General features: G+C 40.4%; 1 protein-coding gene across 1 annotated transcript; it reads left to right on the top strand.

Annotated features, from left to right (window-relative positions):
* The first annotated feature begins 30,787 nt into the window (after nucleotides 1–30,787).
* Nucleotides 30,788–243,511, top strand: cfap221 (cilia and flagella associated protein 221). Its single transcript, XM_073047564.1, has 26 exons — nucleotides 30,788–30,895; nucleotides 49,098–49,171; nucleotides 81,892–82,059; nucleotides 90,839–90,939; nucleotides 94,483–94,569; nucleotides 101,419–101,514; nucleotides 106,874–106,974; nucleotides 117,491–117,594; nucleotides 119,687–119,846; nucleotides 138,034–138,172; nucleotides 139,012–139,108; nucleotides 169,896–170,004; nucleotides 170,254–170,341; nucleotides 185,445–185,534; nucleotides 189,651–189,746; nucleotides 202,381–202,477; nucleotides 207,450–207,577; nucleotides 209,191–209,271; nucleotides 209,464–209,571; nucleotides 211,090–211,269; nucleotides 218,702–218,854; nucleotides 221,402–221,502; nucleotides 228,807–228,902; nucleotides 234,338–234,442; nucleotides 240,824–240,880; nucleotides 243,148–243,511. The coding sequence occupies exons 3-26, from the start codon at nucleotides 81,924–81,926 to the stop codon at nucleotides 243,272–243,274; spliced, it is 2,637 nt and encodes an 878-aa protein (XP_072903665.1). The 5' UTR covers nucleotides 30,788–30,895; nucleotides 49,098–49,171; nucleotides 81,892–81,923; the 3' UTR covers nucleotides 243,275–243,511.
* Nucleotides 243,512–251,456: the final 7,945 nt, after the last annotated feature.

Here is a 251,456-nt window from a genome sequence, read left to right as displayed (position 1 = left end):
GCTCCCTATCAGAGAAAGTAAGGTTTTTAAGGCGGTGAGTCCATTTTACAAAACGATTGTATTGAATGTGATTGTGTGCCATTCCCTATGAAAACAATGCACAGGACAGGGAACGGGCCCTTTGGGTCACATGTCTGCACTAAAGCTGATGCAAAATTAAACAAATTCTCTTCTTCCTGTACATAAGACCATAAGACATAGGAGCAGAATTAGGCGATTTGGCACCTTCAGTCTGCTCCATCATTTCATCATCACTGATCCAATTTTCCTCTGGGCCCCAATCTCCTGCCTTCTCCCCATATTCCTTCATGTCTTGACAAATCAAGAATCTATCAACCTCTGCCTTGAATATACAAACAGATGTAGGCTCCACAGCTGCCTGTGGCAATTAATTCCACAGATTCGCTACTCTGACTGAAGGAATTCCTCCTCATCTCCACTCTAAAAGGACCCCTCTATTCTGAGGCTGTGTCCTCTGGTCTTAGACTCTCCCACTATAAGAAACATCCTCTTCACATCCATTCTATTGAGGCCATTCACCATTCGATAGGTTTCAATGAGGTCATCCCGCATTCTTCTGAATTCCAGTGAACACAGGCCCCAGGACCATCAAAAGCACTTCATATGACAAGCTGTTCAAGCCTGCAAATCATTTTCATGAACCTCCTTTGAACCCTCTTCAGTTTCAGCACATCCTTTCTAAGACACTAGTGCTTTATAAAATCTTAACATCAAATTACATCCTTGCTTTTATATTCTAATCCTCTTGAAGTGAATGCTAACATTGTATTTGTCTTCCTCACCAAAGACTCAATCCGCAAATTATCCTTTAGGGAATCCTGCACAAGGACTCCCAAGTCACTTTGCAACTCAGTTTTTTAGTATTTTCTCTCCATTTAGAAGACAGTCATCCCTTTCATTTCATCTACCAAAGTGCATGACCATACACTTCGCAACACTGTATTCCATCAACCATTTCTTTGCCCATTCTTCTAATCTATCTAAGTCTTTCTGTGGCCTCTCTGGATCCTCAAAACTACCTGTCGCTCCACCTATCTTTATATTGTCTGCAAACTTTGCAACAAAGCCATCAATTCCATCATCCAAATCATTGACATATAACATAAAAAGAATTGGTTCCAACACAGATTCTTTCCAAAGTCTCTAAATCTTTTCTGTAATGGGGTGACAGAATTTCACACTATACTCCAAATGCAGTGGAAGCAATACACAGCAATGACATAATTTATTGATCAAATAAAATGGGTATTAAATAAAATGGGTACATCAAGATATAATTTTAACCAAAATAGATGAGGTTCCTGGTGTCGTGGTTTTTCGTGCTTTTCAAATGACCAGGAGATGCAGAAAATTCTTCAAGAAGGGTTAAACTTTAATTTGCAAATCAAAGTTGAGACAGTCATTGAGCTGGTCGCTGGCTGCCTTCCGATTTTCGGACCCAGCCGCTTTTTAAAGCAAACCTGGTTTAGCTGCATTAACATATCCAAGCGGTGCATATCACAGTGCATCCGTTACTATTGTTTTTACCTATTGACTTATTCGTTCTAGTCTGACTATATAGTTTTAATTACACAGCAGACAAGTTCAAAGCAAAATATCCCTTAGCTACCTTTCATTAACACATATTGTCTCCTACATAGCTTTAGTTACACAGCTGACACGTTCAAAGCAAAATATCTCTTAGCTACTTTTCATTAACACATATTGTCTCCTACATAGCTTTAGTTACACAGCCGACAAGTTCAAAGCAAAATATCTCTTAGCTACTTTTTATTAACACCTATTGTCTCTACATTCAATTGGATACATGCAGAGCCCATAGCAAATTTCAGAACTGACTACCTCTGATTAGCATATATTAACACATCATTGTCTTTTAGCATTTCACACAGTTTTGGTTACACAGCAACTTCACAGCTGGCGACCGCTCCCAGCCACCTCTCCCTAGCATATACCAACACACCATAGTTTTTAGTATTAAGTTTTATACTCCATAATATTCATATTCTCCAATATATCCCCCTTTGAGACCCCTCTGGGTCTCACACTCACACAGAGAGAAGACTAAGAGTCTGCGCACAAAAGCCCCAATAAACGCAAGCGTATTCCCAATCTCGGGTGAAACTAAAATTTCCTGCGCCGAGACCTCAAAGTATTCTCTCCCTGTTACCCTGGGCCGCTGAGCCAAAAACCTGTCCCTTTTTTCCAAGACAGGGAAAAAGACTCAAAAGCCCTTACAATCTACTCCCATATCGCCGTTTTGCTCCTGTTCATCCTGCAGGTGTTGTAGGCTGTAACGATACATTGTCGGTGTTTCTGTCTCCACTACGCTAGCTTCGGCAATCGTCACGAGCATCGGAAACTGTTTGGTTGCAGCACGCACTACAAGAGATTTGAGACAAGGAAGAAAACAGCACAGCACAAGCGCACAGCTCAACAATACAATACTGACAGTTATTGCTACTTTAGTCATCCATGCGCCCCATCCTCCGAGTCTACTTTCTAACCAATCAAAGAACTGATGTCCGAACCCTGCATTTTGTTTGACCTCCGTCCACAGATTCCTTAACTTATCCATTGCTCTGGTGAAAGACCCTTCTGGGCTAGTATTGTTCGGTATGAAAGTGCAGCATTGTTCTCCAAACATTACACACACACCCCCTTTCTCCACCAAAAGCCAATCCAGTACCTGTCTGTTTTGCCATGCCACCCTGCTAGTTGCATCCAGCTGTTGCCCTAAGGCCTCCAGTGCATCATCGGTGTAGTTGATGAATCTCTGTTGATTGTAGTATATATAGTTTATCCATTCAACATTTTTGCTTACCCCTATCACAGGTATGATAGCTTCCCAGCCTGCATCTCGTGCGGTGTCAGGCATGTTATTCGATTAGTTTGCATGCGGTAACTCATCAATGCTAACGGTAAAGCATCGACTCAATTAAGTTTAGTGTCTGCACAAATTTTGTTTAATTTGGCTTTCAGGGTTCCATTAATTCTCTCCACCATGCCCTGCGACTGAGGGTGGTATACACATCCAAACCTCTGCTTTATCCTCAATGCCTGTAGTACCAGTTTGACCACTTTCTGGATAAAAGCTGAACCATTGTCTGAACTAACTTCTGTAGGTATTCCAAACCTGGGGATTACTTCATTTGTCAGGAATTTTACCACTGTCTTTATCATGTCTATGTAATCGATCACTAAATGTTCAAATGGTCCTTCAGGTACAGGAATGTGGCCTATTGGGGTTGTAATTCCCTTCCGAACATTATTTTGTGTGCATACCTCGCACTGTGATGAGACGAAGTCCACTGAAGCCTGTAAATAAAGGTGACCAAAAACCATCCTTCTTTATTTTCCTTATCACTTCCCCCTTTGCACAATGGTCCATCCCATGCGCTTCTGAAATCAGAATCGTCAGTAGAGGGGTGGGCGCTACCAACAAACCGTCTTCCGTGCTCCACAAGCCTTCCGGGTTCTGCTTGGCCCCCCTTTTTCTCCACATTGTCTGTTCTGCCAAAGTTGCCTTACCTTGTATTTCAATTAGGTCCTCCACGTCAGGTTCTGGAGTTAGGCTTACCTGGGGGGCAATGACGGCTGACATACATCCAGACGCTTTTCTAGCTGCCTCATCTGCAGCTTGATTTCCCTTTGTTATTACATCGTTTCCCTTTTTATGGGCCTGGCATTTGACCACAGCCAATGCTTTAGGTTTCATTATGGCTTTTATTAAGTCTAGAATTTGCTGACAATGTTGTATGGGAGCTCCACTACTTTTTTTAAAGCCTCTCTGCTTCCACACTGCCCCGAACAAATGGCATACTCCATGAGCATATGCTGAATCAGTATAGATGTCTACTGTCTCACCTTCCATCATTTCACACGCAGCTGTCAAAGCTTTGAGTTCTGCTAGTTGGGCGGAACACGGTTGGGGACAGGTCTCCATCCTAACAATCTTATAACTCGACTGATCCTGTTGCACCACTGAGAATCCTGCATGATTTCCATCATAGTCCCTATAACAAGAGCCATCTACGAACAGAACCTGTTTATCTATCTCCTCTAGTGGTTCTGACCGTAAATCTGCTCTCAATTTGGCAAATGCCATCGTCTTCCCTACACGATCATGGGGTTCTCTTTCATAGTCTAAAGGGATAAAATCGGCTATATTACTGGTAGTGCATCTCTGTATAGTTATGTCAGGAAATGTCAATAGCATCTGATACGCTGCTATCCTGGCTGGCATCAGCACAAATTTCCCTCTTTCCAGCAATTCTGCTACTTTGTGGTGCTGACTGCAATTCCTGCTTAATAGTACTGAAAGCTATCTCCGCCTCTCCATTCCACTGTAAGCCGTTCTTTAAATTAGTATGTCCTGCTTCTTTCATTATCTTTCTTAAAGGTGCCACAATCTCAGCAAATTCTCCTATCCAATCTGAGCTGTACCCTGCCATTCCCAAAAATGTCATCATCTGCCCTACAGTCTGGGGTTTTGGGGCCTTAGCTATTGCCTCAATCTGATCTGGTGCTATCGCCTTCACTCCCTTGGATATTACCCTGCCTAAGTATTCCACTTGCTGCGTGCAAAATTGCAGTTTCTTTTTGGATACTTTATGTCCTCCGTGCGCTAGCTTCTCTAACAGAGTTACAGTGTCCTGCTCACACTGTTCCTCGCTGTGGGAGCAAATCAACAGGTCATCCACATACTGTAACAATGTACTTTCCAATGGCATGCCCTCTAGGTCTGCCTTCCAACACCTGATTAAAAACATGTGGTGAATGTTTAAATCCTTGCGGCATTCTGGTATAGGTATACCGGGCGCCTCTGTAGGTAAATGCAAACAAATACTGACATTGCTCAGCCAGAGGAATGCTGAAGAAAGCCGAACATAAATCGATCACTGAAAAGTGGCTTGCTTCTGGTGGAACGTTAGTCAGAAGCGTGTGTGGGTTAGGGACTACCGCTGGCCAGTCCTCTACCACATCGTTTACCGCTCGCAAATCATGCACCAATCTCCACTTAGATTTATCTGCTTTTAATACCGGCAACAACGGGGTATTGCATGGACTGTGTGTTCTTTTAAGTACTCCTAGTTCAAGCAACCCCTGCACTGTCGACGATATTCCTTCTTCCGCTTCTGGTCTTAGTGGGTATTGTGGTCTCCTGGGTGGAATTGCTCCTCTCTTTAGCTTTATTTCCACCGGACTAGCTGTTTTTATTTTCCCTTCGTCCGTGTCATGCTGTGACCACAGAATAGACGGCAACTCATCTAACCCCTTATCTTTCTGCTGGCCTCTTTCTTTTCCCAGCACGGGCATGTGTGGTTGGGGAGTTATTTCGACCTCTCTCACTGTCCCTACCATATCTACACTTACCATTATTTTAATACAATTGTTGTCTTCTGATATCCACACCGCTGGCGTGATTTTCCTCCACACTGTTACGGTTTCAGCACTCTTAACTAATGGTCCTAAGTCTTTAGACTGATATCCCTTATTTATCAACAACGTTACGTGGGGCGCCGCCTCCGGTATCCTGTACCATTTTTCTAAAAAGGTGTTCCACTTAACTTGTAAAGCTGCCCCTAGCTTTCCAATGATCACAGCCTCCCCTTCCAGGTGCTGCTGGGTACAAACCTCCAGGTGCCATCTCTCCTCTAACTCCCTGTTCTGTGTCTCGTCAAAAATCACTGTACAATGTAGCTCAGATTTGGGCATTACAGCCCTGGGTAATATAGCCTGCACGCCCTTTTTCCATTTTTCCCAGGTTTCCTGAATCTGGTCTGCGATGTCTCCTATCCAAAAGACATTAGCCTTCTTGTCTTCTTGCACTATCAATTGAGCCCCTGCTCTTTTCACACTCAGCCCATTTCTGGTGCATTCTAATTTTAATTCCAGTTTCAACAAGGCATCTCTGCCTAACAAATTAATCGGAGTTCCTTTAAATACTAGCACCGGCAAAACAATTTCTTTATTTCCCATTCTCAACCGCACTGGAGCCGTGCACTGTGTTAACTGTGTTTTCCCCGAGAACCCTACTGTCTTAATAAACTTTCCTGACATGGGAAGGTGAAGGGCATACTGTGGCTGTACACAAGTGTACGTGGCTCCAGTATCTATCATCATTGGTGTCAGTTGCCCTTCTAACATAACCTGAACAATGGGTTCCTCATCTGCCTCCCTTGTTATCATTGGGTAGTGTCCCTTCCCACTCAAGTTCTCGGGGCACCCCTAATACCTCACATAGGGGTTCACCGGTCCGCTTGGGCCGGTGGGGGCTAGTCCTTGGCTAAACTTTAGTTCCCTTCTTATCGGTTCCTGCTGGTGTGTGACAGGCCATGGTATAAACGGACAATCTCTTCTCATGTGACCTGGCTGATTACATTCCCAGCACAATCTCTCTACCTCTTTCCCACTGTCTTCTCACTGGTCTCCTTTGCCCATAGCTCCTCTGTCCCCCTCCTTGGGACTTCCAGTCCTGTCTGGGCTGTTTGAATTTAGTTTGTTCCTGATAGAACATTTGTGGGGATGCTCCCTCAAAGTTAATTATTGGCATGGGGTTTTCCAGCCCTTGTCTTACAGTATGATCGGCCCCTCCATATAGCAGTGTTTTGTCCAGTTCGATGGCTGTACTCGAACCGGTGGTTGTTGGCAGCATCTTTTTATTTTTCTCTTTTTCCTTCTTTTTGAGTTCTTCGAGCTGCATTTGTGTTAACTTTCTTTGCACCTCTTCCTGCTGCTCAGCCAACCTTTGTTTGTCTTTCCGGTATTTCTCAACGGCATGGACTACGTGGTCTCTAAATTCTTGTGGGGTCTTTGACGTTAGCCCAACCACCTCCTCCAGTTTGGATTTTACTTGTGGCGGCATTGCATCCAAAATGCTATGTCGGAACAGTGAGGTCATAAATAAGCTGTTCTCCACCTCTTGCTCAGTCTCCAGTCTCCACCTTTTCAACTGGTTTTCTACGTAGGCTGCTGGGTTTTCAGTGTCTCCAAGTGGATCCCCTTTTAAGGCTTTGGGGTCCACTTTGGGTGGATAAAGCTTTCTGAGGGCCTGCCATACCCTCTGCCTCACTCTGTCAAACCCGTCTCCATCAGTTCTTGGGTTGTTCGAGTTTACTATGCCAGCCATTTCCATTAGTTCATTAAATTTGGAGGTTCCCATCAACCTTATCAACAGTGCCTTCAAATCTCCCATAGCCAATAATCGTCCTGCTGTTTCTTCCTCAAAGGCTCTAATCCAGTTCCCTGCTCCTTCATGTAAATTGGGCAGAGTGTTTTTCAGCCCTTCTAGGTCCTGGGATCCCCAAGGGATATACTGCACTTGTCCTGATCCTTTAACTAACAACGGCATCATTCTTCCTCCTCCTTCCCACCTGCCCTGGCTTTCCTCCTCCCCTGACTCCCCATCTGTCTCTGGGTATGTCTTTACTGCCTCCCACACAAATGTTTCCGGGGTTCTGCTCTTCCCTCGGTCTCCCTGTGGAGTCCTTCCTTTCTGTCTTGATTCAATACCTGGTTGGCCCCTTGAATATTTTTCACAGCTCTCCTGGTAATCCCATTTTTGTAACTTATGTGACTCTCTCTCTACTTCCACGGGCCGCTCCCCTACTGCCTCCTTCTGTCCTTCTAGGCTTCTGCCCCCTACCTCTTCCCCATAAATTCTAGCATCCTCTCTCTCTCCACTTAACTCTTGCTCCTCCAATGAGTCACCTTCTGTAGTCTGTTTATTTCTATGGTATAATCGATACTCCTCATATTCCTTCGCCTCCCTCAAGTATTTCATCCGTTCAATCTGTTCTTGCATTTCTCTCTGTACCTGTTCTATCTTTATCTTTTCTGCCTGTATCTCCTGCCATATTGCCACTTTTTCCTTCTCATATTGTTTTTTCTCCTCCTCATTATCCCAAACCTGTACTTCTCCCTGCATGTTTACTGTTCCCGTTAGCAGGGGGCACTGCTTAGGGGTTCCTTCCTCATTATAGGGAGGGGGGCTTTCTGTTTCTTTCGCATGCAGGTACGGAGCTGAAGTCTCTCTCTCTCTCTCTCTCTCTCTCTCTCTCTCTCTCTCTCTCTCTCTCTCTCTCTCTCTCTCTCTCTCTCTCTCTCTCTCTCTCCAGCACCTCTGTATCTTTCTCACTTGCAATCAATATTCTACCTGTCCTCCTCAGCCTTTCTCCCTCCGTTCTAAAGAGTTTTAGCACTTCCATTTCTTGTTCTCTTTTTTGCTCCCTTTTCTTAGATTTATCTTTTGATTTGTACTTTTTAGTTAGTTCCTCCATTTCTTCGCACAAACTTACATCAAATGTTCCTTCTTTTGGCCACTTTGTGACCAGGTTTTTGGTTCTTTTTTCCCATTTTTCTGAAGTTTTTGTGATCTCATTTTGAAAAAATGGGAATTTTTTGCTCAGAATCTCTACTGCTGTTCCTTTACCTATCATGTTATTCTCTCTTGTTAATGTATTTCAGAGATTCACAGTTTGTTTACTGGATAATATTATTTACTCTAATTCTACACCTATTCTAACACCTCACCCGAGCAGACCCTTCTCTCTTAAGGCGGTAACCACGAGGACTTTCTTCCCTCTAATTCTATTCTAACACCTCGCCCAAGCAGACCCTTCTGTCTTAAGGCGGTAACCGCGAGGACTTTTTCCCTAATTCTATTCTAACACCTCGCCCGAGCAGACCCTTCTTCTCTTAAGGCGGTAACTGCGAGGACTTTTTCTTAACGTATTATCTTATTTGTACTTACCCTCACTGCAGTGTTCTTGAGCAATCCTCTGAGCCTCCTCCGTTAACCCCCAATTCTGCCAGATTCTTTGGATCGGAGAGACCCTTTGGCAGCGGTTCCACACTTCCGAGACTCCAAGACCTCCTCAAAGCCAACAGAATTCTTAGTCCAAATTGTCGCAAAAAAGCGCTTTCCTTTTGTTTTGGGTGCACCCTTAATTCTGTTAGCCTTGTGGGGGTCCCCAGAGGACCGGGAAGCGTTCCCAATCTGCTGTTTCCCTTCCGCGGGTCTCTGCCCGATCCTGCCGACTACGCCAATTATGTCGTGGTTTTTCGTGCTTTTCAAATGACCAGGAGACGCAGAAAATTCTTCAAGAAGGGTTAAACTTTAATTTGCAAATCAAAGTTGAGACAGTCATTGAGCTGGTCGCTGGCTGCCTTCCGATTTTCGGACCCAGCCGCTTTTTAAAGCAAACCTGGTTTAGCTGCATTAACATATCCAAGCGGTGCATATCACAGTGCATCTGTTACTATTGTTTTTACCTATTGACTTATTCATTCTAGTCTGACTATATAGTTTTAATTACACAGCAGACAAGTTCAAAGCAAAATATCCCTTAGCTACCTTTCATTAACACATATTGTCTCCTACATAGCTTTAGTTACACAGCTGACACGTTCAAAGCAAAATATCTCTTAGCTACTTTTTATTAACACCTATTGTCTCTACATTCAATTGGATACATGCAGAGCCCATAGCAAATTTCAGAGCTGACTACCTCTGATTAGCATATATTAACACATCATTGTCTTTTAGCATTTCACACAGTTTTGGTTACACAGCAACTTCACAGCTGGCGACTGCTCCCAGCCACCTCTCCCTAGCATATACCAACACACCATAGTTTTTAGTATTAAGTTTTATACTCCATAATATTCATATTCTCCAATACTGGTCATCATTGTGGGTGCTCAAAACTATTTCTGAAGCAGAAAAAACAAAAATCATTCGCACCCCGGTAATCGATTTACCCAAATAATTTCTTATAATTGCAAAAATTTCAAATTTTTAAAAAATATTTCCCATGCTGTTGCAAAATCAATATTTTTTTCTGGCCAAGAAGAATTATATAATTTAAAAAAAGAAACATAATATCAAGATGGGGAGCCTTGGAAGTGAGAGGACAATATACCTCCTCCTCTTTTGGAGGAGGTATGAAGTGTACAAAAGTGACAAGTTACACCTGAACCCGAGAGGAAACAATATTCTCGCGAGCAGGTTTGTTAGAGCTGTTGAGGAGGATTTAAACTAATTTGGCAGGGGGTTGGGAACCAGAGTGAGGGAACTCAGGATAGGACAGATGGTAAAAAAAAGCAAAGATAGCGTGAAGTCAGACTTTTAGGAAGGGCAGGCAGATGATAGGACACAATTGCAGCCAGCTGGGTGAGTATCAGTGCATTAGGGGTGCAGAATCAAAAAGAGTAGCAAATACAGTACTCAAGGTGTTATATCTCAATGCACAGAGTATAGCAAATAAGGTGGATGATCTTCTTTCACTTTTACAGATTGTCAGGTATGATGCTGTGGCCATCACTAAATCGTGGCTGAAGGATGGTTGGGAGATGAATGTCCAAGGTTACATATTGTATCTGAGGGATAGGAAGCTAGGCAGAGGGGATTGCACGGTTCTGCTGGTAAAGTATGGCAGCAGATCAGTAGAAAAATGTGAAATCAGATCAAAAGATGGTGAATCATTGTGGTTTGAGTTAAGAAACTGAAAGGGTAAAAGGACCATGATGTCAGTTATATACAGGCCTCCAAACAGTGGCTGGGAGGTAGACCACAGGTTGCAACAGGAAATAGAAAAGGTGTGTCGGAAGGGCAATGTTATGATAGTCACGGGAGATTTCAACATGCAGGTTGATTGGGAAAATCAGGTTGGTAATGGATCTCAAGAGAGTGAACTTGTTGAATGCCTACAAGTTGTCTTTTTAGAGCAGCTTGTCTCATTGAGCCTACTAGGAGATCAGCTATACTGGATTGGGTGTTATGTAATGAACCAGAGGTGATTATTGGGAGGCAATGATCACAATATGATTGTTCAACTTGAAATTTGATAGAGAGAAAGTAAAATCTGATGTAGCAGTATTTAAGTGGAATAAAGGAAATAACAGTGACATGAGAGAGGAGTTGGTCAAAGTAAATCGAAGGAGATGCTGGCAGGGATAACAGCAGAGCAGCAATGGTGTGAGTTTCTGGGAAAAATGAGGAAGGTGAAAGATAGATGTGAGTACAAAGATCTCCGTTTGTGAAAGAGATATTGAGCTGATCGCCATGAGTATGAGGCCATATTACCTGCCTCGAGAATTCGCAAGCGTCATAGTGGTGAATGTGTATGTCCCGCCGCGTGCCGACGCAACGGTAGCGTGTGACGTCATCAGCTCCGCTGTTGCTAGGCTTCAGACACAGCACCCTGAGGCACTGGTGATAATCACAGGGGACTTCAACCATGTGACTTTGGACAAGACACTACCTGCTTTCTCCCAGTATGTGGATTGCTACACCAGGGGTAATAGGACTATTGACCTACTGTATGCAAACGTAGAGGAGGCATATAGTGCATCCCCACTGCCTTCATTGGGGAAAGCTGATCACAACCTGGTTTTGTTACAGCCCAGATATAAATCAATTGTGATGAGGCATCCCACTACCACAAGCTCTTTTAGGAAGTGGACTCCTGAAGCTGAACAGGCCCTGAGAGACTGCTTCGGTACTACTAACTGGGATGTACTGCAAGGGGGGCTCTGTGGGGGCGTTGAGGAGGTCACTGAATGCACAACGGACTATATTAACTTTTGTGTGGATGCCGTTGTCCCTGTTAGAACTGTTCACTGCTATCCCAATAATAAGCCCTGGATCACTAGTAACATCAAAGGCCTCCTAAACCAGAAGAAGAGGGCCTTTAAAGATGGTGATCGGTTGGAGCTTAAAAGAGTTCAGAAGGAACTCAGAGTACAGATAAGGGGGGCAAAGGAGCAGTATAAGAGGAAGCTAGAACAAAAGCTGCAGAAAAAAAGCATGAAGCAGGTGTGGGATGGGATGAAGATCATCACCGGATGCGGTGCAAAGCGGGGGGCGAACATAAGTGGAGATGTGGAGAAAGCGAACCAGCTGAACAACTTCTTCAACAGGTTCGACAGCTCAATCTCATCCTCACCGCAGAAATCCACACCAGGCTTACTTCCCTCACAGGAAAATAGCCACTCACAGGAGACCTTGCCCACGCCCAGGATTACGGCTGCACAGGTGGAAGGTCAACTAAGGAAGATCTGTACCAGCAAGGTGGCTGGACCGGATGGAGTTTCCCCACGATTACTGAGGGCCTGTGCGACTGAGCTGGGAGAACCACTACAGCGCATCTTCAACATGAGCCTGGAGCAGAGAAGAGTACCCAGACAGTGGAAAACATCCTGTATTGTCCCGGTACCGAAGAAACCACAACCAAAGGAGTTGAATGACTTCAGACCTGTTGCCTTGACGTCGCACGTGATGAAGACCATGGAGCGGCTGATAATACAGAATCTGAGGCCACAAACCAGGCACGCCCAGGATCCTCTTCAGTTTGCGTATAAGGAGAAGGTGGGAGTGGAGAATGCTATCACATATTTGCTGCACAAATCACTCTCTCACCTAGATGGGGTCAGTTGTGCTGTGAGGATTACATTCCTTGACTTCTCTAGTGCCTTTAACACCATCCAGCCCAAGATCTTAAGGCACAAACTAACGGAGATGGGAGTAGACTCTCACATGGTGGATTGGATAGTGGACTACTTGACAGATAGACCTCAGTATGTGCGGTTGGGAGACTGTAGGTCTGACACGGTGGTCAGCAGCACAGGAGCACCGCAGGGAACCGTACTCTCTCCGGTCCTGTTCACCCTGTACACATCAGACTTCCAATATAACTCGGAGTCCTGCCATGTGCAGAAGTTCGCTGATGACACGGCCATAGTGGGGTGTGTCAGGAATGGACAGGAGGAGGAGTATAGGAAACTGATACAGGACTTTGTGATATGGTGCAACTCAAACTACCTGCGTCTCAATATCACCAAGACCAAGGAGATGGTGGTGGACTTTAGGAGATCTAGGCCTCATATGGAGCCAGTGATCATTAATGGAGAATGTGTGGAGCAGGTTAAGACCTACAAGTATCTGGGAGTACAGTTAGACGAGAAGCTAGACTGGACTGCCAACACAGATGCCTTGTGCAGGAAGGCACAGAGTCGACTATACTTCCTTAGAAGGTTGGCGTCATTCAATGTCTGTAGTGAGATGCTGAAGATGTTCTATAGGTCAGTTGTGGAGAGCGCCCTCTTCTTTGTGGTGGCGTGTTGGGGAGGAAGCATTAAGAAGAGGGACGCCTCACGTCTTAATAAGCTGGTAAGGAAGGCGGGCTCTGTCGTGGGCAAAGTGCTGGAGAGTTTAACATCGGTAGCTGAGCGAAGGGCGCTGAGTAGGCTACGGTCAATTATGGAAAACTCTGAACATCCTCTACATAGCACCATCCAGAGACAGAGAAGCAGTTTCAGCGACAGGTTACTATCGATGCAATGCTCCTCAGACAGGATGAAGAGGTCAATACTCCCCAATGACATTAGGCTTTACAATTCAACCGCCAGGACTTAAGAACTTTTTAAAAGCTATTATTAATGCTTTTTGAGATAGTGATTTAGATGCATATCATATTTTTTACTGAGTTAAGTATTGTATGTAATTAGTTTTGCTACAACAAGTGTATGGGACATTGGAAAAAAAGTTGAATTTCCCCATGGGGATGAATAAAGTATCTATCTATCTATCTATCTATCTATCTATCTATCTATGTATTCCAAAAACAAAGAAATACTTAAATGGCAAACATGGATAGTAAAAGCTCTTTCAAACATGAAAATAAAATAAAAGAGTGATGAGAGTGGATGCAGGACTGCTAGAGAAATAAACAAGAAGATGGAAGGTGAACTAAATGAGTATTTTGCATCAGTCTTCACTGTGGAAGACACTAGCAGTGTGCCAGATGTTTAAGGGTGTGAGGGAAGAGAAATGAGTGCAGTTACTATTACAAGGGAGAAGGTGCTCAAAAAGCTGAAAGATCTTCGAGCACATAAGTCACCCGGACCAAATGAGCTACACCATAGGGCTCATAAAGAGGTAGCGGTAGAGATTGTGGAGGTAGTAGTAATGATTTTCAAAAATCGGTGCCAGGGGGCTGGAAAATTGCAAATGACTCTCCACTGTTTAGGAAAGGAGGAAGGCAGCAGAAAAGAAATTATAGACGATTTAGCCCAACTTCAGTGGTTGGGAAGAAGTTGAAGTCAATTGTTAAGGAGTTATGGAGTATTGGTTATGGAGCATTTGGTGACACAGGACATTGTAGGACAAAGTCAGCATGGTTTCCTTAAGGGAAAATCTTGCCTCATGAACCTGTTGAAATTCTCAGAGGAGATTGAAAAGTAGGATAGATAAAGGGGATGTGGTGGATGTTGTATATTTGGACTTTCAGAATGTCTTTGACAAGGTGCCTCTCATGAGGCTTCTTACCAAGTTAAGATCCCAAGATATACAGGAAAGTTACTGGCATGGTTAGAGCATTGGCTGATTGGTGGGAGGCAGCGAGTAGGACAAAGAGGATCCTTTTCTGATTGGCTGCCAGTGACTAGTGGTGTTCCACAGGGGTCAGTGTTGGGACTGCTTATTTTTATGCTGTATTTCAATGATTTAGATGATAGAATAGGTGGCTTTGTTGCCAAGTTTGGATATTATACAAATATTGGTGGAGGGGCAGGTAGTGTTGAGGGAAGAGGTAGGATGCAGAACGACTTAGATTAGGAGAATGGGCACGAAAGTGGCAAATGAAATATAATGTTGGAAAGTGCATGGTCATGCACTTTGCTAGTAGATATAAATCTGTGGACTATTTTCTAAATGGGGAGAAAATCCAAGAATCTGAGATGCAAAGGGGCTTGGGAGTCCTTGTGCAGAACAACCTAGAGGTTAACTTGTAGATAGAGTCGGTGGTGAGAAAGGCAAATGCAATGTTAGCATTTATTTTAGAGGTCTAGAATACAAGAGCAGGGATGTGATGCTGAGGCTTTACAAGGCACTGGTGAGGCCTCACTTTGAGTATTGTGAACAGTTTTGGACTCTTCATCTAAGAAAAGATGTGCTGGTGTGGAGTGAGTCTAGAGGAGGTTCGTAAGGATGATTCTGGGAATGAAAAGGTTACCACAAAAGGAACGTTTGATAGCCCTGGGTCTATACTGGCCAGAATTTAGAAGGATGAGGGGGGATTTCATTGAAACCTTTTGAATGTTGAAAGGCTTAGACAGAGTAGATGTGGAAAGGATGTTTCCCATGGTGGGAAAATGTAGGACAAGAGGGCACAGCCTCAGTATAGAGGGGTGTCCATTTAAAATAGAGATGTGGAGAAATTTCTTTTGCCAGAAGCTAGTGAATTTGTGGAACTTGTTACAACAGGCAGGTGTGGAGGCTAGGTTGTTGGGTGTACTTAAGGCAGAGATTCACAGATTCTTGATTGGATGTGGCATCAGTGGTTATGGGGAGAAGGCTGGAGAATGATGCTAAGGAGGAAAAAAACAGATCTGCCATAATTGAATGGCAGAGCAGACTCCATAGGCCAAGTGGCCCAATTCTGTTCCTATATCTTATGGCTTTCTGGTTTTTTACAGGTAAAGGCATTGTGAGAGAGGAAAAAGAATGTTTAACAGAAAGACAAGATGGAAATAAGCTATGTTAGTAGTAGTTTCTAAAATGAAAAAAGCTGGAAAATTTGATACCTGAAGAAAAGACTGCCTGTGCTTTGGGGAGTTTACAAAAAGACAGATATCAAATGATTTTCAGATGGCCATTCAGGAATGTAATCTCCTTCTCTTGGAATGAAAGGAGCAAGGAGTAATTCTTTTGCTTAATGAGTGAGCAGTAAATAGTAATGCCAAAGCTTTCACTTTACAGCTCTTTTCCCTAAATTCCTGTTTAGGATGTTTTTTTCTCTCTGATTTGGAATGTTAGTGCAGCTAGTGGAGTCATTGCTTCACAGAACCAGAGACCTGGCTTCAATTGTGACCTCAGGTGCAGTCAGTATGGAAATTGCTCTTTCTGCCCGTGACTGCCTGGTTTTCCTTTGGCTTTCTCCACCTCCCAAAGACGTGCAAGTTCATAGGTTAATTAGACTCTGCAAATTGCCCCTAGAAAATACATAGCTGTAGGAAGATAATGAGAATGGGGGAGATTAAAATGATTAAATTTGGTTTATTATCTTTGTATTTTATTTTCCTCCATTGCACTTATGTGCTCGAACCTGAGTGCAGCACGTAAGTGTAATTGCAAAGAAAGCATGGCTATGCCTCTACTTCCTCGGAGATTTGGCATGACATCTAAAACTTTGACAAACTTCTATAGATGTGTTGTGGAGAGTATACTGATTGGCTGCATCACAGCCTGGTGTGGAAACGCCAATCCCTTGAACGGAAAATCCCACTAAAAGTTTTGGATATGCCTCAGTCCATCATGAGAAAGCACTCTCAACCATTGAGCTCATCTACACTGGTGTAGGAAAGCAGAGTCTAGCATCAGGAATGTCTAGCACCCAAGACATGCTCTCTTCTCACTGCTGCCTTCAGGAAGAAGGTACAGGAGCCTCAGGGCTCACACCACCAGGTTCAGGAACAGTTATTACCCCTCAACCATCAGGAAGAAGGTACAGGAGCCTCACAGCTCACACTTCCAGGTTCAAGAACAGTTATTACCCCTCAACCATCAAGCTCCTGACCCAAACCTGATTTGCCCCATTGTTGAAATGTTCCAATAACCAATAGACTCGACTTTCAAGGACCCTTCAACTCATGTTCTCAATACTTATTGCTGATTTATTTATTATAATTATTTCTTTATTTTTGTATTTGCAGTTTGTTGTCTTTGGCACTTTGGTTGAATGCCTTGTTTGGGTCGTCTTTCATTGATGATGTTGTAGCTGTTTTTCTACAGAATCTCAGGGTTGTCAATGGTGACATATATGTACTTTGAAAATGAAATTTATTTTGAACTTACTGAACTTATAAATGTTTGATGTTTGGCATGACTTAGTGAGCCAATGAGTCTGTTTCCATGTTCTGAATCTATGGTTTCTCAGTAGCTAGCATCTAGGATTCACATAAGCTCTAAGGAAATGCTACACAACATTAGGGCCAGTCTATGTAAGAAAATCAAATTTGAACCAGCAGGTGCAATAGCTTTATAATCTTGAAATTACTCACTTGGTGACTTTTAATATGTACAGTAGTTCCAAATGTATCTCTGTAAACATTCAGTTAAAGCAGCATATGAACGACCAAATTTGGATCATGGCTAACGTAAGCCAGATAAATCATCTTTATTTGGTCTGTCACTTAGCAATGCCAAAGTATACAGAATATTGAATGTCACACTGAAAGAATGAACAGTAGAAGTGGACTTGGAATATGGTGCATGTAGAAGACAGGAATAGCTTCCTTGTTAAATAAGTGTAAGGTTGTTATTAGCAATCACCGTACGTCCATGTGTTTAGTAACTAATTCATTAAAACTAGAAGTATATTCAACAAATAATGAAAACCACCATAAGTGCATGTTTCTAAACACAAGAGATTCTGCAGATGCTGGAGATCCAAAGCAACACACAAACTGCTGGAGGAACTCACCAGGTCAGGCAGCATCTGTGGAAATGAATAAACTGAGTCCTGCAGAAGGGTCTCAGCCTGAAACATCAACTGTTTATTCATTGCCATAGATGCTGCCTGACCTGGTGAGTTCCTTCAGCATTTGTGTGTGTTGCATTCCAGCACGTGATCACACTGACAGTGAATATTATCATTTTATTTGTGTATTCATTCAGATTTTGACAGGAGAATTTTCCTGCAATTCTGTAGGAAACATTATACTTGTAATTACAGATTAGATGAATCAGCCTATCTTTGAATGTGCAATTTTAAAATATATATTTGGATGTACATTATGATAATGTCTAGGAATCAAACAGACCTCCAAGTGGATCCTGACCATGAAACACCCATCTTTACTAACGCTACATTCGTCCCACTTTTTACTCCCCCAAATTCTCACGAGTTCCCCCTCACACCCCCAGATTCTACCATCTACAGTACATATACACTAGTGGGTATTCATCTACCTATACCTTGGTGGATACTTACAGAGACTAATTGACCGACCAACCCATATGCCTTTGGGTGGAGACCACATCACCAAGAAACATATTGGTACCAACGACATGGGTAGAAAAAGGGAGGAGGTCCTGAAAACAGACTACAAGGAGTTAGGAAGGAAGCTGAGAAGCAGGACCTCAGGGGTAGTAATCTCGAGATTGGTGCCTGTGCCACGCAACAGTGAGGATAGGAATAGAATGAGGTGGCAGGTAAAAGTGTGGCTGAAGGATTGGAGCAGGGGGTAGGGATTCAGATTTCTGGATAATTGGGGCCTCCTCTGGAGAAGGTGTGACATGTGGATAAGGGATGGGTTGCAGTTTGATCCAAGGGAGACCAATATTCTTGCAGGCAGGTTTCCTAGAACTGTTGGGTTTAAACTAATATGGCAGCAGAATGGAAAGCAGTATATTAGAGCTGAGGATGAGCCAATAGGTTTACAAGTAGATGATGACTGTAACATGAATGCAAGGAAGGACAAACCAATGATTGGGCACAAATGCAGTCAGAGCAGAGGGTTAAATTGTACCACAGAGGCAATATTCAAAAGGGGGAAAAATACAGGATTGAAGGTGCTGTATTTAAATACACATAGCATTTGGTAAAAGGTGGACGAACTTGTGGTGTAATTAGAGATTGGCCGGTATGACGTCGTGGGCATCACTGAGTCGTGGCTGAAAGAGGGCCATAGTTAAGAGCTTAACATCAAAGGATATACTTTGTATCAAAAGGACAGGCAGGAAAGTATAAGCGGTGGTGTGGCTCTGTTTGTAAGAGATGGAATTACATCTTTAGAAAGAGGTGACATGGGGTCAGAGAAGGTCACAAGAGATGGAATTTGTTGAATGTCTAGAAGATGGCTTTGAAGAGCAGCTTGTGCTTGAGCCTACTTGGGGAAAGGCTATAACCCAGATCTTTTTTAGGGAGCTTAATATAAAGGAACCCTTAGGAGGCAGTGGTCATTATATGAGTGAATTTGAGAGTGAGAAGCATAAGTCAAATGTATCAGTATTGCAATGGAATAAAGGGAATTACAGAGGCATGAGAGACAAGCTTGCCCAGATGGATTGGAGGAGAATACAGGCGAGGATGACGGCAGAGCAGATATGGCTGAAGTTTCTGGAAATAGTTCACAAGATGAAGGATAGATAGGTCTCACAAAAGAAGAAGTTCACAAATGGCAGGAGTAGGCAACTACGGCCGACAAGGGAAGTTAAGGACTGCATAAAAGCCAAGGAAAGGGAATATAAGGTAAAAAAAAGTGAGTGGGAAGTTCGATGATTGGGAAGCTTTTAAAATCCATCAAAAGGCACCTAAAAAACTACAAGATGGGAAAAGATGAAATATGAGGGCCAAATAACCAAAAATATAAAGCAGAATACCAAAAGTTTTTTTCAGTTATATAAAGAGAAAAAGGTAGATGAGAGTTGATATTGGACCACTGGAAAATGATGTTGGTGAGCTAGTAATGGAGGACAAAGAAATGACAAATGAACTTAATAGGTACATTGTATCAGTATTCACTGTGGAAGGAACTAGCATTGTGCCAGAGGTCCATTTGTGTCAGGGAGCAAGTGTGAGTGCCATTGCTATTACAAAGGAAAAGGTGCTAGGTCAACTCAAGGGCGTAAGTCACCTGGACCAGATGGACTACATCCCAGAGTCCTGAAAGAGGTTGCTGAAGAGTTAATGGATGCATTGGTCATGATTTTTAAAGAATCACTTGATTCTGGGATAATCCTGGAGGACTGGAAGATTGCAAATGTCACTCCAGTCTTTAAGAAGGGAGGAAGGCAAAGGTGAGGATATTATCAGCCAGTTAGCCTAACCTCAGTGGTTGGGAAATTGTTGGAGTCTATTATTAAGGATGAGGTTTCAGGGTACTTTGAGACTAATGATAAAATAAGTCAAAGTCAGCACAGTTTCTGTAAAGGGAAATCTTGCCTGACAAATCTGTTAGAGTTCTTCAAGAAAGTAAAAGGCAGTGGATGTCATTTACATGGATTTTCAGAAGGCATTTCATAAGGTGCCACACATGAGGCTGCTTAACAAGATAAAATCCTATGGTGTAACTGGTAATACACTGGCATAAATAGAGGAATGTCTGACAACCAGAAGGCAGGAAATGGGAATAAAAAGGGCCTTTTCTGGTTGGCTGCCAGTAACTAGTAGTGTTCCTCAGGGGTCAGTATTGGGACCACTGTTTTTCATATTGTTTGTTAATGATTTGGATAATAGAATTGATAGCTTTGTGGCAAAGTTTGTAGATGATATGTAGGTGGAGGGGTAGGTAGTGCTGAGGAAGCAATGTGATTGTAGCAGGACTTAGACAAACTGGAAGAATGGGCAAAAAGGTGGCAGATGGAATACAGTGTTGGGAAATGTATGATAGCACATTTTGGTAAAAGGAACAATAGTGCAGACTATTATCTAAATGGGGAGAAGTTTCAAACATCAGAGATGCAGAGGGACCTAGGAGTCCTCATGCAAGACTTCCAGAAGGTTAATTTACAGGCTGATTCTGTGGCAAAGAAGGCAAATGTAATGTTAGCATTTATTTCAAGGGGAATAGAATATAAAAGCAAGGAGATAATGCTGAGCCTTTATAAGACACTAGTCAGGCTGCACTTTAGTATTGTCAACAGTTTTAGGCCCCATATCTCAGAAAGGATGTGTTCTCATTGGAGAGAGTCCAGAGGAGGTTCATGAGGATGATTCCGGGAATGAAGAGGTTAACATATGAGGAGCGTTTGTCTGCTTTGGGCCTGTACTCACTGGAATTTAGAAGAATGCCGGGGGATTTCATTGAAACTTACCGAATGTTGAAAGGTCTAGATAAGGTTGATGTGTAGAGGATGTTTCCTATGGTGGGGGGATCCAGAACTCAAAATTGAGGAACGACTTTTTAGAACAAGGTAAGGAGAATTTTTTTTTACCAGAGAGTAGTGAATCTATGGAATACTCTGCCACAGACTGCAGTGGAGGCCAAGTCTGTGGGTATATTTAAGGCAAAGTTGATAGCTTCCTAATCGATCAGGGCATGAAAGGATATGGCGATAAGGCAGGTATATGGGATTGAGTGGGATCCGGGATCAGCCATGATGGAATGGCGGAGCAGACTCGATGGTCTGGATGGCCTAAATCTGCTCCAAGATCTTCTGGTCTTCTGGACTAAATCCATGCAGTCTCAATGAAAACACGCAAACCTCATCAAACCAGGACTGAACCCAGGTCTCTGGTACTGTGAGGCAGCAGCTCTGATTGCTGTAACTCTATGCTGAGACTTGCATATATCTGCTTTTCAATTAGCCAGCGTTTTAACAGACGAGTAATTTCCTGAGTTGTCCTGACAAAATAACAAGAAACAAAATGGCATTTTCTTACCAATCTAAAGAAAGCACTACAGAGAATTACAAGCAGCTAAAATAAATAACAAATTACTGTAGATACGTATGAGCTGAAAATGGCACATCTGTACTTTCACCCTATAAGGTAATGGTATCAATGTTTGCTCAATATCACATTTAAACATTATTCATAACTCAAATAAACAAAATTCCATGAAAGCTTAGGATCCCACCTTATTTGCAGGAATCAGCTGAAATACTGAGTTAAAATGACTAGACATAACAGTAACAACAGCTTTAAAGTATCTACCATCTATTTCTTATTAAATTTTGATACACACTTGTGCATACGCTATGAGCTTGTTTCTTGAAACATGCAGACCTGATCTAATGTGGTAACTTGCTTCTTCTGACATACCCTGAACCCTGTATACTTGGGTGTACTGCTTTTAGTAAGCATTTTATAGCAATTCTACAATTCCTCCAGAGTCTAATCAAAAGAAAATCATAAAACTTTGTAAATTGCAGGATTTTAATGAATAAGTAATATTTTTCTAAAAAAAAAGGATGTTTACAGTATTGAACTGCATTTGAGAGATACAGGGCCTCTGCAGCAAGCCATAGATTGTTGGGCTTCTAGGCTTCTCGAGCACAGGTACTTACGAATTGTTGTCAAACCTAGAATTGTTAAGCTCTGGTTAAGCCCTTGCCAGGTTAATTGTCACTACCTCGGGTTTTATGATTATTTAATGTGGACTCACATTGAGCACTGTGTCAGAGACTTGCGTTCAGAATGATATGTTTCGCAGTGTTGCTCAGTCATGCCACTGATGCTCTGTTGGTATTCCTCTGTATAACCTCTTGTTTCTCTCTCTACATGGAAGTCTGCACCTGGGTTCAGCCATTGCCAGTGCTCACCGTGACAGATTCTGTCGTTCCTCAACACCTGGGTTCAGTCATTACCAGCGTTTACCGTGACAGAGTCTGTCGTTCCCCCACACCCGGGTTCAGTCATTACCAGCGTTTACCGTGACAGAGTCTGTCGTTCCTCCACACCCGGGTTCAGTCATTACCAGCGTTTACCGTGACAGAGTCTGTCGTTCCTCCACACCCGGATTCAGTCATTACCAGCGTTTACCGTGACAGAGTCTGTCGTTCCCCCACACCTGGGTTCAGTCATTACCAGCGTTTACCATGACAGAGTCTGTCGTTCCCCCACACCTGGGTTCAGTCATTACCAGCGTTAACTGTGACAGAGTCTGTCGTTCCTCCACACCCGGGTTCAGTCATTACCAGCATTTACCGTGACAGAGTCTGTCGTTCCCCCACACCTGGGTTCAGTCGTTACCAGCGTTTACCGTGACAGAGTCTGTCGTTCCCCCACACCTGGGTTCAGTCGTTACCAGCGTTTACCGTGACAGAGTCTGTCATTCCCCCACACCTGGGTTCAGTCGTTACCAGCGTTTACCGTGACAGAGTCTGTCGTTCCTCTACACCTGGGTTCAGTTTGCCAGTGTTTACTGTGACAGTGTCTGCCAATCCTCCAAGCCTGGATTCTGTCACTCCCAGCGCTCACTACGACAGACTGGGCCAAACAGATAATTTAAAGCTACACCACTAACACAAGACCATAAGAGGTGCAGAATTAGACCATCTGGCCCATCGAGTCTGCTTTGCCATTCAATCCTGGCTGATTCTTTTTTCCCATTCTCAGCCACACACCTGGCCTTCTCCGCATAAACTTTGATGCTATGTCCAATCAAGAACCTATCAAGCTCTGCCTTATACACCTAATAAACTGGTCTCCACAGCTACCTGTGGTAACAAGTTCCACAAATTCATCAGCTTATTGCTAAAGATATTTCTCTGCATCTCTGTTTTAAATGGGTACCCCTCTATCCTGAGACCCAGAGCTATCAATTGTTGCTTGTATGAGAACCCTTTCATTCTTGAAGTCATGCTTGTGAACCTCCTCTGGACCCTCTCCAATGCCAGCACATCTTTACTTAGTTGAAGAGCCCAAAACTGTACACAACACTCCAGGTGAGGCCTCACCAGTATCTTATAAAGCCTCAGCATCACATCCCTGCTCTTGTATTCTAGACCTCCTGAAATGAATGCTAACATGGCATTTGCCTTCCTCACCACCGACTCAACCTGCAAGTTAACCTTTAGGGTGCTCTGCACAAGGACTCCAAAGTCCCTTTGCATCTGTGATTTTTAGGTTTTCTCCCTGCTTAGAAAATAGTCTGCACTGTTATTTCTACTACCAAAGTGCATGACCGTGCACTTTCCAACTTTGTATTTCATTTGTCACTCTCTTGCCCGTTCTCCTTGTCTGTCTCTTCCTGCACACCCTTCAACACCTGACTCACTGCTAGTGTCTCCCACAGTGAAGACTGAAGCAAAATATTCATTTAATTCATCTGCCATTTCCCTGTCCCCGTTATTATTTCTCTGGTCTCATTTTCTAATCATCCTATATTCAGTATCTTTTATAAGTCACGTATATGAAAAAGCTTTTACTATCTCCTTTGATATTGTTTGCTATCTTGCTTTCATATTTCATCTTTTCCCTCCTAATGACTCTTTTAGTTGCTCTCTGTTGGCTTTTAAAAAGCTTCCCAATCCTCTGTCTTTCTGCTAATTTTTGCTTTGTTGTATGCCCTCTCTTTTGCTTATATCTCAGCTTTGACACCCCCTGTCAGCAATGGCTGTACTATTTTGCCATTTGAGTATTTCTTCACTTTTGGAATACATCTATCCTGAACCTTCCTCAATTTTCCCAGAAACTCACACCATTGCTGTTCTGCTGTCAACTCTGCCAGCATCTCCTTCCAATTTACTTTGGCCAGCTCCTCTCTCATACCACTGTAATTTCCTTTACTCCACTGAAATACTGCTACATCAGACTTTACTTTCACCCTTTGAAATTTCAAGTTGAACTCAGTCATATTGCGGTCACTGTGTCCTAACGGTTGTTTTACTTTAAGTTCCCTAATCACCTCCAGTTCGTTACATAACACCGAATCCAGTATAGTTAATCCCCTACTTGGCTCCACGACAAACTGCTCTAAAAAGCCATCTCATCAGCATTCAACAAGATCCATTTCCAGCCTGTTTTCTGAATCAACCTGCATGTTGAAACAGTTCCCCATAGCATTGCACACAATATGTAGAATGGTCATATAGTTTTGTGTTATTTATGGTACAGTATATTATCAAACTTAGAATGAGAAATGTAAGATTATTATATTTTCTGGAAGTGCTAGTAATATTTGCCCGCGGGAATAAGTTTGTTTACACATTTATTTCTTACTGTCCATTACACCACTGACATTTAGGGCATCAATGAAGCTCCTGCATCTCTGCCTGTTCATACCGTCACACACAGATGTAGAAGGATTCTTCTTTACTGTTTCCATAACAATTTTATTTTACCCGTCTGGGTTGTTAGCTCTGAGATGAACCCCCAAACCTGGAGGACCGATGGACCACTCTTAGTCTGGCCTCTACCCTTTGACCTGTTTGGCATGGGTGACCCTAACAAGAGCCAAAGCACAAGGCCCTGAGTCCAGCCAACATTGGTCATTGAGGTATGCAGGCCTCCAAACTCTAAGACAAGGTTATGGTTATCTTGGACGTTACAAATTTAAGTTGAAGCCATAAATCAATGACCATTATAATTAAATACCCATAGATCTATCGCTTGTCTTATCTCTTCTCTGCTTTCCAAAGCCAGAGGCTTGCAGCACTTATTAATACAAGGAGTGGCTGTAGAAACTATACGCTACAGTATTAGGGAGAGAAGAATGTTGAAAAGTAAAGAACTATTGGATGTAGGGGTATAAAAACGAGGAAAGAGCAGCATGGTAATGTAGTGGTTAACATAATGGTTTACAGCACCAGAGATCGGGGTTCAATTCCCACCGCTGTCTGTAAGGAGTTTATACATTCTCTCTGTGATCGTGTGGGTTTCCTTCAGGTGCACCAGTTTCCTTGCACATTCCAAAGATATATCAGTTGGTAGATTAATTGGTCATTGTAAATTGTCCTGTGATTAGGCAGGGTTAGACTTGGGGCAGCTCAGTGGCTTGGCTTGAAGGGCCAGACGAGCCTGTTCTGCACTGTATCCCAGGGTTTTGTAGAAGTGGAAGTAGGATGCTGGGGAAGACATAGAAATGAAGTATATAAGAAATACGGCCGATCAAAAAAACCGAGATTCTGCAGATGCTGGAAATCCAGAGTAACATATACAAAATGCTGGAGAAACTCAGCAGGTCAGGTGGGATCTATGAAAATGAATAAAGAGTTGACGTCTCTGGCCAAGACCTTTCATCAAGACATCCTGATGAAGGGTCTCAGCCCAAAATGTCAACACTTTATTTCTCTCCATAGATGCTGCCAGACCTGCTGTCACAGCATTTTGTTTGTGTTTCTCTAGGCCCATCAAAGCTATTTTATTAATAGAAAATGCACTTGGGCACCCTGGAACAAATACATATAATGCTAGAAATGCTCAGAGGTCATACAGAATCTGTGCAGGGGAAGTAGTTTAAACGTTTCAGGTCAATAACATTTTACAGAAACTGGAAAACAAGCCTATTTTAAATTATAGAGGGGGAAAGGGTTGGAGAAAACAGATAAAAAGAAGGGTAACATAAGCTATTGAGGGTGAATAAAGTAAAAGAGACAGACGGAAGTCTCATTAGAGAGATGAGCAAAACTTCTTAGTGAGCATTCTTGTAAAAGAAGAGACAGCTGTGGAAATCTGAATTAAAAGTGCTAGAAATACTCAGCAGCTTGGCCAATTGCTGGAAAAAATTAGAAGCTTTAGATGTGAGCTCAAGAGCTGGTAACATAATCTTGCTATAAAGACAACAGATTTGCAGGTGCTTTCCTGAGTGAATCTATGAAATCTTTTATTATAGGAGCTCCAATGGTTCTTCTTTTATTAACAAATGGAATAAACATTGTGGGGATTAGTGCCAACTTTGTTGATTTAGTGACCACAGTTTTAGGCATGCTTATGTGATTAATATGATTAGAGGTTTTCCAACAATATAAAACTAGGTTTAGCTTGTACAGAAATACATTGGGAGCCAGAAGAGAAGGGGCTTGGACAGACATGTAGACGCGGCATCAAGCTGGACAGAAGAAACAAGCTTATGACTCATCGGGGTGACATTCTTTACAGGCAGTATACGAAGAGTAGATCACTTTCCTCAAAAAGATGGAAAAATGTTCCAAGAATCTTAGGGTATTGAATTAGGTGAAGTCCCATTTTCTTCTAGTTTAGTAGGTATGCTCCCACTTCAGTCAAAATGAACATAATTTCTATGCATTGGGCTTATTGCAGAATTATCCCCAGGGATTTTACATTGTTTTCTCATAAATGAAAACTGAAGCAAAGGAATCAGCTACCAAATGTAGAGCACAAAACGTACAGATTAGTGTATTAGGGAGGGGAATTCCCGTAGCTACCATTTTATTAATATTAATTCTTTTACATTAATCGAAAACATCACTGTGCTAAATATCAAAAATAAATTGAAGAAATGCAATATGCTGGGAATAGGTGATTACTTTAAAATAAAGATTCCTCTGGCAGCTACCTCCATACAGTACATCTGATTCTCAGTTTCAACAGTTTGTTGATATGGTTACCAACGTTGTTGCTTTCCTTAATAGCTCTATCCAACTGTATATCTACCAAGGAGTGTTTTCTAAAGACACAGTCCAAGTTATACTCTGACATTCCTTTCTGTGCTAATCAAGACATTAGTGAACTCCCTCTCAACATTGAGCAGTGGATTTCTGGAGTTCCTGGTATGTCTGATTTTGCCACGTCAAATCAAAATACAGGGTAGGATAGCTACATAGCTACAAGCTAACTCCCTGGACACCACCCTGAACAAAGTCCCATATAATTTTCTGTTTAGACTTACCAACAGTTTACCTCTCAGTCTCTTTGACCCCCTCCGTTTGTCACCATAAACTTTGTCTGTGGCTCATCTCCGCAGAACCTGCCATTTGGACCATTTCAGCTTTCGCAATGTTTGTTTTCTCACTTTCACAGTCATGACATCATTTAATCCTTTCATTCCTCATCTGCATGCTTTCTTTATGGATATGGGTCAAAACTTTATCCAAGTGAACACTAAAGTTTTTTAAGACATTGGTGAGGCCTAATTTGGAGTACTGTGTGCAGTTTTGGTCCCTTACCTAGGGGAAAGATGTAAACAAGTTTGAAAGAGTACACAGGAACTTTACAAGGATGTTGCTAGGTCTGGAGGACCTGAGTTACAAGGAAAGATTGAATAGGTTAGGACTTTATTCCTTGGAATGTAGAAGGTTGAGAGGGGATTTGATAGAGGCATACAAAATTATGAGGGGTAGAGAAAGGGTAAATGCAAGTAGGCTTTTTCCACTGAGGTTGGGTGAGACTACAACTAGATGTCACAGGTTAGGGTGAAAGGTGAAAAGTTTAAGAGGAACACAAGGGGGAACTTTTTCACTCAGAAGGTCCTGAGTGTAGAACGAGCTGCCAGTCCAAGTGGTCCATGCAAGCTTGATTTCAATGTTTAAGAGAAGTTTGGATAGGTACATGGATGATAAGGGTATGGAGGGTTATGGTCCCAGTGCAGGTCAATGGGATTGGGCAGTTTAAATGGCTCAGCATGGGCTAGATGGGCTGAAGGGCCTGTTTCAGTGCTGTCCTTTTCTATGACTCTACTTGTATGACTCTAATATCTCTTGAAACCATATTGGTGGTTCCCACCAGAAATGCTCTTGGGTTGATACTTCATAAAAGGAACTGAATGAGGGCCAAGTGAAAATTAAAATTCAGGCAGTATCTGGACTATGTGCTAGGTATTATAGGGTACCTGCTTAAAAAGCAACTTAAAGCAGTACAATATAGAGACGCACATCAATATCATGTGACTTCCACTCTCAAAATTCTATATGCTCAAGGCCCAAGTCTTAAGCATAACAAAATAGGTCTGAAACTCTTTAAACCAAGGCCTTTGGTTCAGTAATCCTACAATTAGGTATATATTAGTGAAAGTTATCTAGGCAGTGGATTAGATTTAGGGTAGTGACAGGAAGATAAGATTAGAAACATAGAAACATAGAAAATAGGTGCAGGAGTAGGACATTCGGCCCTTTGAGCCTGCATTGCCATTCAGTATGATCATGGCTGATCATCCAACTCAGAACCCTGTACCTGCTTTCTCTCCATACCCCCGATCCCTTTAGCCACAAGGGCCATATCTAATTTCCTCTTAAATATAGCCAATGAATTGGCCTCAACTGTTTCCTGTGGCAGAGAATTCCACAGATTCACCACTCTCTGTGTGAAGAAGTTTTTCCTCATCTCGGTCCTAGAAGGCTTCCCCTTTATCCTTAAATTGTGACCCCTCGTTCTGGACTTCCCCAACATCGGAAACAATCTTCCTGCATCTAGCCTGTCCAATCCCTTTAGAATTTTATACGTTTCAATAAGATCCCCCCCTCAATCTTCTAAATTCCAGTGAGTATAAGCCCAGTCGATCCAGTCTTTCTTCATATGAAAGTCCTGCCATCCCAGGAATCAATCTGGTGAACCTTCTCTGTACTCCCTCTATGGCAAGAATGTCTTTCCTCCGATTAGGGGACCAAAACTGGACACAATACTCCAGGTGTGGTCTCACCAAGGCCTTGTACAACTGCAGTAGAACCTCCCTGCTCCTGTACTCGAATCCTCTTGCTATGAATGCCTAAATACCATTTGCCTTTTTCACCGCCTGCTGTACCTGCATGCCCACCTTCAATGACTGGTGTACAATGACACCCAGGTCTCGTTGCATCTCCCCTTTTCCTAATCGGCCACCGTTCAGATAATAATCTGTTTTCCTGTTCTTGCAACCAAAGTGGATAACCTCACATTTATCCACATTAAATTGCATCTGCCATGATTGGGGATCGAGTAGTTCCATCAAAGATAAGAATGATAGTTTAAGTTGATGGCTCAGCTATTTAGGTTTACTGGGACAAGTGGGTCAGAGGTTTGGGGTCAGGAAAGGTTCAGTTCAATAGACACTAAGAGTCCAAAGTTCATTGATGGCACTATGGTTTGAGTGGTAGAGTTCTCACATTGATAAGAGTATGAATGAGAACTGGTGGCCCAGTCCTGAGAAATGATGGGTTGCCAGACTCACTAGCAGGGTCCTAATACAGATGGCAAAAAAAAACATTCCCTGACTGTTTCTGTGACTCAGTGGTTTGATGTTTTATATTCTGGGTTTCTCACTCTTTTTTGCCATTTGTGCTTTGGGTATTTGATGTTTTCTTTATACAGGTTCCATGGTGTTTCTTTGTTTCGTAGTTGTCTGTGGGAAACCGAATCTCAGCGTTGTATACTGCATACAAACTTTGATAACAAATGTACATTGAATCTTTGAAAAAATACTCCAGTTAACGCGCTTCAGCTGGGGTGGCCGTGTGACTGAGAATTGTGTCCATTTGATGGCGCTGTAATTGCCCAAAGGCCCCCATGTGAAATCTGGAGCACATAAGATCTCCTTGCAGTAAATCTGACACATTTCTCTAAGATACATTTGGCATCTAAATTAGTATATTAATGTACCCGAATGCAGGGTCTCGACCTGACAATTCTTTTCCCTCCAAAAGGTACGACTTTAAACTGTTCAGTTATTCCAGCAGCTTGTTTTTGCTTTATAAAATACAAATTTCCTAACACACGATATACTTGTTTATATTTACCATGACAACACACACAAAATGCTGGAGGAACTCAGCAGTCAAAGAAGCATCTATGGAAAATACTTTTCGGGCCGAGACCGTTCATCAGGAATGGAGGGCAGCAGAGATCAGAGAGTGTTTCACCAACTCCTGTCAAAGGGAAGATTTAAACTTCATCAGGTTAGGCATCCCAAACAGTAAGGCTGATTAACAGCTCCACCGACTAACTCCACCACTACTTTATTATTTCCCGACAGTTACCTAATGTACAGCCTAGCGTCACTTATGTGTTTATATTTGTTTTTAATCATTTATTTATTGAGATATATCGCCTGATTTTTGTGCTGCATCAGATCTCAAGTAACAATTGTTTTCATTCTCCTCACGCTTGTGTACAGGAAATGTCATTAAGCAATCTTGAATTGAATTCTGAAATCTAATTTCTTTTGGAGAAAGTTTTTAATTTCATTCTTATTTTGCAGGATATTCCTTTCCACCCGACAGCCCTTGACCCCAATATTAAAATGATCAGAATAGTCATACAGAATTTAATGTAGAGCCATCTGGCATCATTTGCGTGTCAAAGTTAACAAGGCAGCAATATACCGATACCAGTGCGAACAGAACAGTTCACGATCCAGGCGCCTCTGAGAAACCACATGACCGGAAGCTGCTGTTTGTTTCGGCGGCCCGGCTGCTATGGCAACGGGCTGTGGCAGGCGGAGTAAACGGGGTATTTAGCGAACGGCAAGATTTTCCTATCTCTGCCACAAAAGGGTGAGTGAATTTTTGCGCGACCTGGGTGATTCTGTGCCGCTGCAAAACGGGAACCAGACCAAGTGTACCTTGTATTTAGCTTCTTCCAATTAGAGGACATTTGATAATCCCCTCACCCTCTGCTGGCCCTTAGTTTACACTCAGTTACTAAAGAAGTTTTTAAACCGTGCATTTGAAGTACGTGGTGCAATGAGGTAGAGTCTATTCCCTTAAATTTGGAGGGGTGGGGGTGTTGCTGGAAATGTGTTGAGGAGGGATGCGCCCTAGGGGTTCCCAACTTTTTTGATGCCATGGACCCGTAGGGGTCTGTGGACTCCTGCTAGCTCTTCCCGTGGAGTGTTGAACTTGCAGCAGTTGGCCCATTTACTTCAACGGGCCTGAGCACTGGCAAAATTTGCCGTGGTAAAACTGGCAGAGGAGGTGGTGCCACTAATTTTGGAAAAATTACAGGACCCATAGATCAGCTTCCCCCTACTCAGTTTCACCATGCCATGTTTTATGGAATAATGACCTCTAAGATGGAGTCAGACAGCACAGAAACGTGTGTGCACTATTTATCTAAATGAAGGGTTCTCCACCGTCTTTATACCATGGGCCCCCACGTTGGAACCCCTGATCTAGACTAATTCTATTTTCCAAAGTTTGCTTCCTAGTCTTCTATGCCATTATGTTTCAAGTTCTCATAAAATAGTTCCTAAATGTTGAAAATTACAAATGAAAAACCTTCCAACATCAAAAATATTTCAACTGTCACAACATTCATGATCAGTATCATGACTTTGAGAATGCTTATGGTGAAATGTTTCATAGAAACTTAGAAGACCTATAGCATGATACAGGCCCTTCGGCCCGCAGTGCTGTGCCGAACATGTACTTACTCAGAAATTACCTAAGGTTACCCATAGCCCTCTATTGTTCTAAGCTCCAGGTACCTATCCAGGAGTCTCTTAAAACCCCCTATTGTATCCGCCTCCACTACCATCGCTGGCAGCCCTTTCCATGCACTCACCATTTTCTCACCAAAAACTTACCCCTGACATCTCCTCTGTACCTGCTTCCAAGCACCTTAAAACTGTGCTCTCTCGTTTTAGTCATTTCTGCCCTGGGAAAAAGCCTCTGGCTATCCACACCATCAAAGGTTTTCTTCCTCTGACCATCCCTGACTTTCTCTGACTATTCTGCAGAGGCCAAAAGATTCTTGATTAGTAATGGCATGAAGGGATACAGGGAGAAGGCAGGAGATTGGGGCTGAGAGGGAAATGGATCAGCCATGTTGAAATGGAGGTGTAGACTTGACAGGTTTCCTGTAGGTTCTTTTTAAGCAATCATTTGTAAAATTATTTTCTCCTTCAAAATAGACAATAGATAGATAGATAGATACTTTATTCATCCCCATGGGGAAATTCAACATTTTTTCCAATGTCCCATACACTTATTGTAGCAAAACTAATTACATACAATACTTAACTCAGTAAAAATATGATATGCATCTAAAATCACCCTCTCAAAAAGCATTAATACATAGCTTTTAAAAAGTTCTTAAGTAGTTTACTTAAATACATTGAGTCCTAACCCCGGCACTTTAACATATCTTACTCCTGGCAGTTGAATTGTAAAGCCGAATGGCATTGGGGAGTATTGATCTCTTCATCCTGTCTGAGGAGCATTGCATCGATAGCAACCTGTCGCTGAAACTGCTTCTCTGTCTCTGGATGGTGCTATGTAGAGGATGTTCAGGGTTTTCCATGATTGACCGTAGCCTACTCAGCGCCCTTCGCTCTGCTATCGATGTTATACTCTCCAGTACTTTGCCCACGACAGAGCCCGCCTTCCTTACCAGCTTATTAAGACGTGAGGCGTCCCTCTTCTTAATGCTGCCTCCCCAACACGCCACCACAAAGAAGAGGGCGCTCTCCACAACTGACCTATAGAACATCTTCAGCATCTCACTACAAACATTGAATGACGCCAACCTTCTAAGGAAGTACAGTCGACTCTGTGCAGAAGTAGACCATTCGGCCTTTCGAGCCTGCACCGCCATTCTGAGATCACGGCTGATCATCTACTATCAATACCCGGTTCATGCCTTGTCCCCATATCCCTTGATTCCCCTATCCATAAGATACCTATCTAGCTCCTTCTTGAAAGCATCCAGAGAATTGGCCTCCACTGCCTTCTGAGGCAGTGCATTCCAGACCCCCACAACTCTCTGGGAGAAGAAGTTTTTCCTTAACTCTGTCCTAAATGACCTACCCCTTATTCTTAAACCATGCCCTCTGGTACTGGACTCTCCCAGCATCTGGAACATATTTCCTGCCTCTATCTTGTCCAATCCCTTAATAATCTTATATGTTGCAATCAGATCCCCTCTCAATCTCCTTAATTCCAGCGTGTACAAGCCCAGTCTCTCTAACCTCTCTGCATAAGACAGTCCGGACATCCCAGGAATTAACCTTGTGAATCTACGCTGCACTTCCTCTACAGCCAGGATGTCCTTCCTTAACCCTGGAGACCAAAACTGTACACAATACTCCAGGTGTGGTCTCACCAGGGCCCTGTACAAATGCAAAAGGATTTCCTTGCTCTTGTACTCAATTCCCTTTGTAATAAAGGCCAACATTCCATTAGCCTTCTTCACTGCCTGCTGCACTTGCTCATTCACCTTCAGTGACTGATGAACAAGGACTCCTAGATCTCTTTGTATTTCTCCCTTACCTAACTCTACAATGTTCAGATAATAATCTGCCTTCCTGTTCTTACTCCCAAAGTGGATAACCTCACACTTATTCACATTAAACGTCATCTGCCAAGTATCTGCCCACTCACCCAGCCTATCCAAGTCACCCTGAATTCTCCTAACATCCTCATCACATGTCACACTGCCACCCAGCTTAGTATCATCAGCAAACTTGCTGATGTTATTCTCAATGCCTTCATCTAAATCGTTGATGTAAATTGTAAACAGCTGTGGTCCCAATACCGAGCCCTGTGGCACCCCACTAGTCACCACCTGCCATTCCGAGAAACACCCATTCACCGCTACCCTTTGCTTTCTATCTGCCAACCAGTTTTCTATCCATGTCAATATCTTCCCCCCAATGCCATGAGCTCTGATTTTACCCACCAATCTCCTATGTGGGACCTAATCAAATGCCTTCTGAAAATCAAGGTACACTACATCCACTGGATCTTCCTTGTCAAACTTCCTGGTTACATCCTCGAAAAACTCCAATAGATTAGTCAAGCATGATTTGCCCTTGGTAAATCCATGCTGGCTCAGCCCAATCCTATCATTGCTATCTAGATATGCCACTATTTCATCTTTAATAATGGACTCAAGCATCTTCCCCACTACTGATGTTAGGCTGACAGGACGATAGTTCTCTGTTTTCTCCCTCCCTCCTTTCTTAAAAAGTGGGATAACATTAGCCATTCTCCAATCCTCAGGAACTGATCCTGAATCTAAGGAACATTGGAAAATGATTACCAATGTTCTGCAATTTCCAGAGCCACCTCCTTTAGTACCCTAGGATGCAGACCATCTTGGACCTGGGGATTTGTCAGCCTTCAGTCCCATCAGTCTACTCATCACCGTTTCCTTCCTAATGTCAATCTGTTTCATTTCCTCTGTTACCCTATGTCCTTGGCCCATCCATACATCTGGGAGATTGCTTGTGTCTTCCCTAGTGAAGACAGATCTAAAGTACTTATTAAATTCTTCTGCTATTTCTCTGTTTCCCATAACAATTTCACCCAATTCATTCTTCAAGGGCCCAACATTGTTCTTAACTATCTTCTTTCTCTTCACATACCTAAAAAAGCTTTTGCTATCCTCCTTTATATTCCTGGCTAGCTTGCATTCGTACCTCATTTTTTCTCCCCATATTGCCTTTTTAGTTAAGTTCTGTTTTCCTTAAAAATTTCCCAATCATCTGTCTTCCCACTCACCTTAGCTCTGTCATACTTTTTTTTTAATGCTATGCAATCTCTGACTTCCTTTGTCAACCACTGTGGCCCCTTCCCCCCTTTGAATCCTTCCTTCTCCGGGGGATGAACTGATTTTGCACGTTGTGCATTATTCCCAAGAATACCTGCCATTGCTGTTCCACTGTCTTTTCTGCTAGGATATCTGTCCATTTAACTTTGGCCAGCTCCTCCCTCATGGCTCCATAGTCTCCTTTGTTCAACTGCAACACTGGCACCTCCGATCTGCCCTTATCCTTCTCAAATTGCAGATAAAAACTTATCATATTATGGTCACTTCCTCCTAATGGCTCCTTTACTTCAAGATCGCTTATCAAATCCTGTTCATTACACAACACTAAATCCAGAATAGCCTTGTCCCTGGTTGGCTCTCGTACAAGCTGTTCCAAGAATGCATCCCGTAGGCACTCTACAAACTCCCTATCCTGGGGTCCAGCACCAACCTGATTCTCCCAGTTCACCTGCATGTTGAAATCCCCCATAACTACTGCGACATTACCTTTGCCACATGCCAATGTTAACTCCCTAGTCAACTTGCTCCCAATATCCATGCTACTGTTTGGGGGCCTGTAGACAACACCCATTAGGGTCTTTTTGCCCTTACTGTTTGTCAGTTCTATCCACACAGACTCTACTTCACCTGATCCTATGTCCCCCCTTGCAAAGGACTGAATCTCATTCCTCACCAACAGGGCCACCCCACCCCCTCTGCCCACATTTCTGTCCCTACGATAGCACGTATACCCTTGTACATTTGTTTCCCAGGTCTGATCTCCCTGCAGCCATGTCTCCGTTATCCCAACAACATCATAGTTACCCTTTCGCACCTGAGCTTCAAGCTCATCCGCCTTATTTCTGACACTTCGTGCATTCAGATATAGAATTTTTAGCCCATTTCTCCTCTCTCTGTTTAAATCGCTGCCTATTGTGCTTAACCCAGTTCCCCGAACTCCCATCGGGCTATACGCCCCTTGAATTTTGTTGTCCTTCCTAAATTTACTTATTCTTTCTGCGCATTTAACTCCATGTTCTGTCAGACCATCCCTCTGTACATGTGTCCTCCTTATCACTTGTTCTGCCTCACCTTTCTCTACTACACACTTAATATTCCGGAACCGTGTAGTCCCCACCTGTCCTTTATTCTTCATCTCGCTATCCTCTCTCACATTCTGGATCCCTGCCCCCTGCAAATTTAGTTTAACCCCCCCCCCGGGCAGCACTAGCAAACTTTCCTGCAAGAATGTTAGTACCGCTCCAGTTCAGGTGTAAACCGTCCTGTCGGAATAGATCCCACCTTCCCTGGAACAAAGCCCAATTATCTAAAAACCTGAAGCCCTCCCTCCTGAACCATCCTTTCAGCCACGTATTAATCTGTATAATCCTTCTGTTCCTTGCCTCACTCGCACGTGGCACAGATAGCAATTCTGAGATTGTTACCCTGGAGGTCCTGCCTTTCAGCTTCGCACCTAACTCCCTAAACTCACTACACAGGACCCCCTCACTCATCCTACCCACGTCGTTGGTCCCTACATGGACCACAACATCTGGGTTCTTGCCCTCCCTCTCGAGAATAACCTGCACCCAATCTGAGATGTCCCGGACCCCGGCACCAGGGAGGCAACATACCATCCGAGACTCCCGATCTTCCCCACAAAATCTCCTATCTGCCCCCCTGACTATAGAATCCCCTATCACTACTGCTCTCTTCTCTTCCCTGCTCCCCTTCCTAGTCGAGGGTCCAACCTCAGTGCCAGAGACAGGACCACTGCAACTTGTTCCTGGTAGGTCATCCCCACCAACAGTATCCAAAACGGTATACTTATTGTTGATGGGAACGGCCACAGGGGTGCTCTGCTCTCTCTGTTTGCTCCCCCTGCCTCTCTTGACTGTCACCCATTTGCCTACTTCCTGTCTTTTCGGTGTGACTAACTCCCGATAACTCTTATCTATCTCTGTCTCTGCCTCCCGAATGATCCGTAGTTCATCCAGCTCCTGCTGCAATTCCCTAACTCGGTCTGATAGGAGCTGCAGCTGGATGCACCTTTTGCAGGTGTGGCCATCAGGGACAACTGTGTTGACCCTGACCTCCCACATACTGCATACAGAGCACACCACTGCTCTAACTGTCTCCCCCATTACCTGATCCCAGATTAGTCAGAATAAATGAAAAAAGTACCTACCGACCTTACATTTTTTACCTCAGCAAGCACGTACTCAGGCTCACTGATTTCCTCTCACCGAAGTCCCCTTGCGCCGAAGCCCGCTGAGCCAAAGTCCAGCACTCTGCTGCCCACACCGACGCTGTCCGCTCCTAAAAGTGGGCCTCTTTTTAAACTCCGCACTCGCCGAAGTTTATCAAAGTAAGCTATGCAGTTACCGTAAACATTTACCCTCACAATTTGCGCTTTTTCGGGTGACAAAACCTGGTATATTGAAGGCGCTCATACAGTTGGGTCTGTCTGGTTGGTGGACACAGTGTGAGCTCGATTGCCTTTACTAGATTTGAGGACTCCACCAACCTTTTGAAAAACATTTTAATGAAATGTTTAGTGTGTCCAATTGGACATCACTTGCACTTGTCCCTTCACCAAAAAAGACATTTCTTGTTCATGAAACTGCAGGTGACAATTGACAAGTGGCAAGGCTGTTTTGTATATCCTACACTGTGTTTCTCAATAATGGCCACTGAAGTTTAGGCTCACATTCCTGGTCATGTTCTGATTTCCTGTTTCAAGACCCTATCATATTCCAGCCCAAGCTGTTGGTGGCTCACCATCTACATGTCCAATTTTTTTATTTATTAAGATACAGTGCAGAATATGCCATGCAGTCCAGCCCTCCCCCTGATTAACTCCTTGCCTAATCATGGGACAATTTACAGTGACCAATTGACCTACCAACCCGTACATCTTTGGACTGTGGGAGAAAACCGGAGCACACAGAGGAAGCCCACACGGTTATGGGAAAACATACAAACTCCTTGCAGGTAGCGTTGGGAAATGAACCCAGTCACTGGTACTGTAAAGTGTTGTGCAAATCACTATGCTGCCATGCTGCCTTTTGGTGAACAACTAACTGCTCAAGTAACTCCACTCTCACTGCACACTCCGGCAACATGCCTATCCCCTGGTTCCCACCTTCAGTTTGTCTGCACATCTCTCCCTATTCTGGGCCATCCTATATGTGCATGCCTGGCCAGTTGTAGGCTCACACCACCCTACTCCCAGCTGCCCATCATATTTGCTGCTGGCCTAAGTTTGCTAAACCACTTTGTTCACACACTTGACCCCACGTCTTAAATTTGACTGCTGATAATGTTCAAAGTAAATTTATTCTCAAACTACATTTACGTCACCACGTACAACCCTGAGTTTCATTTTCTTGTGGGCATACTCAATAAATCCAATCACCATATTAGAATCAATGAAAACCCACACCAACAGGGTGGACAACCAGTGTGGAAAAGACAACAAACTGTGCAAATACAAAAAGAAAGAAAATTATGTAAATAAATAAGCAATAAATATCGAGAACATGAGTTGAAGAGTTCTTGAAAGTGAGTCTGTAGGTTGTGGGCACAGTTCAATGATGAGCAAGTGAAGTTGAGTGAAGTTATCCCATCTGGTTCAGGAGCCTGATGGTTGTGGGGTAATAACTGTTCCTGAACTTGGTGGTGTGGGTCCTGAGGCTCCTGTCCCTTCCCGATGACAGCAGCGAGAGGAGAGCATGTCCTGGGTGGTGGGGGTCCCTGATGTTGGATGTTGCTACCTGCGATAGTGTTTCAGTAGATGTGTTCAATGGTGGGAATGACTTTACCTGTGATGGATTGGGCCATTGCTTTATGTAGGATTTTCTGGTTCAAGGGCATTGGTGGTTCCATACCAGGCTGTGATGCAACCAATCAGTATACTCTCCACTACATACCTATAGAAGTTTGTCAAAATTTTAGATGTCATGCTAAATCTCTGTAAACTCCTAAGGAAGTAGAGGCACTGCTGTGCTTTCTTTGTAATTGCAGTTTTGTGCTGGGCCTGGGAAAGATCCTCTGAAATAGTAACACCTAGTCCTCTGATGAGGACTGGCTCATGGACCTATGGCTTCCTTCTCGTGAAGTCTATATGTCAACTCCTTAGTCTTGCTGACATTGACTAAGAGGTTGTTCTGACACCACTCAGATTTTCTATCTCTCTCCTATATGCTGATTCATCACCACCTTTGATTCGACCTTCAACAGTGGTGTCATAAACAAACTTGAATATAGCATTGGGGCTGTGCTTGGCCACACAGTCATTAACTGTAAAGCGAGTAGAGCAAGGGACTAAGCACACAACCTTCTGGTGCACCTGTGCCCATGAAGATGTGGAGGAGGTGTTGTTGCTAATCTGAACTGATGGGAATTGGCAACAATCCCCAAACTGCAAGAGAGGAAATCTAGAATCCAATTGCATGATGAGGTATTGAGGCCAAGGTCTTGGAGCTTATTGATTAGTTTTGAGGTGATGATGGTATTGAATGCTGAGCTATAGTTGATAAAGAGCACCCTGACGTATGCATCTTTGGTGTCCAGGTGCTCTAGGTTTGAGTGAAGGACTGATGAGATAGCATCTGCTGTGGACCTGTTGCAAATAGAGAGTTAGTGTTTGTGGGTTCATTGACCCTCAATCTGATGGTGGAGAAGAAAAAGCTGTTCTTAAAACATTGAGTGTGCATCTTCAGTCTCCTGTATCTCCTTGCAGATTTAGTAGCAAATGGCTATACTAAGTGCTGTGATATGAGAGCTGGCAATAGAACCAGTCAAGAACTAATCTTTCCTAATTGAAATCTACCTGGATATCATGCTGTTTACTTAAACTGGAACTATTCTCCTTGTGTGCTTATATGAACAACAGCATAATATGCTAAGTATGGGTATCAATTTAATGACTTCAACTTTATGCCATCATCACAAGATTATTTAGGTCAATAATCCTGATAAGAGCTTAGGGTGGTCACAGCTGAGAATTTTTTTCTCTCAGGATAAGTTAAATCTGGGTCTCTGTACCATAACCTTCACTAGAGTCTAGTTTGTGACATTGATGATTAACCAAGAGTAAACAGACAGTCTTTTGTCCATAGTCTATTCACTAGCAGGTTCACAGAGGACCTTTGTTTTCTGCAAGTTAAGTGTAAGGCGTATTGTCTCAAATGCTTTAGTAATGTCCTGCTACTTGGCTTCTGAATCTGCACACATGGACACGTTATCTGTGTAATACACCCCAAGGAGCAAAGTTGGGTTGACTATTGTGGAGTGGAGGTGATGTAAATAGAACTGTTTGCCCTTTAGATCAAGCATATATTTACAGTACATTTATTGGAAGTGAGCTACAGCATTGCAGTGAAGAAGGTCCACAAGATAGATAGATAGATACTTTATTCATCCCCATGGGGAAATTCAACTTTTTTTCCAATGTCCCATACACTTGTTGTAGCAAAACTAATTACATACAATACTTAACTCAGTAAAAAATATGATATGCATCTAAATCACTATCTCAAAAAGCATTACTAATAGCTTTTAAAAAGTTCTTAAGTCCTGGCGGTAGAATTGTAAAGCCTAATGGCATTGGGGAGTATTGACCTCTTCATCCTGTCTGAGGAGCATTGCATTGATAGTAACCTGTCGCTGAAACTGCTTCTCTGTCTCTGGATGGTGCTATGTAGAGGATGTTCAGAGTTATCCATAATTGACCGTAGCCTACTCAGCGCCCTTCGCTCAGCTACCGATGCTAAACTCTCCAGTACTTTGCCCACGACAGAGCCCGCCTTCCTTACCAGCTTATTAAGACATGAGGCGTCCCTCTTCTTAATGCTTCCTCCCCAACACGCCACCACAAAGAAGAGGGCGCTCTCCACAACTGACCTATAGAACATCTTCAGCATCTCACTACAGACAATGAGACCCTAGAAAGCATGAATTGCTTTCAGTGTCTTGGGAGCCACCTCTCAATCAAGGCAGGCATTAGTAATGTAATTCACCGTTCCTTTAAGTGTTAAGTGTATTAGAAAATCAAGACCAAAAGCCAGGGCCAAAGCTTTGGCCTTTGGGCAGATGTAATTTCTGCTCTCCTGTATGGTTATAAGATAAGAACTACCTCTAGGAGGTACCTCAAAACTGAACAAATAATGCTATCTCTGAAAAATTCTCCACAGACAGGTTCAGTGAACAAACATCAACATACTCTTGCAGATGAACAATCTGAACATAGAGGCCTTGATGACACTGGTTTGGCTTTAATCTGCCACAGTGCTTTCATTACTAATGTCAAACTCCTAAAGCACAAAACAGAAATTGTTGGAAACAATTCAAGTAGCATTTGCCAGAGAGAAATAGACTCAACATTTCAGGCCAAAGACTTTTTGTCATTAGTGGAAAAGTGAGAAAACACGTATGTTTTAAATTGCAAAGAGGGACAAGGTGGAGAGAACAGAGGGAATAAAAGTTAGCAGTTTTAAATGGCATAACGGGAAGTAACTAGAATGCGTGGTAAAAAGATTTAAAAAGTATATGTAATGATGTTTAGTGGGAATTTCCTGCAGAAAATGTGACAAAAAGTCTGAAAAGCTATGAATGAAACTAGTTGAATCATGCTCAATCTCAAGGAGCTCCTGAGAATTGTTTATAACTGACACAATTCCTTGTTGATTCTTCCAAAGAATGAATGATCAGAATTCTGCTCTATCCTTTGCAAGATGACACTGAAATAACTTTGCATATAATCATCGGTACACTCTTAGAAGGCCACTTTTGAGTGGTTAGGACACCTTGTCCTGAGTCTTTCAAGTCCTTCTGATTATTCTCATTAGGCTGTCTTGTAAAAACATGACATTGAGGCACGACTGCGCAGGCTCGTGGACATCAGCGAGTTAAACTAGCTTTATAGAGCGGGTATTAAAGTAGAGGGAGTCAGAGTAGGAGGGCTTTGGCTGAACAGGGCTTCGGCAATAACGGATCAAGGTGAGGTAAGTTACTTGTGAAGAATAGGAATAGGAATGGTATGGCCGGTATTCTGTACTGGGTGTCAGATGCGGGATGTCCGGGAGACTCCTAGCCTCCCGGATGGCCACATCTGCACCAGCTGTAGCTCCTTAGGGACTGGGTTTGGGAACTGGAGCTGCAGTTCGATTACCTTTGTCTGGTCAGGGAATGTGAGGAGGTGATAGAGAGGAGCTTTAGGCAAGTAGTCACATTTGGGCCCTCGGGAGACAGATAAGTGGGTAACAGTCAGGAGGGGGAAGGGCAAGGGTCAGATACTGGGGAGTACCCCGTGGCTGTACCCCTTAACAATAAGTACTCCTGTTTGAGTCCTGGTGGGGGAGGACTACCTACCTGGGGGAAGCAACAGTGGCCGCGCCTCTGGCACAGAGTCTGGCCCTGTGGCTCAGAAAGGTAGGGAAAGGAAGAGGAAGGCTCTAACTATAGGGGACTCTATAGTTAGGGGATCAGAAAGGCAATTCTCTGGACGCAGAAAAGAATCACGGATGGTAGTTTGCCTCCCATGTGCCAGGGTCTGGGATGTTTCTGATCAGGTCTACGATATCCTGAAGTGGGAAGGTGAACAGCCAGAGGTCGTGGTACATATTGGTACCAGTGACATAGGTAGGCAAAGGAAGGAGGTCCTGAAAACAGACTACAGGGAGTTAGGAAGGAAGTTGAGAAGCAGGACCATAAAGGTAGTAATCTCAGGATTACAGCCTGTGCCACATGACATTGAGCAGAGGAATAGAGTGAGGTGGAGGATAAATGTGTGCCTGAGGGGGCAGGAATTCAGATTTCTGGATTATTGGGACATCTTTTGGGGCAGGCGTGACCTGTACAAAAAGGACAGGTTGCACTTGAATCCAAGGGGATTCACTAAGGAGGACATAAATAATCTTCCAGAAATAGTAGGGGACCGAAGGTCTACTGGGTTGGAGGAATTGAGGGAAAACATGTTAGTAGGGAAGTGGTGTTAGGTAAATTGAAGGGATTAAAGGCAGATAAATCCCCAGGGCCAGATGGTCTGCATCCCAGAGTGCTTAAGGAAGTAGCCCAAGAAATAGTGGATGCATTAGTGATAATTTTTCACAACTCTTTAGATTCTGGATTAGTTCCTGAGGATTGGAGGGTGGCTAATGTAACCCCACTTTTTAAAAAAGGAGGGAGAGAGAAACCAGGTCTGGTTAGCCTGACATCGGTGGTAGGGAAAATGCTAGAGTCAGTTATCAAAGCTGTGATAACAGCACATTTGGAAAGCGGTGAAATCATCGGACAAAGTCAGCATGGATTTGTGAAAGGAAAATCATGTCTGATGAATCTTATAGAATTTTTTGAAGATGTAACTAGTAGAGTGGATAGGGAAGAGCCAGTGGATGTGGTATATTTAGATTTTCAAAAGGCTTTTGACAAGGTCCCACACAGGAGATTAGTGTGCAAACTTAAAGCACACGGTATTGGGGGTACGGTATTGATGTGGATAGAAAATTGGTTGACAGACAGGAAGCAAAGAGTGGGTGTAAACGGGACCTTTTCAGAATGGCAGGCAGTGACTAGTGGGGTACCGCAAGGCTCAGTGCTGGGACCCCAGTTGTTTACAATATATATTAATGATTTAGACGAGGGAATTAAATGCAGCATCTCCAAGTTTGCGGATGACACAAAGCTGGGTAGCGGTGTTGGCTGTGAGGAGGATGCTAAGAGGATGCAGGGTGACTGGGATAGGCTAGGTGAGTGGGCAAATTCATGGCAGATGCAATTTAATGTGGATAAATGTGAGGTTATCCACTTTGGTTGCAAGAACAGGAAAACAAATTATTATCTGAACAGTGGCCGATTAGGAAAAGGGGAGGTGCAATGAGACCTGGGTGTCATTGTACACCAGTCATTGAAAGTGGGCATGCAGGTACAGCAGGTGGTGAAAAAGGCAAATGGTATGTTGGCATTCATAGCAAGAGGATTCGAGTACAGGAGCAGGGAGGTTCTACTGCAGTTGTACAAGGCCTTGGTGAGACCACACCTGGAGTATTGTGTCCAGTTTTGGTCCCCTAATCGGAGGAAAGACATTCTTGCCATAGAGGGAGTACAGAGAAGGTTCACCAGATTGATTCCTGAGATGGCAGGACTTTCATATGAAGAAAGACTGGATCGACTAGGCTTATACTCACTGGAATTTAGAAGATTGAGGGGGGATCTTATTGAAACGTATAAAATTCTAAAGGGATTGGACAGGCTAGATGCAGGAAGATTGTTCCCGATGTTGAGGAAGTCCAGAAGGAGGGGTCACAGTTTAAGGATAAAGGGGAAGCCTTTTAGGACCGAGATGAGGAGAAACTTCTTGATACAGAGAGTGATGAATCTGTGGAATTCTCTGCCATAGGAAACAGTTGAGGCCAGTTCATTGGCTATATTTAAGAGGGAGTTAGATATGGCCCTTGTGGCTAAAGGGATCGGTGGGGTATGGAGAGAAGGCAGGTACAGGGTTCTGAGTTGGATGATTAGCCATGATCATACTGAATGGCGGTGCAGGCTCAAAAGGTAGAATGGCCTACTCCTGCACCTATTTTCTATGTTTCTATGTAAGGGGGACCAACATCCTGGCAGGGAGGTTTCCTAAGGCTATCGGGGAGAGTTTAAACTAGAATTGCTGCGAGGTGGGAACTGAACTGAAGAGATGGAAAAAGGCTTACAAATGTAGACAGTGTGAGAGGGAGGATGGGCAGGTGATAGAGAAGGAAAACACTCAGACTGATGGTTGAGATATGTCTATTTTAATGCAAGGAGTAACATAGAACATAAAAATCCTACAGCACAATACAGGCTCTTTGATCCTGAGAGGGGGATTTATAAGCATTTGGAGAGGTATAATTTGATTAGGAATAGTCAGCATGGCTTTGTGAACAGCAGGTCATAGATAGATAGATAGATACTTTATTCATCCCCATGGGGAAATTCAACTTTTTTTCCAATGTCCCATACACTTGTTGTAGCAAAACTAATTACATACAATACTTAACTCAGTAAAAATATGATATGCATCTAAATCACTATCTCAAAAAGCATTAATAATAGCTTTTAAAAAGTTCTTAAGTCCTGGCGGTAGAATTGTAAAGCCTAATGGCATTGGGGAGTATTGACCTCTTCATCCTGTCTGAGGAGCATTGCATCGATAGTAACCTGTCGCTGAAACTGCTTCTCTGTCTCTGGATGGTGCTATGTAGAGGATGTTCAGAGTTATCCATAATTGACCGTAGCCTACTCAGCGCCCTTCACTCAGCTACCGATGCTAAACTCTCCAGTACTTTGCCCACGACAGAGCCCGCCTTCCTTACCAGCTTATTAAGACGTGAGGCGTCCCTCTTCTTAATGCTTCCTCCCCAACACGCCACCACAAAGAAGAGGGCGCTCTCCACAACTGACCTATAGAACATCTTCAGCATCTCACTACAGACATTGAATGACGCCATCCTTCTTAGGAAGTACAGTCGACTCTGTGCCTTCCTGCACAAGGCATCTGTGTTGGCAGTCCAGTCTAGCTTCTCGTCTAACTGTACTCCCAGATACTTGTAGGTCTTAACCTGCTCCACACATTCTCCATTAATGATCACTGGCTCCATATGAGGCCTAGATCTCCTAAAGTCCACCACCATCTCCTTGATCTTGGTGATATTGAGACGCAGGTAGTTTGAGTTGCACCATATCACAAAGTCCTGTATCAGTTTCCTATACTCCTCCTCCTGTCCATTCCTGACACACCCCACTATGGCCGTGTCATCAGCGAACTTCTGCACATGGCAGGACTCCGAGTTATATTGGAAGTCTGATGTGTACAGGGTGAACAGGACCTTATGCCTTATGACCTTGAATGAATTTTTTGAGGATGTGACTAAACACATTGATGATGGTAGATCATTAGATGCAGTGTATATGGATTTCAGCAAGGCATTTGATAAGGTACCCCATGCAAGGCTTATTGAGAAAGTAAGGAGGCATGGGATCCAAGGGGACCTTGCTTTGTGGATCCAGAATTGGCTTGCCCACAGAAGGCAAAGAGTGGTTGTAGACGGGTCATATTCTGCATGGAGGTTGGTGACCAGTGTTGTGCCTCAGGGATCTGTTCTGGGACCCTTTCTCTTTGTGATTTTTATAAATGACGTGGTTGAGGAAGTGGAGGGACTGGTTAGTGAATTTGCTGATATCACAAAGGTTGGGGATGTTGTGGTTAGTGTGGAGGGCTGTCAGAGTTTACAGCAGGACATCAATAGGATGCAGAACTGGGCTGAGAAGTGGCAGATGGAGTTCAACCCAGAAAGTGTGAGGTGGTTCATTTTGGTAGGTGAAATATGATGGTAGAATATAGTATCAATGGTAAGACTCTTGCCAGTGTGGAGGATCAGAGGGATCTTGGGGTCCGTGTCCATTAGGACAATCAAAGCTGCTGCACGGGCTGACCGTGTGGTTAAGAAGGTGTATTGGCCTTCATCAACCGTGGGATTGAGTTTAGGAGCTGAGAGGTAATGTTGCAGTGATATAGGACCCTGGTCAGACCCCACTTGGAGTACTGTGCTCAATTCTTGTCGCCTCACTATAGGAAGGATGTGGAAGTCATAGAAAGGGTGCAGAGGAGAATTACAAGGATGTTGCCTAGATTGGGGAGCATGCCTTATGAGAATAGGTTGACTGAACTTGGCCTTTTCTCCTTGGAGCGACAGGGGATGAGAGGTGTTCTGATAGAGGTGTATGAGATAACGAAAGGCATTGATCGTGTGGATAGTCGAGGCTTTTTCCCAGGGCTGAAATGGCTAACATTGAAGGCCACAGTTTTAAGGTGCTTGGAAGTAGGTACCAAGAGGATATCAGGGGTAAGTTGTTTACGCAGAGAGTGGTACATAGAACATAGAACATAGAATAGTACAGCACATTACAGGCCCTTCAGCCCACAATGTTGTGCCGACCCTCAAACCCTGCCTCCCATATAATCCCCCACCTTAAATTCCTCCATATACCTGTCTAGTAGTCCCTTAAACTTCACTAGTGTATCTGTCTCCACCTCTGACTCAGGCAGTGCATTCCACGCACCAACCACTCTCTGAGTGAAAAACCTTCCTCTAATATCCTCCTTGAACTTCCCTCCCCTTATCTTAAAGCCATGTCCTCTTGTACTGAGCAGTGGTGCCCTGGAGAAGAGGCGTTGGCTGTCCACTCTGTCTATTCCTCTTAATATCTTGTACACCTCCATCATGTCTCCTCTCATCCTCCTTCTCTCCAAAGAGTAAAGCCCTAGCTCCCTTAATCTCTGATCATAATCCATACTCTCTAAACCAGGCAGCATCCTGGTAAATCTCCTCTGTACCCTTTCCAATGCTTCCACATCCTTCCTATAGTGAGGCGACCAGAACTGGACACAATACTCCAAGTGTGGCCTAACCAGAGTTTTATAGAGCTGCATCATTACATCGCGCCTCTTAAACTCTGTCCCTCGACTTATGAAAGCTAACACCCCATAAGCTTTCTTAACTACCCTATCTACCTGTGAGGCAACTTTCAGGGATCTGTGGACATGTACCCCCAGATCCCTCTGCTCCTCCACACTACCAAGTGGTGAGTGCGTGGAATGGGCTGTCGGCGACTGTGGTGGAGGCAGATACAATAGGGTCTTTTAAGGGATTCCTGGATGGCTACATGGAGCTCAGAAAAATAGAGGACTATGGGTAACCCTAGGTAATTTCTAAAGTAAGTACATGTTCAGCACAGCATTGTGGGCCGAAGGGCCTGTATTGTGCTTTAGGTGGTCTATGTTTCTATATTTCCGAAATGTATATAAATTTGTTAAAGTAATTATGTAGCATTGCCAACTGACTGATATGATGACTAAAGGTTGCAAATTCAATTTAAAAGGTCGTGAAAAAACATTTGTACTGGAAGTTTAATGAGATTATTCACTGAGCAAACAGTGCTGTAATTGATCGTTATAAATAAAATTCCAGTTTTGATGAGATATGAGAAGATCCATTTGAATATATACAGTGCCTTGTAAAAGTATTCAGTCCCCAACCCTTTGTTCACATAAATGAGTAATACAACCAGGAACTTTGATCAATTTAACTGTGATTTTTTTTAAAATTTGTGTATCCATTGCTCTTTTTTTCACGGTAGGGCCCAAAAACAGGGAAATTGTAACACATGAAAATCTAAAAGTTCAAAAACTGTTCAAAAGTATTCATCCCCCTTAGCTCAGTACTTAGTTGAACCATCTCTAGCAGCTATTACAGCCAGTAGTCTTTTTGGATAAGTCTCTATTAGCTTTGCACAGCATGCTGGAGCAAGATTTGCCCATTCCTCCTTGCAAAATGTCTCAATCTATGCCAGGTTAGTTGGGGAGTGGTGGTGGACTGGAATCTTTAGGTCTTGCCATAGATGTTCAATCAGGTTGTCAGGGCCACTCAAGAACATCAATTTTCTTCATTTGAAGCCATTCCATGGTTGCTCTGTCAGTCTGCGGAAAGATGAACTTCCTCCACGGTTTAAGCTTTCTGGCAATGGCAAGCAGGTTTTTATCCAGGATCTCTCTGCATTTAGTAGCATTCATCTTCCCATCAATCCTGACCAGATTTCCAGTCCCTGCTGCTGAAAAGCATCCCATAGCATGGTGCTACGTCCACCATACTTTATGGTGGAGATGGTGTTACCTGGCTGATGTGGAGAACTAGATTTACACCACATGTACTGCTTAGTGTTGAGACCAAAAAGTTGCACTTTAGTCTCATCAGACCACAAGATTTTTCCACATCTTTACAGTATTTTCTAAGTGATGCTCTCCAAAGTCTGTATGGACAAGTATATGTTCTTTTTTAAAGCTAGGGCTTCTTCCTTGCCATTCTTCCATAAATATCTTTTTTGTGCAAGGCCTTAAAGATTGTGGAGCTATGATCTTCATCTCCAATTTGAGCCAGTGACTTCTGCAGCTCACAGTAGCTCTTTTACAAGTGCCGTTCTTCTCCAGAGACTAATTTTAGACTCATCGTCTCACCTAGTCAGTGTGGCTGTGGTTTCATATTTTTTCCACTTTTCACGATGGACTACACTGAGCTCTGAGGTATGTTCAGTGCCTTTGAGATTGTCTTATACCCTTCCCCAGATTTGTGCTTCTCTATTATCATTTCAATGACTTATCTTGAATTCTCCTTTTGTCTTAATTTTGGTTAGGTCTGTTGAAAATCTACCATATTGTCGGACCTTACAGAGAGAGTTAATTATTCTTATGAATTCATAGAAAACAGGTGATCCTTCAATTTTCTTCATCAACAAATTGCTTCAGTTGGTAAGGTAATACTGTCGTGGTTTTTCGTGCTTTTCAAATGACCAGGAGACGCAGAAAATTCTTCAAGAAGGGTTAAACTTTAATTTGCAAATCAAAGCTGAGACAGTCATTGAGCTGGTTGCTGACTGCCTCCCGATTTTCGGACCCAGCCGCTTTTTAAAGCAAACCTGGTTTAGCTACATTAACATATCCAAGCGGTGCATATCACAGTAGTCTGACTATATAGTTTTAATTACACAGCAGACAACTTGTCTCCTACATAGCTTTAGTTACACAGCCGACAAGTTCAAAGCAAAATATCTCTTAGCTACTTTTTATTAACACCTATTGTCTCTACATTCAATTGGATACATGCAGAGCCCATAGCAAACTTCAGAGCTGACTACCTCTGATTAGCATATATTAACACATAATTGTAAATAATGCAAGTTTAGCACATAGCCAACTTCAAAGCTGGCGACCGCTCCCAGCCACCTCTCCCTAGCATATACCAACACACCATAGTTTTTAGCATTAAGTTTTATACTCCATAATATTTTATACTCCAATAATACTGAATATTTAATTGAGAAAAATTAGTGTAGTAATTACAAAGGGGATGAATACTTATTCAGCCTCACAATTTTGGTTTTTAATTTTAATTAAATTCTTGACAGGTTTTGGAATTTTTCTTATGATTTTCATGAGGCACAATGTTTTGTAGATTAGGTAAAAAAATCCTCTAATATATATTTTAAGTTTAAAAAATTAGTAAAATGTGAAAATAGTTGTGGGGGCTGTACTTTTTCAAAAAATTGTACATTACTGCTTTGATATATTTGCCAAAGGTTATGAGATAGATATAGTTATTATTAATATTTATTGATCTTTAACTACACCCAATTAGACTGGTTGTCGCAATTGTGTAGTCCCAAATACATGCAATTAGTGTGCTGTGTGGCCAATAGTTCTTTAATTCATCTGTTAGAATAATCTTTTTTAAAAGTTATTTCTTTATTAAAATCACCGACAAGACTTGAATTTCTACACTTCCAGTTAGTTAAGGTGACAGTTAAGGAGATCACATTAAAACCCATTGAATAGTGAGAGGCCTTGATGGAGTGGATGTGGAGAGTATGTTTCTTATGGTGGGAGAGTCGAAGACCAGAGGACACAGCCTCAGAATTGAGGGATGTCCTTTTAGAATGGTGATGGGAGGAATTACTTTAGCTAGAGAGTAGTGAATCTGTGGAATTTGTTTCCACAGGCAGCTGTGGAGGTCAAGCCATTGGGTATATTTAAGACAGAGGTCGATAAATTCTTAATTGGTCAGGGCATGAAGGGATATGGGGAGAAGGCAGGAGATTGGGGCTGAGAGGGTAAGTGCATCAGCCATGATGAAATGGTGAAGGAGACTCGATGTGCCAGTTGGCCTAATTCTGCTTCTATATCTTATCAGTCTCCTGACTTATGCTTTGGTAAAAGTAGAAAGGATTTGGGAAACCAAGAGTTAAATAGGCTGTTATGTTGCTGTTGTGCAAATCATCGGTTAGTCCACAATTGGAACATTCTGTACAGTTCCGATCACCACATTATAAGAAGAATGTGATTAAGTTAGAGAGGACGCAGAAAAGGTTCACAGAAATGTTGAATGGACTGGATGTGAGGAGTGATTGAATAGGCTAGGACTGTTTTCATTGGAACAAAGATGGCTGCGAGGTGATTTTATAGAAGTTTATAAAATTATGAGGTTAGACAGTCACAGTCTACTTCTCAAGATCAGAGAGTTTGAAAATAGAGGGCAGAGGTGTTAGGTGAGAGGGAAAGGCTTAAATGAACCTGAGGGGCTGTTTTTTTTACACAGAGGGTGGAGGTATACAGAATGAATTGGCAGAGGTTGCTGTAGTACAATTACAAAATTTAAAAGACATTTGGACAGGGACATTGAAAGGAAAGTTTTACAGGGAATTCAAGTTAATGAAGGTAAATGGGAGGCATCTTGGTTAGCATGGACATTGAGCCAATGGGCCTGTTTCTGAGGCATCCAACTCTCTCTGATATCACTCACGAGAATAATCAGACTGACCTTTTCTTGTAGCTGGCTCAATTAAATTTCTGATCAATAGTGACTGCACGTTATTCATCTTGGGAATTTGCTGAAGGTAATGCTATAACAGTTTCTGACACTCTGACTATGACAATATTGCCAGCTACTACTTCCTGTATTGCTGCCAAATTTTAAAAAATTGTTAAGCACCATAGTTGGAGAGGACAGATTCTTGCTATACATGTACTCATTTATTGATTCAGCTTGGAATATTGCACATATTTTACAGAAAGTAGATGTCAACTGCCTCATTTTCTGAAGTGTTGTAAAGGATATTGATTATTATAAATAAAATCTTCTGACATCAAGATTCAAAGTAAACATTATCAAAGTACAAATATATGACCATATTAAACGGTGAAATTCATTGTCTTGTGGGAAAAGTCAATAAATCCATAGAATAATAACCATAACAGAATCAATGAAAGACCACACCAACTTGGGTGTTAACCAGTGTACAAAAAACAACAAATTGCACAAGTACAAAAAGAAAGAAAGAATAATATTAAGGTTCAGTGCTCCCCAAATTCCATCAGTATGTGGACTTTGCAACGAGGGGGGAGAACGCATTGGACCTGGTTTACACAAACATTTCGGACGCGTACCGGGCAGAGCCCCGCCCCAACCTCGGATACTCAGAACACATCTCTGTTATGCTAATCCCAGCATACAGACCGCTCGCCAGGCGCTCCAGACCAGTTCAGAAGCAGGTGAAAACCTGGCCAGCAGGAGCCATCTCTGCTCTTCAAGACTGCTTTGAGCACACAGACTGGCACATGTTCAGGGAGGCTGCAACCGATGGCGACTCTACCAACTTAGGGGAGTACACAGCATCAGTGACCAGCTACATCAGCAAGTGCATTGATGAAGTTACTCTGTCCAAAACCATCACTATACGTGCCAACCAGAAGCCATGGATGACCGCAGAGGTGCGTGCACTGCTGAGGTCCTGCGACTCCGCCTTCAGAGCAGGCGACAAGGCAGCTTTAACAACAGCAAGGGCCAAACTGTCCCGAGCCATCGGAGGGGCAAAGCGTGCACACGCCCAGCTAATCCACAGCCACTTCCAGGTCAGCGGCGACACGTGGCGCACGTGGAAGGGCATTCAGGACATAACCAATTACAAGACAACATCACCTGACTGTGCAGGTGATGCCTCCCTTCCAAATGCGCTGAATAACTTCTATGCCCGGTTTGAGGCGGAAAATGACATGGCGGCGAGGAAGTCCACCCCTCCTACAAATGACCAGGTTCTGTGTCTCTCCGTGGCCAACGTGAGAAGAACCCTGTGCAGGGTCAACCCACGGAAGGCTGCTGAACCAGACAACATCCCTGTTAGAGTGCTCAGAGGATGTGCAGACCAGCTAGCAGATGTTCTCACTGACATCTTCAACATCTCCCTGAGCAGCGCCACCATTCCAACGTGTTTCAAGGCCGCCACCATCGTCCCCGTGCTGAAGAAGTCTTCAGTGTCCTGCCTAAATGACTACTGTCCCATTGCACCCACATCCATCATCATGAAGTGTTTCGAGAGGCTCGTCATGAGGCATATCAAGACCCTGCTGCCCCCCTCACTGGACCCCCTGCAGTTTGCGTATCATCCCAACTGCTCAACAGATGACGCCATTGCCACCACCCTCCACCTGGCCCTAACCCACCTGGACAAAAAAGACACATACGTTCGGATGCTGTTCATAGACTTCAGTTCAGCATTCAACACAATCATCCCTCAGAAACTGATTGGAAAGCTGAGCCTACTGGGCCTGAACACCTCCCTCTGCAACTGGATCCTAGACTTCCTGACTGGGAGACCTCAGTCAGTCTGGATCGGGAGCAGCATCTCCAACACCATCACACTGAGCACGGGGGCTCCCCAGGGTTGCGTGCTCAGTCCACTGCTGTTCACTCTGCTGACCCATGACTGTGCTGCAACACACAGCTCGAACCATATCATCAAGTTCACCGATGACACCACCGTGGTGGGTCTCATCAGCAAGAACGACAAGTCAGCTTACAGAGAGGAGGTGCAGCGGCTAACGGACTGGTGCAGAGCCAACAACCTGTCTCTTAATGTGAACAAAACAAAAGAGATGGTTGTTGACTTCAGGAGGGCATGGAGCGACCACTCCCCGCTGAACATTGACGGCTCCTCGGTAGAGATCGTAAGGAGCACCAAATTTCTTGGTGTTCACCTGATGGAGAATCTCACCTGGTCCCTCAACACCAGCTCCATAGCAAAGAAAGCCCAGCAGCATCTCTACTTTTTGCAAAGGCCGAGGAAAGTCCATCTCCCCCCCCCCCCCCACCCCCATCCTCATCACATTCTACAGGGGTTGTATTGAGAGCGTCCTGAGCAACTGCATCACTGCCTGGTTCGGAAATTGTACCATCTTGGATCGCGAGACCCTGCAGCGGATAGTGAGGTCAGCTGAGAAGATCATCTTCCTGCCATCACGGACGTTTACACTACACACTGCATCCGCAAAGGAAACAGGATTATGAAGGACCCCACGCACCCCTCATCCAATCTCTTCTCCCTCCTGCTGTCTGGGAAAAGGCTCTGAAGCATTCGGGCTCTCACGACCAGACTATATAACAGTTTCTTCCCCCAAGCTATCAGACTCCTCAATACCCGAAGCATGGACTGACACCTTTCCCTACTGTCCTGTTTATTATTTATTGTAATGCCGGTACTGTTTTTGTGCACTTTATGCAGTCCAGTGTAGGTCTGTAGTCTAGTATAGCTTTCTCTGTTTTTTTTATTACGTAGTTCAGTCTAGTTTTTTGTACTGTGTCATGTAAACCATGGTCCTGGAAAACGTTGTCTCATTTTTACTATGCTCTGTACCAGCAGTTATGGTCGAAATGACAATAAAAGTTGACTTGACTTGACTTGATATTAAATAAACAATAAATATCAGGTACATGAGATGAAAATTCCTTGAAAGTGAGTGCATAGATTGTGGGAACATTTCAATGATTGGGCAAGTCAAGTTGAGTGAAGTTATTCCCTTTGGTTCAAGCGCCTGAAGGTTGAGGGGTAATAACTGTTCCTGAACCTAGTGGTGTGAGTTTTAAGACTCCTGTGCCTTCTTCCTGATGACAGCAGCGAGAAGAAAGCATGGGCTAGAAGGTTCGGGTCCCTAATGATGATGCTGCTTTCTTACGACAGCATTTCATACAGAGGTGCTCAGTGGTGGGGAGGGATTTACCCATGATGGACTGGACTGAGTTGTAACCACTATGATGAGGACTAGCTCGTGGACCTCTGATTTCCTTTTACTGAAGTCAATAATCAGCTCCTTGGTCTTGCTGACATTGAGTAAGAGGTTGTTGTAATGGCAACACTTAGCCAGATTTTCACATTTTGCAGAGCAGAATTTTGTTAAAAATGGTTGACCCTAGGACACTGCTCAAAGTGCAGCATGATATAGGGGCAGTATGAAGACCTTTTATCTGAATGCACTCTACTTTCATAAAAGGTCAATAGATAGATTTTAAATTCCTATCAAAGATATACTCCATTGGAAAATCAAGATAATCCATCTGTGGTATCAAATTCAAAGTAAATACATGGAATGGTGCAGGTTAGTTGGAGTCCAGAAAACTGATAACATTTTAAAACCAACAAAAGATGACTACCAAAATAGAGGGAGAAAATAGATTATGAAGTAAGTTAGCAAGAAATGTGGAAATGAGCAAAAAGACTATATAAATAGGAAGAAAGTAACTAATATAAATTTTATTCCCTCAGAGAATCAAAATCAAAAACAGATTTAATATCACTGGCACATCATGAAACTTGTTAACTTAGTGGCAGCAGTACAATGTAATACATGATAAATATAGAAAAATACTGTGAATTGCAGTAAGTATATATATGTGTATATTAACTAGTTAAATTAATTAAGTAGTGCAGAAACAGAAATAAAAAAAGTAGTGAGGTCGTGTTCAGTGGTTCAGGAAGAAGCTGTTTCTGAATCACTGAGTGTGTACCTCCTTCCTGATGATAACAATGAGATGAGGGCATGTCCTAGGTGGTGGGGGTCCTTGATGATGAATGCACTTTTTTGAGACACTGCTCCTTGAAGATGTCTTAGATACTACGGAGGCTAGTACCCATGGTTAAGCTGACTAATGTTACAGTTCTCTAGCTTACTGCGATCCTCTGCAGTAGCCGCCGCACCCCCTCCCCATACCAGGTGGTAATGTAGCCAGTTAGAGTGCTCTCCACAATACATCTATAGAAACTTCTGAGTGTTTTAGGTGACAAACCAAATCTCCTCAAACTCCTAATGAAATATAGCAGCTGTCTTGCCTTCTTTATAGCTGCATCAATATGTTGGGACCAGGTTAGGTCCTCAGATATTAACACCCAGGAACTTGAAATTGCTCACTCTCTTCACCTCTGATGGCTCTATGAGGATTGGTGGGTGTTCCCTCGTCTTACCCTTTTGAAGTTCATGATCAGAATTCAAAATCAGGTTTATTATCACTGGCATTTGTTGTGAAATTTGTTAACTTAGCCCTTTGGTCTTACTAACGTTGAGTGCAAGGTTTTTGCTGTGACACCTTTCAACTAGCTGGTATATCTTGCACCTGTATGCCCTCTCATCACCATCTGAAATTCTGCCAACAGGGGTTGTATCATCAATAAGTTTATAGCTGGCATTTGAGCTATAAACCTAGCCACACAGTCATGGGTGTATAACCTTAGAGCAGTGGGCTAAGCATGTATCTCTGAGGTGTGCCAGTATTACCAATCTGCAAAGATTGTGGTCTTCTGATGAGGAAGTCGAGGATCCCAGTTTCAGAGAGAGATACAGAGGTCCAGGTTCTGTAGCTATTCGTCAGGACTGTAAGAATCTGATGTTGAACTCTGATCTATAGTCAATAAACACCATCCTGACATTGGTATTTGTATTCTCCTCGTGATCCAAGGCCGTGTGGAGAGCCATTGAAATCGCGTCTGCTTTAGATCTATTATGGTGATAGGCAAATAGCAGTGGGTCCAGCATCTGAACATGTGGGATTTGAAAATAGAAAATCTGTACTCATGATAGAAAGCACAATGAAAATCCAGCGGAAACTGAGAGGGGAGAATGAAAAAAAAATTAACTATCACTTAGGAAAAGGTACTAGGCATTCTTGATGTGACTAAATTCTAACAAGTCCTCTGGTTATATACTAGTTAGTACCTTAAATTTTGTTGATATTTTCACCAAATATAAGTGATGATTAGCAGCAAGTATCCGGGTAAAGAGTGTGAATAAAGATAGTTATTGTATTTAAATGGAGAAGGCAGATGATAGGGAACAACATAACAATTTGGGGAGGTGGAACTCTGAGGAAACTTGGTCAAGTTTTAATTTCTTAATTATCTATTATCTATTGTATTTCTTTAAATATCTTGAGTTCATATATTAAACACCCTATCTAAATGCATGGCTTAAAAACAGCTAGTGGAACAGAAAGTTGTGTGACAAGAGATGTAGAATTCTAAGTGCACCATGTGGATTATGAAAGTCCCAAAGGGTGTAGAAACTTCCTGTCTGATTAAATCCCTTAATGTGTGTGCTATGCAAGTATGCACTATGAATAAGAAAATCTAGATGACATTATGAATTCTGTCTTCAACACACACACCATCCTGGCATAGATTGTTATTGAATTTTTTCCATCTCTTGTTCAACATGGTAAAATTCCACAAATGATGCTGAGGTTTTGAAAGAAATTTTAAATGTCTTCCAGCCATTGAAGAGGCACTAGATGACTGGAGGAACTGAAGCCATCAATTCCATTATCCAAATCATTGACAAATAATGTGAAAAGTAGTGGTCCCAGTACTGACCCCTTAGAAACACCACTAGTCACCGACAGCCAACCAGAAAAGGCCTCTTTTATTCCCACTTGCTGCCTCCTGCCTGTCAGTATCCATGCCAGTATCCTTTCTGTAACACCATAGGATTTTATCTTATTAAGCAGCCTTCTGAAAATCAAAGTAAATGACCTTCACTGCCTCTCCTTTGTCTACCCTGATTGTTACTTCATTGAAGAACTCTTTAACGGATTTGTCAATTGTTCATGTTGAGCCAGGTTGCAATGTTTGCTGCATTTCATCTGAGCTAAACAAATGGATCTGGAGTACAAATGTTTGCACCTTGCTCCTAATATCACTGATGTACTAAATATACTGGACGGTGCCATTCCAAACACAACTCCAGACACAGTGAATTTAGTACCAACAGGCTGAAATTCTGTTTTATCGTTACATACTGCTTTTTAATTTCATTTTTCTCAGCACAGTTATTGTATGATTTCTATCCTTTTGATTTAATTCAAATATTTTTATTTGAGTTATTGAACTTCCTTTGTATAGCATATTCCAGTTTCCTAAATGAAATATAACTAGTGTTATAACCTCGGCCCCCTCCTTTGTGAGAATCGCAAGAGCCCTAGTCAAGGGGGGGTCAACTGACCCAAGAGGGGAAGAGACGTGCTGAATAGACACAGGAAATGGGAGAGAGAGAGAGAGAGAGACGTGTGGAAGACCACGTTCTCCCGAGAAGCAGAATAAAGGCGACATTGACTATTGTCTCATGGAGACCACGTGAAAAGCCCTTGGGCAAAGTGGGCTGGTTGAGAGAGAGATCGCATCACCTGCAACCTGATTGACACCTGCGATCCCGTGAAGAAGTATAAAGGAGGGTCTGAGGGGGGGAAACCCTCAGACACACCCAGGAGACACCAAGGAAGCACAATACCGATTCCCGTGGGAGCGGGAAGGCATTTTGAAGGAAGCCACGTGCGTCAGATTCCAAATTTTGAATCTGTGGCTAGAACCAACGGAAGACTGCTTTTAAATAACAACGGGGAAGCCTGCTCCCCCGATTCCAAGGATTTGCTCTGTAAAGACAACGGGCAAGGGTTTATCCTTTCTCAACCATCTCTCTCTCTCCACAACGTGAAACCCCAGCGGTTCCCAAAAGGGAAAAGCCTGCAAACTTCTGAGTGACTCTTTATATTTCAATTGGACTCAATATTATCCCCTAGACAACTATAGAGCTTATTTCTGATTGATTATTATTACACTGGTGTTTTAGATTGAGTTTTGACGATGTATATGATCTGAATGTTTTGTATTAACCATACGTTTGTGCCCCTTTTTGAATAAAACGTTTGAAAATAGTAGCATCTGACTCAGCTGATCCCGCTATCTTTGCTGGTAAGTTACCTGGTTATGAGGTTACGTAACACTAGTAAGATTGGCAATAATTACTCATCCCTAGTTGTCTTAATTGATAATAAAAATGACGAAATAATGAAATATATCATATTTCATTTATGTCAAATATGCCTGACTTGAAGATGCAGAGATGAGTAGAGTGTTCTGGACCTTGATCTTCCTAGTTGCAGAGGTTATGCCTTCAATATGGCATGATATATATATATAGGAGTTAAAAAATAAATCCATTGATTTTTTTTTAAAGAAGTTTCTATATCTTGAAATGTACCAAAGTCATGTTTATGTTATGTATACATCTGGGTTGACCATGGATGTTGCGTCCTGGAGTCTAGGTATGCAAAGCCAGGACAGTACAATATGGAGAACAAGTTGTAGCCCATGTAGCAAGCTGCTCTCTCCTTGCAGCTGATGAACCCAAAAGAACCCAAAGAAATGATTGGGGAAGAGGAGGTTGGCTCACAAATAGAGAAAGCTTGTAGACAGTGCGAGAGGGAGGATTGACAGGAGATAGAGAAGGGATATGCTCAGATTGAAGGTTTGAGATGCGTCTACTTTAACTACTATACTATATTTTTGTCTATTATTTTTGTTCCCTTGAAGGTATATTTTTAACCTTTCGAAGTGAATTTTTTGTTTAATATCAAGATAATGGTTTTTTGCAAAGTATTGGTTTTGTTTAAGATGGCGTTATTGTTTCTTTCGTCTTCTTCCTATAATGCATCGCTTATCATAGTTTAAATACTTCTTGATTTGTTTGGGTTATAACCCGATTTATAAACTTTTAGTGATTATACTCCCTTTTTCTTTACAACTCAGCATATTAAGAAGCGTAGTTTTTAGTACTGTGATCATAATTCTTAAAGTTCGGGTGGTTTTTTTTATATATCCTTTAAACACGGAGTGGTCTGCTGCTGATATGGGGGTAGAGTTAGTCTCATTTTTTCTTTTTTCTAGCCATATTTTGGCTTTTTTTCTTTTTCATGTGGGGGTGGGGGTTGGTCTGTTTTCCTTTTTAATTTTTCTCTTATCAATTTGTTTTAGTTTTTTTACTTGGGCTGTTCTTGAACTACAAATATGTCTACGATGTCGTCACTTCTGGGTCCGCTCTTTATTTTTGTTCCTCTTCCGGGTGCATGAGTTTATAACATGGTTAACCCTTTATATACCAAAGGGATGACTTTAGAAACATGGCTCAAACCATTAACTTTGTGTCTTGGAATACTAATGGATTAAACCATCCGATTAAATGAAAGAAGATTTTCAAAGTATTCCAAAGACTTAATGCTCATATCATTTTTGTACAAGAAACTCATGTGAGGAAGGAGGACAAATATCGCTTTTTTAGGTCTTGGTGGGTCAACAGTATCATTCGAATTCGAATGCCAAAGTTAAGGGAGTTTCAATTTTTATTGACTCCTCTATTGCATTTGTTCAACATGATATCCTTTCGGATCCGAATGGTAGATTTTTGTTAATTACGGGTTTACTCGGTAATAAAAAGGTTGCTATGGTTAATGTTTATGCCCCGAATGTGGATTGTCCTGATTTCTTTAAGTCCTTATTTACTTCTTTACCTAATTTAAATGATTATAAGTTAATAATGGGTGGTGACTTTAATTGTTGTCTAATTCCTTTGATGGACAAATCTACACCTATTCAGACTCTACCCAATAAGTCGGCCACTTGTATTAACTCCTTTTTGACTGATAATGGAGTTTTTGATATTTGGAGATTTCGACATCCTAATGACAAAGAGTTTTCTTTTTTCTCACATGTTTATCACTCCTATTCGAGAATTGATTATTTTTTTATTGACTCTTGTTTTATTCCATCGGTAATTGGTTGTAATTATGATATTATAGCTATTTCCGACCATGCGCCATTAAAACTTTCTATTAATTTTACGGATACAGCTTTAAGCGCTAGACAATGGCGATTTGACTCTACCTTATTGCAAGAGCCGGACTTTATTAAATTTATGAAGGAACAGATCGATTTCTTCTTTTCAACTAATTCCACGGAGGATATCTCTTGCGGAATACTTTGGGACACTTTTAAAGTGTATATACGTGGACAGATTATCTCTTATTCTGCTGGTCTGAGAAAACGCATTAAGAAGGAAACTCTTTTATTGGTTGATAAAATTAAAGAGATTGACAAGAAATATTCGACTACTCCTAGCAAGGAGCTTTACAAACAAAGGGTTGAACTTCAAATGGAACATAGTTTATTACTCACATCTCCGATTGAAAATCAATTAATGAAAACCAGATCTGATTTTTATATACTTAGTGATAAATCGGGAAAACTGTTAGCTAGTCAGCTGAAGAATGTTTCAGTTAAACGTCAAATCACTATGGTTCGTCAGCAGAACGGGGATTTGACAGTTAACCATGATGAGATAAATAAGTCTTTTCAAGACTTTTATACCTCCCTGTATCAATCTGAATTCCCTCAGGATCATAATACCATGTGTGATTTTCTTGGGAAATTGAATTTTCCAAAACTATCATCTGATGATCTTTCAGTAATAGATACTCCGTTTACGGATGCGGAAATTAAAGGGGTCATTTCCTCAATGAATTCTGGGAAAGCACCAGGTCCAGATGGGTACACAGTAGAATTTTTTAAATGTTTTTCTGCTACTCTATCTCCTTGGCTATGCAAGGTTTTTGAAGAAGCAATTAGATTGGGGAATTTGCCTCAATCTTTTTATAGAGCTTCCATTTCCTTAATACTGAAGAAAGATAAAGACCCTACTGATTGTGCATCTTATAGACCAATATCTTTATTGAATGTGGATTCTAAGATTTTTTCCAAGTTACTGGCTTCCAGGCTGGAGAAGGTACTACCCCAAATTATTTCGGAAGACCAAACCGGTTTTATTAAAAATCGCTATTCCTTTTTCAATGTTAGGAGATTATTGAATATTGTTTATACCCCTTCACACAATACTTCAGAATGTGTTATTTCATTAGATGCGGAGAAAGCATTTGATAGAGTTGAATGGCCTTACTTATTTTATGTGCTGGAGAAGTTTAATTTCAGTCCGACCTTTATTTCTTGGATTAAACTGATATATCAAACTCCAGTAGCCTCGGTGTTTACTAATAATCAAAGATCTCCATTTTTTCGTTTATTTCGGGGCACTAGACAAGGTTGTCCTCTTAGTCCATTACTATTTAACATCGCTTTAGAACCTTTGGCAATTGCCATCAGAGAATCACAGGATATTTTGGGTATTAATCGTGGAACAGATATTCATAAGGTATCTTTATATGCAGATGATTTATTATTATTCATCTCTAACCCTGAGAAATCTATTCCAGCAGTCTTATCATTGTTGGCTCAATTTAGTGAGTTTTCTGGGTATAAGTTAAATCTTAATAAGAGTGAATTGTTTCCTTTGAATAGACAGGTCCCAAACTATGGTATTTTACTGTTTAAATTAGTTAAAGACTCTTTTACTTACTTAGGGATTAAAATTACAAAAAACCATAAAGAATTATTTAGGTTTAATTTTCTACCCTTAATTGATCAGATTAAAGGCTTGTTTACTAAGTGGTCACCATTATCTTTGTCTCTGATAGGTAGGATTAATGCTATTAAGATGGTTATTTTTATATATTTTTCAAGCGGTACCAATTTTTATTCCGAAATCCTTTTTTACTAATGTTGATTCAAAAATTTCCTCATATATATGGCAGAATAAAAATCCCAGGTTAGGTAAAATATACTTACAGAAGACAAGGAAGGATGGTGGGTTGGCATTACCCAATTTCAGATTTTACTATTGGGCAGTTAATATTAGATATTTGATATGTTGGTTGAAAGAATGGGATGGTCCTTTTGGCCCTTATTGGGTGAGTTTGGAAACTAAATCGGTATCTGCTTATGCTCTGGGTTCTATTTTAGGGACATCTCTCCCTTTTGCTCTTTCTAAATTGCCGAATCGAATCGACAACCCGATAGTTAAATATACCTTACGTATATGGTTTCAATTTCGGAAATTTTTCGGGTTGACTCAATTCGTGTTAAATAGTCCTATTGTATCTAATTGTTTTTTCCACCCCCCAATTATAGATCAAGCTTTTTTGGCTTGGAAAACTAAGGGATTATTAAGATTTTCTGACTTATTTTTGGACAACTGTTTTATGTCTTTTGAGCAATTAGCAAATAAATATAATTTGCCTAGATTTCATTTTTTTAGATACTTACAGGTTAGGCATTTTTTAAGTACGGTACTTCCTTCATTCCCAAATTTTGTGTCTTCAGATATTTTGGAGAGTTTGTTTGAATTAAACCCTTTTCAAAAAGGGCTTATATCAAAACTTTATAATATAATTATGAAGATATGTTCAGTGCCCTTTGATAAGACCAAAAATGATTGGGAAAGAGAGCTTAATCTTATTATTCCTATTGAGAATTGGGATAGAATTCTTCAATTAGTTAATACATCATCTATATGTGCCAAACATTCATTAATACAATTTAAGGTTGTGCATAGGGCCCATATGTCCAAGGATAAATTAGCTCATTTTTATTCTCATATAAACCCTATTTGTGACAGATGTCAATCAGAAATCGTGCCTTTAACTCATATGTTTTGGTCATGTCCGATTTTGGAAAAATATTGGAAAGATATTTTTGATATTATTTCGGCGGTATTGAACATTGATTTACAACCCCATCCTATTACCGCAATTTTTGGTTTACCGATGATGGGCTCACTTCACTTATCTCCTTCCGCCTGTCGAATGATTGCTTTTCTCACTTTGATGGCTAGAAGATCTATTTTGTTGAATTGGAAGGAAATTAATCCTCCCACGGTATTTCATTGGCTTTCTCAAACTATGTTATGTCTAAATTTAGAAAAAATTAGAAGTGCTGTATTTGATACTTCTATTAAATTTGAAAAGATATGGAGACCATTTATTCAATATTTTCATATGATGTAATGGCCCTGTACCAGGCTTATTGGTTTTTTCAGCTTTAATCGTATGTATGTTGAGAGGATCGGAGTTGACGACATTGATGTTTATGTATGCTTGTGAGATACTATGAACAGCCCTTTTTTTTCTTTTTCTCTTTTTTTTCTCTTTTTTTTTAGTTTTTTTTAGTTTTTTCTTCCTTTTTTGTTTTTTTTCTTAGATATTAGATTAGTAGATTAGTTAACTTTCATATATAGATTTATTTTTTTTTCTCTTTTTTTAATATTATATATTATGGAATATCTAGACTTACCTTGTTCATATATATACTATATGGTTTATGTTTTGGGAAAGCTTACTTATACTGTATTCATTGTTTATGTATTCCTTCATGTGTAATGGGAGTTTATATGTTTGTAATCCATTATTAATATTTTAATTGTATTTTGTTCATAATATTTTTAATACTAATAAAAAGATTAAAAGAGAGATGCGTCTACTTTAACACAAGAAGTGTTGTGAACAAAGCGGATGAGCTTAGTGCGTGGTTCAGTATTTGGACATATGAAGTGGTGGTCATTATAGAAACTTGGATGGTTCAGGGACAGGAATGGTTATTTCAAGTGTTTCAGAAAGGACGGGGAGGGAGGCAAAAGAGGTGGGGGCATAGCACTGTTGATCAGAGAATGTCACAACTGCAGAAAAGGTGGACGCCATGGAGGGATTGTCTACGGAGTCTCTGTGGGTGGAGATTAGAAACAGGAAGGGGTCAGTAACTTTACTAGGTGTTTTTTATAGGCTGCACAATAGTAACAGAGATATCGAGGAGCAGATAGGAAAACAGATCCTGGAAAGGTGTAATAATAACAGAGGTGCCTTGATGAGAGATTTTAATTTCCCAAATATTGATTGGTATCTCCCTAAAGCAAGGGGATTAGATGGGGTGGAGTTTGTCAGGTGTGTTCAGGAAGGTTTCTTCTTTTTTTAATATATTTTTATTCAGGTTTTAAGATAATTACATAGAATGAATAGAATAAAAGAGTATAATATCAGCCCTCCCCCCTCCCCTTACCCTTCTCCCCTTAACATCCCCATCTGAAAAAAAGAAAAAAAGAGAAAAAGAAAGAAGAAAGAAAGAAAGATTGCCTGGATATCGGAAGATCCCCACATGCTCCATGGAATTCAAAATAACTTTAATATATATATTTATTTATTTCCCCAAATGGCTGATAACTTTATCTTCAAAGGGCCTATATATTTAATCCTATCTTTTGTAAATAAGGATGCCAAATTTTCAGAAATATATCATATTAATTTCTTAAATTATAAGTAATTTTTTCAAGTGGAATGCAGCAAAAAATTTCATTATTCCAATGGTCCATAGTTAAGTATGAATCTGATTTCCAAGTAACTGCAATAGCCTTTTTGGCTACTGCCAATGCAATTTTTATAATTTTTTCCTGATATTTGTTCAATTTAAGTTTCGGTTTTATCCCTTCAATATCACCTAGTAAAAATAATATTGGGTTATGTGGAAGTTGTATTCCAATGATTTGTTCCAATAAAACTCTTAAATTTATCCAAAAAGGTTGAATTTTAAAACAAGACCAAGTAAAATGTAAAAAAGTACCAATTTCTTGATTACATCGAAAACATTGATCAGATAAATTTGGGTTTAATCTATTTATTTTTTGTGGTATAATATATAATTGATGTAAAAAATTGTATTGTACTAATCTAAGTCGGACATTTATTGTATTTGTCATACTGTCAAGGCATAGTCTTGACCAACTTATTTCATCAATTTTAATGTTCAAATCAGTTTCCCATTTTTGTCTTGACTTAAGAATTCCTTGACACAAGGAAGGTTTCTTTACACAATATGTAGATAAGCCTATAAGAGGAGAGGCTGTACTTGATTTGGTATTGGGAAATGAACTTGGTCAGGTGTCAGATCTCTCAGTGGGAGAGCATTTTGGAGATAGTGATCATAATTCTATCTCCTTTACAATAGCATTGGAGAGAGATAAGAACAGACAAATTAGAAAAGTGTTTAATTGGAGTAAGGGGAATTATGAGGCTATTAGGCAGGAAATTGGAAGCTTAAATTGGAAACAGATGTTCTCAGGAAAAAGTATGGAAGAAATGTAGCAAATGTTCAGGGGATATTTGTGTGGAGTTCTGCATAGGTACGTTCCAATGAGACAGGGAAGTTATGGTAGGGTACAGGAACCATGGTGGACAAAGGCTGTAGTAAATCTAGTCAAGAAGAAAAGAAAAGCTTACAAAAGGTTCAGAGAGCTAGGTAATGTTAGAGATCTAGAATATTATAAGGCTAATAGGAAGGAGCTTAGGAGAGCCAGAAGGGGCCATGAGAAGGCCTTAGCAGGCAGGATTAAAGAACATCCCGAGGCATTCTACAAGTATGTGAAGAGCAAGAGAATAAGACGTGAAAGAATAGTGTGACAATGGGAAAGTATGTATGGAACCGGAAGAAATAGCAGAGGTACTTAATAAATACTTTACTTCAGTGTTCACTATGGAAAAGGATATTGGTGATTGTAGTGATGACTTGTAGCAGACTGAGAAGCTTGAGCATGTAGATATTAAGAAAGAGGATGTGCTGGAGCTTTTGGAAAGCATCAAGTTGGATAAGTCACCGGGACCGGATGAGATGTACCCCAGGCTACTGTGGGAGGCGAGAGAGGAGATTGCTGAGCCTCTGGCGATGATCTTCACATCATCAATGGGGATAGGAGAGGTTCCGGAGGATTAGAGGGTTGCAGGTGTTGTTCCTTTATTCAAGAAAGGGAGTAGAGATCGCCCAGGAAATTATAGATCAATGAGTCTTACCTCTGTGGTTGGTAAGTTGATGGAGAAGATCCTGAGAGGCAGGATTTATGAATATTTGGAGAGGTTTCATATGATTAGGAGTAGTCTTCATGGCTTTGTCAAGGGCAGGTATTGCCTTACAAGGCTGATTGAATTTTTTGAGGATGTGACTAAACATTGATGAAGGTAAAGCAGTAGATGTAGTGTATATGGATTTCAGCAAGGCATTTGATAAGATACCTCATGCAAGACTTCTTGAGAACATGAGGCATGGGATCCAAGGGGATATTGCTTTGTGGATCCAGAACTGGCTTGCCCAAAGAAGGAAAAGAGTGGTTGTAGACAGGTCATAGAGGTCGGTCACCAGTGGAGTGCCTCAGGGATCTGTTCTGGGACCCTTACTCTTCATGATTTTTATAAATGACCTAGATGAGGAAGTGGAGGGATGGGTTAGTAAGTTTGCTGATGACATAAAGGTTGGAGGTGTTGTGGATAGTGTGGAGGGCTGTCAGAGGTTACAGCAGGACATTGTTAGGATGCAAAACTTGGCTGAGAAGTGGCAGATTTAATTCAACCCAAATAAGTGTGAAGTGTTTCATTTTGATAGGTCAAATATGGCAGTATATAGTATTAATGGTAAGACTCTTGGCTGTGTGGAGGATCAGAGGGATCTTGGAGTCCGAGTCCATAGGATGCTCAAAGCAGCTATGCAGATTGACTCTGTGGTTAAGAAGGCATATGGTGTATTGGCCTTCATCAATCATGGAATTGAATTTAGGAGCTGGGAGGTATTGTTGCAGCTATATAGGACCCTGGTCAGTCCCCTCTTGGAGTACTGTGCTCAGTTTGAGTTACAATCGACAATAGACAATAGGTGCAGGAGTAGGCCATTTGGCCCTTCGAGCCAGCACCACCATTCAATGTGATTATGGCTGATCATCCACAATCAGTACCCTGTTCCTGCCCTCTCCCTATATCCCTTGACTCCGCTATCTTTTAGAGCTCTATCTAACTCTTTCTTGAAAGCATCCAGAGAATTGGCCTCCACTGCCTTCTGAGGCAGAGCATTCCATAGATCCACAACTCACTGAGTGAAAAAGTTTTTCCTGAACTCCGTTCTAAATGGCCTACCCCTTATTCTTAAACTGTATCACCTCACTACAGGAAGGATGTGGACATAGAAAGGGTGCAGAGAAGATTTACAAGGATGTTGCCTGGATTGGGGAGCATGCTTTATGAGAATAGGTTGAGTGAACTTTGCCTTTTCTCCTTGGAGCGACAGAGGATGAGAGGTGACCTGATAGAGGTGAATAAGGTGATAAGAAGCATTCATCGTGTGGATAGTCGGAGGCTTTTTCCCAGGGCTGAAATGGCTACCACAAAAGGACAGAGGTTTATGGTGCTGGGGAGTTGGCACAGAGGAGATGTCAGGGGTAAGTTTTTTACGCAGAGAGTGGTGAGTGCGTGGACTGGGCTGTTGGCAACAGTGGTGGAGGCAGATACGATAGGGTCTTTTAGGAGACTTTTGGATAGGTACATGGAACTTAGAAAAATAGAGGGCTATAGGTAAGCCTAGTAATTTCTAAGGTAGGGACATGTTCAGCACAACTTTGTGGGCTGAAGGACCTGTATTGTGCTGTGGGTTTTCTATGAGCAGCAGAGACTGATGCAGTTTGGCACCAGCAGTGTTGCTGAAGTTGCCAGTCAGAATTGAATTCAACGTAGAACTACCTTGTGGACTTCAGCTCTGGATTTTTCCCTCGGCATTTACTTCCAAAGCCCTCCCCATGAATGGGCATAGCCACAAAGTAGTGGAGGTTTGAGATCAGAGCTTTCCTTCTCCAAGATGAGCTGCCAACCATGGCTGATGAACCCCATCTGCCCAAAGTGTTTGGTTTTAAGGCAGTGGTAACCCACCTTTGCCCCTTCTCCTGTCAGTAGCAACAGTTTCTTCAGGCTTAGTAGTTAAGCCACATGTGAAGGACAGGAGCTGGGCTTGGTTGTCAGAGGCCATTTGAGGTGCACGCCGGGGGGACCATTTAATCAATAGTGGGGGCTTACTCCCGTGACCAGCTTTGGCTATAACAACCTTCAAGAACCATACATGCATACTCCAAAGAAATTAATGTATTGCAAATAGAGTCATAGAGAGATAGAAGACAGAAACAGGCCTTTCAGCTCACTAGGTCCACAACAAGCAGCATGTACCATTTTCTTTTTACACTTCTCCTACCTTAACCCATTTTATTGTTTCTACGGTCCCATAAATTTCCCCTATATTCTACCACCCATCTACACACGAGGGTCTCTTTACAATGGCTAATTAACCTATCAACTTGTATGTTTTGGGGAATAGGAGAAAGCCAGAGCACCAAACAGAAACCCAGCAAGTTACAGGGACAATGTGCCAATTTCACTCCATGTCAGAATTGCACCTGGTCCACTGAAAAAATAAAATGTTTACTATATGTTTTAAATGTATCAGTCCCATGCCTTTCCTGCCAGTTGATTTAGTGTGGGCAATTAGTAAACCTGAATCATCAAGGAGGTTTAGCTCAAAGTTAACCGGTGTGTAATAAATGGTCAATCAATAGATTGCCCAATATTATTCTACGTTAGAACTCACTGACTTCAGTGTGAATATGAAATAAATCCATTGTTCAAAAAGTTGGATAGAGCAAGACAATTGCATGATGACTCCAGAAAGAAAAAAATTCAGTTAATTTGTATATATGTTACGAATCTAACCTCCCAGGTTGATTATGGCACTTGGAATAAGTATATTAATCCTGATTTGTAGCAATAATTATTATTTTAAATATGTCCTAAGGTGGTGAATATGTTGAATATACCACATAATTCTATATAGCTGATTAGAATTTTGTTGTTAAAACAGTGTCCTTCTTAAAAGTATCTTCTAGGGCTACGTGATGAACATTACTTCTAGTTCAGAATTCATAATTTGTAGAAAATTATGTATTTGTAAAATCAAAGAATTGAGTGCTCAAGGTTAATAACTGTAAAAGCATTTAACGTGTAGATAGAGGAAGTTATCTATCTATTTACTAACAAAATCTTATCAAAGTAGTTTGAAAATCCTGTCAATACAGTTTCTTTTTTTAAACCGACAAGCCGATGTTGTTTTGCAGTCCATTTTAAAATGATAATAGATGAATGAGTTTAATATACATTTAACTTAAAAATTCAAATAATTTGTTTGTAGTTTTGGCACCTTCCAGTTCAATATTTTCTATGTATTTACATATTGAAATGCATTTAAAAAGTAAGTTAAAATGAATATTGCTGAGAAGCCTTCTGTAAAGATCTTTTACAAAGTTGAAAGAAGTTAAAGGAATCAGAATCAGGTTTAATATCACTGGCATATGTTGTGAAATATGTTGTTATGCAGCAGTAGTACATTGCAATACTTAATAAAAACTATAAATTACAGTAAGAAGGAAATAAGATGTTGTGAGATAGTGTTCATGAGATCAATGTCCAATTAGAACTATAATGAGAGGAGAAAAAGCTGTTCCTGAATTTTTGAATGTGTTCCTTCAGGCTTCTGTACATCCTCCCTGATGGTAGCAATGAGAAGAGGGCATGTCCTGGATAATGGGGGTCCTTAATGATGGATGCCGCCTTTTTGAAGCATCACTCCTGGATGTTGGGGAGGCTAGTAGCCATGATGGAGCTGATTGAGTTTACAACTTTCTGCAGTTTATTTTGATCCTATGCAGTGCCCCACCCCAACTATATGACATGGTGATGCAGTCAATTAGAGTGCTCTCCATGGCACATCTGTAGAAATTTGCAAGTGTCTTTGGTGACATATCAAATCTGATCAAACTCCAAATGAAATATAGCTGCTCTCGTGTCTTTTTTGTAATTGCATCGATAGATCGGGCCCAGAATAGATCCTCAAAAATGTTGACACCCAGGAACTTGAAATTACTCACCCTTTCCACTTCTGATCCCTCTATGAGGATTGCTATGTGTTCTCTCATCTTACCTTTTCTGAAGTCTACAATCAATTCTTTGGCGTTACTGACATTGAGGGCAAGAATGTTGCTGAAACACCACTCAACTAGCTGATAGATCTTGCTCCTGTATGCCTTCTCATTACTATCTGAAATTCTGCCAACAATGCCTAGCCACACAGTCATGGGTGTAGAGTGAATAGAGCAGTGTGCTAAGCACACATTCTTGAGGTGTGCCAGTGTTGATTATCAGCAAGGTGGAAATATTATTTCTGATTCGCATAGTCTGAGGCCTTCCAATGAGGAAGTCGAGGATCCAGTTGTAGAGGGAGGTACAGAGGTTCTGTAGGAATGATGGTTTGATCAGCTCTGTAGGAATGATGGTGTTAAACACTGAGCTGTAGTTAATAAGCAGCAGCATGACATAAGTATTAGTATTGTCCAGGTGATCCAAGGCTGAATGAAGAGCCAATGAGATCGGATCCACTGTAGACCTATTGTGGTGATAGGCATATTGCAGTGGGTCCACATCCTTGTTTAGGCAGAAGTTGGTTCTCGCCATCACCAACCTCTCAAAGCACTTCATCACCGTAGACGTGAATGCTACTGCACAATGATCATTACGGTAGCTCACCCTCCACATTTTTGGGCACTGGTATTATTGTTGCCCTTTTGAAACAGGTGGGAACTTCTGACTGTAGCAATGAGAAATTGAAAGTGACTTTGAACCAGTTGGTGGCACAGGTTTTCAGTGCCTTAACAGATACCCCATTGAGGCCTGTGACCTTGCGAGCATGCACCCTCTTGAAAGATGATCTGATGTCAGCCTCTGAGACAGAGATTACAGGGTCACTAGGTGCTGCAGGGATCCTCATAGTTGTAATTTTATTGTCCCTTTCAAAGTGAGCTTAAAAGGCATTGAGCTCTTCTGGGAGTGAAGTGTCACTGCCATTCATAATATTAGGTTTTGCTTTGTTGGAAGTAATGGGCTGCAAAACCTGCCAGAGTTGACATGCATCTGATTCTGCCTCTAACATTGATCAGAATTGTTCTTTTACTCTTGAGGTAGCCCTTCACCAGTTTTAGCTGGCCTCTCTGTAGAGAAGTACTAAATCAGTATAATATTTTGTTTGATTCTTATTTATGTCCATTTAATAAACAAGAGAAAATCTGCAGATACCGGAAATCTGAGCAACACACACAAAATGCTGGAGGAACCCAGCAGGCCAGTCAGCATCAATGGAAAACATCACAGTTGATGTTTCAGGCTGAAACCCTTCAGGACTGGAGAAAAAAAGCTGAGGAGTAAATTTAAAAGGTGGGGGGAGGGGAGAGAGAACCACCAAGTGATAGGTGAAATTTTGGAGGGGGAGGGATGAAGTAAAGAGCTGAGAAGTTGATTGGTGAAAGAGACAGAAGGCCATGGAAGAAAGAAGAAGAAGGAAAGGAGCACCAGAAGGAGACGATGGGCAGGCAAGGAGATGAGGTGAGAGAGGGAAATGAGGATGGGAAATGGAGGGGGGGGGGGGCATTGCCAGGAGCTTGAGAAATCAATATTCATGCCATCAGGTTCGAGACTACCTAAACGGAATACAAGGTGTTGTTCGCCAACCTAAGTGTGGCCTTTTCATTGGCATTGGAGGAGGCCATGGATAGACATATTGGAATGGGAATGGAAAGTGGAATTAAAATGGGTGGCCACTGGGAGATCCCGCTTGTTCTGGCAGACAGAGCATAGCTGCTTGGTGAAGCAGTCTCCCAATCTACCTCTAGAAATGAATACCAACATTGCATTCACCCTCTTCACAACCGACTCAACCTAGAGGTTAACCTTTAGGGCATCTTGCACAAGGACTCTCAAGTCCCTTTGCATCTCTGCATTTTGAATTTTCTCCCCATCTAAATAATAACCTGTTTGTTTCTTCCACCAAAGAGCATGACCATACACTTTCCAATATTGTATTTCATTTGTCACTTCTTTGCCCATTCCCTGAAACTATCTAATTCTCTCTGCAGGCTCTCTGTTTCCTAATGCTACCCGCTCCTCCACCTATCTTTGTATCATCAGCAAATTTAGCCACAAACCCATTTAATACCGTAGTCCAAATCATTGACATTCTTCGTAAAAGGCAGCAGTGCTAACACCGACCTCTGTGGAACTCCACTGGTAGCCGGCAGCCAGCCAGAATAGGATCCCTTTATTGCCACTCTCTGTTTTCTGTCAACCAGCCAGTGCTCCACCCACACGAGTAACTTATAACCATATAACAATTACAGCACAGAAGCAGGCCATCTCGGACCTTCTAGTCCGTGCCGAACGCTTACTCTCAGCTGGTCCCACTGGCCTGCACTCAGCCCATAACCCTCCATTCCTTTCCTGTCCATATACCTATCCAATTTTACTTTAAATAACAATACTGAACCTGCCTCTACTACTTCTACTGGAAGCTCGATCCACATAGCTACCACTCTCTGAGTAAAGTAATTCCCCCTCGTGTTACCCTTAAAGTTTTGCCCCCTAATTCTCAACTCATGTCCTCTTGTTTGAATCTCCCCTATGCTCAATGGAAAAAGCCTATCCACGTCAACTCGATCTATCCCCCTCATTATTTTAAATACCTCTATCAAGTCCCCCCTCAACGCTCCAAAAAATAAGGACCTAACTTGTTCAACCTTTCCCTGTAAATTAGGTGGTAAAACCCAGGTAACATTCTAGTAAATCTTCTCTGTACTCTCTTTATTTTGTTGACATCTTTCCTATAATTCGGTGACCAGAACTGTGCACAATACTCCAAATTCGGCCTTACCAATGTTTGTGCAATTTTAACATTACATCCCAACTCCTATAGCCAATGCTGTGATTTATAAAGGCCAGCATACCAAAAGTTTTCTTCACCACCCTATCCACATGAGATTCCACCTTCAGGGAACTATGCACCATTATTCCTAGATCACTCTGTTCTACTGCATTCTTCAATGCCCTACCATTTACCATGTATGTCCTATTTGGATTATTCCTACCAAAATATAGCACCTCACACTTATCAGCATTAAACTCCATCTGCCATCATTCAGCCCACTCTTCTAACTGGCCTAAATCTCTCTGCAAGCTTTGAAAACCTACTTCATTATCCTCAACACCACCTACCTTAGTATCATCTGCATACTTACTAATCCAATTTACCACCCCATCATCCAGATCATTAATGTATATTACAAACAACATTGGACCCAGTACAGATCCCTAAGGCACACCACTAGTCACCGGCCTCCAACCTGACAAACAGTTATCCACCACTACTCTCTGGCATCTCCCATCCAGCCACTGTTGAATCCATTTTACTACTTCAATATTAATACCTAACGATTGAACCTTCCTAACTAACCTTCCGTGTAGAACATAGTCAAAGGCCTTACTCAAGTCCATATAGACAACATCCACTGCTTTACCCTTGTCAACTTTCCTCGTAACCTCTTCAAAAAGTTCAATAAGATTTGTCAAACATGACCTTCCACGCATAAATCCATGCTGACTGTTCCTAATCAGACCCTGTCTATCCAGATAATTATATATACCATCTCTAAGAATACCTTCTATTAATTTACCCACCACTGACGTCAAACTGACAGGCCTATAATTGCTAGGTTTACTCTTAGAATCCTTTTTAAACAATGGAAACACATGAACAATATGCCAATCCTCCGGCACCATCCCCGTTTCTAATGACATTTGAAATATTTCTGTCAGAGCCCCTGCTATTTCTACACTAACCTCCTTCAAGGTCCTAGGGAATATCCTATCAGGACCCGGAGATTTATCCACTTTTATATTCCTTATAAGTGCCAGTACTTCCTCCTCTTTAATCGTCATAGTTTCCATAACTTCCCTACTTGTTTCCCTTACCTTACACAATTCAATATCCTTCTCCTTAGTGAATACCGATGAAAAGAAATTGTTCAAAATCTCCCCCATCTCTTTTGGCTCCACACATAGCTGTCCACTCTGATTCTCTAAGGGACCAATTTTATCCCTCACTATCCTTTTGCTATTAATATAACTGTAGAAACCCTTCAGATGTATTTTCACCTTACTTGCCAAAGCAACCTCGTATCTTCTTTTAGCTTTTCTAATTTCTTTCTTAAGATTCTTTTTACATTCTTTATATTCCTCGAGCACCTCATTTACTCCATGCTGCCTATATTTATTGTAGATATCTCTCTTTTTCCTAACCAAGTTTCCAATATCCCTTGAAAACCATGGCTCTCTCAAACTTTTAACCTTTCCTTTCAACCTAACAGGAAAATAAAGATTCTGTACCCTCAAAATTTCACCTTTAAATTATCTCCATTTCTCTATTACATCCTTCCCATAAAACAAATTGTACCAATCCACTCCTTCTAAATCCTTTCGCATCTCCTCAAAGTTAGCCTTTCTCCAGTCAAAAATCTCAACCCTGGGTCCAGTCCTATCCTTCTCCATAATTATATTGAAATTAATGACATTGTGATCACTGGACCCAAAGTGCTCCCCAACACATACTTCCGTCACCTGACTTATTTCATTCCCTAACAGAAGATCCAACATTGCCCCTTCTCTAGTTGGTACCTCTATGTATTGCTGCAAAAAAACTAACCTGCACACATTTTACAAACTCCAAACCATCCATCCCTTTTACAGTATGGGCTTCTCAGTCTATGTGTGGAAAATTAAAATATCCCACAATTACAACCCTGTGCTTACTACAAATATCTGCTGTCTCCTTGCAAATTTGCTCCTCCAATTCTCGCTCCCCATTAGGTGGTCTATACTACACCCCTATAAGTGTTACTACACCTTTCCCATTCCTCAATTCATTTCAAAACTTCCCTGTAATTCTATGAGCTCTTATCTTGCGCAGGTCCACCGTTGAATAGGCTGTCCATTGATCGCCTGGACATCACTTTTCCACAGTCAACCAATATCTTTTGACTCCATTGTAATTTAAATCTCTGTCAATCCCTGACAAATATACTCAATCATTCTGCCTCTAAATCTGAAGCAGCAAATTTCAAAGATACACTGTGAGAAGAAATTCCTCCTCATATCTATCTCAATAACTTGCTTTAGGAAACCATGTGCTCTGGTTTTAAAACCTTCCACAAGGGAAAACATTTTCTCAAGATCCACCCTGTTAATTCTCTTCAGAACCATGTAAAGTACATTAGATTACCTCTCATTGTTCTAAATTCCAACAAGTGTAGACCCCAACTGCTCAATCATTCTTACTATGTCAGCTTCTTCACCCCAGGAATCAAACTTATGAAGCTTCTGTAGACTACTTGATTAGGGATAGTCTGTATGGCTTTGTGTGTGGTAGACTGTGTCTAACCAAACTTATAAGTTTTTCAAGGAGGTTAACAGGAAAATTGATGAAGGAAAGGCAGTGGATGTTGTTTACATGGACTTCAGCAAGGTTTTTGACAAAGTCCAACATGAGGGGAAGGGAGGGGGGGAACAAGAAGGTTCAGTCACATAGTTTCACAAGAGAAGCCAGATGTGGTTGTAGGTGCTTATCTGTCTGTCTGGACCACTGCTACTTTATTGTTTCCTGTCAGAGTCACCTTGTGTACAGACACTCCTGTGCCTTCATGAGCATACATGAATCTATGTACTGTATATTAGGCAGCTTATGTTTTTATTATGTATTTATATTAATTGTGTTCTTTATTTTAATGTATTTTTTGTGCTGCATTGGATCTGGAGTAACAATTATTTCATTCTCCTTTACACTTGCTTACCGGAACAGTCTTGAATTTTGGACACCAGTTCTTGGTGGTGTGCTTCAAGGATTGATGGTGGGTCCACTGTTGTATGTTGTCTACTGTATATTAATGACCTGGATGATAATGTGGTAAACTTGATCAGCAAATTTGTGGATGACATCAAGGTTCGGAGCATAGTTCACAGCGAGGAAGGTTATCAAAGTTTGCAGTGGGATCTGGGCCAGCTCAAATTTATGGTTGATGAAATTTAATACAGACAAGTGTGAAATATTGCACTTTGGGAGGAATAACCAGGGTAGGACTTACAGAGTGTATGGTAGGGCACTGATGACTGATCAATGTGATAAAACAAAGTGATCTGGGAATACAGGTCCATAATTCCTTGAAAGTGACATCATAAATAGAAAGGATCGTAAAGAGAGCTTTTGGCATATTGGCCTTCATAAATTAAAGTACTTAGTACAGGAGATGGAATGTTAAGTTGAAGTTGTATATGATACTGGTGAGGCCTAAGTTTTGAGTGCAGTTCTGATTACCTACCTACAGGAAAGATATCAAGAAAATTGAGAGTATCGTGAAAATTTATAAGGATGTTGTCAGGACTTGAGGAACTGAGTTATAGGGAAAGGTCGAACAGATTAGGACTTTTTTCCATGGCATATAACAGAATGAAAGGAATTATAAAATCATGAGGATAGGGTTAATGCATGCAGGCTTTTTTTTCACTGAGGTTGGATGAGATGAGGACTAGAGAATATGGGTTAAGGGTGAATGCGAAGTATCTAGGTGGAACCTGGGGGGAAATCTCTTCACTCAGAGGGTGATGTGCATGTGGAATGAACTGCCAGCAGAAGTCATGGATGCAGATGCAATTGTAACATTTAAGAGAAGCTTGGTTAAGAACATTGAGGGGAGAGATATGGAGGGCTATGGTCCAGTTATGGGTCAATGTGACTAGGCAGAAAACCTGGCTGGCATGGACTAGATAGCCTGAAGGGCCTGTTTCTGTGCTGCAGTGCTTTATGACTATTTCTCCAGTATCTCTAATATGGAGTCCAAAATAAATATTGAACTGCCAACACAGATGCCTTGTGCAGGAAGGCACAGAGTCGACTGTACTTCCTTAGAAGGTTGGCGTCATTCAATGTCTGCAGTGAGATGCTGAAGATGTTCTATAGGTCAGTTGTTGAGAGCGCCCTCTTCTTTGTGGTGGCGTGTTGGGGAGGAAGCATTAAGAAGAAGGACGCCTCACGTCTTAATAAGCTGATAAGGAAGGCGGGCTCTGTCGTGGGCAAAGTACTGGAGAGTTTAACATCGGTAGCTGAGCGAAGGGCGCTGAGTAGGCTACGGTCAATTATGGAAAACCCTGAACATCCTCTACATAGCACCATCCAGAGACAGAGAAGCAGTTTCAGCGACAGGTTACTGTCGATGCAATGCTCCTCAGACAGGATGAAGAGGTCAATACTCCCCAATACCATTAGGCTTTACAATTCAACTGCCAGGACTTAAGAACTTTTTTAAAGCTATTATTAATGCTTTTTGAGTTAGTGATTTAGATGCATATCATATTATTACTGAGTTAAGTAGATAGATAGATAGATAGATAGATACTTTATTCATCCCCATGGGGAAATTCAACATTTTTTCCAATGTCCCATACACTTGTTGTAGCAAAAACTCATTACATACAATACTTAACTCAGTAATACATTGTATGTAATGAGTTTTTGCTACAACAAGTGTATGGGACATTGGAAAAAATGTTGAATTTCCCCATGGGGATGAATAAAGTATCTATCTATCTATCATTGGACTCAACCATGTGTATTCTTACAAATCCAATTTTCAACTCACACAGTACTTGTGCATGGCCTGGAATCAGTCTTTTCCCGCATCAAAATTATGTCCAGCTCAATTTCAAGATATATATAGAGTATAACCATTTATTAATTTATCATCTGCATTCTGGCACTAGCAGAAGCCAGCAAATGTCTAATTGTTGCAATCTCTGCTAACTAAGCTTGGCTGAAGAAAGCGATCATTTCTCATTCTTATAAACTTAAGAAACTGAAAGTGCACTTTGGTGAATTTCTCCTCATTTGACAAACCTACAGTTTGATGAAATGTTATGCCTCCCTTCAATAGCAAATGTATCTTTCTTAAGAAAAGGAGACCATATTTATATTCTGTACAATTTTCAAACATTAGTCTCACCTGCATAATAGAGCATCTTGACTCTATTACCCTTCTCAAATCCTCCTGTAATAAAGGTATATACTGTTTTTGTTTATAATCACACATCATAGCTGCATGTTCACATTTAGTGAATGTATTTACAACGATATCCAGATCCCTCTGAGCTCTAACATATTACATTCTCTCACTGTATGAAAAGTCCCTGCGTTTCAACCTTTTCCTCTATGGAAGTGGATGAGCTCAGCAGTTTCCACATGGTATTCCAAAAACCAAGTCCTTATTGACTTAACTTCTCTATGTCCCTTGAAGTTTTTGTGCTTTCTCCCCATAAGCTATATTGCCACTTAGCTTTGCAAGTCAATAAACTTGAATATATTACACTTGACTCCATCTTCCAAATCATTGATAAAAATTTTGAACGGTATTAGTTTCTATTTTATGGTTTTCCAACTTAAAGATGATTTTTTTTTTACTTTTTATCCATTAACAATTCCGCTGTGTAGGTTAGTATGCACTAATTTGTTTAATCATCTTCATGAGTGGCACCTTTATACCATTTGAAAGATCTAATACACACTTCAACTAGCTGCCTTTATTTATTCTGCTGGCATAACCTAACAAAGTTAGCAGAATTGTGAAAGATAGTTGGCTTTTCAATAATCTATATTGACTCTGACTAATCATATTTTCTACGTTCCCAGTTATCATTTTCATCCTACTAGGATCTAGAGCTTTTCCCTACTCCGACACCACCCTGACTGCCTGAAGTTTCCTGTTCTCAAAGAGTGGGATTGCAATTTCTACCTTTCAATTTGAGAGAGCCTGTCTAGAATATTGGATGGTGACAAGCAGCCCATCCATTAATTCCATAACCACCTTTGTCAAAACTCTAGAATTGATCACAATCCTGCCTGATTAATTTCTCCAAGTGGCGTTAATTTATCCAATACTTCTTTGAGCTCCTCTTGACTCAAAACTTAATATTTTCCAGAGTATATCCACATTTGGACCTGCATAAGATTGTAAGAAATAAAACCATACAAAAGTAGATAGCAGCATAAGTAGTGAGAAGGATAAAAACAGTTTAAAGAGATATATTAATAGGCTAGGTAAGTGAGCAAAAGTTCTCTGAAAGAGTATAATGTGGAAAAATGTGAAGTTGGAACAAGGAACAAAAAAAGAAAATTTGCAAAAACATGTAGCACAAGGCAATTTGAAGGTTCTTTGCTATAAACACAGAAAGCTAACACATAGATTAATGAATGTTCACTGTTAGTTAAAGTGGTGGGAATACAAAAGTAAGGAAGTTGGGCCTCTTTGAGTTCAGGTGTAACCTGTCCCCTTTGTACAGATCATACCGTCTCCAGAAGAGATACCAATGATCCAGAAATCTGAAACACTGTGCCCTGCACCAGTTGCTCAGCCATGCAGTCATCTGCCAAATTATCCTATTCTGAACCTCACTGGTGTGTGGCACAGGCAGCCATCCAGAGATTGTACCCTGGAGGTCCTGCTTTTCAGCTTTCTGCCTAGTTCCCTATATTCTCCCATTTCCTACCTATGTTGTTGGGACCCATATGTACCACAACTTCCAGCTGTTTACCCTTCTCCTTTAGAATGCTGAGGACCCAATGTGAGACATCCCTGACACTGGCACCTGGGAGGCAAAATACCATCTGGGTGTCTTTATATGTCAATTGAATCTCCTGCCTCTCCCATAATTATAGAATCCTCTAACATTACCACACTCCTCTTCTCCCTGCTTCTCTTCTGAGCCACAGAGCCAGCTTCAATGCTAGAGACCTCACTGTGGGTTCTCCCTATTAGCAACGAGCAGGGGCAGAACCCTAGAGGCATTGAGTTATACAGCAGAAATTGCAGATCTTTCAGCCCAATTCGTCCACAGTGAACAAAATACCTATTTGAGCTTGTCCCTTTTTCCTGTGTCTGGCCCATATCCCTCTAAGTATTTCCAATTCATGTATCTGTCTAAAATGCCTTTTAAGCATTGTAATTATAATTAAATCCCTTTCTGAGTTTTGTCACTTTTAATAAGGTCTCATCCTTTTCTGAATTGCACATTGTTTGGGAATAATCTGGTGACTCTTTAATGCATTCTTTAGCAGTACATAATTTCTTGGGTACAGAAATTGTAATTTTTCACAGTATTTCAGATGGGTTTCAGTTCAAGAGTAGAGAGGTCATGTTGCAAGTCTACAAATCTCTGGTGAGGCCGCACTTGGAGTATTGTGTTCAATTCTGGTCACCTCGTTATAGGAAGGATGTGGAAGCTATGGAGAGGGTGCAGAGGAGATTTACCAGGATGTTGCCTGGTTTGGAGAACAAGTCATACGAAGCAAGGTTAGCAGAGCTGGGACTTTTCTCTTTGGAGTGTAGAAGAATGAGAGGGGACTTGATAGAGGTCCACAAGATTATGAGAGGCATAGATAGGGTGGATAGTCAGTACCTGTTTCCCAGGGCACCAATAGCAAACACCAGAGGGCATATGTACACAATTAAGGGAGGGAAGTTTAGGGGAGACATCTGGGGTAAGTTTTTTACACAGAGGGTTGTGAGTGCCTGGAATGACTTGCCAGGGATGGTGGTGGAGGCTAAAACATTAGGGGTATTTAAGAGCCTCTTGGACAGGCACATGGATGAAAGAAAAATGGAGCGTTATGGGGAAGTGTGAGTTTAGTACTTTTTTTTAAGGATTATATGGGTCGGCACAACATGGAGGGCTGAAGGGCCTGTACTGTGCAGTAGTGTTCTATGGTTCTATGGGTCTGTACAATTACAATAAAACTTTCTCACCTTCATATTCAACTCTTCTTGTAAAAAAGGCAAACATACCATTTGCTTTCTTAATTGTATGCTGCTGCACCTGCTTGTTAGCCTTGAGGAGCTACAGCTGTTCAGTGACATCACTCTTGAGGCAATTATTCCCTGCACATTTCAAAACATGTTAAAATTTAGCCTTATTTCTATTGAGTGTATCTAAGTGTATGTATTTGCTGGTTATAGTTAATATTGTGAAGCATCATAATTCTTTCAAGTCAAGTGATATTTCATTACCCATACATTTTTTTTTGAAAGATGTAAATCCTACATGAGAGCACTTGGGATTTTGGTTAGTTTAATGTAAAGTTCACAAATGAGATTCATGGCAAGGTACCACAATTTAGTACCTGATAGTACAAAGTAAACAACGGGACAAAGTTATTTATTTTACACAGCACTATTTGCAAAACCCTTCTCAGAATTCCAAAAAGGAGCTTGAAATTGAGGTTAATGTACTTCTCATAAGTTTTTATTTTGGATTTCAAGCATTGGCAATTTTTAGAATTTTGTTTCTCTTTGCGTGGCCTACAGTCTTATTGCAACACTGGGATACTTCCTTGGCTGTAGGTTTATGAGGCTTGGGCTTTGCTTTGTAAACGAGCTCCAAGATACACTTTATCTTGTATATACTATCCTTCACCTGCAAAACAAACAGGTTACAATACATGGTTTCAATCTGTTTCAAACTGTGAAGAAAACTGCATTACATAATGCTAAATCTTTGTTTTAAAATGTTCAGCTGATATTATTTTAAACATGCTGAAGTCCTAATATACAATTATTTTCATTTACACGTTTTAGATCAGAGCAAGCTGTTTAAATTCAGTGCCATCATGGAGGTGGAAAAACACGCTGTCCAGCAGTTCAGCAACCATGGTCATGTCCTTACAAAGCAGGCAATTCTTCCTAATGACAGATTAGTGGAGGAACCCAAGCATGAAAATGTGCCAAATCATTTACTGGAAACAAGTAAGATAACTTGAGAAATAAGCAATGAAACCGCTAGCACATAGCAAATTCAAGAATGAAATTTTAATCCTATTCAAGAATACATAATTTTTTCTAATATGTGAATATGTTATTATGCTTTAATCAGTAAATGGATGTACTGAATATAAAATAAACTTCCAATAAATCTATTTTTAAGAGCTAAAATACTTTGAATTCCCAAGGATGTTAGCTAGCAGCTAATTGAGCAAGATATGTCTGTTGAAGTTTTATTTATTAGGTATTTTAAATTAAAAATGTTTAATGAAGGGAAGAATATTATATGCATAAGAAATGTGAGTTTAGATCTATTTTATGTATGTTTTTTGTTAGAACTCAGTGGTTGGATCTGCCCATAGACAACAGCAAAAGGCTGGATCAATTTTTATGCTAAGGCTTAATGAATTATGAGACTTAAGAGCTATTAAATGATTCCCTGGTACAATAAGATGGACTCTGGACCTCAGTATGATCTTGCACCTTATTGTTTACATGCACTGCTCTTTCACTGTATCTGTTGCAATACATTGTTAGAGTCTCCTGTCAGATTGTACAGGAGAGAGAGGATTAATAATTGATCAGATCTACAGGGAAGTAGTCACCCCGCAGTTGCAGGAGGTGAGTAGCTGGGTGACTGTTAGGAGAAATGGAAATCGGCAGTTAGAGCAGAGCACACCTGTGGCCATTCCCCTCAAAACTAAGTATACCACTTTGGATACTTTTGTGGGGTTGACCTCCTGGGAACAGACAGGAGATTCTGTGGAGGTGAATGGGACACCTGGATGGTTGCCTCCCAGGTGCCAGGGACAGGGACGTCTCAGATCACGTCCACGACATTTTAGAGAGGGAGAGCAGCCAGATGTCTTGGTACATATTAGTACCAATGACATAGGTCCTGAAAAGAGAATTTAGAGAGCTAGGTAGAAAGCTAAGAAGCAGGACCTCCCAGGTAGTAATTTCTGGATTGCTGCCTGTGCCACACGTTAGTGAGGGTAGAAACAGGATGATTTGGCAGATAAATGCATGGCTGAGAAGCTGGTGCAGACAGCAGGGCTTCAGGTTCTTGGATCATTGGGATCTCTTCTGGGGGAGATATGACCTGTACAAAAGTGACGGCTTGCACCTGAACCCGAGGGGAGCCAATATTCTTGTGGGCAGGTTTGTCAGAGCTTTGGGAAGGGTTTAAACTAATTTGGCAGGGTGGTGGGAACTGGAGTGAAGGGACTCAGGATAGGACGGATGACAGATGCCTTGTGCAGGAAGGCACAGAGTCGAATGTACTTCCTAAGAAGGTTGGCGTCATTCAATGTCTGCAGTGAGATGCTGAAGATGTTCTATAGGTCAGTTGTGGAGAGCGCCCTCTTCTTTGTGGTGGCGTGTTGGGGAGGAAGCATTAAGAAGAGGGACGCCTCACGTCTTAATAAGCTGGTAAGGAAGGCGGGCTCTGTCGTGGGCAAAGGACTGGAGAGTTTAACATCGGTAGCTGAGCGAAGGGCGCTGAGTAGGCTACGGTCAATTATGGATAACTCTGAACATCCTCTACATAGCACCATCCAGAGACAGAGAAGCAGTTTCAGTGACAGGTTACTATCAATGCAATGCTCCTCAGACAGGATGAAGAGGTCAATACTCCCCAATGCCATTAGGCTTTACAATTCTACCTCCAGGACTTAAGAACTTTTTAAAAGCTATTAATGCTTTTTGAGACGGTGATTTAGATGCATATCATATTTTTTTTTTACTGAGTTAAGTATTGTATGTAATTAGTTTTGCTACAGCAAGTGTATGGGACATTGGAAAAAAAAAGTTGAATTTCCCCATGGGGATGAATAAAGTATCTATCTATCTATCTATCTATCTAAAAAGTAAAGATAGCATGCTGTCAGATTGTCAGGAAGGGCAGGCAGGTGATGGGACTGAGTTGCAGCCAACAGGCTGAGTATCAAAGCATTAGGGATGCAGAATCAGAAAGGATAGCAGAAATGGTACTCAAAGTGTTGTATGTAACTGCGCGTAGTATAAGAAATAAAGAGGATGTTCTTGTTGCACTATTACAGATTGCCAGGTATGATGTTGTAGCCATCACTGAATTGTGGCTGAAGGATAGTGGTAGTTGGGAGCTGAATGTCCAAGGTTACATGTTATATTGGAGGGATAGGAAGGTGGAGGCAGAGGAGGTGGTGTGGCTCTACTGGTAAAGAATGGCATCAAATCTGTAGAAAGATGTGACATAGGATTGGACGATGTTGAATCCTTGTAGACTGAGTTAGGAAATTGCAAGGGTAAAAGGATGTTGATGGCAGTTATATACAGGCCTCCCAATGGTGGCTGGGAGGCGTACCACAGGTTATAACAGGAAATAGAAAAGGCGTGTCAGAAGGGCAATGCTATGGTGGTCATGGGAGATTTTAATATGCAGATCGATTAGGAAAATCATGTTGGCAATGGAGCTCAGGAGAGTGAGTTTCTTGAATGCCTAAGAGAAGGCTTTTTAGAGCCGTTTGTCATTGAGCCTACTAGGGGATCAGTTGTACAGGATTAGATGTTAGGTAATGAAACAGAGGCGATTAGGGATCTTAAGGTAAAAGAACCCTTAGGAACCAGTGATCACAATATGATTGAGTTCAACTTGAACTTTGATAGGGAGAAAGTAAAGTCTGATGTAGCAGTATTTCAGTGGAGCAAGGGAAATTACAGTGGTATGAGAGAGGAGTTGGCCAAAGCAAATTGGAAGGAGCTGCTGGCTGGGATGTGAGCAGAGGAGCAATGGCATACATTTCTGGGAAAAATAAGGAAGGTGCAGGACATATGTATTCCAAAAATGAAGAAATACTCAAATAGTAAAATAGTACAACCATGGCCGACAAGGGAAGTCTAAGCTATTGCAAAAGCAAAAGGAAGGGCATACAACAAAGCAAAAATTAGTGGGAAGATAGAGGATTGGGAAGTTTTTAAAAACCTACAGAGAGCAACTAAAAAATCATTAGAAGGGAGAAGATGAAATATGAAAGCAAGCTAGCAAAAAATATCAAAGTGGATAGTAAAAGTTTTTTCAAGTATGTTAAAGATAAAAGAGAACCATAACCTACTGGTCAACCTCAACGCTTTGCAATTCGACTACCGGAGCAACAGGTCAACAGCAGACGCCATCTCTCTGGCACTACATTCCTCCTTAGAACACCTGGAGAATAAAGACGCATATGTAAGGCTCCTTTTCATTGACTACAGCTCTGCCTTTAATACCATCATTCCAAATAAACTGATTCCTAAGCTCTGGAACCTGGGTCTTAGCACTCAGATCCGCAGCTGGATCTTCAACTTCCTCACAGACAGGACCCAGGCTGTAAAGATAGGGGACAAGCTCTCCTCTACAATCACTCTGAGCACTGGTGCCCCACAAGGCTGTGTACTCAGCTCCCTGCTGCACTCACTGTACACCCATGATTGTGTAGCCAACTTTCCATCAAACTCAATATACAAGTTTGCTGATGACACCACAATTGTAGGCCATATCTTGGGTAATGATGAGTCTGAGTACAGAGAGGAAATTAAGAACCTGGTGGCATGGTGCGAAGACAATAACCTATCTCTCAACGTCAGCAAGATGAAGGAATTGGTTGTTGACTTCAGAAGGAGTAGCGGACCACACGACCTCATCTACATTGGTGGCGCGCAGGTGCAACAGGTCAAAAGCTTTAAGTTCCTCGGGGTGAATATCACAAATGACCTGACTTGGTCTAACCAAGCAGAGTCCACTGCCAAGAAGGTCCACCAGCACCTTTACTTCCTGAGAAAGCTGAAGAAATTTGGCCTGTCCCCTTAAAACCCTCACTATTTTTTATAGATGCACTGTAGAAAACATTCTCCTAGGGTGCATCACAACCTGGTATGGAAATTGTCCTGTCCAAGACTGGAAGAAGCTGCAGAAGTTCGTGAACATAGCCCAGCACATCACACAAACCAATCTTCCATCCTTGGACTCACTTTACACGGCATGCTGTCGGAGCAGTGCTGCCAGAATAATCAAGGACACGACTCACCCGGCCAACACACTTTTTGTCCCTCTTCCCTCCGGGAGAAGGTTCAGGAGCTTGAAGATTCGTATGGCCAGATTTGGGAACAGCTTCTTTCCAACTGTGATAAGACTGCTAAACGGATCCTGACCCAGATCTGGGCCGTACATTACAAATATCCGGACCTGACTTGCACTACCTTACTTTCCCTTTTCTATTTTTCTAATTATGATTTATAATTTTAATTTTTATTATATTTACTTTGATTTGTACTTCAGGGAGTGCAAAGCACAGCATCAAATATCGCTGTGATGATTGTACACTCTAGTATCAATTGTTTGGTGACAATAAAGTAAGTAAAGTGAAATGAGAGTGGATATAGGACCGCTATAAAATGAGGCAGGAGAAATAACAATGAGGGACAAGGAGATGGCTAATGAACTAAATGAGTATTTTGTATCAGCTTTCACTGTGGAAGACACTACCAGTATGCCTGATGTTGTAGTGTGCAAAGGAAGCAAAGTAAGTATAGTTACTGTTACAAGAGAGAAGGTGCTCCAAAACCTGAAAGACTTAAAGGTACATAAGTCATCCAGACCAGATGAACTGCACCCTAGGGCCGGGGGTCACCAACCTTTTTTGCACTGAGGACCAGTTTAATATTGCCAATATTCTTGCAGACCGGCCGACAGCAGTCTTGGCCTCAGCTATCTCTGCATTATCATCATTGTTAAGCCTTTTATGTCCCCTACCACCTCTTCCAAAGAAACTCTCAAGCGACGTTTGTTTTTTACTCATCGAGTAGTTGTAGGTTAATGACTGACTGATGACCTCGCATGTGTTCGAGTTCAACAGTGGTCATGACAGGGAATGAGGAAAGGTGCAGCTGACTCATATCGTTTCATATCGCCAAATCATATCGTTTCCTCGTGGCCCGGTAGCACATGCTTTGCGGCCCGGTGGTTGTGGACCACTGCCCTAGCATTCTGAAAGAGGTAGCATTAGAGATTATGGTAGCAGTAGAAATGATCTTGCAAATATTACTGGACTCTGACATGGTGCCAGAGGACTGGAAAATTGAAAATGTCACTCACTCTTTAAGAAAAGAGGAAGGCAGTAGAAAGGAAATTATAGACCAGTTAGCCTGACCTCAGTGATTGGGAAGATGTTGGAGTCAGTTGTTGGATGTTAGGTGAGGTTATGGAGTACGACCAGACTATGTAACAGTTTCTTCCCCCAAACTATCAGACTCCTCAATACCCAGAGCCTGGACTGACACCAATTTACTGCCCTATTATCTTGTTTATTATTTATTGTAATGCCTGCACAGTTTTGTGCACTTTATGCAGTCTTGGGTAGGTCTGTAGTCTAGTGTAGTTTTTTCTCTGTGTTGTTTTTTACGTAGTTCAGTCTAGTTTTTGTACTGTTTCATGTAACACCATGGTCCTGAAAAACATTGTCTCATTTTTACTGTGTGCTATACCAGTAGTTATGGTCAAAATGACAGTAAAAAAGTGACTTGATTTGACTTGACTTGACTTGGTGACACAGGACAAGATGGTACAAATTCAGAATGGCTTCCTTCAGGGAATTCTTTGAAGAGATTACAAGTAGGATAGATAAAGGGGATGCAGTAGTTGTATATTTGGACTTTCAGAAAACCTTTGACAAGGTCCTACACATGAACCCGTGGTATTACAGGAAAGTTACTAACATGGTTGGAGCATTGCTGATTAGTAGGAGGCAGAAGTAGGAATAAAAGGATCCCTTTCTGGTTGGCTGCCAGTGACTACTAGTGTTCCGCAGGGGTTGGTGTTGGTACCACTTCTTTTTATGCTGTAGATAAATGATTTAGATGATGAAATAGATGGCTTTGTTGCCAAGTTTGTAGATGATACAAAGATTGGTGGAGGGGCAGTTAGTGTTGAGAGAACAGGTGAGGATGCAGAAGGACTTACACAGATTAGGGGAGTGGGCAAGAAAGTGGCAAATGAAATCCAATATTGGAAAATGCATGGTCATGCACTTTGGTAGCAGAAATAAATGTGCAGACTATTTTCTAAACAGGGAGAAAATCGAAAAAGCTGAGATGCAAAAGTCCTTGTGTCCTTGTGCAGAACACCCTAAAGGTTAAGTTGCAGGTTGAGTCAATGATGAGAAAGGCAAATGCCATATTAGCATTCGTTTCAAGAGGTCTAGAATACAAGAGCAAGGATGTGATGCTGAGGCTTTATAAGGCACTGGTGAGTCCTCACCTTGAGTATTGTGAACAGTTTTGGGCCCCTCATCTTAGAAAAGATGAGCTGGCATTGGAGAGGGTCCAGAGGAGGTTCACAAGGATGATTCCAGGAATGAAAGGGTTATCATACAAGGAACATTTGATGGCTCTGGGTCTGTACTCACTGGAATTCAGAAGGATGAGGTGGGGGATCTCATTGAAATCTTTCGAACGTTGAAAGGCCTAGAGAGAGTAGATATGGAAAGGATATTTCCCATAGTGGGAGAGTCTAGGACAAGAGGGCACAACCTCAGGTTAGAGGGGCACCCTTTCAAAACAGAGATGCAGACAAATTTCTTTAGCCAAAAAGTGGTGAATTTGTGGAATTGGTTGCCACGTGCAGCTGTGGAGGCCAGGTCGTTGGGTGTATTTAAGGCAGAGATTGATAGGTTCTTGATTGGACATGGCATCAAAGGTTACGGGGAGAAGGCCAGGAACTGGTGTTGAGGAGGAGAAAAAAAAAGGATCAGCCATGATTGAATGGCTGAGCAGACTCGATGGGCCAGATGGTCTAATTCGGCTCCTATGTCTTAAGGTCTTTTATCTTGGTCTACCTTAATGCATTCTAACAATTAGATCTGTATTAACAGTATACAAGACAGCTTTTCACTTTATCTTGGTACATGTGACAATTCCAGATCATCTAAAATTTGTGGACACTTATGGGGACTGAACAGGTTGTAGATTCATGGATGCCCTTCAGTTTAACTCATCCAAGCTCATCAAATTATCTAGCTGAGCCAGTCCCGTTTGTCTGAGTGTGATCCATCTCCCTCTAAATTTATCCTATCCATTAAACTGTCCAAATGTCTCTTAAACATTGTGAACATACCCATCTTTACCACTTCCTCTGTCAGCTCCCACCAGTTGTCCCTCTTTTAGGAAGTTAAGAACTTCTTTAACTGGAAGATTGTGTATCTGTTGGATTCTCTGTTCCAGAGGACTAGTGATGCTCTATCATTCAGTGCATTCAAGTCTGAGATAAGTAGACTTTTTTTTTTAAATCCAGGGAGTCAGAGAATATCAGGATTGAGTCAGTAACTGGAAATAAAATAAAAGATCAGCCATGATGTTGTTAAATGTCAGAGTGGGCTTGCTGAAGAGTGGTTTGTTCGCTCTTCTATTTTTAATATTTTTATGCTCTGAAATATATTCAGGGTAGGTGCAGCTAATCATAACACTTCACACAATTTGCACCATTTGTAGATGAAAATACTTAACATTGTGAAGGCTTTTCAGTCTGCAGAACTGAGCAGTTCTGTAAGAAATTTGCATAAATATTAAAAGTATCTAAAATTAATTAAGTTCAGTAGCCACATGCAGTTTGATATAAAGTTATTTCCTAGCTCTACCAGTCAGAAAGACTTGCATACTTCTTGTGCTCTCTCTCATCAGATATCAGAATAGTCCATAAAAATAAATAGTCCTTATTTTCACTATTTATTTTGTATGTTATTTGTTCATTGAGATACAACGTGGAATAGACCCTTCCAAGCCTTTGAGCCGTGCTGCCCAGCAATCACCAATTTAACCCTGGCCTAATCATGAGACAATTTTTATATATGACTAATTAACCTACCAACCAATACATCTTTGGACTGTGGGAGGAAACTGAAGCACCTAGAAGAAACCCACTAGGTCACGGGGAGAACATACAGACTCTTTACAGGCGATGGCAGAAATTGAATCCAGATCACCTGTTCTGTAAAGTGTTGTGGTAACCACTATGCTTCCCAAAGTTATAGTAATTTTATGTCTTTGCTCTGTACCGCTGCTGCAAAACAATAAATCATATAACATTCAAGTCATATTAAACAGTGACTATAAACCTGACTCTCATTTTAATAGCCTTATCTGCATGCCTTGACTTTCGTCCACTTAATCCCTGTCCACAATCAAAAACTGATCTACAGTTTTGTTTGTTTTAGTACAGTAATATTCACAATGTAAAAAAGTTGCCAAATTACTAGAAAGGACATAGAAGTAGATTGGTTATATATTATTGCTCATCATCCTACAGGATAAAATTTATATTTGTTTTTAAACAATAGTTTCACTAACAAATAAATAACAACAACTTTGTGTTAAGTAGTAATGCCAACCTGTGAATTGTGGAATTTAGACTTGATATGTTTTCAGTCATACACAATAAGTTTCCTAAAGAGTTTTAGAAAGTATCTTAATTAGTTCCATAAAACAAATATTTTACATTGTACAACGCACAGTTATGCATTGAGAGTAAATTGTAGAAGTCAATGTTAATAGGTATTTATAGTGTTTTTTGGCAGAAAGGAAGATTAGACAATCCTGGTCTGAAAAGTACTGAGCTCCTTATTTACAAACAAATGTATTTTATCTGGTCTATGAAGGAAGTTTTAATTAAAATTGAATATGCTTTAAAATGATTCTTCAGTTTATTTAATATTCTTCTGCGAACTTTTCATTTTCTATTTTTCCACTTATTTTGCAGAAATCTATAGCACATTACAGAAAAACAAAACAATTAAGGCTATCCCTGCTATTCTGCATTTTGGAGGTTATGACATAGGAAAGCATCACCAACAGAATCTGGTAGGCTGAAAACTTAAAATAGCGAGATATTTTCCCCATATTTTGTGGATAGTTTCATCATCAAGAGTGGATAATTTCATCAAGATGATGCAAGTGATATGTGTTTTGACATTATGCTTTGAATATTTTTATTAATTTATAGGGTTGTGGTTCTTATTGGAAAGGCTTGCACATATTGCCAATATTTATTTACTCTTGAAGTGACAATAACCTTTCTTCTTGAACTGCTGTGGTCTCTGAAAATACTTAAGGAATTTTTCAGAGCGTAGCCTTTCCAATGATGAAAGAAAAACAATATATTTCCAAGTCAGGATGTTGTGCAAGTTAAAAGAAAATTTCCAAGTGACAGTGTTCTTGTGCAGCTGTTACCATGGTGCTTCAAACTGAAAGAAGTCATAGATTTGAGAAGCCTTGTTGAGGAAGCCTGGCTGGGTAACTGCATTGCATGTTGTAGAAGAAGGACATGGTAGCATTAGAGAATGCAGAAAACATTCACTGGGATGTTGCCTGGAATAGACAGTTAGACTTTCAAGGAGAGATTGGATAGGCTGAATTTGTTCTCTTTGGAATTTAGGAAGCAGTAACCTTATGGTGATTTATAAAACCAAGATGAGCTCAAATTCTCAAAATCGTTTTTTTTTTCCAGGGAAAGTAGGTCTAGAACTAGTAAGTTTAGGTTTAAGATGAGAGAGGAGAAACATAAAGGGATAAGATGTTCATTCAGTGTATGGTAATTATCTGCAGCAAGCTGCCAGAGTATGTGTTAGAAATAAATTGAATTAAAAGGCATTTGGGCAGGTACCTAGAATGTGTAGAGGAAAACTAGATGAGCAATAAGCGCAGTATGGATGTGGTTGGCTGAAACAGCTCATTTCTGTGTTGTGCTGATAGAAGATAGAGGTAATATTTTGGAAGCTGGATGGTATGCTAATCAAACGGGCTGTTTTGCCCTGAGTGGTATCAAGTTGTATTGGAATTGTGTTCATTTGACAATTCAACAAATGTGTTTGGCCTTACAGATGAACAAGGAGGTGAGTCACTCCTCTCAATATAGCCATACCTTGTCTAACAGTTGTAGGTATTGTATTTAGGAAGCTTCCTGTCATATGGTGTTATCTGTGGAAAAAAAAAGGTGGTAATTCTGTTGAATTAGAGGGAAGGTGGTTTGACTGTTTTATTGGTGATGATCATTGTTGAATCTCACATTATTAATGTTATGGTGGTTTGTAATTGATCAAAACCTTTATTGAATCAAAGGTATCAGTAGAGTGTGATACTTGTTACTTCATCAAACCATGTCTGCAATACGTGCAGTGCCGCTGTGTGTGAGCACCCTCTGCTTCATTTGAGGGTCTGTGAATGTAATTAAACATTGATCAAATAACCATCCCCGTCTTTATGAAGCAAAAGCTGGTGAAGATGTTCACGCCCACAAGGCATTGCATGACTGTACTGAACTGAACATTCCTAGACTTTGTGGTTTGATGTTTTATGTTCAGTGTATTTTTTGCTCATTGTTTGCACAGTTTGTTCTTTATTTTGCATTTTGAGTGTTTGATGTTTTCTTTGAATGGGTTCCATGGAGTTTTTTTTTGTTTCGTGGCTACCTGGAGGAAGATGAATCTCACGATTGTATACTGTATTCATATTTTGATAATAAATGTACTTTGAATCTTTGACAAACTCCTATCATGGGCTTGACCTCCAGAAATCACAGCCATCTTAAGTTGTGTGCACATTGACTCCAACCGGTGAATAGCATGCCCACAATTACCATAGATTTCAGTACTATTAGTACCTTCTTTGTTGCCACACACAGTCAAACACAAATGCTGTTTCGACATCAAGGTCAGTAATTTTTACTTTACCTTTAGATAGATAGATAGATACTTTATTCATCCCCATGGGGAAATTCAACTTTTTTTTTTCCAATGTCCCATACACTTGCTGTAGCAAAACTAATTACATACAATACTTAACTCAGTAAAAAAAAAATATGATATGCATCTAAATCACCGTCTCAAAAAGCATTAATAGCTTTTAAAAAGTTCTTAAGTCCTGGGGGTAGAATTGTAAAGCCTAATGGCATTGGGGAGTATTGACCTCTTCATCCTGTCTGAGGAGCATTGCATTGATAGTAACCTGTCACTGAAACTGCTTCTCTGTCTCTGGATGGTGCTATGTAGAGGATGTTCAGAGTTATCCATAATTGACCGTAGCCTACTCAGCGCCCTTCGCTCAGCTACCGATGTTAAACTCTCCAGTCCTTTGCCCACGACAGAGCCCGCCTTCCTTACCAGCTTATTAAGACGTGAGGCGTCCCTCTTCTTAATGCTTCCTCCCCAACACGCCACCACAAAGAAGAGGGCGCTCTCCACAACTGACCTATAGAACATCTTCAGCATCTCACTACAGTGATATCTTCATATTTGGACTAAGGTTATGGTGAGGTCTGAAAATCCAAACCTAACATCACTGAACACAATTATGGTACATTCACTTGATAGCAGTGTTGATGGTCCATTGATTAATGTTTGACTGAAAATAATTTAATGGGGAAATAATTATCTGGGTTGGATTTGCTCTACCTTTTCTGTGCAATGCATAACCTAGACAATTGTCCACGAAGTTTGGTAGTTGCAGTTGTTATAATTGCACTGAAACAAAAATGAACTAGCCTTTAGCTCTGCTGCAAGAATGTTATCTTGTCATAGGCCTACCTTATATCCAATGCTCCCAGCCATTGGTATCACATGCCATTAATTAATCAATTTTTCAAAAAATGTTGATAAGAGTTAGATAGTATTAAAATAACATTAATTGATAACTATGTATAAGATTGTTAAATCAGATTTAAGAATAATCTTAAATTATTCAGTGAATTATATAATAACAGATGATATTTAGTTCTGAAATTGAATTATAAGGAAATGATATAATGGTAGTAACATACAATATGTTTAAAAAGCACTTAAAACTCATCCACTGAGTTAAGAACATTTGCTATCTGCTCCAATTTAGAGAATTGGACCTCTTTCAATAAGGCCTTTAATTTTCAAGGACTTTTACAGTGAGAATAATCATTAATATCTGAAATTCATATTAATTTAGTGATTTCAAATGATTTTCATGAAGAAAGGTGCCAACTATGCATCTTAAGGAAAAGCTCATTTTAACGTTTAGTGATGGATAATGGTAAGTGAGAGATAATCTGCAGATGCTGGAAATCCAAGCAACACACATGAAATGCTGAAGGAACTCAGCAGGTCAGGTAGCATCTGTGAAAAAGAGTATGGTCGATGTTTTGGACCAAGACCATTTGGCAGGACTACAGTTAACGTTTCGGGATGAGACCCTCCTGCTGAAGGGTCTCGGTCTGAAACGTCGACTGTACAGGATGCTGCCTGATAATGTTAAATAATTTTGTTTTCATTTACAGACTGAAATAAAACATTCATTTGTTCAAAACTAAAGCAAAAGTGTGGTATGATGTTTAATGTTTATTTAGATTAAATACATAAATTTTAAATTGTTTCTTTGCAGAAACTGGTCAATATTTCTTCAGTAGTGACAAATGTTCATATTCTACCTCCTCAGACAAAAAACTTCCAAATTAAATATACCAAAAAGGTAAGTACTCTGTTAACCTTTTCATTTTGTGCGAAGCAGACAGAAAAGAGATCAAGTAAGATTAATTTTCCTCCTTGGATTGAACTGATCTTTACTCAGTTTGAGATCGATGGTCATTTTTGGCTTTATTAGCCTAATAACCACTTTAGTTGTATCCATGTACTATATTTGTCTTAACATACTGAAATGAAAAATAATCGTTAATAAAACATCTAGCGCCCTTGCTTTCTAATTGCACCTCCAGCAAGCTCCTATTGGATTTGAGATGGTAGTAATAACTGTTGTAATGCAAGGAGGGGTGGCAGGGTGGAGATACGTCTCTAGGAAAGGAGGTGTAAGACCCTCCTTCCCCTCTGCTAGCCTACGGGTCACCTTTGGACAAGGTGTAGCTCCTGCTTAGTTCCCCCCCCCCCCCCCCACCCAATCAAGGTCACGTGAAGCCCTGGAAGCAGGTGTCTCAGAGGTCGATGTTAGGCTGTTTTTAAGGAGATTGAACCCTCGCAAGGCGGAAGGTCCTGATGGAGCACCCAGTAAAGCTGTGAAAACTTGTGCCAACCAACTAGCGGGAGTATTCAAGGACATTTTCAACCTCTCACTGCTATGGGCTTAAGTTCCCACTTGCTTCAAAAAGGCAAACAATTATACCAGTGCCTAAGAAGAATAACGTGAGCTGTCTTAATGACTATCGCCTGGTAACATTCACATAGACAGTGATGAAATGCTTTTGAGAGGTTGGTCACGACTAGGCTGAACTCCTGCCTCAGCAAGTACCTGGACCCATTGCAATTTGCCTATTGCCACAATAGGTCAATGGCAAAAGCAATCTTAATGGCTCTCCACATGGCTTTAGACCAACTAAACACAACACAAATGCCTACCTCAGGATGCTGTTCATCGACTATAGCTCAGCATTTAATACCATCATTCCCACAATCCTGATTGAGAAATTACAGAACCTGTGCCTCTGTACCTCCCTCTGCAATTGGATCCTTAACTTCCTAACCGGAAGACCACAATATGTACGGATTGGTGATAACCTATTCTCCTCGCTGACGATCAACACTGGCGCACCTCATGGGTGTGTGCTCAGCCCACTGCTCTATTCTCTATATACAGGTGACTGTGTTGCTAGACATAGTTCAAATACCATCTATAAATTTGATGATGATACAACCATTGTTGGTAGAATCTTAGGTGGTGACGAGAGGGCATACAGGAGTGAGGTATGCCAACTAGTGGAGTGGTGCTGCAGCAACAACCTGGCACTCAATGTCAGTAAGACGAAAGAGCTGATTGTGGACTTCAGGAAGGGTAAGACAAAGGAACACATACCAATCCTCATAGAGGGATCAGAAGTGGAAAGAGTGAGCAGTTTCAAGTTCCTTAGTGTCAAGATCTCTGAGGGACTAAACTGGTCCCTACATATCGATGTAAGACCAAAAGACCATAAGATATAGGAGCAGAAGTAGGCCATTTGGCCCATCGAGTCTGCTCCACCATTCAATAATAGAAACATAGTAATATAGAAAACCTACAATACAATACAGGCACTTCAGCCCACAAAGCTGTGCCGAACATGTCCTTACCTGAGAAATTACCTGGGGTTACCCATAGCCCTCTATTTTTCTAAGCTCCATGTACCTATCCAGGAGTCTCTTAAAAGACCCTATCGTCCACCTCCACCTCCATCGCCGGCAGCCCATTCCACACACTTACCCGGGCACCTTAAAAATGTGCCTTCTCACACTAGCCATTTCAGCCCTGGGGAAAAGTCTCTGATTATCCACATGATCAATGCCTCTCATCATCTTATACACCTCTATCAGGTCACCTGTCATCCTCCGTCACTCCAAGGAGAAAAAGCTGAGTTCACTCAACCTATTCTCATAAGACATTCTCCACAATCCAGGCAGCATCCTTGTAAATCTCCTCTGCACCCTTTCTATAGCTTCCGCATCCTTCCAGCAGTGAGGTGACCAGTCAGTACCCCAAGTGGGGTCTGACCAGGGTCCTATATAGCTGCAACATTACCTCTCAGCTACTAAACTCAATCCCACGATTGATGAAGGCAAATGCACCATATGCCTTCTTAATCACAGAGTCAACCTGCACAGCAGCTTTGAATATCCAATGGACTCAGACCCCAAGATCCTTCTGATACTCCACACTGCCAAGAATCTTACAATTAGTACTATATTCTGCCATCATATTTGACCTACTAAAATGAACCACTTCACACTTATCTGGGTTGAACTCCATCTACCACTTCTCAGCCCAGTTTTGCATCCTATTGATGTCCCGCTGTAACCTCTGACAGCCCTCCACACTATCCACAACATCCCCAACCTTTGGGTCATCAGCAAATTCACTAACACAACCTTGCACTTTCTCATCCAGGTCATTTATAAAAATCACGAAGAGTTGGGGTCCCAGAACAGATCCCTGAGGCACACCACTGGTTACCGACCTCCATGCAGAATATGACCCGTCTACAACCACTCTTTGCCTTCTGTGGCAAGCCAGTTCTGGATCCACAAAGCAATGTCCCCTTGGACCCCATGCACCTTTCTTTATAAATAAGCCTTGCATGGGGTACCTTATCAAATACCTTGCTAAAATCCATATACATTACATCTATTGATCTATCTTCATCAATGTGTTTAATCACATCCTCAAAAAATTCAATCAGGGTCGTAAGGCATGACCTGCCTTTGAAAAAGCCATGCTGACTATTCCTAATCATATTATGCCTCTCCAAATGTTCATAAATCCTGCCTCTCAGGATCTTCTCCATCAACTTACCAACCATCAGAGGATCAGAGGGATCTTGGGGTCCGAGTCTATAGGATGCTCAAAGCAGCTGCGCAGGTTGACTCTGTGGTTAAGAAGACGTACGGTGTATTGGCCTTAATCAATCGTGGAATTGAATTTAGGAGCCGAGATGTAATGTTGCAGCTATATAGGGCTCTGGTCAGACCCCACTTAGAATACTGTGCCTGGTCACCTCACTACAGGAAGGATGTGGAAGCCATAGAAAGGGTGCAGAGGAGATTTACAAGGATGTTGCCTGGATTGGGGAGCATGTCTCTTGAGAATAGGTTGAGTGAACTCGGCCTTTTCTCCTTGGAGCGATGGAGGATGAGAAGTGACATGATAGAGGTGTATAAGATGATGAGAGGCGTTGATCGTGTGGATAGTCAGAGGCTTTTTGCTGGGGCTGAAATGGTTGCAGCAAGAGGACACAGGTTTAAGGTGCTGGGGAGTAGGTACAGAGCAGATGTCAGGGTTAGGTTTTTTACTCAGAGAGTGGGGAGTGCGTGGAATGGGCTGCCAGCAAAGGTGGTGGAGGCAGATATGATAGGGTCTTTTAAGAGACTCCTGGATAGGTACATGGAGCTTAGATAAATAGAGTGCTACAGGTAACCCTAGTAATTTTAGCACAACTTCGTGGGCTGAAGGAACTGTATTGTGTTGTAGGTTTTCTATGTTTTATGTCCCCATTGATGATCAAAGAACATTGCCAGAGGCTCAGCAATCTGCTCCCTCGCTTCCCACAGTAGCCTGGGGTACATCTCGACTGGTCCCTGTAAGTTATCCAACTTGATGCTTTCCAAAAGCTCCAGCACATCCTCCTTCTTAATATCTACGTGCTCAAGCTTTTCAGTCTGCTGTAAGTCATCCCTACACCTTTTCCGTAGTGAGTACTGAAGCAAAGTATTCATTAAGTACCTCTGCTATTTCCTCTGGTTCCATACACACTTTTCAACTGTCACACTTGATTCTCTTATTCTCTTGATTTTCACAACGTAGAATGCCTTGGGGTTTTCCTTAATCCTGTCCAGTAAGGCCTTCTCATGGCTCCTTCCTGCTCTCCTGATGTCATTTTTAAGCTCCTTCTGGCTAGCCTGATAATTGTCTAGATCTCTATCATTACCTAGATTTTTGAAGCTTTCATAAGCTGATCATGGGCTGTTCCAATTCTTACAGTCATCCCCACTCCCCTGCTTTTACTTCATACCCTTTGATGCCCTGGCTAATCAAAAATCTATCTGTCTCTGCCTTAAATACACCCAGTGACTTGGCCTCCACAGCCGCTCGTGGGAACAAATTCCACAGATTTACTGCCCTCTGACTAAAGTAATTTCTCCGCATCTCAGTTCTGAAAGGACATCCTTCAATCCTGAAGTCGTGCCATTTTGTTCTAGAATCCACTACCATGGGAAATAACTTTGCCATATCTAATCTGTTCAGGCCTTTTAACATTCTGGAATGTTTTTATGAGATCCCCCCCTCATTCTCTGAACTCCAGGGAATACAGCCCAATAGCTGCCAGACATTCCTCATATAGTAACCCTTTCATTCCTGGAATCATTCTCATGAATCTTCTCTGAATCCTCTACAATCTCAGTATATCCTTTCTAAAATAAGGAGCCCGAAACTGCACACAATACTCAATAGTGTGGTCTCACGAGTGCCTCATGGAGCCTCAGTATCACATCCCTGCTCTTATATTCTATACCTCTAGAAATTACAACATTACATTCGCCTTCTTCACAACTGACTCAACTTGGAGGTTAACCTTTAGGGTATCCTGCACAAGGACTCCCAAGTCCCTTCGCATCTGTCCATTTTGAGTTTTCTATCCATCTAAATAACAGTGTGCCCGTTTATTTCTTCCACCAAAGTGCACGACCATATACTTTCCAATATTGTATTTCATTTGCTACTTCTTTGCCCATTCCCCTAAACTATCTAAGTCTCTCTGGAGACTCTCTGTTTCCTCAACACTACCCGCTCCTCCACTTATCTTTGCATCATTGTCAAATTTAGCCACAAATCCATTAATACCATAGTCCAAATCATTGACATGCATCGTAAAAAGCAGCGGTCCCAACACTGACCTCTTTGGAACTCCACTGGTAACCGGCAGCCAGCCAGAATAGGATCCCTTTATTGCCACTCTCTGTTTTCTGTTGACCAACCAATGCTTCACCCATGCTAGTAACTTCCCTGTAATTCCACGGGCTCTCATCTTGCTAAGCAGCCTCATGTGCAGCACCTTGTCAAAGGCCTTCTGAAAATACAAGTACACCATGTCTACTGCATCTCCTTCATCTACCCTGCTTGTAATTTCCTCAAAAATGGAAGTAAGTTTCTCAAGTAGAATTTTCCTTTCAGGAAACCATACTGGCTTTGTCCTATCTTGTCATGTGCCTCCAGATACTTCATAATCTTATCCCTAACAATCAATTCCAACTTCCCAACCACTGATGTCAGGCTACTAGGTCTATAATTTCCTTTCTGCTTCCTCCCCACCCTTCTTAAGTAGTGGAATAACATTTGCAATTTTCCGGTCATCCGGTACAATGCCAGAATCTATCGATTCTTGAAAGATCATCATTAATGCCTCAGCAATCTCTCCAGCTACTTTCTTCAGAACAGGAGGATGCATTCCATCAGGTCCAGGAGATTTATCCACCTTCAGACCATTCAGCTTCCTGAGCACCTTCTCAGTTGTAATTTTCACTGCACAAATTTCACTTCCCTGACACTCTTAAATGTCTGGTATACTGCAGACATCTTGCACTGTGAAGACTGATGCAAAATATGCATTCAGTTCCTCTGCCATCTCTGTATCTCTCATTACAATATCTGCAGCATCATTTTGTATTGGTACTATATCTATCCTCGACTCTCTTTTATCCCTTATACACCTTTAAAAAATGGATGTTGTTATAAAGAAGGTAATTCAGCGGCCTTACTTCATTAGGAGTTTGAAGAGATTTGGTGTGTCAACAAATACACTCTAAAATTTCTATAGATGTACCGTGGAGAGCATTCTGACAGGCTGCATCACTGTCTGGTATGGGGGGTGGCTACTGCACAGGACCGAAAGAAGCTGAAAAGGGTTGTAAATCTAGTCAGCTGCATCTTGGGTACTAGCCTACAAAGTAGCCAGGACATTTTTGGGGAGCGGTGTTTCAGAAAGGCAGCGTCCATTATTAAGGACCTCCAGCACCCAGGGCATTCCCTTTTCTTACTGTTACCATCAGGTAAGAGGTACAGAAGCTTGAAGGCACACACTCAGTGATTCAGGAACAGCTCCTTCCCCTTTGCCATCTGATTCCTAAATGGACATTGAACCCTTGGACATTAACTCACTTTTTTAATATACAGTATTTCTGTTTCTTGCATGTTTTTAATCTATTCAATATACGTATACTGTAATTAGTTTACTTATTTATTATTATTGTTTTTATTTTATTTGTTTTCTCTTCCATATTATATATTGCATTGAACTGCTGCTGCTAAGTTAACAAATTTCACGTCACATGATAATAAACCTGATTCTGATTCTGGTGTATGGTCGTATGAGCAGTTGGTGCCTATCACAAGTACTGTTTACGTGACCATTTGATGCCAGGCAGACAATCTCTGAAGTGTATTGGGAATGGTTGGTGTCACCTGATTTGTAAATACATTGCCCAGAGGAAGGCAATGGCAGACCACTTATAGAGAAAAAATTGTCAAGACCAATCATAGTCATGGAAAGACCATGATTGTCCACGTCATACGACATGGTACATGATGATGAATACAAGGAGAAGTGGAAATTTGAAGTTTTGCTGAAAGCAAGGTGGCTGTTTACTGTGTTCCCTTAAAATTCAACAGGCTTTTTTGGAGAACTTGTTATGTAATTTAAAAATATGTTGGCTTATTAATAAGAATAACATACAGCACCACCAAACTCCTTTGAGTGCCAGATTAACAGGACTTTTACTGTACATTATATTTTAAATATGTATTATATTTTTAAGGAAGTAATTCATTTTGTAATTTATCATGCAGAATCACTTGGTGCCTGGAATATCATTAATAGTTACAGTTGATTTCTGCCCTAATGAATGGCGATATTATTATGACTGTATCCGCATTCATTGTAAGGTGAGTCTTTAAATTGTTTCCCAGTAATGGCTGTTGTGCAAGGTGTCTTTTGGATTGACTGCTCCTTGGTACTGACTATGCTTGTAGATACTTTTTTTTGGCTTGTCCTTCCTGCATATAATAATTGGATTACGTTTGTGAAACACAAAATTATTCATTACAGCAATGCCTACATATCATAACAGGGAGCAGAGTGGTGCAGCTCTAATGTTCTAAGTTTAGTCAAAGATTGGTGATGAAACATAACAACTCTTCCTTGAGAAGCGACTTGGATCCTCTCCAATGTGCCTTCAGTCCCATCACAGTAGTTACCATTTCATTTGCTCTTCACTCAACCCTGAAACATCTTGACAGCTAAGATGCATACATCAGGATTCTCTGCATTGACTGCTGTTTGGCATTCAGTACTATCATCCCCTCAAAACTAAACAATAAGCTTCAAGGCATAGGCATCAATACGTCCTTCTGCAACTGGATCCTCGATTTCCTTACTTGCAGACCTCAGTCAGTTCAGATTAGCAACAACATCTCCTCCACAATCTCCATCAGCACAGGTGCACCACAAGGCTGTGTGCTTAGCCCCATGTTCTACTCGCTTTAAATTTATGACTGTGTGGCTAAGGACAGCTCCAATGCCGTATTTAAATTTTCTGACAACACCACTATAATTGTTCAAATCAAAGGTGGTGACAAATCAGGGAGATTGAAAATCTGGCAGAGTGGTGCCACAACATTGATCTTTCTGTCAATGTCAGGAAGACTGTGAAGCTGATTATTGACTTCAGGAGGAGGAAACCGGAGGTCTATCAACCAGTTCTTTTCAGGAAATCAGAAGTGCAAAGGGCCTTTGTTATTAGGATCAGTCTTGGGTCCAACACGTAAGTGCAATTATGAAGAAAGCATAGCAGCACATCTACTTTCTTCGAAGTTTGCATAGCTTCAGCATGTCATCTAAAACTTTGACTAACTTCTACAGATGTGTAGTGAAGAATGTGTTGTGAAGACTGGCTGCATCACAGCCTGGTATGGAAGCACCAATGTCCTTGAGCAAAGATGCCTACAAAATGTTGTGGATACAACCCAAAGTAACACTCACAAAATGCTGGAGGAACTCAGCAGGCCAAGCAGCAACTATGGAAAAGACTAAACAGTCAACGTTTCGGGCTGCAACCCTTCTTCAGCACTCAGTACTGGTGTTTATGTATTTCTTCTTTTCTCATGTATGTGGGTACAACTCAGTCCATCATGGGTAAAGCTTTCCCCATCATTGAGCACATCTGCAAGGAGCACTATCATAGGAAAGCAGCCTGCATCAAGAATCACACCATCCAGGCCAGGGTCTCTTCTCTATTCTTCCTTCAGGAAGAAGATACAGAAGCCTCAGGACCCACATCATCAGGTCCAGGAACAGTTACTACCCCTCAACCATCAGATTCTTCAACCAGAGGGGATAACTTTACTCAACTTCACTCACCCCATCACTGAACTGTTCCCTCAACCTATGGACTCACTTTCAAGGACTCTTCATCCCATGTTATTGAAATTGATTGCTGATTTATTTATTGTCCTTTCTTGTTGTTTTTGCACAGTTTGTTGCCTTTTGTGCATTGAGTGTTTGCCTGTCCTGTTGGGTGTGGTCTTTCATTGATTCTATTGTGTCTCTTGTATTGACTGTGAATGCCTGCAAGAAAATGTATCTCAGGGTTGGAAACAGTGATATATATGAACTTTGAACTTTAATTGTGATCTCTGGTGCCATCTGTTTGATCTGCTTCCGTCTGGTAGGCGCTTCAGATCCCTCCAGACTAAGACTAATAGGCACAGGAGAAGTTTTTTCCCTACTGCAGTCACTTTGCTGAACAGTTAACTGCCGGTTACTGTCAGCTAACTATTACTTGGATTGCACTACCTGTATGTACAATTTATATTTTCATTTATATTTATCATTATTATTGTTATGAGCAGAGAGACAACATCTGCCGGAAGTAAATTCCTTGTAAGTGCATAGGTATTTGGCGATTAAAGTCTGATTCTGATTCTGATTCTGATTCTGATCTGTGTACTTTACACATTTTCCCTGTGACTTTGAGTTTCTTCCAGGTGTTCCATTTTCCACCCACATTTCAAAATGTTTGGGTTTATAGATTAATTAGCTGGTGTAAATTGTCCTGAGATGAGAGAGAGAATCTGTAGGAGTTGATGGGAAGATGGCAAGAATAAAATTCCATGCCAAATTCATGGCTGAAGGGTCTGTTTCTCTGTAAAACGGCTCTCTGACTCAATCTATTAGACCAAAATAAACGAGGAAGATTCTTATCATAACTCAATGGATGTTTGGTTGAACTAGATTAGATTAGATTCAACTTTATTGTCATTGTGCCGAGTACAGATACAAAGCCAATGAAATGCAATTAGCATCTAGCCAGAAGTGCAAAAGAATAGTGTTATTTACAAAATAACTGTGAATAAAAAGTAAGTGCTACTGCATACAAATATAAAAGTACTGAGATAGTACAATATGGGTGTAATACTGCTTAGTGCTGTGATGTGAGGGTCAGCAGGGTCACAGCCTCAGGGAAGAAACTCTTCCTGAGCCTGCTGGAGCAGGAGCGGAGGCTCCTGTATTGCCTACCGGATGGGAGGAGAGTTTAAAAAGTCCATGGTTAGGGTGAGATGCATCCCTGATAACCCAGGCAACGTTTATGGTAGATGTTCTCAATGGTGGGCAATTAGGTGCCGATAATCAGCTGGGCAGTTTTCACCACCTGCTGCAGTGCTTTGCGGTCTGATACGGGACAATTGCCATACCACACTGAGATGCAGTTGGTGAGTAGCTCTCAATGGTACAGCGGTAAAAGTCCATCAGTATCCTGGGACAGAGGTGAGCTTTCTTGATGCTCTGCAGGAAATAAAGGCGCTCTTGCTCCTTTTTGATCAGGATGGAGAAGTTCAGGGACCAGGTGAGATCATCAGAAATGTGGACACCAAGGAATTTGAAGCTTGATACATACTCCACTACAGCTCCATTGATGTAGATGGGGACATGATTGCGGTTCCTTGCATGCCTGAAGTTCACAATGATCTCCTTGGTCTTGGAATTAGTGAGTTGTAAAAATAAATACAATACAACATCTGGTATTTTATAAAGCAAAAGGAGAACTTTGAAGAATTAACACTCATTTCATGGAATGAATGGTACACTAATAGGAGTTGTGGAGGGTGTGCTGAAGAAGATGGTGCCAGTGGCGATGTCTTTCAGACTGTTGGGTCTTGGGAAAGGTTTAATTGATGCAGGTTATGGATTGGACACTAGTTCATATTATGTGTTTCAGGTTTCTGGTTACTTTCTTTTTTTTTGTTGCTATTTCGTGCAATTTTGATTGCAACACACTGGCTCTGCGGCCACAGTCAACAAATGACTAAATTGAAAAAATGACTAATTGAGTGCTAAATTGAACTGAATTGAACTAACCTGAGCACTCCTGGACTGTTTCAATGACTCTGGTTGCATGTTTTATATTCTATGTTTTTCGCTGTTTGTGTGATTTGTTCTTTTTTTGCGTTTTGGATGTTTGATGTTTTCTTTGAATGGTTTCCATGGTGTTACAAAGATGAGAAAATCTGCAGGTGCTGGGAATCCAAGCAGCAGATGCAAAATACTGAAGGAACTCTGCAGCTAGGTAGCATCTATGGAAAAGAATAAACAGTTGACGTTTTGGGCCAAGACCCTTCATCAGGACTGGGAAAAAAAGATCAAAACTTCCATGTTATTACTTTGTTTCAGGGCTGTCTGTAGAAAGCCAAATCTCAGGGTTGTATTCTGCATACCTACTGTATATACTTTGAATCTTTGAATTCACTATCAGAATTTGGTAAAGATTGAAACATTATGCAAGGACAGTGGAAAATTATTATAGGGATCAGTGGATACAAATTTACCTGGAGAAGATTGTTGGAAGTATTGTTGTAATCATCTTTTGACTGGCAACTGGTCATGCTCACCCTTTGCAGTTGACTTCTTTGTTTACCATGTGAATATAGCCAGTGTGCCATGTATTACAGGTCAATGAACTGTCAATTCTGCATTAGCAGATAATGATTCGGGATGTACAGATGTAAAAATAATGCTACAATCAGGGAGTTGGTCACTTGTTGCCTCATTTCTGGAGCTTGTGAACACTTTCAGGAAGTAATTCTGTACCTTCTGAGCTTGGCACCATGTATCAGCTGATAGTAAACAAACGCAGAACACAAAACAGAGTAGGGGCAGGCCCTTTCAGCCCACGCTGTCCATGTCTGCTCATCTGCCTGTCTGTATCTCCATTCTGTACCTGCTCCTCTGCTTGGCTAAATGCTCCCCAAAGCTTAAGAAGAGTCTTAGTGCTCCATTAGTGAGTTGAGGAACTTTTTAAATTTAGCTGTGAATATCAGCAGTGAAACAGTGTGTGGATTTATAAATGTTCTTGTTCTGTGCTATTGTCCCTATGCAAACATGTTTGGAAAGGTAAGGACCTTGAGTCTGTTTGCAGCAAGAAAAGTACTAAAGTGAAACAAATAACTGTATATAGTTATCCCTAAACAATAATCCTGATAAGCTTATTCCTGATTGGTTGATTTTACTTCTCAGAACAAATGCATAGATTCATGGCATGTTACTAGATTAGATGTTGCGGTCAGCTACAAAACAATGGCCCAAGACACTGATAATGTGGAAATGCGCAGAAATATCCAGTATACTTTGTAGTCGAACATTTGGATGTTCAGATGTTAGTTAGTGTCAGATTCAGTTCGAATAGGAAAGAAATAACATAACTGGTAGCTTGTATATTAAGTATTTTAACAGGATTTAGAAATAAAAGATCAGTTGTGTATATGATGAAAATTAAAATATCAGATGTGTGCAATTTAAAGCATATAAAATATTTTTGAAATAAATTTAGAATTTTTAATTCCTATCTGATTGAGTTACAAACCACACATAAATTTACAAGTTTTGTGCCAGGAATTTGCTAAGCAGTAACTAGTAATTCATATCCTATTATAAACTCAAGATCTTATGCAAGGAGTGTAACCTGTGGAGAGCATTTAAAAGTAAAGTCAGCTTATTCTTAAATTTTGATTAATAGAACTGATTTGATGTTATTGTCTAAGAGCAGGTAATGAGATTGTTAACTAAATAACTGTCAGTTTTGAGGATTTTCTGGCTAAACTATGCTTATGTGTAAACCCCAAATTTGCTTTTAATTTTATACTGTTATTCTTCAAAATCTGATAATTTCTCTAAGGTCTGTTTGATTGCCACTATTTTCTGGGTACATTTTTTCCCTCATTTTAATTTTTAACATTCATATTTTTGCAGGATGATGAAACACTACTCATTCCTATACATGCATATCCTGTTGCAAACATAGTGGATTTTCCTACTCACATAAATATAAATGATGTCCCTCTTGGGCAAAGGTAAGATTATATAATTATTTTTTCCTTTTTTGAAGGTGTTTACTATTTCTTTACTAATACCTAAATTTTATGTTCTTTGTGTTGCACCTATCAATACATTGGAATAATAATGTCTATCTTTCTTACTTTTTTATCATTACATCTAGATGCAGATGTTATATATCATAATGTATTAAGTGATTGACATACAGTATAAGACCATAAGATACAGGAGCAGAATTAGTCCATTTAGCCCATCGAATCTACTCCACCATTTCATCATGGCTGATCCTGGATCCCATTCAACCCCATATACAATACCCCAAGTGAGACCTCACCAGTGCTTTATATAGACTCAACATTACATCCTTGTTTTTATATTTTAGTCCTCATGAAATGAATGCTAACATTTCATTTGCCTTCTGTGGTAAACTATGCATACCTGTCTGGACACGCCCCTCTGCTGACTGCTCCTGTGGCTCCTCCCACAGACCCGTGTATAAAGGCAATTGGAGGCACTGCTCCCCCTCCCTCAGTCTCCGAGATGCCGTGCTCCATTTTGCTAATAAAAGCTATCGTTCACCTCCTGTCTCCGAGAGTTATTGATGGTGCATCAATTTTATTAGCAGCAATTTTAAAACATGGAGAGCATCTTACGACCAGACAGATTGGATCTCGACCCACAATCCCAGGAAGCCTGCGACACTTTCGAACTCTGGCTTGCATGCTTCAAATCGTACCTGGAGGAGATTCATGTGACCGACCCTGCCACAAAGCGCAGGGTTCTCCTCTCCAGAGTCAGTGCAAGGGTCTACTCCATGATCAGAGACCAAATGGACTACCAGGGTGCAATGGATGCCCTCAAAAGACAATACCGTCGGCCAGTGAACGCCGTCTACGCAAGACATCGCGGCAGCAGGCCGGAGAGTCGAGCGCTGAGTTTGTCCGGGCCCTACAGACACTCGTGCAGGCCTGCGACTGCAGGGGACTGACGGCAGAACAGCATGCGGAGCTGCTAGTAAGAGACGCCTTCGTTACAGGGCTCAGGTCAGTGTACGTGCACCAGCGGCCGCTGGAACACGCCAATCTTACATTCGGCGATCGAGCTGGCCAACACGCTGGAGGCCGCTCTGCACAACGCTGATGCTGTCCAGGCGTGCGATCTCCCGCCGGCCCCGTGGACGCTGCAGACCCCGCAACCCGCCAGCGAATCGACCTCGGCTGCTGCCAGTCACAAGTCCGCGCAGTGTTACTTCTGCGGACTCGAAAAGCACCCCCAAAAACGCTGCCAAGCCCGAGAAGCTACCTGTTCCAGCTGTGGAAAGAAGGGCCACTTCGCCAAGGCCTGTAAGTCCAAACCACAAGCGGGGTCGAGCAGCGCCGCGTGCGAGGCATGGGGGTTGCCGTCTTGGTCGCCACCATCTTGCCTGCCTGCCTCGTGCGAGGCACAGGAGCAGCCATCTTTGTCGGTGCCACCTCGCCCCGCCTCTGACCCATGGGTGCTTACCGGGCACTAAGACGGCGATTCAACTCTGGCCTCTGTGACCCTCGACCAAAGCGCTCCACACCAGCTCGCAAGGTCAATGATGGACATCCTGGTGGAGGGGCATAGGACTAGCTGCCTGTTTGACACAGGCAGCACTGAGAGTTTTATTCACCCGGACATAGTGCAACGCTGCGGACTCATGACACAGCCAGTAAGCCAGAGGGTCACCATGGCTTCTGGGTCGCATTCCACAGACATCCGGGGGGGGGGCGGGGTTGTGTAGCAACATTGGTGGTGCAGGGCACAGAATATCAGGACTTTGCGTTACTGGTCATGCCTCAACTGTGTGCCCCTGTGCTATTGGGGCTCGACTTCCAGAGCCACCTGAAAAGTGTGACAATGGAGTATGACGGGCCCCTCCCACCAATCACTGTCAGAAATTCTCAGTTTTGTGGGACTTTGTCATATACCCCGCTACTGACCACACACACACACCGAACCACACATCCCACCCGACACCATGCCAACAGCCGCACTACTGACACCACTTGCAGCCTCTCCACCTTCAAGATCCCTCCCTCTCCGCTGTTTGCCAACCTGACCCCGGACTATAAACCTGTGGCAACTAAAAGCAGGAGGTACAGCACGGGGGACAGGACCTTCATTAAGTCAGAGGTGCAGCGGCTGCTCAGGGAGGGGATCATGAGCCAAGCACAAGTCATTGGAGGGCCCAGGTGGTCATCGTTCGGACCAGGCAGAAAAATAGGATGGTCGTGGACTATAGCCAGACCATCAATAGGTTCACGCAGCTTGACGCGAACCCCCTACCCCACGTCGCGGATATGGTCAATCAGATAGCTCAGTACAAGGTGTACTCGACCATAGACCTGAAATCAGCTTACCATCAGCTCCCCATTCGCCCGGAGGATCGCCCCTACATCACCTTCGAGGCAGGCGGCAGGCTCTATCACTTCCTGCGCATCCCCTTCGGTGTCACGAATGGTGTCTCTGTCTTCCAGAGGGAAATGGACCAGATGGTGGACCAGTGCCAACTGAAGGCCACGTTCCCATATCTGGATAACATCACCATCTGCAGTCACGACTGGCAGGATCACGACACCAACCTCCAACGATTCTTACAAGGGCTAAAGCTCTGAACCTTACCTATAACAGGGACAAGTGTGTGTTCAGAACCACCCGACTTGCTATTCTTGGGTATGTCGTGGAGAACGGGGTCATTGGCCCTGACCCCGACCGTATGTGCCCCCTGTTGGAACTCCCTCTTCCCACCACCCTCAGAGCCCTCAAATGGTGCCTGGGCTTCTTTTCCTATTATGCCCAATGGGCCCCTCACTACGCAGACAAGGCCCGCCCCCTGGTCAAGTCCACCGCATTTCCCCTCTCAGCCGAGGCCCGCGCGGCCTTCAGCCACATTAAAGGAGACATTGCCAAAGCAACGATGCATGCGGTGGACGAGACCATTCCCTTCCAAGTAGAGAGTGACGCCTCCGACTTCGCGCTGGCTGCTACCCTCAATCAGGCAGGAAGGCCGGTAGCATTCTTCTCCCGTACCCTTCAAGGCCCTGAAATTTGGCACTTCGCGGTGGAGAAAGAAGCCCAGGCCATAGTGGAAGCTATTAGGCACTGGAGGCACTATCTCGCCGGCAAAAGGTTCACCTTGCTGACCGACCAGCACTCAGTTGCGTTCATGTTTAGCTACCAACAGCGGGGCAAAATCAAAAATGGTAAAATTTTGAGGTGGAGAATAGAACTCTCCACCTACAACTATGACATCCTGTACCGGCCTGGAAGGCTCAATGAGCCCCCTGATGCCTTATCCCGGGGAGCATGTGCCAGCGCGCAGCTCGACTGGCTATACGCCCTCCATGCAGATGTTTGCCACCTGGGGGTCACCCAACTTTACTCTTTCGTGAAAGCCTGGAACCTGCCTTACCCCCTTGAGGAAATCAGGACGATGACCAGGGACTGTCAAGTCTACGCTGAGTGCAAACCGCACTTCTACCGTCCTGAAAAGGCACAACTTATCAAGGCCACCCGCCCCTTTGAGCGACTGAGTGTCGACTTTAAGGGCCCCCTTCCCTCCACCGACCGCAATGTCTACTTTCTCAACATAATTGACGAGTACTTGCGGTTCCCCTTTGCCATCCCCTGCCCTGATACCACTACCACGTCCATCATAAAAGCCCTGCGCCAGCTCTTCACTCTGTTTGAATATCCCTGCTATATCCACAGTGATAGAGTGTCCTCGTTTATGAGTGACAAGCTGCGCCAGTACCTGCTGGCTAGGGGTATTGCTACTAGTAGGACCACGAGCTATAATCCCCGGGGGAATGGACAGGTGGAGAGGGAGAATGCCACTGTGTGGAAGGCGACACTCTTAGCCCTTAGGTCAAATGGATTGCTGGTCTCTCGCTGGCATGAGGTCCTCCCCAAGGCATTCCACTCCATCCGCTCCCTGTTATGTACGTCCACCAATGCCACCCCTCATGAGCGACTCTTTTCTTTTCCCAGGAAGTCTGCCACTGGGACCACCCTACCAGCTTGGCTGACGTTCCCAGGGCCAGTGCTGCTCCGGAAGCATGAGCGGAGCAATAAATACTCCCCGATGGTCGAGAGGTTTCACCTACTTCATGCGAACCCCCAGTATGCCTACGTGGTCTTACCTGATGGGCGGGAGGACACAGTCTCCGTCCGTGACCTGGCGCCCGCAGAAGCACCAGACCCCTACCCCGAACACTCCACGGTGACTGTGAACCCCGTACCCACCGATGTATATACCCACGAGACACCGTGCTCACCAAGCCCTACACAGACTCCTCACGACACTCCCATACCGGGCGCCACGCACACGCATGAGGGATTACTGACGCCTAATGGGCTGGCACCTCAAGTCAGGCCAGAGCCAGCACAACCACTGTCACCAGTGCAATCACAACCAGCACTGGTGCAATCACCACCAGTGCTACATAGATCGTAGCGACAGACTGGACTGCCTGATAAACTTAACCTGTAAATATACTTGTAAGAAACTTCGCCCCATGGGGACTCTCTTTTAAAACAAAGGGGGGGGGTGAATGTGGTAAACTATGTATACCTGTCTGGACATGCCCCTCTGCTGACTGCTCCTGTGGCTCCTTCCACAGACCCCGGTATAAAGGGGATTGGAGGCACTGCTCTCCCCCCCCCCCCCCCAGTCTCCAAGATGCCGTGCTCCGTTTTGCTGCTAATAAAAGCCTATCGTTCACCTCCCGTCTCCGAGAGTTATTGATGGTGCATCACCTTCCTCACCACAGAGTCAACCTGCAAGTTAACCTTTAGGGAATCCTGCACAATGACTCCCAAGTCACTTTGCACCTCCATTTTTTTTGTATTTTCTCTCCATTTAGATAGATAGATAGATAGATAGATAGATAGATACTTTATTCATCCCCATGGGGAAATTCAACATTTTTCCAATGTCCCATACACTTGTTGTAGCAAAACTAATAACATACAATACTTAACTCAGTAAAAAATATGATATGCATCTAAATCACTATCTCAAAAAGCATTAATAATAGCTTTTAAAAAGTTCTTAAGTCCTGGTGGTTGAATTGTAAAGCCTAATGGCATTGGGGAGTATTGACCTCTTCATCCTGTCTGAGGAGCATTGCATCGATAGTAACCTGTCGCTGAAACTGCTTCTCTGTCTCTGGATGGTGCTATGTAGAGGATGTTCAGAGTTTTCCATAATTGACCGTAGCTTACTCAGCGCCCTTCGCTCAGCTACCGATGTTAAACTCTCCAGTACTTTGCCCACGACAGATCCCGCCTTCCTTACCAGCTTATTAAGACGTGAGGCGTCCCTCTTCTTAATGCTTCCTCCCCAACACGCCACCACAAAGAAGAGGGCGCTCTCCACAACTGACCTATAGAACATCTTCAGCATCTCACTACAGACATTGAATGACGCCAACCTTCTAAGGAAGTACAGTCGACTCTGTGCCTTCCTGCACAAGGCATCTGTGTTGGCAGTCCAGTCTAGCTTCTCGTCTAACTGCACTCCCAGATACTTGTAGGTCTTAACCTGCTCCACACATTCTCCATTAATGATCACTGGCTCCATATGAGGCCTAGATCTCCTAAAGTCCACCACCATCTCCTTGGTCTTGGTGATATTGAGACGCAGGTAGTTTGAGTTGCACCATATCACAAAGTCCTGTATCAGTTTCCTATACTCCTCCTCCTGTCCATTCTTGACACACCCCACTATGGCCGTGTCATCAGCGAACTTCTGCACATGGCAGGACTCCGAGTTATATTGGAAGTCTGATGTGTACAGGGTGAACAGGACCGGAGAGAGTACGGTTCCCTGCGGCGCTCCTGTGCTGCTGACCACCGTGTCAGACCTACAGTCTCCCAACCGCACATACTGAGGTCTATCTGTCAAGTAGTCCACTATCCAATCCACCATGTGAGAGTCTACTCCCATCTCCATTAGTTTGTGCCTTAAGATCTTGGGCTGGATGGTGTTAAAGGCACTAGAGAAGTCAAGGAATGTAATCCTCACAGCACAACTGGCCCCATCTAGGTGAGAGAGTGATTTGTGCAGCAAATACATGATAGCATCCTCCACTCCCACCTTCTCCTTATACGCAAACTGAAGAGGATCCTGGGCGTGCCTGGTTTGTGGCCTCAGATTCTGTATTATCAGCCGCTCCATGGTCTTCATCACGTGCGACGTCAAGGCAACAGGTCTGAAGTCATTCAACTCCTTTGGTTGTGGTTTCTTCGGTACCGGGACAATACAGGATGTTTTCCACTGTCTGGGTACTCTTCTCTGCTCCAGGCTCATGTTGAAGATGCGCTGTAGTGGTTCTCCCAGCTCAGTCGCACAGGCCCTCAGTAATCGTGGGGAAACTCCATCCGGTCCAGCCGCCTTGCTGGTACAGATCTTCCTCAGTTGACCTTCCACCTGTGCAGCCGTAATCCTGGGCATGGGCAAGGTCTCCTGTGAATGGCTATTTTCCTGTGAGGGAAGTAAGCCTGGTGTGGATTTCTGCGGTGAGGATGAGATTGAGCTGTCGAACCTGTTGAAGAAGTTGTTCAGCTGGTTCGCTTTCTCCACATCTCCACTTATGTTCGCCCCCCGCTTTGCACCGCATCCGGTGATGATCTTCATCCCATCCCACACCTCCTTCATGCTTCTTTTCTGCAGCTTTTGTTCTAGCTTCCTCCTATACTGCTCCTTTGCCCCCCTTATCTGTACTCTGAGTTCCTTCTGAACTCTTTTAAGCTCCAACCGATCACCATCTTTAAAGGCCCTCTTCTTCTGGTTTAGGAGGCCTTTGATGTGACTAGTGATCCAGGGCTTATTATTGGGATAGCAGCGAACAGTTCTAACAGGGACAACGGCATCCACACAAAAGTTAATATAGTCCGTTGTGCATTCAGTGACCTCCTCAACGCCCCCACAGAGCCCCCCTTGCAGTACATCCCAGTTAGTAGTACCGAAGCAGTCTCTCAGGGCCTGTTCAGCTTCAGGAGTCCACTTCCTAAAAGAGCGTGTGGTAGTGGGATGCCTCATCACAATTGATTTATATCTGGGCTGTAACAAAACCAGGTTGTGATCAGCTTTCCCCAATGAAGGCAGTGGGGATGCACTATATGCCTCCTCTACATTTGCATACAGTAGGTCAATAGTCCTATTACCCCTGGTGTAGCAATCCACATACTGGGAGAAAGCAGGTAGTGTCTTGTCCAAAGTCACATGGTTGAAGTCCCCTGTAATTATCACCAGTGCCTCAGGGTGCTGTGTCTGAAGCCTAGCAACAATCAACCCTTTTGATTTCTTCTACCGAAGTGCATGACCATTCACTTCCTGAAACTGTATTCCAACTGCCACTTCTTTGCCCATTCTCCTAATTGCCTGTCCTTCTGTAGCCTCTCTACTTCTCCAAAATACTTTCCCCTCCACCTATCTTCAAATCATGTGCAAACTTTGCAATAAAACCATCAATTCCATCATCCAAATCATCAACATGTAACGTAAAAAGATTTGGACCCAACACAGACCACTTTGGAACACTACTTGTCTCTGGCAGCCAACCAAAAAAGGTACCCTTTATTCCCACTGTTTGCCTCCTGCCAATCAGCCACTGCTTTATCCATGTTAGAATCTTTCCTGTAATACCATGGGCTCGAAGCTTGTTAAGCAGCCTGATGTGTGGCACCTTGTCAAAGACCTTCTGAAAATCCAAATACACAACATCGACCAATTCTCCTTTGTCTATCCTGCTTGATATTTCTTTAAAGAATTCCAACAGGTTTGTTGGGCAAGATTTTCCCTTCAGGAAATCATGTGAATACAAGTACCCTGAGACTTCATCCTTCATAATCGACTCCAACATCTTCCCAACCACTTAGGTCAGACTAACTGGCCTATAGTTTCCTTCCTTCTGTCTCTCTCCTTTATTGAGGAGTAGAATGACATTTGCAATTTTCCAGTCTTACGTAACCACTCCAGAATCTAGTGATTCTTGAAGGAGCATTTAATAGGTAATGGAAGCTTATTCCCAATACCTTCCTGGCTATGACAACCTTAAGGAATCTGTATTCTAATATTACAAGAAGATATGAAAAAGAATGGAAGGATCAGTACTTGGAGCTATGATGTAGTGGCCATTACAGAGACTTGGATGGCTCAGGGACAGGAATGGTTACTTCAAGTGCCAGGTTTTAGATGTTTCAGAAAGGACAGGGAGGGAGGCATAAGAGGTGGGGGTGTGACACTGTTGATCAGAGATAGTGTCACGGCTGCAGAAAAGGTGGACACCATGAAGGGATTGTTTACAGTGTCTCTGTGGGTGGAGGTTAGGAACAGGAAGGGGTCAATAACTTTACTGGGTGTTTTTTATAGCATGCCCAATAGTAACAGTGATATGGAGGAGCAGATAGAGAAGCAGATCCTGGAAAGGTGTAATAATAACAGAGTTGCCTTGATGGGAGATTTTAATTTCCCAAATATCGATTGGCATCTCCCTAGAGCAACGAGTTTAGATGGGGTGGAGTTTGTTAGGTACGTTCAGGAAGGTTTCTTGACACAGTATGTAGATAAGCTTACAAGAGGAGAGGCTGTACTTGTTTTGGTATTGGGAAATGAACCTGGTCAGGTGTCAGATCTCTCAGTGGGAGAGCATTTTGAAGATAGTGATCATAATTCTATCTCCTTTACAATAGCTTTGGAGAGAGAGAAGAACAGACAAGTTGGAAAAGCGTTTAATTGGAGTAATGGGAATTGTGAGAAAATCAGGCAAGAAATTGGAAGCTTAAATTGGAAACAGATGATCTCAGGGAAAAGTACGGAAGAAATGTAGTAAATGTGCAGGGGATATTTGTGTGGATTTCTGCATAGGTACATTCCAATGAGACAGGGAGGTTATGGTAGGGTACAGGAACCGTGCGCTTGCAACACCTTGTGTCAGACAGAGTGGTCAGCAGCACTGGGGCTTCACAGGGGATTGTCCTGTCTCCCTTTCTCTTCACCATCTACACCTCGGGCTTCAACTACAACACAGAGTCTTGCCATCTTCAGAAGTTTTCTGATGACTCTGCCATAGTTGGATACATCAGCAACGGAGATGAGGCGGAGTACAGGGCTATAGTGGGAAACTTTGTCACATGATGTGAGCAGAATCATCTGCAGCTTAATGTGAAAAAGACTAAGGAGCTGGTGGTGGACCTGAGGAGGGCTAAGGCACCGGTGACCCGTTTCCATCCAAGGGGTCAGTGTGGACATGGTGGAGGATTACAAATACCTGGGGATACGAATTGATAATAAACTGGACTGGTCAAAGAACACTGAGGCTGTCTACAAGGGTCAGAGCCATCTCTACTTCCTGAAGAGACTGAGGTCCTTTAACATCTGCCGGATGATGCTGAGGATGTCCTATGAGTCTGTGGTGGCCAGTGCTATCATGTTTGCTGTTGTGTGCTGGGGCAGCAGGCTGAGGGTAGCAGACACCAACAGAATCAACAGACTCATTCGTAAGGCCAGTGATGTTGTGGGGGTGGAACTGGACTCTCTGACGGTGGTGTCTGAAAAGAGGATGCTGTCCAAGTTGCATGCCATCTTGGACAATGACTCCCTTCCACTCCATAATGTACTGGTTAGGCACAGGAGTACATTCAGCCAGAGACTCATTCCACCGAGATGCAACACTGAGCGTCATAGGAAGTCATTCCTGCCTGTGGCCATCAAACTTTACAACTCCTCCCTTGGAGTGTCAGACACCCTAAGCCAATAGGGCTTTACTTATAATTTCCACTTGGAATAATTTACTTATTATTTAATTATTTATGGTTTTATATTGCTATATTTCTACACTATTCTTGGTTGGTGTGATTGTAACAAAACCCAATTTCCCTCGGGATCAATAAAGTATGTCTGTCTGTCTGTGTACAAAGGCTGTAGTAAATCTAGTCAAGAAGAAAAGCTTACGAAAGTTTCAGAGAGCTAGGTAATGTCAGAGATTTAGAAGATTATAAGGCTAACAGGAAGGAGCTTAAGAAGGAAATTAGGAGAGCTAGAAGGGGCCAAGAGAAGGCTTTGGCGGGCAGAATTAAGGAAAACCCCAAGGCATTCTACAAGTATGTGAAGAACATGAGGATAAAATGTGAAAGAATAGGACCTATCAAATGTGACAGTGGGAAAGCGTGTATGGAACCGGAGGAAATAGCAGAGGTACTTAATGAATACTTTGCTTCAGTGTTCTGAAAAAGGATCTTGGTGATAGTAGTGATGACTTGCAGCAGACTGAAAAGCTTGAGCATGTAGACATTAAGAAAGAGGAAGTGCTGGATGTCAGTGATAATAAACATAATTCTGATTTATTTCACTGTAAGATTAGCTGGATCCCCTTTGACTTCCCTTTATAGTTTTAAGTAATCTTTATTTCCATAAAAATGCAGTGATTGATCTGTTAGCTTGTGTAACTTTGTGTTTTATTTAAACCACAAATCTTAGTAATATTATTTTACTAAATTTTACAGCAAAGACATCATCATTCCTTTGCGTTGTAGCTGCCCGGTTGATTTTGAGTTTCGGTTGAATTGTTCACAGCTGCATCATGCATTCAAAATTCTGCCTACATCAGGTAGGTTGCATTGTTAATCTTTAACAGTTCAGACTAGGGATGGTGAACCATAAATGCCATTCCTCATCACCCCACCAGATGTGTAATGATGCCACCCGCTGTTTAACAACTTCTAGGTGGAATTTTGTATTATGATTATTGTTGAAAGCTTAGGCTTGAACGTCTTCTTTTAGTTAAAAAAAGCAATAAAGCATGAATTTTATTTTCTAAGAATTTTTCACCAATGTTGTAAATCAAAAAAGCAGAGAAAAATGATTTGAGAATTACATTTTTAAATACATTATTTTCTTTGAAGGTTCGAGCACTAAAACCTAAGAGTCAAACTTGAAATCATCTTAAGCAAAGATGTGAATTTTATTAGTAGGAACAGAAATGGGTAATATATCAGAGGTAGGAGCAAGTAGCTCAGCTGATGGATTGGGTGTGATATGTAAAATTCTGTCAGAATGCAGACAACCTCCCAAATCTGAGCTATGCATATAATCATTCAAATTAATAAAATAATGTTAAGATATCAGTCAGAACAATGGCTTCATAAATTTTATTCAATAATATATACAATTAATACAACATCATATTCATAGTTTTGAACAATTCTAAAATCTTATTTATTTTACATATTACAGTTAGAAATGCAGAATAATTGTTATTTGGGAATTTGATACTTCTGATGTAAAGGTTGATAACTGAAATACAAAAAAGATAATCCAAATGACTCATAATTCAGAGTTTTTTTAAACAAACTATATCAGAGTAGTAGTCCTGGTGTAACTCATTAGCGGATCTTTTATCTGCACAGAGAGCACTGTGAACGGGACTCACTGTTCTCCATGAGTCTGACCACAGTCTTTAGTGAGAACATGTGGTTTTTGTCTTGGGTCAACTCATTCCTAGTTATAAACTATGATCTTCTCTAAATTGTGTTTATAAGAATACTACAATTCTCACAAATATACAAATTGCACATAAGTATACTGTAATGCCAAGGCCTTTAAACAAACTTTAATTTGTATCAGATTAATTTCAATTAATTGGTAGCTGAACATAATGACATTAAATTTAGATCCTCAGATCGGTCCTGTCAATCTTTGTGTGAATTTGGTAGTTCATATTTAACAAAGTTCAAAAAGTTCGAAGTAAATTTATTATCAAAGTTCATATATGTCACCATATCCGGCCCTGAGATTTATTTCCTTGTTGGCATCGACAGTGGGTACAAAGAAACACAATGGAATCAAAGAGAAACTGCACGCAAACAAAGGACAACCCATGTGCAAAAACAACCAATTGTACGAATACAAAAAGAAAAACAAAATAATAATCTTCAGGGTAATCTTCTTCCTCCCCTCTCCCCACCACCTTATTCTGACTTTGTCCCCCTTCCTTTCCAGTCATGATGAAGGGTCTCGGCCCAAAATGTTGGCAGTTTACTCTTTTCCATAGATGCTGCCTGGCATGCTGGGTTCCTCCAGCGTTTTGTATGTTTTGCTAACAAAATAAAAATAATAAATAAGTAATAAGTAATATTGAGATGTAGTCCTTGAAACTGAGTTCATATGTTGTGGAATCAGTTCAGTGTTGGGGTGAATGAAGTTATTTATACCTAAATATGTAAAAATAATTGATATATTGAAGTTACAACGTTATTATTTTTTGCCCAAACAGAAAAAGCCTCTTTCATGGTTTGTCCCATTCTTTCCTTTCTAACATTGTTTGATTTATAATTCCTTGTTATACTCTGTTTGAATGTTTTTCCTTGTATCAAGATGCAAGCGCCTTGTGAAAAATGGAACTAGATAAAGGACAAATATCCTACAAACTTACTGTATCCAGTCAATGTCATCTGTGAAACAATGGTTATATATAATTCAACTGGGAATTTCCTGGTGGGTTTTCCCAAGTGGATTTGGCAGATCAGCAACAACATTGTTAAGGTTATCTATCCAAGATTATTGATAAGGAGATTAAAGCTAAAAATATTGTTTCTAAATGGGGATATCTTAATAATAAGTAATAGTGCAACCATGTTGATGAATGTAACATGTTTATAAATGTTAGTCTGGATGATTACATGTGGGTTTTCATCATACAGGAATAATACCAGCTAATGAACAAATTGACATTGTTGTCACTTATACGCCATCTGAACGTGCTACAGCTCAAAGTAAGGTGCAACTCATCATTTCAGAGTTTAATGCAAAGCCCTACGTTTGTACTATCACTGGGATTTACTCTCCAGGGCACAAATTTAGGTAAGTAGTAGGCAGTAAAACTGGATTATTTGTTCTTTCAAGACTATTTCCAGTAGATGTATCTATTAATGCAAAAGAATTAGTGTGATGTAATATAGTTGTCACCTGAAATATGGTGACATCCAGTGATCACACTGCCATTAGTTTCAAAGTAAATATGCAAAGAGATTCTGCATTTTAAGGTTCTAAATTGGTGAAAGGCCAGAAATGATCTGGCAAGTGTGGATTGGGACAGGCTGTTTTCTGGCAAAGGTGTACTTCAAAAGAATGAGGTCATCAAAAGCAAAATTTTGAGAGTACAAACCTTGTATATGCCTGTCAGAATAAAAGGTAAAGATAACAAACGTAGGGAACCTTGGTTTTCAAGAGATAGAACATAGAATAGTACAGCACATTATAGGCCCTTCGTCCCACAATGTTGTGCCAACCCTCAAACCCTGCCTCCCATATAACCCCCCACCTTAAATTCCTCCATATACCTGTCTAGTAGTCTCTTAAACTTCACTAGTGTGTCTGCCTCCATCACTGACTCAGGCAGTGCATTCCATGCACCAACCACTCTCTGAATGAAAAACCTTCCTCTAATATCCCCCTTGAACTTCCCTCCCCTTACCTTAAAGCCATGTCCTCTTGTACTGAGCAGTGGTGCCCTGGGGAAGAGGCACTGGCTGTCCACTCTGTCTATTCCTCTTAATATCTTGTAAACCTCTATCATGTCTCCTCTCATCCTCCTTCTCTCCAAAGAGTAAAGCCCTAGCTCCCTTAATCTCTGATCATAATGCATACTCTCTAAACCAGGCAGCATCCTGGTAAGTATCCTCTGTACCCTTTCCAATGCTTCCACATCCTTCCTATAGTGAGGCGACCAGAACTGGACACAGTACTCCAAGTGTGGCCTAACTAGAGTTTTATAGAGCTGTATCATTACATCGCGTCTCTTAAACTCTATTCCTCGACTTATGAAAGCTAACACCCCATAAGCTTTCTTAACTACTCTATCTACCTGTGAGGCAACTTTCAGGGATCTGTGAATATGTACCCTCAGATTCCTCTGCTCCTCCACACTACCAAGTATCCTGCCATTTACTTTGTACTCTGCCGTGGAGTTTGCCCTTCCAAAGTGTACCACCTCACACTTCTCTGGGTTGAACTCTGTCTGCCACTTCTCAGCCCATTTCTGCATCCTATCAATGTCTCTCTGCAATCTTCGACAATCCTCTACACTATCTACAACACCACCAAACTTTGTGTCATCTGCAAACTTGCCAACCCACCCTTCTACCCCCCACATCCAGGTCGTTAATAAAAATCACGAAAAGTAGAGGTCCCAGAACAGATCCTTGTGGGACATCACTAGTCACAACCCTCCAATCTGAATGTACTCCCTCCACCACAACCCTCTGCCTTCTGCAGGCAAGCCAATTCTGAATCCACCTGGCCAAACTTCCCTGGATCCCATGCCTTCTGACTTTCTGAATAAGCCTGCTGTGTGGAACATTGTCAAATGCCTTACTAAACTCCATGTAGATCACATCCACTGCACTATCCTCATCTATATGCCTGGTCACCTCCTAAAGAACTCTATCAGGCTTGTGAGGCACGATCTGCCCTTCACAAAGCCATGCTGACTGCCCCTGATCAGACCATGATTCTCTAAATGCCCGTAGATCCTATCTCTAAGAATCTTTTCCAACAGCTTTCCCACCACAGACATAAGGCTTACTGGTCTATAATTACCTGGACTATCCCTACTACCTTTTTTGGACAAGGGGACAACATTCGCCTCCCTTCAATCCTCCGGTACCATTCCCTTGGACAACGAGGACAGAAAGATCCTAGTCAGAGGCTCAGCAATCTCTTCCCTCGCCTCATGGAGCAGGCTGGGGAATATTCCATCAGGCCCCGGGGACTTATCCGTCCTAATGTATTTTAACAACTCCAACACCTCCTCTCCCTTAATATCAACATGCTCCAGAACATCAACCTCACTCATATTGTTCTCACCATCATCAAGTTTCCTCTCATTCTCAATACTGAAGAGAAGTATTCATTGAGGACCTCACTCACTTCCACAGCCTCCAGGCACATCTTCCCACTTTTATTTCTAATCTGTCCTACCTTCACTCCTGTCATCCTTTTGTTCTTCACATAATTGAAGAATGCCTTGGGGTTTTCCTTTACCCTACTCGCCAAGGCCTTCTCATGCCACCTTCTTGCTCTTCTCAGCCCCTTCTTAAGCTCCTTTCTTGCTACCCTATATTCCTCAATAGACCCATCTGATCCTTGCTTCCTAAACCTCATTTATGCTGCCTTCTTCCACCTGACTAGATTTTCCGCTTCACTTGTCACCCATGGTTCCTTCACCCTACCATCCTTTATCTTCCTCACCGAGACAAATTTATCCCTAACATCCTGCAAGAGATCCTTAAACATCGACCACATGTCCATAGTACATTTCCCTGCAAAAACGTCATCCCAATTCACACCCGCAAGTTCTAGCCTTATAGCCTCATAATTTGCCCTTCCCCAATTAAAAATTTTCCTGTTCTCTCTGATTCTATCCTTTTCCATGATAATGCTAAAGGTCAGGGAGCAGTGATCACTGTCCCCCAGATGCTCACCCACTGACAGATCTGTGACCTGACCCAGTTCGTTATCTAATATTAGATCTAGTATGGCATTCCCCCTAGTCAGCCTGTCAACATACTGTGACAGGAATCCATCCTGGACACACTTAACAAACTCTGCCCCATCTAAACCCTTGGAACTAATCAAGTGCCAATCAATATTAGGGAAGTTAAAGTCACCCATGATAACAACCCTGTTATTTTTGCACCTTTCCAAAATCTGCCTCCCAATCTGCTCCTCGGTATCTCTGCTGCTACCAGGGGGCCTATAGAATACCCCCAGTAGAGTAACTGCTCCCTTCCTGTTCCTGACTTCCACCCATACTGACTCAAAAGAGGATCCTGCTACATTACCCACCCTTTCTGCAGCTGTAATAATATCCCTGACCAGTAATGCCACCCCTCCTCCCCTTTCTTCCCCCTCTCTATCCCTTTTAAAGCACTGAAATCCAGGAATATTGAGAATCCATTCCTGCCCTTGTGCCAGCCAAGTCTCCGTAATGGCCACTACATCATAATTCCATGTATGTATCCAAGCTGTCAGTTCATCACCTTCGAAAGTGGAGTATATGGATGGTAGAGTACCGGAACCATGGTGTACAAAATTTGTTGAAAATCTAGTCAAAAAGAAAAAAAAAGCTTACGAAAGGTTCAAAAAATAGGTAATTTGATTATAAAGCTAGCAGGAAGGAGCTTAAGAATGAAATTAGGAGAGCCAGAAGGGGCCTTGAGAAGGACTTGGCGAGCAGGATTAAAGAAAACACCAAGGCATTCTACAAGTATGTGAAGAGCAAGAGGATAAGACATGAGAGAATAGGACTATTCAAGTGTGACTGTGGAAAAGTGTGTATGGAACCGAAGGAGATAGCAGAGGTACTTAATGAATACTTTGCTTCAGTATTCACTACAGAAAAGGATCTTGGCAATTGTAGGGATGACTTACAGCAAATTGAAAATCTTGAGCATATAGACATTAAAAAAGATGTGTTCGTGCTTTTGGAAAGCATCAAGTTGGATAAGTCTCTGGGACTGGAGGAGATGTACCCCAGGCTACTGTGGGAGGTGAGGAAGGAGATTGCTGAGCCACTGGCAATGATCCCTGCATCCTCAGTGGGGATGGGAGAGGTTCTAGAGGATTGGAGTGTTGTAGATGTTCCCTTATTCAAGAAAGGGAGTAGAGATAGCCCGGGAAATTATAGATCAGTGAGTCTTACTTCAGTGATTGGTAAGTTGATGGCAAAGATCTTGAGAGAGAGGATTTGTGAACATTTGTAGAGGCATCATATGATTAAGAATAGTCAGCCTTCTGCCTAGTTCCCGAAACTCATACTTCAGGACCTCATCACTCTTCCTGCCTGTGTTGTTGGTACCAACATGTATCACGACTTCTGGTTGCTTTCCCTCTCATACCAGGAGGGTTTAAACTAATTTGCGAGGGGGATGGGACGCGGAGCGATAGAGCAGTGATGATGATCATGTGGATAGTCAGAGGCTTTTTTCCCAGGGCTGAAATGGCTAGCACGAGAGGGCACGGTTTTAAGGTGCTTGGAAGTAGGTACAAAGGAGATGTCAAGGATGTTTTTAACGCAGAGAGTGCTGAGTGCATGGAATGGGCTGCCAGCGACAGTGGTGGAAGCAGATACAATAGGGTCTTTTGAGAGACTCCTGGATAGGTACATGGAGTTTAGAAAAATAGACGGTTATTGGTAACCTAGGTAATTTCTAAAGTAAGTACATGTTCGGCACAGCTTTGTGGGCCAAAGGGCCTGTATTCTTCTGTAAGTTTTCTATGTTTCTTTGTTTCTGATATCTTAAATGCATTCTTTGCATCAGAACCAGCGTTTATAGAATTGAGGCAAAGCAGCATCAATTTCATTGACCCTGTACAGATTACAGAGTAGAAGGTGTTTACTACCCTGAGGCAAGTCAGGGTAGATAAATGCCCAGGGCTGAACAAGGCGTTTCCTTAGACCCTACGAGAGGCAGCCCAGAAACTGCAGGGCCCCCAGCAGAGATATTTAAATCATCCTTAGTGACAGGACAGGTACCAGTCGAATTGAGAATAGCCAGTGTTGTTCCGCTGTATAAAAAAAGGCTCTACACATAAAACCTGGAAATTATAGGCCAGTTGAGTCTGACATCAGTTGTGGGAAAGTTATTGGAAGGTATTTGAAGTATTTGGATAGACATGGACTGATTAAGGATAGTCAGCATGGTTTCATGCACGTTAGATCATGAATAACTTAGAGTTTTTCAAAGAAGTTACCAGGAAAGTTGATGAAGGCAAGGCAGTGGATGATGTCTGCATTTACTTTAGTAAGGCATTTGAAAAGATCCCATACGTAGGCTGGTCAAGAGGGTTCAGTCGCTCTGCATACAGGATAAGGTAGTAAATTGGATTAGTCTTTGCTTTGTGAGAGAAGCCAGAGAGTTGTAGTAGAGGGTTGCCTCTCTGACTGGAGGTCTGTGACTAGTGGTGTGCCACAGGGATTGGTGATTGGTCCTTCATTGTTTGTCATCTATATCAATGATATGGATGATAATATGGTTAACTTGATCAGCAAGTTTGTGGGTGACATCAAGATTGGGGGTGTAGGGGACAGTGAGGAAGACTGTCATGGCTTGCAGCAAAAAATGGGCAGAAGAATAGCAGGTGGAATTTAACACAGACAAGTGAAAGGCTTTGCACCTCAGCAGGACCAACCTGGGTAGGTCTTACTCAGTGAACAGTAGGGCAGCGAGGAGCGCAAAAAACAAAAGGATCTTGGTTTACACATCCTTAATTCATTGAAAGTGGCAGCACAGGTAGATAAGGTCATAAAGAAAGTTTTTGGCATATTGGTCTTCATAAATCAATGTATTGAGTACAGAAGATGAGATGTTATTTTGAAGTTCTATAAAACGTTGATGAAGCCTAATTGGGTGTAGTTTGTGCGCTTTTGGTCACCTACCTACAGGAAAGATATAAACTAGGTTGAGAGAGTGCAGAGAAAATTTACAAGGATGTTGCGAGATCTGGAGGACCTGAGTTATAAGGAAAGATTGACTAGGTTAGGACTGTATTCTTTAGAACGTAGAAGATTGAGAGAAGATTTGATAGACGTATATAAAGTTGAGGATCATGGATAGGGTATATGCTTTTTCATCTCAGGTTAGGTGGGATTACAACCAGAGGTCATGGCTTCGTGTGAAAGGTGAGAAGTTTAAGGGGAACATAAGGGAAACTCAGAGAACAAATTTGTTATCTTTACCTTATGGAGTCCAAGAAATGTAAGAGAACACGTAAGAGAAATCAGGAAGGCTAAAAGAAGGCTAAAAGTTGTTCTAGCAGACAAGGTGAAGGAGAATCCTAAGGGATTCCACAGGTATGTTAAGTGCAAAAGTATTGCAAAGGTCAAGATAAGGACTTTAAGGAGAAAATTAAGGCCAACGTGAGGGAAACTCAGAGCGTCATGAGGGTGTGGAACATATATGTTAAACTCAAGGCCCGCGGGCCAAATCTGGCCCGCGGTGGAATTATCTTTGGCCCGCAAGATAATATCTAATTACTATTAAAGCTGGCCCCGGTAATCGAAGCGCCTATGGCGTATGATATGGCTAATGCTGAGTTTATTCAGGTACCAGGTTTTCAGGGTTTTTAGTGTTTATTCGGCAGTCTTGCTCAGCAGTCTTCTTCATAAGAAACGGAATTTGTAAAGTGAAACACTTTGTAGTTATAGCAGAGACTGAGACACATGAGAGCAGGCTGAAAAAACGGAGGCAACGAAAGCTGCGTTCGCATGCGTCCGACTGATCCGGCCTGCGTGAAGCTGCATTTTGCTCAATCTGGCCCGTGACCTAAAATGAGTTTGACACCCCTGGGTGGAATGAGCTGCCAGCACAAGTGGTCCATGCAAGCTTGATTTCAATGTTCAAGAGAAGTTTAAATAGGCACATGGATAGTAAAGATATGGAGGGCAATAGACCCAGTGCAGGTTGTTGGGAGTAGGCACTATAAATGGTTTCAACATGGACTAGATGGGCCAAAATGCCTCTTTCTGTGCTGTACTTCTCCATGACTCTATGAAATTAAAATAATGGATTTTGTAAATGTCTGGCATTTTTCTTATATTCCACAAGAAAATCAACATTATACAAATAATTATACTTCTCTTCAGCCAGGATTTAGTTTTCTGAATCTATTTCATGCCTAAGTGTCGAATGAAACTTCACTGAATGTATTTAAATGCAGGATTATTGTAAAAATAATAGGATGCAAAAATTCTGCGAATCTTACTTGATTTGTTCTATGCATAACTCCAGACTCACAGTAATGGAGTGAACGGAACTGCCCTCTTAAATGATCTAACAGGGGTAATTTGGGTTGTTCAAGAGTGTTGCTTTGGCCAATGGTACAAATAAATACTGAAAAATTCTAATAATATCTGAATTTTCCACTAAAAGAATATGTTAATACTTTAACCATCTGATCTAATTTTCTCCCTAATTTTCTTTACTCTTGGAGGACCATCTTCAAACATTTTGGTTTGCTGAACCTACTACATATATGTATGTTGTTGAGAATGAGCCTAGCCATGTCATAATGATTAATTTTTGTCTAAGTCATACTAGCTTCATAAAAGGGTATTAATGACAATAATCAGAAAAATTATAAACTTCTCAGTTAACTTAATTTTGAAACACTTCATTTGCTAGTCTCACTCATTTGGCTAGTTCATTCCCTCCTAACCAGGTGGTTTTGGACACAGGTCAGGGTTTAAATCCACAAAATGTAATAGTATTTGATATACTTGATGCCAACCTGCTGACTTCCCAATTTAACACAAGTGCTTCAATATGTGATAAGGATATGTATTCCAGAGACTCAATATAAGACCAGGAGACATAGGAGCAGAATTAGACCATTTGTTACTCTGCTGTTTGCAAATGTTGCTCCACTATTGCAAATGTTACTCCACTATTTAAGAAGGGTGGGAAGCAGCGGAAAGGAAACTATAGACCTGTTAGCCTGGCATCAGTGGTTGGGAAGTTGTTGGAATCGATTGTTAGGGATCAGATTACAGTTTACCTGGAGGCACATGACAAGATAGGTGAGAGCCAGCATGGTTTCCTGATAAGAAAATCCTGCCTGACTAACCTACCGCAATTTTTTTGAGGAAATTACAAGCAGGGTAGACAAAGGAGATGCAGTAGATGTGGTGTACTTGAATTTTCAGTAGGCCTTTGAAAAGGTGCTGCACATGAGGATGCTTAGCAAGATAAGATCCCATCGAATTACAAGGAAGTTATTAGCATGGGTGGAGCATTGGCTGATCGGCAGAAAACTGAGAGTGGGGACAAAGGGATCCTATTCTGGCTGGCTGCCGGTTACCAGTGGAATTCCACAGGGGTCGGTGTTGGGACCGCTGCTTTTTACGATGTATGTCAATGATTTGGACTGTGGGATTAATGGATTCGTGGCTAATTTTGCGATGATACAATATTGGAAAGTGTATGGTCATGCACTTTGCTGGAAGAAATAGATGGGAAGACTATTATTTAGATGGGGAGAGAATTCAAAATGCAGAGGTGCAAAGGGACTTGGGAGTCCTTGTGCAGGATACCCTAAAGGTTAACCACCAGGTTGAGTTGGTTGTGAAGAAGGCGAAGGCAATGTTGGCATTCATTTCTAGATGTATAGAATATAAGAGCAGGGATGTGATTTTGAGGCTCTATAAAGCACTTGTGAGGCCACACTTGGAGTATTGTGTGCAGTTTTGGGCTCTTATTTTAGAAAGAATATACTAACATTGGAGAGGGTTCAGAGAAGATTCACAAGATTGATTCCAGGAATGAAAGGGTTACTGTATGAGGAACATCTGGCAGCTGTTGGGCTGCATTCCCTGGAGTTCAGGAGAATGAGGGGGGACCACATAGAAACATTCCAAATGTTAAAAGGTCTGAACAGATTAGATATGACAAAGTTATTTCCTACGATAGGGGAGTCTAGGACACGAGGGCACGACTTCAGGATTGAAGAACGTCCATCTAGAACAGAGATGTGGAGAAATTACTTTAGTCAGAGGGTGGTAAATCTGTGGAATTTGTTGCCAGGAGTGGCAGTGGAGGCCAAGTCATTGGGTGCATTTAAAGCAGAGATAGATAGGTTCTTGATTAGCCAGGGCATCAAGGGGTATGGGGTGAAGGCAGGGGAGTGGGGATGACTGGAAGAATTGGATCAGCCCATGACTGAATGGCAGAGCAGACTCATTGAGCTGAATAGCCTACTTCTGCTCCTATATCTTATGGTCTCAGAGTTTTATTTGGCCCGTTGAGTCTGCTCCATCATTTCATCATGACTGATACAATTTTCCTCTCAGCCCCAATCTCCTGCCTTCTCCCCGCATCCCCTCATGCCCTGACCAATCAAGAATCTATCAACCTTTGCATTAAATATACATAAAGACTTGGCCTTCACAGCCACCTGTGACAATGAATTCCACTCTCTGGATAAGGAAGTTCCTCCTCATCACCTCATCTCTGTTCTAAAAAGATGCCCCTCTATTCTGAGACTGTGTCATCTCTTTTTAGACTCTCCCACCTTAAGAAGCATTCTCTCTACGTTCACTCTTTCAAGGCTTTTCACCATTCAATAGGTTGCAATGAGATCACCCTGTTTCTTCGGAATTCTAATGAGTACAAGCCCAGAGCCATCAAATGTTCTTCATATAACAAACCATTCAATCCTGGAATCATTTTCATGAACCTCGTTTTCGTTTGAACCTTTTCCAGTTTCAGCACATATTAGGTTGGATACTGTTAGTTGGAATTTAGAAAGACATTCGATGGAATCGAAGGTGCCGTAAAGAAATCTGGGAACAAATATTTAAACTGCATTCATCAACAAAACAAAATATGGAAATGATGGTAATTCTCTGATGATCAAACAATATCTTTAGAGAAAAAAAGCAGTTTCAACATTTCACATTGATGAATATTCTCAAATGCTACCAGATCTTCAAAGCATTTCCAGCAGTTTTTAATTTAAATTTTCAATATCCGCAATGTGATTCCATGAAAAGGGATTTTCAGGTGAACTGTGTTTTCTTCGGTACAAAAGTTTGGTTTGTGATAGTTAAGAGTCATAGGAAAGTACAGCAAAGAAACAGGCCATTTGGCCATTCTAGTCTGTGCTGAATTATTTAACCTGCTTACTTCCATCAACCTGCACTGGGACCATAGCTCTCCATACCCCTACCATCCCATGTACCAATCCAAATTTCTCTGGAACATTGAAATCAAGCTCATATGCACTACTTGTGCTGGCAGCTCATTCCACACTCTCACCACCCCTGAGTGAAGAAGTTTTCCCTCATGTTCCTCTTAAACTTTTCAAGCTCTCTGTACTCACTCTTCAGGACCTGCTGACAATTTCTACCTATGTCATTGGTACAGATGTGTACCACGATATCTGTCTGATTACCCTCCCACTTCAGAATGCTGTGCATGCAATCAGTGACAACCCTGACCCTGGCACCCAGGAGGCAACAAACCATACGGGCGTCTCTGTCACGACCACAGAATCTATGGAGTCCCCTATCACTACCGCTCTCCTCTTCTTTCTCCCTCCCTTCTGCACTGCAGAACCAGACTCAGTGCCAGAGATCCGGCTGCCGCAGCTTGTCCCAGGTAAGCCATCCCCCCCAACAGTATCCAAATCGGTATACCTGTTCTGGAGGGGAATGGCCACAGGGGAACTCTGCACTACCTGCCCTTTCCCCTTCCCTCGCCTGACGGTAATCCAATTACCTGTGCCCTGTTCCTTAGGTGTAACTACCTCTCGGAAGCTACTATCTATAAACTGCTCAGTCTCCCGAATGATCCGGAGGTCATCCAGCTCCTGCTCCAGTTCCCTAACGCAGTCTGTTAGGAGATGCAGCTGGATGCACTTCTTGCAGGTATCATTGTCAGGGACACCGGAGGTCTCCCTGAATTCCCACATCCTGCAAGAGGAGCATTCCAACATCCTGCCTGGCATATTCTCTAGTCTGAACAAAAAAATAGAAGAAAAACAGAAACTCACCGGAACCTACCCTCGCCTCTGCCTGTGTCTCACCGAAGCCTGATTGAGCCAAAGCTGTCACACTCCGACTCAGTCCACTCCAACGACGGCCGCTACGACGATGGCGGCTGTATATGGCGGTCTTTCTTTTAAACCTTGGCGCGCTACATCACACGCCTGCACAGTCTAGCCTCTTATCCCCGATCAGTTAAAGAAAAACGACCTTCCCTTCATGATGCTTCAGTCTTCCACTCTCAGCCTCTTGCTTCGATTGAAAAGCAATCATATTCTGCACTTATGGCTTAAAGGCAGAACATAGAACGTAGAACATAGAAATTTACAGCATATTACAGGCCCTTTGGCCCACGGTGTTGTGCCGACCATGTAACCTACTGTAGAGACTGCCTAGAATTTCCCTAGCGCATAGCCCTCTATTTTTCTAAGCTCCATGTACTTATACAAGAGGGTCTTAAAAGACCCTATTGTATCCGCTTCCACCACCACTGCCTGCAGTGCATTCCAGGCACCCACCATTCTCTGTGTGAATTTCCTAGCACCTTAAAACTATGCCCTCTCATGTTAGCCATTTCAGCCCTAGGGAAAAAGCCTCTGGCTATCCACACGATCAATGCCTTTCGTCATCTTATACACCTCTCATCAGGTCACCTCTCATTCTCTGTTGCTCCAAGGAGAAAAGGCCAAGTACACTCAACCTGTTCTCATAAGGTACACCCTCCAATTCAGGCAAAGTCTTTGTAAATCTACTCTGCACTCTCTCTATAGATTTCACATACTTTCTGTAGTGAGGTGACCAGAACTGAACACAGTACTCCAAGTGGAGTCTGACCAAGGTCCTATATAGCTGTAACATTACCTCACGGCTCTTGAACTCAATCCCACATTTGATGAATGCTAGCACAGCATATGCCTTCTTAACAACACTGTCAACCTGTACAGCAGCTTTGAGTGTCCTAGCGACACGGACCCCAAGATCTCTCCGATCCTCCCCACTGCCAAGAGTCTTACCATTGATATTATATTCGGACTTCAAATTGGACCTACCAAAATGAACCACTTCACACTTATCTGCGTTGAACTCCATCTGCCACTTCTCAGCCCAGTTCCGCATTTTATCAATGTCCTGCTGTAACCTCTGACAACCCTCCAAACAACACCCCCAACCTTTATGTCATTGGCAAACTTACTAACCCACCCTTCTACTTCTTCATCCAGGTCATTTATAAAAATCACAAAAAGGAGGGGTCCCAGAACAGATCCCTGTGGAACACTACTGGTCACCAACCTCCATGCAGAATACGAACTATCTACAATCACCCTTTGCCTTCTATGGACAAGCCAATTCTGGATCTACAAAGCAAGATCTGCTTGGATCCTTGCTGAGATCTGTATACACTACATCTACTGCTCTACCTTCATCAATGTGTTAAGTCACATCCTCAAAGAATTCAATCAGGCTTATAAAGCACAACCTGCTCTTGATAAAACCATGCAGACTATCCCTAATCAGATTTTGTCTCTCCAAATGCTCATAAATCCTGGCTCTCAGGATCTTTTCCAACAACTTGCCCACCACTCAGACTCACTGGTCTATAATTTACTGGGTTATCTCTACTCCCTTTTTTGAACAAGGGAACACCATTTGCAACCCTTCAATCCTCTAGTACTTCTCCTGTCCCTATTGTTGATGCAAGGATCATCGCAAGAGGCTCAGTAATCTCCTCCCTTGCTTCCCACAGTAGCCTGGGGTATATTTCATCTGGTCCCAGTGACTTAATTAACTTAATGCTTTTCAAAAGGTCCAGCAAATCCTATTTTTTAATGTCTATATGCTCAAGCATTTCAGTCTGCTGTAGGTCATCCCCACAATTGCCAAGGTCTTTTTCCCTGGTGAATACTGAAGTAAAGTATGCATCAAATACCTCTGCTACCTCCTCCAACTCCATGCGGATTGGTTGGTCCTATTCTCACAGGGCTCATTCTCTTACTCTTCACATACTTGTAGAATGCTTGGGGGTTTCCTTAATCCTGCTCACCAGGATCATTTCATCACCCTAGTAATACTTAGTTTCTTAAAACTTTCGTAAGCTTTTCTTTTCTTCTTAACAAGATTATGTACATACTTTGTACACCATGGTTCTTTAATTCTGCCATCTTTTCTCTGCCTCAATGGAACATACCTACGCAGAACTCTATGCAAATTTTCCTGGAACATTTGCCAAATGTCTCCCGTGCATTTCCCTGAGAACATCTGCTCCCAATTTATGCCCTGCCTAATAGCATCATATGCAGTTAAGTGTTTTCCCAAATTGTCTGCTCTAATCCCTCCACAGCACTATGGTAAAGGAGATAAAGTTGTGGTCACTACCTCCAAAATGCTCTCCCACCAAGAGATCTGACACTTGACCAGGTTCAATTCCCAATACCAGATCAAACAGCCGCTCCTCTCTGAAGAAGTTTAATTTCATGAACATGTCAGTGTCTGAAAAGGTTGAAAATATTATAGAAGAGGGTGGTATATCTAGTTCCTGTAGGATACCTGATCCTGATGGTCCTGGTGATCACATTGTAATTGCATTTGAGAAAGTAATTTCAGTACCTTTGGCTATTGATCTCAGGATCTCTCTAAGGCCCTGACAGAAATTTTGTAGGATATTGCAGTTAAACACTGATAAGTGCATTAAGCAAGTGACAGATCTTTTCAAGGGCTGGCAATTACAACAATTCTATGAATAACAAGTCCATCCTGATGAACGTGAACTCAAGTTTGCAGTTTTGACTGACTCTCCGTTGATGTAGAAGGTAATTGAATACATGCACATGTATTTCAAAGCTTCCCAAAAATTTGTGAGAGTTTGTAGGCTTGTAGTTCAGGAGATGTATGGCTTGTAGCCTGTCTACAAGATTTCCTAACACTTGCTGATTGTTTTGCTCTGAGCAGTCCATCTTGTCTGATCTGTATTATCAGCAGTGTAAAGCGTGACTGATTACCCCAATGAGCAACCCACACAATAAAGCCAGAAATAGTTTACCCAAAAGATCTATCATTAGTAATCATCAGCAGGCTGAAAATACATTTTAAGTGATGAATATCGCAACCTTTTCTTTTCCACAATGATGTTCAGTGCAGCTCCTTGTAAAATATGTCAGGAAATATAAGCTTTAATAAATCTCCATTTCATTCAATGCTTGAGTCTCTGCAGTCTTACGTGAGAGAGAATTCCAAAATCCATCACTTTCTGAGTGAAAAAAAACTGCTCTTTTTTCAGTCATTATTCGCCCACCCTTTCTTTTGAACCCATGACCCTTAATAAACCAGGCTCCACATCCAGGAAAAACATCCTCTCTGCAACTGCTCTGGTGAGTCTTCAGAAAATTTTACAAGATTTTCTGAAGTAGCATCTCATTTTTGCTAAATACTGAAAAACAGAAACTCAATCTCTCCTTGTATAATAGCCCTACAATTCCAGTAAACTCTAATGAAATTCTTGTGCACTTCATTCATAACCGTATATTTTTTATGTTAAAAGACTAAATTTCAGCATAATACTCCAGGTGTGGTTGTTGTTAGGCTTTGGGGTTTCACTCTTCTGATTTGAATATTTACTAGAAAATGAATTTCTTTCTTTTTCTTCTGTTTATTCAAGGATCCACCCTTTTTTCATATCTGTATTTGATTCTGCATTGAATTTATCGTATTAACTTACATCTTCGTTACAGTGCATAGCGTCATTCAATCAAATTCGTGGAGATAGAATCCATTTAATGTTGATATTCAGTCTAATCCATATGCTCTATGGACACTTGACAGAAGATTATAAAAAATATGAGAGGCAGACATAGATAGGTTAGGTAGTCAAAATCGTTTTGCCAGAATAAAAATGTCAAATACTTGAGGGGCATGCATTTACGGTGAAAAGATGAAAATTTAAAGGAGATGTGTGCAACATGTTTCTTACACAGATGTTATAACGTGGACCTGAGAGGTTTTCCTATATTACCGGCTCCAAAAAACACAAGTATAAATAATGATGCAAGAGATTCTGCAGATGCTGGAAATCCAGGGTAACATACACAGAATGTTGGAGGAACTCAACAGGTTAGGCAGAATTAATTAATTAATCAATCAATCAATCAGTGTTGATGAGGCTCTATGGGGCACTGGTGAGACCCCATTTGGAATACTGTGTGCAGTTTTGGGCCCCCTATCTTAGAAAGGATGTGCTGATGTTGGAGAGAGTTCAGAGAAGATTCACTAGGATGATTCCTGGAATGCAGGGACTAACATATGGGGAGCGTTTATCGGCTCTTGGATTGTATTCATTAGAGTATAGAAGAATGAGAGGGGATCTCATAGAAACATTTCAAATGTTGAAAGGGTTGGACAGAGTAGATGTGGAAAGGCTGTTTCCCTTGGTGGGTGAGTCCAGGACAAGAGGTCACAGTCTTAGAATTAGAGGGTACCCATTTAAAACAGAGATGAGGAGAAATTTTTTTAGCCAGAGGGTCGTGGATTTATGGAATTCGTTGCCACATACAGCTGTGGAGGCCCAATCATTGAAGGTTTTTAAGGGGGAGATTGACAGGTATCTGATTAGTCAGGGTATCAAGGGATATGGGGAAAAAAGCCGGAAATTGGAACTAGACGGGAGAATAGTTTAGCTCATGGTGGAGTGGTGGAGCAGACTCGATGGGCCAAATGGCCTACCTCTGCTCCTTTGTCTTGTGATCTTGTGAATTATGGAGAAGAATAAAGAGATGACATTGCGGGCTGAGATCCTTCATCAGGACTTGAAACGTCAGCTTTTTATTCCTCTCCATAGATGTTGCCTGACCTGCTGAGTTCCTACAGCATTTTGCATATAATGACCCTTGACTTGTGTGTGGAAACCTCTAGGCTTTGCTACAGAAGAATTTTTCTGATTTCTTAAAACTGAAGAGTATACACTGTTCAGTCACATGCAATTTAGTGACTCACAGGAGTGTGAAACATGCATTAGGTTCTTTCATTTAGAGTAAGTCTAATAGCAGCTTTGGATGTGTAGTACGAATGCCAAACAAGCAGTCCACCTCATTATAGAAGGAACAGATTTATAATGAGGACTATGCCAACCCATATTGTCTAAAATAATCCATCTGAAGTTCCACCATGTTTATACTGTAACTATATTTTCTTAAGAAAATAGGTGCAGGAGAGTCAGAGTTTTTAAGCATGCAATAGATTTCTAAGCAGGCTGATGAATGTCTAGTCATAGAGTCATAGAACACTACAGCACAGAAACAGGACCTTCAGCCCATCTAATCCATGCCAAACTATTAATCTGCCTAATCCCATCCACCTGCAGCTGGACCGTAGCCATCCGATCCGTATACTTTTCCAAATTTCACTCAAATCTTGTAATTGAACCCACATCCACCACTTCCACTGGCAGCTCATTCCACACTCTTACCACCCTTAACGTGAAGAAGTTCCCTCTCATATTCCTATTAAATGTTTCACCTTTCACTTGAACTCTGGTTATAGCCCCACCCAACCTCAGTGGAAAAAACTTGCTTGCATTTACCTATCTATACCCCTCATAATTTTATATACCTCTATTTAATCTCCTCTCATTCTTCTACGCTGTAGAGAATAAAATTTTAACCTATTCAAACTTACCCTATAACTCAGATCATCAAGTCCTGACCACATCCTTATGAATTTTCTCTCTGAACTCTTTCAATCTTGATACCTTTCCTGTAGGTAGGTGACCAAAACTGCACATTAAGCCTTTTCAATATCTTATACAACTTCAACATAACATCCCAACTCCTGTACTCAATACTTTGTTTTATGAAGGCCAGTGTGCCAAAAGTTTTCTTTACAACTCTAGCTACCTGTGACACCATTTTCAAGGCATTATGGATCTTTTTTTCCCAGATGCCTCTGTTTTACCGAACTCCTCAGTCCCATACTACTCACAATGCATGTCTTACTCTAGTTTGTCCTCCCAAACTGCAACACCTCACATTTGTCTGCATTAAATTCCATCTGCTGCCCTGTCCTTAAAGAAATTATTGAAAGCATTTTTCTAAAGGATCGGACCATGTTTTGGGTAAATGTTTATTAGTGCAAAAAGGGCAAAAATAATAAGAACCTTCTGGTCCACTAGAAATCACAACACATTCAGATGAAGCAAGAGGAGAAGATACATCCCTGACATTTTCTCTTTTGTGTGTATGCTGAAAAATTATTAACATTGTGACACCAACTCTTAAAGTTTGAAAAGTTCAAAGTGCAATTAATTCTAGATGCTTGTCTATGTTTTTACAGAGGATAGGAATACTTGCACTAGAAGAAAGATTGATTTTTTATCTTGTCAATTATACCTGAACATCTCTCCAACACTCACCATCAGCACAGATGCACGACAGTGCTGTGTGCTTAGCCCCCTGCTCTACTCACTTTATATTGAGGATTCTGTGGCTAAGTACAGCTCCAATGCCTGTTGTTCCCCAAATCAAATGTAATGATACCAGCATATAGGAGGGAGATTGAAAATTTGCTTGAGTGGTATCACAACAACATCTCACTCAATGTCATCAAAACCAAAGAGCTGTTTGTTGACTGCATGAGGAAGAACCAGAGGTTCATGAGCCAGATCTCATTAGGGGAATGGAGGTGGAGAGGATCAGTAACTTTAAGTTCCTAAGGTGTCAACATATCAGAGGATTTGTTTTAGGATCAGTGCATAAGTGTTATCACAAAGAAGGCACAACGGTGACTCTAATTTCTTAGAAGTTTGCATAGATTAGGCATGTAACCAAATATATTTTGACAAACTTCTTTGGATGCACAGTGGAAAGTGAACTAATTGTTTGGATGACAGACTGGTATGGAAACACCAATGCTCAGGAGAAAGAAAGGACAACAGAAGGTGGTGGATACAGCCCAGTCCATCACAGGCGAATCGCTCCTCAACCATTGAGTATATTTGTATAGAGCACTGCCACAAGAAAGCAGCATCCATCATCAAAGATACGCACCATCCAGACTGTGCCCTCTTCCCGCTAATACCATCGGGATGAAGTTACGGAAGCCTTAGATTCTACACCAGTTTCAGGAACAGTGATTACCCTTCAACCATCAGGCTCCTGAACCAGAATGATTAACTTCATTCACCAATACTCTGAACTGATTTGACAATCTACAACATCCTCACGTTCAAGGACTCTACACCTCATGTTCTCAGTTTTATTTTTATTTGTACAGTGTGTTTGTTTTTTTTGCACTTTGGTGGTTGGCAGTCTTTGTTTTTGTTTTTTTTTGAAAAATTCTATTGTATTTATTTTTACCTACAGTTGCCTGCCAGAAAATGAATCAAGGCAGTAAATGACAGCATGCTGTGTAATGTAATGTATTTTGATAATACATTGTTGGAACTTTGAACTTTAAATTCCCATTTTCAAATGATACCATATTGGAAATTCAAATTGTTGTGATTTACCTAATATATCTCAGGTTTCAAGATGAATATGAAGAAACTAAAGACACCGTCACAAGAAAGTTGCTGGATCCTCAGAGTATTTTGCCAATAAACATTTCAAGAAAAAAGAAACATCAGAAGCATGTATTGGATAAAACAGCTGAAAAATTTAAGGTATTTTTTTTTAGGAAAGGGATAGTAATTTTTCTGTGGAATAGTGAAAGAAATTTCAAGTTTATCCAGGTATATAAAAAATATTGGAAGTAGGTCATATGAACAAACTAATCAGGATCAGGTCTAGACTACTCAGCCCTTCATGCCAGCTCTGCCATTTAACAAGATCATGTCGATTGTCTAATGTCATTGTAATTTCAGCTCCATATTTCTATCTTCCTGTGGTAATCCTACACCTCTGTGCATATCAATCTACCTCTGCCAAAAATATATTCAAAAATATTATCTTTACACAGCTTCCTACTCGACTTGTTCCCAAGCTCCTATGAAAATATCCTTTATATATCAATACTATCAAGATCCTGCAAATGCTTATATATCTCAATAACTTACTGTAGTTATTTTAAGCAGGTACAAATCTAGTATGTCCTCTTGTTCTTCATAAGACAGCCCACATATTGCAGTACTAGTTGAGTTAATTTATCTGATCTGCTTCCAATCTAGTGGTACCCTTTATTAAATAAGGAAAACAACTCTATACATGTTGCTTCCGATAAGGTCCCACCAATATTGTAACTAAATGTGACCACTCTACTTTTGTATTTCATCCCTCAGCAATAAAGAAGTTCATTTTCTTAGCTTTCCTAAATATCCTCTGTATCTGCAGATTATCCTTTTGTACATCATTCATGAGGACACACAGGCCCCTCTGCATTCTCAGAACGCTCTTCAGTCTCTCACCACAAATGAGTAGGAGGAAAGTCTAATATCAACAAATAAGTAATAAATTAAACTTAAAATTGTGAAAAGATAACTACATGTTTTTTTACCTTTACCAGGGCTCAAAGTTTCCAGCTGATTTGTCCAATCCGCATGCTGTAGCCCTTGTATTAAACCAGAAACCTGGCAAATTACGACTTAAAGATCTGCGAGAAGGTAATTCAGTAACTCAGTTACATGATCACTATTTATTACATTTCTTTCTTAAGTATAAATAAACGAAATAATTTTATTTTTGAGTACTTGATAATTTTTTACCCATGGAGCAGGAAGAATGAACTATTTTGGATTAATAGCAGCAGAATTTCAGTCATACCAGTTTAATAAATTTAAAATCAAATTAAATGTATTGTCAGAATACATATATATCACTATATACAAACCTGAGATGCATTTCCTTATGGAAATATCAATAAACCCATAATAGAGTAATAAACATAATAGAATTAATGTAAGACCGCTCCAACTTGGGTGTTCAACCAGTGTGACAAAGGTCATGCAAGTACAAAAAGAAAGAAATAATAGTAATAAATAAGCAATAAATAACGAGAACATGATATGAAAAATCTTGCAATGGAGTCCATAGGTTGTGGGAACATTTCAATGATGTGATATGGCAAGTGAAGTTATCCCAAGTGCTTGATGGCTGAGGGGTATTAACTCTTCCTGAACATGGTGGTGTAAACCCTGATGTTTCTGTACTTCTTTAAAATTCAAAGTAAATTTTATTGTCAAAGTACATGTATGTCACCACATGCAACCCTGAGGTTCATTTTCTTGCGGGCCTTCTCAATAAATCTGTAGAATAATGATCATAACAAAATCAATGAAAGACCGCCCAACAAGGGCAAAAGCAGCAGCAAGAAGAGAACATGATCTGGATGTTGAGGGTCCTTGATGATGGATGCTGCTTTCCTGCGACACTGCTCCATGTAGATCTGCTCAGTGGTAGAGAAAATCTTATTCATGATGGACTGAGCTATATCCACTATTTTTTGTAAGATTTTCTATTCAACAACACTGGTATTTCCATACCAAGCTGTGATGTGGCTAGTCAATATACTTTGGGTTCATAATTATATGTTCACAATATTTTCTCCATAAGGTGCAATACTTCCAAAATTCTAAACCTCATAATCATATGTGCACCCAATGATTGTAATTTCATTGTTAACCTGCACTGGCAGAAATAACTCGGTATTTTTATTCTCGCACTTTAAATAGTTGTGTGGCTTTCTTCAGCCAACAACTGCCAATGAACACTTCATTCCTCTAATTCTTCATCACTTTCTTCCACCAACCTCACTCTGTGTACACTTCTTGCTGCCTCAATAAAGCAACCAACCTAATCAAAGACTGGACCCACCCCACTCATTTTCTCTTCTCACTTCTGCCATCGAGCAGATGATACAAAAGCCTGAAAGCACATACTGCCAGCTCAAGGACAACTTCTTTCCCGTTGTTATAAAACTTGAATAATCCCCTAGTCCAATAAGGATGAACCCTGACCTCACAACCAACCTCATTATGGCTTTGCACCTAATTGTCCGCCTTATACTGCATTTCCTCTGTAACTGTACACTTTATTCTATGTTCTGATATTGTTTTACCTCAGTGCATTGAAACAGTTTTTTTTTTACTATACTTGGGTACATGAGGCAATAATAAATAACTTTACCAATTTACTTTCTTAATGGTGTTCAGAAGTCTTTCATAAGATGTTTTACGGCATTTTAGCTGTTTTAATGTGCTTTTTTAATCTTAGTTCTTCCTATTTTTTATTCATTGCTTTTTCAAGATCTATGTGTTACTTCTGAGATCGGAATTTATTGCTAATACATGATTACTCTTGGGAAGGTGTAGGGAATCTGTGACTTTGAACAACTTTAGTCCTCATGATGACGGTACACCACAGTGCTGTTGCTCAGGGAATTAGAATATTTAGAACTAGAAACAACGGTAATATATTTTTTAATTGGGACAATAAATGACTCTGTGGGTGGTTAGCAGAAGAATGTATAGGTGTACAGGTGGAGATTTTAACCATACTTTGGAAGTCCTGTTTGTAGGTTTATAGATTCAACAGGTGTTGCTGAAATTGCTTAGGCAAACAACGACTGTGCATTTTGTAGCTGGCACACAGTGCAGCCACAATATACCAATTTGTGATGGAAAAGATGGATGTTTAGGGTGGTGGATGGCATACCAATGGTTTGGACTATATTGTTCTGGATGATGGCAAGCTTCTTTACTGTTGTTGGAGGTGCATTTCTCCAGATATGGAAGTATTCTAGCATACTTCCAACTTGTGGCTTGTCATTTGTGGAAAGTCTTTGGGACATCAGGACATGTATCAAGCCTCTGATGTACTTTTGAATTTATGGCTGGTTCAGTGGAATTTCTGGTCCTTGTTGACTCCCAGAATGCCGGAGAAGAGAAACTCAATTATGTTAAACTGAGACATGCTCTCTTCTGGTTCCTACTGTTAGGGAGGAGGTACCATATTGATTATCCAAACTCAATGATTCAGAAACAGCTTCTTCCACACAGTCATCAGATTTCTGAACAGTAAACAGTACTTCATTGTTCCTTGTTGCACTATTGATTTATTTCCAGTTATAGTAATTATTTTTATCTTTGCACTGTACTGCCGCTGCAAATCAACAAATTTTATGTCATTTACAGTGCCTTGAAAAAGTACTCAGCCCATAATTACAAATTCTTTTTCAGCTTCACAATTATGGTTCTTCATTTTTAGTAAATTGCTGAGAGGTTTTGGAATTTCTCTTTTGATTTGACATGCACAATGTTTTTTAGATAAGTTCAAACAATTCTACTTCAATACATTTTAAATGTAGAAAATGAGACAGTAAATGTGAAAATAGTTGTGGGGGCTGAATATCTTTTCAACACACTGTCACTAAACCTTTCAGCCACTCAGAACTGCATTATCAATTCAGACCAAACAAAATGTGAAGAACCCAGTGCTGTAATAGAAAATTATAAATATTGATTAGTTTGTAAGGTGGTGACAACTTTATGTTATCAATCAGTTCTATGTTTTAATGCAAATTCCAGGATTAGAAAAATAATGTTGTAAGACAGCAACACGATGCATATTAATCAACAGCTGATAAATATTTAATTATATATGCTATTTTTGCGGCATTTTACTCCAGAGAAAATGCAGTACTCTATATTACCTAACCAACTCAGCCAACTTGTTGATGTAGAAAATTGGAAGATCATCTGAATAAATACCACCTCTCTCTGTAAGGTCCAACAGGATGGTAGATTTTCAACAGACCAAACCAAAATGAAGACAAAAGAACATTCAAGGCAGGGTAAGGACATGATAATAGAGAAGCACAAATCTGGGGAAAGGTGCATGGTTATCTCGAAGGCACTGAAGATTCCTCGGAGCTCTGTGCAATCCATCATGAAAAGCCACCTAAGTCAGTCCGCCCCTCGAAACCTTGTCACCAGTAAGGAAGAATGGGACGTGATGGCAACAGTCACTCTGAGTGAGATGCAGAAGTCAGTGACCGCAACTGGAGATGAAATTCATGGCTCCACAAGCTCTAAGGCCTTGCATGAAAAGGGTATTTATGGAAAAGTGGCAAGGAAGAAGCACTGGCAAAAAAAAGCATATCCTTGCTTGTAAAGATTTTGCAAAGTGTCTGTAGATACTGTAAAGACGTGGAAGTTGGTTGTGGTCGGATGAGACTGAAGTGGAAATTTTGGCCTCAGTACTAAGTGGTACATGTGGCATAGATCTAAATCACATCATCCAGATAACAACAGTTCTGCTGTAAAATATGGTGAAGATAGCATCATGCTTTTCAGCAGCAGGGATTGAATCTCTGGTCAGGATTGATCAGAAGATGAATGCTGCTAAATACAGAGAGATCCTGGATAAAGAACTGCTAGCCTCTGCCAGAAAGATTGAACTGGGGAGGAAGTTCATGATTCAGCAGAACAACAACCCAAAGCACATTGCCAGATGAACCATGGCTTCAGATGAAAAATATTGATGTTCTTGTGTGCCACTTCAGGGTCCTGACCTTAACTCAATCAAATATCTCTGGCAAGACCTCAAGCATGCTGTCTACCACCACTCCCCAACTAACCTGGGACAGCTTGAAAAATTTTGCAAGGGGAAATGGCCAAATCTTGTTCCATCACATTGTGCAAAGTTAATAGAGACTTTTCCAAAAAGACTACTGGCTATAAAAGATGCGAGAGGTGGTTCAACTAGGTACTGAGCAAAGGGGGATGGATACTTTTGAAGTGCTGACTTTTCGGTTTTTGAATTTTTCGTTTTTCATGCTTTACAACTTTCCCTGATTTTGGGGCTCTGCTGTGAAAAAAGAAGCATGTAATTTCACAAATAAATATTCTCAGTGAAATTGATCAAAATCCATGGTTATAATACTCATTTATGTGAACAAAGGATTGGGACTGATTTGATTCTGATACTGTATTTTAGGGATAGATTGTACGACTTTCTTTTGTTCTGAAGTTGTCATTACTTGGCATTTTTGTGGCACAGTTGTTACCTGCCTCTTCACACCTACATATGAATATTGTCTAGAGCTGTTAGGGAGGGTTTAAACTAATTTGGCAGGGGGATAGGAACCGGAGTCATAGGGCTGAGGAAGGGGAAAATAGAAATAAATCAAAGATAGTGTGCAAAAGAGATTACAGAAAGAACAGACAGGAGATAAGGCTTAATCAAAGCCAGTGGCATGTGTTACAGGACAACAGAGGTGTGGTGCAGTTAAAACAGAAAGCAACAAATACTGGACTGAGAGCATTGTATTTGAATGCACGCAGCATAAGGAATAAAACGGATGATCTTGAAATTCAGCTAGAGATTGGCAAATATGATGTTGTGGCTATTTCTGAAACTTGGCTAAAAGATGGCTGCCATTGGGAGCTGAACGTTCAAGGATGTACGGTGTTTCGGAAGGATAGGTTAGCAGGCAGAGGGGGTTGTGTGGCTCTGTGAATAAGAAATAATATGAAATCATTAGAAAGGGATGACATAGGATCGGAAGGTGTAGCATCTCTACAGGTTGAGTTCAGAAATGACAAGGGTAAAAGGACCCTAATGGCAGTTGTATATAGGCCTCTGAACAGCAGCTGGGATGTGGATTAGCAGCAGGAGAGAGAAAAGGCTTGTCAGAAAGGCAATGTCAAATCATTGGGGATTTTAACATGAACGTGGATTGGGAAAACCAGGTCAGTACTGGACCTCGAGAGAGAACTTGTAGAATGTCCAAGGGATGGCTTTTTAGAACAGCTTGTTGTTGAGCCCACTAGGGGGTGGGCTGTGCTGGATTGGGTGCTGTGCAATGATCCAGAGGTGATAAGAGAGCTTAAGGTTAAGGAACTCTTCTGGAATAGTGATCACAATATGATTGAGTTCACATTGAAATTTGAGAGTGAAAAAGTGAAATCCAATGTGTGGGTATTTCAGTGGAAGAAGGGAATTACAGTGGCATGAGAGGGGAACTGGCCAAAGTTGACTGGAAAGGAACATTTGCAGGAAGGACAGCAGAGCAGCAATGGCTGGAGTTTCTGTGAAAAATGAGGGAAGTGTAAGACAGATATATTCCAAATAAGAAGAAATTTTCAGAGGGAAGAAGGACAGTACTGTGACTGATAAGTGAAGTCAGAACCAAACTAAAAGCACTAGAGAGGGCAATCAAAGAAACCAAAGATAGTGGGAAGACAGAGGATTAGGGAGCATTTAAAAACTTGCAGAAGGAAACTAAGAAGGTCATTCGGAAAGAAAAGATGAATTATGAGAGGAAGCTAGTGAGTAATATCAAAGAAGATGCTAAAAACTTTTTTAAGTATATAAAGGGTAAAAGAGAATTGAGGGTAGATATAGGACCAATACAAAATGAAGCTGGAGATATTGTAATGAGAGATTGCAGAGATAGCAGAGGAACTGAATGTGTATTTTGCATCAGTCTTCACAGTGGAAGACATCTGCAGTATACCAGACGTTCAAGAGTGTCAGGAAAGTGATGTATGTGCGGTGAAAATTACGACTGAGAAGATGCTCAGGAAGCTTAATAATCTGGGGATGAATAAACCTCCTGGACCTAATGGAATGCATCCTCGGGTTCTGAAGGAAGTAGTTGGAGAGATTGTGAAGGCATTAACGATGATCTTTCAAGAATCGATAGATTCTGGCATTGTACTGGATGACTGGAAAATTGCAAATGTTGCTCTGCTATTTAAGAAGGGTGGGGGGGGGGGGCAGCAGAAAGGAAACTATAGACCTGTTAGCCTGACATCTGTGGTTGAGAAGTTGTTGGAATCAATTGTTAGGGATGAGATTACGGGGTACCTGGAGGTACCTGACAAGATAGGCCAAAGCCCGCATGGTTTCTCCTGCCTGACAAACCTACTGCAATTTTTTGAGGAAATTACAAGCAGGGCATACAAAGAAGATGCAGTAGACGTAGTGTTGAAATTGTATCTGCCTCTACCATTTCCTCTGGTAGCTTGCTCATTCCAAATACCTACCACCCTCAGATCCCCTTTAAATCTTTACCCTCTCACCTCAAACTATGCCTTCTAGTTTTAGATTCCATCATCCTGGGAAAAAGATTATGACCAATGATTTTATTTGGATTTTCAAAAGGCCTTCAACAAGATGCTGCACATGAGGCAGCTTAGCAAGATAAGAGGCCATGGAATTACAGGGAAGTTACTAGCATGGGTGGAGCATTGGCTGGTCGGCAGAAAACAGAGAGTGAGGATAAAGGGATCCTATTCTGGCTGGCTGCCAGTTACCAGTGGAGTTCCACGGGGTCAGTGTTGAGACCGCTGCTTTTGACGATGTATGTCAATGATTTGGACAATGGGATTAATGGATTTGTGGCTAAATTTGCCGATGATACAAAGATAGGTGGGAGTCAGCAGGAGACGCTCATGGAGTGAGCACTGTTTCAGATTCGCTCCATAACCTTTACTTTTTTTAACCTATGATCACCCTTATTTAACTTATTTTTACCTACACCAAAAGATTCTTGTTACTTTTTTGGACTTATCTTTAAGAGTTTATTGTGAATTTTTGAAGAAAGGAATATAGAAATGGCTCTTAGATCTAAAGGGCGAGAACTCGGGAAGGATCCTAACGGGAACGGGAGGAAGACGACGACTGATCCTAAGGGCACTGAATTGACTTATGAAATGTTATTGGAGGTTTTAAATCAAAAATTTGAAGAACGACAACAAATTTTTAAACAAGATATAAAGGCTTTTCAAGATTATATGGATAAGACGGATTCAGTAGTTAACCAGCAGCAAGTTCTAATCGCAACTCTGCAAGAAGACGCTCGGAAGCGAGATTTGATAATTGAAAAATTGGAGCAGAACTTACTTTCGACGATTAAACAGGTGGAAACACTTAAAGCCAGGAGTGTCGACTTTGAGAATCGGTCCAGAAGACAGAACCTACGCATACTTGGTCTCCCGGAAGGTATTGAACAAGGGGACCCCTCGAAGTATTTTGCTCAACTTTTAAAGGATGTGTTCCCTTCTGTATTCCCAGACAGTCCTCCGTTACTCGATCGCGCTCACAGAATTATGCGTCGATCACCAAGTGCTTCAGCTAAACCACCGGTTGTAATTGTCCGATTTCACTATGTGCATGTTAAAGAGCAACTTATTCGTGTGGCTCGTCGTGTAGGGATGGTCAAATTTCAAGATCATAATTTTCGTTTAGTAGAAGACTTTAGTCCAGAAGTAATGAAGGCAAGGCTTCTTTTTAAACCTCTGATGTCTGAATGTTATGAGAAAAATCTAAAACCTGCGCTCTTATACCCAGCGAAGTTCAGAATATCGCCTCCGAATGCACCAAGGCGAGTTTTCCTTTCTACATCTGAAGCGAGAAGCTTTCTGGATGAGAACTTCCCTACTGCTATGGACACTCATTCCAAATAAATGAGTGATTTTGATCGTGCAAGATGGTTTTTATTTCCAAAACCAGATTTTGTTTCTGGCTATTGGTGTAGGTTTACTCTATATTTTATACTCTAGTTAAAGTTTTTTTTTCTCGACATGCTAATCTTTTTATTTTACTTACTTCAACCACTGTACTTTATCTTTGGTCATTATTATTAATCCTTCGAAGGTGATTTTTTTTTACTAAGATGGCGGTTTCTTCTCTAAAATATTTTTGGCTTTTTTTTGATTTCGCCATTTTATTTTCTCTCGTCTTCTTCCTATAATGCATCTCTTATCATAGTTTAATTTTTTTTTAGTTTGTTTGGGTTTTAACCCGATTTATAAGTTACTCGTGATTATACTCTTTTTGTTTTTTTTACTACCAATTATATTAAGTGGTTTGGTTTTTGTATAGTGATTATTATTTCTTTAGAGTTTGGGTGGATCTTTTTTTTATCCTTTATATACGGAGTTGTCTTCTGCTGATATGGGGGTAGATTTAGTTTCATCTTTTCTTTTTCCCAGCCTATCCCTTGCTGGGGTAGTCTTGTTTTTTCCTCTTGGGTGGGGGGTGGGAGGTCTTTTTCTAAATCTTATGTTTCTTTTATCAGTTTTTTTTAGTTTTTTTCATTTGGGCTGATTTTAAACTACAAAAATGTCCGCGATGTTGTCACTTCCGGGTCCTCCCCTTATTTTTGTTCGTCTTCCGGGTGCATGAGTTCATAAGTTGGTTAACCCTTTATATACCAAAGGGTTGATTACAAAAATATGGCTCAGACCATTAATTTTGTCTCTTGGAATACTAATGGCTTAAACCATCCGATTAAACGGAAAAAGATTTTCAAAGTATTCCAAAGACTTAATGCTCATATTATTTTTGCACAAGAAACTCATGTGAGGAAAGAGGACAATTATCACTTTTTTAGGTTTTGGAGGGATCAACAGTATCATTCGAATTCGAATGCCAAAGTAAAGGGAGTTTCAATTTTTATTGACTCCTCTATTGCATTTGTCCAACATGATATCTTTTCAGATCCGAATGGTAGATTTTTGTTAATTACTGGCTTACTTTTTAACAATAAGGTTGCTATGGTTAATGTTTATGCTCCAAATGTGGATTGTTCCGATTTTTTTAAGTCCTTATTTACTTCTCTACCTAATCTAAATGAATATAAGTTAATAATGGGTGGTGACTTTAATTGTTGTTTAAATCCTTTGCTGGACAAATCTATATCTACTCAGACTTTACCTAATAAGTCGGCCACTTGTATTAACTCTTTTTTGACTGATAATGGAATTTTTGATATTTGGAGATTTCGACATTCTAAGGACAAAGAGTTTTCATTTTTCTCACATGTTTATCATTCCTACTCGAGAATTGATTATTTTTTTATTGACTCTTGTTTTATTCCATCGGTAATTGGTTGTAATTATGATATTATAGCCATCTCTGACCATGCTCCATTAAAACTTTCTATTAAATTTACGGATACAGCTTCTAGTGCTAGGCAATGGTGATTTGATTCTACCTTACTGCAAGATCCGGATTTTATTAAATTTATGAAGGAACAGATCGATTTCTTCTTTTCAACTAATTCCACGGATGATATTTCTTGTGGAACACTTTGGGACACTTTTAAAGCATATATATGTGGACAGATTATCTCCTACTGTTGGTATGAGAAAACGCATCAAGAAGGAAACTCTTTTGTTGGTTGATAAAATTAAAGAGATTGACAAGAAATATTCGATTACTCCTAGTAAGGAGCTTTACAAACAAAGGGTTGAACTTCAAACGGAACATAGTTTATTACTTACATCTTCGATTGAAAATCAATTAATGAAAACCAGATCTGATTTTTATATACATAGTGATAAATCGGGTAAACTGTTAACTAGTCAATTGAAGAATGCTTTGGTTAAACGTCAAATTACTAAGATCCGTCAGCAGAATGGGGATCTGACAGTTAACCATGATGAGATAAATAAATCATTTCAAGATTTTTATACCTCCCTGTATCATTCCGAATTCCCTCATGATCGTAATACCATGTGTGATTTTCTTGGGAAATTGAATTTTCCAAAATTATCATCAGATGATCTTTCAATATTAGAAACTCCTATTATGGATGCAGAAATTAAAGGGGTTATTTCCTCTATGAATTCTGGGAAAGCACCAGGTCCAGATGGGTATACAGTAGAATTTTTAAAATGTTTTTCTGCTACTCTTTCTCCTTGGTTATGCAGGGTTTTTGAAGAAGCAATTAGATTGGGCAATTTGCCACAATCTTTTTATAGAGCTTCCATTTCTTTAATATTGAAGAAAGATAAAGACCCTACTGACTGTGCATCCTATAGACCAATATCTTTATTGAATGTAGATTCCAAGATCTTTTCCAAGTTACTGGCATCCAGGCTGGAGAAGGTATTACCCCAAATTATTTCGGAAGATCAAACCGTTTTATTAAAAATCGCTATTCTTTTTTCAATGTTAGGAGATTATTGAATATTGTTTATACTCCTTCACATAGCACTTCAGAATGTGTCATTTCATTAGATGCGGAGAAAGCATTTGATAGAGTTGAATGGCCATACTTATTTAATGTGCTTGAGAAGTTTAATTTTAGTCCGACATTCATTTCCTGGATTAAACTGATATATCATACTCCAGTAGCCTCTGTGCTTACTAACAATCAAAGATCTCCCTGTTTTCATTTATTTCAGGGTACTAGACAAGGCTGTCCTCTTAGTCCATTATTATTTGATATTGCTTTAGAACCCTTGGCAATTGCTATCAAGAGAATCACAGAACATTTTTGGCATTAATCGTGGGACAGATATACATAAGTTATCATTATATGCAGATGATTTATTATTTATTTCTGATCCTGAGAAATCCATTCCTGCAGTTTTATCATTGTTGGCTCAATTTTGTGATTTTTCCGGGTATAAATTAAATCTTAATAAGAGTGAATTGTTTCCTTTAAATAGACAGGTTCCAATTTATGGAAATTTACCTTTTAAATTAGTTAATGACTCTTTTATTTATTTAGGGATTAAAATCACAAAAAACTATAAGACTTATTTAAGGTTAATTTTTTACCCTTAATCGATCAGATTAAATGTTTGTTTACTAAGTGGTCACCACTATCTTTATCTCTGATAGGTCGGATTAATGCTATTAAGATGGTTATTTTACCCAAGTTTTTATATATAGTTCAAGCGGTACCTATTTTTATTCTGAAATCTTTCTTTGCTAATGTTGATTCAAAAATTTCCTCATATATATGGCAGAATAAAAATCCTAGGTTAGGTAAAATTTATTTACAGAAGGCAAGGAAGGAAGGTGGATTGGCATTGCCTAATTTTAGATTTTATTATTGGGCAATTAATATCCGATATTTGATAGGTTGGTTAAAGGATTGGGATATATCTTTTAGCCCTCATTGGGTGAACCTGGAAATTAAATCTGTACAAGGATTTGCATTGGGTTCTATTTTAGGGACTTCTCTTCCCTTTGCTCTTTCTAAATTGCCAAAACGAATTGATAACCCAATAGTTAAACATACTTTACGTATATGGTTTCAATTTCGGAAATTTTTTGGGTTGACTCAGTTTGTTTTAAATATTCCTATTATATCCAATTGCTTTTTTTATCCTTCTATTATAGACCAAGCTTATTCAGCTTGGAAGACTAAAGGGTTACTACGATTTTCCGATTTATTTTTGGATAATTGTTTTATGTCTTTTGAGCAATTATCTAATAAATATAATTTGCCTAGATTTCATTTTTTTAGATATTTACAGATTAGGAATTTCTTAAATACTGTACTTCCTACTTTTCCAAATTTTATGTCTTCAGGTATTTTGGAGAATTTGTTTGAACGAAATCCTTTTCAGAAAGGGCTAATATCAAAACTTTACAATATAATTATGAAGATACGTTCAGAGCCCTTTTATAAGACTAAAAATGATTGGGAAAGAGAACTTAACCTTACTATCCCTATTGAGAATTGGGATAAAATTCTTCAATTAGTTAATACATCATCTATATGTGCTAAACATTCATTAATACAGTTTAAAGTTGTGCACAGGGCTCATATGTCCAAGGATAAATTGGCTCATTTTTATTCCTATATAAATCCTATTTGTGACAGATGTCATTCTGAGATAGCGTCTTTAACTCATATGTTCTGGTCGTGTCCGCTTTTGAAAAAATATTGGAAAGATATTTTTGATATTATTTCTGTAGTATTGAACATTGATTTACAACCACATCCTATTACTGCAATTTTTGGTTTACCAATGATGGACTCACTCCATTTATCCTCTTCTGCTTGTCGAATGATTGCATTTCTTACATTAATGGCTAGAAGATCTATTTTGTTGAATTGGAAAGAAATTAATCCTCTTACCGTATTTCATTGGTTTTCTCAAACTATGTTATGTCTAAATTTAGAAAAAATTAGAAGTGTTGTATTTGATACTTCTATTAAATTTGAAAAGATATGGAGACCATTTATTCAATATTTTCATATGATGTATTATGACCCTGTTCCAAGCCTATTCATTTTTACAGTTTCGATTTTATATATGTTGAGAGGATCGGAGTTGACGACACTGATGATTTTGTATTTTTGTGAGATATTATAAACAGCCCTTTTTTTTCCCATTTTTTCTTTTTCTCTTTTTTCTTTTTTTTTCTTTATTAGTTATTAGATTATTAAATTAGTTTTCTTTTGCATAATTTTTTTTCTTTTTCTTTTTTCTGTTTTTTTTTAATATATACTATGATAATCCTAGGTTTGCCTTGTTTATTTGTATATTGTATCGTTCATGATTTGGGAATAATCATTTATACTGTAATCACTGCTTATGTATTCTTTCATGTTTAGTCAAAATGTGTATGTTTGTAATCCCATTATCTTTGTATTAATTTTATTTTGTTGATATTAATAACAATAATAAAAAGATTGAGAAAGAAAGAAAGAAAGATAGGTGGAGAAGCAGGTACTGTTGAGGAAACAGAGAACCTGCAGAGAGACTTAGATAGTTTAGGGAATGGGTAAAGAAATGGCAAATGAAATACAATAATGGAAAGTGTATGGTCATGCACTTTGGCAGAAGAAATAAACGGGCAGACTATTATTTAGATGGGGAGAGAATTCAAAAAGCAGAGATGCAAAGGGACTTGGAAGTCCTTGTGCAAGATACCCTAAAGGTTAACCTCCAGGTTGAGTTGATTATAAAGAAGGCAAGTGCAATGTTGGCATTCATTTCTAGAGGTATAGAATATAAAAGTAGGGAAGTGATGTTGAGGGTCTATTAGGCACCCGTTAGACCACACTTGGAGTATTGTGTACAGTTTTGGGCTTCTTATTTTAGAAAGAATATACTGACATTGGAGAGTGTTCAGAGAAGATTCACAAGAATGACTCCAGGAGTGAAAGGGTTACTGTATGAGGAACGTCTGGCAGCTCTTGGGCTGAATTCCCTGAAGTTCAGGAGAATGAGGGGGGAATCTCAAAGAAACATTCCAAATGTTAAAAGGCCTGAACAGATTAGATATGGCCAAGTTATTTCCCATTGTAGGGGATACTAGGACAAGAGGGCACGACTTCAGGATTGAAGGAAGTCCTTTTATGAGGAGAAAATACTTTAGTCAGGGTGGTAAATCTGTGGAATTTGTTGCTACGAGCAGTTCTGGAGGTCAAGTCATTGGGTGTATTTAAGGCAGAGACAGATAGGTTCTTGATTAGCCAGGGCATCAAAGGGTATGGGGTGAAAGCAGGGGAATGCAGATGATTGAAAGAATTGTATCAGCCTATGATTGAATGGTGGAGCAGACTCAATGGGCTGAATGGCCTACTTCTGCTCCTATATTTTATGGTCTTATGGTTTCGTTTCATGCAGACATGGAATAAGGCAATGAAAATGGGAACTTACTCCCAGCAATAGAAGTGCTGCAAATTGTTATAGAATCATAGAGCATGGACCAGCCCTTGAGACCAAATCCATCCATATCAACCAGCTGCTTACCTGAGCTAATCCCATTTCCTGTGTTTGGCCCATATTCCTTTAAACCTTTTATATCTATATACCTGTCTAAATGTCTTTTAAATGTTGTAATTGTATCTGCATTTACCATTTCCTCTGGTAGCTTGCTCATTCCATATACCTACCACCCTCAGGTCCCCTTTAAATCTTTTTCCTCTCACCTTAAACTATGCCCTCTAGTTTTAGACTCAGTCACCCTAGGAAAAAGATTATGACTAATCATTTTATTAATCCCCCTCATTTGTATATACCTCCATAAGATCATCCCTTAACTGCTTATACTCCAGGGAAAATAGCTCCAGTATCTGGGTATAACTCAAGCCATCTTGTGAATCTTTTCTCTATCCTGTCCTGCTTCAGGACATCCTTCCAACAGCTAGGTGACCAGAAATGCACACAGTACTCTCAGCTCTCGCAGCTCCTATACTCTAGATTCTGATCGATCAAGGCAAGCATGCCAAATGTCTACCAGTGTCACAGCTTTCAGGACATTCTGTGCTTGTAACCTTGGTATCTCTACCCTTCAGCATTTTCCAGAATCCTGTCATTTGCTGTATAAGTCCTAGAACCATAGAACACTACAGCACAGTACAGGCCCTTCAGCCCTCCATGTTGTGCCGACCCATATAATCCTTAAAAAAAAGTACTAAACCCACACTACCCCATAACCCTCCATTTTTCTTTCACCCATGTGCCTGTCAAGAGGCTCTTAAATACCCCTAATGTTTTAGCCTCCACTACCATCCCTGGCAAGTCATTCCAGGCACTCACAACCCTCTGTGTAAAAAAACTTACCCCTGATGTCTCCCCTAAACTTTGCTCCCTTAATTTTGTACAAATGCCCTCTGGTGTTTGCTATTGGTGCCCTGGAAAACAGGTACTGACTATCCACCCTATCTATGCCTCTCATAATCTTGTAGACCTCTATCAAGTCCCCTCTCATTCTTCTACACTCCAAAGAGAAAAGTCCCAGCTCTACTAACCTTGCTTCATATGACTTGTTCTCCAAACCAGGCAACATCTTGGTAAATCTCCTCTACAATCTCTCCATAGCTTCCACATCCTTCCTATAATGAGGTGATCAGAATTGAACACAATACTCTTAAGTGCGGTCTCACCAGAGATTTGTAAAGTTGCAACATGACCTCTCTACTCTTGAACTCAATCCCCCTGTTAATGAAGCCTAGCATCCCATAGGCCTTCTTAACTACCCTATCAACCTGTGCAGCGACCTTGAGGGATGTATGGATTTGAACCCCAAGGTCCCTTTGTTCATCCACACTGTTAAGTAACTGATCATTAATCCTATACTCAGTCTTCTGGTTTGTCCTTCCAAAATGCATCACCTCACACTTGTCCAGATTGAACTCCCTCTGCCATTTTTCTGCCCAACTCTGCAGCCTGTCTATATCCTCTTGTACCCTTCGACAACCTACAACTCCATCCACAACTCCTCCAATCTTAGTGTCAACCACAAACTTACTCACCCATCCTTCTGCCTCTACATCCAGGTCATTTATAAAAATCACAAATAGCAGGGGTCCCATGACAGATCCCTTTGGCATTCCACTAGTCACTGACCTCCAAGCAGAATAGTTTCCTTCCACAACTACCCTCTGCTTTCTTCCTTCAAGCCAATTTTTTATCCAAAGAGCCAAGGTTCCACTTATCCCATGCCTCATGATTTTCTGGATGAGTCTCTCATGAGGGACCTTGTCAAATGCTTTGCTAAAGCCCATGTAGACCACATCCACTGCCCTACCCTCATCAATTTCTTTTGTTACCTCTTCAAAAAACTCAATCAGGCTCGTGAGGCACGATCTTCCCTTCACAAAGTCATGTTGACTATCCATGAGTAGACTATATTTCTCCAAATGCTCATAGATCCTATCCTTAAGAATCCTTTCCAGTAGTTTGCATACCACCGACATAAGACTCACTGGTCTATAGCTCCCAGGTTTCTCCCTATTACCTTTTTTAAACAAGAGAACTACATTTGCCATTCTCCAGTCCTCTGTCACTTCCCCTGCAGCCAAAGAGGATTCAAAGATCATAGCTAATGCTCCTGTGATCTCTTCTCTCAATTCCCACAACAACCTGGGGTGTATCATATCTGGCCCTGGGGATTTATCAAACTTAATGTTTTTAAGAAGATCCAGCACTTCTTCTTCCTTAATCTCCACATTGTCCAGCACACAGGCCCGCTCTACTTCAACCTCATCCTAATCAAGATCCTTTTCACTTGTAAATACTGAAGCAAAGTATTCATTTAGGACCTCCCCAACCTCCTCCGCTTCCAGGCACATGTTGCCGTCTTTATCCTTTATCCACCTTCATTCTCATCATCCTCCTATTCTTCACATACGCATAGAACGCCTTCGGGTTCTCCTTAATCCTACATGCCAAGGCCTTCTCATGCCCCCTTCAATCTCTCCTCAGTCCTTTCTTTAGCTCCTTCCTGGCTACCCTATATTTCTCTTTCTTTCTTTCTTTCTTTTTAAATCTTTGTATTAATTTTAAACAAGCAGAATAAGAAAAACATCGAGTACAAAGAGCTTGAGAGTACATAATTAGTAGGTTAAAGTACAGATACAAACAGTTGATAATCCACATATAATAACCTCCCAAACTCATAGTAGGTTACAGAAAATGAAAAAATAAGAAAAAAAAAACCCAAAAAAACAAAAAAGCAGCTAACCTAACCAACATGGGCCATTGCATTATGTCAAATATACACAGTAGTGTCAATAACTCCGCACCTCTATCCAAATAATTAAAGATGATAAGAATAAGGTTTAGGAAAAGTCAGTTTAGCTCATGTGAAAGTGTTAAATAAATGGTCTCCAAGTTTCTTCAAATTTAACTGAAGGATCAAAAATGACACTTCTAATTTTTTCTAAATTCAAACGAGATAGTTTGAGAAAACCACTGAAATGTAGTTGGAGGATTAATTTCTTTTCAGTTCAATAGGATAGATCTTCTAGCCATTAATGTTACAAATGCAATCATCCGCCGGTCTGAGGGGGTAAACAACTATTATCCACCATTGGTAAACCAAAAATTGCAGTGATAGGATGCGGTTGCAATTTGATATTTAAAACTGTTGAAATAATACCAAAAATATCTTTCAAGTAATTTTGCAGACAGGGGCAAGACCAAAACATGTGAGTCAATGAGGCAACTTCAGAATGACATCTGTCGCAGATTGGATTAACATGAGAATAAAATCAAGCAAATTTGTCTTTGGACATATGAACCTGATGTACAACCTTGAATTGTATTAGGGCATGTTTGGCACAAATGGAAGAAGAATTAACTAACTGTAAAATTTTCTCCCACTGCTCTGTGGGTAAAAGACAATTAAGTTCTTTTTCCCATTCCTTCTTAATTTTATCTGATACCCCGGTTGTATTTTCATGATCATATTATAAATGATGGCTACTAAACTCTTCTGACAAGGATTCAGAGCTAGGATTTTTTCTGTCATATCCATTGGACATAATTTTGGAAAGGACTGTAATGTATTATTCAAGAAATTTCTAATCTGTAAGTATCTAAAAATGAGTTTTAGTCAAATTATGTTTATTGGACAACTGTTCAAAGGACATAAAACTGTTACCTAAAAATAAATCACGAAAACATGTTATACCTTTTGTTTTCAATAAGGGTTGGTCCATAAGAGAGGGCTGAAAAAAAAGTTAGATACAATAGGACTTGAGAAGATAAACTTATTCAAGCCAAGGAATTCACGAAATTGAAACCATATTTATAATGTATATTTTACTATAGGGTTAGTTAATCGTTTATTCAGTTTAGATAAAACAAAAGGAAGCGAAGATCCTAAAATATAAACAATGAAAAGTCTTGTACAGATTTGCACTCCAAATTTACCCATTGTGGGCTAGGTAATGTGACCAATTTTTGTGTCCAAAATATTAAGTATCAAATGTTAACTGCCCAATAGTAAAATCTTAGGTTTGGCAAAGCCAAACCACCTTCCTTCTTAGGCTTCTGTAAATATTTTTTACTTAATCTAGGATTTTTATTCTGCCACACATATGAGGATATTTTGGAGTCAATAATGTCAAAAAAAGATTTAGGAATAAAAATTGGTAATGCTTGAAATAGATTAAAAATTTGGGTAAAATGATCATCTTGATAGCATTAATTTGACCAACCAATGACAAAGATAATGGGGACCATCGAGTAGTAAGTTGCTTGATTTGGTCAATTAAAGGTAAAAAGTTAACTTTAAATAAATCCTTGTGTTTCTTAGTGATTTTAATACCCAAATAAGTAAAGTTATCTGTGACAACTTTAAATGGTAAGCGTTTATAGATTGAAACTTGCATATTTAATGGGAATAATTCACTCTTATTAAAATTTAGTTTGTAGCTGGAAAAGCTACTGAACTGAGCAAATAAGGATAAAATAACAGGAATAGATCTCTCAGGGTCAGAGATGTATAGTAACAAATCATCAGCATATAATGATAGCTTATGTCCCTTCCCTGCGGGTAATACCAAAAATATTAGGTGAGTCACAAATAGCAATGGCTAAGGGTTCCAAAGCAACGTCAAATAGTAGAGGACTTAAAGGATAGCCTTGCCTCGTATCATGGGACAGCTGAAAAAAGGGAGATCTTTGATTATTGGTAAGAACCGAAGCCAAAGGCTTATAATATATTAATTTAATCCATGATATAAATTTCGGGCTAGAATTAAAATTCTGCAACGTGTTAAATAAATATGGCCATTCAACTCTATTGAACGCTTTTTCAGCATCTAAGGAAATGACACATTCTGGTATTTTAGATGAAGGAATATAAACTATATTAATTAATTTTCTAATGTTAAAGGATGAATAATGATTTTTAATAAATCCGGTCTGGTCTTCAGAAATAATTTGAGGTAATATATTTTCTAATCTAGTGGCCAAAATTTTGGTAAAATTCTTGGAATCCATATTCAGCAAAGATATAGGCTGATAGGATGCACATTCAGTGGGGTCTTTATCTTTTTTAAGAATTAGAGAAATGGAGGCATCATAAAAAGATTGTGGTAGTTTACCTACAGTTAATGCATCTTTAAAAATTTTACAAAGCGAAGGAGAGAATATATAAGAAAAGGATATATAAAAAATTCCGCAGTATAACCGTCCTGACCAGGGGCTTTCCCTGAATTCATTGAAAGAATAGCCTCTTTTATTTCGGTTTCCGTAATAGGCACATCTAGTAATACACAATCTTCGGCTGTTAATTTCGGGATATTCAATTTTCTTAAAAATTCATCCATTATGGAAGAATCACCAGAAAGTTCTGATTGATATAGAGAGTTATAAAAATCTTGAAAGACTTTATTTATCTCTTTATGATCAATCGTCAAAGTGCCATCTCGTTTACGAATCTTAATGATTTGCCGTTTAACCGAGCAAACATGAGGAAATCTGCAGATGCTGGAAATTCAAACAACACACACAAAATGCTGGTGGAACACAGCAGGCCAGGCAGCATCTATAGGGAGAAGCGCTGTCGACGTTTCGGGCCGAGACCCTTCGTCAGGACTACACTGCCGTTTAACCGAAGTAGTTTTCAATTGATTAGCCAATAATTTACCAGATTTATCTCCATGTACATAAAACTGAGTCCTGGATTTAATTAACTGATTTTCAATCGAGGAGGATAATAACAAACTGTGCTCCATTTGAAGTTCAACTCTCTTTTTATAGAGTTCTTTACTAGGGGTCACAGAGTAAGCCTTATCAATTTCTTTAATTTTATCAACCGATGTAAGTATTTCAGTGTTAATTCGTTTCCTGACTCCAGCAGAGTATAAAATAATTTGTCCATGAATAAATGCTTTAAAAGTGTCCCAAAATATTCCACTAGAAATTTCTTCTGTAAAGTTTGTTGAAAAAAACAAATCAATTTGTTGTTTAATAAAGTTGAGAAAGTCTGAATCCTGAAGTAAAGTAGAGGTGAACCGCCAAGATTTGACATTTGAGGATGAATCCATTGTCTTAATAGATAGTTTCAAAGGTGCATGATCAGAGATAGTAATAGAGTCATATTTACAATCAATAACGTCTGTAAGTAAACGATGATCAATAAAGAAATAGTCAATTCTTGAGTAATTATGATAAACATGAGAAAAGTATGAAAATTCTTTGTCGTTGGGGTGTGACATATCCAAACACTGAGGTCTTATGGGAAGAAGAAATGATATCTTGGGAGAGGAAAGTTTTAAAAAAACCTTAATACTTAAGCATAAAAGATGTAAAACAAAAATGTATATAAACTTAAGAACACTTAATTAGTTGCTTACAAAACTAACAGAATAATAGTTAAAAAAAGAGCTCAAAATAAACCAAAAACAGACCTTTACTTAAGCATGTAAACAATACACTATCAGCCATCACATAAAGATCATCAAATTGTGAAAAGTCCGAATCTATAGGTTAATTATTAGCTTAAAGGAAAAAGCCAATATGGATAGTAAAAATACAATACATTAGTCAACTCGTAGTGGAAAGGAGCTATTCTTCAAGAAATCTTTGGGCATCCGCTGGAGGTTCGAACAGCCGACAAGAATCATCAGGAAGAGTAACTCTCAGTTATGCTGGGAATAACAACGCTTGTTTATAGCCTTTCCGATAGAATTCCAACATAACCAGTTTAAAAGCCATTTTTTCCCTCAGAACTTCAGGACTGTAGTCTTTCAGGATACGAAATTTGATATCTTGAAAGCTGATCATACCCTTTTGTCAGGCAACCCAAATCAGGCGATCTTTAATATGAGGATAGTGAAGCCGGAGAATCACAGGCCGTGGTTTCCCGCCTGGAACTGGTTTAAAGCGAGAGATGCGATGTGCGCGGTTGATTATTGGAGGGGTATCCAGAACATCTGAGCCGAAGACATCCGTTAAAAATTTAGAGAAAAATGCAACCGGATCACCCTTCTCAAAATTTTCCGGGAGCCCGATTATCCGGAGGTTCTGTCTTCGAGATTGATTTTCAAGATCAGTAAGTTTGAATTTATAATGTTCCAACAGTTGAGAAGTCGAAGATAGCTTTTGTTCCAAAGTTTCAATTTTATGATCTCTCTGGCGAGCGGCATCTTCGAGAGCTAAAATTCTTGCTTGTTGTTGTTGAGTATCCGATGTGAGTGACTGAAGTTTTGCATTGACTGTCTTTAAAGTTTCATCAAGCAAAGAAAGCTTTGGGGTGAGTTTATTCTCCAATCTCTAAGTCTCTCATCCACAAGTTTCCCGATTGCTTCCAAATTTAACGGTTCTTTCATCAGTTTCAATTCCTTAGTTTCTCGTGGTTTTGACGAGTTGAAAAATAATTCAAACAGTCGAAAAATATCAACCCTTTTAGAATAGGTGTAAATAGGTCAGTTAGGGGGTGATTGTAGGTAAAAGTAAAAGGTTTGGAGCGAAGCCTAATGCCACCTCACCCCATAAGCGCCATCTCGAGAGGACCCTATATTTCTCATAAGCCCCTCCTACTTCCTGCTTCTTATATCTAACATATGCTTCCTTTTTCCTCTTGACGAGTTGCCTCACATGTTTCGTCAGCCACGGTTCCCTTTTCCTACCATTTTTTTCCTTGCCTCATTGGGACAAACCTGTCCTGAACCCAGCTGAAGTGGTCCCTAAACTTCTCCCACATTATTTCTGTGCTTTCCCCTTTGAACATCTGTTTCCAATTTACTCTCGCTAGTTCCTGCCTCATCCCTTCAAAGTTAGCCCTTCCCCAGTTAAGCACTTTACCATTTTGTCTGATTTTATCCCTTTCTATAGCTATGCTGAAGCTAAGGGAGTTGTGGTCACTCTCACCAAAATGCTCCCCTACCAAGAGTCTGTCACCTGACCAGGTTCATTACCCAGAACTAGATCCAGTATAGCCTCTCCTCTTGTCGGCCGGTCCACATACTGTGTCAGGAATCCTTCTTGAGCACACCTGACAAATTCAGCCCCATCTATCTCCCTTGCACTCAGGCGGTGCCAGTCAATATGAGGGAAGTTGAAATCACCCATAACTACTACCCTGTATTTCCTGCTCCATTCTAAAATCTGCCTGCTTATCTGCTCCTCGGTGTCCCGAGGGCTATTTGGGGGCCTGTAGACTACTCCCAGCATAGTGATTGATCCCTTCCTATTTCTGACTTCCACCTAGACTGTCTCCGTGGACACTCCTTCTCCAGCGTCTTCCCTTTCTATAGCCATGGTACTATCCCTGACCAGCAATGCCACTCACCCCCACCCTTTTCTACCTCCCATCCTATTCCTTTTAAAACACCTGAATCCCAGGACCTGCATCATCCAATCCTGCCCTTCCTCCAACGAAGTTTCAGTAACGGCCACAAAATCATAGTTCCACATACTAATCCATGCTCTAAGTTCATCCTCCTTGTTCCTAATACTCCCAGCATTGAAATAGACACATTTCAACCCCTTTAACTGGCTACAATCATGTTCTGTTCCCTGCCTGTCCTTCCTCATCAACTCAGAACTCTTAACATCATGCCCTTGTCCTTCTACCTTAAGCACTGCACTCACATTCTGATTCCCATCCCCCTGCCAAACTAGTTTAAACCCTCCCCAAAAGCTCTATCAAACCTGCCCGCCAGGATATTGGTCCCCCTGGGGTTCAAGTACAATCTGTCCTTTTTGTACAGGTCACACCCGCCCCAAAAGAGGTCCCAATGATCCAGAAATCTGAATCCCTGCCCCCTGCTCCAATCCCTCAGCCACGCATTTATCTTCCACCTCATTCTATTCCTATTCTCACTATCGTGTGGCACAGGCAGTAATCCCGAGATTACTACCTTTGAGGACCTGCTTTTCAACTTCCTTCCTAATTCCCTGTAGTCTTCTTTCAGGACCTCTTCCCTTTTCCTACCTATATCATTGGTACCAATATGTACCACGACCTCTGGCTGTTCTCCCTCCCACCGCAGGATATCTTGGACGCAATCAGAAACATCCTGAACCCTGGCACCTGGGAGGCAAACTACCATCTGAGTTTCTTTCCTGCATCCACAGAATCGCCTGTCTGACCCCCTAATTACAAAGTCCCCTATCACCACTGCCTTCCTCTTCCCTTCCCTACCCTTCTGAGCCACAGGGCCAGACTCTGTGCCAGAGGCACGGCCACTGTCGCTTCCGCCAGGTAGGCTGTCCCCCCCAACAGTACTCAAACAGGAGTACTTATTGTCAAGGGGTACAGCCACAGGGGTACTATCTAGTGCCTGACTCTTCCCCTTCCCTCTCCTGACTGTGACCCATTTCTCTGTCCCCCGTGGCCCCGGAGTGACCACCTGTCTGTAACTCCTCTCTATCACCTCCTCGCTCTCCCTGACCAGACAAAGGTCATTGAGCTGCAGCTCCATTTCCCTAACACAGTCCTTTAGGAGTTGCATTTTGATATACTGGGTGCAGATGTGGCCGTCCAGGATGCCAGGAGACTCCAGGACCTCCTACATCTGACACTGGCCTCACACATATACTACCTCCTTTGCAATCAACAACTGTCTCACCTTGTCCCGTTGCCACCGAAGCCCATGGAGCCAAAGCCCTTTCACTCTGCTGCCTCTCACTCCACTGCCCGCTGGATATGGCTGCCTTCTTTTTAAACTGTTCGCGCTTAACTGGCTGCCGTCACGCGCCTGCACAGTCTGGCCTCTCTCTTCCCCCGAGAATGCAAAATGTCTTCCCGCTGGAAATCCTTAGGTGCTCTCCCGCTGCCTTTTTGTTCTGAATCAAATCCTGCTCTAGTTCAACTTTCCAAAATTAAATATTTCACATTTGTCTCAGTTAAATGTCATCTGCCAACTCCTGGCCTGCTTTCGCAGTTGTTCTAAATCCTGTTGTAATCTTAAAAAAGATTCAAAGTTCATTTATTACCGAAGTATGTATACAAACTACAACTCTGAGATTCATCTTCAAGCAGGCAGTCATGAAACAAAGAAACACCACGGAACTCATTCAACAAAACGTCAAGCACCCAATGCGTGAAAGAAGAATAAATTTGCAAACAGCAGAAAATGAACAAACCATGCATTGAATCTCAAACATCAGGTATTCAGCTTAGTTTGGTTCAGTGCCAAACCACTAGCCAATAAAGGCTGCAGAACCATTAATTGTCGAAATGCCCGAGTCCACATTGATTGCTACAACAAGTGTATGGGACATTGGAAAAAAAGTTGAATTTCCCCATGGGGATGAATAAAGTATCTATCTATCTATCTATCTATCTATCTAGTCCCATTCAAATTGCTCAAAAACAGCAAAAAAAGAGACTAACCAGAATCTCGGAACACCTACACCTCAAAGCCCTCCAAAAGGAGTGCACAACCCCACTGTTTAATCCTGGCAACAAGGATCCCAAGACTCCTGCATTTTGCTTCGACAGCAGCCAGCGACAGGGAGACAAAAACCAGTCAAACGCTGGCAGATGGCACCAAACACCTGTCCATCCTCCACCCTCATTCTTGTCAACTACAACCTTGCTTGACGCCTCAATTGGAGAGAAGAATTAGATTCAATAATTGGCTCACACCCTCAACATGTCAATCGGAGAGGAGCAATGGAGTAGATCATAGGCTTGCACACCATCTCCAGGCTACCAGCCCTCCAGGCCACATGTTGCACTCCAAACCACATCGAATTCCCTTGGAGACAGCAAAGTGCCAGATAGTTTAGTCAATGCCAAAACACACCATTAAAATTTAAATCACAGGTTCTATTCTTTGATGTCTTATCCTCTTGCTCTTCACATACTTGTAGAATGTCTTGGGGTTTTCCTTAATCCTGGCCATCAAGGCTTCTCATGGCCCCTTCTGGTCTTCCTAATTTCATTCTTAAGCTCCTTCCTGCTAGTCCTACAATCTTTTAAATCTCTATCATTACCTAGCTTTTTGAACCTTACGTAAGCTCTTCTTTTCTTCTTGACTAGATTTACAACGGCCTTTGTACACCATGGTTCTGTACCCTACCATCCTTTCTCTGTCTCATTGGAATGTATCTATGCAGACGCAAATATCCCCTGAACATTCACCACATTTCTCCATACATTTCCCTGAGAACATTTGTTCCCAATTTATGCTTCCAAGTTCCTGCCTGATAGCCTTATATTTCCCCTTACTCCAATTAAAGGCTTTCCTAACTTTGTCTGTTCCTATCCCTCTCCAATGCTATGATAAAGGAGATCGAATTGTGATCACCATCTCCAAAATGCTCTCCCATTGAGAGATCTGACACCTGACGAGGTTCATTTCCCAGTACCAGATCAAGTACAACCTCTCCTCTTGTAGGCTTATCTACATATTGTATCAAGAAACCTTCCTGAACACATGTAACAAACTCCACCCCATCTAAACCCCTTGCTCTAGGGAGATGCCAATCGATATTTGAGAAATTAAAATCTCCCACCACAACAACCCTGTTATTGTTACACCTTTCCAGAATCTGTCTCCCCATCTGCTCCTCGATGTCCCTGTTACTATTGGCTGGTCTATAGAAAAACACCCAGTAGAATTATTGACTCCTTCCTGTTCCTAACTTGAACCCACTGAGACTCCATAGACAAACCCACCATGACTTCCTCTTTTCTGCAGCCATGACACTGTTTCTGATCAACAGTGCCACGCCCCCTCCTCTTTTGCCTCCCTCACTGTCCTTTTGGAAACATCTAAACCCTGGCACTCGAAGTAACCATTCCTGCCCGAGCCATCCAAGTCTCTGTAATGGCCACAACATCATAGCTCCAAGAACTGATCCACAGTCTAAACTCATCCGCTTTGTTCGTGATGCTTCTTGCATTAAAGTAACACATCCCAAACCATCAGTCTGAGCGCGTCCCTTCTCTATCAACTGCCTATCCTCCCTCTGGCACTGTCTCCAAGCTTTCTCTAAGAGCCAAGCGCCTCTTCCTCCATCTCTTCAGTTCAGTTTCCACCCTCAGCAATTCTAGTTTAAACTCTCCCTAATAGCCTTTGCAAACCTCCCCTCCAGGATATTGGTCACCCTGGGATTCAAATGCAACCCATCCTTTTTGTACAGGTCACACCTGCCCCAAAAGAAGTCCCAATGATCCATAAATCTGAATCCCTGCCCCCGCTCCAATCCCTCAACCACACATCTATCCTCCTCCTCCTTCTATTTCTATATTCACTGTCGCATGGCACAGGCAGTAATCCTGAGATAACTACCTTTGTGGTCCTGCTTTTCAACTTCCTTCCTAACTCCCTGTAGTCTGTTTTCAGGACCTCCTCCCTTTTCCTACCTATGTCGTTGGTACCAATATGTACCATGACCTCTGGCTGTTCACCCTCCCACTTCAGGATATCGTGCATGTGATCGAAAACAACCTGGACCCTAACACCTGGGAGGCAAACTACCATCCATGTTTCTTTCCTGCAACCACAGAATCACCTGTTGGACCCCCTAACGCTGCTGGCATCCACTTCATTTCCCTACCCTTCTGAGCCACAGGGCCAGACTCTGTGCCAGAGGCACGGCCACTGTTGCTTCCCCCAGGTAGGCCATTCCCCCCCTCCCCCCCGCCCAGCAGTACTCAAACAGGAGTATTTATTGTTAAGGGGGACAGCTGCAGGGGTACTCCATAGTATCTGACTCTTGCCCTTCCCTCTTCTGACTGTTACCCACTTATCTGTCTCCTGAGGCCCCAGTGTGACCACCGCTTATAGCTCCTCACTATCACCTGCTTTCCGTCGAACCTCCGAGCCGACAACCATCCCCTCTGGCACAGCTTCTCCGAGCACCATCCTCTGCCAAGCATATTAAGACAGCCCCGCCAATGGCCATCGGCAACGCGACCCCGAGGACTGGGGGCCTGTTCTTCCCAGTAGAGTCCCGGACCTCACAGCAGCAACAGCAACGAAGAAGGTCTTCCTGGAATTCTCCGATGTTTCTCTGTGCTTCCACATCTGTTTTCAATCGATTATGATTGCGCACAGCACCCACTTCACAAATAACAGATAATCAGTTCCAGAGTGGCCGCTGCAAGCTGCGTCATGCCACCATCTTGCCATATATTCCTCGAGCGCCTCAATTACTCCATGCTGCCTATATTTATTGTAGATCTCTCTCTTTTTCTGAACCAAGTTTCCAATATCCCTTGAAAACTATGGCTCTCTCAAACTTTTAATCTTTCTTTTCAACCTAACAGGAACATAAAGATTGTGTACCCTCAAAATTTCACCTTTAAATGACCTCCATTTCTCTATTACATCCTTCCCATAAAAGAAATTGTCCCAATCCACTTCTTCTAAATCCTTTCACATCTCCTCAAAGTTAGCCTTTCTCCAATCAAAAATCTCAACCCTGGGTTCAGTCCTATCCTTCTGCATAATTATATTGAAACTAATGGCATTGTGATCACTGGACCCGAAGTGCTCCCCAACACATACCTCCGTCACCTGACCTATGTCATTCCCTAACAGGAGATCCAGCACTGCCCCTTTTCTACAAACCCCATTTCCAGAAAAGTTGGGATATTTTCCAAAATGCAATAAAAACAAAAATCTGTGATATGTTAATACACATGAACCCTTATTTAACTGACAAAAGTACAAAGAAAAGATTTTCAATAGTTTTACTGACCAACTTAATTGTATTTTGTAAATATACACAAATTTAGAATTTGATGGCTGCAACACACTCAACAAAAGTTGGGACAGAATGAAAATAAGATTGAAAAATGCACAGAATATTCAAGTAACACCGGTTTGGAAGACTCCACATTAAGCAGGCTAATTGGTAGCAGGTGAGGTATCATGACTGGGTATAAAAGTAGCGTCCATCAATGGCTCAGTCTTTGCAAGCAAGGATGGGTCGTGGCTCACCCCTTTGTGCCAAAATTCGTGAGAGAATGGTTAGTCAGTTCAAAAGGAACATTTCCCAACACAAGATTGCAGAGAATTTAGGTCTTTCAACATCTACAGGACATAATATTGTGAAAAGATTCAGAGAATTCAGAGACATTTCAGTGTGTAAAGGGCAAGGTCGGAAACCAGTGTTGAATGCGCGTGATCTTCGAGCCCTCAGGCGGCACTGCCTAAGAAACCGTCATGCTACTGTGACAATTCTAGCCATCTGGGCTCGGGAGTACTTCAGAAAACCATTGTCACTTAACACAGTCTGTCGCTGCATCCAGAAATGCAACTTGAAATTGTATTACGCAAGGAGGAAGACATACATCAACCCTACGCAGAAATGCCGATGAGTACTCTGGGCCTGAGCTCATCTCAGATGGACTGAAAGACTGTGGAACTGTGTGCTGTGGTCAGATGAGTCCACATTTCAGCTAGTTTTCGGGAAAAAACGGGCGTCCAGTTCTCCGTGCCAAAGATGAAAACAACCATCTTGATTGTTATCAGCGAAAGGTGCAAAAGCCAGCATCTGTGATGGTATGGGGGTGCATCCGTGTCCACGTATGCACCCCCATGTATATGAAGGTCCCATTGACTCTGAGGTGTATATTAGGATTTTAGAGAGACATATGTTGCCATCAAGGTGATGTCTCTTCCTGGGACGTCCATGCTTATTTCAGCAGGACAGTGCCAGACCACATTCTGCACGGGCTGCAACAGCGTGGCTTTGTAGACACAGAGTACATGTGCTTGACTGGCCTGCTGCCAGTCCAGATCTATCTCCTATTGAAAATGTATGGCGCATCATGAAGAGGAGAATCAGACAACGGAGACCACGGACTGTTGAGCAGCTGAAGTCTTATATCAAGCAAGAATGGACAAAATTTCTAATTGCAAATCTACTACAATTAGTATCCTCAGTTCCAAAATGATTAAAAAGTGTTATTAAAAGGAAAGGTGATGTAACACAATGGTAAACATGCCTCTGTCCCAACTTTTGTTGAGTGTGTTGCAGCCATCGAATTCTAAATTTGTGTATATTTACAAAATACAATTAAGTTGGTCAGTAAAACTATTGAAAATCTTTTCTTTGTACTTTTGTCAGTTAAATAAAGGTTCACGTGAATTAACATATCGCAGATTGTTGTTTTTATTATATTTTGGAAAATATCCCAACTTTTCTGGAAATGGGGTTTGTAGTTGGTTCTTCTATGTATTGCTGCAAAAAACTATCCTGCACACATTTTACAAACTCCAAACCATCCATCCTTTTTACAGAATGGGCTTCCCAGTCTATGTGTGGAAAATTAAAATCTCCCACAATCACAACCTTGTGCTTACTTCAAATATCTGCTATCTCCTTACAAATTTGCTCCTCCAATTCTAGCTCCTCATTAGGTGGTCTATAATACACCCCTATAAGTGTTACTACACCTTTCCCATTCCTCAATTCCACCCAAATAGTCTCCCTAGACGAGCCCTCTAATCTATCCTGCCAAAGCACCGCTGTAATATTTTCTCTGACAAGCAATGCAACACCTCCCCCTCTTGCCCCTCTGATTCTATCACACCTGAAGCAACGGAATCCAGGAATACTTAGTTGCCAATCACACCCCTCCTGCAACCATATTTCACTAATAGCTACAACATCATATTTCCAGGTATCAATCCATGTTTAGTACAGACATGATTCAGCTGTTGGAGTACTTGGTCAATTTTCTAGCTTGATCTAATTTGATTGGAGGCTTAGTGACTGCCAATAAAATCATGCTGTTTGGAATAAGTACTGCTGTAGAATCAAATTTCTGTTTGGAATTCTCTGACAATACTGGCTGTTAAGGATCGTCAAATCTTTTTTTCTCTGAGGTAAGCTTATTTTTGTAATCTCACCTGGTACAATTATGGCATAGATAGATTTTACCAGAGCTCCAGCAAAATAGATAGATAGATAGATAGATAGATACTTTATTCATCCCCATGGGGAAATTCAACATTTTTTTTCCAATGTCCCATACACTTGTTGTAGCAAAAACTCATTACATACAATACTTAACTCAGTAATAATATGATATGCATCTAAATCACTAACTCAAAAAGCATTAATAATAGCTTTAAAAAAAGTTCTTAAGTCCTGGCAGTTGAATTGTAAAGCCTAATGGCATTGGGGAGTATTGACCTCTTCATCCTGTCTGAGGAGCATTGCATCGACTTTTTCTTGTTTACAGTTGACTTTTTCTTGTTGTTCTGGTGCTACCCATGTTACAGTGCCTTACTTTTGAGCAATTGAAAAGCCCCTTTTCAAATGGATGCAAAGTTAGCATATTGATGGATGGATGTGTACAATATGCACCAGTGACACTCTTACCCATTACACTAAGGTGCTATTGCAGGTGGGATGCAAAAAAGGAGTTTCTTTTTGTTGGACCAATACAATGTCACATTCTTTTATGTAAGAACAAAGCAAACTAATAGTGAATCCATTTTCATGTCGCCATGCCTTTAATCTGTCTAGAAATAAATAGACCTTGAGCCCACACCCAATAAACAGCTGAGGGCTTTCATGTTCCCCGAAAATGCCCAAGATCCTCTGTCGGCAGGGTCTTTTTTTGCCATTGATTGGCCTTCAGTCATTAAAGATGATTATCCCACTGCCCAAGTTCATCTCTTTTCTACATGCCTTCTCTTTCTCTGTTATTTATATGTTAATTTTTCTTCCTTCCATTTGATGTCAACAATGTACCGTCAGTAATGTTTGTTTTTCAGAAGCATTTGTATCTTTTAGGAGGATGCAACAAAGATTTATCTTCCTATTTCACTTAACTTGGGCCAAGAGGCACTAAAACTAAACTAATGTTATTTTCCCTTTTGCCCAGGGATGTGAAAGATTATTTGTGTTTTTTTTTAGTAATTAATATTTATGCTCTGTCAAATAGATCTTATTATTAAGGTAAATTATAAATTCTGACATAGAATGTTACTTCTCAAGTATTTTAAAGAATTTGTAACCATTTTATTTAAAGTATTGGCTAGTGTTCAAGGAGCATCACAAGGCAGACAGGCAAAGGAAGCAATGTTTATTCAAAAGGTCAACAATGATGTTTTGTTGGAACAAGCTAACCAATTACAATGGTAAGTGGAAGATAAATAATATAAATTGCACCAATTTGTATTATTATTTGAAATGTTAAATGCTTTCCAAATATGATTTTTATTTTTTAAACATTTAATATTTTGTTCAAAGTACTATTTGGTAAGTTATTAACTTAGACATACTTATTTTAACTGGTCTTTTGTTTATTCACTTCAGTTTCTGGCTATTTTTCTTTAATTTGTAGCTTCTCTATAGATGACAACAAACATTGTTATGTTGTCTTTCAGGCAGACGCACCTTGGTAGAGATCCAATTTCTCCTAAAGCTAAACAGTTGATTCTGGAAAATAGACAACTAGCAGATGAAGAGTACAAGGTTTGAAATTTTTTTTGCTGTATACATAAATTTAACAATAGCTGTTTGAACATGAAGCTAAATATGATCTATTCCTTACACAAGAACCAAGGCAAATGTGGAATTGTTGTAAAATAGCCTAAAGCCACTGGTTAATGTTATTCTGTCATTTCAGCATATTTACATCACTGGTTCAGGGAGCAGCATTACAGTTCCACAATAATGTAAATATGATATAAATTATTTTCTGAGTAAAATCAAGTAATAGAAACATTGAAAGAATGCTCACAAAAGAGAGATGAGAGTGGATATCGCACTGCTGGGATACGATGCTGGAGAGGAAGTAATGGGGGACAAGGAAATGGTGGACGAACTGAATAAGTGTTTTGCATCAGTCTTCATTGTGGAAGACTCTAGCAGTATGGTGGAAGTTCCATACGTCAGGTCATGAACAATGTTTCCTTTAATTTTTAGTGGTCAGTGTGCACAAAAATCTTATGTTGTGCAAATTTTTTTTCCTGTGACAAAAGTATGTGCGCACTGAACGCACACATGGCACAGTTTATGTAGGCTTACAAAATATTTGACATAAAACTGCACAGAACAACAACAAAATAACATACATATTTAAGTTACGCTTATTTTTTCTCTCTCCTGTCTTTGGCATTTACCCATTCTTTGTAAACTCTATCTAGACTAATAGAACTTCCATCCAATTGATAGCTTTTGATTCTCATTAACATATCCAAATGACATTCACCTAAACGGTTTCTCAGTTTGTTTTTGAGTTGATTCATTAGGCTAAAACCTTGCTCACAGTCTGCACTAGACGCAAGAAAGTTCCCCCAATGTCCATCAACTGTGTAAGGTCGCAAAACTGTTCATTTTGAAGTACAAATGCCACCACTTGAGCAAAGTTTGAAATCAGTTTGAATTTAATTTTTTCTTGCATAGAAAATTTGAACTCATTAAACTAACTATTACAGTATTTTCAGCTAGAAAATCATGATATTTTAGACATAAGGCATTGACTTGTTCATCGCCAAATGTGAAGTTTATGATATGAACACTGACCACCAAAGATGGCTGCCACCGCGATGCAGCTGTACAAACCGGAACAGGAAAGGTGAGGTGATGCAAATTAGTGACGTGCATTGTAGTATTTGAAAATCTGACTAACTAGTTAACAGAGACATTTAGCTAAAAGATTATTTTCAATAAGTATAATTATTAATTACTACATTATCTTAGGTAACTTTTTGTGTGCACGTTAGTTTCCTTTGTGCGCTGGTTGAAAAACGTGCATGCACGCACACACGTGCACAGCTTAGAGGGACCATAGATCATGAAGTGTGTGAAGTTACCATTACAAGAGAGAAGGTTCTTAAGGAACTGAAAGGTCTGAAGGTACCTTTCAGACCTATAAGTCACTTGGACCAGATAGTGCACACACCAGCATTCTGAAAGACATGGCTGAAGAGAGGGAGACATTGGTAATGATCTTTCAAGATCCACTAGATTCTGGAATGATCCTGAAATATTGGAAAACTGCAAATGTCCCTCCAGAAAGGAAGTTCTAGGCCAATTAGTCTGACCTTAGTGATGGGGAAGATGTTGGAGGCATTTGCTAAAGATGTGATTTTGGGGTACTTGGAGGCATATGATAAAATAGGCCATAGTCGACATGGTTTCCTCAAGGGAAAATCTTGCCTGACAAATCTGTTGAAATTCTTTGAAGAAATAACAAGCAAGGTAGACAAAGGACAATTGGTGTTTGGATTATCAGAATGCCTTTGACAAGGTGCCACACATAAAGCTGCTTAACAAGCTACAAGCCTATGGTATTACAGGAAAGATTTTAGCATGGATAAACCAGTGGCTGAGTGCCAGGAGACAAAGTGGAGATAAAGGGAGATAAAAGGAGATAAAGGGAGGCTTTTCTGGTTGGCTGCCAGTGACTAGTGGTGTTCCATATGTTGGGACCATTTTCTTTTTACGTTACATGTCAATGATTTGGATGATGGAATTGGTGGCTTTGTTACAAAGTTTGTAGACAATAGGAAGATAGGTGGAGGGGCTGGTAGTTTTGAAGTCACAGGATCAGTTCATCTCTAAGAAGAAGCATCCTAAATGGAGGATGAGGCAACTATGGCCTACAAGGGAAGTCAAAGGTATCATAAATATAAAAAAGAGAAGGAGAAAGTAATGTTGAGGACACAGATATTCTGCAGAAGGGCTTGCTTGCAATGATTAGGAGAATGGGGAAAGAAATGGTATATGAAATACAGTTTATGGTGATGTACTTTGGTGGAAGGAATAAAAGCATAGACTATTTTCTAAACAAGGGAGCAAATTCAGAAAGCAGAGGTATAAAGTTTGGTCAGTAGTAAGGAAGGCAAATGCAAAGTTAGCATTCATTTTGAGAAGAAAAATATAAAACCAAAGGGTGTAATACCGAAGCTTTATAAGGCTTTGGTCAGACCACATTTGGAGCATTGTGAGCAGTTTTGTGCCCCATAACTAACATTGTGCTGGCATTGGATAGTGTCCACGGGAGATTTGCAGGAATGATCCTGGGAATAAAAGAATTAATGTCTGAGGAGCAGTTGATAGCTCTGGGTCTATGCTCACTGGAGTGAAGAATGAGGAGGGATCACATTGAAATCTACTGAATATTAAAAGGCCTGGATAAGGAGACCGCCTCTGTCTGTCGATGGAGTAGCAATAATTCTGTGCTGCTCTTAGCTTTCTCTCCCCCCCCCAGCTTAAATGTTGAATTCATAATTTTTAATTGCTGATTCTTGAAGGAGAGTAATATGTTTACGAGAAGTGGGAAGAATTTGCATGAATCTACTGACAAAGGGAATAGAAAAGGAAAGATGCCGAAGGAAAGATCTGATGAAATGCCATCATGGGCTGAAGACATCGTTCGGACATTGAATTTAATTCAAGAACAGAATACGGTAATTAAAGACCAAATGGAAAAGAATAATAATGAAATGAAGTTATTTCTGGGAAATCTTAAAGATGTGGAGACTCAAGTTACTAAACACGAAGAGGAATTGAAGTTAACCAAGCAGAAATTGTCTGAAACTACAACCCGTTTGCAAAAATATCATGATAAGATTATAGATTTAGAAACCAGGTCTGGCCGAAACAACATACAAATCGTTGGATTGCAAGAAGCTGAAAATGGAGATTTAACAGTTTACTTTGGTAAGCTCTTTCATACTTTATTTCCGACTATTTTGTCAAAGCCGCCTGCTATTGAAAGAGCACACAGACTTTCGAAATTTAAAAACTCAAGCAGACCAGGTGTTATTTTGGTTTGTTTTCATCACTTTAAAATTAAAAATCAAATAATGCGGCAGGCAAGAAAACAGAGAGTTTTCAGATTCAACGAGTCTGAGCTGCGTTTTTATGAAGATTACCCAAAAGAAGTAATGGAACAAAGATTAAGATTTGCTTTGGTAATGAAACAAGCATATGATACGAAATTTTTTCCTTCTCTGAGATATCCAACAAGAATGAAAGTGTCTCCTCCTAATTCTTCTCCACGTATTTTCTTCGACCCCAAAGCCACACTGGATTTTGTTCAGGCTATACCTGTCACCGACACTGATGTTACTACCGAATGATATTATTCATAGTTTAAAAAGAAGATACATGAAGATATATGAAAGCTAATTCGATATTTTATTGAGATATTAATAAAAGAAGATAAGAAAACCTACTCATCATTACATCCTATTGGATTTTTTTTTGGAAAGAAGATATACAGCTCAAGTTTGACTGTTTAAATGGCTAATTAGATATTTGACTGAGAAAAGAGAATAAAGGGATTTGTTCCTTTTATCTAATATTTGGTTTTGATGTTTCTTTTTGTTGTTTTTTAATTTACTAACTAGTAGTTTTCTTTCCTATTAATAGGGTTTCTTTTTATATATATATATATATATATATATATATATATATATATATATATATCCGGGAGGGTTTAGTTACTTATGATATTACTAATTAATATTTCTGTAAATTTAGTTTGGTTAAATATACTATTAACCCTTCTTTTTTAAATCTGTTTTAGTATAGTGATATATAACCAAATTTAATAGTTTTCTTAGAGATTTAAAGCTTATTTTAAGATGGCGCTGGTTTTTCTCTTTAAGAGATTATATTATTTTGGTTCTTTTTTGTTTAATACATGACAGAATGTAAACACTCGCCTTTTCTGAGACGTTACTGTCTTTCTTGCAAGGTCATCTTATTTTTTGTGTACAAGCACTCGCTGGGGAGGGGGGGGAAGGGAGGGACGAGACCGACAGAATGGCCTATGGCTTCGCATCTATCTTAGTTCGCTTACCTTTTTTTGGGCTTTTGGGAGGGTGGGCAGGTTTAAAGTTAGGAGTTTTTTTCCCATTGGGTGGTTCCAGAGCATGCGTGTTTTCTATATGGTTGTATTCCTCATCACCGCCATCTTTGATAATCCCGTATTGGTATGTGCTCTGCGCATGTATAAAGTAAATTAGAATAAAATTATACTATTGCAGTCAAACGGATTAATGTAATAAGTTGGAATGTACGTGGTTGGAATCATCCTATCAAATGAAAAAAGACTTTTAAAATTATTAATCGATTCCAACCTGATGTAATTTTTGCTCAGGAGACACGTATCAGGGTGGGAGATTAAAATAGGTTTTTTAGATGGTGGAATGGCCTGCAGTTCCATGCTACTTCGCAAAGTAAAACTAAGGGCGTATCTATCTTTACTAAATCTAATATATTTACTCAAGAGAGTATTGAATTAGACTCTAATGGTAGATTTTTAATTATTAAAGGAGTGATTTGTAATAGAAAGGTTGTTTTAGTTAGTTTGTATGGTCACAATTTAGATGATACATTTTTTAAAAAATGTATTTGCTTTATTGCCAGATTTAAATGAGTATATGTTAATAACGGGTGGGAATTTCAACTGTTGTTTAAGTCCTATGATTGATAAAAGTTCAACTAATCAGAGACTTCCAAATCACTCTGCATCAGTTATCAACTCCTTTTTGATCGATTTTGGGTTGATCGAATTATGGAGGCATTTACACCCTGATAATGGAGAATATTCCTTCTTTTCGCATGTCTACAAAAAAATTCGAGGATTGATTATATTATAATTTATCCCCGCTTTTTGCCTAGTGTTAAAAACTGTGAATATGACGCTATTGCTATATCTGATCATGCGCCTTTGAGTTTGTCCTTTGAATTTGATGATGTCATTTTTGGCCGTCCACCATGGCGCATGTCTCAGACTTTATTATAAAACTCTGATTTTATCAGTTTTATTGAAAGCCAGGTAAAAGAATTTTTTCTTTTTAATGATATAGGAGGTATGTTCAAATTAATTATATGGGATACATTCAAAGCATTTTTATGTGGTCAGATTATTTCTTATTCAGCCAAACTTAAAAAACAGACAAAAGCAGAATTAGATAAAATTTCAAAACAAATTAAAGATTTAGATAATATATATGTGGTTTCCCCTAATATTGACTTATTTTAAAAAAGGGTGGAACTTCAATCACAATATAATCTATTATTAACTCATCCAATCGAAGGTTATCTACTTAAGTTAAAGAGCCAATTTTATATGTTCGGAGATAAAAATAATAAATTACTTGCATTTCAATTAAAATCGGCTAGAGCCAAAAGGCAAATTTTGAAAATTCATAGAAAGGATAGTATCTTGGCTCAGGAATATGAAGAAATCAATAAGATTTTCCAAGATTTTTATACTGAACTTTATAAATCTCAATCTTCAGTAGATTCTTCTGAAATGAATGAATTTTTACGAAAGATTGTTTTCCCTAAAATTTCTGCTGAGGATCAAAAAACTCTTGATGCCCAAATTACTGAATCCAAAATCCATAAAGCTATTTTTCCAATGCAATATGGTAAGGCCCCGGGACTTGATGGTTATCCTGTAGAATTTTATAAAAGATTTGGAGAACTGCTTTCTCCATATATGTTGGAGATAATTAAAGATTCTTTTGTGAAAAGTGACTTACTCTCTACTTTCTATGAAGCTTCTATTTCTTTTAATCCTCAAAAAGGATAAAGATCCTACTGATTGTGCCTCATACAGACCTATTTCATTACTGAATGTTGATGCTAAGATTCTCTCAAAGATAATGGCCAATCGGTTGGAGAGTATTTTGGGTAAAATCATTTTTAAAGATCAAACTGGCTTTATAAAGCATCGTTATTCTTTTTCAAATGTTCAGAGATTATTTAACATTATATATTCACCCTCTTCTAAAACTCCACAATGTGTTATATCTTTGGATGCTGAAAAAGCATTTGATCGAGTCGAATGGAAATATTTATTTAATGTTTTAGAAAAATTTGGATTTGGTATTAATTTTAGTAATTGGATTAAAATGATATATAAAGCTCCTGTTGCTACTGTTGTCACCAATAACTGTAGGTCTCCCCTTTTTCAGCTATCATGGGGGACAAGACAAGGTTGTCCATTAAGTCCTTTGTTATTTAACCTAATATTAGAACCCCTTGCTATTGCTCTTCGTGAAGCTAGAAATATTCAAGGGATTTTTATGAATGGGACCATGCATAAAATTTCTCTTTATGCTGATGATTTATTGGTATATATATCTAAGCCCGAAGAATCTATTCCTGCTTTGCTAAAATTATTTGACAAATTTGGAGATTTTTCAGGATATAAAATAAATTTTAGTAAAAGTGAATTACTTCCTTTAAATGAATTTGGCTCTATATATGATAATATCCCTTTCAAAGTTACAGATTCTTTTAGATATTTAGGTGTCAGAATTCCAAAAAAAATAAGGATCTTTATAAAGCTAACTTTCCTCCTTTAGTGGACTCTATGAAGTACTCATTTAGTAGATGGAGCCCACTTACACTTTCACTTGTTGGTCGTATTCATATAGTTAAAATGATGATTTTACCAAAATTTTTATATTTATTTCAGAATATTCCAGTTTTTCTTGACGAAGAAGTTTTTTGATCGGATTGACTCTATTATTCTGTCTTTTATTTGGGATAATAAAAGACCAAGGTTCAGTAAAAATCATTTACAAAAGTTGAAAAAGGACGGAGGTCTCGCTTTGCCTAATCTAAGAATCTATTATTGGGCTGTTAATTTGCAATACATGTCCTTTTGGTTATATTGGGGTGATAGGAATGACCGGCCAATCCGGGTAGACCTGGAACTGAGAGCTGTGAAACAGTTTTATTTAACTTTTTTATTAGGAGTTGTTCTACCTATACAATTAGCTAAAGTTGCTAATTTAAATTTATATCCTGTGGTTAAGCATTCTTTACAAATTTGGCTCCAGTTCTGCAATTTTTTTAATCTTAAAAAATGTAAACTTTGTAATATAATTTATCGTAATTACTTTCTTAAACCTTCCTGGAGTGATCCAATTTTTTTTACTTTGGAAAAATAAAGGTATTAAATCTTTTTTGGACTTATTTAAAGAAGGCAGATTGATGTCTTTTGAACAATTAATCAATAAATATTCTCTTTCATATTCATATTTTTTTACAATATCTTCAAGTTAGACATTTTTTACAAAAATATTTAAGTAATTTTCCTTATATATTGGAGGCTGACTTTTTAGATACTATTATGAATATGAACCCCTTGATGAAAGGTTCTATTGGAAGAATTTATAATTTATTATTACAATGGGATAAGCGTCCTTAAGATTAAACAGGATTGGGAGCAAGAACTCAATTTGACTTTTATATGTGAGGATTGGACGCAGATTCTGAAGTTGGTTAACTCTTCTTCAGTCTGTGCTCGTCATTCACTGATTCAATTTAAGATTGTACATCATTACCATTGGACAAAAGAGAGACTTTCTAAAATAATTCCTAATGTTGACAAGTATTGTGATAGATGTAAAACTGAGATAGCTACACTGACACATATGTTCTGGTCATGTTCTATATTAAAACCATTCTGGAAGTCAGTCTTTTCGAAATTCCTAAAGCACTTAGAATCAATTTACAACCTAATAAATTGACTGTACTTTTTGGAATAATTCCTCAAAATATTCATGGTATTTCTCTGTCCGACCAACATGTTATTGTGTTTGTTACATTGATAGCTAGGAGGGCCATTTTGTTGAAATGGAAGGATATATCAGCTCCTACTTTGTCACAATGGTTCTCTCAAGTGATGCTGTGTCTCAATTTGGAGAAAATTAGAAGCCGAACCTTTGAACCTTCATTTGATTTTGAGAAGAGATGGGGCTCATTTGCTCGTTACTATCATTTCAGTTAACTGATAGATTTCCCCTACGATCTAAGTGTAAATTTTGTTTTGATATACTTTTTCTTCTTGTTGGCAGTCTGATGTTTATTTTTAGAAGCTTTCTATATGATGCATGGCTCCGGCGTTGTGCCCTCAATGGGTTCTTTTTTTTTTCTCACTTTTCTTGCTTAGTAGGGGTTTTATTTTATCACAAAAATTTTCAATCTTTAAGAATAATTTGTTTTGAGGCATTGTAAGTGTTGTTACTTCGATGTACCTGTGTATTTGATTTGAAAAAAAAAGAAAGAATGAAAGAAAAGGCCTGGATAAAGTGGACATGAAGAAGATGTTTCCAATTGTGGCTTCACAATCTCGGAATAGAAAAGTGTCCCTTTAAAACAGATGAAGAGGAAGTTCTTTAGCCAGAGGATGGTGAATCTGTGGAACTCATTGCCATAAATGGCAAGAAAATATGTTGTTGAAATAGATTGTACAGTGAACCTGCTAAATTCTGATAAAACTCACTTAAGTTCCCAGTGCATTATTTTGATGGCACTATCGAGCCAACACTAACCAAGCTGTTTATCGTATTGACAGATATTTATGGGCTGTTATTTCATGAGTAGTAACAAGGTAAAGCTGATGTCAGTCACTAAAATCAAGCCTGCATCTTTTCAAGCAAGTTATTTTGTGGATGGAAATGATGATGATTATATTCAAGTGAGGGTTTTCAACCTGGGCTCCTCAGGCGCCTTGCTTAATGGGCCATGGCATAAAAAAGATTGGGAACCCTGCTCTAAAGGTCTTGGAATTTTCCTGAAAGCCATGATGAAACACAGAAGATATGATGCACCCCTGTTTTTTAATAATTGTTCCTTCGTGGACAAAAGGGAGAAGTGGATCTAAGTCTTCTTTGTGCTATACCTTACATTGAGACTTGACCAGAAGAAGGAACATAGCAAGAAAGTAAAACACTGGAACAGAAAAGTCTTCAAGTTTGGAGGATGAATTAATGATTTAGGTCATATATGTCAAACTCAAGGCCCACGGGCCAAATCCAGCCCGCGGTGGAATTATCTTTGGCCCGCGAGATAATATCTAATTACTATTAAAGCTGGCCCCAGTAATCGAAGCGCCTATGGCATATGATATAGCTAATGCTGAGTATATTCAGGTACCAGGTTTTCAGGGTTTTTAGTGTTTATTCGGCAGTCTTCTTCATAAGAAATGGAATTTGTAAAGTGAAACACTTTGTAGTTATAGCAGAGACTGAGACACATGAGAGCAGGCTGAAAAAACGGAGGCAATGAAAGCTGCGTTCGCACGCGTCCGACTGATCCGGCCCGCATGAAGCTGCATTTTGCTCAATCCGGCCCGTGACCTAAAATGAGTTTGACACCCCTGATTTAGGTGAATCTTCCAGTAGCAAAGACATCTGTGACATCATAGTTGGTTTTGTCTACTAATTCTGTACCAAATGCTTTAATTTCCAACTTTTCATCATGTCTGCCATCAAAAGCTGGGGTTTCCAACCTGGGATCCACAGATGCCTCAGTTAATGGTTGAGGTCCATGGCATAAAAAAGGTTGGGAACTCCTGCCAATGGTAGACATGATGAAAAGATGGAAATTAAAGCATATGTAACTTGGCTTGACAGCACTAACAAAATATACTATAAAAATCATTAGTTCAAATTTCTAAAAATCCTAAAACACATGTCTATTTACTATACAATCTTATAATGAAAGAAGCTTTAGAAATCTCATTTTAATGATGGACTGCAGCAGACATCGAGCCCAAATTTCATTTCGGCTGCAGTCACACACAGCATAGCTAATGATGCAGGGGAAGGGCAAGGAGTGGAAATATTGTGGGAAGAAAGAAATTATAAAAAATATAGTTTTGAGTTTGAACGCAGTGTCACATTGGAACAAACCAGAGTAAATTTTTCTTTTCTTTGCTAGCTATTAGTATTATTAAATGGTAGATTAATTCCAACAGCGGATTTGAATGTAGTGTGTAAAATTAAAATGAGGGTAGTACAGCTGTTGCTTTAAGGATGGGACAAAACCATACTAATGGAGTACTGCATGATTCAAAACTGCATGGGAGTTTTCTGTTGATTTGTAACATTCGGTATTTAATACTGTATATTAAGAGTGGAAGAATGTTTAACACCAAAATGCCTCATTTGATAAGTACTTAAAACACATAAATTAAGTAACGTTTCAGTTCACTTACATAGAAAAAGATCTAACTTCAGTAGAGCAAATTCCAGGAAAGCAAGAACAGACTAGAAAGATTATCTTGAACTTTAGGTTCCTTTAATGTGGATTAAGTACAGCTTCCTTTATCCTTTTTATACAAAAAGTCACTTTGACCCTGTTTTATGAAGTTGTGGTTTGTCAGTGTACAAAGCAATGAAATCCATCTGTGATGTGCTAATTTAGGAAGGTCATTATTGCAGCAGATGAGATAAATGAGCCCTGAAATATGTACATGGACAGATAACTGCTTATTTCAGATGTGCATGAAATGGCTAAAATTATGTGATTGGGACTACATTTTTGCCTTTCCTTTACTCGGAAGTTATCGAAAGATAAAAATTGGTGCCAGAAATGATGTGCAAAAATGAATTATAAATCCAGTTGATATGAAATCTGAATTTTCATTTCATTTTCATACAACATCTGAAAATAATTGGAGCTGTAATCCATAAGAAGATGTAGAGTCAGGGAATATTTTCAGTAAAGTTTGTCTCAAATTTTCTGTACAGTATTGTGCAAAAATCTTAGGCACATACGTATAGCTAGGGTGCCTAAGACTTTTTCACAGTATTGTAGTGATTTTACATATTGCACTGTAGTGACGCTACAAATCAAAACCAAATTTCATAACACATGTGCGTGATGATAAACTTGATTTGGATATCGGTCTCTATTGTGGACTGCGAGTGCAAAGGGAGCAGGGAGAGGGTGGGCACGGTTGGGAAGAGGGGAGGGAGTGGGAAGCACCAGAAAGACATTCTGTAATGATCTATAATCCAACTCTTAGGAATGAAATGACCTTGTCTGGTGTCTCAGGGCTAGGTGTGTCTGCACCTATGCCACACCCCACTCCTGGCACTCCTCTGCCAGTTGTCCCATACCCCTCCTGCAGTGCTCCACCCTTGCCATTCCCAATGTCTTTTACTCCTACCAGATTTACAAACTTGCTCTCTGCTCTACATCAACAAATATAGTACTGTGTAAAAGTCTTAGACAATCTAGCTAACTATGTGCCTAAAACTTTTGCACAGTACTGTAAATGGTTATAAAAATTCTCCAAAAATGCTCTCTAACTGCAGGAGCTCCTGTTTCAACACTCTGGAAAATATATTCATTTGCCTTATCTTCACAAATTAATTTGTATGTTCCATCTATAAATTATTGCTCTTTTCTAGCGCATTTGGTAGCAATAGAACTTCTGAATCAAAAGGGTTATGTTTTAACCCCATTTGCGAACTTCTGTACACAATGTGTCCCATTACTTAATATGGAGTTTGGTAAGTGCAGTTTCTTTGAAGGTCTTGACATTTAGATAAGTTGTACAGACAAGTTCTCATCCACTCATTTTAGTGGTTCCATTTGGTTCGAAATCCCAAGGTACTTATTGATGAAGAAAAACAAAAAACTGAGTTAAAGTAATGGCCAAGATCTTCTTGGGAAATAACAACAGTTCCACATGGAATGCTTTGGCAGCATCTTGTTGTTTTCTAGCAGTAATGCTGGAAATTGGTCATCCAGCAGCCTATCCTTTTCAGTGGAGACATGTTGCTATGTAGAAAAAGTTGTAAGCTTCAGATAATTTATATCGTTGGTGTTAGTTATATTTCAAAAATTAATACAACTAATTTATGCTTTCTTGTGTTTTAAATATTTAAGGTTCTTTTTACTTTTTATAATTTTTCACATTTTCAATTATTTTATGGCATGTGTAATCTGTAACAATCTAATGTTTTTGTCTGTCAAAGACAGTTGCAGTCATTCAAATTGCTTAAAGCTTTGACTACTGAGAGTGTTGTTTAAGCAATTGTCAAAGTGTTTCTATCAGCAGAGCTTTCTCAGTACCTACCGTTTGATGCCATTCCCACTGGGACTGCACAGAGCTAGGCTGACCATGTCAGACACAGTTTTGTGGAACTTGTAGCCACTTGGTAATTGCAGACTTAATGGGTTGGGAAATGGCAACCTCGATGATTCCAGTAATTGGAGACCAACAGATAAATAAAGCAAAAGTAAAAGTAAAATGCAGGCAAATAAATACAAATAGGTCATAATAAAGCAGTACACATAAATTACTGTCTCAACAGAGGTGTCATTTTGCATTGAATGAAATAATTGATTAAGTTGAATAGTGTAATATTTTTACCTATTCATTGGAGTGGACATTTCTTCATTGCCAGCAATCATTGTTCCATTCCTAATTTCTCTCATCTGTGAAAGCAGTTAAGAGTCATATTGATTGGTTTGAAGTCCTGTACATTGTCAGAACTTAAGAATTATTTTGCATTCTAGTTCCTTTGGACTACATGATGAGTCAGGGTGAGTATTTATAGAGTAGTGCTTGGTTATTTAGTGAGGGCATGGTGGATAATTATCTTAAGACCATCTCCTGATTCCTCTAAAATTCATCTTATTTGTAAGTGCAATAAAATGACCAAACCTCCCTTGCCACCTTCAAGAAATTTCAATTCAATTCAATTGAAGTTTAATTGTCATTTAACCATATATGAATAAGATTGATGAATACAGCCAAACATGACAGTGTTTCTGCGGGATCAAGGTGCAAAGACACATTGCCAACAGTCACACACAAGATTACAATCATATAATAACCCACCCCCCATGGCTCCGTGGCTTGATGCATACAAGTCAGCAAACCCATATTAAATGGCAGTAAAAATACAATAATGCAGAATATGTGTGTGTGTGTGTGTGTGTGTGTATATATATATATATATATATATATGTGCGTGGGTATATTTTAAATCTTCAGTCACCATTACTGCCCTACGCTGCCCTGGCAGAGCACAATGGCTCGGACGCCTCACCTCCAGCAGCTGAAAAGCAAGCATCCCTGCAGCTTGTGGCCCAAGTCTATTGAGTGCCCTAAAAAATCTGCAGTTGGCCACAACAGAGCTTGTCTTCTGCCAGGTGAAACTCTGAAGGGTAGCTCTGACTCTATTTGGATACCGCACCACCTGGCCCCGGTGAAACGCAACTACTTTGTCCCCTTACTCAGCGCAGCTGCAAACAGGAGACACTGTGGCTTTAGGCTTAGTCCTCGCTACAACCAAGGACTAGGCCCCATCAGTCTACCCCGCTCATATCCAATAAATCAGCGAATCAAACTTGCAGTGTACAAGATTAACAATGTCCAAAGGGATTTTGCAATCACAAGGAAAGTGACCATGATGGGCACTCGCTATTGGACTGTAAGCCTCCATCGACTCAAACAGCAGCATGTTGCTCAGCTTCTTTATTATCTCCACCAACAAGCAACTCATTGATGGTGTAGACCTGCAGTACTTTGAGTTCTTAACTGTAGTGACCTAGGGATCTAGTCTACTCAATCTCTGTCAAATAACAGTCCTGCCACCCTAGGAACCAATATGGCATATTCTTTCTGGAGGAATGCACCTAGTACTCCTCCTGTAATTTCACTAAGGCCCTATAAAATTGTAATAAGGCATTTTTACTCATGTATTTTCTTGTATTTAAATCATTCCCCTTCTTGTAGCAAAGATCAAGCATTTATTTCTTAATGGCCTTCTGCATCTGCATCTTAATTTGCATGCCTTATAAATAAAAAACCATCCAGTCTCATTGAACTTCAACATTTTCCAATCACTCATCACTTAATTTAATATCTTGGTATTTTCTGCCCAAGTCGATAGCTGCACATTTTAGCCACATTGTGTTCCAAACCCTATTAAAGCACCAAATACTCGAAATTCATAATTTTAATTTGTTTTCCCTTGAATTAGATATGTAACTGCATTAATAGTAGCTTTATTACAGTTTATCTTGCTTCCTCCAGGATAGGTTGTGAAAACAAAGCTTCTTTATCTTGTTCCTAATATAAGTGGTGACTTTTGCTGACAGGATATACACAAGGATGCAGGCAGGATCTGATCAGTCTTCAGATTGCAGCAAGTTAATCCTCCTGTACATACACTATCAAAATATTTTTCAACAGGCAGAACAACAGATACTAAAAGCTTTCATATCTTTCTTCAGTGATCTGCAATCTCTTGTGCCTCCGTTACCCCAATGATTGTTGGCATGAAGAGAGTGAAAACTCAATTTTAATAGAAAAAAAGAATTATATTTTATAAATGACTCATTAAGTCTATTTAATACTTGTATTATAGAAGGACTACTTTGAGAAACAGTTCTAGAAGGGAGAAGTGATGTTATGTCAACCTAAGAGCTACAATGTTGTCTTACTCATTGGTAGATTGATCTTCATGTGCCATTGTAAGGAAAACCAAATCCTATTTAAAATAACTTCAGTCACAGTGGCATGTAGAGAAATTTTCCTAACATGTTTCTTATTCCATGCGCTAGATCATGAACAATGAATTTCGTTTAGATCAGGGGTTACCAGCCCACAAACTTCTTTCTTAATGGCATTGGTCCATGGCATAATGGCATAAAAAAGGCTGGGAGCCGCTGTTTTAAATGCATTGATATTGATCAGTGCAATGATTCCTTTCAGTATTAATTGGAAGCATAGATTTCTTTCTTGATGGTGCATGTGCTTAGACTCTGCATTGACATTTTTACTTAATAGGTTTACCTGGATGTCCATGTACCACAAAAGGAATGCCAAAGACGGGAAACAAAGACTTCTTTGACTCGCGTCCTCCGAACCGCTGGACAGGTTAAATATGTTTTCTTTGCTTACATTGTTTGACATATTTCTACAATTTTCAGTTATAACTGTATTTTTCCAGTAGATAAATAGAATGGCTTTTTCAGGAATAAAAATTAATACCCAAATATACTCTGTACAATAGAATAGAACTTTATTGTCATTGCTCAAGACAACAAGATTGTGGTGTTACTCCAATTTGTGCAAATCAGATATTACAATGCATGTGGTACAGCTTAATTTAAAAAACAATCAAAATAAAATGTAAATTAGTTTTGTGCTACTGTGAAAACACAGAAATATAAATCCATTAAATATGGTAAATTATTAGGGGAATCTAAGATAACAGAATAGTATTAAAGGGGTTTTTTAATTAATTTTTAGTCATTTTATAGGATATGTGCATCACTATCAAGGCTAACATTTTTATTTCATCCTATTAAACCTTGGAAAGCCATTGGGATTCCTGAACTGTGGCATTTCATCTGATGCAGGTATTCCCAAAGTGTTGTTGAGTAAATGAGCTCAAGGATTTAAACCTGGTGGTAATGAAAGAGCAAGTATATATTTCCAACTTAGAATGATGGGCACTTAGAAGGGGAAACTAAGTAATGATCCCTTTGCCCCAAAGCCCTCTTCCTTAGAAGTTACAATTAAGAAAGGTGCTTACGAGTTAAATAGATTATTAACCATGGTGTATTTTGATCCAGTTTCTATATGCAGATAGTTGAGGAATAAATGTTTAGGCAGGTGGATGGTAGGTTTTTAAGCAGGCTTCTTGAGAGATGTCACTACTCTCTTGTACTTTTTAAATAATAGAAAGACTTTGGTGTGAAAAGACTCAAGAATGGTGGAAAGGCTTAACGAGTGAGTCAATGGAATAAGAGTACTGAGCCTTGGACTTGTCCTTGTAGGCCGTAGTACTTATGTGGCTCGTCCATTTGGGTTTCTCGTCAACGATGACTCCCAACATGTTGATGGTAGGGAATCAATGCTATTGAAAGTGAAGAAAAAATATTGAGGCCTGTGGAGGTGGTAATTTCATGGTAGCTTTGTGCCTTAAACATAATTTGCCTTTTTCAGTTTATGCTTGAAAATTGCCTATGTCTTCCCCACATGAGTTTAGACTGGTTAAAATACAATCACCAGCGAACATTCACATTTCTGACCTTATGATGAAAAGAAACTCCTGCAAAAAGCAGTGGATACGGCCCAGTCCATCATGGATAAAACTCTCCCAACCATTGAGCACATGTACATGAAATGCTGTCATAAAAAGCAGCATCCATCATCAGGGACCCCTACCACACAGGAATGCTCTCTTCTTGCTGCTGTCATCTGGAAAAAGGTACAGGAGCCTCAGGACTCTCACCACCAGGCTCAGGAACAGTCATTACCTCTCAACCATCAAGCTCTTGAACCAAAGGGTGATAACTTCACTCAACTTCACTTGCTCCATCATTGAAATGTTCCCACAACGTATGGACTAGTTTTCAAGGACTCGTCATCTCATGTTCATGATATTTATTGCTTATTTATTTATAATTATTATTTACTTTTTGTATTTGCACAGTTTGGATTGTGCACCTATTGGATTGGTCTCAGGCTTGCATCTGTTTACATACGAATGTTATGCCAATAGAATGGAATTTCATATATAATCAGTGTACCCTGTTATGTAACATGGAATGGAATTTCATATATAATCAGTGTACCCTGTTATGTCAATGGTACTGACTTTGAAGCATTAATGCTGAACATGCTATACCAATGTACCTTGAGTTATCCACCTGGTCTTTACTTATTACTGTTGCTTTTCTTTTCTTAACCTTGAGACTGTTTAAGTAAGACCCCACTGGAACATGTGGCCATTTTGAACTTTGCATCCATTGTACCGATGACAGTTAACTGAATAGGTATCACTAGTGTGCTTTGGACTGAGTTTCAGCCCGTTAGATCACCACAGCTCACTGAGCTTACTTATTTTATACACTTCTCTTTATATGGGCATTGTTGGCAATGCCGCTATTCATTGTACACTCCTTATTGCTGTAGCTGATGGCAAGCCACTTTCTAAAACCATAACAACCTCCTGGAGGAGAAACTCCCAGAGTACTGTTGGCTTGTAAATTCCAGGATTAGTCATAGCAGCAATGAAGAAGTGACAACCAAGTTCCAGGGCAGAATGACTGTGCAAATTGGAGGGGAACATGTAGATGCTATACATTTGATAACCATCTTAATAGTAAAGATCAAAGATTTAGGAGGAGCTTTCTGAATACTGTAAGTGAGCAACTACAGTGTATTTTATTGCTGGCTCATATGACAGCCATGTGCATTGGTAGATGTGAAACTAATCAAGTGGGCTACTTTATTTTTGGGAGAGCTTCAAAGATCTTGAGTGTTATTGAAGCTGCACATTAAGGTGAGTGGAGAGCAGTCCACACGCTCGTGATTCATGTCTTGTATATTATAGAAAGGCTTTTGGATACATGGAGGTGAGTTACTAGCAGCAGGATACCCAGCCTGCGTGGCCACAGTATTTATGAGATACACTTAGTGGCCAATTTATTAGGTACACCTGTATATCTCATTTGTGCAAATATCTGATCAATCAATCAATCACATGGCATCAACTCAATGCAAACAGCATGCAGACATGGTCAAGATCATGTTGTTGTTCAGACCAAACATCAGAATGGGAAACGGATGTGATCTGGGTGAGTCTGAACATGGTATGATTTTTGGTACCAGACTGTTGATCCCAATGGTAGACAGTAACTTAAATAACCACACATTAGAACACTGGTGTGCAGTAGAGCATCTCTGAATGCACAACACGTGGAACCTTGAAGAGGATAGGCTACAGCAGCAGAAGATCACGAACATACACTCAGTGGCCACCATATTAGGTACAGGAGGTACCTAAGAAAGTGGCCGCTTAGTGTATATCCCTAGTTCATTTGAGATTTTGGTTTGCTATGGCAGGCCCCCCACCCACTCACAGTTTGTTGATGGCTGATGACCCAGTATAACAATGCTGTTTTACATCAGTTCTGTGATGTCATTCTGTTGGAGGATGGACGTTGTGGGACACTGTTGTGGCATGAACTTACTTGCTACGTATGAGCCCATGCCTGAATGTGGTTGAGACTTTGAGGTTTGCAAGCATGAGATGCTTCATTTGCTGAGGAGGTGTGAAAGGAGTTCAACATTGTAAAGTCACTGATAATACCAACAGCTTGTGGTCGAGATTATTCTCCAGTATCCTTGGATGACAAGTGCAGCAAAGTTTGAACGTGTCCTGAATTATTTTTTTCGTCTGCTTGGTAGTCTCCCATGACTGTGCCCTGAGTCCAGTGTTGGGAATGCAAACAATATTTTCTGCCAAATTAGCTAACTATGGACTCATTGCTACATTCTGAAGAGTGAGTTGCATTATAGCAAAAGTTCATGACTCAAGTATTCAGAAACAGAGGAATACCCATATGGAAATTTAGTAGCTGAACAGTAGAGGCTGCCTTAGGAAAGCCTGCTGACAGCTGTCTAACACCAATAGTAGAATTCAAGGAATGTGCTGTCAGTTAAAAACAATAACATTTGGTTGAAAGGAAATAGAAATGATGTGATTTATTTTCTTTATTAATAACATGTTTTTAATTATTGAAACCAGAAACTGGCAGAAATAAATTGGCTGTTCAGACATCACCTGTAGCAAAAGAAAGAAACATAAACTTTTTAGATCAGCAACTTTGCAGCAGGATCTCTGATAAACTCTATATCTATTCTCCATGCTCTCACATACTCATTTTCTGTTTTATTGGTAACATTTTAATAATTCTGTTTTATTATAGATTTTGCTTTTGTATTTAATTAGTAATTATTATATCTAACTTATTTTCTAATGAATAATTGTTTCTTATAAAATGTTCTGCAAAAGGCAAATCATATAGTTATGAAAAAGTATTTTACACAATCTTTTACAATGTTAACAAAAATTGTGAAAAATTTTGAGTAAGGGTAGGGTATATAAATTACATTTCATAAATGAATCAACTTGATTGTTACATCACATCTGAAAATTGTTAACATACAATCATTGAGATTTTGTTTTATGCATTTTAGTTTCCAAGCTGCGTCCCAGAATTTGATCCCTATTCAAATGATCCCTGGGAAGTTCGTCATAGAGTTCTCAGACATTTTCAGCTAGCTGCAAGAAAGGTACAAATTGATCATAGTAGCTTTCTCTTCTTGTCTTGATCTTTACAAATTTGTCTTGCAGTTTTGTTGGGCAATTGTGTAAGGCAGGAGTTCTAAAAATGTAAAAGTTTCTTGTAATTTCAAGGATAACTCCTTTTATCTTAAAAACCTGTTGACCCTTCCACCCCAGTACTTCTTACAATTTTCCTTTCCTCTTCTTGAATATGACATTTATACAGTGACATGCAGAAGTCTGGGCACCCTGGTCAAAATTTCTGTTACTGTGAATAGCTAAGCAAGTAAAAGATAACCCGATTTCCAAAAAGTATAAAGTTATGTCTTTAATATTTTAAGCAAGATTACTTTTTTTATTTCCATCTTTTACAGTTTCAAAATAACAAAATAGGAAAAGGGCCCAAAGCAAAAGTTTGGGCACCCTGCATGGTCAGTACTTAGTAACACCCCCTTTGGCAAGTATCACAGCTTGTAAACACTTTCTGTAGCTAGCTAAGTGTCTTTCAATTCTTGTTTGGGGGATTTTCACCCATTCTTCCTTGCAAAAGGCTTCTAGTTCTGTGAGATTCTTGGGCCATCTTGCATGCACTGCTCTTTTGAGGTCTATCCACAGATTTTCGATGGTGTTTAGGTCGGGGGTCTGTGAGGGCCATGGCAAAACCTTCAGCTTGCGCCTCTTGAGGTAGTCCATTGTGGATTTTGAGGTGTGTTTAGGATCATTATCCTGTTGTAGAAGCCATCCTCTTTTCATCTTCAGCTTTTTTACAGACAGTGTGATATTTGCTTCTAGAATTTGCTGGTATTTAATTGAATTCATTCTTCCCTCTACCAGAGAAATGTTCCCCGTGCCACTGGCTGCAGCACAAGCCCAAAGCATCCACCCCTGGCATTAACAGTTGGAGAGGCATTTTTTTCATGAAATTCTGCACCCTTTTCTCTCCAAACATACCTTTTTGGCTCATTGCGGCCAAAAAGTTCTATTTTAATTTCATCAGTTCACAGGATTTGTTTCCAAAATGCATCAGGCTTGTTTAGATGTTCCTTTGCAGACTTCTGACACTGAATTTTGTGGTGAGGATGCAGGAAAGGTTTTCTTCTGATGAAGGTCATATTTGTGCAGGTGCCACTGCACAGTAGAACAGTGCATCACCACTCCAGAGTCTGCTAAATCTTCCTGAAGGTCTTTTGCAGTCAAATGGGGGTTTCTAGCAATCCTCCAAGCAGTTTTCTCAGAAGGTTTTCCTGGTCTTCCAGACCTCAACTTGACCTCCACTGTTCCTATTAACTGCCATTTCTTAATTACATTACGAACTGGGGAAATGGCTACCTGAAAACACTTTGCCTTCTCCTGCTTTGTGGGCATCATTTGTTTTAATTTTCAGAGTGCTAGGCAGCTGCTTAGAGGAGCCCATGGCTGCTGATTGTTGGGACAGGTTTGAGGAATCACTGTATTTATAAAGCTTTGAAATTGGCATCACCTGGCCTTTCCTAACAATGACTGTGAACAAGCCATAGCCCTAACAAGCTAATTACGGTCTGAGACCTTGGTAAAAGTTATCTGAGAGCTCAAATCTCTTGGGGTGCCCAAACTCTTGCATGGTGCTCCTTTCCATTTTTTCCCCCACTCTAAAATTGTACAAAACAAAAATAATACACTAATCTTTCTTAAAATGTTGAAAAGAATGTTTCATCTTTAACTTTATGATTTTTGGAGATCAGTTCATCTTCTACTCACTTAACTATTCACAGTAACAGAAATTGTGACCAGGGGTGCCCAAACTTTTCCATGCCACTGTACATAGTCACCTCATCCAGATTTCTTTGTTTGAACTGTCCCAACAGGCTGCCACCAGTCTCACGATAATGTTGCAACTGACATATCTTATAGGATTTTTTTTGATTTTTTAAATTAAATTTTCAAATAGGTTACGGAAAGAAAAGAGAAAATTATCGACCCTTCCCCCCTCCCCTTAACCCCTCCCCCCTAACATATCCCTATAGAAAAAAAAAGAAAAAAAAAGAAAGAAAGAAAGAAAGAATGCCTGGATTTTGGAAGATCCCCACATGCTCCATGGAGTTCATAATAGCTTTAATATGTATATTTATTTATTTCCCCAGATAACCAATAATTTTATCTTCGGAGCACCTATATATTTAATCCTATTTTTTGTAAATAAGGGCACCAAATTTTCAGAAATATTTCATATTTATCTCTTAAATTATAAGTAATTTTTTCAAGTGGAATGCAGCAAAAAATTTCATTCTTCCGACGATCTATACTTAAGTATGAATTCAATTTCCAAGTAACTGCAATAGCTGTTTTGGCTACTGCCAATGCAATTTTTATGAATTCTTTCTGATATTTATTCAATTTGGATTTTGATTTTATCCCTTCAATATCGCCTAATAAAAATAATACTGGATTGTGTGGAAGTTGTATTCCAATAATTTGTTCCAATAAATCTCTTAAATTTGTCCAAAAAGGTTGAATTTTAGAACAAGACCAAGTAGAGTGCAATAAAGTACCAACTTCTTGATTACATCGAAAACATTGATCAGATAAATTTGAGTTTAATCTATTTATTTTTTGTGGTGTAATATATATTTGATGTAAAAAGTTATATTGTACTAATCTTAGTCGAACATTTATCGTATTTGTCATACTGTCAAGACATAATCTTGACTAACTTATTTCATCAATTTTAATATTCAAATCAGTTTCCCATTTTTGTCTTGACTTATGAATTCCTTGTTTAATTGCCTGTTTTTGAATCAAATTATACATACCAGAAATATTTTTTTAAATTTTTCCTTTATGAATTAAAGTTTCTATTTCATTAGGTTTCAGCAATAACATTGTTTGACCCAGTTTATCTCTTAAATAAGCCCTTAATTGGAAATAACAGAAAAGAGTGTTATTTGATATTTTATATTTATTCTTTAATTGGTCAAATGACATTAATATACCTCCTTCAAAACAGTCTCCTATATATCTAATCCCTTTGTGAAACCAGTTATATTAAAGTTGATTATCCATTGTAAAAGGGATAAGTTTATTTTGAATTAATGGTCTCTTTGCTAATAAAGATTTCTTTATCTCATCATCAACATTTATCTTATTCCATAAGTCAATCAAATGTTTTAGTATAGGAGATTCTTTCTTTTCCCGTATCCATTTAGATTCCCATTTATATATAAACCCTTCTGGTATATTTTCTCTAATTCTATTCTAATCCATGCCGGTTTATCTTCATCAAAAAAAGATGCAATAAATCTAAGTTGATTTGCTTTGTAATAATTCTTAAAATTTGGTAATTGTAACCTTCCGAGGTCAAATTTCCATGTCAATTTTTCCAACGATATTCTTGACATCTTACCTTTTCAAAGGAATTTCCTCACATATTTATTTAACTCTTGAAAAAATTTCTGCAGTAATTGTATTGGTAATGTTTGGAATAAATATTGTAATCTAGGGAATATATTCATTTTTACAGCATTGACTCTACCTATTAATGTTATTGGTAACATCATCCACTTATCAAGATCCTCTTGAATTTTTTTCAATAATGGCAAATAATTTAATTTATATAAATTCTTTATATCATTATCAACTCTTATACCTAAATACTTTATACCATTTATCGGCCATCTAAATTGAGTTATTAATCAACATTGACTATAATCTCCTTTAGTAAGGGATAGAATTTCACTTTTATCCCAATTTATTTTGTACCCTGATATTTTCCCATATTCTTCCAATCTAGAAGATAATTTATGCAACAATTGTAATGGGTTAGTTAGATAAATCAGAACATCGTCAGCAAATAAGTTAATCTTATATTCCTCCTGATTAACTCTGAAACCCATAATATCTGAGTCAGTTCTAATTAATTCAGGTAATGGTTCTATCACCAACACAAATAAAGCAGGTGATAATGGACAACCTTGTCTAGTTGACCTTGTTAACTGAAATGATGTTGAAATTTGGCCATTTGTCACCACTTTAGCTTTGGGGTTAGTATTTAAGATTTTAATCCATTTTATAAAAGATACTCCTAATCCATATTTTTCCAATACCTTAAATAAAAAATCCCTTTCCAATCTATCAAATGCTTTTTCTGCATCCAAAGCAACTGCTACACTAATTTCTTCCCTCTTTTGTGCCAAATGAATTATGCTAAGTAACCGAGTTACATTATCTGCCGATTGTCTAATTTTAATAAATCCCATTTGGTCCATGTGTATTAATTTTGGTAAGTATTTAGATAATCTGTTAGATAAAATCTTTGCTATTATTTTATAATCCGTGTTCAACAAAGAAATAGGTCTATATGATGTTGGTTTTAAAAGATCTCTGTCTTTTTTTGGCAATACTATTAAAATAGCTGTCGCGCAAAAGATTCTGGAAGTTTACGCGTTCTTTCCACTTGGTGTATTAGCTCCATAAAAGGCGGAATTAATAAATCTTTAAACCTTTTGTAAAATTCAGGCAGAAAACCATCTCCTCCTGGAGATTTGTTACTCTGAAGTGATCCTAGAGCTTCTTCGACCTCTTTTAATGTAAAAGGCACATCTAATCCCTTCTGTTCTTCCAAATTCAATTTTGGGAGAGTTATTTGTGGTAAAAACCTTTCTATCTCAACAATATCATTTTGTGATTCTGATTGATACAATTCAGAATAAAAAGTTTTTAAAGTTTCATTGATTTCTAAAGGTTTATAAGTAATTTTATTTACACTTGTTCGAATTGCATTTATCGTTTTGGAAACCTGGTCTGTTTTTAACTGCCAAGCAAGAATATTGTGTGATCTTTCACCTAGTTCATAATATCTCTGTTTAGTTCTCATAATTGCTTTTTCAGTTCGGTATGTCTGAAGCATATTATATTGTAGTTTCTTGTTAACAAGTTGTCTTTGTTTTTCTTCTGTCATATATCTTTGAGATTCTTTTTCTAATTTTGTAATCTCTTTTTCCAATTGATCTATTTCTACCATATATTCCTTCTTAATTTTAGAAGTATAACTTATTATCTGGCCTCTCAAATATGCCTTCATCGCTTCCCATAATATAAATTTATCATCAACTGAATGTGAGTTTGTATCTAAAAAAAACAATGTTTTTCATAAAATCACAAAAATTTTGACGTTTTAATAATATTGAATTAAATCTCCATCTGTAGATTGATTCCTCCTTATCCATCATTATCATTATCAAGGGGGAATGATCTGACAATATTCTTGCTTTATATTCCATATTTTTCACTCTGTCTTGAATATTCGCTGATAGTAAGAAAAAATCTATCCTTGAATAAGTTTTATGTCTATTTGAATAAAATGAATAATCTCTTTCTCTTGGGTTAATTCTTCTCCATATATCAATCAAATTTAAATCTTTCATCAATGATAAAGTTAATTTTGCTACTTTTGGTTTTGTAACAACCTTTGTTGACCTACCTAAAACTGGATCTAGACAAAAGTTGAAGTCTCCACCTATTAATATTTTATCGTGTGCGTCAGCCAAATTCAAAAAAACCTCCTGTATAAATTTTACATCGTTTTCATTTGGTGCATAAATATTCATAAGAGTCCATAGTTCTGAAAAGATTTGACAATGTATAATTACATATCTTTCCGCAGAATCAATTAATACATTTTGTATTTTAATTGGTAAAGTTCTGTTGACCAAAATTGCAACTCCCCTCGCTTTTGAATTAAATGAAGCTGCTATAACATTTCCGACCCAATCTCTCTTTAATTTCTGATGTTCCATCTCTGTTAAATGTGTTTCTTGTATAAAAGCTATATCTATTTTCATTTTCTTAATGTATGTTAAAATTCTTTTTCTTTTCACTGGTCCATTAAGCCCATTAACATTAAAACTTTAAAAATTCAGTAAATTAGTCATTATTTTTAACGGGGTTACTCCAGTCTATAATAATACATAATATTTCAACTCTCATAGTACCTTGGGGAATTATTTTAAAATTCTCCATGTTGCTATGTGTCTCCCCTCCAATCATCCAGGCAAAGAAAGAAAGATAAAAGAAAGAAAGATTATAAAGAAAAAAAACCAAAAATAAAAACCCCTGCTAATGTTGTGAATGAAAAAAACACAACATTACCCCCCTCCGTTGTGCAGGTCATGGCAAACGCCATGATTACACATGTGAATTCTGTAGCGATCGATCCAAAGTTTCCCCAGCTCCCCCGTAACATGAAAAAAGTATATATAAAATAAGAAAAAATATCACTACTCTCGATTAATATTTCTCAAATTTTTACCTTTCTCCCTCTGTATCATATAATTAAAAGTATATTTAAATATTCTTCTGTCTTTAATGTCCATCAACTCACTTCAGTGTCCCTGTCTTCATCTTTAATCTGTTTCACTTTTAAATCTTTACTGTGACTAGTGAATATTTGGGAGTTCTTGTGCAAACTCCTCTGCATCCCGATGATCAGTAAAAAATCTTCTTTTTCCGTCATCCAAAAAAATTATCAGTGTTGCTGGGTGGCGCAATATAAATTTATAACCCTTTTCCCATAAAACTTTTCTCGCTGGGTTAAATTCCTTCTTTCTCTTCAAAAGGTCATAACTTATATCAGGATAGAAAAGAACTGCTTTCCCTTCTATCATCAATGGCTCATTTTTCTTTCTGGCATATTGGGCAGCCGCCTTCAGGATCTTTTCTTTATCTTGATATCTTAAGCATTTTATCAAGATTGGTCGTGGGTTTTGATCAGGTTGGGGTTTTGATCTTAAGGCTCTGTGGACCCTTTCGATTTCAATCAACTGGGTTCCCTCTTCCATTTCCAAAATTTCCGGGATCCATTTTTGAAAAAACTTTATTGGATCCTCTCCCTCTATCCCTTCTTTAAGACCAACAATTTTAATATTATTTTGTCTACTAAAATTTTCAAGCACGCCTATTTTTTCCAAAAGTTGTTTTCTTTCTGATGTCCAGGCAGAAATATTATCTTCCATTTTATTCACTCTATCAATAGTGTCTCCTGTTATTTCTTCCAGCTTTTTAACTTTCTTGTCCATTTTCTCCTGTTTTTTCACCATTTTATCAGACATAGCCTTCTTATTTTTAATATCTTCTTGTATTATTTTTAATTTTTTAAATTCTTTTAATTCATGCATTATTTGCACCAAAGCTTCTCTTATGTCTCCAGAATATCTTTCACCTCCAGTCTCTTCCTGTTGTTCTTCTTTTACCTCCTCATCTTCATCTGTATGTTCCAGAGAATCCGAATCCACCTCAGGTTCATTTTCACTTCCACTTCCAATCGTAGCTGGGATTTGTAGTTCAAATTGCTCATGTTTGCGCATGTCCTTTTCTGCGCGCATGCACAGTTCCTGTTGTTCCTTCTTGGAGACTGTTGATGCTGCAGCCGATTTCTGTTCTGTGTCGCCGGAGGTAAGATGCACTTGAGTCCGAGGCTTCATGGTGGACGACACAACTTGTAGTATCTTCAAAGTAGAAGTTTTCTTCTTTGTCTGTTTGGGAGGCATATCTAAGGAAAATCCTGAGTAGTTTAGACATAGTTTTTAGAAAATATTTACTAACTTTTATTCACTTAAACATTAATTTATTAGTTTTTTTTACGGGAGAGCTGGATATCTGCATCTCGATCCTACATCATCACGTGACGTCCTCCTACATACCTTATAGGATTGAGTCATCTGCAACCTCTAACTCAGTCACACCATGCTTAAATTTTGTCAATATGCATCCAATTGAATTGGATCTCAGTCAGACATTTAGGTTTTATTATTATCATTCAGATCTATCCTAAGGATCATTTGCAATGGCTTTTCTTTCTGCGTAATTACTGTCACTTCTGGTGCTCCCTAAGCATCTCTCATTGACCCCCTTCAACTATTTATCTCTCAGCTTCCCTAAAGCAACATAAGCCAAAGAGATAATGTGATTTTCAATATATATATAATTTATCCCAGTTTTATTTTGTAATAATGTGACTTGAATATTCTGCTTTTTCTAAACATTTAGACAAATTTTCAGTCAAGCAAACTCCCTTTCTCTTCTCCCCACCTTCCAGTGGTGTTTCTCTTCCTTCCCTTCCTTCCATGGTCCCATCTTCTCCCTCTGGTGCCCCTTCTCCTTGCATTCCTTCACTGCGCTACTTTTCTTTCCTATCAGATTCTTTCTTCTTCAGCCCTTTACCTCTCCATTTATCACCTCCTAGCTTCTTACTTCATCCCACCTACTTTCCCCTTCAATGGTCTCACCTGTCACCTGCCAGCTTGCACTTCTTCCCCTCCACATGTTTCTTACTCTAGCTTATTCCCCTTTCCTTTCCACTCCTGATGAAGGGCCTTGGCCCAAAACGTGACTTTTTATTCTCTTCTGTAGATGCTGCCTGACCTGCTGAGTTCCTCCAGCACTTTTGTGTGTATTGCTCAAGATTTCCAGACACTTTAGCTGGTATCCAGTCATGGTTGAGCATGAATTTCCTTCATTTAAAAATCAGGAAGACTGGAGACGTTAAATTAACACTAGGAAGAAAAAAAAGGCATCATATTTAGTTTACAATAGACAATAGGTGCAGAAGTAGACCATTCGGCCCTTCGAGCCTGCACCACCATTTTGAGATCATGGCTGATCAATTCCTATCAATACCCGGCTCCTGCCTTGTCCCCATATCCCTTGATTCCCCTATCCATAAGATACCTATCTAGCTCCTTCTTGAAAGCATCCAGAGAATTGGCCTCCACTGCCTTCTGAGGCAGTGCATTCCAGACCCCCACAACTCTCTGGGAGAAGACGTTTTTCCTTAACTCTGTCCTAAATGACCTAGCCCTTATTCTCAAACCATGCCCTCTGGTACTGGACTCTCCCAGCATCTGGAACGTATTTCCTGCCTCTATCTTGTCCAATCCCTTAATAATCTTATATGTCGTAATCAGATCCCCTCTCAATCTCCTTAATTCCAGTGTGTACAAGCCCAGTCTCTCTAACCTCTCTGCGTAAGACAGTCCTGACATCCCAGGAATTAACCTTGTGAATCTACGCTGCACTTCCTCTACAGCCAGGATGTCCTTCCTTAAGCCTGGAGACCAAAACTGTACACAATATTCCAGGTGTGGTCTCACCAGGGTCCTGTACAAATGCAAGAGGATTTCCTTGCTCTTGTACTCAATTCCCTTTGTAATAAAGGCCAACATTCCATTAGCCTTCTTCACTGCCTGCTGCACTTGCTCATTCACCTTCAGTGACTGATGAACAAGGACTCCTAGATCTCTTTATATTTCTCTCTTACCTAACTTTACACTGTTCAGATAATAATCTGCTTTCCTGTTCTTACTCCCAAAGTGGATAACCTCACACTTATTCACATTAAATGTCATCTGCCAAGTATCTGCCCACTCACCCAGCCTATCCAAGTCACCCTGAATTCTCCTAACATCCTCATCACATGTCACACTGCCACCCAGCTTAGTATCATCAGCAAACTTGCTGATGTTAATCTCAGTGCCTTCATCTAAATCGTTGACGTAAATCGTAAACAGCAGTGGTCCCAATACCGAGCCCTGTGGCACCCCACTAGTCACCACCTGCCATTCCGAGAAACACCCATTCACCGCTACCCTTTGCTTTCTATCTGCCAACCAGTTTTCTATCCATGTCAATGTCTTCCCCCCAATGCCATGAGCTTTGATTTTACCCACCAATCTCCTATGTGGGACCTTATCAAATGCCTTCTGAAAATCGAGGTACACTACATCCACTGGATCTCCCTTGTTTAACTTCCTGGTTACGTCCTCGAAAAACTCCAATAGATTAGTCAAGCATGATTTACCCTTGGTAAATCCATGCTGGCTCGGCCCAATCCTATCACTGCTATCTAGATATGCCACTATTTCATCTTTAATAATGGACTCTAGCATCTTCCCCACTACTGATGTTAGGCTGACAGGTCGATAGTTCTCTGTTTTCTCCCTCCATCCTTTCTTAAAAAGTGGGATAACATTAGCCATTCTCCAATCCTCAGTACTGATCCTGAATCTAAGGAACATTGGAAAATGATTACCAATGCATCCGCAATTTCCAGGGCCACCTCCCTTAGTACCCTAGGATGCAGACCATCTGGACCTGGTCATCACAAATGTCATTCTGCTCCCTGACCTTAAACTGACCATTTCTAGCCTCGTTTGAACTGAGTTTAGATTTTGTATCTGTATCATATGTAGGAACATCAAATTCCACATACATTACATTGACCTTCTGTAACCTTGGCAAGGCTTTACTGGAGCCAGCTTGTTTATTTTTAAACCTTGTTGCAGTCAGTCAGGTTTACGTGAGATCGTTGATAAATTTGAAGACATTTCATCTTTAATTATTGCCATATTTTCTTCTCCTGTTTCAGTTCCTTTATTTGTCTTTTCCTTAACTTCTCTTTTCCCTAATCATTTAGAGGACACAACTGGGAATAGCCTTATTTTATAAAGATCTGGGTTGTTTTACTGAAAAACTCTACTTCACTAGTCACTGGCATGTGACTTGCCTAGGAAGGTGCTTTATCTTCCATTTGGTAGATTGATGTAGCCCACTTATTTAATAAATGACAAATATTGAACATAAGCACAAATAATGATTAGCTAATGACTCAATTGTTTCCTGAGTTTTAATAGATAGGCAACTTATTTGCAGTTATTTAGAATAACTTTCTCAGAAGACAAGACTAAACAAAATAGTTATTAGATGTGGAAAAAAAGTGTGAAATAAAGAAAAAAACTGAAAATTTCAACCTATTTTCAATTACAAAATTAAACTCTAGACTTCGGCAGTGATTAATTTTTTTGATTTATATGAGACTTTCATTGGAATTGATGTGAAATGGGTGGCTCTTTTTAACTATACAAATGAATTTTAGAACAAAGTGTTCGAGATTAAGTGTAATGGAATTAGATACATATGTCATGAATGGAGAGCAAATCATTCAAAGGTATTTTTAAATTGCTTGTAAGCTTGTAGTGGCTCTTTATTTGCATGTTCCTGGCAGGAATAGTAACTTCCTCTCCCATGGCATGACTGGAATATTACTATTGCACTTCATCTACTGAGGTACTAAAATAAATTGATTACAAAATAAAACTTTTAATTCTACTCATTTCTCTCAGTCATTTTCCCTCTTTCCCATTCACTTACTCTTTTGGACTCACAAGTTTAATTTCCTTGATCATCCTACACTCTAACTTGTCCAAAATAGCTGGTGGAGATCTTGGTGCTCTTTCTCTTTGTTTCTCGATTGCCTTTGGCTTGCATGGAGCTTGAAGTGGTATCCTAAAATGTTGGGTTCCTGTTACTCCAGAGCCATCCCTTTGTGGAAGACCAGCAATGTTCTGATGATCAGCTGTCCTAAGTTTGAAGTATACTGAGTCAATGTCATGCCATACTTCCTGTAAATTCATATTTATATGTGCCAAGTTTAACCTTAATGAAAAGATTTATCTCATTGTTTTCCTTCTCCTTGTCATTCTGGACCTTAATCGTCACTCTTTGTAGATCATTTAAATCTCTCTCCTGCCCTGATCATTCAGTTGTGAAATTGCTCATTATATCTATCTTTTTATTCCCCTAACAGTAATTTCAATGACATGGTTGAAGAACCTGTAATTTAGAACAACTAATTCTCCTTATAATTTTGATGTGATCTTCCCATAATCTGTAACATGCCCAGTTCAGAATTTATTTTTATTCAATGCCTTGATTTCAAAAATTTAAAGTACATTTATTATCAAAGTATGTATGGAGTATACAACCCTGAGATTCGTCTTCCCGCAAGCAGCCACGAAACAAAGAAACACCATGAACCTGTTCAAAGAAAGCATCAACACCCAATATGCAAAAAAAAAGAACTAATCTCACAAGTGGCAAAAAAGCCAGTGAATAACACACAGAATATTAAACGTCAAACCACAGAGTCCTTGAAGCAGTTTAGGAATGTTCAGCTTACTTCAGTTCAATTTAGTGCTGTATTGCTGATTGACTACTGGTCGCAGAGCCAGTCCGCATCGGAGTGCTCCAATCAAAATCGCGCAAAATTGCAATAAAAAAGGTGTAACCAGAAACACATATAACATGAACCACAGAGTCTTCTAAAAACAAGCCCTTTCCACAAACCACACCAGTCAAATATCGCCCAAGACTCAAGGTTCCTGCACTTTCCTCCATTTTTTTTTCATTTATTGATTTCTCAGACTTGACTGTCAGCATTTCTTGCCATCTCTAAATGAAGGAGGGAACTTCAGTTAGGACTGAGATCCAGCTATAACAAACAGGAAAATATATGTCTAAGTCAGGAGAGTGTATGACTTGTAGGGAGATCTGCAGGTGATAGTGGAGGCACTATTGCAGTGATATCCTGGTAGTTGATTCCATGTCTATCGTTATTGCTCATTATTCCTAATGTTTAGGTACCTAATCTTATTATGTACTTTATGATTGCCATTGATGTATACTGTTTATATTAGTCATTACTGGAACTCATCTCTTAAACACACTTGTTTATAAACTTTACAGGACATCCATATTCCAAATTAGTTAAGCTATTTTTTTTTGGCATGTCCATTCCACCAACATTTTATCTGCAAGTATTTCTTTTTTACTTAGGTTATCATACAATGCCGAGTAAATCATAGGTTGCTTTTGTTAAGAAAACTTATTGAAACTCTCAAAACTCAACGAGAAAGTTTAATTGATTTCAGTGGTAAGTATTTGATTTTTAAAATCTCTTAATATAAATAAACAATCATTTTAAATGGTAAAATTAAATGCCTTACTTATAAATCTTCTTATTCCATCATCCTCTGACATACAATTACCAACCAGTTTTGGATTATTCAACATGTATGTATATCATGGTGACATTGTGGAATTGTCCTTATTCTAAATTTCAGTAATTGTGCTGTTTTCAAATAACTGTTTGCTAATGGAATGTTTGTAACTTTATGTATTTTTAAAGTGCCATTCAGGAGCTTTACAAGCAAATCCAAGCTCAATTTCTTGGCTCCTGAAAGACACTTTTAAAAATACATACAAATGAACTTTCCTTTAGCAAACACTTATTTGAAAACTGTATGCTGGGAGGAACAACATGGTGAGGAAAAACTACTTCACTCAGATGGTCGTGAGAGCATGGAATGGGCTGCCAGTGCAAGTAGAGCCTGCAAGTTCAATTTCAATATTCAATAGAAGTTTGGATAAGAACGTGGATGGTAATGGTATGGAGGGCTATGGTCCCGGTGCAGGTTGATGGAAGTAAGCAGTTTAAACCGTTTCAACATGGACTAGATGGGCCAAAGGGCCTGTATTTGTGCTGTACTTCTCTTTGACTCTGCAACTCTAAATCATACATATAAAACATTCTGAAGATGTTGGAAATCTTGAGCAACGCATCCAAAATGCTGGAAGAACACAGCAAATCTGACCAATCTTGGAGAGAAATAAAAGTCGAAATTTTAGGCCAAGACCTTTCATCAGGACCAAATGAAGGATCTGGGCCTGAAACGTCAACTGTTTATTCCCTTCCACAGCTGCTGCTGATTTCCTGAATTCCTTCAGCGTATTGTATACATTGCTCAAGTTCTACATGCAACTCCGATTGTATACACAACGAACAAGAGGAGAGGCTTTCATAGTAGTATTGAAATTTCAAGGCTCTGCTTTACCAGCAGAAGTACCATGAATCCAAGAATCTCAGATATCCAGGCCACCTTAAATTATATATATAGACAAGATAATTTGGCTGGCCGGTCTGAGCCAATAAGGGTGCATCAGTATGTTTCTTCCTGACCTGCTAGCACTAGGTGGACTTAATGGAGCTCTTCTTAATTGAAGATTTAAAAGGATGCACTTAAAAAAAAAGCCTTTATATGTAAATTAACCACCCAGCATAGTGCTCAGTTACATAATTTGGGGTAAGATCTGAAACCCTTCCTGCTGTTCTCAAAATTACCTCCAGGTGTTTAATGCAAGGAGTGTTGTGACCAAAGTGGATGAGCTTAGAGCGTGGATCAGTACTTGGAGGTATGATGTGGTGGCCATTACAGAGACTTGGATGGCTCAGGGACAAGAATGGTTACTTCAAGTGCCAGGTTTTAGATGTTTCAGAAAGGACAGGGAGGGAGGTAAAAGAGGTGGGAACATGGCACTGTTGATCAGAGAGTGTCACGGCTGCAGAAAAGATGGATGCCATGGAGGGATTGTCTATGGAGTCTCTGTGGGTGGTTAGGAACAGGAAGGGGTCAATAACTTTACTGGGTGTTTTTTATAGGCCACCTAATACTAATAGGGATATCGGGGAGCAGTTAGGGAAATAGATCCTGGAATGGTGTAATAATAACACAGTTGCCTTGATGGGAGATTTTAATTTCCTAAATATCAATTGGCATCTCCCTAGAGTGAGGGGTTTCGATGGGGTGGAGTTTGTTGGGAGTGTTCAGGAAGGTTTCTTGACACAGTATGTAGATAAGCCTACAAGAGAGGCTGTACTTGATTTGGCATTGGGAAATGAACCTGGTCAGGTGTCAGATCTCTCAGTGGAAGAGCATTTTGGAGATAGTGATCATAATTCTATCTCCTTTACCATAACATTGGAGAGGGATAAGAACAGACAAGTTAGAAAAGTGTTTAATTGGAGTAATGGGAATTATGAGGCTGTCAGGCAGGAAATTGGAGGCTTGAATCGGAAACAGATGTTCTCAGAGATATGTGCAGAAGAAATGTGGCAAATGTTCAGGGGATATTTGTGTAGTGTTCTGCATAGGTACATTCCAATGAGACAGGGAAGTTATGGTAGGGTACAGGAACCATGGTGTACAAAGGCTGTAAGAAATCTAGTCAAGAAGAAAAAAGCTTACAAAAGGTTCAGAGGCCTAGGTAATGTTAGAGATCTAGAAGATTATAAGGCTACTAGGAAGGAGCTTAAGAATGAAATTAGGAGAGCCAGAAGGGGCCATGAGAAGACCTTGGCAGGCAGGATTAAGGAAAACTCCAAGGCATTCTACAAGTATGTGAAGAGCAAGAGGATAAAACATGAAAGAATGGCACCAATGAAGTGTGACAGTGGGAAAGTGTGTATGGAACTGGAGGAAATAGCAGAGGTACTTAATGAATACTTCAGTATTCACTATGGAAAAGGATCTTGGTGATTGTAGTGATGACTTGCAGCAGACTGAAAAGCTTAAGCATGTAGATATTAAGAAAGAGGATGTTCTGGAGCTTTTGGAAAACATCAAGTTGGATAAGTCGCCGGGACCAGACAAAATGTACCCCAGGCTGCTGTGGGAGGCAAGGGAGGAGATTGCTGAGCCACTGGCGATGATTTTGCATCATCAATGGGGACAGGAGATTGGAGGGTTGCAGATGTTGTTCCTTTATTCAAGAAAGGGAGTAGAGATAGCCCAGGAAATTATAGACCAGTGAGTCCTACTTCAGTGGTTGGTAAGTTGATGGAGAAGATCCTGAGAGGCAGGATTTATGAACATTTGGAGAGGTATGATATAGATAGATAGATAGATAGATAGATACTTTATTCATCCCCATGGGGAAATTCAACTTTTTTTTTTCCAATGTCCCATACACTTGCTGTAGCAAAACTAATTACATACAATACTTAACTCAGTAAAAAAAAATATGATATGCATCTAAATCACCGTCTCAAAAAGCATTAATAGCTTTTAAAAAGTTCTTAAGTCCTGGAGGTAGAATTGTAAAGCCTAATGGCATTGGGGAGTATTGACCTCTTCATCCTGTCTGAGGAGCATTGCATTGATAGTAACCTGTCACTGAAACTGCTTCTCTGTCTCTGGATGGTGCTATGTAGAGGATGTTCAGAGTTATCCATAATTGACCGTAGCCTACTCAGCGCCCTTCGCTCAGCTACCGATGTTAAACTCTCCAGTCCTTTGCCCACGACAGAGCCCGCCTTCCTTACCAGCTTATTAAGACGTGAGGCGTCCCTCTTCTTAATGCTTCCTCCCCAACACGCCACCACAAAGAAGAGGGCGCTCTCCACAACTGACCTATAGAACATCTTCAGCATCTCACTGCAGACATTGAATGACGCCAACCTTCTTAGGAAGTACATTCGACTCTGTGCCTTCCTGCACAAGGCATCTATGATTAGGAGTAGTCAACATGGCTTTGTAAAGGGCAGCTCATGCCTTACGAGCCTGATTGAATTTTTTGAGGATGTGACTAAACACATTGATGAAGGAAGAACAGTAGATGTAGTGTATATGGATTTCAGCAAGGCTTTTGATAAGGTACGCCATGCAAGGCTTACTGAGAAAGTAAGGAGGCATGGGATCCAAGGGGACATTGCTTTGTGGATCCAGAACTGGCTTACCCACAGAAGGCAAAGAGTGGTTGTAGACAGATCATATTCTGCATGGGGATCAATCACCAGTGGAGCACCTCAGGGATCTGTTCTGCGGCCCTTACACGTCATGATTTTTATAAATGACCTAGATGAGGAAGTGGAAGGATGCTGATGACACAAAGGTTGGAGGTGTTGTGGATAGTGTGGAGGGCTGTCAGAGGTTACAGCGGGACATTGATAGGATGCAAAACTGGGCTGAGAAGTGGCAGATGGAGTTCAACCCAGTTAAGTGTGAAGTGGTTTATTTTGGTAGGTCAAATATGATGACAGAATATAGTATTAATGGTAAGTCTCTTGGCAGTGTGGAGGATCAGAGGGATCTTGGGGTCTGAGTCCATAGGACGCTTAAAGCAGCTGCGTAGGTTGACCCTGTGGTTAAGAAGGCGTACAGTATATTGGCCTTCATCAATCATGGAATTGAATTTAGGAGCTGAGAGGTAATGTTGCAGCTATATAGGATCCTGGTCAGACCCCACTTAGAATACTGTGCTCAGTTCTGGTCGCCTCACTACAGGAAGGATGTGGACACCATAGAAAGGGTGCAGAGCAGATTTACAAGGACGTTGCCTGGATTGGGAGCATGCCTTATGAGAATAGGTTGAGTGAACTCGGCCATTTCTCCTTGGAGCGAAGGAGGATGAGAGATGAACTGATAGAGGTGTACAAGATGATGCGAGGCATTGATCGTCTGGATAGTCAGAGGCTTTTTCCCAGGGCTGAAATGGTTGCCACAAGAGGGCACAGGTTTAAGGTGTTGGGGAGTAGGTACAGAGGAGATGTCGGGGTAAGTTTTTTACTCAGAGAGTGGTGAGTGCGTGGAATGGGCTGCCAGCAGCGGTGGTGGAGGCGGATATGATAGGGTCTTTTAGATAGGTACATGGAGCTTAGAAAAATAGAGGGCTATAGGTAAGCCTAGTAATTTCTAAGGTAGGGACACGTTCGGCACAACTTTGTGGGCCAAAGGGCCTGTATTGTGCTGTAGGTTTCCTATATTTCTATGTTTCCATGTGTCAGCAGTGAGAATTCCAGAAAACCTCTAAGAGGATCTGTGGGATGAAATTCTTTTGGTGGTCTATGAAATGCTTTGATATAATAGTGAAGACTGGAAGACACACATTATTTTCCAATAGCAAGAAGTGTTGTTGAAGTCAATTTCTACCCTAAATTTCAATGGCTATATGCTCTTTATTCCTTGACCCAAGGAAGATGGTAACTGTGCGCTGTGACCAAAGCACAGATTTCTTTTTTTTCCTATATTAACATGTTTTAAACTATTTTTCTTCCCCCTTTTTGGCAGTGAGCAGCAAAGTCACCATTGATTGGTCGGATCAGGAAACTGAGAAGTGTCGTGCAAGTCTTTCCATGGAAAAACTTCAGCCTTTTACATTCCCTTATTATGTCTCTCCTGACTGGATTGATGAATTAGTAAGTGAATTAACAGAATGTGAAGGGAATTTTAATTAGTTTTATTTAATTACTGTCAAGCCAAATTTCAAATACATGAAACATACTTTTATATATTCATAATTTAGTTAAAGCAACAAAACAATTATATTGATTGTATTTCTAAGTACATTCTTTTTCGTGTCATATTTTGTTTTTAATAGGTTATAAAAGACAATAACAAATTACAATGTAAATTCAACATTTTGGCAATTGGATAAATACTTATAACTAAAAGTAAGTGCAGTCAGAAATTGGGTAAATAATGGGGAAAATGGAATTCCATTCAGGTTGACGAAACAAACGCAGATGGGGATAGTTAACTGGCGTACCTAACCTCACTCAAAGTAATTGATTCTTCAGTAGGTAATTTTTTTTCCGTTCTATTTCAGAGGACAGATTAGAGTGCAGTTCACTGATAGCATCCCTATGTATGCAAACTGGTTTAGTGTCGTTTTAGTGGACTCCATGGACCAAAGGCCAGTTCTGTGCTCTATAATTCCATGAATCTATAACTTTAAAAACAAGGAAGTCTGCAGGTGCTGGAAATCCAAAGCAACACTCTCAAAATACCAGAGGAATTCAGCACATCAGGCAGCAACTATGGAAATGAATAAATCATTCGGGCTGAGACCCTTCTCCAGGATTTAAAAAAAAGGGGGAATACCTCAGAATAGAAAGGTGGAGGAGGGGAAGGAGGATAGCTAGCAGGGTGATAGGTGAAGTTAGGTGGGTGTAAAGGTAAAGGGCTGAAGAGGAAGGAATCCGATAGGAGAGAGTAGGCCATAGGAGAAAGGGAAGGGAATTAGGCCAAAATACCTACTTTTGCTCCTATATCTTATGATGGAGGTGTCCAGCATTTAAGAAAGGTTGACATTTGGCAGACATATGGGAGAAATAAGCATAATATGGATACTTAGTGTTGCAGTTATTTTCAAACAAACCAAAACTGCACAGAGACTAAGCAGGGTGGGAGGTGAAGGGAGGTTGACTCTGTATGACACACTGCACAAATAACAAAGTTCTAAGTCAAAGAAAGTGCTTTCAATCCTTTATTAAGAAACCAGCAAAAATGAACTGTCATGTAATGATAAAAAAACTAATTAAACTAAATCTAACAATATAAATGTATACAATCATACTTATGCATTAGTGTTAAGTGTATTGAAATGTAAGTGGTTTTAAACAGTCTACAAAACAAATAATTCCCCTCATCTACCCTTGCTCTAACCAGACTAAAGCCAAACTAAAGATGAAGCATGGATACGCAAATCTACTCTTCAGTTCTACCATGCCGTAATGCATGTGACAAATTACCCATAATAAACACAAAATACAATACAGACAGACAGAAAATAGATACACGGCTCCTACACTTAGGATTTAATACATTTTAAGCTTTTTAGGTGGTTTTATTCATAGTAAGAAAAACATTCAATTTTTGTAATAGTCTGTCAATATCTTGGCCATAGTAACCCAGCACATCATTGTTCGGTTTGAATAAAAGCAGTGTACAAAGTAAAGTCTCCACTAAAACACAAAATATATTCAAAGTACTATATTATGTTTGGTACATAAATATATAATTTCTTTAGGCTGCTGATGCACTTGGATCTGTGCCTGTCAAACCTTCAGAAGTAACGGTCAGTCGAGTGGTACCATACTTTAACCTAAAGGTTAGATATTTTATCATTTTTATTTTCAATGGTGTATGGTCTCAGAATGGTGTTTTCAATATATTTATAATGGGGTTATATACATAAAGCTAAACTCTTTAAGAAATTTGTTTTGAAAGCTTTCATTCAATTGGTTAATTGATCTTTGTTATTCTAATGTACCGTTTTATATATAATTTATAAATTTTATAGGCTTTTCGTCGTTATCAGTTAATGGATTATGAACCTTATTCTACTCAATATTCCTCATCCACATATGTTCCATTAACTTTGGCACGGCCTCTCAGGACAGGAGCAGAGGTAATTAATCTTTAGCACATAAAAATAATATTTATTATTTGTTATCAAGAATGGAATTAAGATTTGGGAACATTCAAGAAACTAATTTGGCCATTCTATATCTCAAATAAGAATTACACGTATCATCTAAGTTCAGATAGAAAAGAGAAAAATGTTTGTAATATGTTGCACCTTTAATATCCATTTATTTTTCAAACTTATTCTTTTCTTTTCAAATCTTTTTATTATTATTATCCAAAATACAAGAGTACATTGAAGTAAGTAACACTTACAATGTCTCAAACTTATTCATTTCTTCTCCAGTGTGTGCAAAAAAACTGGCAGAGCTGCACAAATTGAAAGAACAAATTGCTCTGACTAGTCTTGATATTTTGGTCAAGAAAAGAAACAGCAATCTCATCAGAAAGAGCATAGTCATGCCATTTGACCTTATTAAAAATATATAGGATGATTATTATTAATGGAATTAAATATCATATACTGATAAATTATGTGATTTTTTTTCCTTATTAAGGAATAGATGAGACTGCTCTTTTGCTGTGTTCCTGCTGATTGTGTAAATGAAAGGGATGATTGAAGTAGGAGCAGTCAGGGACAGATCTCACAAATTCTTGCCTGTTTTGCAAAATATGTAAACAACAGTTAGAGGAAACATAATAAGTGAAGATTTTTTAAATGAAGCATTAAAATCTATCTTAATGATATGCTGTTTGAACATTATTTAAATCAACAAGAAACAGCAGAGTGAGGGTGGGAGAGAAATAACCTGGGGTGATGTAAAATCAGATTTTCAAAATTTAGCAGTATCTAACAGTACCTAGAATAAATGGGTGGGATTTGATCCAGGTGCATGTATCTATTCCCCCATTACATCCAATAAATTTCCCAGGCCAAGGGTCACTAAATATTAATGATGAATCCACCATCAGATCCAAGTAAGTAGTAAGTGGTATTTTAGTAGAATTTTCCCAGCCTGTACCACAAAAGGTCAAAGCTTTACACAAAAATAAGTCATGAAATTCCTTTGCCAATGTTGAAATGTTCAACAGCTAAGCACTGGGAGTAACTTAAAAGAAGCTAAGTGTCCATCTCAAAGATTGGTTCCACACTTTATATGGCAACCATCAAGACCAGTAAGAACAGAGGTAGATTGGAATGACCATTGTGGGAAGGGAAATTAAATGGTGGAAAGAAGAAAACAGCTAGAATGATGTTCGTGTCATAAACCTGGGAAATAGCTATTGACCTCATTAATGAGGTGTTGTGTTACTGTTAGCTATAAGAGAAAATTTTAATGTCAGTAGACATCCATGTAGGGAGCAGATTACATCTGAGAGCATATTTTCAGTTACCACATTGGTGGTGCCTGGATATCGACACTGAGCTGTAGACATTCAGGCACCAGCAGTTCATGGTCAACAATAAAAGTAGGCATTGACTGTCTTCACATTATTACTATTATAAATTCCAATCCAATTTGAAAAAAGACATCATTTGTTTTAATTGTTCTTTGAACAGGATGAATGCATCTCAGTGCCACTAAATGAACAAAAACATTTTGAAACTGGCACACATATGGATGAACGGCACATGATAAAACCTTTAGCAAAGGATGAAAAATCAGCCCCAAGCACAGCAACCTTACTTCCCCCTGAAGGGTTACTCAGACAGCCAGACTTTCATCCATTATACATATTTGTAAGTAATAAGTGCAAACATTCTCTTATAACTTAAAATTCCTTTCCAATGATTGAAATATAATTGCATGATATCATACATGAATGCAGTATAATGTTATTAGATTTTCATGTGTTACCATGAACTGTATCAGTTTTAGTACACTTTATTGTGCTTGTCTATTGCAAGCCCTCACAACTGTGACGTCAGGGACATCTCACCAATACATGCAATGCACTTTGTACTATTGGAAAATGTTAGGATGTATTCTGGAGTTATGCTATAAGGCAAACACTAATTTCAGCAGCAGTCAGTCTGAACGTGGATTGTAGATTGAACTTTAAATGCAGCTCTGAACAATGGTCTTCCTAAATCTGCATTTTGGGGATTGACTGCAAACAAAGAAACACTCAATTTTACCTCAGATGCCTGCGTATATATGAATGCAGCCCAGAGTCAATGGGAATTAAGGTACAAATCAAATCAAGTTTAATTATCATTCAAACCATACATTGATACTGCTGAATGAGAAGGCGCAAAACACTCAAAATAGCAAGCAACTATTCAGAAATAGTGAGTAACATCATTCAAAATATCAGGCAAAGAAGCATATTCATTCGGGAGAAAAGCATATATCGTCCAAGACCCTGAACAACTATGTCCAGCAATCAATGGTACAGTCTCCTGGTGGTGTGCAGACGCATGCAATCCAACCTGTCATTCTATTATAGTTCTTGGATTAACTGAGTGTGCCCACATGAAAATGAACTTCAGGGTTGTATATAGTTGCACATATGTACCTGTACTTTGACAAATTTACTTTGAACTTCGATTTATTGTTGTCACATGTACCAAGATACAGTAAGAAAACTTACTTTTGCATGCCATCGACACAGATTGTTTTATTACAACAGTGTGTTGAGGTAGTACAGTGAAGACAGTAAACCAAAAGGAGGGCTTCTCTAGAGCCCTTTTGGCCTTATTCTCATGCTCTGTTACCCTGATTGTTGACTTCAGGAGAAGGAAACCTGAGGTCCAGGATCAAAGCTGGAGAGGGTCAGCACTTTTAATTTTCGTGGTGCTATTATTGCAAAGGACCTGTCCTGCGCCCAGCACATAAGTGCAATTATGAAGAAAGCCTGACAGCGTCTCTACTGCCTTAGGAGTTTGAGGAGATTCAGCATGACATCTAAAACTTTAACAAACCTCTACAGAAGTGTGGTGGAGACTGGCTGTATCACAGCCTGGTATGGAAACGCCAATGTTCTTGACTGGAAAATCCAACAAATTGTAGTGGAAATGGCCCAGTCCATCACGGGTAAAGCCGTCCCCACCATTGAGCACATCTACATAAAACACTGTTACAGTAAAGCAGCATCCATCTTCAGGGACCCCCACCTTCCAGGACATGCGCTGTTCCTGCTGCTGCCATCAGTAAGAAGGTACAGGAGCCTCAAGACTGTGACCAACAGGTTCAGGAGCAGTTACTACTCCTCAAACAGCAGGCTCTTGAACTAAAAGGGATAACTTCACTCAACTTCACTTGCCCCATCATTAAAATGTTCCCATAACCAGTGGACTCATTTTCAAGGACTCTTCATCTCATGTTCTTCATATTCATTGTTTATTTATTTTATTATTTGTCTTTTTCACACTCATTGAATGCCCGCCCAGTCAGTGCGGTCTTTCATTGATTCTGTAATGGTTATTCTATTATGGATTAATTGAGTATGCTGCAAGAAAATGAATCTCAAGGATGTATATGGTGACATACATGTACTTTGTTAATAAATTTACTTTGAACTAAATTTACTTATAACCATATAACAATTACAGCACAGAAACAGGCCATCTCGACCCTTCTAGTCCGTGCCGAACGTTTACACTCACCTAGTCCCACTGGCCCACACTCAGCCCATAACCCTACATTCCTTTCCTGTCCATATACCTATCCAATTTTATTTTAAATGACAATACTGAACCTGCCTCTACCACTTTTACTGTAAGCTCATTCCACACAGCTACCACTCTCTGAGTAAAGAAATTCCCCCTTGTATTACCCTTAAACTTTTGCCCCCTAACTCTCAACTCATGTCCTCTTGTTTGAATCTCCCCTACTCTCAATGGAAAAAGTCGATCCATGTCAACTCTATCTATCCCCCTCATAATTTTAAATACCTCTATCAAGTCCCCCCTCAACATTCTATGCTCCAAAGAATAAAGACCTAACTTGTTCAACCTTTCCCTGTAACTTAGGTGCTGAAACCCAGGTAACATTCTAGTAGATCTTCTCTGTACTCTCTCTATTTTGTTGACATCTTTCCTATAATTCAGTGACCAGAACTGTACACAATACTCCAAATTCGGCCTTACCAATGCCTTGTACAATTTTAACATTACATCCCAACTCCTATACTCAATGCTCTGATTTATAAAGGCCAGCATATCAAAAGCTTTCTTCACCACCCTATCCACATGAGATTCCACCTTCAGGAAACTATGCACCATTATTCCTAGATAACTCTGTTCTACTGCATTCTTCAATGCCCTACCATTTACCATGTATGTCCTATTTCGATTAGTCCTACCAAAATGTAGCACCTCACACTTATCAGCATTAAAATCCATCTGCCATCTTTCAGCCCACTCTTCTAACTGGCCTAAATCTCTCTGCAAGCTTTGAAAACCTACTTCATTATCCACAATGCCACCTATCTTATCATCATCTGCATACTTACTAATACAATTTACCACCCTATCATCCAAATCATTAATGTATATGACAAACAACATTGGACCCAGTACAGATCCCTGAGGCACACCACTAGTCACTGGCCTCCAACCTGACAAACAGTTATCCACCACTACTCTCTGGCATCTCCCATCCGGCCACTGTTGAATCCATTTTACTACTACAATTTTAATACCTAACGATTGAACCTTCCTAACTAACCTTCTGTGTGGAACCTTGTCAAAGGCCTTACTCAAGTCCATATAGACAACATCCACTGCTTTACCCTCGTCAACTTTCCTTGTAACCTCTTCAAAAAATTCAATAAGATTTGTCAAACATGCCCTTCCACACACAAATCCATGCTGACTGTTCCTAATCAGACCCTGTCTATCCAGATAATTATATATACCATCTCTAAGAATACTTTCCATTAATTTACCCACCACTGATGTCAAACTGACAAGCCTAGGTTTACTCTTATAACCCTTTTTAAACAATGGAACCACATGAGCAATACACCAATCCTCTGGCACCATCCCCATTTCTAATGACATTTGAAATATTTCTGTCAGAGCCCCTGCTATTTCTACACTAACTTCCCTCAAGGTCCTGGGGAATATCCTGTCAGGACCCAGAGATTTATTCGCTTTTATATTCCTTAAAAGCGCCAGTACTTCCTCCTCTTTAATCGTCATAGTTTCCATTACTTCCCTACTTGTTTCCCTTACCTTACACAATTCAATATCCTTCTGCTTAGTGAATACTGAAGAAAAGAAATTGTTCAAAATCTCCCCCATCTGTTTCGGCTCCACACATAGCTGTCCACTCTGATTCCCTAATGGACCAATTTTCTCCCTCACTATCCTTTTGCTCTGTAGAAACCCTTTGGATTTATTTTCACCTTACTTGCCAAAGCAACCTCGTATCTTCTTTTAGCTTTTCTAATTTCTTTCTTGAGATTCTTCTTACATTCTTTATATTCCTCGAGCACCTCATTTACTCCATGCTGCCTGTATATAGTGTAGATATGTCTCTTTTTCCTAACCAAGTTTCCAATATCCCTTGAAAACCATGGCTCTCTCAAACTTTTAACCTTTCCTTTCAACCTAACAAGAACATAAAGATTCTGTACCCTCACAATTTCACCTTTAAATGACCTCCATTTCTCTATTACATCCTTCCCATAAAACAAATTGTCCCAATCCACTCCTTCTAAATCCTTTCGCATCTCCTCAAAGTTAGGCTTTCTCCAATCAAAAATTTCAACCCTGGGTCCAGTCCTATCCTTCTCCATAATTGAAATTAATGGCATTGTGATCACTGGACCTGAAGTGCTCCCCAACACATACCTCCGTCACCTGATCTATTTCATTCCCTAACAGAAGATCCAACACTGCCCCTTCGCTAGTTGGTATCACTATGTATTGCTGCAAAAAACTATCCTGCACACATTTTACAAACTCCAAACTATCCATCCCTTTTACAGTATGGGCTTCCCAGTCTATGTGTGGAAAATTAAAATCTCCCACAATCACAACCCTGTGCTTACTACAAATATCTGCTATCTCCTTGCAAATTTGCTCCTCTAATTCTCGCTCCCCATTAGGTGGTCTATAATACACCCCTATAAGTGTTACTACACCTTTCCCATTCCTCAATTCCACTCAAATAGCCTCCCTAAACGAGCCCTCTGATCTATCCTGCCAGAGCACCGCAACCCCTCCCCCTCTTGCCCCTCCGATTCTATCACACCTGAAGCAACGAAATCCAGTAAATTAAGGGTAAAAAGTTAATAATGTACACACATGGAAATGCACGGTACAAAGTGCACAGGTCACTTCCATTCCTTCTTTGAATTTCATAGAAAGTTCCCAGCTGGGTAGTGAGCCTAGATAGTAGGAGTTGGTATGTTTTGCCCTGTCCAGTAACAAAGGGAACAGTTATTTAAATACAAGTGGCATTTGATCTGATGAAGGAAATTCTCATCTTGCAAAGATTCACAAAGAATGCACTGCTATCAATGGTGCTAGAAGTGGATACAATAGGTTCTTTTAATTGACTCTTAGATAGGTACATGTAGCTTAGAAAAAAAGAGGGCTATGCAGTAGGGAAACTCTGTGCAGTTTCTAGTGTGGGTTACATGGTCAGCACAACGTTCTGGGCCAAAGGGCCTGTAATGTGCTGTAGGTTTCTATGTTCTATGTTTCATGTTCAAAGTACATTTATTAGCAAAGAACATATGCAGTATACAATCCTGAAGTTTGTCTTCCCCACTGTTATGGTCCGATCCGGAGCCCACATTCCGGTTCTTGATCCAGTCTGCGGACTCCGGACTCCAGGTCCTTTGACCGTCTCTCGCTTCGCCTTGAGCTCAAATAGTCACACCTGAGGATCATCTTGGCTTGTTTGGGCTCAAGGAGGCGCACCTGATGCCTATCGGTTGGCGGTGTATATAAGGAACTCTAGGACTGAGTATAGTTGGGGGGTCATCCTGTTCCGACCTGGTCGCCCTGTTCATCCTGGCTTGGAGTACCCACCGTTATAGACGAGTTCTGCGAGTGAGTCTGGAAGTCACCCTGGACCGAGCTCCCTTCCTATCCCTTGCCTCCGTCGGGTAAGCCAGGCCAAACTGCCATTGCCCGGCGGAGGGCTCTGCCCCTTCCTATCCCTTGCCTCCGTCGGGTAAGCCAGGCCGGACTGCCGTTGCCCGGCGGAGGGCTCTGCCCCTTCCTATCCCTTGCCTCCGTCGGGTAAGTCAGGCCGGACTGCCATTGCCCGGCAGAGGGCTCTGCCCCTTCCTATTCCTTGCTTCCGTCGGGTAAGTCAGGCCGGACTACCATTGCCCGGCGGAGGGCTCTGCCCCTTCCTATCCCTTGCTTCCGTCGGGTAAGTCAGGCCGGACTGCCATTGCCCGGCGGAGGGCTCTGCCCCTTCCTATCCCTTGCTTCCGTCGGGTAAGTCAGGCCGGACTGCCATTGCCCGGCGGAGGGCTCTGCCCCTTCCTATCCCTTGCTTCCGTCGGGTAAGTCAGGCCGGACTGCCATTGCCCGGCGGAGGGCTCTGCCCCTTCCTATCCCTTGCTTCCGTCGGGTAAGTCAGGCCGGACTGCCATTGCCCGGCGGAGGGCTCTGCCCCTTCCTAATCCTTGCTTCCGTCGGGTAAGTCAGGCCGGACTGCCAATGCCCGGCGGAGGGCTCTGCCCCTTCCTATCCCTTGCTTCCGTCGGGTAAATCAGGCCGGACTGCCATTGCCCGGCGGAGGGCTCTGCCCCTTCCTATCCCTTGCTTCCGTCGGGTAAGTCAGGCCAGACTGCCATTGCCCGGCGGAGGGCTCTGCCCCTTCCTAATCCTTGCTTCCGTCGGGTAAGTCAGGCCGGACTGCCAATGCCCGGCGGGGGACTCTGCCCCTTCCTATCCCTTGCTTCCGTCGGGTAAGTCAGGCCGGACTGCCATTGCCCGGCGGAGGGCTCTGCCCCTTCCTATTCCTTGCTTCCGTCGGGTAAGCCAGGCTGAACTGCCGTTGCCCGGCGGGGGACTCTGCCCCTTCCGATCCCTCGCCTCCTATGGGTTGTGCCCCGTGACCTGCTCAGGCCCCTGTGTCCTGCCTGGGAGGTCCAGGCCCTGCCCAGGAGTTCTGCGGCCTGCCCAGGGGACTATCCTCCCAGCATTCCTAGTCCTAAAAAACCCATGCTCTAGCCTACCCTCGTGACCACTCTGAACTCCAAGATCATCTCTGAACTCCAAGACCTTCTCTGAACTCCAAGACCTTCTCTGAACTCCAAGACCATCTCTGAACCCCAAGACTATCTGCGAACCCCAAGACCACCTGCTAACTCCAAGACCTTCTCTGAACTCAGGGATCCTCTCTGAACCTCGGGATCCTCTCTGAACCCCAGGATCACTTTGAACGCCACATCCCTCACGCACGCCACGGTCCCCACATCTTGTTCTATTGTTTAGCTGTTCCCGTCCTGCCCCTAGTACTTCAGTGCCTGCATCCTGCAGTTGGGTCCAGTCTCACGTCCCCTTATGACACCGACAGACAGTCATGAAACAAAGGAGAATCATGGAACCAACCCTTTCAAAGAAAAACATCAAATATCTAACCCCCTCCCCTCCATGCGCAAAAAACATCACACAAATGGCATAGTTTAGTATAGTTCAGTTCAGAACCTCTACATGAACAAACTTAAGATTTTCACTATATAGTACCCTTTTTTTTAAATTGCAGTCCAACTCTTGTCAATTCAAGATGATAATGGAAGTGTCTGGTCTCTTCACAGGATTCATACTTACTGAGCAATCCTGCATGCTGAAGTTTCTAATCTGTGGTTCAGCAGAAAATTGTTGTCTGATTATTCATGATGTTTCCTATTCTTAGCTCATTTATATTTACCCTTCAACAATAGTTGATTTATGGATTTTTTAGGCTACTAACCAGAAGTGGATGAAAGTGCAGGGTGCGACAAATGAAATATTGCCAAGGTCCAGTACAGAACATAGGGGAGAGGATAATCATTAGTAGGGAAAATGCAGGCTGAAAGAGGGACACCCAAAGAGTGCTGGGAACTACAAAGTCTGCAACATGCTGGTAAACTTAATGCAGTTAATTCATAATTCTCCTGTTTGGTGTGGTTTGCTGTGGATAATACCCTGGATGAACATAGAAGTATAGATATTATTCAATAGTATTTAACATCTTTACTTTATCTTTTTCTAGAACCCTGTTCCTGATCTTTATGCATTTAAGAAACCTCTTTCGTTCGCTGAAACAGATCTGGAATTTCATCTTTGTCCTCTACCAAGATATGTCATAGACAGTAAAAATGGAAGTAATTTTGCAAGCACACAGAAGAAATTTCTTGATCATGATGTAAGCAGCTGTAATCATTTGATCTTTGTTTTCAAATAAAATTTCAATCTTATTATTTTAGCTAAGCATCCTCTCCACATCCACCTTATCTAGTCCTTTCAAAATTCATTAGGTTTCAATGAGATCCCCACGCATTTTTCTAAATTCCAAAGCTGCCAGATGCTGCTCATATGTTAAACCCTTCATTCCCAGAATCATTCCTGTGAACCTCCTCTGGATTCTCTCTAATGACAATACATCCTTTCTAAGATAAGGGCATGCTTGCCTTTATTAGTTGAGGCAATGAGTTCAAAAGTCAGAAAGTTATGTTACAGCTTTACAAAGCTCTAGTTAGGGTACATCTGGAATATTGCATAGAGTTCTGGTTTCCCCATTATAAAAAGGTTACCAAAGTTTTTGAGATGGTCCGGGTTTACCTGGGTTAGAGAGCATGTGCTATAAGAGGATGGGTAAACTTAGATTGTTTTCTCTGGAGTAGCAGAGGCTGAGGGGAGATTTGATCGAGGATTATAAGATTATGAGAGGCACAGATAGAGCAGACAGGCAATATTTCTTTCCCAGGGTTGAGATGTCTAATACCAGAAGACATGCATGTAAAACGAAAGGGAGTAAGTTTAAAGGAGATCTGAGGATTAGAGAATTTACAAATTAGCAAGAGTAATCAACTGAGGTTTTCAAGCCGGCTCTGCAATTCTATAAGGTTGTAGCCGATCAGAAGGTAACTTCATTTCTGCACTCTCAACTACATCTCAGCTTCTAACCTCGAAAGTCTATCTACTTCTGCCTCAAAAATATTTGAAAAAGCTGTTATCACCAGCCTTTGGGAAAGATTTTCTGAACTTGCAATCTTCTAAATAGAAAAAAGTGACATATTTAAACATGGATCATAGATTCTGCATTCCCTCAATGTGAAACATTTTCATCTCTTTTTACAGATGCTGTCTGACTAACAATTTATTTCCTGTTTTTTTTGGGAGTAATTTCCAGCACCTGCATTTTTGTTTTAGATAAATCAGCCATAAATAAGTGCTAGTTTGTATGGTTCAATTACCTACTAACTAAATTTCTGATAATCTGAAACATACCCAAAAAAACAATAATTCAAACATTCAACAGATTTTTTATGTTGATAATGAACAAATAATATATCAAAATTTGGAGTTAATTATGGTTCACCTTTCTTATGTCATCATATTTACACTAAATAGTGAAACTAAATACAATATTACCAAGAAACACACACAAAATGCTGGTGGAACGCAGCAAGCCAGGCAGCATCGATAGGGAGAAGTACAGTCGACGATTTGGGCTGAGACCCTTCGTCAGGACTAACTGAAAGAAGAGATAGTAAGAGATTTGAAAGGGGGAGGGGGAAATCCAAAATGATAGAAGACCAGAGGGGGTGGGGTGAAGCTAAGAGCTGGAAAGGTGATTGGCAAAAGGGATACAGAGCTGGAGAAGGGAGAGGATCATGGGACGGGAGGCCTAGGGAGAAAGAAAGGGGGAGGGGGGAGCACCAGAGGAAGATGGAGAGCAGGCAAGGAATGATTGTGAGAGGGATAGAGAGAGAAAAAAATGGAAAATAAATAAATAGATAGATAGATACATAATTAAGGGATGGGGTAAGAAGGGGAGGAGGGGCATTAACAGAAGTTAGTGAAATCAATGTTCATGCCATCAGGTTGGAGGCTACCCAGACAGAATAAGGTGTTGTTCCTCCAACCTGAGTGTGGCTTCATCTTGACAGCAGAGGAGGCCATGGATAGACATAACAGAATGGGAATGGGACGTGGAATTAAAATATGTGGTCACTGGGAGATCTTGCTTTCTCTGGCAGACAGAGCATAGATGTTCAGCGAAATGGTCTTCCAGTCTGCGTCTGGTCTCACCAATATATCGAAGGCCACACCAGGAGCACTGGATGCAGTATACCACACTAGACAACTCACAGGTGAAGTGTCGCCTCACCTGGAAGGATTGTCTGGGGCCCTGAATGCTGGTGAGGGTGGAAGTGTAAGGGCAGGTGTAGCACTTGTTCCGCTTGCAAGGATAAGTGCCAGGAGGGAGATCAGTGGGAAGGGATGGGGGGGGGGGGGACGAATGGACAAGGGAGTTTCTCTCTTTTTTCTCTCTCTCTGTCCTTTTGACAATCACTCCTTGCCTGCTCTCCATCTTCCTCTGGTGTTCCCCTCCCCCTTTCTTTCTCCCTAGGCCTCCCATCCCATGATCCTCTCCCTTCTCCAGCTCTGTATCCCTTTTGCCAATCAACTTTCCAGCTCTTAGCTTCAACCCTCCCCCTCCTCTCTTCTCCTATCATTTTGGATCTCCCCCTCCCCTCCCACTTTCAAATCTCTTACTATCTCTTCTTTCAGTTAGTCCTGATGAAGGGTCTCGGCATAAAATGTTGACTGTACTTCTTCCTATAGATGCTGCCTGATCTGCTGCGTTCCACCAGCATTTTGTGTGTGTTGCATGAGTTTCCGGCATCTGCAGATTTCCTCGTGTTACTATATTATCGATCTTATTAACTATTGGTTTTTCATACAGGACATAATTAAAGGCTTAATGAATTGGAAGAAGTTTCCTTGTGCTGCTCTTAAGACTTTAACTACCACTGACTCTCTAACTAGCTCATGGGTGCCAAGATGGTATGTATTATTAGGACTTTCAATAGTAAGATTTGACTGAATCTTTAAAATTTTACTTTTACCAATTCAAAGTTCAACATAAATTTATTATCAAAGTGCATATATGTCACCATATACAATCCCAAGATTAATTTTCCTGTGTGTATTCACAGTAAATGCAAAGAAACACAATAGTATCAGCGAAAGACGATTCTTAGCAGGATTGACAAGCAATCAATGTGCAGAAGACAGCAAACTGCAAATACTAAAAAAACAATGATGAAGGAAGAGCAGTAAATAGAAACATAGAAAATAGGTGCAGGAGTAGGCCATTCGGCCCTTCGAGCCTGCACCGCCATTCAGTATGATCATGACTGATCATCCAACTCAGAACCCTGTACCTGCTTTCTCTCCATACCCCCTGATCCCTTTAGCCACAAGGACCATATCTAACTTCCTCTTAAATATAGCCAATGAACCGGCCTTAACTATTTCCTGTGGCAGAAATTCCACTGTGTGCCATTCTGAAAAGGTCCCGTTTACTCCCACTCTTTGCTTCCTGTCTGCCAACCAATTCTCTATCCACATCAATACCATACCCCCAATACCGTGTGTTTTAAGTTTGCACACTGATCTCCTGTGTGGGACCTTGTCAAAAGCCTTTTGAAAATCTAAATATACCACATCCACTGGCTCTCCCCTATCCACTCTACTAGTTACATCTTCAAAAAATTCTATAAGATTTGTCAGACATGATTTTCCTTTCACAAATCCATGCTGACTTTGTCCGATGATTTCACCTCTTTCCAAATGTGCTGTTATCACATCTTTGATAACCGACTCTAGCATTTTCCCCACCACCGATGTCAGACTAACCGGTCTATAATTCCCCGGTTTCTCTGTCCCTCCTTTTTTAAAAAGTGGGGTTACATTAGCCACCCTCCAATCCTCAGGAACTAATCCAGAATCTAAGGAGTTTTGAAAAATTATCACTAATGCATCCACTATTTCTTAGGCTACTTCCTTAAGCACTCTGGGATGCAGACCATCTGGCCCTGAGGATTTATCTGCCTTTAATCCCTTCAATTTACCTAACATCACTTCCCTACTAACATGTATTTCCCTCAGTTCCTCCATCTCACTAGACCCTCGGTCCCTTACTATTTCCAGAAGATTATTTATGTCCTCCTTAGTGAAAACAGAACCAAAGTATTTATTCAATTGGTCTGCCATGTCTTTGTTCCCTATGATCAATTCACCTGTTTCTGACTGTAAAGGACCTAGATTTGTCTTGACCAATCTTTTTCTTTTCACGTATCTATAAAAGCTTTTACAGTCATTTATGTTCCCTGCCAGCTTTCTCTCATAATCTTTTTTCCCTTTCCTAATTAAGCCCTTTGTTCTCCTCTGCTGGTCTCTGAATTTCTCCCAGTCCTCAGGTGTGCCACTTTTTTTTGCTAATTTATATGTTTCTTCTTTGGACTTGATACTATCCCTAATTTCCCTTGTCAGTCATGGGTGCACTACCTTCCCTGGTTCATTCTTTTGCCAAACTGGGATGAACAATTGTTGTAGTTCATCCATGTGATCTTTAAATGCTTGCCATTGCATATCCACCTTTACGTATCATTTGCTAGTCTATCTTAGCTAATTCACGTCTTCTCATACCTTCAAAGTTACCCTTCTTTAAGTTCAGAACCTTTGTTTCTGAATTAACTATGTCACTCTCCATCTTAATGAAGAATTCCACCATATTATGGTCACTCTTACCCAAGGGGCCTCACACGACAAGATTGCTAACTAACCCTTCCTCATTGCTCAATACCCAATCTAGTATGGCCTGCTCCCTAGTTGGTTCCTCGACATGTTGGTTCAGAAAACCATCCCGCATACATTCCAAGAAATCCTGTTCCTCAGCACCCTTATCAATTTGGTTCATCCATTCGATATGTAGATTGAAGTCACCCATTATAACTACTGTTCCTTTATTGCACGCATTTCTGATTTCCTGTTTAATGCCATCCCCAACCTCACTACTACTGTTAGGTGGCCTGTACACAACTCCCACCAGCATTTTCTGCCCCTTAGTGTTAAGCAGCTCTACCCATATCGATTCCACATCCTCCAGGCTAATGTCCTTCCTTTCTATTGCGTTAATCTCCTCTCTAACCAGCAATGCTACCCCACCTCCTTTTCTTTCCTGTCTATCCCTCCTGAATATTGAACATCCCTGGATGTTGAGCTCCCATCCTTGGTCACCCTGGAGCCATGTGTCTGTGATCCCAACTATATCATATTCATTAATAACTATCTGCACATTCAATTCATCCACCTTGTTACAAATGCTCCTCGCATTGACACACAAAGCCTTCAGGTTTGTTTTTACAACACTCCTAGCCCTTATACAATTATGTTTGTAATATTTGTATATACAAAGATGTAGTGGGTATGGATTTCAGCAAGGCTTTTGATGAGGTACCCCATGCAAGGCTTATTGAGAAAGTAAGGAGGCATGGGATCCAAGGGGACCTTGCTTTCTGGATCCAGAATTGGCTTGCCCACAGAAGGCAAAGAGTGGTTGGAGACCGGTCATACTCTGCAAGGAGGTCGGTGACCAGTGGTGTGCCTCAGGGATCTGTTCTGGGACGCCTTCTCTTCGCGATTTTTGTAAATGACCTGGATGAGGAAGTCGAGGAATGGGTTAGTAAATTTACAGATGACACAAAGGTTGGTGGTGTTGTGGATAGCGTGGAGGGCTATCAGAGGTTACAGTGGGACATCAATAGGATGAAAAACTGGTTTGAGAAGTGGCAGATGGAGTTCAACCCAGATAAGTGTGAGGTGGTTCATTTTGGTAGGTCAAATATGATGGCAGAATGTAGTATTAATGGTAAGACTCTTGGCAGTGTGGAGGATCAGAGAGATCTTGGGATCCGTGTCCATAGGACGCTCAAAGCAGCTGCGCAGGTTGACTCTGTGGTTAAGAAGGCATACAGTGCATTGCCCTTCATCAACTATGGGATTGAGTTTAAGAACCGAGAGGTAATGTTACAGCTATATAGGACCCTGGTCAGACCCCACTTAGAGTCCTGTGCTCAGTTCTGGTCACCTCATTACAGGAAGGATGTGGAAACTATAGAAGGGGTGCAGAGGAGATTTACAAGGATGTGCCTGGATTGGGGAGCATGCCTTATGAGAATAGGTTGAGTGAATTTGGTCTTTTCTCCTTGGAGCGGCGGAGGATGAGAGGTGACCTGATAGATGTGTTTAAGATGATGAGAGGCATTGATCGTGTGGATAGTCAGAGGGTTTTTCCGAGGGCTGAAATGGCTAACATGAGAGGGCATAGTTTTAGGGTGCTTGGAAGTAGGTACAGAGGAGATGTCAGAGGTAAGTTTTTTATGCAGAGAATGGTGAATACATGGAATGGGCTGCCGGTGACAGTGGTGGAGACGGTTAAGACAGGGTCTTTTAAGAGACTCCTGAATAGGTACATGGAACTTCGAAAAATAGAAGGCTATGGGTAATTAAGTAAGTAAATGTTCAGCACAACATTGTGGGCTGAAGGGCCTGTATTGTGCTGTAGGTTTTCTATGTTTACTAGAAGTGACACCAAAAATGCATAAGTTGAATTTTGTAAGACTTTTTGGTTTCATCTTTCAACCCTTAATCAAATGCATTTTTGTCTACTGAAGTTATGAAGGATTCCAAGACACCCTTTTGATGAACAGTACGTTTTGAGTACATGCCAGACAGTACTGTGCAAGGGACCTGCACTAGTTTGTCTAGGTACTTCTCATGTACATCATTCCATGCAAAGACTGTATATTTAAGCAAGATTAGTTGTGATAATTTTTCACTTCAGAGTACATTTTTACTGTTAACTGACTTATACTGAGCTTTTGCTTCTCAGCTTTTTGGTGGGTGCTTGTAAAGATATGACTGTTGTCCTGAGGCTTTTGTGAACTAGCTCACTCACATTGTCCAGACAGTTCTGAGATGATGGACATGGCAGTGTTGAAGTATAAGCTTTCATTATACAACTCATGATGAATTGTCTTTCGCTAACCCTAGACTCAGAATATCCTTCCCTTTGAAGAAACCCTGATCTGGTCTACTTCCCAGATCAGCCTCATCCTTTGCATGTCCATTTCTCAACCTAATTGTGGCCACTATATGCATTTTGCCCTTGTGTTCTATACAATTGTGATACAGTAGCTGCCTCAGTTTATTCTTATAATGCCAAAGATGGATGTCATCTCGCGAATCGGCTCCCCAATGAACAATACAATTAATCTCAATCCCCTTCATTATTTCCCAGATTATCTGCAATTTTCTCTCTCTTGTATTTCCCCTCAGCTCTCATTTGATTTTTTTTTACCATTAGCTCACACTCAAAGTAGTTTTAAGTGGTCAATTAACCTGCCAGCATATCTCCAGGATATGGAAGGAAACCAGAGCACCCAGAGGAAAACCCTGTAGCACTGAATAGAAGTCCACACAAACACACCCAAGGTTATGCTTTGAATTTGCGACCCTTGTGCTGTGAGGGAGCAGCACCAACAATTTGCAAGGTGCAGTGCAAGCATGAAAGGAAAAAAGAGAATTGAAACTCCAGATGTTGAATTTGGAACTATAAGCAAGTGTCAGAAGTCATAAACACAAGAGGTTCTGCACATGCTAGAAATCTTGACAACACACACAAAATTCTGGAGGAACTCTGTAACTCGGGCAGCATCTATGGAGGGGAATAAACGGTCAATATAATCTCCACGTGTGGGACATGGGAGATCTCCACATCGATGATGGTTGGTCTCTGGAGAGTTCTCACTGCCTTGCATTTGAAGCTCCTTACTTTTAAACATTTCTTATCAGTTCAAATGTTGAATTTCTATCTCACTGGCTCTGGCCAACCTATTTCACCTTATTAGCCCTGGTCCAAGCCAGCATCCATTTATTGCCCTCTTCCACAAGTGACAAAATCAGTTTCCAAACCAGTAACCAGCTCGAATCACTCAAGACAGACACAAACCTCCCCTTTCAGAAACCTACAAATTACATCATACCAAATAACACTTCACCTAAGTAACTTCTCTAGTCTAGCAGTTTACATGGAACACCATTGTCTCCACTTTAAAACATTGATTCAGCCAAGCAAAACCAGTTCACAAAATAGAGGATCCAGAGCAGTTTCACAAAATGGCAGCCTTCATTCTTTCGAATGTATTGCAAGAACAAAGACAATTTGTCTGTCTACTTCCACTGTCCTTGATTCATTTGAATTCACTGATTTGCAGACTGTTATTCTTTCGGGCCAATAGTTATGAGTATGGTTCAAAGGCTAGTATCCATGACAAATGAGTCACTTTCTGGCATTCCACCCTCTGGAATGTGATCTGCTTGCCTGTATTAGTGGAGCTCCAACAGTTCTCATAAAACATTCGGAACGAGGCAGAGTACGTTGTAATTGCTTACCCGAACTGCTCTTGCAGCTTTTTCCAAGCCCACAAGTTCTGCTTTCAAAAGTACGCATGGTAGGGTAACGTCACTAAGTGCCTTGGAGTGTTAACCATCCTGGAGCTCCTTCCCAGCAACACTGTGAAAGCGCAGTACATCATGATTCTTACAGACAATTGGGAAAAGGCAGTGAATATTAGCTTTGGTATTGCCCAGATCTTGAAAATGTGTTATGTCGATTTCTTTTATTTCAGCTTGTTTGCTTTTGATTATTTGAGATATTTAGAAAAGATTGGCAGCAAGACAGTCAAAAGACCATAATTTTGGCCAGTTTTATAGGCCTTTGTGTTCTGCTGTTGATAACTTTACCTCTTGGGATGATGCAGATACTAGGCTCTGTTTTAACAGGAGGTGTGGCACAGTGAGTGCAGCCACAGAACTAGGATGTTCAAATAGTGAAAGAGCACCCAGAAAGAAATAGTTGACTTGATGTCTTTACTACACAAGCACTTGGAGTCCAAGCACAAGTATCTGAAGAGACACACATTCCAATCATTAACCTGTTCCACAAGTAATGCATAACTGTGATGAAATGGTGATCCCTCAAAAGGCCCTTTTGAAAAAGCAACACACACAAAATGCTGGAGGAACTCAGCAGGTCAGGCAACATCTATGGAAATGAATAAACAGTTAATGTTTCAGGCGAAGACCATTTATCAAGACTGAGAAGGAAGGGGGAAGCTGCCTGAATAAAAAGATGGGGGAAGGGAAGGAGGACAGCTAGAAGGTGATAGGTGAAGCCGAGTGAGTGGGAAAGATCAAGGGCTGGAGAGGAAAGAATCTGATAGGAGAGGAGAGTGGACTATAGGAGGAAGGGAAGGAGGAGGGGATCTGGGGAAAGTAATAGGTGAGAAAAGGTAAAATGTCAGAGTGGGGAATAGAGGAAGGGGGGTGGTCAGAATTTCTTCACTAGAAGGAGCTATTCATTCTATCAGGTTGGAGGTTTAATATATATATATCAGATGGAATATAGGGTGTTGCTCTTCCACTGTGACGGTGACTCATTAAGGCACAAACATTTGATTTTATCAAATATAGGCTTCAAGTCATTTTTGGCTTCATCACTTTTTGAAACCATTGGCACTTTTAGCAATTCCAAAGTCCTAACAATGAATTATGCACTCCATTTAACCTCCATTTAAGTTATAATCAGATGTAGTTGCAAATTACTGTTGATTTTTATTCTTAAGAAGTTACTTTTTCACAATTTATCTATCACACTCTGCATCACAGTTTGAATGAAATATTTAATCCAAGATTCTCCCCTCCAATCAAGACTCACTGTAGTTAATTGGGTTCAGCTAAGACAACTGCAAAATTCATCCTTAGTTCAACACCTTTGATTTCAATAGACTGTTCACTATCTCACCCAACTATCATGTACCCTAAATGAGATAAGTAAGAATTTCCTTCCATGTCAGTAGTCAGCATTTCCTAATCTCTTAATACGATACAATCTGATATGGTGCAACATTTCTACTTTTTAAAAATTATTATTATTTTACTCAAATAGAGTGAAGGACTTCAGGTTACCTGGAAGAGCCACAGACTTTATAAACAATTGAAGTCAGCTACACAGGCAACATTCCATTAGTATCCATGAAATAGTATTAAAAAGTAGTGATTTGCCATTTTTATTTTCACAACACTGGTGCAGTGATTCTGATGCCAATCATAGCAGCTGGTTTGGAACAATTCTGAATCCTAGTAATTATGAAATCATTTTACGCTGCATTAGAAATTACTCTAGCAAACTATGCATGACTGTATTTTGGCATGCCTGATTACTTGACATGTTGTTTGTCTAGGAATTATCCATTTTCATTGGATATGCTTCCTGTTGATGTTCCTTTGCAACTGGATCATAAATTAGATGGAAACGAGGAAAACATAACTGCAGAAAGGTATTCTTTAAAATGTGGACTTTATACTTTCTATTGGTTGACAACATGTACATCTTCATATACTTCACAGGGAATTGGGGAAAATTAACAGCCAACACAGAATAAATGGCATGAGTTGTTTAGAAGAAACTGCAAAAGTTCTTAGTTTTAAGAGAAAAAATTGGAGAGCAAAGGCAGTTGTTGACATTTTCAGCATAACGCCACCATTGAATCATCTCTCTCCCGCTCACTTTTCAGCATTCGAAAGAGATGTTTCATTCTGGGGTATTCGAATTTGTCATGTATTTTCAAGTACACAGCTGGAAGAATATCTTCCCATTCAACAGCTACATTTTAATTTTTTTCTAATTTCCTCATCCAAAGCATTCTTTTCTGCTGAAGTTGGTGCCTTTCTTGTATACCTTTACATTTATTGCACTATACTCACTATATTGGACTGTAAGTCCCTAAAAAATACTGTGAGAACAGCTGAGAGGAATATAGGGTTTTCCTGCCATCCACCAAGGACATTTATCAAAAGCACTGTGTACCTAGGGCCCTTAGTATTATCAAGGAAACCACCCATTCATCCAACATCCTCTTTGACTTTCTACCTTCAGGCAGGAAACTGATGTATAAATACAAGGATGGTCAGGATGGGAAAGTTTCTTCCCCCAGGCTTGTGAACTTCCTGCCACTTCACATTTGAAGTTCTGTACCTGAAAATATTTCATTTATGCTTTTTACTTTATGTGTAATTCATCTGTAGATTTTGATGTGACTTGACTGCTCAGATTATGAACTGAACTAGAGGAGAATAAGCACAGTGTTAATGTAGCCTTGCAGAACACGAAACAGCACACCCTAACGTCTTCACCATTGCTCTGGTGGATTTTAACCAAGCCATTCTGAAAAAAAATCACTGAACAATTACTGTCAATAAATCACTTGCAATACCAGAGGAAACAACGCACTGGACCATTATTACACCATCATCAAGAATGCCTACCATGCTATTCCATGCCCTCACTTTGGGAAGTCTGATCACCTAGTTGTACTTCTCCTCAGAGACTGAAGACTGCAGCACCAGTAGTCAGGACCAAGATGGTGTGGATAAGGAAAGCACTTACAGGACTGCTTTGAATCGGTGGCCTGGACCGTATTCACGGATTCATCTTTGAATCTGGATGAGTATGCTGCTGTTGTTATCAACTTCATTAAAACTTTTGTGGATGAGTTTGTGCCCTCAAACACTTGCTGTACATTCCCAAATCAAATGGTGTGGATGAACCAGGAGGTACGTCGTCTGCTGAAGGCCAGATTTGTGGCATTCAGGTCTAGCGACCCAGGTCCATACCGGAAAACCAAGTATAACTTGTGGAGGGCTATTTCAAGGGCAAAGAGACAATTTCAAATGAGGTTGGAAGTGACATTGGATCTGTGACAACTCTGGCAGTGTTTGCAAAACATTACTTCCTACAAAGCAAAACCCAATAGCATGAATGGCAGTGATGCTTCACTACCAGATGAACTCAACACCTTCTATGCCCGCTTTGAAAGGGTGAATATACCTACAGCTGTGAAGATCTCTGCTGTACCCTGTGACCCTGGGATCTCTGTCTCGAAGGCCAATGTTAGTCTGTCTTTAAAGAGAGTGAACCCTCGCAAGGTGGAAGGCCCCAGTGGAGTACCTGGTAAGGTTCTGAAAACTTGTGCCAACCAACTGGTGGGAGTATTCAAGGACATTTTCAACCTCTCACTGCTACGGGCGAAAGTTCCCACTTGCTTCAAAAAGGCAACAGTTATACCAGTGCCAAAGAAGAATAATGTGGACTGCTTTAATGACAATCTCTGGTTTGTGTTGTCCAGGTGGTCTAAAGCCATGTGAAGAGCCATTGAGATTGCAGCTGCCATTGACCTCTTGTGGCGATAGGCAAATTGCAGTGGGTCCAGGTCCTTGCTGAGGCAGGAGTTCAGTCTAGTCATGACCAACCTTTCAAAGCATTTCATCACAGATGTGAGTGCTGCACTAGCAGGAAGGACAGCAGAGCAGCAATGGCCGGACTTTCTGTGAAAAATGAGGGAAGTGCAAGACAGATATATTCCAAATAAGAAGAAATTTTTAAGTGGAAGAAGGACACTACTGTGGCTGACAAGTGAAGTCAGAGCCAAAGTAAAAGCAAAAGAGAGGGCATACAAGGAAGCCAAAGTTAGTGGGAAGATAGAGGTTTGGGAAGCTTTTAAAAACTTGCAGAAGGATATTAAGAAGGTCATTAGGAAGGAAAAGATAAATTATGAAAGGAAGCTGGCAACTAATATCAAAGAAGATACTAAAAGCTTTTTTAAGTATATAAAAGGTAAAAGAGAGTTGAGGATAGATATAGGATCAATAGAAGATGACGCTGGAGATAATATAATGAGAGACGCAGAGATGACAGAGGAACTGAATCCGTATTTTGCATCATTCTTCATAGTGGAAGACATCTGCAGTATTCCGGACATTCAAGAGTGTCAGGGAAATGAAGTATGTGCTGTGAAAATTACCACTGAGAAGTTTAATGGTCTGAGGATGGATAAATCTCCTGGATCTGATTAAATGCACCCTTGGGTTCTGAAGGAAGTAGCTGGAGAGATTGCGGAGGCATTAACAATAATCTTTCAAGAATTAGCCTGACTAACTACTGCAATTTTTTTGAGCAAATCACAAGCAGGGTAGACAAAGGAGATGCAGTAACCGTGGTGTACTTCGATTTTCAGAAGACTTTTGACAAGGTGCCGCAAATGACGTTGCTTAGCAAGATAAGATCCCATGGAATTACAGGGAAGTTACTAGCATGGGCGGAGCATTGGCTGATCAGTAGAAAACAGAGAGTGGGAATAAAAGGATCCTATTCTGGCTGGCTGCCGGTTCCTAATGGAGTTCCACAGGGGTCCATGTTGGGACCGCTGCTTTTTACGATATATGTCAATGATTTGGACTATGGGATTAATGGATTTGTGGGTAAATTTGCTGATGATACAAAGATAGGTGGAGGAGCAGGTTGTGTTGAGGAAACAGAGAGCCTGCAGAGAATCTTAGATAGTTCAGGGGAATGGGCAAAAAAGAGGCAAATGTTGGAAAGTGTATGGTCATGCACTTTGGTGGAAGAAATAAATGGGCAGACTATTATTTAGATGGGAAGAGAATTCAAAATGCAGAGATGCAAAAGGACTTGGGAGTCCTTGTGCAGGATACCCTAAAGATTAACCTCCAAGTTGAATCAGTGGTGAAGAAGGCAAATGCAATGTTGGCATTCATTTCTAGAGGTATAGAATATAAGAGCCAAGATGTGATGTTGAGACTCAATAAAGCACTCATGAGACCACACTTGGAGTACTGTATGCAGTTTTAGGCTGCTTACTTTAGACATACTCTCCATACTGACATTGGAGAGGGTTCAGAGAACGTTCATGGCAATGATTCCAGGAATGAAAGGATTACCATATGAGGAACTTCTAGCAGCTCTTGGGTGTATTCCCCAAAGTTCAGGAGAATGAGAGGGGATCCCATAGAAACATTCCGAATGTTAAAAGCCTGAACAGATTAGATATGGCAAAGTTATTTCCCATGACAGGGAGTCCAGGACAAGAGGGCACAGCTTCAGGATTAAAGAATGTACATTTGGAACAGATATGCAGAGAAATTACTTTAGTCAGAGGGTGGTAAATCTGTGGAGTTTGTTGCCATGAGTGGCTGTGGAGGCCAAGTAATTGGGTGCATTTAAGGTAATGGTAGATAGGTTCTTGATTAGCCAGGGCATGCAAGGGTATGGAGAGAAGGCAGTGGAGTGGGGATGACTAGAAGAATTGGATTAGCCCATGATTGAATGATGGAGCAGACTCGATGGACCGTATGGCCTACTTCTACTCCTATTTCTTATGGTCTTATTTAACACCATCATTCCCACAATCCTGATTGATAAGTTACAGAACCTGGGCCTCTGTACCTCCCTCTGCAATTGGATCCTCAACTTCCTAACTAGAAGACTACAATCTTTGCAGATGGTGATAATATCTCCTCCTCACTGATGATCAAAACTGGTGTACCTCAGGTGTGTGCTTAGCCCACTTCTCTACTCTATATACATGACTGTGTGGCTAGACACAGCTCAAATACCATCTATAAATTTGCTGATGATACAACCGTTGTTGGTAGAATTTCAGATGAAGACGAGGGCATACGAGAGTGAGATATACCAACTAGTGGTGTGGTGTCATAGCAACAACCTTGCAATCAATGACAGTAAGATGAAAGAGCTGATTGTGGACTTCAGGAAGGGTAAGACAAAGGAAGACATACCAATCCTCATAGAGGGATCAGAAGTGGAGAGAGTGAGCAGTTTCAAGTTACTGGGTGTCAAGATCTCTGAGGACCTAACCTGGTCCCAACATATCAATGCAGCTATAAAGAAGGCAAGACAGTGACTATATTTGGAGTTTGAAGAGACTTGGTATGTCAACAAAGACACTTAAAAGTGCGTATAGAGGTACCTTGGAGAGCATTCTAACAGGCTGCATCACTGTGTGGTTGGGGGGGGTGGGCGGGTGGCTACTGCATAGGACCTAAAGAAGCTTCAGAGGATTGTAAGTTTAGTCGGCTCCATCTTGGATACTAGCCTACAAAGTACCCAAGACATCTTCAAGGAGTGGTGTCTTAGAAAGGCAGCGTCCATTATTAAGGACCCCAGCACCCAGGGCATGCCCTGTTCTCATTGCTACCATCCGGTAGGAGGTACAGAAGCCTGAAGCACACACTGAGTGATTCAGGAACAGCTTCTTCCCCTCTGCCATCCAATTCCTGAATGGGCTTTGAACCCTTGGACACTACCTCTGCATTGCACAATTTTTAATCTATTCAATATACATATACTGTAATTTATTTATTCTTCTATATTATGTATTGCATTGAACTGCTGCTGCTAAGTTAACAAATTGCATGACACATGCTGGTGATAATAAACCTGATTCTGATTCTGACATCCACTATGCCCTAAACATACAGATTTTTCATCTCTTTCTCTCAATCCTCATTCTCCTATAGTTTTGCAATAAACCTAAATGCAGTTTGAGAGTCACAACCTTTTTCTTTTGACAGGGCACATTGCAGTTGCTAGTCTGTGCAAAGATTAGTAATTAACTTAATTGACCTCAGAAAACAAACATCTCTAGTCATGATATTTCAAAACTCTGAGATTTACAATGCCTTGCTTTGGCTATCTATCTGAGTTAATGATTTTTACAAGTTACAAAAAAAGAGAAATACCAAAAGCAGTGAAAATCCTGTCTTCAGATGATTGTTCTTATTGTGAACCTGATAGTTAAAGTAACAATGAAAATTGAAATGAAATAAAATTAGACCTGTGTTGCATTTATTAAAAGTGTAGTTTCTGTAATAATTGTTGATTTTTGGATCATAGTCCTGAAGAGGTTATATTGACACCACAAATGTTGGAAGCTGAATTCACAATGATTCAAAGTGCATTATCAGACAGTCCAAAATTTGAAGCAGAACAAGAAGATGAGTAAGTGTACATCCACATAGGCTTCGTGCATCTTTGTTAACTACATGCTATGTCTGTGATTGCATTCGCTTTTGGCAGGTTAGTAAATGAACAGTTCTGTAATTATCTCCCATTAATAATGTTAATGGAAAGGAAAACTGGTATCTACTGAGAGCAAAGGGTTTAGATGGCATGGAGTTTGTTAGGTGTGTTCAGGAAGGTTTCCTGGCACAATACGTAGATAGGCCAACTAGAGGAAAGGCTATACTTGATCTGGTATTGGGAAATGAACCTGGTCAGATGTCAGATCTCAGTGGGAGAGCATTTTGGAGGTAGTGATCACAACTCTATCTCCTTTACCATAGTGCTGGAGATGGATATGAGCATAAAATTTGGGAAAGCATTTAATTGGGGTTAGGGGGAAATATAATGCTATTAATGGTGTGTCACAGGGATCGGTGTTAGGTCTATTGTCATTTGTCATCAATATCAATGATCTGGATGATGATGCAGCCAAATGAATCAACAAATTTGCAGATGACACCAAGATTGGGGGTGTAGTGGACAGCAAGGAAGGCTATCAAGGTTTGCAGTGGGATCTTGTCCTGCTGGAAGAATGAGCAGAAAAATGGCAGATGGAATTTTATGCAGACAAGTGTGAGGTGTTGCATGTTGATGACAAATCAGGTTACAAGTTACCCAGTGAGTAGTAAAGCACTAAATAGTGCAGTAAAACAGTGGGACCTGGGAATACAGGCCCATAATTTCTTGAAAATGCTAGCTAATGTAGATAGGGTAGTAAAGAAAGCTTTTGGCACATTGTCTTTCATCTCTCCACATATTGACTACATGAGTTGGGATGTTATGTTGAAGTTGTATAAGACTTAGTAAGGGCTAATTTGGAGTGTTATGTGCAGCTTTGGCCATCTGCAGTACCTACAGGAAAGATATAAAAAGAGCTTTGACCAGCGGCCAATCCGGCCATAGAAAATTTTGAGAGGAGGGGACTTCAGTCAGGTCCACTGCCTGAGTACAAAAAGCAGCACTGGGTTGCTACAACAAAAAAAGAGCTTTGACCAGTGACTAATCAGCGTTTGGGATTGACTAGCAAGAGCAAATTAAAGAAAAGGCAGGGGCAAGCACAGTTGCTATCATCGCAGCTGCCATCATCTGTGTGGACAGAGTCAGAGGTGTGATCTTGAGGCATTAGTTCTTCGAGGCTTCCACGAAGAGAGGCTTCAGTCAGAGAAAGCAAAGGAAAGGAAAGATAGATAGATAGATACTTTATTCATCCCCATGGGGAAATTCAACTTTTTTCCAATGTCCCATACACTTGTTGTAGCAAAACTAATTACATACAATACTTAACTCAGTAAAAAATATGATATGCATCTAAATCACTATCTCAAAAAGCATTAATAATAGCTTTTAAAAAGTTCTTAAGTCCTGGCGGTTGAGTTGTAAAGCCTACTGGCATTGGGGAGTATTGACCTCTTCATCCTGTCTGAGGAGCATTGCATCGATAGTAACCTGTCGCTGAAACTGCTTCTCTGTCTCTGAAGGTTAAGTTTTTTTCCTTTCCATCTTTATATTTGCTCAGCTAGGACAGTAAAGACGCCAGGCAGAATAGTTGAATGCTCCTCTTGCAAGATGTGGGAAAGCAGGAAGACCTCCAGTGTTCTTGATAACTACAACTGCAAGAAGTGCACCCAGTTGCAGCTTCTAACGATCCATGTTAAGGAGTTGGAGCTGGAACTGGATGAATTCAGGATCATTTGGAGGCTGAAGGGGCGATAGACAGGAGATATAGAAACTTAGTGACACCCAAAGTGGTGACAGGAAGGTGACAGTCAGGAAGGGGAAAGGGGTTAAGGAGGGAGTGTGGAGTACCCCTATGGCCAGCCCCCTCAACAACTGGTATATCACTTTGGATACTGTTGGGGGATGACCTTTTGGAGGAAGGACATAGTGGTCAATTCTCTGGCACTGAGTCTGCCTCTGTGACTCAGAAAGGAAGAGGGAAGAAGAGGCACACTATGGTGATAGGGGATTTATTAGTTAGGGGAACTGTGGACTAGAATGAGATTCCTGGACAATATGTTGCCTCCTAAGTGCCAGGGTCCGAGACATCTTGGATCAAGTCCTCAGCATTCTTAAGTGGGAAGGTGAACAGCCAGAAGTCATGGTCCATGTAGGTATCAATTACATGGGTAGAAAGAGTGATGAGGTTCTGCATAGAGAGTTCAAAGAGTCAGGAACTAAGTTAAAGGGCAGGATCTCCAGGGTTGTGATCTCAGGACTGCTACCTGTGCCATGTGCTAGTGAGGCCAAAACTAGGAAGATTATACAGTTTATGGGATTTAAACTAGAGTTGCAGGGGGATGGGAAGCAGAATGCCAGAACAGTTAGCGTGGGGGTGGTGAAGGCAGATGTTGGTAAGACCTCAGACAAAGTCAGGAATCAAAATTGAACATGGTGCAACTAATGTTCTGGGCTGCACATATTTCAATGCAAGAAGTATCGTAGGAAAGGCAGATAATATTGCCGAAGATGAGGGGGCTGGTTTACAAACAGAGGGAATGTGTAGTGAGCAGAGGCTGTTGTGAGGGCAAAATTGCAGTCAACAGGATGAGTTGCAACATAAAAGGCGGACAGAATCAACAAGAGCGAATACGAGATTGAAGGAGTTGTATTTGAATGCGTACAGTATTTGCAATAAGGTAAATTAACGTGCAGATTGGTAGGTATGATGTTGTAGGCATCACTGAATCATGGTTGAATGAAGGTTATAGCTGGGAGCTTGATGTCCAAGAATACACATTGTATTCAAAGGAAAGGCAGGAAGGCAGAGGAGGTGGCGTTGCTCTGTTGTTAAAAAATGAAATCAAATCATGAGAAGGAGGTGACATAGGGTCAGAAGGTGTTGAATCATTGTGGATAGAGCCAAGGAACTTCAAGGTAAAGAAGTTCCAATCACAAACAAAAGAATATCTGCAAATGCTAGAAATCCAAGCAACACACAAGATGCTAGAGGAACTCAGCAGGCCAGGCAGTATCTAGAAAAAGTGTAGTGTTTTGGCCGGAATTGCTGACTGTACTCTTTTCCTAGATGCTGCCTGGCCTGCTGAGTTCTTCTAGCATTTTGTGTGTGTTGCTCAAAGTAAAGAGACCCTGAAGAAAGTTGTATACAGATCCCCAAACTATTGTAAGAATGTGGCCTACAACTGACAACCGGGGATAGAAAATGCATACCAAAAGGGCAGTGTTACAGTAGTCATGGGGGACTTCAATATGCAGGTAGATTGGGAAAATCAGGTTAGTGCTGGATTCGAGGAGGTAGAATTTCTAGAATGCTTATGAGATTGCTTTTTAGAGCCGCTCGAGGTTGAGCCCATTAGGGGATTAGCTATACTGGATTAGGTGTTGCGCGATGAACCAGAATTGATTAGAGAGCTTGGGGGAAGTGATCATAATATGATTGAATTCACCCTGAAATTTGAGAAGGAGAAGCTAAAGTCAGATGTATCATTATTACAGTGGAGTAAAGGGAATTACAGAAGCTCGAGAGAGCGGCTGGCCAGAATTGAAAAGAATACTGGCAATGATGACGGCAAAGTAGCAATGGCTGGAATTTCTGGAAGCAATTCAGAAGGCATAGAATATATATATCCCAAAGAGGAAGAAATATTCTAAAGCAAAGATGACACAAAAATGGCTAACAAGAGAAGTAAAAGCCAAAGAGAGAGCATATAATTGAGCAAAACTTAATGGACAGTTAGAGGATTGGGAAGCTTTTAAAAACCAACAGAAGGCAACTAAAAAGTCATTAAGAAGGTAAAGATGGAATATGAAAGTAAGTTAGCCAATAACATTGAAGTGGATATCAAAAGATCCTTCAGGTATATAAAGTGTAAAAAAGAGGCAAGAGTGGATATGGACTGTTGGAAAACGATGCTGGAGAGGTAGTAATGGAGGACAGTGAGTAAGTATTTGGTGTCAGTCTCCACTGTAAACTGTTGGAAGTTCCAGGTGTCAGGGGTCACGAAGTGTATGATTACCATTACTAGAGAGAAGGTTCTTGGGAATCTGAAAGGTCTGAAGGTAGATAAGTCATCTGCATCAGATGTTTTACACCTCCAAGTTCTGTAAGAGGTAGCTGAAGATATCATACAGACATTAGTAATCATCTTTCAAGAATCATTAGATTCTGGAATGGTTCCAGAAGACTGGAAAATTGCAAATGACACTGCACATTCCAAGAAGGGAGAGAGGCAGAAGAAAGGAAACTATAGACCAGTTAGTCTGACCTCAGAAGTTGGGAAGATATTGGAGTCAATTATTAAGAATGAAGTCTCAGGGTACTTGTAAGCACATGATAAAATAGGCCATAGTCAGCATGGTTTCCTCAAGGGAAAATCTTGCCTGACAAATCTGTTGGAATTCTTTGAAAAAAATAACAAGCAGGATAGACAAAGGAGAAGTTGATGTTGTGTACTTTGATTTTCAGAAGGCCTTTGACTAGGTGCCACACATGAGGCTGTGGTATTACAGGAAAGATTCAGCATGGATAAAGCAGTGGCATTGGCAGGAAGCAAAGGGAGCCTTTTCTGGTTGGCTGCAGTGCCTAGTGGTGTTCCACAAAGGTCTGTGTTGGGACAGATTCTTTTTCATTATATGTCAGTGATTCAGATGATGGAATTGATGGCTTTGCTGCAAAGTTTGCAGACCATACGAAGGTAGGTGGAGGGCAGGTAGGTCTGAGGAAGTAGAGAGGCTCAGAAGGACTTAGACAGATTAGGAGAATGGGCAAAAAAATGGTGGTTGGAGTGCAGTATCAGGAAGTGTATGGTCATGCACTTTAGTATAAGAAATGAAAGGCTTAATATTTTCAAAATGGAGAGGAAATACAAAAAATTGAGGCACAAAGGGACTTAGTAGTCGTTGTGCAGAATACCCTAAAGGTTAAAGGTTAATTTGCAGGTTGAATCTGTGGTAAGGAAGGCAAATGTGATGTTAACATTCATTTCAAGAGGACTAGAATGTAAAAGCAATGATTGTAATTGTTAGAAAATTTAGAAAGCTCTTTAGAGCTCTGGTGAGGCCTCACTTGGAGTATTGTGAGCAGCTTTGGGACAATTATCTTAAAAAGGATGTACTAAAACTGGTGAAGTTTCAAAGGAGGTTCAAGAAATGATTCCAGGATTGAATAGCTTATCATATGAAGAGCATTAGATGGCATGGGCATGTCCCGGAATTCAGAAGAGTGAGGGTTGACCCCCATTGAAACCTATCAAATGGTGAAAGGCCTTAATAGAGTGTATGTGGAGAGGATGTTTCCTCTGGTGGGAGAGTTTAAGACCAGAGGACATAGTATCAGAACAGAAGGGTGTCCTTTTAGAATGGAGATGAGGAAGAATTTCTTCAGCCAGAGAGTGGTGAATCTGTGGAATTCTTTGCCACAGGCAGCTGTGGGAACCAAGTCTTTATGTATATTTAAGGTAGAGGTTGATAGATTCTTGGTTGGTCAGGGCAGGGGAGAAGGAAGGAGATTGGAATTGAGAGGAATGTTGGATCAGCCATGATGAAATGGTAAAGCAGACTCATTGGGCTAAATGGCTTAATTCTGCTCCTATATCTGGTCCTATAAATGATCTTATGGTCTAAATAAGATCCAAAGAATGAGTAGAAATTTTACAAGGATATTGCTAGAACTTGAGGATCTGAGTTATGTGGAATGGTTGAATAGGATAAGATTTTTATCTCTGGAACATAGAAGATTGATGGGAGATTTTATAGAGGTATACAACGTTATGAGGGGTATAGATAGGGTAAATGCAATTCGGCTTCTTCCACTGAGGTTGCATGAGACTACAACTAGAGGTTATGGTTTAAAGGTGAATGGATTCGGGGGAACTTCTTCACTGAGAGTGCAGTAAGAGTAGAATGATCTACTACCAGAAGTGATAAGTGGAGGTTTGATTTCAACATTTAAAAGAATTTTGAATAGGTACATGGATGGGAGGGGTATGGAGGGCTATCCTCTGGATGTAGGTCAATAGGATTAGGCAGAATAATAGTTCAACACAGACTAGATGGGCAGAAGGGCCTGATTTTTGTTCTGTTGTGTTCTATGACTCTATAAGTCACACAAATTTGGTTCTGTTGACGGAGGGCTGACAGGAATTTGACCTAACATTTTCTAAAAATTAAACTATTTCCAATAGTAATATAACTAATGTTTATTTTAGTTTTTACTTGTTCATTTTTATTTTTAAATAAGTTTTTAAAACAATTCTATTGCTTATTTTGGGAGCACAGATTAGAAGAGGGAGCAGGAAATTACAATTCTTTAAATAGTATGGAAAGGTGCATTAATCAACAATGTTTTCTCTTTATTCACAGTAAGCTCATAAAGGCTAAATCTTCACAAACATCAACTCCTGTTCAACCCACTCCAAGGTAAATAATACACACATTATAACCAAGTTTTGCTTCTTTGAAATATCAAAGAACTTCTTATGCTGTTTAAAAGCATCTAGCCGAGACAACAATGAAAACTAAGCTCCTGCATCAATGGTTGTTTCACTTGTAAAACAGTAGGTACAGTATTTAATATTCTGTGGTTAGGAAATTGGAAGCAATAAATCATTTTTATTATTGATATTAAAATAGCTTGTAATTTTAACATCAAAAGAATTACAGAAAAAACATGGCAAAACAAAGCTCAGATTTAGGATATTAATAAATCATACTTTATTTACAACATTATTGCAATTCATGTAACAAGCAATGGATTGAAAATGCATTTTGTTTTTAGTGAATATAATTGTTTGGTATCTAACAGTTGCAAAAGTAGTTATGTAGTTTAAAGAAGAAATCTGTCAATGCTGAGTATGGGACAGCACAAAAATCAGCTGGTTGCTTATCGATAGATGATGAATTAGGAGTTCTCTTTCAGGAGTAACTGTATGGGGAATTAAGTCAATTTGCAGTATTTTAAGCACTCTTTAGGAAATAAAATTTTGTAGTTGGAAATTCCTTTGAGGTAGTTGATACATGAACAGGCAGAGCACATACATTTCCCAACCTCATTTTCTTCACCAAGGGAGAAACAAAAGATTTTTTTTGTATATTAATGCAATTCAAAAGAAGATTTCTATTTATAAATATTGTTCAATGACTGTGATAAGGGTAAACTAGAGAAACACAAAATTTGTGCTATTATCTAATTAGATCTTAAGTTCTATACTTGCATGTTTTGAGAATGCATCGTGTCAGGTATAATTACATTTTAATTGATTGCAAATAGGAAGTGTGGCTTTATGATAAAATCTACCCAACAGTTCCACCTTAATCCAAAGGGAAGAGCAGCAGAAAGCAAAGGGAAGTTAATTTGAATTTTTATGGGTTTGTGTCAATAACTGGAGAAACTCAAGTATCTACCACAGATACTTATATTCAAAACATGCCATCCTTTGCAAAAGGTTTGTGAATATAAGTAGTCAACTAGCACTATTACGTGATACAAATGAACCACAAATATAGAAAGGCAACACGAGTGAATCTGCAGATGCTGGAAATAAATAAAAAACACAAAATGCTGGCAGAACTCAGCAGGCCAGACAGCATCTATGGGAGGAGGTAATAACGACGTTTCGGGCCGAAACCCTTCATCAGGAGTGAAGTAACATGGGATGGTCGAGGGGGGATAAGAAGTGGGGGGAGGGATAAAGTAGAGAGCTGGGAAGTGACAGGCTGGAGGGAAATGGGCTAGGGGGAAGGTGGAGAATTATGGGAAATAAAAGAGAAAGAAAGGCTCCGTTGATACCCCTGCCCCCCATCCCTCTATTATTTTAGTCTGGTTCTCTTTCTCTCTCTTTTTCCCCCCTCACTATAATCTCTCCCCCCAGCCCTACCTTTCTTTCTCTTTTATTTCCCATAATTCTCCACCTTCCCCCTAGCCCATTTCGCTCCAGCCTATCACTTCCCAGCTCTCTACTTTATCCCTCCCCCCCCCCCCACTTCTTATCCCCCCCTTGACCATCCCATGTTACTTCACTCCTGATGAAGGGTTTCGGCCCGAAACGTCGTTATTACCTCCTCCCACAGATGCTGTCTGGCCTGCTGAGTTCTGCCAGCATTTTGTGTTTTTTCACAAATATAGAAATTTTATTTTAAAAGAAGGACAGCTTATTGAGATTGAGAACCTTTCATTCAGATAAATCAAAATAATTGGTTTAGCATTCAACATTTTTACGGTATGAATGCATTATTTTCTTAATTCATTCTATTAGCATTCTGTAAGCTCCTTAATTTACATAGGCAATACCTGAGAATTCAGGATTTATTCTCTCGATTTTTAAAATTATAGTAATAGCAAAAATTCCAACAGTTTGCTGAAATTGTTGCACTACAGCTGCCCTGAGAAATTGAGAGCAGCACCCCCTTAGGGAAATTCCTCATTCTTGGAACATGGCCATGACTAGTGAGACCAACATTTAATGCCTAGCATTAATTGCCATTTTACAGATGTTGATATCCACCTTTAGAGCTTCTGAGTCCATGGCTTATCGAACACCAGGGTGCTTCAGAATGTAGTGACAGTAAAGGCCAACAATAAATTTTCCAGTCTAGTATGTGCCATTAAGGAATCAGTGTATCTTGTGTATATATTTTACTCCAATCTCTCTGTTCTCAGCAATGCTAATCAGTGATCATATTTTCAGGGAAGTAAGAGAACAACATTTGGAGAATTCTCTGCAAGTTCAGAACAATCGTTTGGGATCAGGTTTTCAAATGCGAATGGAGCACCTAAGACGTTTAAGTATCAACAAGTCGTTGCTTCTAAACTAAAATTGACATTCATTACTACATCATAGTTTCAAAATGACATGTGAACTGCTTGGTGCGCATGCATTTTAATACTTACAATCATTTTTCTAATTTGCTAAAAGTAAAATTATACATTTATGGAATATTGACATTGTGCCATTATAAAGAATCAGGAATTCCATGTGCCCACATTGCAATAAATGTAGAGTAAAATTGTTGTATATAAAGTCAAAACTATAATTAAATAAATACTTCGTTATTGTGATAATCATCATATGTTAAAGGTAATCTATTATCTATACTCAAGGAATTATTTCTGTGTGGCTTTTTATGGTGAAGGTTTTCCGGTCTTCCACTATTGCTCTGGCAAGGGAATGTTGGAATGTTGGAAAAAAAAATGGGAAAGAACCTTGCATATAAAAAAACTGATCAACTAATTTTTCTTCTGAATCTGAAATTTTGCCTCTTTATAACAATGAGTAGTAATTAGATCAAAATATTAATGCTTAATTGATAAGACCATAAAACATTAGAGCAGAATTAAGCCATTCAACCCAATGAGTCTGCTCTTCCATTTGATCATGGTTTATTTACTTTCCCTCAACCTCATTCTCTTGCCTTCTCCCTGTAACCTTAGATGCCCTTATTAATTAAGAATCCATCAATGCCCAGTTTAAATATACCAAATGGCTTGCCCCCCACACCTTCTGTAGGCACAAATTTCACAGATTCACTATCCGCTGGATCAAGAAATTCCTCCTTTGTTTTAAATGGATGTCCCTCTATTCTGAAGCTATGCCTTCTGGTTTCCACTATAGGATACATCCTTTCCATGTCCACTGTATCAAGGCTTTTCAAAGTTCAATAGGTTTCAATGAGATCCCCCTCATTCTTCTAAACTCTAGCGAGTACTGGTAGAGAGCCATCAAATGCTCCTCATACAAAAATCCTTTTATTCCCAGAATCATTCTCATAAGCCTCCTTGAGCCCTCATACTTTATAAAGCCTCATTATTATATCCTTGCTTTTATATTTTAGACCCTTTGAAATAAATGTTGGCATTGTTTACCACTGACTCAAACTGTAAAGTAAAGGAATCCTGCTTGGGAACTGTTTTGTACCTCTGAATTATGAATGTTCTCTCCATTTAGAAAAGAGTCTATGTGTTTTTTCCTTCTATCAAAGTACTTGACCATACATTTCCCTAAAATATATTCCATCTTTGCCCATTCTTACAAACTGTCTAAATGCTTCATCAACACTACCTGCCCCTCCACCTATCTTTGTATCATCTGCAACTTGGCCACAAAGCCATCAATTTCATCATCAAAATCATTGACATATAACATGAAGAGAACCAAAATGGACTCCCTCAAAACACCATTAATCACTGACAGCCAACCAGAAAAGGCCCTCTCTATTCCTAGTCTTTGCCTCTTGCCAATCAGACAGTCTTTTATCTATGCTGGCATCTTTCTTGTAATACCATGAAGTTTGTCTTGTCAAGCAGCCTCATGGGCATCACTTTGTCAAAGGCCTTCTAAAACTCCAAGTACACAACATAAACTGATTTTCCTTTGTCTGTTCTGTTCTGTTAATTTTTTCAAAGAATTCCAACACAATTGTCAAGCAAGATTTTCCCATCGTTTCCTGTAGATTTGCCTATAGTTTCTTTTCTTCTGCCTGTCTCCCTTCTTGAAGAGTGGAGTGATATTTGCAATTTTCCAGTCTTCCAGAACCATTCCAGAACCTAGTGATCATTACCCATGCAGCCAGAATCTCCCCAGCCACCTCTTTCAGAACCCTGAAGTGTAGTCCATTTGGTCCAGGCGACTTAATTACCTTCAGACTTTTCAGCTTCTCAAGCACCTTCTCTAGTTATGGCAACTACATTCACTTCTGCCCCTTGACACTCTTAACCTTCCACCATACTGCTAGTGTCTTCCACAGTGAAGGCTAGTGCAAAATACTGATTTCCTTGTCCCCTATTACTACCTCTCCAACATCAATGTCTGGCTCTCCGACACCCAGTCTTGTCTTTCTTTTACTCTTTATATATCTAAAAATCCTTTGGTGTCCTCTTTTATATTATTAGCTAGCTTACCTTCATATTTCATCTTTTTGCTCCTTATGGCATTTTAGTTACATTCTGTTGGTTTTAAATAGTGTCCCAATCCTTTAACTTCCAAATAATTGTTGCTACATTATAATCTCATTCTTTTGCTTTTATGTTGTCTTTGACTTCTCTTGTCAGCCACAGTTACATGATCCTCCCTTTAGAATACTTCATCTGTGGAATGTATCTATCCGAATTGCTGCTAGAAACTACAGCCAATGCTGTCATCCCTGCTAGTGTCCTCTTCTAATCAACTTTGGTCAACTCCTCTCTCTTGCCTCTGTAATTCCCTTTACTCCACTGTAATAATGATATATCTGAAATTGCTCCCTTTCAAATTGCAGTGTGAAGTCTATCCCATTATGTTCACTGTCTCCCAAGGGTTCTTTTACCTTAAGCTCCCTAATCAAATCTGGTTCATGACACAACACCTAATCCACAATTCCCTGGATCTCCAGGGATCCAGCACCAACCTGATATTCCCAATCTACTGTACCTGTATATGAAATGCTGCCTAACTCTCTATATTCTCTATTCAGGGCCTGCTCCCTTTTCCTAGCTGTGTTGTTAGTACCAATATGTATCACAGCTTCTGGCTGCTCATTCTCCCTCTTTTGTTGTTTTGCATAGCAGGTGCTTTTCTCTTCACACTTCTAATTGGCTTTTGTCAAGCCACTTCTCCAGCTTGTGGCTGCATCGATAGACCATGGCAAAGCCATCTCAGATCTTGGTGAGAGGGCATGTTTGGACCAGGTGGAGGATTCCTGGGTTGGGACACCCTTAGGGGCAAGCTGGGGTTTGTCATGCGTCCCATTGGTGTAGTCTTTGCGCTGTTTTGGCATGTCAACTTCTGAGTCTATTTGGGGCTGTCCAGTTTTTTCTGGTAGCTGTAGTAAAGCCTGGGGAGCGAGGTGGGGACATCAATCAAATCTCCACCAGGGGGTGTGTTGCTGTGCCAGTACTGGCACCATTTAGTGTGTTCGACATAGGAGTCGAGGTTTTTCAAGTTGTAGAAAGGTTTTCGGGATTTGAGTCGGGAAGTTAGAGGAGCATTTTCGATGAGTTTACGAACTGGAATGTTTTTGGGCATATTTTGGATATACTTGTAAAAGTTTGCTGAAGCTGCTCTTCTGTGGATCTCCAGGGATGCTGTTTGGCTCATTGTTGGGAGGTGTTGGACAGGTGTTGATTTTAGAGCTCCTGAGATTATTATCATATAAGTATGGAGCTGTGTATTGATGATGTTTATGCGAGCACTTCTCTCCTAGGTGGGTGTGCATTATTCAGCAATTGTGAAACATTAGTGCTAGGCTAGATTTTTGTAGGACTGACTGATTAGCAACCTATTTAGTACCACCTCTCTTCCTGATCATAGCCATTGTGGATTTTAGTTTCTTTGCAACATTTTGAAGGTGGATCTTATATGAGCAAGTTTGATCCAGTGTGGCTCCCAAGTACTTGGGGTGTGGATTGTTAGGTAGCTGTTTGTCATTTAGTTTGATATTAAGTTTAAGATTAGTCAGTCAGTTGTCCAGATGCGATATGAAAGTTACTGTTTTGTTGACATTCATATTTAGGTACCACTTTGAGGAGTAGTTGGATTGGGAGTTGATATCTTAGATAGGGTTTTTTCAATGGATTTGACTTCGTTCAATTGGATGGGTATGGCCTAGTCAGCAGCATGCCCAAGTTTAGCAGATTTGGTCTCGGAGTTCACTGAGATACAGATTGAACAAAGTTGAAGCCAGAACTGACTCTTGGGGGTCGCTATTGCAGAATTTCATAGTGTGACAGGTGTCACATCCTAGACTTTTCTGCCTTTAGAATGCTGTGGACTCAATCTGAGACATCCCTGACCCTGGCACCTGGGAGGCATCTGGGTGTCTATTTCACAGCATCTCCTATTTATAGAATCCCCTATCACTACTGCTCTCCTCTTCTACCCCCTCCCCTTCTGAGCCACAGACCCTGACTTAGTACACAGTATCCAAAGTGGTATATCTGTTATTGAGCGGTACGGCCACAGGAGTACTCTCCACTGGCTGCCTATCCCTTTTCCGCTCCTGATGGTTACCCAGTAACGTGTGTTCTATTCCCTGTGTGTAACTTCCTCCCTATAAATCCTGCCAATCAACCCCTCAGCTTCCAAATGATCTGAAGTTCATCGAGTTCTAGCTCCAATTCCTCAACACGGTCTGAGAAAAGCTGCAGGAGGATGCACATCTTGCAAGTGTAGTTGTCAGGGACAGTAGAGGTCTTCCCACGTACTGCAAGAGGAGCATTCCATTAACCTGCTTGGAATCCCCCCTGATCTAACTATGCAGTAACAAAGAAAAAAAAAAGAAAAAGAATCTGCCTACTGCCTCGGCCTCTCCTCACCAAAGCCTCTACGTTCCGAAGTCTGAGCTCCCCACTGTAACTCTGGTCCATACACTCAATGGCTGCTCTGCTCAAACCTAACTTCTTTATATTGGATCTTGCCAAGTGCCTAATTAGGCACAACCCAATATCACCCGTGTTGCTTAAAATGTCCTCGCTTCTTTTTAACGAACTCTCCTGCTACGCAATCCAATGTCTTAACAGAGATCTGTAGTGCACACATTTTAGTGTAAAATAGACACTTCTAAATAATTTTGCTTTTTTTGATGAAATATTGATCAAAAGATTACCTTGTTCACATCATTCATTATTGTGACATTTGGTTGCAATATGTGTTTACATCACATATTCTCTATCATTTACCATTTTTGTTTTCATTATGATTAATCAAGTTGAGGTAAATGCTCATAGCACCGTACTCTGCCACTGAAATTGAATGAAACAATTTATATATACTGTGCTTTGGGGTGTTTATTCTTCAATGAGTTCTTTTAAAGTAAAAATAGGTACAATGATAATATTATGTAGTCTTAATTTACAATGAAAATTCTTAACGGCAGTGTCATCTACACTTTAGGGTATAAAACCTTTCAATATAGGAAGGGGGCCGTTAAGGTTAAAGTAAGATTTGCAGACTCCTCCATAAGAGAGTTAGAGGTACTTAGTAGGCATTTGATAGGTGATGTACAGTCTGGGAACTAGTAATCTGCTTTTGTTGTTTAGTGGGATTTCTGTGTGCTCCTGATTAAACAGATTCAAAGTAATTTGTTTACCCTTTCAGTGGGTTTGAATGAGTTTGTGATGTACTTTGAGGTACCTGGAAGAGGTAGCAGCTGATGCAGAAGCATATAGTTGAGCAATGATTATATTATAATATATATAATGTGTGTGTGCGCGTGTGCGTGTATAAAATGTTTGACAATTTTGCTCTGGAGAAAAATTATACTTCTCATTATTTTAAAAACATATATCAAGTTTCCCCTCAACCGTCAATGCTTCAGTGAGAACAAGCCGAGTTTGTCCAACCTGTCCTTGTAGCTCATACCCATTAATCCAGGAAGCTTGCTGGTAAGCCTCTTCTGCACCTTCTCCATATTTTCTGCATCCTTGCTATAATGGGGAAACCAGAACTGCACACAATACTCCCCAAGTGCTTTCTAATTGAAGGTTTATATAACTAGAGCATGACTTCCTTTCTCTTATAATCAATACCCCCACCATGAAGGCAATCATGCCATATGCTTTCATTACCACCCTATACATTTTCAGTGAACTATAGATCTGGACTCCAAGATCCTTTTCTATCTCCATGCTATTAAGTAATCTCCCATTAACTTTATCTGTTCATTTGACATCCTTAATTGCAGCACCTCGCACTTACCCAGATTAACCTCCATCTAACACTTCTCTGCTCATATCTGCAACTGATTTCTATCCTGTTGTATTATTTAGTATATACTGCCCACAACCCACCAATCTTGGTGTCATCCACAAATATGTTGATCCACCCATCTGAATTTTCATCCAAATCATTGATGCATATTATAAACAGAAGTCACAGCACCTAGCCCTTGGGAACACCACTGGTCACAGACCTCCAGCCAGAATAACAATCTTCCACTCTTACTCTATGTTTCTTATTGTCAAGCCAGTTCCAAATACAAGCTTAAAATTTATCCTAGATTCTATGCATCATCTTCTGAATTAACCTACACGAGCAGCCTTACTAAAATCCACTGTCTTACCCTGATCAAGCTCCTTTGTCATCTTCTCAAAAAACTTGGTCAAGTTTGTAAGGCTTGACCTTCCCCAGACAGAGTCATGCTGACTTTCCCCATGTGGGCCATACCTTTCCAAATGCGCATAAATCCTGTCCTTATTATCCTGTCCAATAGCTTCCTAACCATTGAGTGAGGCTCAGATGCTGCCTGGCCTGCTGTGTTCCACCAGCATTTTGTGTGTGTTGTCTGAATTTCCAGCATCTGTAGATTTCCTTGTGCTAGCCTATCATAGCCTGGATTATCCCTTGTGCTTACCACTGTGATATATAAGTCTTGGCAGTGTCAGGAGTCTCTTTTCCTTATTCTTTCCTTTCTACTCAGACCCTGTGGTCCTGACATTGAAGTCAGGAGAATCAGGCCAGGTTTTTCAGAATTGGAGAAGAAATCCATATTGGCCATATCCATAACATAGGGATTGTAACATGTGCAATGTAATCATGGTGTGCTGGTTCAACCATAGAACAAGATGTAATGTTCTGAGACATTCACTTAGTCAACAGGAAGAGTCACTGAGATGTCAAACTGGATCATTCTTGACAACATAGCTCACCCCATGAAGATACCATTGCTCTTACAGTTTGTCCTTACAGAAAGTGGTATACCTGCTTTCTTCTTCTTCAACCTGGCCATCTCCTACCTATTAACTATTACCTAGAGCAACAATCTCCATGTTAAATCATCTGGATTCTTGACTGACAGTACTGTGCAAAAGTTTCATGCAGTAGCATCAGTCCCTAAGACTCTTGCACAGTACTGTATGAACAGTGCATCATTCCGGTTTGTTGCTAGTACATTTATCCATGTTATGGACCAGTACTCTTATCTTTGGAGCTTTTTGGTGCATGCAGATATCAATTATGAAATTTGCCATCACTCACAGCTTTTGATGAAGAAGGAAGTTTGAAGATCCTGACCTCTGGTACTATCTGTGCAGAGTTTGCATGTTTTTCCTGTCACTGCATTCATTTGCTCTAGTTGCTTCTGTTTCCACCCACTTGTGCAGGTTCACAGATAAATTCCCCAATTTAAATAATACCCAAGGTGAGTGTAACCGTGATAGGATCTAATGGGAGTTTAGAAAGTGAGGGGAATAAAATGGGGTTAGAGTATCATTAATGTACATCAAAACTTGTATGCATTCAGTGTGCCAAAGAGCCCTTTCATGATGCGGGACTGCCTGTAGTGGGTAAATAACTACAAAAATGGTTTCATGCTCTAATATAGTTGCTAGCCATGAATGCAATGGTGAAGAAGATATGACACATGGAAGTGGACTGGAGATATTTTAATCTTTTAGCATATTGTCTTGGGCTTGTATCTCCAATCTGGAAGAGTGGAAGTGGACTTACTAAGGGTGGATACCCATATTATGTACTGGACGACAGAACAGAATATTGACACAATGACAGAAATTAACTCCCTTTGAATGGATATTGTAAATTTAATACTTGTTGACACCATTAAAATAGATGGGAAGTCTCCGTGTGTGATTTCTATCTCTAGCAACATACAAAATCTAACCAGAACTCTATAGAAAAGGATGTCTCAAAGTTCAGAGTACATTTATTAGCAAAGGATCTATGCAGTATACAACCCTGAAATTCGTCTTCCCCACAGACAGTCACGAAACAAAGAAGAACCATGGAACCAACCTGTTCAAAGCAAAACATCAAACTTCCCCCTCGCGCAAAAGAAAAATCGCGCAGATGGCAACAAAAAAGAGAGAAAATACAGAATATAAAACACAAGAGCCATATTTCAGTACAGTTCAGCTCAGTGTTCATTATTTGCTGGACATCCAATTCATAAAATCTCCCAAAAAGTAGAAACAAAAAAAGAGCAACCAGAACTAGAACTAGAAATCGAACACATCATAAAAACTGAGTTCGAGGCCAAGTCTATAATTGTATCGATTAAACCTTTCTCT

Source organism: Hemitrygon akajei, chromosome 5 (genome assembly GCF_048418815.1).
Source record: "Hemitrygon akajei chromosome 5, sHemAka1.3, whole genome shotgun sequence".
NCBI classification, from domain to species: Eukaryota; Metazoa; Chordata; class Chondrichthyes; order Myliobatiformes; family Dasyatidae; genus Hemitrygon; species Hemitrygon akajei.
Note: the sequence above shows the minus strand (reverse complement) of the source record. Positions and strands in the feature narration are given on the sequence as shown.

Bases quoted from the DNA above. Each gene is read 5' to 3' on its own strand.
- cfap221 (XM_073047564.1), top strand. From the start codon at position 81,924: ATGGAGGTGGAAAAACACGCTGTCCAGCAGTTCAGCAACCATGGTCAT. The intron at 82,060-90,838 runs GTAAGATAACTT...CTTATTTTGCAG, and splicing joins AAATCATTTACTGGAAACAA to AAATCTATAGCACATTACAG. The intron at 170,005-170,253 runs GTAAGTGGAAGA...GTTGTCTTTCAG, and splicing joins CAAGCTAACCAATTACAATG to GCAGACGCACCTTGGTAGAG.